We start from the raw sequence: 245,382 nt of genomic DNA, 5'->3' as shown, positions 1-245,382 counted from the left end.
TTTTGCATAACTGCACATGTATAACCTAAAAAAAATGTTTTGCTTGATTTAATATGTATGATTGATATCATATTGCTTACATTCTCAGTATGTCTAAAAATCCAAGCTAAAAAGAGAGAATAATCCTACAACAACTATAAACTGAGGTTTCTCCCAGGCCTCCTTCTCTCCATACTCTCCCTCCTCTCCCTCTGTCTACATATGGTTTCATACCCTTACTTACAGGTGCTCTGCTCAAAGAATTGTAAATTTTGATTGCTAAAACCTCCCAAGATATCCTGGGGTTTAAAGGCTAGATTTCTTTCTTAAGGACCATGCAAACCCAAATCACTCTTGCTCTCACTGACTAGCCAACAATGGGTCCCAGCTCCAGCCTCATTTGGTCATTGGGCTCTGATGGTTCAGGGTGAGTGTAAATAGCAATTGCTTCTGTTTTGGCCAGAAACCCTATGGGTTTTCCTCTCCTTGATTGATTTTTTTTTTTACTATAGGATATTATACCTTTTTCTTCTTTTTTTTTCAAACTTTTGATTTTCTTTTAATATTTTTTTGCTGTCTCATGGATCAATCTATTTTAGTTTTTAAGGGTATCTGTTACCTGGATATGGTTTTTCACTTTCTCTGCTAAGCTATTTATTCTCTTTCCAATTTTAGCAATTCTTTTCTCATTTTTAATCTGTTGTTTTATTTCTTAGTGGTATTCATGTAGTGTTTTTGAAAAATCCATTTTTTCCCTTTGAATCTCAGTTTATAGTGTTGTAGGATTATTCTCTCTTTTTAGCTTGAATTTTTGGACATACTGAGAATATAAGCAATATGATATCAATTATACATGTTAAATGATGCAAAACATATTTCTATATTAGCCATGTCACAAAAAAAGCAAAAATAAAATAAAGTGACAAAATTATACTAAAAATTTTGCTGGGAGGTTATTCTTGGTTGTAATCCCAGCTCTGTTGCCTTCCAGAATTATTCAAGCCCTCTGCTCCTTTAACATGGAAGATGCTAAATCTTGTGGCTATGGCTCCACAATATTTAAATAGTTTCTTTTTGGCCAATTACAATATTTTCTTCCTGACCTGGGAGGTCTAGAATTTAGCTAGAATATTCCTGAGAGTTTTCATTTTGAGATCTCTTTCAGGAGGTGATCAGTGATTCTTTCAATTTCTATTTTATCCTCTGGTTCCAGAATATCAGGGCAGTTTTTCTTGATAATTTCTTGAAAGATTATGTCTAGGCTCCTTTTTTGATCATGGTTTTCGGTGGTCCAATAATTCTTAAATGATCTCTCTTTGATCTGTTTTCTAGGTCAGTTGTTTTTCCAATGAGATATTTCACGTTGTTTTCTGCTTTTTCATTCTTTTGGTTTTGTTTTATTGTTTCTTGATATCTCATAAAGTCACTAGCTCCCACTCACTCAATTCTAATTTTTAAGGAATTATTTCTTCAGTGAACTTTTGTATATCTTTCTCCATTGGCCAATTCTGCTTTTCAAGGCATTCTTCTCCTCTTTGGATTGATGTACCTCTTTTACCATTTGGCCTCGTCTGTTTTTTAAGGTGTTGTTTTCTTCAGTATTTTTTTTTTGGTACCTCCTTTACCAAGCCGTTGACTCTTTTTTCATGATTTTCTTGGATCACTCTCATTTCTCTTCTCAATTTTTCCTCTACCTCTCTTACTTGATTTTCAAAATCCTTTTTGAGGTCTTCCATGGCCTGAGACCAATTCATATTTTTCTTGGAGGCTTTGGATGTAGTAGTTTTGACTTTGTCATCTTCTGGGTGCGCATTTTGATCTTCCTTGTCACCATAATAACTTTCTATAGTCAGATTTTTTCTGTTGTATGCTCATTTTCCCAGATATTTTTTGACTTTTAACTCTTTGCTAAAGTGGGGCTTTGTTTCCAGGGTGGAGAGCCCACTGTCCCAAGCTTCCGGGGTTTTGTGCAGCTGTTTTCAGAGATTTCTAGGGATCATAAGTTTTCAGTTCTTCCAAGGTGATATGACCTAAGGAGAGATATGTTTACTACTACTCTGGTCTGTGAACAACTACAAGCACTCTTTTTCTGCCCTAGGAACTATGACAATGTTCCCTGCTCCACTATGGCCACAAGCTCTGCTATGCTAGTGCTTGTCTGTACCCTGGATCTGCCACCCAGAACTGTAGCTGGGATGCGAGTAGGGGCAAAGCAATGGAGTCCTGCCCCCACTGCCAGCGAAGAGAACATGTAATTTCCTTCTAACCAGTTATTTGACTCCCCTGCTGTCTGTAGGTTAAGTGCTCCATAAACAGCTACTATAGCTGCTGATTCAGTTGCTTCCAAAGCCTGCTCCTAGTTTGCTGTGGCCAGATCTGAGCTGGCACAGCCTGCCCTGGACTATGCTCCACTCTTACTCTGGTGTGACAGATCTTTCCTGCTGACTTTCTAAGTTGTCTTTGGCTAGAAAATTGTTTTACCCTGTCCTTTTGTGGGTTCTGCTGCTCCAGAATTTGTTTTGAAGCATTATTTAAAGGGTTTTGGGGAAAGCCCAGGCATGTCCCTACATTTTCTCCACCACCTTGCCTCTGCATCCACCTATTATGCTCTTTAAGAAGTTCTTTACTTCAGTGAATTTTTGTGCTTCTTTTATCATTTTGCCAATTCTGTTTTTAAAGTTATTTTCTTCAGTATTTTTGTGTCTTTTTTTTTACCAATTTGTAAATTCTCTTTTCATAATTTTCTTCCATCACTCTCATTTCTTTTCCCATTTTTAAAAATCTTTCTTTAACTCTTCCAGGAATTCTTGTTGGTAATGTGTCCAGTTAGCATTTTTTTTTCCTTTAAAGTTTTGTTGGTAGCTGTTTCCATGTTGTTGTTTTCTGAGTTTGTTTCTTGGTCTTCTCTGCCATCGTGGTCAAGTTCTGTTTTTGTTGTTTGCTCATTTTTCCAGTCTATTTTTTCTCTTTGAACTTCATGTTAATTTTGGGCTCTGTTCAACTACGGATTGGGAGGCACTATCCCAAGCTTTCACACTGCTGTTTTCAGAACAGTTTCTGGGGGTTTAGCAAGTATTTATTGCTTCCAAGGTGGTGTGATCTGGGGAGACCTGTGGTCACTACTCTCCTGATTCATGTTCTGGTCTTTACCCAGGCAGGTCCCCTATTCCCAAGAAGCTGCAAGTGCTAACACTCCTCATGGCCCTGGAACTGCGAGCAGGTCCTCGCTGTCCTAAAGCCACAAGTATTAGTGCTCCTATATTCCTTGAAACTGTGACCAGGACTTTTGTGACTGACCACAAACACTCCTCTCCTCCCCTGGAACTGTGACTCAGAACTGCTTATGGGCAATAGAGTTGCCAAATAGCACCAGATTCTGCACCTGGTGCCCACAAAGGGTCCCCTGTAATCCCTTTATGACCAGTTGTCCAATCCCCTTTCCGTCTCTGGGCTTAGAGCTCTGGAAACAGTTGCTGCCACCACCACTGTTCTTGCTACTGCCACTGTTATCTCTGTCTCCAAAACTCACTTACTGAAGCTACCTGCCACATGCGCTCTAAGTCAGGCCCCATTTCAGTCACTTATTTCTCCTGCTGACCTCCTGAGTTGTCTTAGGCTGGAAAAATGTTTCACTCTGACCTTTTGCTGGCTCTGCTACTCCAGAATTCGATTTGAGGTGTTATTTTAAAGTTATTTGGAGGGGGATGTTGGAAGAGTTTGGCTAAATCGCTGTCTTGACTCCACAATTTTGGCTACATGCCAATCTTCCTACTCTAGTTCCTGAATTGCAGCTTTATGTAATCCAAAATTTTGGCTATGATAATTCTTGGACTTATCCTTTGGGGTTTCTTTCAGGAAGTGATCTGTAGATTCTTTCTATTCTTACTTTCTCTCTGGTTCTTATATAATTGTACAGTTTTCACTTATGATTTATTGAAATAAAATGTCCAGGCTTCTTTTAAAAAAAAAATTGGTCAGGCTTTATCCCTGCTCCATTTTTGGGTACAGTAATCAGCCTTGCATAATTTTCTTTTAAGTCCCCTTCCAGGCTTCCTAGGTCCTCTCCTTTGCTTTTCTGACTACCTTTGGGTTTTCTGATCACTTAAGGCAGAGGAAACCTCTAATTTTGCTCCCTCCAAAGAACCTTGTGAGCCATAAGTGTCGTTGACTTGTCTATGGTCACACTGGACTTGTTTGCTTGCTCTGGAGCTGACTTTCCTGATGGCCCCCTTTCTTATTTTCCATGGACTTCTGTCTGACTTTTTACACAGTTTCCAGGGGAGATAAGGTCACTTTCTAAAATTTATTGAATTTCTCAACCATTATTTTGTTTAGTGCAAATTTCAGGGTTTTGGTAGAGCAGGTACGTGGGAAATAGGCAGTCTGCTTCTGTGAAGATGTTAATCTTGGCTAAAAGTCAATGCAAGTTATTATTCATAAGATAAAACATTTAAAAATAGAAAGACAATACAGAATGTCAGATCCTAGTATAAAATTGATGCTAGATCTTAATATTATTGTTCACAAGAAAAAATCCCAAAATCTGAAATAGCTTTAGAAAGAAATTTATTAGGTCATTTGGTAGAAAGGGAGAGAGAGCAAGAAAAGAAATGTGGCTCCCTCTCCCAGGTTCTGGAAGGTTTACATTATATAGGATTTTGACAAAGATTTCGGTACATGAGTCATATATGAATCATAAAAGTATCACACATGAATCTGTACATGAGTCACACATGAATCACAAAAGTATCACACATGAATCACACCTCAATTACCTGAAGGGAACCCAAAACACAAGCTTAGGTGGACCCAAAACAACAATATTTTGGGTGGAGCCAGGACCTGGGGGAACCCAAAATTCCTTGTAGCCATCTCCAGCATTTCTAGACAGTTACTGTGGTCAGGACAACATTCTGGGTGCAAGCTGTCTCCAGTTAGATTTAAACTATAGTAATTAATAAGACTTCCAAACAATAAAATAAAACATTCTTTCCTCAATTTTATAATAAAGCTATGTTACTATGTAATGTTATGTTATCTATGGGTCTGATGTTTGAGGGTTTTTCAACCTCAAGGACAATAGTCCTAGTCATGTGTAGCTATAAACATTAAGGGCAAGGAAAGAGCCTGGTTAGGCAGGCTGGATTGGTCACCCTGAGTCCACATAGCATGGAGGAAGGAAAGACAGATGTAATTCTTAGTTTCAGAGTCCAAGACAGTACTTAAGAAATCTCTAAGACAACATGAAATTGTGGACAAAGCTCTCTCTCTCTCTCTCTCTCTCTCTCTCTCTCTCTCTCTCTCTCTCTCTCTCTCTCTCTCTCTCTCTCTCTCTCTCTCTGTGTGTGTGCATATATATATACTTTGACCTCCCCAAACTTCTTTCTATCTCCACAAAATGAAAAGGCCAGATTATTTCTGAGGTTCCCTATAACTCTAAATCTTAAGGTAGTCTGGAGGACTGATTTGGAAGGATTAACACAGCAGAACTCTCTAGCTCAACTAGACAGGATCTACTTAAGGACTTCAGCTGATGTTTAAGCTAGAGCAGACCAGGCTTTGTCTGGTCAGTCCCACTGCTTTTTTTTTTAAATGAGGTTCCCTCAATCATCAGTTTCTTCTAGCAAATATGCCTATTTTGGATGGATTTGAGATGCTACAGGGGAATTGGGATGCCATGGGGTTTCAGGCAAATTGTTTAGTCTCCTCATCCTTACTACCATATTTAAAGATCCCTGCAGCCACCATAGAGGGGAACAACTCTTGCAGACAAAGGACATCCCTGCACCAACACCACCAGCTCTCTATCAGCTGCTACCAGTGAGACAGGAAAGTCATTATAGCTGAAGCAGCAAAGCACCTTGACCCTAATTCTTTCCACCTGGTCAAACGTGCACTTGATATACTCTCATTAACAGAAGAAAAAAACCCCTTCTTTCTCTTAGTCTGATCATTACCCTAACCCAGTCAAGCCTGGGAAAAAGGTACTTCTTTTAAGTAGGTTCATCAAACGCCCCTTGCCCTTGCTCAGTCACTGCCCTAATTCTATCCTGTATTAGAACAGAATTCCTCCTGAACTTCTACTTAATTTCCTCAGAAAAAGAGGGTAGCCCTTTGATAAAGTAAGAAGGGCATTTAGTGCAGAAAATTTTCCCTAAAAGTTTGACAAAGTACTGATAAGATTTTCTTTATTCATCTATGTCTGGAAAATTTCTTCAGATTGGAGAAATATTTTTTTTCTTAATATTTCTAAAAAGGGGATGTCTTTTGTGTATTCATGCTATATACACAAATATAAACCTATACAGATACACATTATAAATATTTATAGGCACACATACGTCTGTAGAAATACATATACATGTACATATATACATATACATGTATGCATATACATAGACACAGGATAAGCTGGTAAATGTTTAAGAAGCTCTCTGGGGAAAGGGGAAATGTACACACTAAACACTTAAGTTTAACTTGCATTATTAATATTTTCTCCATCACTTTCTTAAATCTAGACAATCAACAAAACAATTAAGTCAAACTGGTTTATAGTGTTTGCCCATTTCCAAGGTGTAAATGCTTTTACTGAAAAATTTAATAATTAACCCTTTTGAGCTTATACAAACTGACTCCAATACAGCCCTGGATGCATGCATACATAAATATATACTATTAAAAGGATTTTTACTGAGTCAGTCTCTAACTTGAGACTGCTTGGAGCTGCAGAAAGCAGAGTGCCAGTAGAGACGGGAGTGCCAGTAATTAAGTAGTTTAATTAATCAGTTTCAAAGAGGAATGTTTCTTAGCTCAAGTAAAAGCACAGGTTATATATTTAAATCATAAGTAGGGAAGGAGGGCAAAAGGCGAATTACAAACAATCATTTAGTGGTTTCCCACCAGAAACCCACAAATTCCACAATACAATAATACTGGAGTCTAAGTCTTTGGGGGTTGTGACTACCTCTCCAGGGTACAGAACTAGAGTCCTGTGAGGGGAACAGGTTCTACAACTTTTGATTCATTTCACTTAAGGTCCAGTGACTGTGAGCATTGTCAGTTTCGACTAATCAGTTTAAGCTCTATTGTGAGCTCTGACTCCTGAGCCAGAGAGGTGGCTCTTGAGAAAACTAAATTATTAGTGTATTCATTACGCATATCATATCAGTTAATGTGAAAATAATATTTCTTTTATCATTCTCTCCTTTCGTCCAAAAAAGTTGGAATGACCCTTGCAAGCAATTTTTCTTGATTATAGAAATTTGCTATAAAAAGAAAAAAAAAGGGACATCATATAACAGGGGAAAAACTTCCTTAACTCTGTTTGATTCCAGGCATGAGTAATATCTGACAGCCAATCATGTAGTTACAGGGTGTTAAAGCAAGGCATAGGATGGGAATTTTCCTTTTCCAGAAAGGAAATAACACAATTGGGAAATAAAGTCAGGAGAATTCTACCTAGGCTGTATTCTAGGGCATCCCCACATCCTTTCCCAGGCACAGTCATCCACCTTAGCAGTCCTCAGACTGCCACACACGCCATTTTCTATTATTGGCTTTGTGACAATTTAGACAACTATTCCTGAAATAAAACTAAAAACAAATTACAATCCCAGGAATTTTTACCTTAAATAACAAAATTTTCATTAGTCACAACTTAAGGAGATAAGTGCAACATAAAAATGAAAGAATAAAACCTGCTACTTCCATGAATGTTGAGAGATTGAGCGGTCAGTAGCAAGGAGAAAAAAGGCTCAGTCAGGAAAGGGGAGACTAGGAGCTGGTGCCAGAAAGAGCTGAAGTACCCTCCCTGTGATCCCAACCACTCAGCATGACTAGACTCTGGGGACGGCTGGCAAAAGGAGAGGGATGTACAGTCAATGCCTATTATCCCCATGACTCCTGTTAGAGATGTTTCCACACTCTCAGTTTTAAACCCCTCTGCCTTCTCAATACATATATGAAAAAATACATATATATGCACATACACTCACATATAGATATAAGGGGGTACACAAAGTCCCTTTTAGGCCTTTGCTGGCAACATCTGCATATGAAAAAACCAGGAATTCTGTATGGCTTCTAGAGATGAAAAATAGGCAACAAGTTCACTATGAGCTAGAGATGGGTCCCCAACAGAGACCTCAAGTTCAATGACTAGGAAGCTTACTACAAAGAAAAGACAAAACCTGAGAGTATTATCTAGCCAAGAGGACCAGCATCTACTCTCGTTCTAAAGATCTTGGCATCCAGGTCTGAATATCTTGTGGGAATTTGAGGGGTTTCAAAGATTGAAGAGAACATGGACCATGCTGAGGTGCATAAATCTTCCATCTACATCTTCCATCCAGTCTCAAAATCCTGGTAGTTGTCTACAAACCTTTAGGACATTCCCCTTCCTTCTTCAACAAATTCAGTACCAGGTTTACAATTTTTCTTTTCTCCCTAGCTCCTGCCCTCATACCAGGGAACTTCAACATACATCTTGATACCCCCTCAAATACCCTAACCTCCCCAAGCCCTCAACTTAATCATTTCCCTTGATTTATTCCTCTATCCCACTTCAGCTACACACACAAAGTTGGTCATATCCTTGACTTTGCCAACATCCAATCTCCAAGTGTATGAACCCTGAAATTCCCTTATCTGATCACAATGTATTGTCATTTCACTGCTCCCTCTGCCTTCCAATACCTGCTCTTTATCCATACCATGACCTCTAATCCACAAACCCCTCAATTCTTTACCAGGCAATCACCCCTGGATTAATTATATTCTCCTTCTTTCCTCACCTTGTCTCCTTGGAGAACCAATTCAACTCTACACTGTCCTCTTGAGTTCTTTGTGCCTTATATTGCTAACTGTGCCCTCCCAAGCCTCAGCCTTGCTGAATAAAGGTGGAGAAATCACACAACCATATTGACTGGATCACATATACATAATACATACATACACGATATACACGTACATATGTACAACATACCTATTACATACACATATACATACATACACACACACAAATATACATACCTCAACTGGGCCCTCAGTGTTACTAGGCAATCCTTTCATACCTGCCTAATGAATTCATTATCCCACTTATCACAGCAGCTTTTCCAAACCTTTTCAATCCTCCTGAAAAGTTCCATGACTTCCCCTCCCCCATCCTCTCAGATGAGAACCTTACCTTATAATTTACTAAAAAAATGAGGTCATTCACTGAGAGCTCCCTTTTTGTCCCATATCACTCTAATTCCTTCTATCACTATTTCTATATATGCAACATATACATGATTAGTAAACATTCCCAAATAGATAAGTGGTCAAAAAGATATGAATAGTTCTCAAAAGAAGAACTGCAAAGTATGTACAACCATATGAAAGAATGCTCCAAATCACTAAAAATAAAAGAAATCAAATCAAAATAACCCTGAGGTTTCATCTCATACCCTGAAAATTTGACAAAGTTGACAAAAAATGACAATAATAAATGTTGGAGTGATTGTGGAATGATATGCACATTAATATACTGTTAGAGTTGTGAAATGATACAACCATTTTGGAAAGCAATTTGGAATTATGCAAAAAAAAGTAACTAAAATGTCCATGCCCTTATACACCTTATACACTAGGGAAGCTGTTGAGAAGAAAGTCCTCATATATACTAAAATATTTATAGCGGACTTTTTGTGATAGCAAAGAATTGGAAATAGAGTAGATGCCCATCACCTGGGACATGGCTAAAATAATTGTGGTACACAATTATAGTATAGCATTACTGTGGTGTAAGAAATTATGAATGTGGTGAATACAAAGAACCATGAAATCTAAATAAATTGATATAGAGTGAGGTAAGCAAAACCAAGGAAAAAATATACACAATGAATACAGCAATATAAATGGAAAGAACAACCACATACACATAAAATCAAAAGTGAAGATAGCAAAATTATAAAGATTAAGCATAACTCAAAAATGAAGACTTATGAGAGGATACCTTCCTAAACTATCCTTTTTATGGAATTGGGAGGTCTATAGGTGGTGCACATTACACACATTTTCAGACTTTTGAAATTATCAATTGGTTATTCTGACTTTTCCACCTTTCTGTTTCTGAAAATATTATTTGTTATATTGGATGGCTCTCTGTCAGATCTATGAACAAGCAAAGAATTTATGACCAAACAAGAGATAAAAAGCATTATTGGATATAAAATGGATAATTTTGACCATATTTAATTAAAAAGGTTTTACACAAACAAAACCAAATGTAACCAAGATTAGAAGGAAAGTAGGAAACTGGGGAAATTTGTTTTACAGCAAGTTTCTCGGATAGAAGCTTCATTTCTCAAATATATATAGAACTGAGTCAAATTTATAGAATGAGTCATTTCCCAATTGATAAATGATCAGAAGATATGAATAGGCAGTTTTCAGATGAAGAAATCAAAGCTATCTACAATCATATGAAAAAATGCTCTAAATCACTTTGGATTAGAGAAATATTAATTAAAACAACTCTGAATTACCACCTCACATCTATCAGACTAATATGACAGAAAAAGAAAATGACAAATGTTGGAAGGAATGTGGCAAAACTGGGACACTAACGAATTGTTAGTAGAGTTGTGAACTGATCCAATCATTCTAGAGAGCAATTTGGGACTATGCCCAAAGGACTATAAAATCACGCATACCCTTTGACCCAGTGAATGGGATGTCCCAGTGAAGACTTCTCAGTGTAATTAAGGTAATGAGTTCAGAAGGTAGTGTGAGAAATGAACTCTCAGAAGTGAAGGCTCATCGAAGGGTCAAATAATTCTTGATTATTACTTTCAAAATCCTCCCCCACTTAAACCCTGTTTTTAAGCACTTAACAGAAAGAATAAGCCCTGCCCCACCCCCAACCTGAGTTCCGGACTCTTTCCTTGTCTTTGAATTTCGAGCTTAGAATGTAAGCCCACCCCCAGGTAAGGGGGTAAGGGATAGTGGTGGGTGGAGGCTTGTTTGCGTAGTCTCTCTCTCTCTCTCTCTCTCTCTCTCTCTCTCTCTCTCTCTCTCTCTCTCTCTCACTCTCTCTCCCCACGTGTATCAAAGGAGCAGACAGCCATCTCCCGAGATTGTAATAAAGGTAACCTTCACTTTCCACCATGACGTCTCTGAGTTTAATTTGGGTTGGGGTCGCTGTCCCACACACCCAGCAATACCACTTCTAGGGCTGTATCCCAAAGAGACCAAGGAAAAAGGAAAAGGACCTATTATATACAAAAAGATTTATAGCAACTCTTTTCTGGTGGCAAAGAATTAGAAATTGAGGGATGCCCAACAATTGCGAAATGGCTGAACAAGTTGTGGCATATGATTGTGATGGAATACTGTTGTGCTCTAAGAAATGATGAGTATGATGCTGTCAGAAAAATCTGGGAAGACTTATATGAATTGATGCAAAATGAAGTGTGCAGAACCAGGAGAACATTGTACATGGTAATAACTATAGTGTAAAGATGATCAACAATACTCAGCAATATAATGATGCAACTCTGAAAGACTTATGGTAAATAATGCTATCCACCTCGAGAAGAAGTTGATGAGGTCTGAATGCAAATTGAAGTATATTTTTTTAAACTTTCTTTTTCTTTCTTTTTTTGTCTGTGTTTTCTTTTGCAAAATAGAAATAATGTTTTGCATCACTGTACATGTATAATCTATATCAAATTGCTTTCCTTCTCAAGGAGGAGGAAAGGAAGAAGGAGGGAGAATTTGGAACTCAAATTTTTAGAAAATGAATGTTAAAAATTTTTTTTACATGTTGGAACTGGCCCGTTGGGTCCTCACTGGGGCAGCTCAAACTACTCACAGGTTGTGGTTTGTTCTTCATTCTCAAAGAGGACAATTTTTTTATGTGTAATTCAGAAAAAGTGAGAGAAAAAACATTATAGATAGATAAAAAAAAACCAAAGCACATTAAAAATTGGCTAATTATCTTTCCCTCCAAAACGAACTTTCCCTGCTCTGTCCAAACTTTCTTATTACTGTTTTCTATTACCTCCATAATCTCAGTCTCCCAGGCCTGCAAGCTAAGTGTTGTGTGGTTTTTGTCCTTCATTCTCCAAGAGGACCATGATATCAGGAAGACGATGTCATGATTTGCAATTGAATTGGATTTGAGTGAAAGAGCATTGTGCAGCATCACCAGCCTCACTTTCTCTTCCAGAACCATCTGGGTCCAGTGGAGATGGCCCAGGATGCAGTGGGAGACCTTGGCCTTTTTAAGCTAAGGTCTTTCCAAGTTCTCACTTTGACTGAGGCAATGCCCATTCAGTGATTAGGCCTGTTTAACAAGTGAGTCAAGGGCTGGCCCCTTTAATTAAAAAAAAAAATCGAACTGGAAGGGGAAGACCCTTAGGGTTGCTGGCTAAAAGAGAAACAATTACTATTCGCATTCACTCTGAGCCATCAGTGCCTAAAAAATAACCGTTAAGTGGTGCTTGGTCAGAGTGAATTGGGTTTAAGACATGGTCTTTAAGAAAGAAATCTAGTCAGTAAATCCCAAGATAACTAAGTAGGTTTCAGTCATCAAAATTTACCATCCTTTGGGCAGAACACTTCAGGTAAGGGCATTATACCCCCTGTTGGTGGGAGGGGGAGGGAGGAGGGGAGCAGGGAGGGGAGGGAAAGGGGGAGGGGGGAGGGGAGAAGGAGTTGAGCTGTCCAACTGCAACTGGCCAGTTGTGTCCTCATTGGGGCAGCTCAGATTACTCACAGGTTGTGGTTTGTCCTTCATTCTCGAAGAGTACATCAGAAAGACGATGCCATGACTTGAGACTGAATTGTATTTCAGTGAGGGAGGGCTGTGCAAAGTCACCAGCCTTACTTTCTCCTCCAGAGCCACCTAGCACTTAACAGAGCCCTTAACAGGTCTCTTCCCCCTCATATCCTATTCACCCGACCCCCAAATATCCAATCTGCTTCCAAAGCCTCTCAATTTTACCTTTGCAACATGTTTCCAATACACCCCTTCTCTACTCTGATTCTGCCACTGTTACGGTATAAGGGTGCTGGGAACCCTCAAATGCAAGGGTACAGGGCATGGGTCTGCCTCAAAAGAATTCGAGCACTCAAGCCTTCTAGTTAAAATAGAAAATTTATTTGTAACCCCAATACAAGTAGGCCAGATTTTAAAAATCTAAGCCTTTGATGAGGATAAAATTGGTACTTTTATACAGAAACACTGTGGGAAGATCTGGATGGAATTAAGGAGCAGCAAGCAGCCTGGGGGGGTCAGGTGTAGACAATGAGGGCCACAATGAAAGGGCAGTTAAAAGGATTATTGACTGATGGGTCAGGTGCCTCAGGTAAACACCAGGGATCTGGGTTCAGGGGCTAGGTTCCTAAAATTTGTGGGAAAGTTCAGAGGCTTTTAGTTTTGGGGGTCCAGATCCCAAAGATATAGTCTTTTCCTTTTACAGGTTCAGATGCCATCCTCATCACTACCATTCTGGTGCGGGCCCTATCTCCTATCTGAACTCCTCACACCTGAACTATTTCAGTCATCTTCCGGTCGCTTTATCTGCCTCAAGTCTCACTACACTACAAATCCATCCTCCATTCAGCTATCAGTGATTTTCCTAAGTTTCGGTTCTGACCATATCATCTCCCTATTCAATAAACTGTGCTGGCTAGCTATTACCTCTAGGAGCAAATATAAAATCCTCTGTTGTTCAAAACCCTTTATAACCTACCCCCACCTTTCCAGACTTCTTATACCCCTCATCCTTTATCACCATGTACTCTTTGATCCAGTGACACTGGCCTTCTTGCTATTCCCTGAGCACTATTTCTATCTCCTGACTCTGAGCATTTTCACTGGCTGTCTCTCATGCACTCAGGCTTCCCTGGCTTCCTTCAAGTAGTCCCAGCAAAAATTCCATCTTCTATAGGAAGCCTTTCCCAATCCCTCTTAATTCTAGTGCTTTTCTGATGTTGACTGTTTCTTATTTAGGCTGTATATATCTTCTTTGTATATAGTTGTTTGTATGTTATCTCTCCTCTTACCATGAGCTCCTCCAGAGTGGAGACTATCTTTTGCCTTCCTTTTTATTCCTAGCCTTAACACAATGCCTGGCATATAGTAGGTGCTTAATAAATATTTACTGACTGGTTGACTAGAAGATCAACACCATCCCTACAAAATCAAGTATTCTTTACACATGTCCCTTCCTATGAGTGTCTACTCTTCCCTTTGTAAATGGACACCTGGTTTATGGGGAAAAAATTTGTTGCTTCTTTTTTTAACTAGACCATTTTATGAAAAGGCTTTCCTTTGAATTAATTATATTTGGTATTGACTATTAAAGAAAACATGGGATAGTGGGATGGGCTTATGAGCTATGGCTTAAGGCCTTGAACATCTGGTTGTCCTTCTGGGGACCTACCCTGTGTATTTGGGGGTGCCACAAGGCTCTACTTTTTTTTTATTCCTCACTCTGACATTCATTCTTCCTTCATAGTTAGATTTCAATGACTCTATTGATTTCTTTCAAGCCTGGGGTAGATCAGACAATAATTATACTTATGGATGATTTTTCTTCCCTATGTTGACTCTGAGAAAAAATGACTATTTTTCTCTTTCATTAATAACCAGTTATTGAATTAGGACTAAGGTTTTCCCCCCTTCTATTTCCTCATTCAGAATAGCCTGTAGGCTATTTAGATAGGCTTCCCAACTGGGAAAACTTAGATCTGATCAAAAGAAAGAAATTCCAGTTTAGGTGCATTGGTCAAAGTGGATTGCTCCTTTTGTCCAGATTGCCTTAGACTGGGGTGGTCTAGGAAGAAATTTTTGTCCAAGACTGAGTGATGAAAGTCACATCCCCCAGACCTTCATTAGATTAAGTCTACTTCTCATTATAATATTCATTCTCTCATTACTTGTTAACCAATCAGAGTGGATTTCTATCTTCAGGAATACCCATTCTTCCAAGAGGATATAAGCATTGAGTGGCTTCCATGAGGGGTCTTTGGTTTAGGAGAGATGGTCAAATAAGCATCCTTTTATTATTTGCTAGCATAATTAATAAAATGATTAATTACCCAGAAATTATATCCCAAACTTTTTGTACGTCACAACTCCATCTTGAGTGGCCCAAGGTCCATTTCAATACAAATCATTCTTTTTTTTTTTAATATAAATTTATTTATTTTTAGTTTTCAACATTCACTTCCACAAGTTTTTGAGTTCCAAATTTTCACCCCATCTCCCCCCTCCCCCCACTCCAAGATGGCATGCATTCTGAACATCCCTTCCCCTAGTCTGTCCTCTCTTCTATCTCTCTCCCCTTCTCTTATCCCCTTCCCCTTCTATTTTCCTGTAGGGCAGGATAGACTTCTGTACCCCATTTCCTGTATTTCTTATTTCCCAGTAGCATGTGAAAACTTTTTAAACATATGTTTTTAAAACTTTAGGTTTCAAATTTTCTCTCTTCCTCCCTCCCTACCCACCCTCATTGAAAAGGCAAGCAACTCAATATAGGTTGTACATGTGCAGTTATGCAAAACTCATCCATAGTAGACATGTTGTGAAAAACTAACTCTATTTCCCTTAATCCTATCCTGCCCTCCCATTTATGTTATTCTTTCTTTTGACCCTGTCCCTCCTCAGAAGTATTTATTTCTCTGATTACCCCCTTTCCCAATCTGCCCTCCTCTCTATCATCCCCCTGCTCTCTTGTCCCCTTCTCCCCCTATTTTCCTGTAGGGTAAGACAGATTTCCATACCAACTGAATGTGTATGTTATTCCCTCCTTAAGCCAAATCCTATGAGAATAAGATTCACTCATTCCCTCTCACCTTCCCCCGTTTCCCCTCCACTGCAAGAGGCTTTTCTTTTCTGTTTCTTTTTTATGCGATAATTTACCCCATTCTACCTCTCCCTTTCTTCTTCTCCAAGTATAATCCTCTCTCATCCCTTAATTTTATTCTCCAGATATGACCCCTTAATCTTCAACTCACCCTGTGTCCTCTATCTATCTACATATACATACATATAATTTTTTTCCTCCAACTACCCTAATACTGACAAAGGTCTCATGAGTTATAAATATCATCTTTCCATGCAGGAATGTAAACAGTTCAATCTTAATAAATCTCTTATGACTTCTCTTTCCTGTTTACCTCTTCATGTTCCACTTGAGTCTTGTAATACAAATCATTCTTAATAGGCTCATTAGTCCCAATAGGATGTCAAGCCTCCTGTTTATTATCATCTTCACTACCTTTTACTATCATTTCCAGGGCCTCTAGTGGCCAAAGAAGTCATGATCTTGATCCCTGCATCCACACATCTATGTACTTCCTAATTATTTATCTTTCCTTAATTTTACATCTCTATGATTGTCCCCAAGATGCTGATAGACTGCCTTTTAGATCTAGGGATCATTTCTCTCGTGATTCATGCAGTTCAGTACTTCTTTTTTTTTACTTTACTTCTTGTTGGACACCAATAGGTTCTATTAGTATACCACTACAGTGTTTTAAAATGACAACACACTCAAACCTAGTAACAGTTGAATTAAAAGAGATAGTTGCAACTTATACATATCCAAATACATTGCATAACTACCACACAGGTTTGTTGTGAGGGCTATGCTTTGTAAACCTTCAAGTTCTCTATAAACAAATGTCTTAAATTCCAACAATTTCTGCTCATAGACTCATTTGATATTAGAAGTTACCTAACTACCACCAGATGTCAGCATAGCCTCAGTGAAATGAGATTTCAGCCTTTAAGGATGGAGAACCTAACTATGTTGCTCTTTTTAAGAGGCAAGCTATCTTGTGCAGGCCTGGAGTATGTCAGGAATCACTAAGGCAGTGATCTCTGTATTCAAAAGTTCATCCTTTGCTAGACAAATAACCACTGCAGCTGCAAAGCAGAGTGGAAAGCAGAAAATTCAGAATAATTGTAATAACTTACATTAATATATCACTCATTTGTGTAGGGAGATCCAGGTTAGGTAACTTCCTTTATCAATGCACGTTAGGGACTTCTTTTAGTCTTAGAGTTATCTAGGGCACTAAAAGGTTAAGTAACTTGTTCGGGGTCACAAAAGGAAGAGGTGGGATGAAAACCCAGGTTTTCTGACTCTGAGACTGGCTTTCTATCCATACCACTTCTTTAATAAGGTAATAAGACCAGAAAAAGAATGGATAAGTTTGAATTTGAAGTGAGGACATAACTAGAATACTACTGATGGAGTGTTTGGGTGCCTGTGCTCGGACCCCAATTTCTCTCTGGTCTCAGAAACACTATTCCTGGCAGTTTTCCCTCAGCCCAAGGACACTGTGCCTAGCAATTACTCATGAGTGGGCCTCAGCAAAACATTTCTCTCTCTCCCTGGTGACACAAAGCTGGGTGAGAGTGCTGGGCTGCCCCTAGCCCTAAGATCATGTCTCTGGAAGCCTCCCAATTCCTTAGTAAGATCCTGTCTTGTGAGAAAACTTTTCCTTATTGCTAATCAGGACAGAGAGAGAGGGATGTCTTGTCTGGTCCATGGAGTTTTTATCCCTGGCTGGCCCAGGGACTCTTCCTCCTGCCAGATCCCCAAGATTCTCTGACATCTCACTCCCTGTCTGGTATACTCCCTACACTTTCCCATCCATAGCTCCCAAAGACAACTGAACCTTTAGATTACCTAATTGGTATTCCTGGTATTCCTTTCCCATGCCCTTTTCCATACAAACCCCAGCTCCATCCTCAGTAAGAATCTTTGCCCACTGTGTAGCATAACAATAAATCTTTGCCAACTTGACTCAAAGAGTGCTTGAGTCTGTGAATTCATTCCAGATCACCCTGTCCTGTACTCCAGTCTTTGAGGGGTCTCAACCTCTCAGACCCAAACAATACATTTATTAGCTTATTTGATCCTTACAATCAGATAATAAGAATTTTTAAAGCACCTATCATGTCCCAGACATTGTTTTTTTTTTTGCTGTAGATATAAAAACCAGAAAATGAAACAATCTTTGCTCTCAAGGAGTTTACATCCACTACCAAATAGACTGGCTGAGATGGGCCTAGTCCTATGATTTTATGCTGCCTTCTCTGCCACATGGATGCTTAAGAAGCCTGCTTCTGGAAACTTGTAATGATGTATAATGGATGGGTCCTATACATGATTCAGAGTATCTGCAGGTATTCTGTGACTATCAACTGTTCCTTTACTATGTGGCAAAGAAAAGCATTTTAATTGACTGCTGAGCCAGAATGGAGGGTGCATACAGAAAGCTCCAGTGGAGGAACTTAGCCTCTCTCTCCTCTCTAGTGGTAACTGAGGAAGAAATATTATAGGCCTCTAAGGAGAAAGAGGTGGCCAGCATTGCTGCTGTTAGTCTTATCTTCCCATCTAGGCCACCATGTAGCCACTGTTTGTCTCTATGTATTTCTTTTTTGATGTTAGGTGGAATATTAGAGACAGAATTGACTAATTTATGTCCTTGTCATCTTAAAAAGGTCAGCAGAGCCTTCAAAGTTCCCTAAATCATCCAGCTTGGGGTAATTGCTGCATATGGGCACTGAAGAGCAACCTGCTTGATTCAACTCACCATGTCTTGCAAGCAACAGAGCAAGCAATTTGAACACTATGTATGGACAAGTGTGAATTTGGTGGAAGAAAATATGTATGGTGTGGAGAAAGAACAGCACCATTCTAGAAATGTTATATGTGACTAAGAATCTTCATTTTGGTTTTGATGTGCTGATAAGATCCTTCAAACACCTCAAATAGTCTAGTTTTGAAACCTGAGGCTTTTTCTCTCTTTTGTAATAACCCCGTCACCACCAGATTTGGGAGGTTCTCATTTCTTTTACAAATAGGGGAATCTAACCATTCGTTTGTTAGCTAAGCTTTATTTCACTACCACAGTATGATTGATGCTAATTGGCTGTATGCTTTAAGCAAGTCGATATGTTAACCAAATCTGTACATTGAAAAGGGTTGGGGGAGGAGATTCAAGAAGCCTGGAAAGGTGGAGCTAGGTTATGAAGAGCTTTAAATGCAAAAGAGTTGTTTTTTTAAAAAATTTGATTCTGGAATTTAAGTATGTAGCTGACATGGTTTGTGGCCTGGGTGACTGAGAGTGTGCTCTGAGATAGTGAGGCTCTTGACAATAATAGTGAAGTTTGGAAGGGGCAAGTATTTAGAGGGAATGATAATTAATTCAGTTTTGGAAGTGTTGAATTTAAGATGTCTATAAGGGCTCAAGTTCAAGCTGTATAACAAGCACTTGGAGATTAAAAAAAAAACCTAGTGGTCAATAGAGAGATTAGGGTTGGATAAGTAGATTGGAGAGTCATCACTTCAGGACCCTCTCTCAGCAGAGTATCTTCCAGACACACAAGATCAAGATCTCTTCTCAGTCAAGCTCTCCCCAACTCCACCAGAAGGAACACGAAGTAATCAATCACCATTAATAGGAATCTTATGCAAATGACCTTTAAGCCTCACTTTACACTTACTGTTATCTGTTGGTCTTGTTCTTTTGAACTTCCTTCTGTTCTCTCCTATACGTTAAAAAAAATTTCAGTGGAACCACGCTGTTTTTAGGCACCACTGTTGTAACCTTCCTTTCTCCTTTTATAGGGTCTTAATATTATAACAACAAATTTTGAGCTAGAGGCAATCTTGGAGAGGTTATGCGACACGGGTGCATATATTGCAATTCATGTTACGATGAAACTTAAAGGAAAAAAATATTTTTCATTGATTTCCTTCAGTTTGAGGCAGTGCAGTATACTGAAAATAGATGAGTTTGAATAACAGGTCCTAACAATTATGCTTTTTACCTCTCTGAATTATCCATCTCAATTTACTTTTCTGCAAGATGGATGACACTTTACATTATTTCATAGGCTTCCTTTGAGGAAAACCCTTTACCGCTTGCAAAGCCCTAGTCAAGACGAGCTATTACAATTCTTGGAGATTATTTGAGTCCAAGCTTGAGTTAGAATTATGATGCTGTCCCTTTAAGAAGGAGAAAGCGCTAGCACAGCAGTCCGGAAGCGGAAGTGGCCGAGGCGGAGCGGTTGCCCGGCTTTTAGTGTGGAGGTCAAGACTCGCGAACGAGGTAAGTAGAGAAGAAGTGCAGAGGTTGCCAGCCCCTGTCGGACAAAACCGTACGACAAATTGACTTTACTCTGAGGAGAGAAGAAGGAAAATGTGGGGATAAAACCACCGGCAAATTGAGCCCCCTCTCCCATTTTGATTACTTCCTGGCCTTTCCGTCCCCTTCCCTGAGTTAATAAGAGGTACTGCAAGGAGAATGAGGAGAATGAGGACAGGGAGGAGGAAGGAACGTTTCTTTGTGTTGCCCCAGCACCCCGCGTTAAATACTGGTCGTTTGAGAACACTTAGATTTCAGCAGAGGTGATGTATGTGTATATGTGAGCACCGGATGTTGCTTGAGGTGTCAGCAGTGGTGCCGGGGGAAAGTTATCTCGGACCCGCCCCACTGTGAACACTACCTACCTGTGTGACTAAGCAGTTACTTCACCTTCCTGGGTCTTGTTTCCTCATCTGTAAAACAGGAGGAATCCTATTTATACTAACCACCCTGCAGAATGATTATAGGGAAATAAATCCATCCATCAGGCAGCAGGTACTTATTAAGTGATTACTGTGACAATAGTACGGAGCACCAGGATGTGTGAGACACTAGCTAAGGGCTGGACAGTAAAAGAATAGCAAAAAAGCCCCTGTTCTTGAGGACTTCACACAGTCTAATAGGGGAGATAACATGTAAATAAATAAATACAAACAAGCTACATACAGGACAAATTGGAAGTAGATCTAACTCATGTTCTCCCTTGAGGCCCTTGTGGTCACCTATGTATAAAAGTATTTAACAGGACTTGATAACATCCCACATTCACAGCCCCTAAACAGTTCAGACTAGCTTAGTAACCTCAGTCTTTCACAAGTCAGTTATACTGTGGCAGTGGAATCTGCCTGTACATATTTCAGGCTAGTGTTAGTCTGCAAACCTTGCAGAACAATACATGAAAATCTCCCAATCTGCCAAATCATGAACTACAGCAAGCAGCAAGGAAAAGAGGATATAGGGTAATTGTACTGGTGTTACTAGTATCACCCATGTTAACCCTGAAGATACGAAAGAGCTTACAGAGGTTATACACCAATTGTCAGCTCTGAAAAATAAATGACCAAAAAGCAGCAGTTTATAGCAGAAAGCTTTACACAACTGCCAACTCTGAAAAATAAAATAAAATACCAAAGAGCTCAGACAGCTTATAGACAAAAAGCATTCTTTATTCTATTAGAGGAGGGAAACTAGGTATGCGTGCCAGGGTCTCCCCTGGGACTGAGGAGAACCCAAGGCTGTGAGGCTAAGCCTTGATTCATATAGTTGTGGCTAGACAAAAGAATCAAGTGAGGTATGGCAACAGGAATGAGGCATAACAGCAACAGTGAGGCAAGGTTGCCTAGTGACAAAAAGTCTATTCATAGCAGGGCTTCACTACTCAGACATGGCTCCTGCTGGTGTTTTTGTGAGCTTAGGGACTGTCAGTTCTGTGATTTAGCTGCAACAGAGTTCATCCAGACGATGAGTGCAAAGGACTTGTTATGCCAAACTCAGGACACAGCTTACTTGCTAGGCCTTATCTCTGGAAAACAGTTTCTCCTAATTGTAAAAAGAGAAGAGTGAGAAAAAGAGGAGTGGTCTTGGGGTGGGGACCCTGACACCCATCAGATCATATTTGTTCATTAGGCTAATAAAAGACCAGTTCTTTATTTCACTTTCACATTGAAGTGGATTGAAATCAAACCCCAAGTGGAAACAATATTTACGTAAATAAATATATACCAGATACATAGAGAGTTTATGAAACATAATCTTAGAGAGAAGGCACTACCAAGTTGGGGATGGGGTAAAGCTCTTGCAGAAAGCTGCAGTTCAACTCAATCTTGAAGAAGACCAGTGATTCTAAGAAGCTTAGGTGAGGAGGGAGAGCTTTGGAGGCATGGGGTATATAGTAAGTGTGGAATAGGAAAAGGAGTATAATGTATGAAGAACAATGTGAATAGTATGGATGGACCACAGAGTATGTGGAGGAGAATAATCTGTAAGAAGACTGGCCAGGATGTGAGGAACTGTCAAGGATGTAGGAGTTTTTATTTGATTCTAGAAATAATAAGGTAGCCGCTGGCATTTATTGAGTAGGGGGAAGTAGTATAAGGATTATAGGATCACAGAAAGAGATTTAGACCTAGAAGAGAACTTAGAGCCATGTGTTCTAATCCCATCATTTTATAGATGAGGAAACTGAACCCAGAGAAATTAAATGACTTGCCCAAAGTCATACAGCTAGCTAAGTAACAGAGGCAGGATTTGAACTCAGGTTCTCTGACTCCAAAGCAAACAAAGAAAGGTGAGTTTGGGAAGATAGATAATTTTTTCAGTTTTAGACATGTTGGTTGAGATGCCTATGGGAGCTGTGTGGAAATAGTTGGTGTCACCTTGAAAAACATATGACCAGAGAATCACAGAGGTTATGCGACTGCTGTTAACTCTAAAAATACCAAAGAGCTCATACAGGTTATCACAACTGTAGTTAACTCTGATAAATAAAATAAAATGAAAAAAAAACCACAGGAAAATAAAACCAAAGAGCTAACAGTAGTCATAAGCAAAAAAGCTTTCTTTATTCCAGTAGATGAGGGAAACTGGATGAATATGCTGTGATACTGAGGAGACCCGCTTTATTGTGGGCGTATCTCAGTACATATACTAGTGGCTATGTAGTGAGCTGTAGCCCTGACAATGAGGGGTAACAGCAACAATGTGACAGATTTGGTTCATAGCAGGAATTATTTTTTTTTAAAAGGCATTTGGGGTAAGTGACTTGCCCAGGGTCACACAGCTAGTAAGTGTCAAGTGTTTGGTCTGAGGCAGGATTTGAACTCAGGTCCTCCTGACTTCAGGGCTGGTGCTCTTTCCACTGCGCCACCTAGCTGCACATCATAGCAGGAATTCTTGACCAAAACATGGGTATTTGCAGGTACATGTCTGAGCTCAGGAACCACCTAGGGTTGGTGTGAAACAATTCTAGGATTTTACAGAGGGTGAGTGCAGGGGATTATTGTTATGCCAGGTTTGAGGCACAGCTTGCTTGCTGAGCCTTATCTCTGGAAAACACGGTGTCTCCTAATAGTAAAAAGAGAGGGGTGGTCTTGGCATGGGGATCCTGACATTGCTAATTCTGGACTAGAACTCAGGAAATAGACTAAGGCAGAGGTGGGGAACCTGTGCCCTTGAGGCCATATGTGGTCCTCTAGGTCCTTAAGTTCAGCCCTTTGACTGAATCAAAACTTATTTGTTCTGTAAAACTTGGGCTTAGTCAAAAGGCTTTACCCAGGGATCTAAAAGGCCATATGTGGCCTCGAGGCCCCAGCTTCCCCACCTCTAGACTAGGGCTGCCATGAGTTTAACTAATATCTCTGTGCAGATTACTCACAGATCTATATGTCCAGCCCTTGTCTCTACCTTAAGTTTTAGTCCCATATCACCAATTGCCTCTTGGATATTTCAGCCCAGATGTCCCAGAGACATCTTAAACTCATTGTGTATAAAACTGAAATTCCTTTTCCTGTGCTTTTCCAAACTTTTTAATTTCTGTTGATGGTACCATCATCTTTCCAGTCTCCCAGATTCATAATTATGCTTATGCCAGGTGAGTCAAACAACCCACAACCTCAGCCACCATCTTCACTTAGACTTCGATGGAGATGGTCCAGGACCTTTAATCTGAGACCTTTGGGTACCCCCCAGACCACCAACCTTGCTTCCATCCCAGCCCTTGCTTCCACTAGCAACAACTACTGATTTACTGCCATCAACAGGAAGGTAATAAGTACAAGAGCCTCCTGAAAGTGTATCAGGAGAGTCTTCTTTCCCTACCTCCTAAGGCTTCTGGTCCTACTTGCAAGTCCAAATTCATGGCTTCAAGTACACCCTTATTTTTCTGATCTAATTTGTAGATAGAAATGCTCATTTTATTTGCATTTTTCAGAATTTTTGAAGAGAACAAAACATTACTAACAGTGGTTCAGTATTGAAATCTTCCAGTTCTTTTAGGACTCAGAGATGTTGTTCATCTGAGTCAAAAGACTTGAATTCATCAAGGACAGCTAGGTGTTCTCTTATTGTTTCCTTACTATCTTGTGTTTTAATCCCTGCTTAGTAATTTTGTTCTGCCATCTTCCAATATAAAGGTTATTCTGTGTTTCAGAGAAAACAGAAATAAATAAAAATTCAGCAGCTCTGCATTTTCTCTATTATTAGCTATTATTGTGCCATCTACTCCAAGCAAAAATCCCTTTATCCTGCTTTTTCTTGCAATATAGGTAAAAACAAACAAAATCCTTTCTGTTATCCTTAGCTTCCTTCACTAGTCTTAGCTCATTCTGGACTTGAGCATTCCTGGCATGATTTTTCCTGTTCAATGCCATGTTCTTATATTCATCTTCTATTGCCTGCCTGTACTTCCACTTTTTACATATTTCTTTTTAAAAATCTAAGTTGTTAGGTGAATTCTTTATGCATCTACATTGGTCTCTTCAGACAAATATTTTTTTTCCTTCTCATTGGACTGTATTCCCTTTGTATCTTCAGAATTTTATTCTTTAACATCTCCCATTTCTCTTAGGCTGACATTTTACTCCGTGGTGTCCTTTTTGTACAGACCATTTCTAAACCATGCCACCTGTACTCTAACCATCCTTATCCCCATCTGATCATTTGTAATAGGTGAACTTTCACCACATCTGGCCCAGAACTAGACCTCCACTTCAATTCCTGGCCATTTTCAAACTTGCCTCCTTACCTTCCTCTCATCCACTTTCCCTGCTCCCTCCCCCCACGTCCCAGGACCTCCTTATGTATTGTCTTCCTTTGTTAGAAAAGAAGCTTCTTGAGTTCTTGGCACTGCATTGCTTTCTGGAATTTGTATCCCCAGCTCTTCACACAGTGCCTGGCTCATAATGAGCAATTAATAAATGCTTTTTCTTTCTTTCTTTTTTTTTCATAGACATGCAAAACACATTTCCATATTATCCATGTTCCCAGGGAGAAAAACAAAAAGAAGTAGAAAATATGCTTCATTCTGCACTCTGAATCCTTCAGTTCTCGAGTCCTTTGGAATTGTTGTTAGTCATTGTGTTGGTCAGTTACTAAGTCTTTCATAGTTGATTATCTTTATAATACTGCTGTTACTATATAAATTATTCTGGTTTTGCTCCCTTCACTTTGCATTGGTTCATACAGTTCTTCCCAGGTTTCCTGAAACCATCCTCTTCATCATTTCTTACAGCATAATAGTATTTCATCACATTCATATGCTATAACATTTCAGCCATTCCCTAGTTGATGGGCATCCTCTCAGTTTCCAGATTCTTTGCCACCATAGAAAGAGCTGCTATAAATATCTTGTACCTATGGTACTTTTCTTCTTTTATCTCTTTGGGGTATAGAGCTAGTAGCAGTATTGTTGGATCAAAGGGTATGTACAGTTTTAATAGCTTTTTGGGTATAGTTCCAAATTGTTTCCATAGTGGTTGGACTAGTTCACAGCTTCATTAACAGTACATTAGTGTACCTGTTTCCCCACCTCTCCAGCATTTGTCATCGTCCTTTTTTGTTAACTTGGCTAATCTGATGGGTGTAAAGTAACACCTCTGAGTAGTTTCATTGTCATTTCTGTTATTATTACTGATTTAGAGCATTTTTCATATGGCTATTGATAGCTTTGATTTCTTCCTCTGAAAACTGCTTTACCTTTTTCATCGTTGTTCATTTAGGGAAAATAAATAGTTTTTTATTTATTCATCCTACCTATTTTTCCTCTGAGCCCTTTGAAAATCTGCTTTCCCCAGATCTGTCACACTGTGCTCAGATTTCTTCTTATTGTCTATCATAAACTCTAGGATAGAGTGGTTATTTCTTTCAAGTTTCCCATAATTTCTAGCCCAGCAAGTAGTAAGTTTAGGCACAATTCTTGACCTTAATGCAATTCAGTTCAACTTAACCAATATTCATTATTAGCATATTAACATTCTTTAATGTTCATCCCCCCCCCACCCCAGCAACATTAACGTGAACCAAGACTATTGCCCCAGGAACTTTCAATCCAAGACTTAGCTTTTGTCTATGTATGAAGGTGACATTTGAGGCCCACCTCAATTGAAAGAGGCTAGAATAAACTGGTTAAAAGTCCATCTGCTTATCTTGTGCTAAATGGAATTAGTTTTTTTTTATATTGGTTAGGGAAAATAAGTTCTTGGTTTTAGATAAGCACTGGCAAATCTGCATGTCTTCATGATCATGTCAAGCAGTCATAAACCTTGGAAGTACTAGCAACTGTTGGCAACTCCTAGGATCCTTATTCATAATTTCTATTCTTACAGTAATGTAAGAGTTATATAACAATACAAAATAATCACATGATAAACTTCACAAAACCAGCATATGATTATATTGTGGCATACGAATGGTAGCGACATTAAGTGCTAGGGGAATTTTGAGGAGGAAGAGATCACTATGGTCCAGTCAGGGAATGAGGTTGAATGCAATAGTTACATTCAGGGGTGTGCTAATAATATTTTAACAACTGGCTCTCTAAAGGGGGAAAATATATATATATATATATATGCATATAACACTTTTAAATTGAATCTGCATTATTAACATTTGTCTTTCCCTCTGTTAAATCTAGAAAATCAACAAAACTTGCCAGTTTCTCAGGTATAAATACTCATACTGAAAATTTAACTATCAGCTATAGGAGTTAGTATGAGCTGACTCCAGCATACTCCTGACATTTGTCACATACTATGGCTATAAGAAGAGGGTCAAGTTTAGTTGGAAATTAAAGTCACTTTTAACTCTCATATTGATCTGATTGACCCCCATCTCTTTCAAGGCCCTATATAATTGGGTTTAATATTAAACTATTATTCCTAATCAGTTATTCATCATTCATTTATCTCCTTCCTATCATGTATTTTTCCTTGGGTTGGATTCTTTTCAACCCAGGTTTGGTAAACAGTAGTAATTATCATAAAACTTTCAAAGTAGAAATATGTTAGCCAGTGCCTTATTGTAATGTTTTCCTTAGATCCATAAGGTCTTTTTTTAATGACACAACCTAAAGTCTAGCTAGCATAATTTTCACACCCTTGACCCCACATATTGAAATGATCTATTAATCTCCATAACTGTTTATATCTACCTCATTTTTGTGCAGTAAGTGCATGCCTCAGTTTTCTATAAATCAGATAGTATTTAAATGCATTGGTATGGGCGTTGGTGGTGGCAAATTATTAAAAAGATCCTTTTGAAAAGGAAAAAAACCTAATGGTAATGAGAATAATGATATTAACATATACTATTCGTATAGTGCTTTATGGCTCAAAAATACTTTATATACTCTTCTCTAGCTTGCTAGGCAGCTGGGTGGTACAGGAGATGGGGCACTGACCCTAGAGTCAGGAGGACCTAAGTTCAAATCTAGCCTCTGACACTAGCTATGTAACCCTGTGTTTCCCTCAGTTACTTATCTGTATAGTGAACTGGGGAAGGAAATGGCAAACCACTCTACTATCTTTGCCAATAAAATCCCAAATGGGGCCACTGAGAGTCAGACACAACTGAAACTCAACAACCAGCTTTATAATGCAACTTGTAAGAAAGTGTATTGACACATTTTGTTTTGATGCACACTTGCCAACAAGCACTTAGACCTCCCCCTTATACAAAATATACTTCTCTTGCCCTCCTTCAAAGCACTGTAATAGAAATTGTTAACAGAAAGTAAAGACGTGTCCTTTAATATTTGTCTCTTGGCTATGCTTCTGATTCCATAGGCTTAGACACCATGATTCAGCTACCTTTTCATTCTGGAATATCCTTGGTCCTCTTTACCCATTGGTGAATTCCTTTTAGGACCTCTAATTTGGGGATGGACCCAAGCCAGCCTTGCTTTATTCCCCTTCCACCAGTGCTTCTGACTCTATGGACTTTGCTGCCATGATACAGCTGCCTTCTCACCCTGTTACTTCTCTCAGTGTCTGAGACCTTCTCGCCTTGGAATATCCCTCCTGTTGCCAGCCCTTTTCTCCCTTTTGTATGTTGTCTTTCTCCATGAGAATATCAACTCCTTGAGGGCAGGGACAACTTTTCTTTCTTTTCGTTTCTTCTTTTTTTTTCATAAGCAGCATTTATTATTTAAGTTGAAGAAGAAGTTATAAAGGGGGTGGAGGGCACATTTATAACAGAGTCCAAGTTGGAGCCCTAGGGGAGAGAGAAGAGGGGAGGAGACAGGGAGACGAAACTTTCTCCTCTGTGACTGCTCTAGATGGGGTTGATCCTGATTTCTGAGCCTTGGTCCAGGGCACACAGTGAAGCACATGACAAGATGAGGTTCCAGGGGCTTCAGGTTTAGGAAACATCAAGGGGTGGCCAGAGTTACACATCCAACCAGAGGTGGGGGCTGGAATTCTCCTTGCGTGAGCAGCATCGCTTCCTTTTAGGAACTGAAGCATAGTGATAAATTTCCATCCCACTCATTTCAGCTTTTATGAAGCATTCTTGTAGTTCAAGCCTTTGTGCTAAAGGATTCTTTCATCGCCTCTCTAACTTGTACATTGCCTCTAGTTTCTTTGAGTAGGCATCCAACTTCTAAGCTGCCTGCTCACGAGCTGCTACTTGCTCCTCAGTTAAAGTGACCTGATCCAGAGAAGGCTGAAGTGCTGCAGATTTCTGGTTTAAGTCCTTAAGTTTCTACTTACGTTTACTGCAATGTCTTTCATTTCCAGATACTTCAAGCTAGTCAGTTTGCTCATATTTTCCAGAAGTTTATAGTTTTCACTGGTGGCTGTCAGCTCATCTGTCAGGTATTTGGCCATTTTGGAGAACGTGTCCTGGCACAGCCTGGGCTCCGTGGCCTCCTTGGCTGTCTCCACCACGGCATCGTCTAGGGTGGGGAAGGGAAGAAGGAGAAAGGATCGAGGGAAGGATGGGGATGGGGGGAAAGAGGGGGAAAAAAAGGGAAGAGTGAGAAGTTGGAGGAGGTAAGGGGAGGAGGTGAGGAGACAAATTTTCATTTCAATTATATGTGTATCTCCAGCACTTAGCACAGAACCCAGTAAGCACTTATTCCCTGCTTGATTGCCTTTGTTAACATTAGTAACAACATTGACTGTTGTACTTGACCGTAATTTTGTTGATGTTCAATGGTGACTTTATTTACATTGCTGTATATTGTACATTGTGTATGATTTTGAATAAGAAATGCTTTGTTATTGTTTATTCTTTTGCCTGTTTCTTCTTCACCAAAAATCATTCCTATAAGTTTTCCTATATTTATCTTAATTCTTCATATGAATCATTCCCTGCAATTCTGTTGCATTCATAATACACAATTTCTTCAGTCATTCTCTAGGCATTAGGCACAATGATTTTGTTCTCCGGTTTTGTTTTTCTCACTTCTACTCCCCTCTCCTGCAAATAATGCATCTATGAATATTTTTGCTTATGTGAGTCTTTTTTTCTTATTTTTTGGTTAGAAGTAACCTTCAATTATAGCCCCAGATTAATTTAACAAGTAGTTTTTGAGTAATTACTGTGTTCCAGGCACTATGCTCAGGTACTACAGATACAAAAATACGTGGGAAAAAAAAAAGACAAGTGAGGAGGTAATGGGGGTGAGGGGAAGGGCCAAGCTGAGTATTGACGTGTATACAGATAAATAAATACAATTTATATATGTCAAGTTCGGTCATGTGTTAGGTCCTGGGAATATGAAGAAGATGAAAACACCTGGTTTTCAGGGAGTTCACAGTCTAGTGGACAAGATAACATATAATTAACTGTGCACAAACAAGATATATATAAGATAAATTGGAAACTTTTCTTAGAAGGAAAGCAGTAACATTAAGGGTGATTTAAAAAAAAACAAAACCAAACCTTATTGAGGAAGGGTTTTAGCTGGGACCTAAAGGAAGCCAGGAGGCAGAGATTAGGAGGGAGAGAATTCTTGACTTGGAGGACAACCAATAAAAATGTCTAGTATAGGGAGATATTAATGTCTTATATGAATAACATCAAGGAGGTGGGAAATTGGAAGGTGTAAGAAACCTGGAAAGGTGGGAAGGTGCCAGGTCATGAAGGACTTTAAAAGCCAAACAGAGGATTTTACATTTGATCCTGTATATAATAGAAGTCACTAGAGCTGATCGAATTGGGGCCAGAGTGAGTAACATAGATTTTCGCTTCAGGGAGATCAATTTGATAGCTAATTGGAAGATAGCACTTTACCCTCTTCTAATAGATCTGGACAGTTTTATTTGTGATTTAATAAAATGTAATGTTCAGCCTTTTTTTAAAAAAAAATACAGTTTTCAGGGAGTCTAATGATTTTCAGATGATCTTTCCTTGACCTGTTTTATAGGTCAGTTGTTGTTTTTGTTTTTCTTTTTTATATAACAGTTTTCTTATATTTTCTTCTATTTTTCAATCTTTTGGTTTTATTCTAATATTTCATGTCATCTCATGGAGTCACTGATTTTTTTCTTGTTCTTATTTTCATGGAATATATTGTTTGGCTAAAATTTACCAATTTCTGTTCTAAGCTATTTATTTTCATCATTCTTTCCTTCAGAGCATTTTTTTTAATTTTTAGAATTCCTTATTTCATTTTTAGATACTTATAATCTTTGCAGGAAAAAAATATTTTTCCCTTTGAGTCTCTGCTGGCAGTTATATAGAGTCCTTTTCTCCTACCCTAACATCTCCGTATCTATTGTAGTTTTTCATAGTGGTTTCTGTCTTCCTTTCTGCCTATGTATCTCTCCAGTCTTAGATCCTGAATTGGAGCTTGGTGCTAGGGCCAGGATTCCCCCCTTGCTGAGCTTTTGGGTGGGAGGATCAGCCTTACTTGATCTTGACCTCAAGTCACCAGGATTCCTGTGTCTTTGAGATTCAGAGCAATGAATCTCTAGGGCCCTCTCAGGCATTTTAGGATAGAGTACTAAACTGTTGGTGGAGTTGTGAATTGATCCAGTTATTCTGAACAGCAGTATAAAACTGCATACCCTTTGATTCAGCAATACCACTCCTAGGTTGTATCCCAAAGAGATTTTTTAGAAAGGAGAAAGAACCTATTTGTACAAAAATATTTATAGCAGCTTTTTTTTTTTTGTGGTGGCAAAGAATTGGAAATTGAGGGGATCAGTTGAGGAATGGCTAAACAAGTTGTGATATATGATTGTGATGGAGTACTATAGCAGGATGCTTTCAGAAAAACCTGGAAAGACTAACATGAACTGATGCAAAATAAAATGAGCAGAACCAGGAGAACACAGTAATAGCAATATTATATGACCCACTGTGAATGATTTAGCTAGCTATTCTCAGCATTGAGGCAGTTCTGAAGGACTTCTGATGAAAAAATGCTGTCTGCTTCCAGAGAAAGAACTGATGGGGTCTGAATGCAGATTGAAGCATACTTTTTTCTACTTTCTTTATTTTTCTTGGTTTTTTTTTTGGGGGGGTGGTAGTCATGGTCTGTGTTTTCTTTTACAGCATGACTAATATGGAAATATGTTTTGCATCATTACACATGTATAACTTATAGCAATTGCTTGCCTTCTCAGTGAAGGGGAAGGATGAGCATTTGGAACTCAGAATTTTTTTTTTTGGGTGAGGCAATTGGGGTTAAGTTACTTGCCCAGAGTCACACAGCTAGTGAGTGTTATGTGTCTGAGGCCAGATTTGAAGTCAGGTCCTTCTGAATCCAGGGCCCGTACTCTATCCACTGCACTACCTAGCTGCCCCTGGAACTCAAAATTTTAAAAAACAAATGTTAAAAATTGTTTTTATGTGTAATTGGAAACAAATTATTTTTTTTAAAAAGAGTTCTAAAGATATGGGCCTGGGATGTCCCATTCTGAGAACTGCTACTCCTAGTGGCTTCCAAAGTCCTCTTGGGTTTCTGACTGATCTTGGGACTTCTCAGGGGAGCCCTCTGTTCTTACTACCTCTGAATACAGAGCCTTGTCTAAGAGGCCTTTGGTTATGCTGTGATGCTTTTCTCCTGCTTGTCTAAGTGCAGATGCTGGCTTTGTTGGTACTTCCCTTTCCTATGACATATGGGCTTCTGGCTGACTTTTGGGAAATTCTGAAGTAGATAAAGTCATTTACTATAGTTTTCCATTAGATTTCTTAATCATTCTGTTTTCATTGTTATTTTACTTTGGTTTGTGCATTTCTTAGTGTTTTGAGGTGATCGAGGGAGGAACTGGGCTTAGAAACAATCTCTCATTCACTTACACTGTTTGCCACCTTAATTTAATTCTCTTTATATACTATATCTTACTTGGTGCTTACAATGGCCCTGTGAAGTAGATATATTAAAGTGTCATTATTTTTCTAATTTTACAGTTGGATAAACTGAAGCTCAGGATGTTAAATGGCATGTCCAGGGTCATATAGGTAGGAAATGGCAGGGCTGGAACTCAAATCTATCTTCTGGCATCAAATTTAGGGCTCTTTCCACTATACTACTTTTCTTCTTTAATCTTCCAGAATTCATTTTTTAAAAATTTGTATTTTAGAATATTAAACATCCTTAAGTAAAGGGACATCTGTACACTTAAGTTGGCTTTTTTTTTTTGAGTGGGGTGATAAGGACATTCATAATAAAGCACATAAAATAATAAACAGAGAGCCTATGAATTAACTTTTCCTAAATAAGTGATAAAGTACATGAGTACTTTAACCCATCCTTATGGAATAATATTATTTCATAATCCTTGAAGTTGTTGCTATGTAACTTCTTTAACTTCCATTTTTAGAACTAATCACCATTCCAGATGAGGATAAGTAGTGAGCCAGACATAGGGCCAAATGTGGCTGTGCTGTCATGCTATATTATAAATCAGTAACCCTTTATTAATACTTGAAATATCTTTTAGGAAGAAAGAGCTGATGGCACTGTGCGGAGGATGGACGTTGTTTCCATTGCCTTTCTGCAGTTTTGTTTGTATTTTTCTGAAGACTTTGAGAAGTAGCAGTTATACCTCTTTTCCTCGGAGATACTCTATCTACCGAACTTCCAGAAACATCTTGGGCCCAGAAGTACAAACCTTCCTGGAGGAGAACACTGAAGTGACCAACAGTGGAAACCTTACCCCAGAAATCCAGCTGCGGCTTTTGACACCTCGATGTAGATTCTGGTGGGAAAGAGCTGACTTATGGCCCTATGGTGATCCCTACTGGGCAATCTACTGGCCAGGAGGCCAGGCTCTAAGCAGGTACTTAACTAGATAGAATTTGGCACAAGGTCTCATAGGACCCTATAAATCTGCTACAGAGAGACAGTAATTGTCAGTGGTTTCCCATTGAATTTAAGTTCATATTTCTTAAACAACCTTTTCACCTTAAGTAAGTCATTTCACCTCTCCCACTACAGTATGAGAGGACTAGCACCTCTGGTGTGAGGGCTTTCCAAGCCCTTTTCAGGGCTTGGTGTCCAACTGTTCAACTGTCACCCAACTCTCACCTGTGGCTCCAAGAAGTTGTAACATACACAGTGACCACAGCCCAGTAAAACTGTTTTGGCAGATGGGCTAAACTAGGTTAAGAGTAACTAACAGCCTTATACCTGTCAGTGAGTTAGGGGCAGGTCTATCCCAAGCATGTGAAGACTTCCCTGAGCACAATGGGTAGATGAGAACAGTTTGTTCCAGCAGCCATGAAAGCAGATGAAGCAGACACTGTGGAGTGCTTAGAGCTTGGTCAGACATTAAAGACGCCAAGGTCATCCACTACATCCCAGGCCATCACCCAGTCATCTTGACTTTTGTCTTGCCACTGGACTTTGATGACTCTGGAAGAGAGAATGAGGCTGATGCCTTTGTGCAGCTCTGCCTCATTTAAATTCAGTTCACACACAAGTCAAGACATACCCTATGATGTTATTGGTCCTCTTCAAAAACGAAGGACAAACAGCATTAGCAAACAGTTGGCCATAAGGTTCTTTCTTTCTTTCTTTCTTTTTTTTGTAAATTTTTTTATCTTAAATTTAAATACAATAAGAAAAGAAAAAAGAAACAAATACTAAAACTAAAATAATACAAAATAAGAAAAGAAAAAACAACATTGCCATGTGCGCAGCAGAACATGAGGATTCAAAATATATGGCAAAAAGTTTCCATTTAAAGAAAGCCTGTATAGGAAATACCATGCAGGCTGTTGAGAGCTGTTCATCTTTTCTTTGCTTCCTTTTAAATTTTCTTTTGTTCTCTGCTGTGTACTTTTTACTTCGTTCTTTTTTCTCCCTTCCTCCTTTCCTTCCCCAGAAGGCTACAGTTAAGCATGGACATACATGTGTGTGTGTGTGTGTGTGTGTGTGTGTGTGTGTGTATACATATACACATATATGCATATGTACAAATACATATATATATAGACATATACACACAAAGATAATCATATGTACATATACACACATATACCTGTACATACATATATACTTATGCATACTTATACTTAGAATGCTAGACTTGGAATGAGGAAGAACTGGGCTCAACACCTGCCTCTGCTCTAGCTCTGCTTGACTATGGACAAGTTACCTAACTTTGCTGAGCCTCAGTTTACTCATCAGTAAAATGGGAACAATAATATCTATGGTAAGTTAGAGTTCATTCTTATTAGGTTCAAATGAGATAAAGTATGGAGAGTGCTTTGCAAATTTTGAAGTGCTGTAGAAACAACATGACATCAAAAATTTCAGCATTTTAATTGATTTCCATTAAAGTCAATTATTTGTTCAATGTATGTAATATCCTAATCAACTTAACTGTGGTTCTACTCTGATTCTTTGGTCATTATAACAGAACTTATCTATAAAATTAAAAAAATCAAAGAAGGTAGTACATTTTATATCCAAATGGACACAATGTATTAACAGACTCACGCTTGAGCAACAAAATACCTATTTTCCTTCAAAATTTCAGCAGAGGTGGAGCCAAGATGGCAGAATAGAGGCAACCATCCAACTGACCTCTCCCAACATTCCCTTCCAAAACAACTTTAAAATAAAATGTCAAATTGAATTCTGGAGCAGCATAACCAAAAAAAGGTTAGAGTGAGACATATTTCCAGCCCAAGACAACTTAAAAGGTCTGTAGGAGAGGTCTGTGACACCAGGTTGGGGGCTAGTCCGTAGTGCATGCAGCAGCGACACTGGTGGTGGGCCTTGGAGGTAGCTGCTGTAGTAGTAGCAGCAGCAGTAGCTTTGGGAGGTCTCAGCCTAGAGATGGTAAGGGGGTTGGACAACTGGTCAGGAAGAGATTACAAGGGACCTGAGCTAACTCGGGGCATGGGACCTGGCACTGTTTGGCAATCCATTGTTCATATGAAGCTCTGGGTCACAGTTCCAGGGTGGAGAGAAGTGCTTGTGGTTAGTCATAAGGGAGCATAGACCCTGGTCACAGTTCCAGGACAAAGGAGCATTAGTGCTTGAGGGTGTAGGAGAACAGAGAATGTGGTCACATTTTAAGGGCAGAGAGGCACACTGTGCCTTGTAGCTACATGGGAACAAGGGCCCTTCCTGGGTAAAGACCAGAGCGCAGACCAGGAGATCAGTGTCCCCAAATAAGACCACCTTGGAAGCACTTGGAGACCCCTGAACTAGCTCTGAAAACAGCAGTGAGAAAAGTTTGGGACAATGTCTTTTCACACCTAAATGAGCAGAACCTAGCTTTAACATAAATTTCAAAGTCCAGGAATAGGTTAGAAAAATGAGCAAACAACAACAACAAAAAGAACTTGACCGTAAAAAGCTACTACGGTGGTAGGAAAGACCAAGAAACAAACTCAGAAGAAAACAACATGAAAAACGGCCACAAGCAAAGCCTCAAAGAAAAAAATGCTAATTGGGCACAGTCCCAGTGAGAGTTCTTGAAGGAGTTAAAGAAAGAGATAAGAATAGTAGAGGAAAAATTGGGGAAAGAAATGAGAGTGATGCAAGAAGATTATGAAAAGAGAATTAATAACGTGGTATAAAAGAGGCACCAAATAGTACTGAAGAAAATAATACCTTAAAAAACAGAATTGGATAAATGGTAAAAGAGGCACACAAATTCACTGAAAAAAAGAACTCTTTAAAAATCAGACTTGGCCAAATGGAAAAAAATTCAGTAGTTCACTGAAGAAAATAAATCCTTAAAAATTAGAAAGGAAGCTAATGACTCCATGAACCATTAAGAAATAATAAAGGGAAAACGAAAGGAAAAGGAAGAAAATGTGAAATATCAGAAAAAACAACTAACCTGGAAAATAGATCTAGGAGAATTAATTTAAGAATTATTGGACTAACAGAAAGCCACAATCCTAAAAAGAGCTTAGACATCACAGTTAAAGAAATTATAAAGGAAAATTGTCCTGATATCTTAGATCCAGAAGGTAATATAGAAATTGAAAGAACCACTGATTATCTCCTGAAAGAGACCCCAAAATGCAAACTCTCAGGAATATTGTAGCCAAATTCCAGAGCTTCCAAGTCAAGGAGGAAATATTTCAAGCAACCAGGAAGAAACAGTTCAAATGTCATGAAACTGGGGCAGCTAGGTGGCGCAGTGAATAGAGCTCCGGCCTTGGAGTCAGGAGGACCTGAGTTCAAATGCGGCCTCAGACACTTGACACTTACTAGCTATGTGACCCTTGGGCAAGTCACTGAACCCTGATTGCCTCACAAAAAAAAATCATGGAACAATAGTCAGGATCACACAAAATTTATCATCTTCCATTTTAAAGGAGCAGATGTTCTGGAATATGATGTTCTGGAAGGCAAAGGAGCTGGGACTACAATCAAAAATAATCTACCCAGAAAAACTAAGTGTAGTACTTCAGGGGGAAAATAAATATTTAATGAAATAGAGGGCTTTCAAATATTCCTGGTGAAAAGACCAGAGCTAAATAGAAAATTTGACATCCAAACCAAGATTCAAAAGAAACAGAAAAAGTAACCATGAATGAGAAATGATAAAAGACTTAATAAAGATAAACTGTTTATATTCCTGTATGGGAAGATGATACATATAACGCCTAAGAATATTGTCATTATTAGTGCAGTTAGAAGGAGTTTACATAGATATTGTTGGGATAATCTCAGAAAATATGTATGGGTGAAAAAGGGATGCACTGGGAGAATGGGGAACAGAGAGGAAGAAAAGGGGAAATTATCTTACATAAAAGGGTCATGCAAGAAAGGGCTTTTGCAGTGGTGGAGAAAATGGGCATGACAGGCAATTCTTGGACATCACTCTCATTGGAATTGGTTCAGAGAAGGAAGAATACAAACGTGCGCTCATGTGCGCACACACACACACACACACACACACACACACACACACACACAAGAGTTAGGTACAGAAATCTATCTAACCTAACAGGGAAGTAGGAAAAGAAGGGGATAAGTGAATGATGTAGGAGAGAGTGATAAAAGAAAGGACAGATTAAGGGAGGCAATGGTCAGAAGCAAACCAGACTTTTGAGGAGAGACGGTAAAAAAAGAGAAGAAAACAGAGTAGGATGAAAGGAAATACAGAGTTAGTAATCGTAATTATATTGCATGAATTCACCCATAAAATGGAAGTAGAATGGATTAGAAATTGGAATCTAATAATATGTTCTTTACAAGAGACATATTTGAAACAGACACAAACATTTAAAGGACTGGAGCAGAATCTGTTGTCCTTCAGCTGACGTAGAAAAGGCAGGGGTAGCAATTGTAATTTCAGATAAAGTAAAAGCAAAAATAGACCTAATTTTTAAATTAGGGAAATGACATTTTACTAAATTAACAATGTAAAAATTTTTTACAGCAAGTTTTCTCTGAAAAGGCCTAATTTCTCAAATACATAGAGGACCGAGTCAAAATTTATAAAAATAAGAACCATTCCCCAAATGAGATAAACAGGCAGTTTTCAGATGAAGAAATCCAAGCTATCCATAGTCTTATAAAAATGTTTTAAATCACTATAGATTAGAGAAATGCAAATGAAAACAACTCTGAGGTACCACATCACACTTATCAGATTGGCTAACATGACAAAACAGGAAAATGATAAATGTTGGAGAAGATGTAGGAAAATTGGAACACTAATGCATTGTTGGTGAAATTGTGAAGTAGTCTTAACAATTCTGGAGAACAATTTGGAACTATGCCCAAAAAGCTATAAAACTGCATTTTTTTTAACCCAGCAATACAGCTACTAAGTTTATATCCCAAAGAGACCAAAGAAAAAGGAAAAGGACCTAGATGCAGCTCTTTTTATGGTGGCAAAGAATTAGAAATTGAGAGGATGTCCATTAATTAGGGGAAATGGCCGAACAAGTTGTGGTATATGATTATGATGAAGTACTATTATGCTGTACGAAATGACAAGGGGATGACTTCAGAAAAACTTGGCAAGACCTATATGAATTGATGCAGGGGAAAGTGAGCGCTTTTTAGCTGCAGAAGGAATTGGTGAACTACTCCAGTATCTTTGCCAAGAAAACCCAATTCCCAAGGCATCAGACATGATTGAAATAACTGAATAGTAACAACAGAAGTGACCAAAACCAGGAGATCATTTTACACAGTAGTAGCAATATGGTAATGATGATCAACTGTGAAAGACTTAGCTACTCTGCTCAATACAGTGATCCAAGACAATTCCAAAGGATGCACGATAAAAAATACTATCAACCTCTAGAGAGAGAATTGTTGAGCTCAGTGCGCATTGAAGTATAACTTTGTTACTTTCCTTGTTTTTCTTATTTATTTTTTTTTGGCAATATGGCCAATATGGAAATGTTTTCCATGATTTCTTATGTATAACTGATATCATGTTGTTTTCCTTCTCAGTGGATGGGGGAGGGGCTGGGGGGAGGGAAAGAATTTGGAATTCAAAAATTTTTTTTAAATGCTAAAAATAAATAAATTTTTAAAAAAATATTTTTTAAAAATGACAAAGTATATAATAAATTTCACTCATTACTTAAAACAACAGCAACAAAAGACTTTTAAGCGGAACTAGCTGAATCTCAAGTCAGAACAATAAATAACCTTTCACTCCCATCTTAGCTCCATTTCTTTCCCAACCAGCTGGGCAACGTTTAATAGCTTGATCCTAGTCAGGCTCCAGCCTTCCAAGGCTAGATCATTCTGTATCCTGCCAAATTCTTTGATTTCCTTGTTCAGTTCTTTCTTCTGCCTCATGACCATTCTACCTTCATATCTCACCTTTAAGGTTGTTTGTCTTTTTTATGTAGGTACCTCTTGGATAATCCTGACATTGTCAGGGGGAGATCTCTACTAGATCTGGGGAGTGGATGTGGAGCAACAGCCATTGCTGCTAAAATGAGTGGGGCATTGAGGATTTTGGCTAACGACATTGACCCTAGTAAGGCCTTTGTACTTTCATTCTTTTAGCTTATGTTTTTTAGCTTATTTTATGCTTTTCCATGTATTTGTATGCAATTTTAGGAAAAATGGAGTTGCTAAGCAAATTAAATGTGTGTACATATTTAATTATCCAGTGGACTTACAAGTGTGCTATAAAGACTTAAGGAAAGACAAAATTTTTTCTTGGGGGGCTGATTTTTCAAGTAAAGGTGAAGGTCATCTTGACTAAGCAAACTAAGGATGGAACACATTTTGACACAAACCTCTGCAGCCTTTAAGTTTTTTCTCATGTAAGTTGTCAAGTAAGAGTATAAAAGCTTGTTGTAAAGAAATAAAATTTTATTTTTTAAAAACTGTTTTAAAGTATCCAAGTTTATTTTTTATTCAACAGAGCATTTTGTTTTTTGTTTTTAAAAACATGTAACTATGTATAGTGTTATGCTAGGTGCTAGGCCAGCACAGCAGCATGACAGCCCCAGCAGTGGGGTCCTTGCAGAATACCTGCAACAACTCCCTCTGTGACATCTACTTGAGGCCTGTTAGGACCACACTCAGTCAGTCAGTAAACATTTATTAACCACCTACTGTATGCCAAGAAAAACTAGCAACCAGAACTGTACAAAAGTTGAATGGGCTGCATTAAAAGGTGATCAGTTCCCCTGCTGTGGAGGTCTTTAAGCACAGGCTGGGTGACCACTTGTCAGGTATTTCATAGTGGAGATTCCTTTGGTGTTCTAGTTAGACTGAAGGCCACTGAGCTCCTTCAATCACAAATTCTATGAGTTGTCTTCTGTATACTCATGTTTCCATCTCTCCTGGACTGGAACTTTGTGCTAGGGCCAGACTCTACTCTCTCTCACTCTTGGGTTGGTTGAAGTCTAAATGGCATTGCCACTGCCTTGCCATAATTCAGGATGTTATATCTGAAAAATGGGATAGTGAACTGAATCCAGAGCTAGAACTAGGGCCCACTCTCTGCCTCACTCTCTGGTGTCTGCCTCCATCTCCTTATGGTTTGGTGCAAGCACGGCCTTCTTTCCTTCTCCTTTCAGTCAGTCATGACCTGGAAGTTGATGTTGTTTCTTGTTGCAGCAGGCCCCAATAGGATATTGGAGATCACATTTATTCCAGATCTTCTGGCTGACCATGTATGTCTCCCATAGGCAGTGACTTACTAGAAACTGGTTTTTTTTCTGCTGCTGTTGTTGTAAGCTGTATCTTTTGCCTTTTGGAATATCCCTTCCAAGATTTCCTCTAGCTTATGTATAAGCTGCCAGGTTTTGTGTGATCCGGACTGTGGTTCCTTGGCATTTTAATTCCTTTCCGGATGCTTGCAGTATTTTTTCTTTGACATACAAGCTCTGGATTTTGGCTATGATATTCCTGGGGCTTTTTCTTTTTGGGGTTCTTTTCAGGAGGCGATCAATAGTTCTATCTTTCGTTTGCTTTCTGTTTCTAATAGATCTGATAGGTTTCATTTTGAAATATAACTCCAGATCTTTTTAAAATTATGATTTTTAGGGAGTTCAGTAATTATTAAATTATCTCTCCTTGAGCTGATTTCAAGGTCAGTTGTTTTCTATACCAAATACCTTACACTTTCTTTGATTTAAAAAAAGAATCTTTTGATTTTGTTCTTATATTTCTTACTGTCTTATGGAATCATTGATTTCTGGTTTTCAGGGAATTCATTACTTGAGTAGGGCCTGGCACTTTTTTTTTTTTTTTAATATAAATTTATTTTTAGTTTTCAACATTCACTTCCACAAGTTTTTGAGTTCCAAATTTTCACCCCATCTCCCCCATCCCAAGATGGCATGTATTCTGAATATCCCTTCCCCTAGTCTGTCCTCTTTTCTATCTCTCTCCCCTTCTCTTATCCCCTTCCCCTTCTATTTTCCTGTAGGGCAGGATAGACTTCTGTACCCCATTTCCTGTATTTCTTATTTCCTAGTAGCATGTGAAAACATTTTTTTAAACATATGTTTTTAAAACTTTAGGTTTCAAATTTTCTCTCTTCCTCCCTCCCCACCCACCCTCATTGAAAAGGCAAGCAACTCAATATAGGTTGTACATGTGCAGTTATGCAAAACACTTCCATAGTAGACATGTTGTGAAAAAAGGGCCTGCCACTTTCTAAGCAGGACCAGAAAAACAATATATCCAATGATTACAGCATTGTAAATGGAACGAACCTGAACAAAACTGAATGTTGTAAAAGTATAAAGTACAAGCGTGGCCCCAAAGATGAGGTATAAAATGACATACCACTTGCTCCTGTAAAGAGCTTGGGGTCTATCAGTTTGGAACATTGCAATAATAACAGATTTTTTTTCAATGTGTCAGCCAATTTTAATTAATTTTCCCCCTTTTTCTCTTTTAAAAAATTGTTATTAGATATTGCTTTCTGGGAAGCAGAATAAAGAGAGATATCTAGGCAATGTAAAAATAAAGATACCAGTCAAAAACTATTTCTAAAAAAGATTTACCACTTTCTCTTCTAAGTTTCTTGCTTCATTTCTTGTAGGTATTCATGTTGTCCTTGTGGAAAATCAATATTTTTTCTTTGAATCTCTGTTTGCAGTTATCATGAAGTTATTCTCTCCTACTAATTTGGAATTTTGGGGATATCAGGATCTACAATAATTATTTATGGTAGTCACTGTCTTCTTTTTAATTAGCTCTCTGGCCTCAGTTCCTGAATTGGAGCTTTGTGCCCTGCTCAGGCTCTATTTCCCTCCTGCAGTTGTGAGTGGGTTGGTTGACCCTGCTTGGTCTTGACCTGAGTCACTTGGGTTCCTTTGCTGACCTCCAATTCCAGGGGTTAGAGCCACTTTGGATCTTTGAAGTTTAGAGTGCTAGATCTTCATGGATGTATGGCATTACAGACTGGAATTGTGGGGATGTTGGAGCCCCTGGGGTATGGCAGCTACACATTCTTGGTCACTTTGAAAGCCCCTAATGTGGGTTTCCAACTATGACCGTGCTTTTTCAGTGGATCCCTTTACTCTTGCTGATTAAGTACATAGAGCCTTATAGATAACAAGTACCTCTAATCCGTATCTGGTCATGCTGAGAGGCTGCTATATTGTTTGGTTGATCTAGTACTGGATTTGCTGTTGATCTCCATTCTTAGTGCCCAGGGGCTTCTGGGTGAACTTTTATGTAGTTCTGGAGAGGGAAAAGTTACTTGTACTTCTGTTGTGGTTTCATGGTTTTTTGTGAGGGTTGCTGCCTCAAAGAATTTGGAGTCAGACCACCTCTAATCCAAGTATAGGCATTTATTGGGAATGATGCCTCCAATGGACTGAGTTCCAAGAGGAACTAGCAACTTAGTAAGATGAGGCAGCCAATTTTATAGTGTAATGATGCTGATTACACAGTAGAAATTATGAATAATAAAAAGGCAGGAGGGGGTTTGTTAAGGGATCAGGGGTGGGAACCTGTAGCGTCAAGGATACATGTGGCCCGGGGCAGCTAGATGGCGCGGTGGATAGAGCATTGGCCCTGAAGTCAGGAGGACCTGAGTTCAAATCCAGCCTCAGACCAAACACTTGACACTTACTAGCTGTGTGACCCTGGGCAAGTCACTTAACCCCAATTGCCTAAAAAGAAAAAAAAAAGGATACATGTGGCCCTTCTAGGTCTTCAAGTGCAGCCCTTTGACTGAATACAAACTTCACTGAACGAATCCCCTTAATAAAAGGATTTTTTCTATAAAACTTGGACTCAGTCAAAAGGCCATACCCAAGGACCTAGAAGGCCACATGTTCCCCACCACTGGTAGGTAATAGAGAGGGATTTGTTAAGGGATTAAATAATGTGATGGGGTCCTAGCCTCGGGGGTATTACTCATGCGATTACCTACAGTGCATACAGAAAAACCCGTTTGGGGGGAGCTTGAATGATAATAATATTATAATAAACCTCTCTACTTCATGAGTTCACCTAAAGGACAGCTTTTGCTATTGCTGTGCAGGTGCCTACTTAGGGAAAGTCTCTTCTATTGTTTTGGGGTCCACTTCCTGCTTGGGCATCCTGGTGGTGCTACTTTCTGGGTGGCTGACTATTATGGTCCTGAGTTTAGATGGATGTGGTTGAGTGCATGAACCTACTTGTTGTTTCTGTGGGAAATATGAGGAATGGGTCTAGGGGCAGTGGCTAGCTAGAGGCAGTGGCTGGGATTCTATCACATGGATACACCTAGTGTTCTAGTGAGAAATATGAATGGATGCACCTGTTGTTCTAGTGAACAGTGAGGCATATATGAGGAAGTTTGGATATTGAGTTTGGGGGGGGCAGTGGCTAACTAGGGGCAGTGGTCCTGCTGTTCAGTGAGGCCTGTGATTGAGTCTGGGTGGCTGTAGTGTGGTTAAATCTGGACATGCCTGTTTAGTGAGGCCCATAAGAAAGTTAGGATATTGGGGCTGGGGGCAGCTTTATTAGGATTCCATCACTTCTCATTGGTTTTCTTGATCATTATTCAGTCTTATGCAGTTGTTTGTTTGTTTTTTTCCCCTGAAGCAGGTATATGGGAACTGTAAACAGCTATCTTGTCTGGAAGTGTCTTGCCTGTCCCCAACCAGAGTGCCCACAGGCTTCAAGCTAACTTTCTGTGCAATCCTAGACAGGAAGGCTCCCTGGTGTTTCTCATTCTCTCTTTTTTAAATCATTGTTGCATTTAGTACCTTTTTAAATCTTTGTTGTGGCGTTTCTGAGGGAATCTAGGCTTAGCTAGAGCTATGCCTCTTTGCCAGAAGTCATGAAATCACTTCTTCCTCTTTTCCCTCTTTCTCCATATTCCTTACTTTATTTTCTTCCTTCTGAAGGTCAGAGCTAAGGGATAGAGGTGGGTAGAAGTGGCTGGAGAATAATTCAATTGATTTTCTTCTCTAAAAGTTCTCTCTCACAGTCTTCTTTTCCTCGTCAGGAACGCTTTACTCTCTTGAATGGATTGAAATTCTTTAGGAAATCAAATAAATGTGATTAAATAGCCTCTATAATGCTCAATCATCCCTTTAGATATTGAAAATCTGCTTAATTTGAGTTGAATTATCCACATTCCCACGTTCTCTTTTAGGTTTAATTTTTTATTAATGATTAAAAGCACTTCTAGTGAAAATGGCAAGATATGCAAAATCAAGGAATAGAAAGCGACCTGAGTATCCACTTCCAGGGCCCACTAAGGGGGGAAACAATAGTCAGAGACAACACTGGCTGTCTGGAATTTCCAACCCTGAGTTCTCAGTTTACTTTCCAAAGGGACACACACACACACACACACTCACTCACTGAATGTTGCCTTCATATATCCTACTTCTCTGTCAGTTAGCAGTTTGTGAATCATGTTTTGAAAACAGGTAACTTTAAAGATCTGTATACCAGTAAGTACAGAAAAAAATGAAACTGCTATTTTTCTTGGGTGATCCCAGTCTCTGGTTTTACTTTTTCCTTTACCTCATGTATAAGCTCAGGCCTCCTCTGCTCTACTGAAACTTCTAGAACCTGGAAATTCAGAATCCACATTGACTCTTCTTCTCTTCCCCGTGTCATCTCTTACTACTGCCCTTCTTGTGATCATACATCACAGTGATCATAGCTTGTTTACACAGTAGGGTCTTTGGTCACAATTTAATAAAATGAGGAAACAGTCTACAAGGGTATATGACTTACTAATTACATAGATTTATCCTCCTTAAATATAGAAATGCCCTTGAAGAAGGAAGATAGTGTAATTAACTATTCGTTTTGGAATTATTAGTGAGCAAGGGATGAAATATATTCATTTAAGCAATGAATATTTATTTTCTTCTCCATCGTAATTATGCCAGAAGAAATCTGCTAGCAACCTCTTGACTTGTTTACCTATAAACACTACTTAGAACCAAAAGAGAAACACAATTTAAGTAGGTTCAAATGACTCAGCTACTCCTAAGTAAAATAATGTGATAAAAGAATTATAATTGCATAGTACTCATTAACTCACTGTATACTTTTTCTTAGTTGCAGGAGTGGCTACCTTGTTGAACTGCAAATTAAATAAACTGGACCCCCTTCCCATTTTAACTGAAAACATCTTGGACTCAGAACTGGATAAGTGGGAACTCATTGTCCTAGGAGATATGTTTTATGATGAAGACCTTTCAGATAGACTTCTTCAGTGGTTGCGGAAATCCATTTGGACTCATGGAACAAAAGTGCTGATTGGTGATCCTGGGAGACCACAATTCTGTGGACACAACATTTGGAATCACTTACAGAAGGTAGTAACATATTCACTTCCAGAGCTCACTAAGGAGGGAAACAATAGTCTGACAACAAGCACTGTCTGGAATTTACAACTATGACTTCTCAATTTACTTTCCAAAGGGATACACACACACACACACACATATATCGAGTATTACCTTCATGTACACTACTCTGTCAAAAAGCAATTTATGAATCATGTTTTGAAAACAAGTAACTTTAAAGTTCTGTGAGGATTGTTTTTCTTTTTTTATATACTTGCATTTCCATTCATGGTAGTTATATAATTGTTCTGTTTCCTGATTGTTACTATCATTTTGAAATATAATATAATATTACATATTGAAATATGTACTGGAGTTTTCAGAATTTTTAAAAAATAATTTTATTGATATTTTTCATTTTTATATTACCTACATTTTCTAGTATGTATCCTAAGGGATACATTCTTCTCCCAGGGAAAGGAAAAAAGAAAAACAAACAGCTTTCCTTTTTGCCTTACCCTTCTAGAATCCTTTCTTCTCTCTTCATAACTCTCTCCAGTCTGGCTTCTAACATTGCTATTCAATTGAAACTGTTCTCTCCAAAGTTGCTAACGATCTCTTCAGTGCAAATCTAATGGCCTTTTCTCAATCTTCCACTTCCTAAAAGGAAAGCTGCTTCCTGCAGCCTTTGACACTATCAATCACCCTCTTCTTCTTCATGCTATCTTCTCTCTAGGTTTTAGTGACACTGCTCACTCCTGGTTCTTCTCCTCTCTAACTGCTTCTTAGTCTCCTTTGCTAAATCTGCACTGAGGTCACGGTTGCTAACCATGTATATTTCACAGAGTTCCATCCTGAGTCCTTTTCTCTTCTTCCTCTGTAGTAGTTTATTTGATGATTTCATCAGTTGCCATGGATTCAGTTATCATCTCTATGCTGATGCTTCTCAAATCTAACCTCTCTGTTGACCTCTATTCCAAATACCTACTAGACATTTTGAACTGGATGTCCTGTAGACATCTTCAATTCAACATGTCCAAAGCTAAACTCATTAACTTTCCTGTTAGGTTGGAATGAACCCATGTGAGACAATCCTTGAAGTAATAAAGAGTTTATTGAAAAGAGGAAAATGAGAGTTTCCAGAGCATATACATATAGGTAGTCTGCTACTGAGACTACAAAAGGACATAGACTTCCCACACCACATACCAAAATAAGCTCGAAATGGGTACATGATTTAGACGGAAATGGTAATAAAACAAATTAGTAGAACATGAAAGAAATCCGATCTATGGAAAGGAGAAGAGTTTATAACCAAACAAGAAATAGAAAGAAGTTCAATGGGGGGAAAAATGGGTAATTTTAATCACAGAAAATTGAAAAGATTTTGCACAAACAAAACCAATGTAGCTAAAATTAAAAGAAAAGGAGGAAACTGACAAAAAAAATCTTTGCAGCAAGTTTCTCTAGTAAAGGTCAGGTTTCTCAAATATAAATATATATACATACACACACACACACACACACACACACACACACACACATATATGTGTGTGTGTGTGTGTGTATGTAACAACCAAATTTCTAAGAATAAGAGCCATTCCTCAATTGATAAATGATCAAAGGATGTGAACAGGCAATTTTCAGAGGAAGAAATCAAAACTATCAATAGTCATATGAAAAAGTGCTCTAAGTGACTAATAAATGGAGAAATGCAAATTAAAACAATTCTGAGGTAGCACTTCACACCCATCAGATTGGCTAAGAAGACAGAAAAGGAAAATGACAAAAGCTAGAAGAGATGTGGAAATATAGGCATATTAATGCACTGTTGGTGGAGCTGTAAATTAGTCCAACCATTCTGGAAGCAATTTAGAACTATGCCTCAAAAGTTATTAAACTGTGTATACTCTTTGACCCACAAATATTGTCTATACTCCAAAGAGATAAAAGGAACAGGACCTATATGTTTAAAAAACAAAACAAAACACTTATGGCAGCTCTTTTCTTGGTGGCAAAGAATTGGAAACTGGGGGGATGCCCATCAATTGAGGAAGAGCCAAAAAAGTCAAGCTATATGAATGTGAAGGAATATTATTGAGATATAAGAAATGATGAAGGGGATGGTTCTAAAATGACTTGGTTAGACTTGTATGAACTGATAAAAAATGAAGTGTGAACCAGAACAATTTACACATTAACAACAGTATTATAAAGATTATCAATTGTGAAAGACTTAGTAACTCTGATCAACACAATGACCCATCAGAGTTCCAAAGGACTCATGCTGTCTACCTCCAGATAGAGAACTCATGGATTCAGAGTGCAGTTTGAAGCATATTTTTTTTGCTATTTCAATTTCTTTTTATTTTTCAGAATAGAGCTAATGCGGAACTTTGTTTTCCAGGATTTGATATTTTTAGTGGGTTTTGTATTTCTTGCCTTCTCATGGTTGGGGGAAATTTTGGGGGAGGGAGAGAATCTGGAATTGAAAATCAAATGAAAAATGAATTTCAGAAAAAGAAAAATAAGAGAAAACCACAGTGGCATTCTTTTATATGGATAACAGAGTAGTAGTTTCTTTGGGTATCTAAAAATAATTCAAGTATAATGCAACTATTTCTCAGAACTTATTTCAATACAACTATTTTTCAGAACTGAAATACAAGACAACTAGTTTTCAGAATTATCCCATTATTTTTTATTAGTAAATTTATCATGACCTAGGTGCATTGATAATATTGGCATAACAGTGTTTAGGTTTCATTCCAGTATGTGGTGCAGTATGAGGTTGAGGCTGTCAAATAGTTCAAAGTGGAAATGTTTACCAAAGAAAGTCACTAAGGAACCACAGAGGGAATGAAGGTAATGTGTCCAGTTCGATAATAAAAGGATTAGAAATTGGAAAATCAAACTTGGAGTCCAAACAACAGGCATCATCAAAGGCCCAAGGGTATAAGTTTTCAACAAAGTTTATAAGGCATTTATTACTGTTCACGACAGTTTAAAGTGTAATGCAGATGTGACAACAGAAGAGCTCAAATAGCCATACCCAAATGTAATAGTGTTGCTGACCAGAATGGAGTATAACTGTGAAAGAAATCACCTGAGTTGGCATCTTTTAAAAACATGGTAATTTTTCGTGTTTTTGGTAATAGAAAAAGCACTGTTGAGTAAGGATCAGTAATTCTTCATAGTGTTTTCCCTTTCCACAAAAGATAGGATTTTGTTAACTACAAGTTGCTTTATCTTCCACCCTGACCGTATAATTCTATCAGTAAAGTACAAAATATTTTTTTAAAGAATAAAATGATCACTAATTTTCCTGGAAAACTAGATTACTAAGCTGTAGAACTCAGACAATTTTAGGAAAAAAATTATAAAATAAAACCCAAATATCTTGTGTGTTCCTTTCACTAGAGTGTCTTGTGAATGATTTTAATTGCTTAGAAGTGGTTATGCAAATTACCTAACAATAAAATGAAGGCTTTGCTGTATATTTGACATTAAATTTTATTGTGTTTAAGTTTCAGAACAATATCAAGCTCAGGAAAAAAAAATTTACCCATTTTAAACATTTGTTTAAATGACATTATTTTTGTAATGGTCACATATGCACAATGTCAACTAATAGGATTTATGAAGTAACCAGTGGTGAATATATAGAGTAACCAGAAATAATGCTAAATATAAATCCTTTCCACTAAAACATGTGTAACAATTTTGACCACATAACTACCACTCTCTCTACTCAACCTCTTCCCCCACCTGTGACACACAGTCTTTCATAACATATTTTATACTTCAGTGAAACAGGAAAGATCTTGACATATTAAAGAAGTTTTATGTTTAAAGGACAGAGTTCTATAAAACCTCCTTCTTAAGGAAAAATGCTTATCTGAACATGCACACATAAAGAGTCCCACTTCCAGGTCATTAGGATAAATTAGTTCATAATGCCCTTTCAATCCCTGAATAACTAAGAAAAGATTTGTGATCACATCTGATCTAGCTACTTCAATTTAAAGAGTTACAAGGTTTATATTTTATTATCTGGAAACTGTAGATTTTCCTTATATGACCATATAAAGACATTTCTTATTTATAGCTGAATGTTATGTTAGTGGTAAGGCTTTTTACCTTTTTCTCTGCAAAGAAAAAGGGCTTTTTCTGAATGAATGTGAAGTGGCCAAAAACAAATTTCTAAGTAAAAGAAAATCACTTCAAACCTTTAAATTTTAGTTCTGTAGCTAAAACATAGTGAATTCAGCTCACCTTCCTCAGTAGTCTAGTTTAGTGAGTTCACTTATGATCTGTATTAATGGAATTAAAAACAAAATAAAATAGGTAAAAGATAACATCATTAAGAACCATAATTCTAGAAACTTGGATTGTGGCATTGATAATATTAAAAAACAAGTGTAACCTAAAGTTCAGATTTCCTCCTAAATCATGGTGTCATTTAGTTTTTCTTTTCTTTCCTAGGTTGTTGTTTTTGGTAGATTAGGCTTAGGAGACAAAATAGCAATTCATCTGTTGAATAGTGCTCAAATTCCTGTAGGATTAAGTATGCCAGAATGGAATGTTAATCTTCCTGTACTCCCATAGTTGCTTCCACTGTTATAAACAGTTTATTTTCTGAGATATTCTTATAGAGCTTCTCTAACCTTATTCCTTCCCAAATAAGGGTCTAAAATATCTCTCAATAAGTAGGATACAAAATAAATAAGGTATTCTCTCCTTTCTAGAAAAGTAAACATGAAGCAGTTCAGAAATCTGTGAGGCATTACTTCATTCAGTCTTTCTGAGCCTAATCGTAATGATTTTATTTCAAGTATCTCCATTTTTTTAAAACATTTTCATCAGTTCTAAGAATATGAACAACAAATATTTGAGGAAGAAAGCCAAGAAAGACTGAATAATTCAAGTCATAGGATAGGGATAGAACCAAACTGATATATCACACTTCTCTGCTGAATGATAGGGAATTTGATGTCATGAATGATGTAGTTATTACTAAAATGTTTGTTTCCTGTTTGGCTGAAGAACTGATTCAAAAGAAATTTTTAAGGGCTTATGATAAGATTTGCTATTTGGCAAGTGGACCCTTACCATTAGAAAGGTGGGAATTAGGAAAAATTTAATTAAATAAATTAGTTTAATTTATTCTTCTAGTGGTCATTCATCAATTATTTAGGTAAGAAAGAGAAACAGCTAAGGAGGGAATAACATACACATTCAATTGGGTATGCAAATCTGTCTTACCCTACAGGAAAATAGGGGGAGAAGGGGACAAGAGAGCAGGGGGATGATAGAGAGGAGGGCAGATTGGGAAAGGGGTTAATCAGAAGTAAATACTTCTGAGGACAGACAGGGTCAAAAGAAAGAATAGAATAAATAGGAGGGCAGGATAGGATTAAGGGAAATAGAGTTAGTTTTTCACAACATGTCTACTATGGAAGTGTTTTGCATAACTGCACAGGTACAACTTATATTGAGTTGCCTGCCTTTTCAATGAGGGTGGGTGGGGAGGGAGGAAGAGAGAAAATTTGAAACCTAAAGTTTTAAAAACATATGTTTTAAAAAATGTTTTCACATGCTACTGGGAAATAAATATAGGAAATGGGGTACAGAAGTCTGTCCTGCCCTACAAGAAAATAGAAGGGGAAGGGGATAAGAGAAGGGGAGAGAGATAGAAGAGAGGACAGAGTAGGGGAAAGGATATTCAGAATGCATGCCATCTTGGGGTGGGGCAAGGGGGGGAGATGGGGTGAAAATTTGGAACTCAAAAACCTGTGGAAGGGAATGTTGAAAACTAAAAATAAATAAATTTATATTAAAGAAAAAAAGATTGAGGCATGAATTATGTGAGGCAATGAAAGCAGTAGAGTTAAAGCTTTCATTTGAGAATGTAGCAATAAAAGGGGAAAAAAAAAGAAGCAGCAAGGAAAATCTGTCATTTTAAATCTGTACATATTTCACATGGGCTTTTAATGTGTAAAAAAATACAAAATCCCAATGAATGAGAAAGGTGATAGTCACAACAGTAATAACATTTAAAAAATAGTGACTCCCTAAAGAAAAACAGAAATGGCGACAGTATTATTTGCATTTTGGAGGTTTGTTTTAACATCAAAGCAAAAATTTAGCGTATCTGTAAATATAACTAGTCATTTTGAGACTGACAGTTTAAAAAAAAGACAAATCAATATGGCATGCTTAAATAAAAATGGAAAGTCAATCTCCACAGTCATTTCCAGGAAAAATGGCAGAAATCATTGTATTTTAATAAGCATCAATAAACAGTCCATGTCACTTGTTTGATTTTGTTTGGCCCCACTAACCGCTCCAAGACTTCTCGGGAATGATCTATAAAAGAAAATAACAATGAATAACTCCAAGTAAATGAAGATACATGTAGAAGATACAAAGTCTGTTTGTTTAAAAAAATTATTTGTTTATTTTTAGTTTTCAACATTCACTTCCATAAGATTTTGAGTTTTAAATTTTCTCCCCACTCTCTTCTCTCCCCTCCCCAAGACAGCATGCAATCTGATATAGGCTCTACTTATACATTCATATTAAGCATATTTTGTATGTCACAATGTAAAGAACAATTAGAACTAATGGGAAGAACCACAAGAGTGAAGCAATAAAACAAAACAGGAAAAGGAGAGCAAATAGTATTTTTCCATCTGCATTCAAACTCCATAGTTCTTTCTCTGGATGTGGATATCATTTTCCATCATGAGTCTTTCGGAGTTGTCTTAGATCCTTGCATTGCTGAGAACAGCTAAGTCTGTCAAAGTTAGTCATCACACATTGTGGCTGTTACTGTGTATAATGTTCTCCTCACTCAGCATCAGTTCATATAAGTCTTTCCAGGTTTTTCTGAAGTCTGCCTGCTCATCATTTCTTATATCACAATAGTATTCCATTACATTAATATACCACAACTTATTCAGCCAATTATTCCCCAATTGAAGGGCATCCCCTCAATTTCTAATTCTTTGCCACCACAAAAAGAGCTGCTATAAATAGAAGGGGAGGTAGATTGGGGGAGGTAAAAGTCAGAAGTAAAACACTTTTGAAAATGGACAGGGTGAAAGGAGGGAGAGAGTAGGATAAATGGGGAAAATAGGATAGAGGGAAATACATAGTAATCAAGTGTGAAAAAAGTTTTACAGCAAGTTTATTTGATAAAGACCTCATTTCTCAAATATGTAAAGAACTGAGTCAAATTTGTAGACATAAGAGGCATTCCTCAATTGATAAATAGTCAAAGGATATGAACAGGCAGTTTTCAGGTGAAGAAATCAAAGCTCTCTATGGTCATGAAAAAAATGCTCTAAATTACTATTGATTAGAGAAATGCACATTAAAACAATTCTGAGCTACCACCCCACACCTACATAACAGAAAAGGAAAGTGAGAAATGTTGGAGGGGATGTGGGAAAATTGAGACAACTAATGCACTGATGGTGAAGTGGTATATTGATCCAACCATTTTGTAGAGCAATTTGGAACAATACCCAGAGGGCTATAAAATCATGTATATACTTTGACCATGCAATACCACTACTAGGTCTGTATCCCAAAGAGATAAAAACAAAAAGGAAAAGACCTATATGTACAAAAATATTTATAGGAGCTCTTTCTGTGGTGGCAAAGAATTGGAAATTGAGAGCATATCCATCAATTTAGGGAATGTCTGAACAAGTTCTGTTACATGATTGTGATGGAATACTATTGTGCTATAAGAAATGATGAGCAGGATGATTTCAGAAAAACCTGGAATTACATGAACTGATGAAAAGTGAAATGAGCAGAACCAGGAGAACACTGTACACAGTAACAGCAATATTATATGATGATCACTTGTGAATGACTTGGCTATTCTCAGCAATACAATGATCCAAGGCAATTTTGAAGGACTTATGATGAAAAATGCTATCCATCTCCAAAGAAAGAACTGATGGAATATGAATGCAGATTGAAGCAAACTTTTTCTTTATTCTTTTCTTTTCTTTTTTTGGTCTGTGTTTTCCTTCACAATAGGACTAACATGGAAATATGTTTTGCATGATTGCACATATATAATATATCAAATTGCTTGCCTTCTCAATGAGGGGATGAAGGAGAGAATTTGATGTTAAAATTGTTTTTACATGTAATTGAGGGAAAATAGAATATCAAATTTTTAAGAAGAGTTGAGAAGGAGGAAGGGGAGTGGTGCTATGATTTATGTCAATGGAATGAATACTCACACAGGAAAACACGGGTCCTTGAAGTATTCAATTGCAACATCTCTGTTACATGGTTGAAGCTAATTTAAAACTACTTTTGTTGAGTTTTGAAGCAGGGAACTAAAAACCAGTTAATTTAATTCAATTAAACAAACATTAATCCCTTAACTGATGTAGTTCACTCCACTAGACTGGGGAGAACATTAGAATATAAACAGAAATAGAAAATTACACATATAGTCCTTGCCCTTATGAAGCTAAATGTAGTAAAGGGAAATGATACATGTTAGATAATACAAAATGATACATAATAAGTACCTTAAGAGAAGTGCAAAAAAGGTGCTCCCTCAGTCAAGAAGGTGATTACTGTCTGGTGGGGGAGGGGAAAAGGGAAGAAAGGTGGTTTTAATGAATGTGTATGAAATTATAGAGTGGGACAGAGAAAGTTCTAGTCACAGGGAAAAGTGATGAAAAGTACAGAGGTGACATTTATTTACTATTAATAACTGTAGAATAAGCACTTAGGATACATAGTAGTCTACTTAGATTAGAGGGGAGAGTAGAAGGGGAATAATATGAGAAAAAGCTGGAAAGATAAGGTGGTGCCAGATTGTAGAAGGCTTTGAATAACAGATTTTAGATATTACTTCAAAGGCAAAAGAGACACTGAAATTTTTTTTTAGCAGAAAGATAGCCTGACTTGACCTATGGATGAAGAATTAGTTTTGTAGTAGGTGAAATGGAGGCAAGACCTGCTGTGAAATTACTACAGTCTGGGTAAGTGGTAATGATGGTACTGAGAACTGAGAGGTAGAAATGGATATAATAAATATTATAGGAATGAAATCCATACAATTTGGCAACTGACTGGATATGAGAGATGAGGGAGACATTAAAAGTAAAAACTTTTGGACAAATGAGACTGGGTAAAGGATATCTACCCCAGATAGACATAATGAAGACAGAAGGAGGAAGTTTGGGAGGAAAGATAATATATTCAGTTTGGAACATGTTGAGTTTGGGGTGTCACTGTAGGTAAGAGATGTTCTGCAGGTAGTCTGTATTATATATATGGGGGTTTGTTTTGGACAGGACTTGCTGTGAAGCTTAAGGAAGTTGGGTTAAATGTCAAACTAATGTTTATGCTTAGTGGGAAAGGATATTGGAGGGGCAGCTAGGTGGCACAGTGGATAGAGCATGGGCCCTGAAGTCAGGAGGACCTGTGTTCAAATCTGGCCTCAGACCAAACACTTGACACTTAATAACTGTCTGACTCTGTGTAACCCCAATTGCCTTTAAAAAAAAAAAAGGAAAGGATATTGGAAGGCTTAGACCTACCACATATATCACTTTCGTAGGTTTGCTTCATGGTACTGTACTATGTGTAAAAATGAAGTATATGCTGTATGGTGTATTAGAATAACTGTTATGCTAAATTTTGTCAAGCTAATGTATATATACTCCTAACCTCTACCTCTTATTCTGTCCTTTCACTTCTGACATAAGCCTCTCCTGATTCTAAGGTCTTCTCCTCCACTTCTCTCTATGGTTGTTAGGGTTCTATTTCTTAACGTTACTTTATTTTGAAAGCATGAATGGCTTTTGATTTTTTTTAAAATTTAATTATTTTCTTTATCTTCCCAGTACATAGCACAGTATTAGGAACCAAATAAATGTCTGTTGAGTTAAAATGAATTGAATGCTTAGTGAGAAAAACAAAATATTACCTCAGTTGGGTCTCAGCAGCCAATATAGGGCAAAAATAAAACAAAACAAAAAGCACTTCAAATGATCTTCTAGGACACTATCCTCTGAAGAAATTATTGAATAGTCCATAGGGGCAGATAAAGGGACCAAAATAAAAACAATATAGCATGGTTCGAGTAAATGAGGGCTGGATTAGGAGTCAGAAAACTTGGATTGAAATTCTGAATTCTCCACTTACTACTTATTTTACCTTGGGCAAGTCACTTGATATCTCTAGAATTCAGTTTTCAAATCTGAAAAATGAAGGTATTGTACAAGACAGCCTCTGATAACACTTCCAGCTTTATGTCTTAAGACTGTATCACATTTATAAGAAGAATTACAAAAGATTTTGTCAGCTTAGCAACAACTGGGCTGATCTGGGCAGTACAAGTTCTCCTGGAGAGGTAAATAAAGGATATGGCAGAGTTGATTTTATCACATATCTAAAGGCAAATAAACATTATTTCATAGAATGTTTGATCATGTATACTGCAGTGCTCATGATAGACATATTTACAAAAAAACAACCATTTTCCAATTGATAAATGGTGAAAGGATGACAGGCAGTTTTCATAGGAAAAAAATTCAAGTTATCAATAGCCATTTGAAAAATGCTCCAAGGAATTTATTAAATAAATTATATAAAGATATAAATAAATAAATTAAGGCAACTTTGAGGTTCTATCCCATACCCATCAGATTGGCAAAGTTGACAAGAAAAGAAAAATGACAAATGTTGGAGAGGCTATGGGAAAACAGTTACATTAATAATTGTTGGTGGAACTTTGAACAGAACTATTTACTCTGGAAAGCAATGTAGAACTATGCCCCCAAAGTTATTAAGCTGCGCATACTCTGAGCCAGTGATACCACAACAAATTCTATAACCTCAAAGAAAGGGGAAATGGACCCATGTGTACCACTCTTTGTATCAAACTGGACACTAAGCAAGTACTTATCGATTAGGGAATGGCTGAACAAATTATGGTATATACATGTAATGGAATACTATCATGTTGTAAGAATGATGAAGGCAATGGTTGGTTTCACAAAAACTTGGGACTACATGTCTGAACTGATGCAGAGTTAAGCGAACAGAAACAAGAGAATTATTTATATAAAAACAACAGTATAAAGACAGAAAACTTTGAAAGACTTAAGAACTCTGATCAACACAATGACCAAGTATAATTCTAGAAGATTCATGATAAAATTTCCTGATAAAGATGATGGACTCAGGGTACAGACTGAGGCATATATTCTTTGGACATGACCAATGGGAGAATTTGCTTTACTTGATTATGCATATTTGTTACAAGGGGTTTTTGTTTGTTTTTTTCAGTGTGGGGGCAGTGGAGAGTAGGACACAGAGAAGCTGGATTTTTGTTCATTCAAAAAATTAAATTAAAAAATTTAAAAGTTAGCCATAAAAAATACCTGGAAGTTTATGTGCCAACATGTGTTGCAGAAGATGAAAGGTAGAAAAGAATTAAATCTTTCCAAATTAATATATATTATAATGTTTGGTGACTTCAGTGTGTAGGTGAAAACAGGAAAAAAGTGAAAAATATACTTGAATAAGAGTGAAATAAGCCAAAGATAGAGAAACAGTAGTAGGTATGACAGCAGGTGTCAGAATCAGGGAGACTTTGGTTTCAGTATCGCATCTGATATGTACTGGGTATGTGACTATAGGGTAAGTCACTTAACCTCTCAGTGCCATGCCCTTGTCTCAGATTATAAATTGCAGGGCAGGAAATGATCTACATTTGGGGGAGGGAGTTACCACATCAATGAAGTCAGATGGTTGGTCCAAAAAAAAAAAGTTAAAAATAATTTGAGAAATGTGGCAATTACTAAATGCAGAGGAAAATGCCAAAGATTAGTGTCCTACAAAAATGCCTCATGCCTATACATCATAAATATTTTCTTAACTAAAAGAACCAGAAAGTGTTGGACATAGTGAACAGTGAATAACATTAGAAAAGTGAAACTGATTTATTTTAACAAGATAGGAAATGATTTGTTACAGGCATGGTAGTCATTCTTCCATCAATTATCTGTGTAATCATAACATTACTCTGTTAGGACAAAGATCAAAATTAGAGGAAAACTAAATGAAAACCAAGAAACAGGCATGGCATGCAATTAAAACAACTCTGCCCTGATTTGTTTAAGCAGCGATGATGATGAAAAATGAGATATGGATAGAAGTGACAGACACCAATTACATTAATTTAATACAGAAGTTGATAAGGTCAGAAATCATAGGGATAGTTGGAAAGGACATTTCAAAGGCTATCTAATCCAATCTCCTCATCTTATAGATAAGGAAATGAAACCCAAAAAGTTAGGTGACTTGTCCTAGGTCACACAGATATTAAATATCAGAGATAAGATTTGAACCTATATGCTCTGATTTCAGAGCATTGTCAATTTAGATGAAAAGCTTAAAAAAGTGTCTTAATCTTGGTTCAAATCCCATCTCGGCTGCTTACTACTTGTGTGACCTTATGCCACTTAGCCTTCCTAGGTCTCAGTTTCCTCATCTGTAGAATGAGAGGGGTTTAGGTGAGGTCCCTTCCAGCTCTAGCTTTATAATCCTATTATCTTCTTGAAAGCATTAAAGACATCTTCAGAAATCTGGGGCTAAGGAGACAATATCCCTCCTCCAGAAGACTGCAGCTGAATAACTCCTACTACTCTCTCCCTGTTCCCTGAGGAGTATTGTCTACATGGCTCCAACACTCCGCTGGAACCATGTGGTTGAAAGACCTACTTCTACTTCTTGACAACTTCCTGGGCTACATAGTTGAGAACATATTCAATCCCTCTAACTTTCCTGCAATGTATCCTGTATATTCCTATTTATTTACATATTGTCTTCCCCATTGGCATGTAAAATCCTTGAGGGTAGGGACTCTATATTTGGGTTTTGATTTTCAATATATCCCAAGCATTTAAAACAATATCAGGTACATATTAACTGCTTAATAAATGCTTGTTGATTTATTGGACTTTCCTTTCCTTATTGAACAATTCCTTTCTCACAAGCCTGTCAGTAGTGAAAGATAATAAAGGGCCCAGGTCTGCTCCAAAGTATATGATTTCTTATCTGGGCTAAGGTCTATCTGGATTTCTCCAAAAAATGGGCCTATGAGGTCTGCCAAGGAACAAAAGAGGGGCAGATTTAGTCTCTAACTACAAGGAACATTTCTTAAAAATTAGAGTTGTGGGGAAGAGCCAAGATGGCGGAGTAAAAGCAGTGACTTGCTTGAGCTCTCTCTCCAAACCCCCTAAAATACCTGTAAAAAATGACTGAAAACAAATCCTAGAGGAGCAGAAACCACAAAAAGACAGAGTGAAACACATTTCCAGCCCAAGACAACCTGGATAGTTGATGGGAAAGGTCTGTTGTGCCAGGGTGAGAGAGGAGTGCAGTTCAGCATGGGCCATGCAGGCAAAGAAGGGGCCCCAGCAAACTCGGAGTAGGCCTCAGGGGACTGTATCATGGGTAGCTGTGACAGTGTCCAGACTTCTCAACCCACAAATGACAACTTAGAAGGGCAGTGGAAAAGGTCAGACCTGGGTGAGAGAGGAGCATGGACCAGCTCTGGTCCTAGCACAGCCCCAGGGTGGTGACCACAGCAGCAGTCGCTACTTCTGGAGTGCTCAGCACACAGGTGGGGGGATTGAATGGCTGATCAGATGGGGATTGTAGGGATCTCTTTGCTGGCACTAGGGAAGCATTCTGTTGCTTTGCCAGTGCTTGGATCTAGGTCCAGGGTCCTGGGGTGAGGAAGGGTACTGGCAAGATGGAGCTTTTGGAAATGGTAGAGGGAATCTTTCTCATAGTTCCAAGGCACAAAAGAGTGTTTGTGGCCTCTCATAGAACAGACCACAGGCCAGAAAAAGAGTAAATACCTTTCCTCTGATCATACCACCTTGGAAGAACTGAAAATTTTAAGGTCTGTACAAGTATCTCTGAAAACAGCTATACAAACCCCCGAAACTTGGGACAGTACATTTTCCACATTTGAAGCAGATTCTTACCTTAACAAAGAGTTTAAAACTCAAGTAATTGGCTGGGATCGTGAACAAGCAGTGCAAAAAGAGTCAGATTATATTATCTTATTTTGGTGACAAAGAAGATCAAAACATACAACCAGAAGAAGGCAAAAAAGTCAAAGCTTCTACATCCAAAGCCTCCAAGAAAAATATGAATCAGTCCCAGGCCTTGGAAGAGCTCAAAAGGGATTTTGAGAAGCACGTAAGAGAAGTAGAGGAAAAACTGGGAAGAGAAATGAGAGTGATGCAAGAAAATCATGAAAAACAAGTCAACAGCTTGCTAAAGGAGACCCACAAAAATACTGAAGAAAATAACGCCTTAAAAAATAGCCTAACCCAAATGGCAAAAGAGGTCCAAAAAGCCAATGAGGAGAAGAATGCCCTAAAAAGCAAATTGGCCAAATGGAAAAGGAAGTCCAAAAGATTACTGAAGAAAATACTTCCTTAAAAATTAGAATAGAGCAATTGGAAGCTAGTGACTTTATGAGAAATCAAGACACTGTAAACAAATCCAAAAGAATGAAAAATTAGAAAACAATGTGAAATATCTCATTGGAAAAACAACTGACCTGGAAAATAGATCCAGGAGAGAGAATTTAAAAATTATTGGACTATCTGAAAGCCATGATCAAAAAAAGAGCCTAGACATCATCTTTCAAGAAATTATCAAGGAAAACTGCCCTGATATTTAGAACCAGAGGGCAAAATAGAAATTGAAAGAATCCACAGATCTCTCCTGAAAGAGATCCCAAAGGAAAACTCCTAGGAATATTGTAGCCAAATTCCAGAGTTCCCAGGTCAAGGAGAAAATATTAAGCTGCCAAAGAAACAATTCAAGTACTGTGGAAACACAATCAGGATAACACAAGATTTAGCAGCTTCTACATTAAAGGACTGCAGGGCATGGAATATAATATTCTGGAGGGCAAAGGAGATAGGATTACAACCAAGAATCACCTACCCAGCAAAACTGAGTATAATCCTTCAGGGGAAAAAATGGTCATTCAGTGAAATAGAGGACTTTCAAGCATTCTGATGAAAAGACCAGAGCTGAATAGAAAATTTGACTTTCAAATACAGACTCAAGTGGAACATGAAGAGGTAAACAGGAAAGAGAAATCATAAGAGACTTATTAAGGTTGAACTGTTTACATTCCTGCATGGAAAGATGATATTTATAACTCATGAGACCTTTGTCAGTATTAGAGTTGGAGGGAAAAATTATATGTATGATATAGATAGATAGATGATAGATAGATAGATAGATAGATAGATAGATAGATAGATAGATAGATAGATAGATAGATAGATAGATAGGGGCACAGGGTGAGTTGAAGATTAAGGGGTCATATCTGGAGAATAAAATTAAGGGATGAGAGAGGATTATACTAGGAGAAGAAGAAAGGGAGAGGTAGAATGGGGTAAATTATCTCAAAAAAAAACAGAAAAGAAAAGGCTCTTACAGTGGAGGGGAAATGGGGGAAGGTGAGAGGGAATGAGTGAATCTTATTCTCATAGGATTTGGCTTAAGGAGGGAATAACATACACATTCAATTGGGTATGGAAATCTGTCTTACCCTACAGGAAAATAGGGGAGAAGGGGACAAGAGAGCAGGGGGATGATAGAGAGGAGGGCAGATTGGGAAAGGGGTAATCAGAAGCAAATACTTCTGAGGAGGGACAGGGTCAAAAGAAAGAATAGAATAAATGGGGGGCAGGATAGGATTAAGGGAAATAGAGTTAGTTTTTCACAACATGTCTACTATGGAAGTGTTTTGCATAACTGCACATGTATAACCTATATTGAGTTGCTTGCCTTTTCAATGAGGGTGGGTGGGGAGGGAGGAAGGGAGAAAATTTGGAACCCAAAGTTTTAAAAACACATGTTTAAAAAAAATGTTTTCACATGCAACTGGGAAATAAGAAATACAGGAAATGGGGTACAGAAGTCTATCCTGCCCTACAGGAAAATAGAAGGGGAAGGGTATAAGAGAAGGGGGGGAGAGATAGAAGAGAGGGCAGACTAGGGGAAGGGGTATTCAAAATTCATGCTACCTTGGGGTGGGGGGGGGAGAAAATTTGGAACTCAAAATCTTGTGGAAGTAAATGTTGAAAACTAAAACTAAATTTATATTTTAAAAAAAAGAGGCAAGAAAAGGCTTTTACAGTGGAGGGGAAGGGGGGGAGGTGAGAAGGAATGAGTGAATCTTACTCTTATTGGATTTGGCTTAAGGAGGGAATAACACACACTCACCTGGGTATGGAAATCTATCTTACTCTACAGGAAAATGGGGGAAAGGAAATAAGGGGGAGGGATGATAGAATAGAGGGCAGATTAGGGGGAGGGCATAATCAGAAGCAAACACTTTTGAGGAGGGACAAGGTTAAAGGAGAGAATAAAATAAATGGAGGGTGGAATAGGATGGAAAAAAATTGTTAGTCTTTCACAACATGACTATTATGGAAGTGTTTTGTATGACTACACGTGTATAACCAATATGGAATTGCTTGCCTTCTCAATGAGGGTGAGTGGGGAGGGAAGAAGGTAAAGAATTTGGAACTCAAAGTTTTAAAAATGAATGTTAAAAATTGTTTTTACAAGCAACTGGGAAATAAGATATATATGCAAAGGAAAATAGAATGCAAAGGTGATAAGAGAAGGGGAGGATGATAGAAAGGAGGGCAGATTGGGAGAAGGGCTATTCAGAATGTATGCTGTTTTGGGGTGGGGGGAAGGGAGAGATGGAGAGAAAATTTGGAATTCAAAATCTTGTGGAAATGAATGTTGAAAACTAAAAACAAATTAATAAAAAATAATAAACAAAAAAAGCAGAATATGTCAGATGGAAAGAGGTACAAAAGCTCACTTAAGAAAATAATTTCTATAAATATTTTTCTTTTTTGTGGGGAAGTTGGGGTTAAGTGACTTGCCTAGGGTCACACAGCTATTAAGTGTCAAGGGTCTGAGGTCGGATTTGAACTAGGTCCTCCTGACTCCAAGGCCAGAGCTCTATATATTGCAACACCTAGTGGCCCTAAGAAAATAATTCCTTAAAATTAGAATTGGGCAAGTGGAAGCTAATGACTCTGTGAGACATCATGAAAAAAGGAAGAAGGTATGAAATAACTCATTGGAAAAACACTGACTTGGAAAACAGATTGAAGGAGAGATAATTTAAGAATTATTGGACAACTTGAAAGCCATGATCAAAGAAGGACCCTAGACATCATATTTCAAGAAATTATAAAGGAAAACTTACCTGATATCTTAGATCCAGAGGGTAAAATAGAAATTGAAAGAATCTACTATCACCTCCTCAAAGGAGATCCCAAATTAAAATTCCAAGCAATATTATAACTAAATTCCAGAACTGCTAAGTCAAGGAGAAAATATTACAAGCAGCCAGAGAGAAACAATTCAAATATCATGGAGCCACAGTTGGGATGACATGAGATTTAGCAGCTTCTACATTAAAGAAATGGAGGGCTTGAAATATGAAGGAGCTGGGATTACAACCAAGAATAACCTACCCAGAAAAACTGAGTATAAGCCTTCAGGCCCTATTTGGGATTTTCTCAGCAGAGATACTGGAGTGGTTTGCCATTTCCTTCTCCAGCTCATTTTACAGATGACAAAACTGAGGCAAATACGGCAAAGTGACTAGCCTAGGGTCACATGGCTAGTAAGTGTCTGAGGCCACATCTGAACTCAGGAAGATGAATTTTCAGACTTCATGCCAGGCACTCTATCCACTGTGCCCCCTAGCTGTTCCTAATGATAAGAGTTAGCATTTATATAGCATTTTAAGGTTTGTAAAGTGCTTCTTCCCATGTGATAACTGATTTGATCCTCACAACAATCATGTGAAATAAATGCTATCATCATCCTCTCCATTTTACAGATGAGGAAACTGAGGCTGAGTGAAATTAGGTGGCTTACGTAGGGTCACGCAGCTACTAAGTATCTGAGGTAGATATTAACTAAGGTGTTCATGACTCCAAAGTGCAGCACTCTATCCAACAAGCCACTTAGCTACCTCCACAAAAATCCCATCTCCACACACATGCTTTAGGCTTTTTATTGCCCTTTTATTATTTCTTTTACCCTTTCTGCTAGCTTTAATGCAAATTTTAACCTAATTACCTCTGTTTAGCCATGTAGGAGGGAAGAAAGGGTACAGCATCAATTGTCCTCAACCCCTTACACCCTTCCAAGCAGCAGCCTTACCCTAGTCGCAGCCATCATTCCCATCAGACTGGCAGTGCCAAGTGGCAAAGGTTACTAGGAAGAAGATGGCCACTATAGGGAAGATGAACATTGTGGTGCTGATGTGATCAATAACTTATTTAGAAGATAAGATTTTGGCAGAGTCTGAGAATGTGCCTATTGACCATAATCACAAAGTCCTTCATGTGGTGCTGCTGCCTTAGGCAGTGAGCACAAGGTTAGCCAGTTAATAATTTTAACTCATTTCATGCAGCATGGTTTGTGTTATTTCACTTATAAATAAATTAATTACAGAGACTTGAAAGTTTTTTTCTAGTCAGAATCTCATTACAAACAGCACAATCTGTGGTTACAATCGATACCTCATTCATTTCTACACAGTGAGTAGAAGAGGAAAAGGGACTAATTTTTCTCTATCATTTTACACCTCTTAGTTTAACATCTTCAGCCTTGCTCTTCGTTAGAGTGTTTCACACTCAAGATGGTGAGTAGCTTCTAAGGAGCTCACATTTTGATAGGTTTTTACTTCCAGTCCCTTATACAGCATTGTAAATGTTTAACAACCAGCTCTCGGGGAAAAAAATGTTTATATAGCATACTTTTCAGTTTAATCTGCCTTATTAATATTTTATCCATCACTTTCTTAAATCCACACAATTAACAAAACCCTAAATCAAGCCTTGAATTATGGTGTTTACCACTTTCTTAGCTATACATGTTCATACTGAAATTTTAACAATTGACTCTCCTAGGAGCAGGTATAAACACCTAAACTAAAACACCTCTGCCCTCATAGTTCAGCCTTTTTGTTCCCCTTCTAGAACACTTAAATAACCCTATTTCAGGAAAAGAAATTCAACAAACCATAAATGAACTCCCTAAGAAAAAATCCTCAGGGCCCAATGGATTTACAAGTTACTTCTACCAAACATTTAAGGAAACATTAATTCTAATACTATGTAGATTATCTGAAAATAATAAAGGAGTCTTACCTTCTATGATACAAATATGGTTTTGATACCAGCAAGAGCAAAAATGGAAAAAGAAAACTATAAACAAATTTCCCTAATGAATACTGATACAAAAATTTTAAATAAAATACTAGGAAAGAGATTACAGCAATACATAATAAAGATCTTACAGTATAGTCACATGGGATTTGTATCAAGAATTCATGATTGGTTCAATATGAAGAAAACTAAAAATATAATTTACCACATCAATAACAAAAACAACAAAAATCATATGATTATATCAACATATACAAAAAAGCCTTTAACAAAATATAACACCCATTCCTAGCATAGGGAATAAATGAAGCTTTTCTTAAAATGATAAGTAGGATCTATCTAAAACCATTAGAAAGCAGCATCTGTAATAAGGATAAGCTAGAAGCCTTCCTAATAAAATTAATTATGATCATAACTATTATTCAATACTGTACTAGAAATGCTAGCTATAGCATTAAGACAAGAAAAATAAATTTAAGGAATAAGAATAGACAGCAAAGAAACAAAATTATAACTCTTTGCAGATAATATGATGGTATTGTTGTCCAGTCTTTCAGTTGCGTGACCCTTTGTGACCCTATGGATCATAGCAAGCCAGGCCCCTCCACTATCTCCTGAAGTCTGACCAAGCTCATGTTTGTTGCTTTCTTAACACTATCTATCCATCTCATCCTCTGCTGGCCCTTCTCCTTTTGCCTTCAATGCTTCCCAACGTCTGGGTCTTTTCCAATGAGTCCTGTCTTCTCAATATGCAGTCAAAATATTTAAGCTTCAGTTTTAGTGTTTGTCCTTCCAAAGGATATTTTTAATTAATTTCTTTGAGTATTCATTGGTTTGATCTCCTTACTGTCCAACGTACCCTCAAAAGTCTTCTCCAGCATCATAATTCAAAAGTGTTGATTCTGTGGCACTCAGCTTTTCTTTTAGTCCAGTCACATAGAGAACTGTAGAGAATCAACTAAAAAACTAGTTAAAAAAAATTTAGCAGAATTGCAGGACGTAAAATAAACCTACATAAATCACCAGCATTTCTATATATTACCAACAAAACTCAGCAGGAAAAGATAGAAAAAGAAATTCCATTTTGCATTTCATAATGTTCTCTATCTCTTGTTTGGTTATAAAATGTCCTTCCCCATAGATATGACAGGCAAACTATTCCTTGCTATCCTAATTTGCCTATGGTATCACCCTTTATGTCTAAATCATGTACCCATTTTGACCTTATCTACGCTTAGTTTTTGCCATACTATTTTCTAGTTTTCACAGCAGTTTTTGTGAAATAGTGAGTTCTTATCTCAGAAGTTGGAGTCTTTGGGTTTATTAAATAGTAGATTACTATAGTCATTGTGTCTTGAGTACCTAGGCTATTCCACTGATCCGCCATTTTATTTCTTAGCCAGATTTCTTGGTACCACAAAGTTTTGATGATTGCTACTTCATAATACAGTTTTAGATCTGGTACAGCTAGGCCACCTTCCTTTGCAATTTTTTCATTAATTCCCGTGATATTCTTGATCTTTTGTTCTTCCAGAAGAATTTTGTTATTTTTTTCTATCTCTATAAAATAGTTTTTGGTAGATTGATGGGTATGGCACTAAGTAAATTAATTTAGGTAGAATTGTCATTTTCATTACATTAGCCCAGCCTACCCATGGGCAATTGATATTTTCCCAATTGTTGAGATCTGACTTTATTTGTGTGAAGTGTTTTGTAATTGTTTTTATATAGTTTCTGGGTTTTTCTTGGCAGGTAGACCCCTATATAATTTATATTGTCTACAATTGTTTTAAATGGAATTTCTCTATCTCTTGCTGCTGGGCTTTGCTGGTCATATAAAGAAATGCTGTTGATTTGTGTGGGTTTATTTTATATCCTGCAACTTTGCTAAAGTTATTTGTTTCAAGTAGTTTTTTAGTTGATTCTTTAAGTATGCCATCATATCATCTGCAAAGAGTAATAGTTTTGTTTCCTCATTGGCTGTTCTAATTCCTTCGATATCTTTTTCTTCTCTAATTACTAAAGCTAACATTTCCAGTACAATAATAATGGAGATAATGGGCATCCTTGCTTCACCCCTGATCTTACTGAGAAGGCTTCTAGCTTATCATCATTACATAAAATACTTGCTACTGGTTTTAGATAGATACTACTTATCATTTTAAGGAAAACTCCACTTATTCCTATGCTCTCTAGTGTTTTTAAGATGAATGGGTGCTGCATTTTGTCAAATGCTTTTTCTACATCTATTGAGATAATCACATGATTTCTTAGTTTTGTTACTGATATGGTCAGTTATATTGATAGTTTTCCTAATATCGAACCAGCCCTGGTATAAATCCCACATGGTCATAGTGTATGATCCAGGTGATAAATTGCTGTAATATCTTTGTTAATATTTTATTTTAAATATTTTGCATCAATATTCATTAGTGAAGTTGGTCTATAATTTTATCTCCCTTTTGGCTCTTCCTGGTTTAGGTATCAGCACCATAGCTGGGTCATAAAAGGAATTTGGTAGGACTACTTTGCTTATTTTTCCAAATAGTTTATATAGTATTGGAATTAATTGTTCTTTAAATGTTTGGTAGAATTCACTTGTAAATCCATCTGGCCCTGGTGAATTTTTCTTAGGGAGTTCATTGATGACTTATTTAATTTCTTTTTCTAAAATGGGATTATTTAAATATTTTATTTCCTCTTCCGTTAATCTGGGCAATTTATATTTTTGTAAATCCACTTCACTTAAATTGTCAGATTTATTGTCATACAGTTGGGCAAAAGAGTTCCTGTTTTTTGCTTTAATTTCCTCTTCATTGGTGGTGAATTCACCCTTTTCATTTTTAATACTGGTAATTTGGTTTCCTTCTTTCTTTTTTTAAAAATCAATTAACCAGGGGGCAGATAGGTGGTGCAGAGGATAAAGCACTGGCCCTGGAGTCAGGAGGACCTGAGTTCAAATCCAACCTCAGACACTTACTAGCTAGCTGTGTGATCCTGGGCAAGTCACTTAACCCCCACTGCCTCAAAAAAAACCCCTCAAAAAATCAATTAACCAGTAACAGTCACATTGTGTGATGACTGACTTTGATAGACTTAGCTCTTTTCAGCAATGCAAGGATCTAAGACAACTCCAAAAGACTCATGATGGAAAATGCTATCCACATCCAGAGAAAGAACTATGGAGTCTAAATGCAGATGGAAGGATACTATTTGCTCTCTTTTTCTTCTTTTGTTTTGTTTTATTCCTTCTTTTTTGTGGTTCCTCCCATTAGTCCTAATTCTTCTTTACATCATGACTAATGTGAAAACATGCTTAAGATGGATGTATAAGTAGAGCCTATATGAGATTGCATGCCGCCTTTGCGGGGGGTGTGGGAGGACAGGGAGGAGGAGAAAATTTAAAACTCAAAATCTTATGGAAGTGAATGTTGAAAACTAAAAATAAATAAGTAAATAATTTTTTAACAAATCAATTAACTAAAAGTTTATCTATTTGGTGTTTTTTTTTCCATAAAACTAGCTCTTAGTTTTGTTTATTAGTTCAATAATTTTCTTACTTTCAATCTTATTCAACTCTCCTTTGATTTTCAGAATTTCTAATTTGGCATTTAATTGAGTATTCCTAATTTGTTCTTTTTTTTTAAGCTTTTTTAGTTGCATGTCCAATTCATTGGTCTCCTCTTTCTCTATTTTATTCATGTAAGTATTTAGAGATATAAAATTTCACTTAATACCTAAATTAATTTACTTATTCAGTGCCATACCAATTAAACTATCAAAAAATTATTTTATAGAACTAGAAAAAAATAACAAAATTCATGTGGAAGAACAAAAGGTTCATAATATAAAAGGAAAGTGGCCTAGCCGTATCAGATCTTAAATTGTATTATAAAACAGCAATCATCAAAACTACTTGGTACTGGCTAAGAAATAGAGGGTAGTTCAGTGGAATAGGTTAGGTACACAAGACACAATAGTCAATGACTATAGTAATCTACTGTTTGACAAATCCAAAGACTCCAGCTTCTGGGATAAGAACTCACTACCTGACAAAAAATGCTCGGAAAACTGGAAAATAGTATAGCAGAAACTAGGCATAGACCAACATCTTACACTTTATACCAAGATAAAGTCAAAATGGGTACATGATTTACACATAAAGACTGATACCATAAGCAAATTAGGGTAGCAAGGAATCATTTGCCTGTCAGATCTATGGAGAAGGAAAGAATTTAAGACCAAACAAGAGAAAGCGCACATTATAAAATACAAAATGGATCATTTTGATTAAATTAAATTGAAAAGTTTTTGCACTAACAAAGCCAATGCAACCAAGATTAGAAGGGAAGCAGAAAGCTGGGAAACAATTTTTATAGCCAGTGTCCTGATTAGGGCTTCATTTCTCAAACATATAGAGAACTGAGTCAAATTTATAAGAATACAAGTCATTCCCCAATTGATAAATGGTCAAAGGATAAGAACAGGTGGTTTTCAGATGAAGAAATTAAAGCTATGTATAATGTTCTAAATCACTACTGATTAGAGAAATGCAGCTCATGAAAAATGTTCTAAATCACTATTGATTACAGAAATGCAGCTCAAAACAACTCTGAGGTACCACATCAAACCTATCAGATTGGCTAACATGTCAAAACATGAAAATGATAAATATTGGAGAAGATGTAGGAAAATTAGAACACTAATGCATTGTTGGTGGAGTTGTGAACTGATCTAACCATTCTGGAGAGCAATTTGGAACTATGCCCAAAAGGGTATAAAACTGCATACTTTTGGATCCAGCAATACCACTACTGGGTCTGTATCCCACAGAGATCATAAAAATGGGAAAAGGACCCACATGTACAAAAATATTTATAGCAGCTCTGTTTGTGGTGGTCAAAAATTGGAAACTGAGGTGATGCCCATCAACTGGGGAATGGCTAAACAAGTTGTGGTATATGAATGAAATGGCATACTATTGTAATATAAGAAATGAAGAGCAGGTGAACTTCAGAAAAACCTGGAAAGACTTACATGAACTGTTGCTGAGTGAAGTGAACAGAACCAGGAAAACATTGTGCACTGTAACATCCACAATGTGTGATCACTAACTTCACAGACTTGGCTTTTCTCAGCAATGCAAGCATCTAAGAAAACTCCAAAAGACTTATGATGAAAAATGCCATCCAAATCTAGAGAAAGAACTATGGAGTCTGAATACAGATCGAAGCATATTATTTGCTCTTTTTTTGTTATTTTTATTGTTTTGTTTCTTCTTTCTCATGGTTCCTCTTATTGGCTCTAATTCTTCTTTACAACATGACTAATGTGAAAATATGTTTAATATGAATGTAGAGCCTATATCAGATTGCATGCTGTCTTGGGGAGGGAGGAGGAAAAGAAGGGAGAGAGAGAAATTTTAAAACTCAAAAGCTTATGGAAATGAATGTTGAAAACTAAAAATAAATAAATTTAAAAATTTAAAAACATTTCCCTTAAGAACTGTTTTGACTGCATCCCATAAACTTTGGTACGTTTCCTCATTATTGTCATTCTTTTTGATGAAATTATTGTTTCTATGATTTGTTATTTGACTCACTCATTATTTAGGATTAGATTATTTTAGTTTCCAATTAATTTTTAGTCTCTTTCCATGGCACTTTATTAAATGTAACTTTTTTTTTATTGCATCATGATCTGAAAAGGATGCATTTAAATATTTCTGCCTTTCTGCATTTGATTGTGAGGTTTTTATGTCCTAATATATGGTCATTTGTGTGTGTGTGTGTGTGTGTGTGTAGGTGCCATATACTGCTGAGAAAAACATGTATCTTTTCTATCCCCATTCAATTTTCTGCAGAAGTCTATCATATCTAACTTTTCTAAAATTCTATTAATCTCCTTAACTTCCTTCTTGTTTATTTTGTGGATAGATTTATCTAGCTCTAAGAGGGGGAGGTTGAGGTCCCCCACTAGTATAGTTTTGCTGTCTATATCTTCCTGTTACTCACTTAACTTCTTTTCTAGGAATTTGGATGCTATACTACTTGGTGCACATATGTTTAGTACTGATATTACTTCATTTTCTATGGTACCTTTTAGCAAGATGTAGTTTCCTTCCCTATGTCTTTTAATTAGATCTATTTTTGCTTTTGCTTTGAGATCAGGATCACTACCCCTTCTTCTTCTTCTTTTTTTTTTTAACTACAGCTGAAGCATAATATATTTGGCTCCAGCCTTTTACCTTTACTCTGTATGTATCTCTCTACTTCAAATGTGTTTCTGGTAAACAACATTTTGTAGGATTCTGATTTTTAATCCGCTCTGCTGTTTCCATTTATGGGAAAGTTCATCCCACTCACATTCAACGTTGTGATTACTACCTGTGTATTTTCTTCCATCCTATTTCCTCATTTATACTTTTCTCTTTCCTTTCACCCTGTCCCTCCTCACCAATGTTTTGCTGCTGACCATCACCTCACTCAATCTGCCCTCCCTTCTATCAGCACCCTGCCCTCCCTTCTATCAACTACCCCCTTCCTTTCCTTTCCTCTTTCTCCTCCTACTTCCCTTACAGAGTAAGATAATTTCTATACCCAATTGAATGTGTATGTTATTTCCTCTTTGATCCAAATCTGATGAGAGTAAGGTTCAAACAATAAGACCAACACAATCCTTGCCCTAAAGGATTCTATTACAATTCAATATCATCTACTGGGGGGCTATAGGCATAGTACAAAATACATTGAGGAAGGAAGGGAGCACTAACAACATATGTACATGTGTAGGGAAAATGTCATTGAGCTTGTGGAAATGCATAGGTGGGAAATTGAATATCAAGTCCAAGAAATAGATAGTTTTCCATTTGGCTAGGTTAGAATGCAGAATGTGTAAAGGACAATAATGTAAAACAAGGCTATAAATGGAGTTTAGAGCCAAATTGTGGAAGAGCTTACATATGAAGCTGAAGAGATTATACAAAGGGAAAAGTCAAAGATAACTCCAAGGTTATAAACCTAAGTTATGAGGAGAAATATGGTGCCTTTAAAAGAATTAGAGAAGCTTGTAGGAGGAAAAGCTTTGGCAGAATAACAATAAGTTCTGTGTTGAATTGACCTACGCATAAATTGTCGTTGTTACATTTTTATCCACCATTTGAGAAGAAAAAAAAAGAGTCCATTGTCTTATTCAATCAAGCACAACTAAAATAATTTAAAATTTTTTTGCATTTCAATTTTTTTCAAAAATAGGCACGACTGAGAAATTAGCCAAGATTGACATATCTTTCATAAGGAACAAAAACTGAGGTTTAGCCAGAATGTAGTCAAATTATCCTGAAACACATTCTTACAGAGTAGATTCACACTGGGCAGGAGCCTGATGACCTGGCTTAAAACTCAAGTTTTGTTGGGCAGAGCCAAGATGGCAGAGTAAAGACAGGGATTTGCCTGAGCTCTCCACCAAACTCCTCCAAATACCTTTAAAAAATTATTTGGTTTGTAAACAAATTCTAGAGCAGCAGAACCAACAAAAAGATAGAGTGAAACAAAATTCCAGCCCAAGACAACTTGGGAGCTTGGCAGGAAAAGCTTATTGCACCAAGGTGACAGAGGAGCACAGTCCAGTGTAGGCCGAGCCAGTGCATTCTGGGCCCCAGCATATTAGGAGCAGAACTCAGAGTGACTGAATCACTAGCAGCAGTAGTGGTTTTCAGATCTCTTTGCCCACAGACATCAAAGACAACTTAGAAGGCTGGCAGGAGAGGTCTATCACATCCAGCTGAGAGTGGAACTCAGTCCAGTGTAGGCCCTGCTAGCACAGCCCTGAACACAGCAAAATAGGAGCAGACATTGAGAGTGACAGCATTAGCAGCGGCAGTGGCTGCTTCCGGAGCTCTCAGTGCACAGACAGTAAAGGGGTCAGAAGGATATTACAGGGGTCTTTTTGCTAGTACTGAGGCAGGACTCTGTTGCTTTGCCTATACTCAGATCCAGGTCACAGTACTAAGTGTCAGTCCCAGAGTAGAGGAGCACTAGCGTAGCAGAGCTTGTGATGACAGTGGAGAGGGGAACCTCCCCACAGTCCCAGGACAGAAAAGAGTGCTTGTGGTCACTCAGACTAGAGCACAAATCAGGAGAGTAGTATATACCTCTCCTTAGATCATATAATCTTGGTAGAACTGAAAACTTCCAGGTCCCTAGAAGTATCTCTGAAAATAGCTGCACAAAATCCTGGAAACTTGAGACAGTGTGCCTTCTACCCTGGAAGCAGAGCCCTACTTTAACAAAGAGTTAAAAGTCAAGTAACGGGCTGAGAAAATAAGCAAACAGCAGACAAACATTCTGACCACAGAAAGTTACTATGGTGACAAGGAAGATCAACATACACACTCAGAAGAAGATAACAAAGTCACAGTTCCTACAGCCAAAGCCTCAAAGAAAAATATGAATTGGTCTCAAGCCATAGAAGAGCTGAAAAAAGGATTTTGAAAATCAAGTAAGAGAAGTAGAAGAAAAATTGGGAAGAGAAATGAGAGTGATGCAAGAAAATTAATAAAAACAAATCAACTGTTTGGTAAAGGAGACACAAAAAAATACTGATGAAAATAATACCTTAAAATGTCTTGTTGACTAGGCCAAATGGTGAAAGAGGTCCAAAAAGCCAATGAGGAGAAGAATGCTTTAAAAAGCAGAAGTGGCCAAATAGAAAAGGAGGTCAAAAAGCTCACTGAAGAAAATAATTCCTTAAAAATTAGAATGGAGCACATGGAAGCTAATGACTTTATGAGAAACAATAAAAACAAAACCAAAAGAATTTTAAAAAAAAGAAGAAAATGTGAAATATCTCATTGGAAAAACAACTGAGCTGGAAAATAGATCCAGGAGAGATAATTTAAAAATTATTGGACTTCCTGAAAGCCATGATAAAAAAAAAAAGAGCCTAGACATCATCTTTCAAGAAATTATCAAGGAAAACTGCCCTGATATTCCAGGACCAGAGGGTAAAATAAAAAGTGAAAGAATCTACCAACCACTTCCTGAAAGAGATCCCAAAATGAAAACTACCAGGAATATTATAGCCAAATTCCAGAGTTCCTAGGTCAAGGAGAAAATGTTGCAAACAGCCAAAAAGAAACAATTCAAGTATGGTGGAAACACAACCAGGATAACAATGTAGCAGCTTCTACATTAAAGGATCAGAAGGCTTGGAATATGATATTCTGGAGGGCAAAGGAGCTAGGATTACAACCAAGAATTACCCACCCAGCAAAACTAAGTAGAATTCTTCAGGGGAAAAAAATAGACATTCAATGAGATAGAGGACTTTCAAACATTCTTAATGAGAAGACCAGAGCTGAATAGAAAATTTGACTTTCAAATACAAGACTCAAGAGAAGCATAAAAAGGCAAACAGGAAAGGGAAATCATTAAACTGTTTATATTCCTACATGGGAAGATGATATTTGTAACTCATAAGACCTTTCTCATTATTAGGGTAGTTAGAAGGAGTATATATAGACAGAGGGCACAGATGTGAGTTGAATATGAAGGTATGATATGTCAAAAATAAAATTAAGATGTGAAAAAGGAATGTACTGGGAGAAAGAGAAAGCGAGAGGTAGAATGGAGTAAATTATCTCACATAAAAGAGGCAACAAGAAGCTTTTACAATGGAGAGGAAGAGGTGGGAGGAGAGGGGGAGTGAGTGAACCTTATTCTCATCAGAATTGGCTCAAAGAAGGAATAACATACACACTCAGTTGGGTATAGAAGTCTATCTTACCCTACAGGAAAGTAGTAGGGGAAAGAGACAAGAGAAGTGGGGGTAATAAATAGGAGGGCAGATTGGGGCTGGTGGTCAGAAGCAAAACACTTGAGGGACAGGGTAAAAGGAGAAAAAGAATAGAATAAATGGGGGAGGGAAAAGGATAGAGGGAAATACAGTTAGGAATAGTAACTGTGGAAAAAAATTAAAACAAGTTTCTCTGATAAAGGCCTCTTTTCTCAAACATAATAGAAAACTGAGTCAAATTTATAAAAATAAGAGCCATTCCTCAACTGATAAATCAAAAAATATGATCAGTTTTCAGATGAAGTCATCAAAACTATCTATAGCCATATGAAAAAATGCTCTAACTCAGTATTGTTTGGAGAAAGGCAAATTAAAACAATTCTGAGGTACTGCCTCATACCTATTAGATTGGCTAATAGGACAGAAAAGGTAAATGATAGATGTTGGAGGGGATGTGGGAAAAATGACACATTATGTATGCGCTGTTGGTGGAGTATAAACTGATTCAACCATTCTGTAGAGGAATTTGGAGCTATGCTCAAAGGGCTATAAAACCATACATACCCTTTGACCTAGCAATACCACTACTAGGTTTGTATCCCAAAAGAGACAAAAAACAAAAAGTAAAAGGACCTATATGTACAAAAATATTTATAGCAACTCTTTTCTGGTGGCAAAAAATTAGAAATTGAAGGGATGCCCATCAATTGGGGAATGTCTGAACAAGTTGTGGTATGTGATTATGATGGAATGCTATTGTGTGATAAGAAATGATGAGCAGGATGCTCTCAGAGAAACCTGGAAAGACTTGCATGGGCTGATGCAAAGTGAACTGAACTGCATACAAAGTAGCAGCAATATTGTAAGATATGCTGTGAATGACTTAGCTATTCTCAGCAATGCAGCAATCCAAGACAACTATGAAGGACTTATAATGAAAAATACTATCCATCCCCAGAAAAAGAACTGATGGTGTCTGAATACAGATTGAAGCATACTTTTAAAAACTTTCTTCATTTTTCTTGAGTTTCTTTGGTCCATGTTTTCTTTCACAACATGACTATTATGGATATGTTTTACATGACTGTACATGCATAACTTGAATTATTTGCCGTCTCAATGTGGGGAAGTGAGGAGAGAGGAAGGGAAAAATTTGGAACTCAGAGTTTTAAAAATGAATGTTAATAATTGTTTTTCCATGTACCTAGGGAAAAATAAAGTACTAAATAAAGAGTAGACTTGCAGATCTTCTAGTTACTGTTCTAGTTACTGTTACATTTTACAGACTATGCTCTGCATTTTATTATATTGTAAACCTCACCTGGATTCTAGATTTCTTGGTCCCTTTCTCTTAGGTTTCTCAAAAGTGTTATCCAGATGGAAGGTGCTTAATGAATGCTTGTTGAATGAATAAATATTCAATTTGTACAAAAAAGTTCTGTCTCATGAATTGCCTGGATTTTTTGGTAAATATATCCCCTAAGATCAGACCTAATAAAACTGCAGATAATTTCTACAGTTGTTTTTGCTTTGTTATCCTAATTGTAGACAAATAAGATGAAATTAAGATGAATCTAAGTTTTTCTTGATCTTTTATGTGTATCAGACTCTTCATCTCTATACAGCCACAGAAGTACTTTCTCTCTGATGACCTTCAGTCTCATACCTACAACTACCTATTAGATATCTGAAACTTGATGCTCTGTGGGCATCTGAAAATCAATATGTCCAAAACTGAATTTATTATCATTCCCCAAAATCTTCCCCACTTTTGACCTTCCCTATTATTGTCAATGGCACTGCTATCTTCCCACCCACCCAGACTCCCTACTGTTAAGACAAACTGAGTTAAAGAGTTACAAGCACAATCAATTTATTAGCAATTTTGCCGGTTAAGTAAGTTCAAGACCACCTTAGTTAGTACAAGGACCTCATTATGAGCTTACAGAGCATTTTTTGTAGGCATAAATGAGGAATTAGAAAAGGAAAAAAAAACAGTAGATGAGGAACACTGATCATCACAAATTGAGGAAAAGGATATTGATTAACACAGACATTTATGCTTTCAGACTGGGGTATTACAAAAGCTTCCACTACCATCATCATGGAAATCTGTCTTGTGTAAGCATTAGTGACAAAATTAGGGAACTTACATCTGTGAATATGGAACTTTAACAGGTTAGCAACACTCAAACTGTGGGCATTACTATAAGTGATAGTAGAGTTGTGGTTGTGTGGTTTGTCCTTCATTCTTGAAGAGGACCATGATACCAAGAAGATGATGCCATGACTTGCAATTGAATTGGATTTGAATGAGGGAGGGCCGTACAAAGTCACCAGCCTCACTTTCTCCTCAAGAGCCATCTGGATCCAGTGGCCAGATATAGATCAGGACAACTGAGTATGGCCCAGGATGTAGTAGGAGACCTTGGCCTTTTTAAGCTAAGGTCTTTCCAAGTTCTTTCTTTCACTGAGGCAAGTGATTCAGTGATTAGGACTGTTTAAGAAGTGAGCCAAGGGATGGCTTATAGTAGAGTAACTATGCTTTTGAAATGATCAGATTGATTATGTGTCCTTTTTTTTAATTGCTCCTATTTATAGTTAATTGATTTTGTCCTGTAACTGCCTAAGTCATGGTTCTTTATCGATAAACTTAGTTCAGAATCCAGCTGGCCTTTAATGAGTTAAGTTTAGAAATCTAGTTCTCTTGTCAATCACTGTTCTCTTCTTGAGTCGAGGATGTCTGGCTTGTTATCCAAAGAAGTCTGTTCCACTATCTGTAACCTTGCAAGTGGACTCAAAAAATGACTATTTCTTAATCACAGGAGGGAAGGAGAGGGTTGTTGCTAGCCCCTCATTCCCAATTCCTAACCAATTATATCGTCCCGTATGCCTTAGCACTATAACCAATTTCATTGATTTTGCAATTCATGATGTCAAGCTCTTTTAACCAATCACAACTTGTTCCCCACCTACAAAGTCCTGTTCTTTGTTCTGTACTTCCCAAAACTATAAAAGACAGCTGTTCTCATATGGTGTCTTAGCTTTGCTGAGGAAGCTGAGATCCTATTTATTGATAATATACTTTGCTAATAATAAATTTTCATGCTTGGAACTTTGTGCCTCAGTTTAACTTAGTTTTAACTGTTAACAATTTGTAATCTACAGCAACACTTTTAATAGAAATGAGCAACTTAGCTTGTCAGCTGAACTCTGCAAGAGCACAAGCAAGAAGGTGGCTAATCAGGGAAGCTAACTGGAGCCAACACCCTGTCAGTCTGCACAGGGTCTTATACATACTTCTTTAATTTATTAGGATTTATAAGAGCAAAACAATAGATGTGATTAAGAGTAAATAATGGATTGATGATTGATTAATATTTCACACTACCTAGGTGTCATCCTTGACTCTTCATTCTCTCACCACTCCTGTATCTAAACTATTGTTAAGGCCAGTTCATTTTACCTTTGCAATATATCTTGAACATGCTCCTTTTCTTTTTTGAGATTGCCACCACTCTGGTACAGGTCCTCATCTCCTCATGACTCAACTGCTATAATAGCCTTCTGGTTAGTCTGCCTGCTAAGACTCTCTTCCCACTCCAGTCCATCCTCTAATCAGTCACTAAAGTGATTTTCTTAGAGCAAAGGCACAATCATGTCAAACCCCCTCAACTCAATAAATTTTAGTGGCTTCCTATCACCTCCAGAATTAAATATAGAATCCTCTGGCATTCAAAGCTCTTCATTACCTAGCCTATCTCTTGCATTACAATACAGTGGAAAGAGACTTGTGGCAGGCAGACTAATATTACATGTAAACTTGACAAAAATTTATTACAAAACTTGAAAAATGGAAATTAATCATTCCTGGAAGTCAACATAAAGAAGCATTCATATAATAGCAAACTAACCTGTTATCAGAGGGCATTCATGAAAGAGTAAAATGTGTATTTGAGGGCAACAAGTAAGAACAGCTTCCACAGCACCATCAGTCAGATTTACACAATGCCCCATGTGAATTTCCTATATGGAACAAAAACATTAAGAACAATAACAAAATTAGTAAAATGAAGTAGAATCCAATATAGTAATTTGTCTGTCTGTGTGTGTGTGTGTGTGTGTGTGTGTGTGTGTGTGTGAAAATTCCTTCATAAAAGCTAAGGTAAAAAAATAAAAATTTAAAAATTTAAGAAAAGCTAAGGCACAATAGCACTTTTTTGTTTTACTTCTATTTTTTATTTAATACAAGTTAAGACTATAAGTAAACACAAATATAGCACAATCACTTTAGGTAATTCTTCCTATATGTGTATATATAGACTAATGAACTTAATCCCAATGAAATATGTAGTCAGCAATAAGTGTTTAAATCCATTATCGACTTTATTCAAAAATGGTTTTTAAAGCATACAAATATAATCTAATTATATACTCTTTCATTACCAGTAATTCATAAACAAATAAGATACTGGGCACAAAGAAGATAATATACCTATGTATATATAACCTTTTTAAATGAAAAAAGGGGACAAAATGATTAAGATATATTCAGTTATTGATAACTAGATGTGCCATAAAGGGCATATTTGTACATCTTCAGCACTATACGAATTAAACTACCAAAGGATTATTTTATTGAACTAGAAAAAAATACAACATGAAATTCATCCTGAGGAGGAAAAAGAATCTCAATGGAAAAATGAAAAAAAAAGGGGGGGGGAGAAGGGAACTGAGCAGTACTAGATTTCAAACTATATTTGTTGTTATTGTTTAGTTGTTTCAGTCATGTTTGACTCTTCATGACCCTATCTGGGGTCTTCTTAGCAGATATTGAAGTACTTTGCCATTTCCTTCTCCAGCTCATTTTGTAGATGAGGAAACCGAGGCAAAAACAGCAAAGTGACATTCCCAGGGTCACACAGCTAGTAAGTGTCTGAGGCTGGATTTGAATTCAGGTTTTCCTGACTCTAGGCCTGGCACTCTATCCATTGTGCCAGCTAACTGCCCCTCAAACTACATTACAAAGCAGAAATCATCAAAACAGTTAGATACCCATTAATATGAATGTTATAGATAAATGTTAGCTTGTCAGCAGACAAGCTCTGCAAGAGCAAAAACAAGAAGTTGGCTAATCAGGGAAGCTAACTGGAGCCCATACCCTGTCAGTCTGCACAGGGTCTTATACATACTTCTTTAATTTATTAGGATTTATAAGAGCAAAACAATAGATATGATTAAGAGTAAATAATGGATTGATAATTAATATTTCATACTACCTAGGTGTCATCCTTGACTCTTCACTCTCTCACCACTCCTATACCTAATCTTTTGTTAAGGCCAGTTCATTTTACCTTTGCAATATCTCTTGAACATGCTCTTTTTCTTTTTTGAGATTGCCACCACTCTGGTACAGGTCCTTATCTCCTCATGACTCAACTGCTATAATAGCCTTCTGGTTAGTCTGCCTGCTAAGACTCTCTTCCCACTCCAGTTCATCCTCTAATCAGTCACTAAAGTGATTTTCTTAGAGCAAAGGTGCAATCACGTCAAACCCCCTTAACTCAATAAACGTTAGTGGCTTCCTATCACCCCTAGAATTAAATATAAAATCCTCTGGCATTCAAAGCTCTTCATTATCTAGCTTACCTCCTCTATACCTTTCCAGTCTTCTTACGACTTGTTAACACCACCATTCCACCATACATATTAAGAAATGCAGTGCCACAGGCCTCCTTGCTGTTCTAGGAACAAGACATTCCATCTCCCGACTCTGGGCATTTTCACTGGCTTTCTTTCATGCATGGAATGCTGTCTCTTATCTTCACCTCCTGGATTGTCTGGCTTCAAATACAGCTACAACTCGACTTTCTATAGGAAGCCTCTTCCAAACTCCCTTTAATTCTCTAGTGCCTTCCCTCTGTTGATTATTTCCTGTTTATCTTGTATATACCTTGTTTGTACATAATTGTTTGCAAGTTGTCTCCCCCATTAGATTGTGAGCTCCTTGAGAACAGGGACTACCTTTCTTTATAATCCCAGAACTTGGCATGGTGCCTAATATCTAGCACAGGGGCAAGGAACCTGTGGCCTCGAGGCCACATGTGGCCTTCTAGGTTCTTGGGTGCAGCCTTTTGATGTGAGTCCAAGTTTTATAGAACAAATCCTTTTATTAAGGGGATTTGATCTGTGAAGTTTGGATTCAGTCAAAGGGCCACACTAGTCTAGCAGGTGCTTAGTAAATGTTTAATGATTGACACTTATTTGTTCCAAATAACCCAAAGCCAACCATTAGAGATTTGACATGACACTGACCTAGACAGATTACCCATAATACCAAACTGTGATGATAGTGAGACTTTGATATTATAAAATTTAGTTGTCAAAATAAAAGCACTGTTGGCTTGAATAAACTTAATTTTAATATATAACATATATCATGCAGCCAGCTAATATTCCCTGTGACCCCAGATACCCAAGCTTTTGTTTTTAATTTTCTAACACTATATTCAGGCACAAGAATTTAAATTCTTCCTGGGTAGAAGGATAATAAAACAAAATTGATCCAGAGACTCTAGAACAAATGCAAAATAACTATAACTAGAATGTTCAAATTATAGTTAATTAAGCAGTTAAATAAGGTAATTGAGATTCTGTCCATGACTAATCTCCAAGGTCATATAAGATAGATGAACTACAGAGGTAAGTGACCTACAAAAGTTTTCAAACACCATTTATTCCAACCTATTTCACTATTTTATAGGACACAAATGAATTGAGAGAAGTTAAATGAACTGAACCAATACTGAGTGAAATGAACAGAACCAGGAGAACAATTTATACAATAACAAGATTATGGAGAAAAAACAACTCTGAAAGGTTTAAGACCTCTGATTAATGCAATGACCAACAAAAATTACAAAGGACTGAGGATGAAGCATGATACCCAGCTACTGATAAAGAAGTGACTTGATTCAAGATGTAAAATAAGGAATATATGTTCAGGCACAACCAATGTGGGAATTTGTTTTGCCTGATTATGCCTATTTCATATAATTTTTTTTCTTTTTTTCCAAAGGCAGTAGAGGGTAGGAAGGCAATATGGAACAGAGATAGGGAAAGGAAGAAGAAAGAAAGAAAGGAAGGACAGAGGGAAGGAGGGGGAGGAGGGACAGGAGGAAAGAAAGAAAGGAGTGAAGGAAGAAGGAAGAAAGAAAAAAGGTCAACTAAAGAGGTTTTTTTTAAATAGAAAAGAACAAAGGAAGACAAGAAAGAATCAGACAAGATAGCTTGAAAGTTGTATGTTGAATTTATATACATTACTTTTAAAAGCAAGCTGCACATAATAGAGATTAGCAGTTTTATGGACAATCCTCTTTTTTCATTTTATTATGTATACGTAAACACCCATTTTATCTGGTGTTTAAATTTTTTTTCTAACTTTATCCTTTTTTGTCTATTTTTTCTCTTTTGTTTATTTGTTTGATATTTTATTTTTCCCCAGTTACATGTAAAAACAATTTTTAACACTCGTTTTTAAAACTTAAGAGTTCCAAATTCCCTCCTTTCCTCCCTCCCTCCCCACCACCCCCTACATTGAGAAGGCAAGTAATTCAATATAGGTTATACATGTATAGTCATGCAAAACATATTTATAATAGTCATGTGGTGAAAGAAAACATGGACAAAAAAATTTTAAGAAAAATAAAGTTTGAAAAAGTATGCTTCAATCTATATTCGACACCACCAGTTTTTTCTCTGGGGATAGATAGCATTTTTCATCATAAGTCCTTCAGAGTTATCTTGGATCATTGTATTGCTGGGAATAGCTAAGTGTTTCATTCACAGCTGATCATCTTACAATATTGCTGTTACTTGTACAGAATACATTTCACTTTGCATCAGCCCATGCAAGTCTTCCTAGGTTTTTCTGAGAGCATCCTGCTCATCACTTCTTATAGTACAATAGTATTTCATCATAATCACAGGGTAGTTTTCTTTTTTTTGTATTGACTGCTCCCTTTCAGTCTCTTTTACTCTATATCATGCTTCCTAACTATGGATGTTTCCTAAGGTCCTGTCCTAGATGCTCTTCTCTGTACTCTCTTGGTTACCTTATCAGCTTCCAGGGGTTTAACTATCATCTCTATTCAGATTACTTCCAGATGTACATATCCAGACCATCTCTTCTCTGAACTTAAGTCCTATATAATACATTGCCTTCTGGACACTTCAAAATCAATGTCTCAAAAATATCTTAACACAAAACTAAATTCATTATCTTTCACCTAGAACCACCTTATTTCTGCTAAAGGCATCATCCTTCTCCAGTGTCTCAGGTTGTAATCTTGGCATTATCCTAGACTCTTCACTCTCTGGTCTCCTACATAACCAATCAGTTGCCAACTACTGCAATTCATATCTTCACATGTGACATGTTGGTCAGAATAAACCCAAAACCTAAAAAGGTTTTTTTTAGAAAGAATTTTATTAAGTCAGAGGGGCACCACAAGTAAAATCAAATAAAGAAAAGTGGAATCAAGCATTATCAATTTGTTAGTAAAGCATGAATTTACAAATAAAGAGGATCAATGGCTTCTTCTGTGAGCCCGAAGACCTCGAGGAAGAGAAGTAGCCCCTTTTTTATAAGCATAGAACAAAGCACAGAAGTTGACAGGCGGGGAAAATAATATGAGAGGCTAAAAGACTGACAGCATCATGGAGGCAGGGATAATACAATTGGTTGAAAGACTGGAATGTGGGCTAGTAAAAACTCCTCCTTCTATCTTGACAATGTTATTGATATTGTCCATCTGGATCTTACAGAAATAACTAATGGAAGATAACAAATTTCCTCTAACTCTACAAATACAGCTAGGGATAATATAATTCCTAGAATGTCACCATGCTGGCTGACAGAGATAACAACAAATGTCCTGGAATTGAGCCAGTATAGTTAATGGTATAGAGTATAACAAGTTTCCTTGACATGACGTGATTTGCAGGTAGTGCTGAGATAACAATTCCCTTTGAATTAAAGTGTTTTATGAGAGCACTGAACTTTTAAACTTAGCTCAGAGTTTTCTTCAATTAAAAGTGATTTGCTTTTTGTAGTTACTTAAAGTTTTCCTTTAATTAAAAGTGACAATAAGATAACTGAACTTTTTGCATCTGAGAGAAGAAGACTGAACTTTTTAACTCATGAGCTTCTTCACTGAAAGACAGGGAAAAAGATTTAAGTTGTTGTACAAAATACAAAATAGGATCAATTGCAAAAATGATACAGAACTAACTTGATTTTTCTCAGGGGATAGAGCCAGAAAATGTGTGGCTGACTGCACCTCTCAGCTTTTGTGAGTTTTACATTACATAGAATTCAAACAAAGGTACGAGCTGAGAGGCCTGTATGTAGGCAATTTCCAAAAAGGGCTATTTTGACAGGTTGCTTGAGATGTACATAAATAGGTATAAACATTCAATAAAATTTGGGCAAAGCCAAAACACAAACTATTTGAGTAGACCCAAAACCCAAATTTTTCAGTAGACCCAAAATAAGACCTGAGTAGGGTCCAAGCATTCCTTGCAGTAATCTCCACCTCCCTTGGAGGGTCACTGAGGCAAGCATAACCTACATGTAAGCTTTGGGTTAAACAATATCTAGCCACACAAGGTCAAGTTCAAATAATATATAATAAGGTTTTCCAAACAACAAAGTTTTCCCCACACTTAGCATTATGCTAAGCACTGGGGATAAGGCAAAAATAAGCCCTGTTCCTAAAGAAGCACACAATGTAATAGGGGAGACAAAATGCAAACAATAATGTATGTGCAAACAAGCTATATACAGGATAAACTAGAGACAATCTCAGAGTAAAGGCATTAAGGGTAATCAGGAAAAAAATCTTGCAGAAGGTAAGATTTTAATTGAAACTTGAAGCCAAGGAAACCAGGAGACAGACACTAACAGGGAGAGAATTGCAGGTGTCAGGGGTAACCAGTGAAAATGCACTGTTTTGGGTGACGAATTGTCTTGTGTAAGTAACACAAGGAGGTCAATATCCCTGGATTGTGTCTGGAAGGGACTAAGGTGTTAAGATGACTGGAAAAGTGAGAAGGGGTTTGGTAATGAAGAGCTTTTTAAAGCTCTTCTTTAAAGCTTTTAAGCCAAACAAGATTTTATACTTGATCCTAGACACACGAGGAAGCTACTGGAGTAGAATGAATAGAGGGGATGGGGTAGAAGGAGTGACATGGTCAGATCTGAGCTTTATTAAGATCAATTTGACAGCTGAGTGGGGAATGGACTAGAGTGGGGAGAGATAAGGCAGGAATAGACCAACCAGAAGGCTTTTAAAATATTACAGGCACGATGTGATGAGGGAACATACCAGGGTGGTAGCAGTGTTAGAGGACAGAAGGATGCACATAGAAGAGACATTTAGATGGCAGAATCAATAGAACTTGGCAAAAAATCAGATATTGGGTGTGTGTGTGTGAGAGAGAGAGGGAGAGAGAGTGACATATCAGTTGCAAGACAGTAATAGAGAAGTTAGGAAAAGGAAAAGGTTTGAGAGGAAAGTTCAATTTTGAACACATCAAGTTTAAGATATATCTATAAGACTCCCAGTTCAAGATGTTCATTAGGCAGTTGGAGGTGCAAGACTGAAGGCCAGAAGATAAGTTATGATAAGATAAACATATCTGAGAATCATCTGCACAGAGGTAAAATTTGAAATCATGGGAGCCAATGAAATCACCAAATGAAATACCATAGAGGAAGAAAAGTAGAAGGCCCAGGACAGAGCCTTGGGAGACACCCACTGTTAACAGGCACAACCTGGATGAAAGATCTAGCAAAGATGACTAAGAAATTATAATAGTCAGATGGGCAGAAGAACCAGGAGACAGCAGTGTCATCAAAACCTAGAGAGAAGAGAATTTCAAGAAAAAGGTAATCAACAGTGTTAAAAGCTGCAGAGAGGTCAAGAAGGATTAAGATTGAGAAAGGTTATTAGATCTGGCCATAAAGAGATCATTAGTAACTATGAAGAAGGCAGTTTCAGTTAAATGAGGAAGTTGGAAGCCATACTGCAAACGTTGACAGTGAGAAGAAAAGTGGAGGCATTTATTGTAGATAGTCTTCTCAAGGAGTTCAGGCCATCACTTTTCACATAGATTATTGCAACATTCTCCTAATTGGTCTCTTTACCTCAAGTCTTTCACTACTCCAGGCCATTCTACACTACTGCCAAAGTGATTTTTCTTAAGCAAAGCTTTCACTATGTGAATCTCCTAGTCAGACAACTCTAGGGGCTTCCTATTGCCTTTAAAATAAAATATAAGCTCCTCTGTTTAGTTTTGAATTTCCTATGCAACCTAGTTCCAATCTACCATCCTCTTTGGATAAGACTCTTCTGTACCCAGCAACCTAGCCAAACTGACCTTTTCGTTCTTCACTTACTACGCTCCATGTCCTGTCTCCATGCCTTTGCACTTATGGATGGCCCTTCTTGCCTGGAATGCAATTCCTCCTTGTCTCTACTTCATGTAGTCCCTCTCTTCCTTTAAGATTCTGTTCAGCATGACTTAACGTGGAAATGTGTTTTGCATGATTACACGTGTATAACCTATGTCAAATTGCTTGCCTTCTCAATGAGAGAGGAGAGTAAGGAGGGAGAGAATTTGGAACTCAATATCTGAAAAAAAGAATGTTAAAATCATTTTTACATGTAATTGGGAAAAATAAAACATTAAATAAAAAAAAGATTCTGCTCAGACACCATATTCAACATGAAGCTTTTCCTAATTCCCCAACCAGTTAGTGCCCTCCCTCTTTGCATTTAACTACTTTATCTATACTTTCATATGTATGTTTACATATGTATTCTCTTTATAGTTATGCTTTATATATTTTTATATGCACTTATTGTCTTCCTTATTAGAGTATAAGCTCCTTATGAGTAGAAATTACTTCATTCTTTGTATTTGTATCCCTAGTGCCTAGCATAGTATCTGACACATAGAAATACTTGTTTATTGTTGAATGGGAATAATATTCATTGAAATTTAGATAATTACTTTTGTCTTTCTTCTACCACTCTAATGGAATGAAAAGCTGAATGAAAAAAGTATTTGTTAAGCACTTATGGTAATTCAAATAGAAAATCAAGACAGTCCCTATACACAAGAGGCTCTTATTCTAATATGGTGGGAAGTCAATACATACAGAAGGTTTAAACTGTAAGTCAGAAGGAAAGACTCAATCCCTTCCCACCATTATTCATTTATTTTAGCATTCTTTTTAAATTTTGAGTTCCAGATTTTCTTCCTCCCTCCTTCCCACTCCTCTTCCACCCACTGAGAAGGCAAGGAATATGGTATAAATTATGCATGCAAAATCATGCAAAACACATTTCCACAAAAAAGCAAGAAAAATAAATAAAGTGAGAAAATCCTACTTCAATTTCCATTGAGTTCATCAGTTGTCTCTTTGAAGGTAGATAGCAATTTTTTTCCATCATGAGTCCTTTGGAATTGACTCAGATCATTGTATTGATCAGAGTAGCCAAGTCTTTCACAATTGATCATCATTACAACACTGCTGTTACTGTGTACAATGATCTGGATCTTCTCACTTCACTTTGTATCAGTTCATATAGGTCTTGCCATGTTTTTTTCTGAAATCACCCCCCTCATCATTTCTTATAGCACAATAGTACTCCATCATTGCAGCTAGGTGGCACAGTGAATAATGCATCAGTACTGGAGTCAGGAAGACCTGAGTTCAAATCCAGCCTCAGACACTTACAAGCTGTGTCACCCTGGGCAAGTCATTTCACCTTGTTTGCCTCAGTTTCCTCATCTATAAAATGAGCTGGAGAAGGAAATGGCAAGCCACTTCAGTATCTTTGCCAAGAAAACCCCAAATGTCATCACGAAGAGTCAGACATGACTAAAATGACTGAACAACAATTTCATCACAATCATGTCACAACTTGTTTAGCCATTCCCCAATTGATAAACATTCCTGAATTTCCAATTCTTTGCCACAAGACTCAATTGTTCTTAGCATATGATGGCAAAACAGATGATAATGCATTTTCTTTAACGTCATTTCCATTGGGAAAAATCCTCTATTTCTGATGCTGAGTCATTTACAAGAGACTGTGGTGGCAAGAACTTTTTGTCTGGAATCACAAAATCATAGAATTAGAGAGTTGGAAAGGACATTGATAACCATTTAGTTTAATCTAATGTATATAGGTATTTCTCAAAGGTCTGTCCTTAGTTTTTCTTTTTGTTTTTTTCTCATCTTTTCCTATATTTTGTCCCTTGGCAATCTCAAACATTTGAAGGACTTCAAATGCTACAATGATGACTCAGTCCAGACATCTCCAGACTCATGTCTCTCACTAACTATAAGACTTCTGACCTGAATGTCTATTTTAATGACACCTCAAACTCAACATATCCAAAACTAAGCTTATTCTTTCCTCTATAATTACTAATCCTTTTAATTTTATAATATTTATAACTACTAGAATGTTTTGAAGTCTTCTCTTTCATTAAAGGTTCATTTCCCCCTGCAGGATTATACTCAATTTTGCTAAGTAAAGTAGTTGTGGTTGTGTTAGCCTTCTGGAATATTTTATTCCAAGCTCCCTGCTCAATTAAAGTGGCTGCTGCTAAATCTTGTGCAATCCTCATCATGGCTCCTTGGTTCTTGAATACTGTCTGCCTGCTTTTAGTATTTTTGCTTTAACTAGGAGATTGGATTTTGACTACACTATTCCTGGAAGTTTTTCATTTTGGAGTTTCAGGACATGACTGGTAGATTCTTTCTATTTCTATTTTGCTCTCTGGATCTAGGAGATATGGGCAGTTTTCTTTCATGAAAGCATAAAGGAAATGTCTTGGCTCTTTTTTTTTTTGGTTGTAGTTTTCAGATAGTCTAATGATTTTTAAATTATCTCTCTTCCATCTGTTTTCCAGGTCAATTTTTTTTTATGATATGCCTTACTTTTTTTTCTTCTTTTTTTCCAGTCTTTTGCCTTTGTTTTAATATTTGTTGTTATCTCATTGATTCATTTGTTTCAATTTGGCCTATTCTAATTTTCAGGGAATTTGTTGCTTAGGCGTGGCTTTGTATGTTTTGCACTAAATTATTATTTCCCTTTCTAATTCTTTTTGGTTTTTTGTCTTGTTTTGGTTTTTTTTGGTGAGGCAATTGGGGTTAAGTGACTTGCCCAGAGTCACAGAGCCAGTGAGTGTTATGTGTCTGAGGCCAGATTTGAACTCAGTTTCTCCTGATCCCAGGTCTGGTGCTGTATCCACTGCACCACCTAGTTGCCCCCTCCCTTTCTAATTCTTAGCTCCATAGTTTTCATTTCTTTTCTGATTATTGCTCTTCTAGTTTGAGCTCTGCAAGTTTCTGATCTATGTTTGAGTCCAAGCAGCATGCTTGTGGGATTGTCCCATTTGGAGTTCCAGTAGATGGCTACTAGCCTCAGTCATTATCACTAGTTTCTTTTAAAATTTAGCTCAAAATTTAGCTTTACCTGCGTAAAGCCCTTCCTGATCTTCTCTTTACCTCCAGTCTCTCTGTAGGCAGAATCTCTCAGACCTGAATAATAAGTTTCATTGATCATAACTTTCTCTGGCAGTAAACTTGACCTTTTTTCCATAGTTCACTCTTACAGTAATTGGAAATTCTATAAATTCATTCTACTCATGAAAGACAAAAGTAGGTTAACTGAGGAAGTATCGACAACTGTATGTGAATGAATGGCCATATTTTTTATTCAGGTTAGGAAGATATTTAGCTAATAATAAACTTTTTAAAATTATTTTTCAAGTACCACAATTTATATATATTTTGTTGTCAGCATTGTTTTATCATCATAAATATTTTTAAAATTACCTCTAATTTCTTAGCACATAGTCCACTAACAAGTGAAACCACACCACTGTCAGTTACCTAGACAGATTAAAAGAGAATTATATTATAAATAGAGAAGATGGAAATATGAGCAATATCTTTTCTTTAAAAAGACAAGATGGGAAAAGGGAACAAGTATTTATATAGCACGCACTATGTGCCAGGAACTGCATTAAGTACTTTATAAATATCTCATTTGATCACACAACAACTCTGATAGTAGCTGCTGTTATTATCCCCATTTTACAGTTGAAGAAACTGAGGCAAACAGAAGTTAAATGACTTGGACAGAACACAGCTAGTAAGAGTCTGAGGTCATGTTTGAACTCATTTATTATGGTCTCTAGGCCCAGTGCTCTATCCACTGTCTCACTTAGCTGTCTGGAAATCATTTAGGAAAGTTTCACTTCACTTTACTGAGAAAATATATCATTTGCATACATCTTCTTTGTTTAAATTTATTTTAGAGGTTAAACTATGAACACATTTACTTTTAAAGCTCAAAACTAGAGAAAAATTAGAAATGAAAGAATGATTTAGAAATCTTACAAATTGGGACAAATAGCTAGGTATAAAATATATCCATATAAAATATACTATGTAGTTATTATTAAACCAATATCACAATTTACCTGAGTAGCAGAAAAGTCAATACTCTGTAAAAATGGACAGTTCTCTCCAAGGGCTTGTAGAGACACATCAGTAATACCTGAGCAGCCACCTAAGTCAACTATCTTCAGTAACCGACAATTGAGAGCAAGGGCAAGGACACCTTCATCTGTGAGATTACTGCATCTTTTCAAAGAGGCTTCAGAAAGAAATGAGCAAGCTGATGCAACAGCTTTTATTCCTAATGGGAAAAAAGTATACAAGATGTGACTATAAAATGATACGACTGATTTTTAAAAACTCAAACACTAGATTTTAGATATCCAAATAAATGTTGTCCCTTTCAATGAAGTTACCTTGAGAGGTATCCATTTATTCCAAGGATGATGCCACAACTAAGAACATTTTAAAAAAAGAATGCTTCATTCTTTTAATATATCTTCTTTTAAATTCTTTTAAATATCTTCAATATTCAAATGAGGTAAAAAATTTTCATTTTTTAAAAGAATGGATATGATTTTTTTGAATAGCCAAAACTTATTTGGAGTTAAGTTTGGTGAATAATGTGGTTGATAATAGTGGGTAACATTTTCTGGTTAAAAAAAAATTGAGTGGTATCATAAAGTCACTGGATTGATTTCGTTTGAAGGTTATTCTAAGAAGGTTATTTAAAAAAATTTTTTAGCAATTTTTTTTAGCACTGGAATAAATATATAGCCTTCCAAGTTGACAAGTAGGAATGGGACACAGCAAATTAGATGCTCAAATTCAGTTTCTTTAAAAAAAAAACCCTTATTTTAGTACTTTACAATCATATTCTTATAACATAAAACAATTCTGTGATCCTATGAGTGTCACTTTAATATAAAAATCCTTAATGATAATTATAATTGTCATAGGATATTCAAAACTTAACTTTGACCACATGTAAGTCTCTGAAAAACAAAGACTTATTTAAATTCAAATCCAAAGTCATTTATCGAAAAGGTCAGTACCATTGTATTCATACTATTTATTTACTTTTTCTGACCTTTCCAACCTCACAATCTCTCTTGCATCTATTGTCATACTCAATTCTGGGTCCCACACTCTCTCTAATTTTCCCTCTGTCCTATCATTTCTCTCTGACCCAATTCTAAATGCTGAGTAATTCTTTATTTTTTCTTTTGGTGAGGCAATTGGGGTTACGTGACTTGCCCAGGGTCACACAGCTAGTGAGTATCATGTGTCTGAGGCCAGATTTGAACTCAGGTCCTCCTGATTCCAGGGCTGGTGCTCTATCCACTGTGCCACCTAACTGGCAAATTCTTTAACCACCATATTCCACCTCTCTTTCCATGGGTGCTATTCTTTCCCTGGATTGGAATGGCCCCAGATTTTTTGGCAGTGTCATTTACGCGCCATTAAGGTGAGCAATATGGAAGGAACAGGTCTTGGAGTCTGGTTGGTCTGAGGATCTGGATATACATGGTGGCACTGGTATATTATTAAGTCATCATCTGACCTCCACAAGAAAAAGAGTATATTTAGTAGGCCAGAGCATGTCAGTCATAGACAAACACTTTTAAAGATATGTCACAAAATCGACCATAAAAAGAGAATGAAATTTTTAGCAGTGAACAATTTTTCTTGCTTTTATATTTTTGCTTATTTTATTTATCTGGATCCAGAAAGACCATAAATATCCATGAATAAATCTATGAAAGAACATGGAGCAATCCATAAATAGATAGCTTTACTTTTTAGTGCCTTTAAAATGTAAAGTAGGGGCAGCTAGGTGGCACAGTGGACACAGCACCAGCCCTGAAGTCAGGAGGACCTGAGTTCAAATCCGGCCTCAGACCAAACACTAGACACTTACTAGCTGTGTGACCCTGGGCAAGCCACTTAACCCCAATTGCCTAAAAAAATAAAATAAAATAAAATAAAATGAAATAAAATGTAAAGTAGTAGGTCAGAATCACAGAATCTCAGAATTGGAAGGTACTTCTGGGGTCATTTATCCTACCTATAGCTAATCTATTTTATAACATAACCAATCAGAGATCATACAGCCTTTGCTTAAAAGTTAGGTGAATGCACTCACTCCTCCTAAGGCAGCCCATTTTTTGAGAGCTCTAATTGTTTTCCTTACATAAAACCTAAATCTTCCTCTCTGCAACTGCTACCTACTACTTTTAATTCAGCCCTCTGCATCCACAGGAAAAAGTCTAACCATTTTAGAGATAAATATTGTATCCTCACAAGTCTTCTCTTCCTTGGTTCCTCTTTTTCAAAAATTCTGATTATGTACTCTAAACCCACGATTATTTTTATTAATAAATTTAATTTCTTTATTCATCATCTTCAGTTTTACTTTAGACCAGGGGTCTTAATCTGGGGTCCATGAACTTATTTTTTTTAACTTGATAACTATTTTAATACAACTAGTTTCCTTTGTAATCCTATGCATTTTATTTTATATATTTGTCCATGACAAAAAAAAAAGTTAACTGCTAGATTCTTCTTTCTCCTTTCCACAAAAGGTGTTATACCAGTTCTTCTTGGGTCCACTGCAGTTTATACATTCAGAGTGAAACATACTACACCAAGCAGTTGATGGACATGTGTGTCTCTAACAATTTGGACAGTAATATCTACATGTTAGACAAAGAGAGGGGAAAATGCTTATTACAATGCAGTTGGTTATACAAAGATAAAAAAGTAAGCTTGTTAAGGAGAATATTTATCAATAGTTACAGGACATAAAAAGGAATGTGTCTTTGTTAGTATAGTTATTTGTAGTAAATCAAAGGGGACCAAAAATCACTTGTGAGATAAGATAAAGGAAAGCAGATGTTCTTGGGCTATTGAAGTCCTTTTTTTTCATTTTAACAACTATCTTCTGTGGTAATTTGGGAAGGAAAGGAAAACCAGGTATTATAAGCTGGTCACAAAGTTCATGCAGAGGTCACATATAGCAAAAGTCGTGAACACAGAACAAAATGGAGCAGTTATATCAAGTCTTAACAGACTACTCTTTGATCTTAAAAAAATCACTTTTAACAAAGGGAAAAAAAATAAGTTAACAATCAAAATCAATGTTTAAAACCAGTGTTTAAAAACATACCTTCTGAAGTAACAGAAATTCTATTTTCTTTTGAGGAATTTAAATTTAATTTCTTCAGTTTCCTGCAGTTACAAAGCTGTAATAATGCAGTATCTGAAATATCACAGCTTCGGAGGTCTAGAGAATCTACTTCAGGGTGCAAAATCTATTTTAAAAAATACATAATTTTTCATTAAACCAGATATTGTTTATAAATTTATAAACTCAAGTTTGAAGATATTTCCCTCAGTTTCATGCAAAAATTATATATATTGATATATAATTTTAAAAGAATTACAAAAAAAGTGTTATTTCTTTGCTCTCTAATTTTGCAATAAATGTTATATATGGTTTCTTGTATAATTTCATTTGTAACATCTTTCTACAAAAGAAATTGAGTTGCAAGGAACCATAAAAAATTATGCTGTATAATCCCTCAACACATGTATTCATATAGGTGAAATCATGTTCAAATTAACATCAATTTGAAGATAAAAATTTGAAGGTGAAAAGTCACAAAAAGGAAGACTGACAGAATGAATGAAGGTTTAGAAGAGGGATGTTTTGAAATCTTTTGCTTTGTGGTATAGGGGTTAAATGAAAGATAGCCTTTCATAGCAGAAAGTGTTTGGCTTGAATCTCATTTGACACCAGATATAGGCACAGTTCCTTAATCTTTCTGACCCTGTTTCCTCATCTGTAAAATAGTAATGATACCTGTAGTAATTCACAAAATTGCTGAGCAGTTCAAATAGGCATATACAGCATTTCTGCAAACCTTGAAGTGCTACAGAAATCATACTTAATATTAATTTCTAAGCCTATTCTGCATTTTTCCCATCACCTCTAGCTCCTCCCCATTGTTATAATGGACTCTGTTTCTAGGTTATTCAGATCTAATAGGTGAGCTTTTGCCTTATCTTGCTATTTCCCAGCCTTCATACAAATTCCTGGATTGTCCTGAACCATGCCATGGCACTGTAGGGTACTCTTCTCCTTACCCCTCTTCCAGCTCACTTTTATGTGTTGTTTTCCTTCATCAGAGCATAAGTTCTTTAGAAGCAAGGATGGTCTTGAGTTTGTATCCCAATACATAGTTCTTGGCACACAGCAAGCAATTAATCAATACTTTATCTAACTACAAGGTAGGAAAACCAATGACTGGATTCTAGAAAGCAATCAGTCTACTACCATCAAAGCAATACAGACTGAAACATATAATCTCCAAGATGGTAAGGTATAGAGAATAGATGGGTAAGATTTGGAGTATCAGTGATTAAGTTATTTTTAAAGACTAACAAATTTACTCTTACATACTTACAGCTGTTACTTACATACTTACAGCTTTAACAAAAATACAACTTTCTTGGAAAGTACAGATGTGTCTAAATTTAATGGATCAACGCAATCTCTAAAGTTTACCCAGTGCTAATGTGATTCAGTCACTCAACAAGCATTTATAAAGTACTAATTACATGCTGGGCACAGTGCTAGACAGTGGAAATTAAAAAAATTAAAGTCCTTGTCTTTAAGCAGCTTATTGGGGGGTAGGGGAAGGAAATCGGGGTTAAGTGACTTGCCCAGGGTCACACAGCTAGGAAGTGTCAAGTGTCTGAAGCCAGATTTGAACTCATGTCCTCCTGACTCCAGGGCTGGTTGCTCTATCCACTGTGCCACCTAGCCATCCTAACAGCTTATATTCTTACTATAATTCTGCTACAGCAAAAACTTGAAAAGCAAGGAAGCTATGAGTTTTTCCATATAATGCTTCATTTTATTTAAAATTAGGGAAACATTGAATATTAATAACAGGTAAGACTCAGGAAGCATAAATATATAATTTTCTCATAATAATTCACACATAAAATATTTTAAACTTTGAAGTACTTTCTTCACAATAACCCTGTAAGATAGGCAGTGAAAAAATGATTGTCCCTGTTTTACAGACTAGGAAACTGAGGTTCTGAGAAGTTAAAAGACTTGTCCAAGATCACATGGCTAGTAAGTATCTAAGATGGGATTCAAACTCAGGTCTCCTGATTCAAAGCCCGCTATTCCATCCTGCTTCTCCATCCAATAACATACACTATATTTTGGTTATTAAAGTTTCCATCTTTTTATCCCTTAAGATTTAAATGAGATGTCATATTTCCATTGTGAAGCTTCTGCCGATCCTCTGAAACGTTAGTGTTCTCCCTTTCGAATTACCCTTGCATAAAGGGTGCATGTTACATCCTTCCCAGTAGAATATTAAAGTCCTTGGGCAGGGATGTTGCATTTTTGTCTCTGAATCTCCTGTGCATAGCCCAGTGCCCTGTACAGAGTAGGAGCTTAATAAATATGTCTTCTACATAAGAAAGCCTGCTTCAACCTTTCTTAATTCTAGTACTTTCCTTCTCTCAATTATTTCTTATTTATCCTGTATGTGTAGCTTCTTTGTACATATTTGTTTATTGTCTCCTCTGTTAGATTGTGATCTCCTTGAGAGTAGGGACTGTTTTTTGCCTCATTTTGAATCCTCAGCACTTAGCACAGTGCCTGGCACATAGTAGGTACTTAATAAATGTTTTTTGATTGATTAAAGTATTCACTGAATATATTCTCTTTCTTAAGAGTTAGCTTGGCTCTTTTTGAAGAAAAAAAGGCATGAGTTAGAATGTAAAAAAAATAAGTTCAGATACCATAAAAAGTACTGAATAGATACAAAGGATATTTCTATGTAGGAAATTGTATTTTTTCAGTTTCTTAAACATAAAGAACAATAATAGAAAGATTGATAAACCAGTTCACTGGGATAATACAGAAGTAAACAATAAGTTCCACAGATATTTCAATGTAATTTTTATAAGAAAATATTTAAAACCTTTGACATTTTGAGGAGCATCTCCCCTTCCCCCACCTGCTACAGGAGAGTTGTTTTGTTTCTTTATTTCTCATAAGAAATCTTTATATTCTTGATCTTTCTGTGATATTTTTACTTTCACAGGCTTTTGACTCTTGTAGACATAATTCTCAAAGATCAATGTGAGGCTGAAAAGAGGAAGTCACTGTTTCTATTCTATCAAGATTAATACTTCATTTCCCATATCTTCTATGTCTCCTGGGAGATAAGTCATATTTTACACAGATTTAAAAGTAGAAAAGAGAGTAATTTCTGAAGTCAAGAATAAGGCAATGCAAAAATATGTCTATATTATGTATTTAAACACTGATACACTTTCAAGAACTATTAAAACAATAAGAACAGTAATTACAGAATCTGATTTCAGCAGGATTGAGTAAAATAGATTATTAAATGAATGCAAAAACATGCACTCAGGAAAAAAACTGTCTATAGTATCATCATAGAAAATGTAGTACTTAAATAAATTTTAAAAAGAAAAGAAAATGTAGTACTGCCAGTTTAACACTTTAACATTACTGTACATAAACCAATTCGGTTTCTCCCAACAGGAACAGCTCTCTTTCATCATATCAATTCTCCACTTGCATTTTAGAACTCAAGTTCTGACCACAGGCACAGGAATTCACTAACACTTTCATTCTCTCAACACTTCTAATTCTCAAGTAGCATATTTACTTAGAAAGAGTAGATAGACTAAATAGATGAAAGGTATAGAACACCTAAGTAGGAAAAGGTTCATAAGAAGATGAGGTCTTAAATGAGGTTAGTCTTGTTGTGAGTAAGAGAGAGTAGAGTAGAAAAGCTTGGCACTGGTTCAGAAGCAGTGGAGTCTGATGAACTTGGTGAGGCAAAGGAGATGACTAAGAAGTCAAGGAAACAATTGGGAGAAATGTAGGAGTAGCTGGTGAACATAAATATTTTGCTGAGCTGAGGGAAAAACGGATGTTCTGGTACATTTTTTAAAGTTATTATTCCTAGTATAAACTAACCAAATCTAATATATAATTAGTGCAACTTTGAACAGTTTATGTATTCTTACCTCACTAATATTGGAATCTGTTATTCGCCCTTGAAAACTCATTATTTTAATCATCTTATCTTTTATATTAGGAGGCAAAAGTTTAATGTCTGTGACATATCTGGAAATATTCTTCATCAAGCACCAAAGGCATCTGAAATGTAAACAGTAGGACAAAATAAATTGTATTATGGTTCCCACTTCTATTCCAGTGTTGTTTAATATAGTACATGCTCCTTCCATGCAGTACGTGTAAATATTTGGTATTGATATTTATGTTTTCAGCTGAACACATTTCTACTTTATTAAATACCTAGCAACTATTCATACCTATACTACATTGTTATTGTTCAGCCATTTCAGTCATGTCTGGCTCTTTGTGAGGTTATTTGGGATTTTCTTGGCAACGACACTGGAGTGTTTGCCATTTCCTTCTCCAACTCATTTTACAGATAAGAAACTAAGGCAAACAGGGTTAAGTAACTTGCCCAACTTATATGTGTCTGAGGCTGGAATTTGAACTCATAAAGAGAAGTCTTCCTGATTCCAAGCCTAGTATTCTATCTACCACACCATCTAGCTGCCCATGCATACTCTTTCTCCAAATCCATATTTTCCAGTATTCAAGTTTCCTACTTAATAAATGCTTGTTGAATGGCTTACTGACCACTGAAATATATTTGTTCAGTCAAGTTTCCTTGAACCCCTCAAGGGCCTAAGGATCTTAGTTATGAAATGGCATTTAGTCATCCCTTCTTTAAGTTTTTAAGATATATTTCATTTCCAGTATTTCCTTTCACTTAGTTATACACCAAAAATGATAAAGAAACTTTGGCCAAAAAAATTATGCAAATAGTATAGTCTAAATGATGAATACGGCAGCTAGGTGGTGCAGTGGATTGAGCACTGGGCCTGGAGTCAGGAAGACTCATCTTTCTAAGTTCAGATCTGGCCTCAGACACTTAGTGGCTATGTGACCAAGACAAGTCACTTAACCCTGTTTGCCTAAGTTTCCTCATCTGTAAAATGAGCTGGAAAAGGAAATGGCAAACTATTAAAGTATCTTTGCCAAGAAAACCCCAAATGGGGTCATGAAGAGAGGGATATGACTCAATAACAACAAAATGGTGAATAAGTTTGGGGTTAGCTTTATAAATAGGTAAGGTGTGAAATGGTCTCCATAATGGGATTCTGATGACACCAAAATGTAATGTAGTGGAAAGAGTACTAGATTTGTAATCAGAGAACCTAGCTTTTAAATCTTATCCCTACTACTTACAACCTATACTAAAACCCTCCTTTTACTCTCCTCTAAACCATCTACAATCTGACTTCTAACATTATTCATCTGAAATTACTCTCCAAAGTTGCTAATAATCCCTTAATTGCCAAATGTAATAGCCTTTCCTCAATGGTCATCCTTGACCTTTCTACAGCATTTCATGGCTGACTATAATTTCCTGCTAGATTCTCTTCTCTCTGCTTTTTGTGACACTGTTTTCTCTTTGTTCTTCTGTCTGATACTTATTCTCAGTCTTTTTTGCAGGTTCATCACCCATCTCATACTCCCTAACTATGAATATATGGCAGTATACTCAATCTCTTGGTGACCTTATCAGCTCACATAGATTTAATTATCTACTCAATCAATGCATCAGTAAACATTTATTAAGAGCCTACCATGTGCCAGGTACTGTGCTAATTGCTGGGGATACAAAAAAAGGTAAAAAACAATCCTTGCCCTCAAGAAGTTTTCAGTAGAAGAGACAGCATGCAAACAAATATATACATAGCAAGCTATTTACAGGGTAAATAGGAAATAATTAAGAGAAGGAAAGCATTAAAATTAAGAGGGGTTGGGGAAAGGCTTCCAGTAAAAGATAGGATTTTAGTCAGAACTTAAAAGGAAACCAGGGAGGCCAGCAAATGGTGTAAAGGAAAGAGAGTATTCCAGGCATGAGAGACAGCCAGAGAAAATGGCCAGTGCCAAGAGATGGAGTGTCTTATTCTCAGAATAGCTAGCAGGCCAGTATCAGTAGATCAAACGGTATGTGTCTGGGAGTAAGGTATAGGAAGATTAAGAAGGTAGGAGGTGACTAGATTATGCAGGGCTTTGAATGCCAAAGAGGGTATTTCATATTTGATCCTGGAGACAACAGGGAACCACTGAAGTTTTTTGAGTTGGGGTAGGGGTGATAAGATCAGACCTGTATTTTAGGAAAACAATCTCAGCTGCTAAATGGATGAGTTGAAGTGGAGAAAGACTTGAGTCAAGTAGACCCACCATGGTGACTGTTACAACATTCCAGAAAGGAGGTGATGAGAGCCTACACTAAAATATAGCAGTGTCAGAGGAGGGAATGGATTATATTTGAAATATGTTACCAGGGTAAAATTGGCAGGCCTTAGCAATGGAGTAGAAATAAGGGGTTGGGATCTCTAAGGTCCCTTAGCTTTAAATCCTATGATCTCTCAAAGGGGCCTGCAATATTCCAATAGACCTATGAATTTATCAATATGGATATTCCCTCCAGTAATATAGATCACAATCTATCCTGAGTGACTTTCATGCATGTCCTCCCATAAATTCACAAGTGTCTGAAATTCCTACCATGAGTAGAATTTTTCAAGGACATTTTAATTAGGATAAATAGCATTCTAAGAAGCAGTGTGGCCTAAGGGATAGACCGTTGTCATCAGAGTCAGGAAGACCTGAGTCTAGGTCCCATCTCCAATACATACTGGCTGTGCCACCCTAGAGAACTTAAGCATAGGGCAGGCAAGCCAATCTAACTGAGGCCGCAAGGTACCCTGAGGGAAATAGAGTGGACAGCAGTGCCAGATTATTAAAACCACCACTGCCACAACTTGGCCAACATCTCCCATCAGCCCAGGAGTATGGAGAATAACAGTGCTCCATCAAACCACCAAACTCATTTCCCACCCAGCCCCAATAGCCATTGTTAAGAGATCTTTGGGTGGGGGGGGCCCTCCTCATCACTACCCCATCTACCATAAACTGCTGACAAACTACCACCAAAAGGCAGATAAGCACAGGAATCTTGAGAGTGGCAGCACCACAAAAAAGAGTCCTGCTCACACCAATCATCTAGGAAAACAACTCCTGTAGAGAAGGAGATAGCTATCTACACCAACTGTCAACAATCTGACACCCATAGCACAGACAAGCCATTCTGGCTAAAGTAGCAAGGGTCCTTGGGAGACAGAAGGCAGCATATGCCTGACAAATCAAATCATCATCACTACCTTAACTGCTATTTTCCCTTGGATGCTGATGAAGACATCCCAGGATGCTGAACACAAGGGCCTTGCAAAAAGCACTGCTTCCAGCACAATTCCAATAGCCATTATCCTGGGAAACAAACCTGCTAGAGATACAACTTAGCAACTGCTCCTTCATAGCTACTGAGGACCTAGAAAGGAAAGTTCTTACCAACAAAATCTTTGGCACTAATTCAGTTAAACAATATTGTTGACCAATAGTTTAACATCAGAAACGGATAAGATTTTATCACTGGAAATTACTTTAAAGAAGAAGTATTAACACTTGCTGCTGTTCCACCCTGCAAATAGTGGGACTTTTTCATCTGACCTGCAGCTGGAACCTTTCATGTATAGTCTCCCCCATTGGAATGTGAGCTCTTTATGTCCAAAGGGCTATATAATTGTGCATATCCTTTGACCCAGCAATACGACTTCTGGGTCTGTGTCCCAAAGAGACTATACAAATGGGAGAAGGACCCACACATTCAAAAATATTTATAGCAGCTCTTTTTGTGGTGGCAAAGAATTGGAAATTGAGAGGATGCCCATCAATTTGGGAATGGCTGAGCAAGTTGTGGTATATGAATGTAATAGAATATTATTGTGAATACTATACTATATTGGGAATACTATATAGAAATAATGAGCAGGCAGACTTCATAAAAACCTGGAAACACTTACACGAACTGATGCTGAGTGAAGTGAGCAGAACCAGGAGACATTGTACATAGTAACAGCCACAATGTGCCATGACTAACTTTGTTAGACTCATCCCTTCTTATTAATGCAAAGATTCAAGACAATTCCAAAGGAATCATGATGGAGAATGCCGTCCATGTTCAGAGAAATAACTATAGAGTCTGAATGCAGATTGCAGCATAATATTTGCTCTCTCTCTCTTTTTCCTTTTTTTTTTTGTTTGTTTCTTCTTTCTTGTGGTTTCACCCATTGGTTCTAATTCTTCTTTACAACATGACTAATGTAAATATAGGTTAAATATGAATGTATATGTGGAGGAGACTTCCGCTTCCAGGAGCCAAGATGGCGGTGTGAAAAGGTAGCTGCTCTCACTCTCCCTTATCAACCTCTGAAAACCCAGAAAATATTACCCCAGAAAAAAACCCTGGAAGAGCTGAACTAGAAGAAAGACGGGGAGCAGCAGTACAGCAGCCCAGCAAACGGGTCTCCCAGTGCCTCAGCAAAAATAAGGGAGGTAGAACTACAAGGGGCCCTGCAGATAAGTACCCTGCAGCATTCATCTGAAAGGAGGTGAAGAAAACAACCCTGCAGCCTCCAATTGTGAAGAAATCCTGAAGCCCAGGTGGTAGAGCAGACAAACACCAACACCTGGACCTCCGAGTGCCTCAGTGAGGGTGGGGGGAACTGGTAGAAACCAGCTCAGAATGCCACCAGGTGCCTCGGCACTCGACTGCAAAGGAATCTCCTGGTGCATTAGCAGAAACGAGGGAGACAACACTGCAGGGGGCCCCAGGCAGATAAACACCCTGCAGCACCCATCTAAAAGGAGCTGAAGAAAGCTAAAGGAAAGGAAAAGCAGGCAACCTAGAATTTGCCTGAAAGTTCCAGCCTTGCTGATTCCAGCCCAACGCGAGGTAAGCTGCCAGAAACCTACAGCTTCCAATTGCCAGTGGAGGCAATAAGAGGCCCCAGCACGCAAAGCCAGTGACCAAGACCTACGTTCCCAACACAAGAAGCTTGGGTCAGTACCCTGTGCTCCCCAGCGGGGGAGCTCAATCTCTTTAAAGGCCAGGGAATAAAGAAATACCCTGAGTAAAAGGAAATGTACCATAGATTCATATTATGAGAAGAGTGAAGATCAAGACAGAAATTCTGAAGAAGACAACACCTGTCAACAAACCCACATCTGCAACAACAAAAGGGAATATGAACTGGTCTGAAGCCCAAAAAGCCTTCTTAGAAGAGCTCAAGAAGGATCTGAATAGTCAAATGAGAGAGGTAGAAGAGTCCTTCAAAAATACAATTGGCGAATTGGAAAAAAAATACACTGAAGAAATTAAGTCCCTAAAAAACACAATTGGCCAATTGAAGAAGGAAGGACAAAAACTAACAGAAGAGTACACTGAAGAAAACAAGTCCCTAAAAAACACAATTGGCCAGTTGAAGAATGAAGTACAAAAACTAACAGAAGAAAGCAATCTGTTAAAAACTAGAATTGGACAAGTGGAAACTAATGTCTCTATGAGAGAGCAAGAATCAGTCAAACAGAAACAAAAAAATGAAAAAATAGAGGAAAATGTAAAATACCTCATCAGTAAAACAACTGACCTGGAAAATCGACTCAGGAGAGACAATTTAAAAATTATTGGACTACCTGAAAATCATGATGGAAAAAAAATGAATGTACATGTAGAGTTTATATCAAATTGCATGTCATCTTGGTGTGGGGGGAGAGGAGAGATGGGGAGAAAATTTGGAACTCAAAATCTTATGGAAGTGAATGTTGAAAACTAAAAATAAATAATGTTTTTAAAAAAGAGCGGGAGGGGCAGTTAGGTGGCATAGTGGATAGAACACTGGCCCTGAAGTCAGGAGGACCTGAGTTCAAATCCAGTCTCATACCAGACAATTAACACTTACTATGTGACCCTGGACAAATCATTCAACCCCAAATGCCTTGAAAAAAAAAAAAGAAAGGGAGATAAAAAAGGAAAAAAAATAATGTGAGTTTTTAACTGATCCAACTCTTCTGGAGAGAAATTTGGAACTATGCTTAAAGCAATACCACTAGTAGGTCTGTACCCCAAAGAGACTGAAGAAAACAAAAATGTTTATAGCAACTCTTTTCATGGTGACAAAGAATTGGAAATTAAAGAGATGTACATCAATTGGAGAATGGCTCAACAAGTTGTGATATAGGATTGTGAGGGGAATACTATTGTGGTATAAGAAATGATGAGCCGGATGCTTTCAGAAATACCTGGAAAGATATGGACTGGTCTCAGGTCATGGAAGAACTCAAAAAGGATTTTGAAAATCAAGTAAGAGAGGTAGAGGAAACATTGGGAAGAGAAACGAGAGTGATACAAGAAAATCATGAAAAGAGAGTCAATAGCTTGATAAAGGAAGCACCAAAAAAAAATGAAGAAAATAATACCTTAAAAATAGAGTAGGGCAAATGGTAAAAGAGTTCCAAAAAGCCAATGAGGAGGCAGAATGCCCTAAAAAACAGAATTGGCCAAAAGGAAAAGGAGGTCCAAAAGGTCACTGAAGAAAATAACTCCTTAAAAATTAGAATGGAGCACATGGAAGCTAGTGATTTTATGAGAAATCATGAAACAATAAAACAAAACCAAAAGAATGAAAAAGTAGAAGACAATGTGAAATATTTCATTGCAAAAACAAGTGACCCGGAAAATATCCAGGAGAGATAATTTAAAAATTATTGGACTTCCTGAAAGCCATAAAAAAAAAAGAGCAGAGAGGGTGGAGCCAAGATGGCAGAGTGAAATAAAAAAGAGCCTAGATATAATCTTTCAAGAAATTATCAAGGAAAAATGCCCTGACAATCTAGAACCAGAAGATAAAATAGATATTAAAAGTATCCACTTATCACCTCCTGAAAGAGATATCAAAATGAAAACTGCCAGGAATATTATAGCCAAATTCCAGAGTTCCTAGGTCAAGGAGAAAATATTGCAGACAGCCAGAAAGAAACAATTCAAGTAAAGTGGATCCACAGTCAGGATAACACAAGATTTAGCACCTTCTACATTAAAAGATCAGGAGGCCTGTAATATGATATTCCAGAGGACAAAGGAGCTAGGATTACAACCAAGAATCACCTACCCAGCAAAACAGTATAATCCTTCAGTGGGAAAAATGGATATTCAATGAGATAGGGGACTTTCAAGCATTCTTGATGAAAAGACCAGAGCTGAATAGAAAATTTGACTTTCAAATACAAGACTCAAGAGAAGTATAAAAAGGTGAACAGAAAAGGAAAATCATAAGGGACTTAATAATTATAAACTGTTTATATTCCTACATGAGAAGATATTTCTAACTCATAAGACCTTTATCATTATTAGGATAGTTAGAAGGAGTATATATAAACAGAGGGCACAGATGTGAGTTGAATATGAAGGGATGCTATGAAAAAATAAAATTAAGGGGTAAAAGAGGAATGTACTGGAAAAAAGAGAAAGGGAGAGGTAGAATAAGGTAAATTATCTCACATAAAAGAGGCAAGAAGAAGCTTTTACAATGGAGGGGAAGAAGTAGGGGGGGAGTGAGGGAACCTCATTCTCATCAGAATTGGCTCAAAGAGGGAATAATATATACACTCAATTGAGTACAGAAGTCTTATCCTACAGGAAAGCAGGAGAGGAAGGAGATAAGAGAAGGGGGTGGGTAATAGATGGGAGGGCAGATTGGGGGGGTAGTCAGAAGCAAAACACTTTTGAGGGACAGAGTAAAAGGAGAAAGAGAATAGAATAAATGGGGAGGGGTGAATAGGATGGGGGGAAATATAGTTAGCAACAGTAAATGAAAAAAAATCTTGAAGCACATTTCTCTGACAAAGACCTCATTTCTCAAGAACTGAGTTAAATTTATAAAAATAAGAGCCATTCCCCAATTGATAAATGATCAAAAGATACGATCAGTTTTCAGATAAAGTCATCAAAGCTATCTATAGCCATAGCAAAAAATACTATAACTCACTATTGATTGAAGAAATGCAAACTAAAACAATTCTCAGGTGCTACTTCATATTTATTAGATTGGCTAACAGGACAAAACAGGTAAATTACAAATACTGGAGGGAATATGGGTAAAATGAGACTTTAATGCACTGTTGGTGGAGCTGTGAACTGATTCTACCATTCTGTAAAGCAAATTTGGCACTATGCCTAAAGGGCTATAAAACCATGCATACCCTTTGATCTAGCAATACTAGTACTACGTCTGTATCCCAAAACAGATAAAAAACAAAAAGGAAAAGGACCTATATGTACAAAAATATTTATAGCAGCTCTTTTCTAGGGGTAAAGAATTAGAAGTTGAGGGGAAGCCTATCAATTGGGGAATGTCTGAACAATTTGTGGTAGGTGATTATGATGGAATACTGTACTATAGGGATATACATACTAGTATGTACATAAAGTGATGGGCAGGATGCTCTCAGATAAACCTGGAAAGACTTGCATGAGCTGATGCAAGGTGAAATGTACCATGAACAAAGTAACAGCAATATTGTAAGATGACCAGCTGTGAATGACCTAGCTATTCTCAGCAATGCAGCAATCTAAGACAACTTTGAAGGACTTATGATGAAAAAACTGATGAAAAACACTATCCATTCCCAGAGAAAGAACTGATGGTATCTGAATACAGACTGAACCATACTTTTTTTTAACTTTCTTTATTTTTCTTGAAATTTTTTTGTCTGTTTTCTTTCACAACATGACCATTATGGATATGTTTTACATGACTACATGTGTATAACATATAGAATTGATTGCCTTCTTAATGGGGGCGTGTGGGGAGGGAGAAAGGGTGAGAATTTGGAACTCAAAGTTTTAAAAACAAATGTTAAAAATTGTTTTTACCTGTAACTGGGAAAATAAAATACTAAATAAAAGCTTAAAAAAAACTTACATGAACTTATGCTGAGTGAAGTGAGCAGAATCAGAATACCGTACACAATAACAGCAACACTGTGCAATTATCAACTCTAATAGATTTAGCTCTTCTCAGCAATACAATGCTCTAAGACATGTTATCCATATCCAGACAAAGAACTATGAAGTCTGAATGTAGATAAAAGCATATTATTTTCTCTTTTTTTGTTTTTTCTTGCTCTTGGAAAAACCTTTGTTCTGATTCTTCTAACACAACATGACTAATGTGAAAATATGTTTAATATGATTATACATGTATAGCCTATATCAGATTGCTTGCCATCTTGGGGAGGAGAGAGGAGAGGGAGAGGAGAAAAAAACGTGGAACTCAAAATCTTATAAAAGTGAATATTGAAAAAAAATATATATTTTTAAAAAGAAAAAAAAAAAGAAAAACCTGGGAAGACCTACATGAGCTGATGCAAAGTGAAATGAGAAGAACCAGGAGAACACTGCACATAGTAGTTGGTCATTGTCCTTCATTCTTGAAGAGGACCAAAAGACATCAAGTTCAAGGTACAGTTTGTCTAGCTGTGGACGATGAGACCAATACAAGCTCAGAAGGCTCTACCACAGGTCACGCACAAATAATCCGTTTAAACATTTGGAGTAGAGATGTCTCTAAAGATGTCACTTCTTTGATGTAGATCATACTGGACAGTCCTGTGCCAGTGTCTCCTATATATCACTATCAATTCCACAGTTCTTCAGAGAGACCTTGAGAGTGTCTTTGTATCACTTCTTCTGACTTCCATGTGAGCACTAGCCTTGAGTGAGTTTTCTGTAAAATAATCTTTTAGGCAAACATACTTTTGGCATTCAAACAACATGACCAGCCCACCAGAGCTGTGCTCTCTATAGTAGAGTTTGTATGCTTGGCAGTTCAGCTCGAAAAAGACTTCAGTCTTGCCAGGTGATCTTCAGAATCTAAGACAATGCAAATGGAAGCAATTCCATTTTCTAGCATGGCTCTGGAATACCGTCCAAGTTTCACAGGCATACAACTATGAGATCAACCAATTATGATGAAAAATTGCTCTCCATCTCTAGAGAAAGAACTGATGGAGTCTGAATGCAGATAGAAGCATACTTTACAAAAAAAATTTTCTTGGTTATTCTTGCTTTTGTTGGTCTGAGATTTCTTTTGCAACATGGCTAATATGGAAAGGTTTTGCATGACTACACATGTATAATCTTTATCAGTGAACTGCTTGCCTTCTCAAGGAGTGGGGAGAGAAGGGAGGGAAGAAGGGAGAGAATCCAGAACTCAAAACTTTTAAAAAAATGTTAAAAATTTTTGTTTACATGTAATTGACAAAAAATAAAAATTTTAATAATAATAATAATAATAAAAGAAAAAAGCTATTTGAAAGCAGTATGCCCAGCACAGTGTTTTGCATATGGTAAGTGCTTAATAAATGCTTCATTCATTCAGCTTCTCAATGCATCAAACCACTCTTTAGGACTATAAATTTGAGAGCAGGTTGGTGCTCTTCAAGAATGAAGGACAATGACCAACTACTATGTGCAGTGTTCTCCTGGTTCTTCTCATTTCACTTTGCATCAGCTCATGTAGGTCTTCCCAGGTTTTTCTTTTTTTTTTCTTTTTAAAAATATATATACATATATATATATTTTTTTCAATATTCACTTTTATAAGATTTTGAGTTCCATACTCAGAGTTCCCCATAATAATGAAATTATGCATCCAGGGGGGTAGCTAGGTGGTGCAGTGGATAGAGCACTGGCCCTGAAGTCAGGAGGACCTGAGTTCAAATCCGGCCTCAGAACAAACACTTGACACTTACTAGCTGTGTGACCCTGGGCAAGTCACTTAACCCCAATTGCCTAAAAGCAAAAAAAAAAAAATTATGCATCCAGGGTCTCCCACACACACATACAATTGATTGTACATAACACTGAAACTCCATGTTGCTAGGAAAGGGTACCATTAGTATAACTCAGTACTAGTCATTAATTCATACAACGCCACTAAAAGACAACAAAGACTTCAGGATAGGTAACTTTTGACAATGGAATGGGAGAATCTTTGAGTTTGGATTGAGTTTGGGGCACAGTCTTGGCTCTACGAGGGATTGTTAAAAGAAATAGAAGGTGCTATAAAAGACATATTTTATTTATTTCACATTTTTAAGGGCCAGTCCTGAGCAAAGCAGGAATAAGAATAAAGAGGGGTGAGGAGTACGAAAATGCCTTCTTTACTGATATTCTCCAGCTTTTGAAATTGTTCTTGTCTGATTATAACACAATAATCCTTGGACTTGAGCTGAATATATATATGTGGTACATATAAACTACGCATATGTAAGCTATGACTCTTCAATAACTCTAATTTCTAAAATTAAAATTATATATCAGGCTTATACACTAGGTTCTCTACAATTCTCATTTTGAGTCAGACCTTTCCTGCTGCACTTCTAAGTTGTCTCAGTCTGGAAAACTGTTTCACCCCATCTTTTTGTTGGTTCTGCCATTCCTGAATTTATTTTGAGGTGTTATTTTATAGTTGTTTGGAGGTGAATTTGGGAGAGTTCAGGTGATTTCCTGCTGTATTTATCTTGGCTCCTGGAAGTCAGGCTCTTGTTTGGAACAACTTCCAGATTACATCTTTCCAATCTAATAGTCCACCTCTTCACTCTATTCTCTGCCAGCATCGTCACTGACTGCTACATCAATCAAATAACCTGAAAATATCTTTATCTCAACTCCATTTATCTTTATATCCATTCTACTTCACTATGGCAGTTAGGTGGTACAGACGGTTGAGTGCTGACCTGGCATCAGGAAGTCTCATCTTCCACAGTTCAAATCTGGCCTCAGACACTTGGTAGCTATGTGAACCTAGGCAAATCACTTAACCCTGTTTGCCTCTGTTTCCTTTCTGTAAAATGAGCTGGAGAAGGAAATGGCAAACTATTCCAGTATCTTTGCTAAGAAAATCACAAAAGGAGTCATGAAGAGTCGGACATGCCTGAAAAATGAATGAACAACTTCACTCTGAATTTTACCATCATTCCACAGCAACCCCTCAACTTCTTCCCTATAAATATAATCTTCTTACCTTCTATTTCAAAGCTACTAACACCTGATTTTTCTCCTCTTTGTGACCTCAAATTCCTTGATTCTACTTTATCCTGCCAGGATATCAGCACTATCTGGTATGGATTTCAAAGTCAGAAGGTTTAGCACTTTCCTTTTCTCATCTCCTTGCCATGCCACAGTACCAGAGTTAGATTACTAATGTCCCCTCACAACCTAGACCAACCCCAATTATTCATTTTCTCCACCCCTACTTCTAGTTTGCTGATCATTTCGAGAAAGAGGAAGTCATGTCCATTTTAGTTAAGAATTTTCCCCCTAGAAAAAATGGTCATTCAGTGAAATAGAGGATTTTCAAGCATTCCTGATGAAAAGACCAGAGCTGAATAGAAAATCTGACTTTCAAATACAGGACTCAAGTGGAACATGAAGAGGTAAACAGGAAAGAGAAATCATAAGAGACTTATTAAGATTGAACTGTTTACATTCCTGCATGGAAAGATGATATTTATAACTCATGAGACTTTTGCCAGTATTAGGGTAGTTGGAAGAAAAAAACTATATGTATGTATATGTAGATAGATAGAGGGCACAGGGTGAGCTGAAGATTCAGGGGTCATATCTGGAGAACAAAATTAAGGGATGAGAGAGGATTATACTCAGAGAAGAAGAAAGGGAGAGGTAAAATGGGGTAAATTATCTCACAAAAAAACCCAGAAAAGTCTCTCACAGTAGAGGGGAAACGGGGGAAGGTGAGAGGGAATGAGTGCATCTTATTCTCATAGGATTTGGCTTAAGGAGGGAATAACATACACACTCAATTGGGTATGGAAATCTGTCTTACCCTACAGGAAAATAGGGGGAGAAGGGGGCAAGAGAACAGGGGGATGATAGAGAGAAGGGCAGATTGGGAAAGGGGGTAATCAGAAGTAAATACTTCTGAGGAAGGACAGGGTCAAAAGGAAGAATAGAAAAATTGGGTGGGCAGAATAGGATTAAGGGAAATAGAGTTAGTTTTTCACAACATGTCTACTATGGACGTGTTTTGTGTAACTGCATATGTCCAACCTATATTGAGCTGCTTGCCTTTTCAATGAGGGTGGGTGGGGAGGGAGGAAGAGAGAAAATTTGAAATCTAAAGTTTTAAAAACATATGTTTAAAAAAAATGTTTTCACATGCTACTGGGAAATAAGAAATACAGGAAATGGGGTACAGAAGTCTATCCTGCCCTACAGGAAAATAGAAGGGGAAGGGGATAAGAGAAGGGGAGATAGAAGAGAGGACAGACTAGCGGAAGGGATATTCAGAATGTATGCCATCTTGGGGTGGAGGGAAGGGGAAGATGGGGTGAAAATTTGGAACTCAAAAACTTGTGGAAGTGAATGTTGAAAACTAAAAACAAACAAATTTATATTTAAAAAAAAAGAATTTTCCCCCTAGCCCCTTACCCCAAAAGAATTTGGGTCCCATTTGTTTGAGGGGGTATGATGGGGTACAGGCCCAAACTGAGACCTTTACACCTTGTCCCAAAATGAATTTGGGTCCCATTTGTCTATGGCCCTAGAAATACCCCACCTTAGACTCTTTGAATTCCCACTTGATGAAGAAAGTCTCTAGCATTTGCTTGAGGCTATAGTCCTATCAAATGGCCTTTCTTTATAGTCTATGCTTAGTCTTCCAATTCTGTTACCTTTAACTTAGCCCATCCTTACCTCTTGATGGCCCCTGGCTACTTCCTACACTTAATCCTATCTATCGAACTCCAGTCACCCCAGACTACTGGCCACTCCCATCAAGATCTTCCCTAGACACCCTCCTCCAGTCACCCCAGTCTACTGGCCACTCCCATCAAGATACCTCTTCTCCCAGACTCTTACTCCAGTCACCCCAAACTACTTGGCCACTCTTAGATCCCTCCCACAGTCTTTCTATATATAAGGTCTATCTGGCCTCTATTAAGGTACTCAGATTCTTTAAGAGTCTAGCCAAGGGATCAGATTCTTAAAAACCTAGCCAATAGCTCACTGATGTTTAGATTCCTTAAGAATCTGGCCAATATGGTGTATCTTTAATAAATGTTGTCTTTGGCTGAAAAAAAAAATTCCCCCCTAGGGTTAGTGGAGAAACTGTTCTTTGAAATGAATGGCATCTACTCATATTTGTTATTTTTAGAACTTTAGAGGATTTATCCTTTATCCCTCACATTTCTCACTAATAGTAGTCACTCTTTAGTACCAAAGGAAATTATTTTAAGGGAAGTGAACTTTCTTGTTATCATTGCTTCTCTGGGAATAATTTAGAATTGTCATATTATATGATTTAGCTATTCTCAGCAATACAATGATCCAAGACAATTCTGAAGGGATTATGATGAAAAATGGTATCCATTCCCAGAGAAAAAACTGATGGTGTCTGAATACAGACTGAAGCATATCTTTTTAACTTTCTGTATTTTTCTTGAGCTTTATTTTGTCTATTTTTTTTTCACAACATGACTATTATGCATGACTACACAGGTATAACCTATATCAAACTACTTGCCTTCTCAATGGGGGAAGGGGTGGGGAATGAGGAAGGGACAGAATTTGGAACTCAAAGTTTTAAAAACAAATGTTAAAAATTGTTTTTATATGTAACTGGGGGGAAATGTTAAAATAAATAAATAAATGAATGAATGAATGAATAAATATAAAGAACTGTCATAATTGTCTAGAATGTTGGCCAATAAAGATTGAGAGAATTCAGAGTAATACATAATACACACACACACACAGATACACACACACACGTGTGTGTGTTTTCATATAGCAGAAAATGTGACAAAAGGCTTACTTAAAGTAAGATAGCTTATTATAGAACCACAGAATTTTAAGAGTTAGAAGCAGGGGTGCGATGGAGGCTACCAGTACAGCTCTTGCAAGAGCCAAATGTTATTGGATACAGTAACAGCAATATCATATGATGATCAAGTCTGGGTAACTTAGCTATTCTCAGGATTACAATGATCCAAGACAATTCTGAGGGATTTATGATGAAAAATGCTATCCATCTATAGACAAAGAACCGATGGAATCTTTTCTTTTCTTTATTTTTCTTGTCATGACTGACATGGAAATATGTTTTCCATGACTGCACATGGATAACCTATATCAAACTGCTTGCCTTTTCAATGAGGGGGAGGGGAGAGAGGGAGAAAATTTGGAATACAAAAATTTTAAAGAATAAATGTTAAAAATGTTTTTACATGTAACTGGGGAAAAATAAAATACTAAAATTTTTAAAAGAGCCAACTGTTAATCTTTCATTGTGAGCATTTACACCTCAGGAATTAGCACACACTGCAAATTAGGGCAGGACTTGATTTATTGTTTTGTTGATTGTCTAGAGTTAAGTGATGGAAACAAGTTAATAATGCAGATTAAACTTAAAAAAAATTCCCCTTAGCCAGAGTTGCAAAAGATAGAGGTCACCATCCTTTCTCTATTTTTTGTTATTAATGGTCCCCAGAGAAATCTCCATCTTCAACTCACATTTCCTCTACACTTCATGCTCCCTACTTTGGCAACTAATTGTCCTACTCTAATTTTTCTTATTTAGTCTGTCCTGGCCAAGGAGTCCTCAACCAAAAAGAGTGGTGCAGGAAAAGAATACTGGATTTGGAATCACAGAAATCAGGTTACAAACCTGCTTCAGCTACCTGACATATGAAACTGGTGAAGGCACTGCTTTGAGCCTCAATATTTTCATCTATAAAATGAGGGAATTGGACTAGATCAGTGGCATCTAACTCAAACAGCAAAGGGGGCTATTAATCCATATATGAAGACCCTTGCAGGGGCATATTAACGTAATTTTAAAATGTGATATTATCTATTGTTATTTCACTTGTATTTATTTTGCTAAATATTTCATCAGCATTTCTATATATTGCCAACAATTTCTAGCAGCAAGAGATAGAGAAATTCCATTTAAAATAACCGCAAGACAATATGAAAGACTAACTTGTCTCTGAAGTTTTCTCAATTTAGAGCACAAAAGTGCTAGACTTCAATTCTATCACCTCTCTCAGTTCTCTTCTCTAGAAGTTTCCAAATTGGTGAAATCACCTTTTAAGCACATGCTGAAAGTTCTTTAGGATAAGAATCTGAGAGAATCCAAGCCAACAGTCTCTTCATCGGTCATCAGAATTGTTGCAAGAATTTTCAGGGTCCTTGCTAACTACTGCTAGCTAAGCCAACACAGGTTATAGACAGGCAGAAACACTGCATTTTATTTATCCACTCAAAAGTATGACACACACCATCAATAAGTGATGGACATATGTTTCTCACAATTCCAAAGATAAGAGATAGATAGACAGACAGACAGATAGTCTCTACATAGGTCATGCAGGCAGATTATAAAGCAGTTTTGGGTAAGCTCATGTAGGGCACATAGGCAGGAAAAGATACATTTTTAGTAAAAGAAAAAGATGCTTAAACTGTTACAAAGACCTTTAACATAGATTTTCACACCACACCAAAGAAAACAGTATCCTCTTTATCACTCAGCAAATTAGCATTGTTAAGCTCCTATTATTTGCTTTATTAGATAGGATAAAGAGAAGCAGGTGAGTTCCTGGAACTATTCAAAGTCCTTTGAGTTTTCTTTTGCAACCTTAAAGAGACTGGAGCATAACAGCAAATATGGCACAAAATGGAATCAGTTATAGTCTCCTAAAAATCCATTTTCGATGCTACCTTTCTAGTATTCTTATTCATTATACCTCCTCCCTCAATGTTACTCCAAACTTACCTACAATCTAATTTACCAGCGACACTGGTATCCTTCCTATTTCTCATACAAGATACACCACCTCCCAGCTCTAAGCATTTTTGCTTGCTGTCTCTCATGCCCAGAACACTCTTCTTCAACTCTGCTTCCTAGCTTCCCTGGATTCCTTCAAGTCTGGGGAAAATCCCACCTTCTGTAAGAGGCTTTTCCTGATTCTCCTCCTCTCCCCTTCCCTATGTTGAGTATCTCCAATTTAACCTGCATGTATCTTGTTCGTACACAGTTTGATGATCTTCCCCTCATTAGATTGTGAGCTCCTGAGAACAAGGACTAATTTTTGCCTTTATTTGTATCCCCAGTGCTTATCTTAGAGCTTGGCACATAATTGTTAGTTGACTGACTGACATAAAAGGTTTCTGTTACAGAAATTCAGAGAAGGGAAAGATCCATTGATGCCAGGACCCTCAGGAAAGGAAGAGATCAGACTGTGAGATCAGACTTGAACTGGCATTAAAGACAGAAGAGAACTTGGGTTAAGAGGTGTACTTTATATACAATAGAATGGGCAAGCATTTAGTCATTCAATGAGCATGTATTAAATACTTACCATGTGCTAGGCAATGAGTATACACAGAACAAAAAGAATATAATTTCTACCCTCAAAAACCTTATAGTATGGGAGTAATTGCTTTGCTGCCCCATTTCTCTTCTGTTCTCTCTCCATAGTCACGCCCTGCTCCCCACTGCCATCTCTCCCAGCAAGTAGGTCTGGCCTGCATAGCATGAGGAGGAGAGCCCTGTGCGCCTCCACTTCACCTGCCTCTTAGAGCGTGCCATGGTCCCCTACAAGGGGTTGGGCAGGCTGCAGGTTATGACCTGTACAATGCCTATGATTATACAATACCATCCACGGAGAAAGCCCTCATAAAAACACACACTCAGAATTTTCTCCCTGCTAGGCTTTATGGTAAAGTTGCTCCACGTTCTGGCTTGGCTACAAAACATTTCATTGACGTGGGTGCTGGTGTCATAGATGAAAATTACAGAGGAGATGTTGGTGTTGTACTATTTCACTTTGGCAAAGTAACATTTGAAATGAAAAAAGGTGACTGGATTACACAGCTGATTTGTGAACCAGCTTTTTATCCAGAACTTGAAGAAGTCCAAGGCTTAGATGACACTGAATGTGGAGCAGAACGTTTTGGTTCTACTGGTCAGAACTAAAATAAAGAGTAGATATAGCAGCTTTCTTCCTAAAACAGTTAATAAAATGAATTTCCGCTTATTAAAAAAAACCTTATAGTCTGTTGGGGAGAAATAACATGTACACAGATAAGTACACACAAAATATATACAAAGTAAATTCAAAGTAGTTGAGAGAGAAGGGCATGAACAATTCAGTTAGGGGTAGGAGTGAGTAATCAGAATTTGCCTCTTATAAGAGGTGACACTTGAGTCTCCACTCAATGAAAGGTAGTGATTATGAGGTGAAAAGGGATGTTTTCACCTCAGACATGGGATTCAGTAAATGCTAGTTTTATAAAGACTTATTTGTCTGAGCTATTCAGTTGTACACAACAAACTAAGATCAGTGTTTCTTCTGAAAGGTCTAATTAAGTCTCCACAAAATTCCGTGCCTAAGAACCTCTGAGCTATTGCATAGAAGCCATAGCACAGCAAGCACTGGATCTGTAGTGGAAAGATGCTGGGTTCTGCTCTTTGTTTTGTAACTTAAATCTTGGAGGGGTGTAGGGTGTGCTCAGGGAAGACTAATACTATTGGTATAAGGGCTGCTGAGCCCTTTTCAGGGCTGCTTTCCACCTCTGGTGTCCACCTAATTCACGCAACTCTCACCTGTGGCTCCAAGAAACTGTAGCATGCTCAGTGGCCACATCCCAGTAAACTGTTTTGGCAGATGGGCTAAAACAGGTTGAGAGCAACCAATGGGTCTCAAAACTTTTAGTGAGTTAGGCGGGTATCTACCTCAATCATGTAAAGACGTCCCCAGCAGAATGGGTGGATGTAAACAATTTGGGTGTCTGAGCAGCCTTTTAAGGACCACATTGTTCACCTCCTAATATGAGGAAGGAGCTAGAAAAGGTCATTGTAAGGAGAAGAGACAGACAGATGTGAGAGTGACAAAGGTGATATGTGGTACAGAGTGCTAGGCTGATCATAGACTTATCCTCTCTAAGCTAAATATTCACATTCAACAAGAGGGGTGGCCCCAAGGCAAGATGACTACAAGATTTAATATCAACAGATTATAGCACTTCTCCAAGCAGGAACAGTTCATTGCTAACTGGGAGGGAAAGCTGCGCAACATTTGGTTGGCAACAGTGGAGCAGAAAAGGAATGGGCAGCTTTAAGAGATTTGATGTACAGCACTGCATTTACTCATCTGGCCCAGAACACTCACAAACAAGACTGATTTGATGAAAATGATAGGGAAATTCAGAAGCTGCTAAATGAAAAACAAGAACACCACACAGGGTTTACCAGCAAGATAGCTCACCCATCTCTAAGAAGGCAGTGTTTTAACTCCATCAAAAGTAAAGTGCAAGCAAAGCTTAGAGAGATGAGGGATTCTTGGCTCAGTAAGAAGGCAGATGAAATTCAGTTTTATGCTGATAGTAACAATCCAAAACACTTTTGTGATGCCCTGAAGGCTATTTATGGCCAAAGACCTATGGGGCATCTCAACTACTCAGTGCTGATGGAACCACATTGATTAGTGAAAAGGACATGATCCTGGAGAGATGGGCTGAACACTCCCCTAGTGTTCACAACAGACTGTCATCAATCAATGCTGAAATCATATACTTCATATACTTCAGGTTGAAATCAATCCCTCTCTAGCTGAATTTCCAACTGAAGAAGTTTTGAAGGCCAGTAGGCTCCTCTCATATGGCAAAGCACCTGGTGCTGATTCTATTCCAGCTGAGACTTACAAGGCAGGGCGTCCACTGCTCATACAAGAGCTGATTGAAATTTTCCGAGTTATGTGGCAAGACGAAGTTATTCCCCAGGAATTCAAGGATGCCTCCCTTCAATAATGTGGTTCTTCAAGCAAATTTTGTCTCTTCTTCATTTGTGGGTCTTCCTAGGACTTCAAGAAAATTATTTTATAGCATGGTAATTTACATTTGTGAGCAACTAGATGACACAGTATATAGAGAACTGGGCCTGGAGTACAGGAACCTTTGCCAAGAAAACTCCAAATGGGGTCCAGAAAAGTCTGCACATTGAAACGACTTGACAATTTACATTTATTAGTATCTGCTTCACTGCAGCATCCTAAAGACCATGGATAGTTTCCATCTGACTTGCCGCTGAAATTCTGTTATTCTCCTTCCATCAGAATACAAGCTCTTTGAGAACAGATATTATCTGACTTTTCTATTTGTGACCCCAGCATTTAGGACAGTGGTTTTGCTTCCAGTCGTGAGTTATTAACTGTATCCCATTGAACAAAACTCAGTTTCTTTCCTTCTCTGTAAAATGGACACAATAATAATAATGGCATGGCACCCTCCCAAGGTAGTTTTATGATATGAGACAACAGTTGTAAATTGTTTCAACAAACCTTAATGTGCTATAAAATACCAGCTATTATTAGTAAACACTTCATTTATTCATTCATTCATTTTGAGCCCCCAAACCGGAACTGGTGGCTTTAGGACTACTAATTTCAGATACCCTCTGAGCACAGCGCCTAGCACAATAAAGGACGTCTAATAAATGTTTACTGAGTGAGTGAATAAGTAACCGAAATCCTGGGGTGCAGGCCCTTCCGAAAGGAGCCAAACCTAGTTTGCCCGCGCCTGCTCAGAAAAGCTTGGGTTCCCTCCTCCTCCCCCCGACACCCCAGGTCTGGGGACAAAAAGCCGGGGCCCAAGCCCTTACAAAACAAAAACAGATACAGAACGCAGAGGCGCCCGATGCTCGCGGCAATTAGGGCGCGGCTCTCTAGGAGAGACCCCAAGGAGCGAGAGGCGAAGCGGTTGGGGTCCTGGGCGGCGACTGGCGGCTGGCGGTGGATCGGAGTTCCGGTGGGGGGGGGGGCTGGTAGGCCTGGCCCGGACAGAAAGGCTCGGGCAGATGGGACTAGGAGGGGAGACGCTGCAACGGGGCCGGGGGGGGGGCACTCACAGGTCCAGGAGGTGACTGACCCGCCGGGAATGAGGCATGGCGGCCTAAGGACTAGCTCTGAGTCTCCGATCCAATTCCCTCAAATCCCAAGTTAGCTGGGCCACAGCCCTGACACTCCGCCCCTCCCATCGCGGGACCATGGCTGACGTCAGCGACATTCTTTCTAGAGGGCGGAAGCAGCTGGGGGAAAGGGGTGGGGCCATGAAAAGTACCTAGACTCTTGACAGCCCTATCCTCCTGAAGCCTCATGGTAATTGTAGTCCAAGCTTTGGCTTTGAAGGCTACCTGAGGGAAAGAACATGGGATTTGTTGACAGGATACTTGGTTTTGAATCTCGGCCTTAAAAATTACTAATTTTTTTTATTATTATAAATTTATTTATTTTTAGTTTTCAACATTCACTTCCACAAGTTTTTGAGTTCCAAATTTTCACCCCATCTCACCCCTCCCCCCACCCCAAGATGGCATGCATTCTGAATACACCTTCCCCTAGTCTGTCCTCTCCTATCTCTTCCCCCCTCCTTCTCTTATCCCCTTCCCCTTCTATTTTCCTGTAGGGCAGGAAAGACTTCTGTACCCCATTTCCTGTATTTCTTATTTCCCAGTTGCATGTGAAAACACTTTTTTTAAACATATGTTTTTAAAACTTTAGATTTCAAATTTTCTCTCTTCCTCCTCCTCGCCCACCCTCATTGAAAAGGCAAGCAACTCAGTATAGGTTGTACACGTGCAGTTACGCAAAACACTTCCATAGTAGACTTGTTGTGAAAAACTAACTCTATTTCCCTTAATCCTATCCTGCCCTCCCATTTATTCTATTCTTTCTTTTCACCCTGTCCCTCCTCAGAAGTATTTACTTCTGATTACCCCCTTTCCCAATCTGCCCTCCTCTCTATCATCCCCCTGCTCTCTTGTCCCCTTCCCCCCCTACTTTCCTGTAGGGTAAGACAGATTTCCATACCCAATTGCATGTGTATGTTATTCCCTCCTTAAGCCAAATCCTATGAGAATAAGATTCACTCATTCCCTCTCACCTTCCCCCATTTCCCCTCCACTGTAAGAATCTTCTTTTCTGTTTTTTTTGTGAGATAATTTACCCCATTCTACTTCTCCCTTTCTTCTTCTCCAAGCATAATCCTCCCTCATCCCTTAATATTATTCTCCAGATATGACCCCTTCATCTTCAACTCACTTTGTGCCCTCTATCTATCTATCTATCTATCTATCTATCTATCTATCTATCTATCTATTTATCATCTATCTATCTATCTATCTATCTATCTATTTTATCTATCTATACATGCATATAATTTTTTTCCTCCAACTACCCTAATACTGACAAAGGTCTCATGAGTTATAAATATCATCTTTCCATGCAGGAATGTAAACAGTTCAATCTTAATGAGTCTCTTATGATTTCTCTTTCCTGTTTACCTCTTCATGTTCCACTTGAGTCCTGTATTTGAAAGTCAAATTTTCTATTCAGCTCTGGTCTTTCATCAGGAATGCTTGAAAGTCCTCTATTTCACTGAATGACCATTTTTTCCCCTGAAGGATTATACTCAGTTTTGCTGGGTAGGTAATTCTTGGTTGTAATCCTACTGGAATTTGGCTACAATATTCCTAGGAGTTTTCCTTTGGGAATCTCTTTCAGGAAGAGATCTGTGGATTCTTTCCATTTCTATTTTGCCCTCTGGTTCTAATATATCAGGGCAGTTTTCCTTGACAATTTCTTGAAAGATGATGTCTAGGCTCTTTTTTGATCATGGCTTTCAGATAGTCCAATAATTTTTAAATTCTCTCTTCTGGATCTATTTTCCAGGTCAGTTGTTTTTCCAATGAGATATTTCACATTGTTTTCTAATTTTTCATTCTTTTGGATTTGTTCTACTGTGTCGTGATTTCTCATTAAGTCACTAGCTTCCAATTGCTCTATTCTAATTTTTAAGGAAGTATTTTCTTCAGTAGTCTTTTGGACTTCCTTTTCCCTTTGGCCAATTCTGCTTTTTAGGGCATTCTTCTCCTCATTGGATTTTTGGACCTCTTTTGCCATTTGGGTTAGGCTACTTTTTAAGGCGTTATTTTCTTCAGTTATTTTTGTGGGTCTCTTTTAGCAAGCTGTTGACTTGTTTTTCATGATTTTCTTGCATCACTCTCATTTCTCTTCCCAGTTTTTCCTCTACTTCTCTTACTTGCTTCTCAAAATCCCTTTTGAGCTCTTCCAAGGCCTGGGACTGATTCATATTTTTCTTGGAGGCTTTGGATGTAGAAGCTTTGACTTTTTTGCCTTCTTCTGGTTGTATGTTTTGATCTTCTTTGTCACCAAAATAAGATAATATAATCTGACTCTTTTTGCACTGCTTGCTCATGATCCCAGCCAATTACTTGAGTTTTAAACTCTTTGTTAAGGTAAGAGTCTGCTTCCAATGTGGAAACCGTATAGCTGTTTTCAGAGATACTTGTACAGATCTTAAAATTTTCAGTTCTTCCAAGGTGGAATGATAAGGGGCAAGGTGTTCATTCCTTTCCTGGCCTGTGACCCCGAGTATTCCTTTCTATTCTGTAACTGTGAGGAGGGATTCCTCTCTACAGCCACTACAAGCTCCTCCACACCAGCACTCCTCCTCACCCCAGCCCCGCCTCCCAGAACTGTGACCCAGATCCAAACACAGGCAAAGGAAGAGATTCTTGCCTCAGCACTGGCAAACAGATCCCTGCAATCCCTCTCTGATCAACCACTGGATTCCCCCTCAGTCTGCGGGCCAGAAGCTTGGGAAGCAGCTGCCGCCTCCCCCCCCAGCCATGCTCTTGGGGAATGGAGCTGAGACCCCACCTTCCTCTCTCAGCACCGACAGAAAAAGACTTTTCCCACTGACCTTCTAAGTTGTCTTTGGCATTTGTGGATTGAGGAGTCTGGAAACCATCACAGCTGCCTTTGATTCAGTCCTCTGAGGTCTGCTCCAAGTTTGCTGCAGCTGTGTGCCCACACCGCGCTGTGCTGCGCTCCCAACCCGGCACAATACACCTTTCTGATCATTCATCCAGGTTGTCTTGGGCTGGAAATTTGTTTCACTCTGTCTTTTTATGGGTTCTGCTGCTTCAGAAGTTGTTTAGAGCCATTTTTTATGAGTATTTGGAGTAGTTTAGGGGAGAGTTCAAGCAAGTCACTGCTTTCACTCCACATCTTGGCTCTGCCCCCAATTACTAATTCTTTTGACAAATCACTTAGCCTCTTCTATCCTCAGTTTCTTCTGTAAAATTCTGTAAGATTTTGGATTAGATGAGCTCTATAGACCTTTCTTCTCCATTCATATTCTTTGGGTTTTTAAAAAATTAATTCTTTCTTTTCTTTCAAATTTATTTTTGGCTAGGCAATGGGGTTAAGTGACTTACCCAAGGTCACACAGCTAGTAAGTGTTATGTGTCTGAGGCCGGATTTGAACTCAGGTCCTCCTGAATCCAGGGCCAGTGCTCTATCCACTGTGCCACCTAACTGCCCCCTTTAACATTAATTCTTAAACATCCACAAACTAAACATCCACCTTCTTTGTCTCCCTACCCGTTTTCTCCTCTCCTCAAACTGAGAAATCAAGAAAAACAAAACTCCTGTTGCAAACATGGATAGTCAAGTAAAACAAATTTCTACATGGGCTGGGTTCCCCTCCAACTATGTTTCAGTCTGCACTTACTCATTCAGCTCTCTCTATCAGCAAAGTGGTATGGAGGCATATGTTTCATCCTGAGTCCTCTGAAATCATGGTTGATCATTACACCCAGAGTTTTGAAGTCTTTCAGAGTTATTAACCTGATAATATTTTTATCATTGTTTAAATTGTTCTCTTGGTTCTGTTTACTGTACTCTACATTAGTTCATGTAAGTCTTTCCAGGTTTCTCTGAAACCTTTTGCTTTATAATTTCCTACAGTTGTTATACAAACCCCAGACTCAATTCAGAATTCAGCCCAAGACTGGGCTCAGTGAATTCCCAGAACAAGAGTTAGCTGGGTCATAAAGAAATCACAGTAGTGGAGTGAGAGAAGACATACTTTTATTAGCAATTCTCCCGAGAACTGGGTGTGTTCCCTCATTGGAAACACATACCTATACAGAATCAGGGCAAGCTGTTATATAGGATTACTTGGCTTTAACCCCCAACTTGTCCCAACATTTCTGTACAACCTATTTAATGTCTGTGTTTGCAATGCAATATCTATTGCTTCTATAGAGTCTGTGAAAACCAATTTCCCCCTTGATGGGGTGTGGCCCAAACTGAGATCTTAGCCCCTTGCCCCAAAGGGAATCTGACTCCCATTTATCTACAGTCCCCAGCCCTTCATCTCCCTTTGAAAGCCTTAGCCTTACCTTTTAATCTTATTCAGATGCACCTTTGCCCCTCGCCCTAAAAGAATCTGCCTTCCTTTTGTCTATGGGCCCCAGAAAGGCCTTACTCTCTCTCAAAAGGTTCCTTATCAACTCCCCTTATCTCCCTTTGAAAGTCCTAGCCCCACCCTTTGATCTTGTGCAGATGCCTTTCAAACTTCTGCCTTCCTGTTCCCTCCGTTAGCTATTCCCATTGTCTATTCAATCTCTCAGACCTTCCAATCAGAATTCTCACCTAGACTCTTTTCCCAACCCCCTTCTTTGGCCACCCAAAGTTACTTTCAGTGTATAAAAATTCCACCCTAGCCCTATTCAGATGCTTAGAATCTCAAGCCCAAAAGACTGAGACTTTCTCATGCCTGTCCTTGCGGGTCTCACCTGGCCTATGTATCACTAATAAACTTTTCCTCTGGCTGAAAGAAGATTTGAGTTGAATTCATTCAGGCAGGGCCTGGTACTGTGATCTTGGGGTTGCAGCACCCCAAAGTTCTAGACCTCTTCACCCCCCGTATTTGTGTAAACCAGTAAACCAATAAACCAGTCTCCCCATTCTCTTTACATATTTGTGTAAACCAGTAAACCAATAAAACAACAAACTAATAAATCAATTAATCAATAACCTAATCTCCCCCTGTCCTGTTTTCTTATCAATTCTGTGGGAACCAAACTGTTAGTATTTCTCACACAATGTTGAGGTTTACAGTTGGGAGAACTGGTTCAGGTGTGAAAGAATTCACTTAGACCTTCTCTATAACCATGGGGAGCTTTATTGATGAAAAGCTCTGGAAAGAAGACTAGCAACTTACAAAGGAACAGGGGTTTGTTTTGTCTTACAGGATAAGGGGAGGGGTTGTCATGACATAGGATGAGGGAAATGTATGACAGGATAGAGGACCCAGGATAAGGAAGATGTGAAATTTTATGACTCAGAATGAGAAAAACAAGGAATTTTTATGGTCCAGGATAGGGGGGAAGTTTTATAGTATCTCAAGATAAGAGAAAAAGACTCTAGGATGCCCTCAAGTTCAGGAAGAACCTCACAAGGTGCTGGAAAAACAACCCTTGATTTAAATGTGTTTCTTTTAAAAGCTTTTAGCTTTTAGGACACTGTTTGCTTTTATACCAACAGCACAGTAGTATTCTATTACATTCATATATTATAAATTGTTCAACCATTCCCTAACCCCGAACCCCTCCCCAGCACTGCCACCTCAGTTTCCAATTCATTTCCACCACAAAAAGAGTTGCTGTAATATTTTTGGTTTTGGGTTCTCTTCCTCTTCTTTGATCTATTTGTATTATACATCTAATATTGATATTGCTGGATCAAAGGTATGAACCTTTAGGATATCATTACAATTACATACTTTAGGGCATCATTTCAATTTGCTTTACAGAATTGCTAGACCAATTCATAGTTCTGTTGCGGTCTAAGAGGTTGTGACCCTCCAAAGACTAGAGTATAGGATGGGGTTGTCTGGAATGAATTCACAGACCCAAGCATTCTTTAAGTCAAGTTTGCAAAAAGTTTATTGTTACGCTTTTCAGTGGGCAAGGATTCTTAAGGAACTTGCAAACCTAGAGGGGTACAGTTAAAGTTTATATAGGATAAAATATAATAAAACATATGCCAAATATGCTAACTAGGTGATTCAGGGTGGGATTAAAGTGGTTAAGGAGTGGTCAGTTCTTAAAGGAACATGCACTTCTTGTACCTACTGTGCAGGCATTTTACCCAGAGTTCACCAGGAAAAGCCCACAAGGGGGACCACATGGAGTGTGGTTTTAGGCCTGCTAAGTCACTAAGTTAACTAGAGTTCAGGGGTAACTGAGAGTTGTCCAGTCTGCCACCAGTCAATGTCTTGTTTGACAAGATAGATGTAGCGAGTATACATATGTCTTAAGTCTAGAATATAGATAATGAGTACAGGATATAGAAAATGAGGTAGGGTGGTAGTACAGATAGTCTAGTGGGTAAGAATATCTTTATGGCCCAGTGCAAAGCCAGTTTAAATTAATAATTCCTTCACGTGCTGTTTGTAACTGCACCAGGGAAAGAGATAAGGGTCTTGCTGGGGCCACTCATGAATAATTGATAGGCACAATGTCCTTGGGCTGGGGAGAAACTGCCAGACAATGTTTCTGAGGCTAGGGAGAAATTGGGGTCCTAGTACAAGCACCCAAACACAAGCACCCAAGCACCCCATCAGTTCCATCCATAGTGTATTAATGTACCTGTTTTGCCAGTATTTGTATTTCCTTTTTTTATTTTCAACTTTGCTTATCTGATGGATGTAAGGTATAACCTCAGGGTTGTTTTAATATGCATTTCTCCAGTTATTAGTGATTTTGGAGCATATTTTCATATGATTATTGATGGTTTAGATTTCTTCCTCTAAAAATATATTTTTTTCTTATCAGTAATGTGTGGGACAGCTATCCTTATTTTCCAAATTAAACTCGGAGGCTTCTCAAGGTAGAAAGCAGAAAAGAATTTTTATTGCTATCTCGCAAGAAACGGCGATCCACACCGAAAAACCTCTCAGTGTCAGAGCTTGCCAAACATAGATACAGCAAATTTTTATAGGTCCCTACCACAGTTCCCCTTCCCAACCCCCTTCCCCTTATCCCATTGGCTGGGCTTTCAGGGGGTACAATCTATTCACAGAGACACAAGTTTGCCCAGAGAAAAGGCGGGAAGCTTTTCAAGGGCAAGCAGTTCAGGTTGGGGGCAGGACTATTCTTTCTGCTAAGTACTTAAAAACAGGGTCTGAGTGGGGAGGGTTTTGAAAGCAACAATCAAGACCCCTTGAGGAGGCTTCACTTCCGAGAGATCATCTGTCACAGTAACATGGATTTGCTCTGACCCCACTAGAAGTGCTAGACATTTTCCCTCTCCTCTTTCCTAAAGTTATCCAGCAGGCTGAGAAGGTTGGGGGAGCTTCTTTTCCCTTAGACTAGAATGGCTCCTATTATGTCTTTGTTTTAGGAGCTGGGTGACTAGCATCTCAATTCTATTCTGCCACTTAATACCATATTAGCTTTTACAAAGTCACATTTACTTCAAATATATAGTGAGAACAAATAACAAACATTTCCCAACATTACTGGCAGGCTTATCCCCACTCCCCCCTCCTCCCTATATGCTTTATCCCTAGAGACAAATGGAGGAAACAGAGTGTTTCTGCTTAGGTAGTTTTAAATATACAGCCAGTTTTGGGCTACACAGCTGTTAGAAAAAGGCTACTGTCGAACATATGGTAGGCCAATGCCAAACGTTTACCTCCAATCTCCCACATCAAGTCTCAAGTATGATGTTACTTTGGGTAGTTTGTGAATGCACAAAACTGAGATGGTCTAATTAGCTGAATGGCTGAGCAACAGAATATAGTCTAATTTCTAGGTATTTTTGAAGTCTCAGTATCTGACTCTGAAATGCTAGAGAACAGTCAGGTTCAAAGTTTTTAAAATGCAGAAATTTCCTTTACATAGGTATTATCAAACATGTTTCTGCTAGCTTATAGAGAATAAACAGCATATATGTGATCTAATCTAAAGCCCACCCCCAGAACGTTAGGGGTGCTCTTGATGAGGTCTAGAGGTTAGGGATCCTGGAATCCCAAAATCAAAACACACGAGTCCTGTCCAAAAGAATTCGACCCAAGCCTTCTTTCAGCCAACAACAAGGTTTATTGAATATTTGCCATATTAGCTAGACACTTAAGGAATCTGAGCATCTGTGGACTATTGGCTAGATTGTGAAAATCTGCACAGTGGCTAGATTACAAGAATCTGAGTAGTGACTAGATTTTAGGAATCCCAGTATCATAATGGAGACAAGACTGTGGGAGGGATCTAAGAGTGGCCAAGTAGTTTGGGGTGACTGGAGGAGGGGTCTAAGGAGATCTGGATGGGAGTGGCCAGTAAATTGGGGTGAACAGAACTCCTTGGGGCCTGGACAATGGAGCCTAGCTAGGATTAAGTGTGAGAAATGGGGGGGGACCATAGGGAGGGCTAGGCTAGGTTAAGGGTAGCAGAATTGGGAGATTGGGTGTAGCCACAATGAAAGGCCAGTTGATGGGATTATAGCCTCAGGCAAATGCCAGAGATTTGGCTGTGTGGGAAAGTTCAGGGTTTTTCCTTTTGGGGGTCTAGATCCCATCCTCATCACTGAAGAAATTTTGCAGGATCCAGTCCCCATCTGCCCTCTCTCAACTAAAAGAGGTGTCCATGGTAATATAGGGCCACCCTATTGCTGCCTTAATGGGTACAGAGGCTACTCTGTCAGTTCTGGATCCTTGCAAATTCCTCTCCCGTCCCTTTCCTCAAAGTAATGATAACCTTTTGGTGGTGGGGTTTCTAATAAATCTCTCTGAGCCCCAATAAGGCCAAAAACCTGAATTAATCTTTTCTCTCTGAGTGAACTAAAAATGCCCCTTCCTTCGTCAGCAACTATGGGACCAGCTGGAGCAGACCAGCATTCTTTCTGCTTGTGATCACTAAATGATGTGATTTAGGGGTTCAGGGGTCCTGGGACCACAAAATCACAACCAACATGTGGGTCCTGCCGAAAGAATTTGACCCAAGCCTTCTTTCAGCCAAAGACAAGGTTTATTAGAACATCCATCATATTGGGCAGACTCTTAAGGACTCTGAACATTAGTAAACTATTGGCTAGGTTATAAGAATCCCAGCAGTGGCTAGATAATAAAAATCTAAGCAGTGGCTGGATTATAAGAATCCCAGCATCTTAATGGAGACAAGATGGACCTTATATATGGAAAGCCTATGGGAGAGATCTAGGAGTGGCCAAGTAGTTTGGAGTGACTGGAGGAGGGGTCTAAGGAGATCTGGATGGTAGTGGCCAGCAAACTAGGGTGAACAAAACTCCTGGGACCTGGACAAAGGAGACTAGCTAGGATTTAAGTGTGGGAAATGGCCAGGGGCCATAGGGAGGTAAGAGGATGGAAGGGAGATTGGGTGTAGCCACAATGAAAGGTAAGTTAATGAGATTATAGCCTCAGGCAAACCCAGAGATTTGGCCAAGTGGGAAAGTCCAGGGTTTTTTCTTTCTGGGGCTCAGATCCCAACCCCATCATTAGGACAGGATACCTGGGACCAGACACTCTCTTGAATAGTGAGATTTTTGTTATCTTGGTATCCTATGGACATATGTTATGTAGGGGAAACGCAGATATCCTGTATCTATAATTTCAACTGACACTTTGACATACTCCTATTTTATTGTGTTTACAACCTATTCAATTAAGAAACTTCCTTTCCAATGCTATATGTTAAATAACATATGGAGGCTATATATATATATTCTTTCTTTCTGTTTTTTTTTGAGTAACACAGACATCCTGAGTCAGGGTTTCAACGTCCTCCTAAAATTGCTTGATTCAGTCAGAGTTAAAGCTCTAGCTCCATATACATGTCAATAATTTAAGGGATAAACAATATGAATTTACTTATTGCCTAGTTTGTGCCTCTTTAACCAACTTTCAGGTCGACACCCCTCATATCTCAGATCAGATTAAGAAAAGAGAATGCTGGAGAATTTTAGGGAAACTTGAATCACCCTTCTCCACCTGGGGGGAGGCAGCAGCCACAGTAGGCCTCACTGACAGTGGCCCCAGTGACCCTGTGTTCCTGGGCATCCTGCAGGCCCGCCCCTCTAGGCAAGCCTGGGGGGTTATCACCCAGATGTAGCCCATCCTGCCCACCCTGCTTCAGCAGCTGCAAGTGGCCCCAGGCCCAGCAGCACCCTGCAGTTGTGGGAAGGAGAAAGGGTCAGGCCCCATGGCCAGCATTCCCTGGGCCCTACTGATGTGGGGGCAAAGAGTGCCCTAGCATTAAAAATAATATTAAGGGTTACTTTCCCAGGCCTCTGAGGGGGTTTGAGGTTCATTCTGTAGCCCATGCTGCACCTTGAGATCCTGGAACTTGAATGTTGCCCGCAACCAGATAGTACACTGGAACAGAAAGGCGCAAAATAAACATGAGACATGGGCCAAGTGGAGCAGTAGAGACTGACTTAGTTTATTCATCTATGGGTACAGGATATATAGAGAAAATCCATCCTAACTTCAAAGAGTCCTCCCTGTGAGACACTGCCTAAACATCAGCTAAGGATGTGACAACATACATTTCCTCCTTATCAGAGTTCCTAGATAGGGTTGTAAATTCCAAGGCTTTTTTCTAGCTCCTGTATAGAGGAGTGAATATGTAGATCTAAGGTTCAAAGAGTGAGAATGAATGTCTCAGGAGCCTCCTAGCAGGGGGAGATTGCTTCTTAATGATTGAGCCCTTTGGGTTTAAGCCTGGGCAAAAGTCAAACTCTGTCCTGGATCTTAAACCCATATGGGACTCTTAAGGCCAACCCTCTACACTTGAAAACTTCCCAAGTCCTTTTCCCCTTATCTTGAAATGCCATATAACTTGCACCAAAAGACTTTCCTTCGCCTCCTTTAACCAGTGTTCCTTATCCTGTCATTTATCTTCCTCATCCTGTGTACAACCATCTTCCTCACCTTGTTTGTTCTCATCCTTATCTCCAACTCCGGTATGAAACTCTAAAAATATATCATTATTCTACAGGCTGTCTATATAAGCCTGAGTCTTTTCCTATATCAGTGCCCTTTGTTTAGTTCCTTGCTAACCTCAGGCCCATGAAGCTTTGACGAAATAAAGCTCCCAATGGCTACAGAGAAGATTTAAATGAATTCTTTCACACCTGAACTAGCTCTCCCAACTCTAAACCTCAACACTACCACAAGGAATTACCACCAATGGGAAGGTCCTGGCACCAGCCACTCCAGCCCCTAGGCAGGGCCCAATCTGGCACTCCCTTTCTCCCAGCACAAAGCCCAGCTGCTGCCTGGAAGAGTCTGGGAGCCTCCGGCAGCTCCTAGCCAGGCAGTATGAGGTGTGGGAGCCAGCCAGACTCTGCCCTTGGTAAACCCACCCTTCTCTGTTTCAGTTGCAGAAATGTATCAACTATGTAATTTATGACAAGTTATTTTATCTCTGTTTTCTGATTTGTAAAAGGAAAAATAATAATGGTTGTTGTGAGATCAAGATGATAAAATCATTGTAAAGTGCTTAACACAGTGACTGGCATATGCTAAGTGTTATCTATATCAATATCACGAATTCCATGAAGCCATTGCTGAATTAGGAAGCTTTATTAATGACCTGGGAAGGCCAGGTGTCCTGCATGTGTGAGAGCACACATATGAAAGCATGTGTATCGACGAATGCACACTTTACCTACTCCCTATTCGAATTTCCTTTCCCTGTTTCCGCATTCACAGGGTACTATAGAGATTACAACCTACCCCAACTGCCTAATTTCCCCATGTGAGTCTCCACCATTAATTACATCTCCCACTCCCCATGTTGAGGTTTAGAGTTGGGAGAGCTGGTTCAGGTGTGAAAGAATTCACTTAGACCTTCTCCATAACCGCTAGGGAGCTTTCTTGACGCAAAAGCAGCGGGCTAGCTCTGGAAAGAGGACTAGCAACTAACAAAGGGATAGGGGTCTGTTTTATCTTACAAGATAAGGGGAGGGGTTGTCAAGTCACAGGATGAGGAAGATGGATGGCAGCATAGGGGACCCCAGGATAAGGAATCTGGGAAATTTCATGACTCAGGATGAGGAAGACAAGGAACTTTTATGGTCCAGGATAGGGGGAAGTTTTATGGCATCTCAAGATAAGGGAAACAAAGGCAATTCTTTTGGTGCAGGTTGTAAATTGTAATCTTATCTTCTAATCCCCTCAGGGGCCTGGGGAAGCAACCCCTAAGGTTATTTTTAATCCTAGGGCAGTCTTTGCCCCCCACATCACCCACAATTCAGAGACCGACAGCCCTTACTTGGGAACACCCCTTTTTATGTTAACCTCAGAATTGGTTTTCCTACCTGCTTTTCTATTCCTCCAAGAGTGTTTCCTTATCCTAATATAACTCCCTTTGTTCAACTTCCACCTAGCCCCCAGACTGCATTCCTTTCTACTTGACTTTTGTGGAAATAATAAAAAAGACTCTCACATTCCCTCCCAGCTTAAACTGACTTTAACCTCTAATTCAGTGATATGCAGAAGCAATACACATATACTTCAAAATCTCCCCCCCTTTTTTCTTTTCTTCACTCTTTTGTTGCGGCTGCATCTTAATTCATTATGTATTCTAGTTTTGATTTAGATGAGGATAAAAACAGCAAATAGTGTCTAAACTGAAATTCTTTGAAGTTTCAAAATTGGAGAAATAAATTTAAGCCATCGTACTACTAAATTATTCTAAGTCAGAATATGTGGGATGCCACTCAAATTAAAAATAAAACAAAACACAGAGGTGTCCAAGGAGAAACAGAAAGCTAATTTATTATAGCTATAATATTATTATTATTATTAATTATTATTATTATTATTATTATTATTGTTTCAAATCTCGAGATTTGGGTGTCCCCTCCATCAGTAAGCTCTGATGAGGGGAGACAAGGGCTGGCTTAAATAATAAAAAAATTCCTCCTCCCCCACAGCTGTCTGTTAATTTGGCTCACAATCTCTCATGCCAGACTCTAACATAGGACAAAGGATATAGTATACATCTCTATATTTCTTAGTTCCTTGAGATAATGTCAAAGAAGCAATAAAAAATGTGCAGTTAGAAAGATAATTTACAATTGTTTTTGGGAGGTCTCAGGGATTGAATAGATAATGTTGGGAACAGAAAGACATCTGAATAAATCCCTGTCAAAGGGAGATAAGGGGACTTGAACATTTAGGGGTTCTCCAGGACTTGGGACAAAAGGAGCATCAAGATAAGATCAGAAGGTAGGCCAGGGCTTAACAACTAGACAAATTTTAACTGCTAATATTTGGCACTAAAAAGAGAAGATCTTACAGTAATCTATTCTTAACCCAATCCTCCGTTCTGAACTTACTACCTTAATTACACTGAGAAGTCTTCACTGGGACATCCCATTCAAGAATTATCGAGGAACTTCTAAATTCAGAAGCAGAGAAGCAGAACCCCTTTAGATCTGTCCTGAGAATAAAGCCCATTTTCCAAGAAAAGATAATGATAATCATTTGAGATCAATTGAGCCCCAATAAGGGCCAAAAACCTGAATTAATCTTTTTCTCTGTGAGTGAACTAAAAACACCTCTTCCTGTGTCAGCAAATTTCAGGACCAGATGGAGCTCACCAATATTTTTCCTGTCGTCATCACTGAGCCCAGGATATCTGGGACAGACACTCTCTTGATTAATGAGACTTTTCCTTCTTTTGTATCCTATAGACATATGTTATGTAGAGGAAACACATATCCTGGATCTATAATTTTGATTGATACTTTGACATTCTTCTATTGTATTTACAATATATGCAATTAAGTAACTTCCTTTTTTTATGCTGTATGTTAAGAAACATATGGAGGCTATACCTTTTTTTGTAACACAGACATCCTGAGTCTGATCACTCTAAACTGTATAAAACCTCTCCCATTTTGCTTAATCTCCGAGTCACAATCACATTCTGGCTTCCATGTTAACATGATTCACTAGCTGAAAGGGAATAAACTATGTAATCATGTATCACCTAACTTGTTTGCCTTCTTTAACCAAACTTTCAGGTTAACAATACCTAGGGACCAGATAACTACATGAGACATCTGGGACTCAAAAAGTGTTGGTTAAATGGACATTGAGAATAGGTTACTGGGATACAAGGAGACTTGGTATTGGTTGACACTGGTAATAATGATTGTATTGCCTTGCATGGTTTATGTTTAAGTTTTCTTATTTACCTTAGTGACATGTAAATCTTCCATCTTAAAACTAGTCCATTGTAAGTTCTCTAAGTATTTTCATCTGTACCTGACTTAATGTAATTGAGTAATTATGGGAATTGTGAGAACAATTTTATTATACTGTTTGAACCTAGGCCTGCATGGCTGGGAAACTAGACCATCTCTATGTGCATTTAAGCAAGGACTATGTTATACTGATCAGAAACTTTGATCCAAAGATTGATACAAGGAGTCTTTTCTCAACTGTCAACCCGTACATCTTCTAAAGGTCCCTATTAGGTCCTTCTGATTACTGCCACAGCTGCCAACTTGTGGTTGTGGACTCCTGGATCATCTGAAGATGGTCCCTACTCCTAGTAGACATATGAACGCATTGGAGGCCTTGCCGGCTCCATAAGGTCCTGAAGAAGATGACATCTGATGCTGACTGCTTTCCCAAGAGTCCAGACCAAGTCTACAAGAAGGGCTCTCTCCCCATTTGAGCCGTTACATACCCAAAGCTGTTTGCCTATATCTTTTGGTAGCTCTAGCTTTTGTCTTAAACTTTAGCTGTACTATTCTTCTGTTATGTCCCTCACTCCTTTACTTTGTCCCCTCTTTCAGCTTGCTCATTCTGCTTGTTTGCAGTTTAATCCCTGAGAAAGAAGAGGTTTTCCTCATACTTTCCTTGGTCTGCAGGTGGTACCTTCGGTGCCCCTTTGACCAAAAGGGTAGGAATGTGAGACCCATATAAACCCCTCATCACCCAAAAAAGACCAAGAACTGACCAATCAGAAAAAGATATTTTGGCCCATTCTTAGTTAACATACCAACTATACCTTGTGATACTCTCTGCGTGAACCCAAGGTTCTCTTGCTATGTCAGAAAACACAAGACTGGATGAAACTGACCAGGAGCACTCTTTGGTTTATGAATGATAGAGTCTAGGAATCTTGAACCATACACTATCTTGATTAATGGCATTTCTCTTATCTTGTTTTATGGCCCCTTTTGTCATGACATTCTCATGTTTTATGACATTTCCTTCTTTACGGCTGACAGAAACCAGACATCCTGGGGGCACTCTCTTGTTATATGGAAACTATAATTTTGGCTGATACGGGCACCCTCAGTCAGAAGAGAGGAGGGAGCACTTCCTTACTCTATGGATATGTAATCTCTTTCAATTAACTTTTCTTTGAGTCTCAGTTTCACTGAGACTCCCATACATGTGTTTCTGCTAGCTTATAGAGAATAGACAGCATATATATGACATAATTTTGTTTGTTTCTTTTTAGACCAAACACTGAAGGTTGATACTACCAAACTTTATTTTTTATTTTTTCACAGGCAGGGTGACTTATAGATAGAAAGCATAATCACTTAATCTCTCAATTTTCTAAGTGATTCTAAAGCAACAAGGTGCTGTATCAGAGGAAATTTCTTCAGCAGTTGCCTATACCAATGAAATCACAAATCCAATCCTTACCCTATTTGTTAATTGCTTAAAAAAAAGGTATATGTTCTTGTGTCTGTACTGCATAATTTTTTTTTCTGTGTGTCAAGCAATAAACAGACTTCATTTAATCTCAAAACAGAGGTAGTTTTAAGGACATTAAGTTAGAAGAAAAATCAGATAGAAAACAGTTATAGTTATGTTCCTGGAGTCAAACAGGTCTAGAATATATCTTGCATGTACCTTGTTATAGAATACACAACCAACAAAGGGATGAAAGATAAGTTTAAAATCTTCAGTCTCAGTGAGACCTATATTCCAGTTAAAAAGTTTAAAAAGAGGCTTTTCTTCCATCTAGTCTGCTTGCTGTACAGGAACAGGACAATTCATTATCCTTTTTCCTTTGTTGAAGGATGTATGGAAAAGGTCTGAAAATGTGGTAGCTGTCTTATTATTAATATAGCTTTATGTGGCTAGAAATTGTCTAACCCAAAGCTTACAGTAGAGGTCTGGCTGACCTCAGATATGTTCCAAGGAAGCCAGATGGCTGCAGGGAATGCTGGGTAGTTTAGGTTCCAAAGGAAAGTCATTCTTTAAGGGAGAAGGGAAGTGAAAGACAGCCATGCTCACAAAGGAGGAAATGTCTCCCTCACCTAGCATTAGCAGCTCAGCCTACTGATATGGAAATTTTTAAAGACTGATAGGTGCTGGTACCAATCATAATTATCAACACAGAGATAATTTAATCATTGATTTATTATGTGCCAAGAGCATAGGTTGGACAAATATGGCATATTAATTCACAATGCAGATACTCATAGAAATAAATGAGTCAGTGACAGTAGAAGTCTACATGGGAGCAATATTCATTTTCATTTTTGATCTTGCTAGCCACCATTTTTGGTGGTGGATGAGAGAATGAAGAAGAGAACATTTACTATTCTAAGGAGATATAAGGTTTGAACAATATCTAAATGGCCATTAAGTACTAAATAGAGTTTTCATAACTCTTATATAGTCTCTAATTAGTCACCATTGAAATCTGCAGTGAAGAGAAACTGAGGCACAAAGTTTCTAAGCATGAATGATTCATTTAGCAAGGCTAGCAGTTGCCGATAAATTGAGATCCTAAAACCTTAGGATGGCCTTAGTGGCCAGCGATACCTTAGATCATGCAAACCAGTCTTTTATACAGTTGGTAAAGGTGTAGAGTGAGTTTACTTTTTTTTTTCAGGCTTCTTATAGGTTTAATTTAATGTTCTTAATTTCCTTTTTTATGTTAATTGAACATATGATTAATAAAACATTTCAATTTGATTTTAATAACCACGGTAGAGTAAATTTAGTTATTAATCCAGTGATATCTATGATTGCATCATTTCCCCCCCCTCATCTATAAACTGTGGATAGTAACACCTATCCTATCATCCTCACAGCATACTTATGAGAAAAATGCATTTTGAATTATAAAGTGCTATGTTGTTTAGTTATTTCAGTTGTGTCTGACTCTTTGTGATCCCATTTTGGGGTTTTCTTTTTTTTTCTTTTCAGTTTTTTTTAATATAAATTGATTTATTTTTAGTTGTCAATATTCACTTCCACAAGTTTTTGAGTTCCAAATTTTCACCTCCCCCCACCCAACTGGCATGCATTCTGAATACCCTTCCCTGGTCTGCCTTCTCTTCTATCTCTCCCCTCCCTTCTCTTATCCCCTTCCCCTTCTATTTTCCTGTAGAGCAGGATAGACTTCTGTACCCATTTCCTGTATTTCTTGTTTCCAGTTGCATGTGAAAACATTTTTTTAAAACATGTGTTTTTAAAACTTTGAGTTCCAAATTTTTCCTTCTCCCTCCCCACCACCCTCATTGAAAGGCAAACAACTCAATATAGGTTGTACATGTGCAGTTACACAAAACATGTCCTTAGTAGACATGTTGTGAAAAACTAACTCTATTTCCCTTAATCTATCCTGCCCTCTATTCTATTCTTTTTGACCTGTCCTCCTCAGAAGTATTTACTTCTGATTACCCCCTTTCCCAATCTGCCCTCCTCTCTATCACCCCACTGCTCTCTTGTCCCTTCTCCCTATTTTCTGTAGGGTAAGACAGATTTCCATACCCAATTGAATGTGTATGTTATTCTCTCCTTAAGCCAAATCCTATGAGAATAAGATTCCCTCATTCTCTCTCACCTTCCCCTGTTTCAAGTGGGTTTACTTTTAACCTGATTTACACAAGAGGATTTCTAGGATCCATGACAACAGGAAAAAAAACCCAAAACAGAGTTAATCATCATTCTCTAGAAAATCCACTGCTAAGCAACTTGTGACTTATTGCCAGGCAGACCATCTTATGATTCCAGGGATTCATCCCCTTCCTTCTCCTATCCAGGGCAAGACTCCAAGTTGTAGCTCAGAAAAATAGGAAGTTATACTCTTTTAAAGAAGTCAAACTATCTTATAGATCTTAATGTTAAAAACTCAAACTGTCTTTTAAATCAAACTAATTCATAAGTACTGATTCCAGTGATTAAAACTAAAGTACACTCTTAATTATTAATCTATTAATAATTAATAAACAATACAGCAATTTCAAAAGTTATATCAACAAGAAAGGTACAATTGGAATTTACAGCTGCCAAAAGGGAAAAGAAAAGATTTACATTTCAAAGGTAAATTTGTAAAAATTTTAACGGGAAAATGGAGAAAAAAATTTTGTCAGGTCAGGTTGTAAATTGATCAACAAAACTGAGAGAAGGGCAGCTAGGTGGCACAGTGGATAGAGCACCGACCCTGGATTCAGGAGGACCTGAGTTCAAATCCAGCCTCAGACACATAACACGTATAGCTGTGTGACCGTGGGCAAGTCACTTAACCCTATTGCCTAGCCAAAAACAAAACAAAACAAAAGTACGGGTGAACAAAACTGAGAGAATTTATTTTGAAATTTACAATTATCTGAGTAATATTTATCATGAAGCTGAAGCAGAAAATCTTTTACTCCTAACCAGTTAATCATGTGAGTTAAATTACTAGAGGTCTCAGCTAAATTCTATACTATACAGAAAGCCTGAGCCAGTTTTGCGATTTTCCTTACAAATAAAATGGCTGCACTGAAGCCAATAGAAAGAAAATTTAAAACTCATGTCACTATTTTGCTTGCTAGTACTACCTACGACCTGCACACATAAAATATAAAAATTCATTCATTCAATAAACATTTATTAATCACCTATGATGTTCCAGGCATTGTGCTAAGCACTGGGGAATACAACAAAAAGCAAAAGACAGTCCTTGCCCTCAAGGAACTTACCCCCCAATGGGGGAAACAACATGTAAACAAATATATTAAAAGCCAGCTACATAAGGATAAATAGGGAACAACTAACAGTGAAAACACTAAAACTGAGAGGAATTGAGGAAGGCTTCCTGTAGAAGGTGAGATTTTAGCTGAAACTTAAAGAAAGCCACAGAAGTCAGTAGGTGAAGATGAAGAGGGGAGAGCACATCAGATGGGGGGGGAAGTCAATCATGGCTTTCATAAGATGTAGTCATAAGATATCAAAAGTAAGACTCAGGATTAACCAGGTGGGGGAATAGAGTGAAGAGGATTTTATCTTAGAGCATGCCAAGGTTATTCCCAAAACTTTTCCTAGGCACAGACATCCACCTTTAGTAATTCTCAGACTGCAGCACATGCCATTTTCTACCATTGGCTTCATGACAATTCAGACAACTTATTCCTGTAATCAAAACTTAAAATAATAGCAAATTCCAGTCCCAAGAATTTTTACCTCAAATAGCTAAATTTCAATAACTACAACTTAGGGCTTGAATATCTTTACTTATATTTCCCTTAGAGTAAACATTTCATTTATCCTTTACTTATAAATGGAAACTAACCCATATTCTGGAGATTCAGAAATACAGCAAATACTTGACAGTTGACTCATCATTAATATGTTGAAGCTACATCTTTAAACCACCCTATACACTTTCATAATAGCCAAAAATTTTCAAATGAAAATTTGCTATTATAGTAAGCTTATTATTATTATTATCTGCTTTATAACAAAATATGACTCATTAAATATTTAACAGTTTTCAAATATTTTTTATCACATCCTTTTAAAAGCTCAGTTTAAGATCTAACAGCATCTGGATTAAAAAAGAAGTTGTGGCATTTTAAACCCACTTTAGAGTTATCAGGAATGGAACAATTGCATTTAATTAAAAAATAATGATAATAACAATATAATGCTTACCACATGCCAGTCACTGTGTTAAGCACATTACAATAATTATATTATTTTCATCCTCACAAAAACACTGGGAAGTAAGTACTATTATTGTTTTTCTCTTTATAGATCAGGAAACTGAGGCAAACAAAGATAAGATAACTTGTTTAAGATTACACAGCTAATAAATTTCTGCAACTGGAATGTAACTCAAGTTTCCCTGCACTTTTCCAGCATTTTTTCCCAATATTTTTATTTGGGAAACTGATCTGAGTTAGGAGAGGTTAACAAGATCAGGAGAGGGCCTATGAACTGAGGGAGTCACAGGAGATATTTGGTTTTCAAGATCTTTTCTCTTTTCATGGTCAAAGAAGGCTTAATAAGAGGTGGCTATAAAGTGCAAACTGTATACCTATTTTTTTTTCTTCACTGTGGGATAACTTCCAAACTAGCTGCCTTCCTTCACTTCACTAAAACAAAAATTTTTAGGGGATAAAATTATTTAAGTGCCATTGACTTGTAAAAGTTTTACAGAATGTAATTCTTATTTTTCCTTAAAACAAATTCTATAAAGTGGTTCCCCAAAAGTCTCTAAGATATTTCAAAAGGGAGTGAGTTCCTGGAATTATCCAATGTCCCAGGAGTTCTCCCCTGCAATCTTAAAATTATTAAGCTCCAAACTTCTTAATGATTAGTCTCCAAAACTCCAAAATCTACTAAGATATTTTTAGCAGTCCTACAAACTTTGATTATCTGACTTTATTTCTGTAATTCCAATGTGGTTAAGGCTGAAATTACAGGTGTCTTGCAAATTTCCTTTTCTTTTTCTCTTTTCCTATAACCTAATATCCCACAGAAAGACAAAAGTCTGAATTAGTCCTGCTTACTGGGACAATTGCTTCAAGTGTGAAACTTCATCAATTTTCCCCAGCAATCTAAGCTCTTTGGCTGCAGCCTTTTAGCAGTTTTTCTGGCTGGCTTTATTTTTCCTTTTAGAAATCTTTCAAGGTAACAGAATCTACAAACAATACAAACATGACATATGACAAAGATTTTCCTACATTTTATAAAGACACAAACAAAGAAGAAACAATAAGACAGAAACATAGACAGGATACAAAGAAGAAACCCCTTTTAGGGGGAGATGGACAGAAACCATCACTTTATAAAAAGTTCATCTGGGTGTGTCAGGGAGTGTTGGGGAACACTGCCCTGGCCCAGAGAAGGAATTAGGATTACAGGGCACTGAGAAGAGGAGGGAATGGAGCCTCCCATCAATTCCCAGTGAGTCTTTAAGGGACATTCATTTTTCCATTGTCTGGGTTGCTTTCAAAGATGGCAAGACTGACTCAAATACTCTTTAACCCAAAGCCAGGTTATTCTTAGCTTCCCTTTTAGTTGTTTCAAGCTGGCACTTACTAAAAGGCATCCCACTCTGGAGACTTATTTTTCTTTCCTGTCTGAGCTAATGTTTTCTTAAAAAGTTAATTATGTCATGGATAAATGTACCCCAGTTTGGCCAAAAATGTCAGGAATTTTCTTTATTCAGACTATGCCAATTATTAAGAACTGTGCAAATAGCTGGCCCATGGACTGAATGCATATGCCTTGCAGCTGTGTTCTTTGGCAGTTCATTCTCAGATCCCAAGTTTCCCATATTACAACTAAAGGAAACGAACACAGAGGTACCTGTCCAAAAGAAGTCAAGAAACTTGTATGACTCAGACTCCAGGAACAGACCACAGGATCCCAGTTCTACCTTCCAGTTCACTCTGATGCTTGCAGAGGAATAATTAGGGCAGGCAATGAAAGAAAATATAAGGCCTGTCATGGAAAAACAAACTGACCTGAAAAAACAACCAAGTAGGGATAATTTACGCATCATTGCACTAACTGAAAACCAAGACCAAAAAAAGAGCCTAGACATTATTTTTCCAAGAAATCATAAAAGAAAACTGCCCAGGTCTCTTAGAGCAATAATAAAAAGTAGAAACAAAAAGAATTCATTGCACATTTCTTAAGAAGAAACCCCAAAATGATAACTGCTAGGAATATTATATCCCCATCCAGAGTTTTGCTGTTAAAGAAAAGCCATAGCAAGCAGCCAGAAAGGAAGAATTCAAGTACCAACAAACTGTAGTAAAGATCACACAAAATTTAGTAGCTTCTACATTAAAAATCAGACAACCTGGAATATAATATTCCAGAAGGCAAAACATACAGGTTTACAATTAATAATAACTTGCCCAGAAAAATGGAGTATATTCCTACAGGTGAAAAAATAAATCTTTAATGAAATAGAGGACTTCCAAGCATTCAGAACTGCATAGAAACTTTTTTTTTTGCTTTTTGGTGAGGTAATTGGGGTTAAGTGACTTGCCCAGGGTCACACAGCTAGCAAGTGTTAAGTGTCTGAGGCTGGATTTGAACTCAGGTCCTCCTGACTCCAAGGCCAGAGCTCTATTCACTGCACCACCTAGCTGCCCCTGCATAGAAACTTTCAAGTGCAAACACTAGTGTCAAGAAAAACATGAAAAAGTAAAAACGAACAATAATGCAAAGGGACTAAACAAAGATAATCTGTTTATATTCTCATATGAAAAAATGATACATGCATCCCTTTAAACCCTATTGTTAACAGAGATTATGGAGGAAATCTAATTAGACAGAGGAGTGGTTCTGTTATAATTTGATGACTAAGGGTAGGAAGAATAAACGAAGGTAGGGGAGAGCAAAGTTAGGGAAAATATCTCAGGTATTGGAGTGCTAAAGTTGAAGTCCACACAAATTCTAAGGATGTACAAAATTATTTATAAAAGTTCCTTTTGTGGTGGTAAAGAACTGGAAACTGAGGGGAAGGGCAACAACTCTGATTAGCATAATAACCAAGCTTGATTTCTGAGAACTCATGATAAAACATACTATTCATTTCTTTATAGAGAGGTAAAGGTATCAGAGTACAGAATGAGACATAATTTTTGGACCTGGGCAACATGGACATTTGTTTTGCGTGACTTTACATGTTTGTTACAAGGGGTTTTATTTTTGTTTCTTTCTCAGGTAGGGAAGAGGAATAGGTGAAAGGGATAAAAAGCAGATTTTTGCTGATTGAAATTTTTTTTTAAAATAAAAATAACTTTGCTCACTAGCTGTGTGACTCTGGGTAAGTCACTTAACCCCAATTGCCTCACCAAAAATAAATAAAAATAAAAACAACTTTGAAAGACTTTAAAACTCTTTGCATGTAATAATAAGCCATGATTCCAGAAGATTGTAAATGAAACATGCTACTCACCTCCTGAAAGAGAAGTAATGGACTTAGAATGAGACATACATTTTTGGATGTGCCAAATGAGAGAATTTGTTTTACTTCCCCATGCATATTTTTAATAAGTTTTTATAGATGTCTTCTGTTTTTTATATCATAATAGTCATCCCCAGCACCCTTCCATTTTCCCTTCCAAGAGAACCATCCCATATAATAGATAGTATTTTTTTTTTTTTGCTTTTTGGTGAGGCAGTGGGGTTAAGTGATTTGCCCAGGATCACACAGCTAGTAAGTGTCATGTGTCTGAGGCTGGATTTGAACTCAGGTCACCCTGCCTCCAAGGCCAGACCTCTATCTAATGAGCCACCTAGCTGCCCTCAATAGTATTTTTTTAAAGAGAAAAAATTCAACACAACCGGTCAAAATATTGAAAAAATCCAAAATTATGTGTAACAGGTAACACCCGTGCACTTCCCACCTCCACAAAAGGGTGGGTTGGGGTTATCTTCTCATATTTCTTCATTGACCTTTAAATTTTGACCTTTATAATTTTGCTTGATCTTTATAATTTTGTTGTAATTACTTTTCATCATTTAATGTATAATTATTCTTTCCATTTATATTATTGTATTGTGAATATTGTTTTCTTGGCTCTCCTTCCTTCACTCTATATCAGTTCAGTGGATCTTTCTATCCTTCTCTGTATTGATCACATGTATCAATTCTTACAATAAGTAGTATTCCATTACAATTGTGTACCATAATTTATTTAGCCATCCCCCAATTGACGGGCACCTACTTTATTTCTACTTCTTTGCTGTCACAAAAAGTGCTACTATAAATATTTTGGGGTCTTATATATAAATATGTGGAAACTTTCTTCTTATCAAAGCCCTCCTAAGGACATATGTCCAGTAATGGAGTCTCTTGTTCAAAAAGTATGAATATCTTAGCCATTTTATTTTTGATTCCAAATTGCTTTTTCAAAATGGTTGTATAATTTCAAAACGACACCAACAGCGTATTAGTGTACCTATCATTCTGCACCCCAGGCAACATTGACTATTGTGATTTTTTTTGATGTCATCTTTGCCTATTTGCAGGGTGTGAGGGGAAACTTCAAAGTTATTTTGATTTGTATTACCCTTATAGTTGGTGATTAGGTACATTCTTTGAGGTAGTTGTGAATATTTCCAAATTCTTTTTCTGAGAACTGTTTGTTTATATCCTTTGATATTTGTTGTATTGGAGAATGACCATTATTCTTAAGTATATGTTTATTATTTGCTTATATATTTTGGATACTAAAACCTTGTCAGAGAAATTTGATACAAAGAGTTCCCTCCCTCTCCCACAATTTAGCCACTTACCTTCTTATCCTAGGTGTATTACTTTTGTCTGAGCAGAAAATTTTCAGTTTCATGTAATTAAAGTCCATCTATTTTCTTTTGTAATTGCCTCTCTCTCTAGTTTGAATAAGAATATACCTCCTACCTTATAAGAAGTATATGATTTGCTTATTTTCCAATATTTTTTAGATAGAATGGTCTTCAATATAAGGTTGCACATCCATTTGGAATCCATTTTGGAATATGGTGAATGGTGTTGATCAGCCAAACTGCTTTCCAGCTTTCCCAGCAGTTTTTTTTTTATCAAATATGAAGTTTTTTCCTAAGTAATTTATGTTTTACACTTTCTTGAACACTAGGTTATTGATTGCATTATTTCTGATTCTGCCTTGTCTCATCTGTTTCATTGTACTATTTCTTAACCAGTACAAGATGGTTTTGATGACTGCTACTTTATAATACAGTTTGAAGTCGGAAGTGTTATTCACACTTCTTCCTTACTTCTTTTCATCATTTCCCTTGATATTTTAGATTTTTTGTCTTTCCAAATGAATTATGCTATTATTTTATCAAGTTCTATAAAGTGTCCCCAAAGTAATTTGATTGCTAGAATATTAAAAATGTAAATTTTCTTTGGAAGTATTGTCATTTTTATCATATTGGCACAGCTTAGCTATGAGGACTGTATATTCCCCCCAGCTATTTAAGTTGTTCTTTATCTCCTTAAAGAGTACTTTGTAAATGAATCTACTTTTAAAAAATATTTTAATTTTATTTTTAGTTCCTAGTTCTTCCACTTTCTCCTCACCCTCTCCTACCATTGAAAAGGCAAGAATAATAAAACACATTACAAATATGCATATATATATATATATATATATATATATATATATATATAGCACAAATTTCCAAATTAGCTGCTCCCCTCCACCCCCCAAAAAAGACAAGAAAAAAAAAATAAAAGAAAATGTGCTTTAATCAGCATTTTGAGTTCATCAGTTCTCTTTTTGGAGGTGGTTAGTATGTCACACCATGAATCTTTTGGACTTGTGGTGGGTCATTGTGTTGATCACAGTTACTGAGTCTTCAACAGTTGATTATCTTTGCAAAATTGCTAATATTGTATAAATTATTCTCCTGGTTCTCCTTACTTCATTTTGCATTAGTTTATACAAGTCTTTCCAGGTTTTTTTTTCTGAAACCAACCTTTTCATCACTTGCATCAAATTCATTTACTATATCTTGTGTAGCCATAACCAAATAGAGGGACCTTGCCTTAGTTTCCAGTTCTTTTCCACACAAAAAAGAGCTTCTACACAGAGCAGCGCCAAGATGGCAGAGTATATGCAGCAATTCAGTTGAACTCTCACAACATTTCCCTCCAAACAACTCTACAACAATTCCTCCAATCATGTTTTAGAGTGGAAGACCCAATAAAAGATCATAGTGAGACATTTCTCCAGTCTCAGAAAACTTAGCAGTTTGGCAGGAGAGATCTGTGGGGGACAACTCAGAGCATAACAGGAGCACCAGCAGTAAGCCTTAACAGCAGCAGCAGCAGCAGCAGCAGCAGCTTTGGGAGCCCTTAGCCCAGAGACAGTAAGGGGGTTGGAAATTGGTCAGAAAGAGATTACAGGAGACCCTTAAATGGCATTGAGTACAGGGCCTGACTCTGTTTGGCAACTCTATTGCCCATAAGCAGTTCTGGATCCCAGTTCCAGGTTGGAGAGGAGCACTTGTGGTCAGTCACAAAGAAGCAGGGACCCCAGCCACAGTTCTAAGGCTGAGAACAGTGCTAATGCTTTCGGCTTCAGGAGAGCAGAGGCTTTGGTCACAATTTCAGGCCCAAGAAGAGTTCTAGTACTTGTGACTGCAGGGAAGTAAGGTCACAGTTCAAGGGTCAAGAGGAAGTCTATCACTTGAAATTATAGGGGAGTAAGGGCCCTTCCTGGGTAATAACCAAGGGGCAGACAAGGAGAGCAGTGACCACAACTCTCCCAGTATAACACTTGGAAGCACAAAAACTTGCAAATCCCCAGAAATAGCTCTGAAAACAGCAGCATGAAAAAGCCTGAAGTTTGAATAGTGCTTCCCCACTGCCAGGAGAGTAGTGCCGAACTTTAACATAAAGCAATAAACTAGAGAAATGAGTAAACAACCAAAAAATAATTCAACCATAAAAAGCTAATACTATGGCAAACCAACACATAAACTCAGAAGAAGACAACAACATGAAAACAGCTAAAACTAAAGCCTCAAAGAAAGACACTAATTGTTCCCAAACCCAACAAAAATTCCTAGAAGAGTTAAAGAGATAAGAGTAGGAGAGGGGAAAAAATGAGAGTGATGTAAGAAAATTGCAAAAAAGAGAATTAAGAGCTTCATAAGAGGTACAGAAAAATGCTGAAGAAATAATGCCTTAATAAACAGAATTGGGCAATTCTTTGAAAAAAGAACTCCTTAAAAAGCAAAATTGGCCAAATGAAAAAAGAGGAACAAAAGCTCACTGAAGAAAATAATTCCCTAAAAATTAGAACTGGGCAAGAGGAAGTCAATGACTCCATGAGATGTCAAGAAACTGTAAAACAAAGTCAAAAGAATGAAACAATGGAGAAAAAGTGAAATATCTCCTCAGAAAAACAAGTGACCTAGAAAATAGAAAATAGACTACCTGACAGTCATGACCAAAGAAAGAGCCTGGACATCATATGTCAAGAAATAATCAAGGCAAACTGCTCTGATAGCTTATATCAACAAATAGAAATTGAAAGAATCTACTGATCACCTCCTGAAAGAGATCCCACAATGAAAACACAGAAATATTATAGCCAAATTCCAGAGCTCCCAGGTCAAGGAGAAAATACTTTAAGCAGCCAGAAAGAAATAACTCAAATATTAGGGAGCCACAGTCAGGATCACACAAGATTTAGCAGCTTCCATGTTAAAGGAGCAGAGAGGTTAGAATATGATATTCTGGGAGGCAAAGGATCTAGGATTACAACCAAGAATAACCTATTCAGCAAAGCTGAACATATACTCCTTCAGGGAAAAAAATGGATATTTAATGAAAAGAGGACTTTTCTGATTTTTTTTGAAATTTCTGATTTTGATAAAAAGATCAGTGCTGAACAGAACATTTGACATTCAAATACAAAACTCAAGAAAAGCATACAAATGTAAATATTAAAGAGTAATCAATAAACTGTTTACATGCCCATATGGGAAGGTGATACTTCTAACTCCTAAGAACTTGATCTTATTAGGACAGTTAGAAGGAGTATACATAGACAGAAGGCATGGCTATGAGTTGACTATGATGGGATGATATAAAAGAACTAAAGGGTGAAAAAGAAGGATATACTCAGAGAAGGGAGAGATAAAACGGGGAAAATTTTCTCATATAAGAGAGGCACACAAGGAAGAGCTTTTATAGGGACAGGGAAAATGGTGGGGTAGTGGGCAATGCTGAAATCTTACTTTCAACAGAATTGGTTCAAAGAGGGAAGAATGTATATATGTGTGTGTATACATACATATATACACACTCAGTTGAGTATCTTATTCAATAGGGAAATAGGAAAGGAGGAGATAAGATGTGCAAAGCGGGGTAGGAGTGGTAGTAAAGTGGAGGACAGATTAAGGGCAGCTGTGGTCAGAAACAAAACAGTTTTGAGAAGGCATGGGATAAAAACAGAAAAGGATAAACAGAAGAAAATAAGATGGAGAAAAATACACAGGTAATCATAGCTGTGAATGTGAATGGGATGAACTCATTCATAAAATGGAAGCAGAATGGACTAGAAATCAGAATCCAATAATATACTGTTTACAAGAGACACTTGAAACAGAAAAACACAGAAAGCGTTAAAATAAAGGATTAGAGCAGAATCTATTATGCTTCAGCTGAAGCAAAAAAAAAAAAGGCAGGAGTAGCAATCATCATCTCAGAGAAGGCAATAGCAAAAATGGACCTAACCAAAAGAGATAATTAGAGAAACTGTTTTGCTAAAAGGTACCATAGACAATGAAGTAATACAAAAAAATTTTACAGCAGGTTTCTCTGATAAAGGCATCAGTTCTCAAACATATAGGGAACTGAGTCAAATATATTAAAAATAAGAGCCATTCCCTAACTGATAAATTGTCAAAGGATATCAATAGGCAGTTTTCAAAAGAAGAAATCAAAATTATCTATAGTCATATGAAAAAATGCTGCAAATCATTATTGCTTAGAGAAAAGCAAATTAAAACAACTCTGATGTCCTATCTTATACCTATCAGAAATAACAAATGCTGGAGGGGATATTGGAAAATAGGTATGTTAATGAACTATTGGTTGAGTCGTGAACTAGTCCAAAATCATTCTGGAGAGCACTTTGGAACTATGTCCAAAGGACTATAAAACTGTATATACCATTTGACCCAGCAATACCACTAACAAGTTTCTAGCCCAAAGAGATCAGAGAAAAAGGAAAAGGACCTACATATATAGAAAAATATTTATAGCAGCTCTTTTTGTGGTGGCAAACAATTGGAAATTAGGAAATGATCAATTGGAGAATGGCAGAACAAGTTGTGTCATATGATTATGCTAGAGTACTATTGCGCAATAAGAAATGACAAGAGGAAATGGTTTTAGAAAAAAAAATGGCTAAGACCTTTATGAGCTGATGCAAAGTGGAATGAGAAGAGGTGGGAGATCATTGTGCACAGTAACAGCAATTTTGCAATGATGATCAGCTGTGAGTTGGCTACTTTGATCAATACAATGATCCAAGACAAATCATGATGAAAATTGCTATCCACCTCCAGAAAGAGAACCAATGAACTCAGTGCAAATTAAAGTATAATTTTCCCATTTTTTTTGCTTTTATTTGAGATATGGCTAATATGAAAATATGTTTTGCATGATTTCAAATGTATAATTGATATGTTGCTTGACTTCTCAGTGAGTAGGGAAGGTTTGGGAGGAGGGAGAGAATTTTGAACAAAATTTAGAAAGAAGAGAATATTAAAAATAAATAGCTTTTGAAAAAAAGAGCTGCTACAAATATTTTTGTAATATGAACCTTTTCCTCTTTTCTTGATCTCTTTAGGGCATAGGCCTAATAGCACTATTTCTGGGTCAAAGGATATGTGCAGTTTAAAGAGTTTTAAAGGCATAGTTCCAAATTGCTTTCCAGAATAGTTGAACTAGTTCATAGCTCTACCAACAGCGCATTAATGTACTTATTTTCCCACATCCCCTCCAGCATTTGTCATTTTCTTTTCTTTTTTTTTTTATCTTAGCCAATCTGATAGGTGTGAGGTGATAACCTCAGAATTATTTTAACTTGTATTTTTTTCACAGTTATTGATATCTTGGATTTCTTCCTCTGAAAATTGCCTATTCATAACTTTTGACTACTTATTATTGGGGGAATGGCTCTTATTGTTCTTAATTTGACTCAGTTCCCCATATATCTTAGAACGGAGATTTTTTTCAGATATAATGTCTATGCCCAGTTTCTGCCAGACTACTCTCCAGTTTTCTCTTCAGTTTTTATCAAACAGTCAATTCTTGCTTCAATATCTGGTATATTTGGGAAAATCAAACATTAGGTTACTGTGCTCATTTGCTTCTGTATGTTACATACCTAATCTTGTTCCATTGATTGATCACTCTATTAAGCTAGTATCAAATTGTTTTGATGATTATAGCTCTGTAGTATGCTTTAAGATATTATACTGCTAGTATTCCTTTCCTTTGAATTTTTTTCCCCATTGATTCCCTTGATATTCTTGACTTTTTGCTCCTCTAGGTAAATTTTGTTATGACTTTCTAGCTCTATAAAGTAATTCTCTGGTATTTAATTGACATAACACTAAAAAAAATTAATTTAGGTAATATGGTCATTTTTATTATTGTCTTAGCCTACTCATGAGAAACTAATATTTTTCCAATTAATTTGACCTGTCATTACATGTATGAAGAGTGTTTTATAATTATGTTCATATAGTTTATGTGTGTGATTTGGCAGATAGACTCAAATATTTCATACTGTTTATTTTTATTTTTAGTAAAATTTCTTTTTCTATATTTTCCTGTTGGGTTTTGTTGGAAATATATAAGGATACTAGTAATTGCATTGGCTTGTTTCATACCATAAAACTTTGCTGATGTAAATTATTTTTATTATTTTTTTAGTTGACTTTCTATACCACCTGCTGAATGTGATAGTTTGTTTCCTTACTGGCCATGCTTATTCCTTCAATCTATTTTTCTTGTCTTATGGCTATCAGTAGCTTTTTTAGTACAGTACTGAATAATAATGGTGATAATTGGCAATCTTACTTCACCTCTGATCTTATTGGAAAGGCTTCTAGTTTTTCTCCATCTATTGAAATAATCATTTATTTTTTGGTGTTTTTGTTATTGATATGGTCAATTATGCTTGTAGTTGTACTAAAATTGAACCAACCCTGCATTCCAGCTTGGTCATAGTTTATGATCTTTATAATATATTGCTGTAATCTCCTTGCTAGTATTTTATTCAAAATTTTTGTATCATTATTCATTAGGGAAATTAATCTATAGATTTCCTTCCCTATTTTGGATCTTCCTGGTGTTAGGTATATTTTTTGGTCATGGAAGGAATTTTGTTAGAACTTCTCCTTTACCTACTTTTCCAGACAGTTTATGTAGTTTTGGAATTAATTTTTCTTCAAATATTTGGCAGAACTCAATTGTAAATCCATCTGTTTAAGGGTTTTTTTTTCCTTAGGGAGTTGATTTATCAATTCTTCAATTTCTTTTTCTAAGTTGAGGTTATTTAAGTATTCTATTTCCTGTTACCTTAGCACTTTATGTTTGTTAAAAAAAATCCACTTCATTAAGATGTCAGTTTTATTGGCGTATAGTTGGGCAAAATAGCTCTTAATTGTTTTTATTTCATCTGCATCTCATCTTCATTGGTTGTGCATTCACCTTTTTCATTTAGATACTGGTAATTTTATTTCATTCTTTTATTTTAATTAAATTGGCCATTGGTTTATCTATCTTATTTTTTTTCACAAAAGGTCTTAGTTTAAATTATTACTAGTTTATTACTATTAATTCAGTGGTTCTTTTAACTTTCAATTTCATTAATCTTTCCTTTGATTTTCAGCATTTCTATTTTTGTGTTTATTTGGTGTTTTAAAATTTTGTTTTCTAATATTTAAGGTTGTGTGACCACTTCACTGGTCTGTTCTTTCTCATTTTTTATATGTCTGGAGATATATATTTCCCCCTAAGTATTGGTTTGTCTGCATCCTGCAAATTTTAGTGTTTTCCCATTGTTGTCATTCTTTCTGATAAAATTATGAATTGCATCATTTGTTCTTTCACCCACACATTCTTTAGGGTTAAGTTATTTAGTTTCCAAATAATTTTTTATTTCAATTGATGCTTCAAAGGCTCTTTATAGTTAAGAATATAATTTTTAATTTTTTAAATTATGGTCAGAGAAAGATGCATTTAATATTTCTACATTTATGAGATTTTAAAGCTCTTATACGTATTTAATTTTTGTGAAAGTGCCATGAACTGCTAAAAATGGATGTACACTTTATTCCCATACGATATTCTTCATAAGTCTATCATACATAATTTTCATAAAATTCTCTTCATCTTCTTTCTTGTTTATTTTATGTTTGTGTTTATTTATCTAATTCTGGCCATGCTTATTTCTTCAATCTATTTTTCTTGTCTTATTGCTATTGGTAGCTTTTCTAGTACAATACTGAATAACAATGGTGATAATGGACAATCTTACTTCACCTCTGATCTTACTGGAAAGGCTTCTAGTTTTATTTTTATGTTTATGTTTATTTATCTAATTCTGAGAAGGAGTAAGTTGAGGAACCCCACTATTATGGTTCACTGGTTTTTTTCCTCTTACAACTCACTTAACTTTTATTTTAAGAATTTAAATGTTTTAACATCTGTGTGTACATGTTCAGTATTGATATTAATTTATTGTCTGTTGTATCCTTTAGTAAAATATAATTTCCCTGTTTGTCCTTTTTAATTAGAAATATTTTTGCTTTTGGTTTGTCTGAGATCATGATTGTCATTCCTAACTTTTTTTTAACTTCTGCTAAAGCATAATAGATTGTGCTTCAGCTTCTTATTTTAATTCCATGTGTATCTTTCTATTTCAAGTGTGTTGCTTGTAAACAACGTATTTTTAGATTCTGATTTCTAATTCATTCTTCTGTCCTCTTCTGTTTTGTAGGTGAATTCATTCCATTCACTTTAACAGTTATGGTTAGTAACTGTGTATTTCACTCAGTCTCATTTGCTTATGCTTATCCCTCTCTTTTTTCTTGTCTCCTCAAGAGCGTTTTGCTTCTGACCAATGCCTCCCTTAATGTACTCTTTTTCTTATTCCTTCCCCCTTTTCCTCCTAACTCCTTTCCCTCCTACATCCCTGTTGGATAAAATGAATTTCTGTAACCATTGATATGTGCATGTATATTTTCCCCTCCTTGAGAGTGAGATCCAAGTCCTGCCAACTTTCCATCACTGCCCCCTTTATTTTCTAAATCTGTATGCCTAATTTTGGGGAATATGCAGTATTTTCTCCTTGACCTGAGAGTTCTGGATTTTGGCTATAACATTCCTGGGAGTTTTCATTTGAGAGTTTCTTTCAGATGACAAGTGAATTATTTCAATTTCTACTTTGCCCTTCAGTTCTAAGATATCTGGGCAGTTTTCCTCTAGACTTTCTTGAAATATATGATGCCTAGGTGCTTTCTTTTTGTTTATGATTTTAGGTAGTCCAATGATGCTTAAATTGTCTTCCCTCAATCTCTTTTCAAGGTCAGCTGTCTTTCTTATCCGATATTTCATATTTACTTCTATTTTGTCAATCTTTTGACTTTATTTTATTATTTCTTCATGTTTCATGGCATAATTAACTTCTATTTAACCAATTCCAGTTTTCAAGGCAGCAGCTAGGTGGTGCAGTAAATAGAGTGCCAAACCTGGAGGTAGAAAGACCTGAGTTCAAATCTGGCCTCAGACATTTACTAGCTAAGTGTCTCTGGCCCTTACTACCTGTTTGCCTCAGTTTCCTCCTCTGTAAAATGAACTGGAGAAGGAAATGGCAAACCACTCCAGTATCTTCACCAAGAAAACCCCAAATGGAGTCATGAAGAGTAGGACATAATTGAAATGACTGAACAACAATTTTGAAAGAGTTATTTTCTTCAATAAAGTTTTATGCCTTCTTTTTCCAAGCTGTTAATTCTGTTTTCAAAAATTTTTATGTTATATTTGAGTTTCAAGTTGTTTCACTCCCTCCGCCCAACTCCATGCTAGAGGAGGCCAACATTTCTCACACACACACACACACACACACACACACACACACAAAATGTGTAATATATAGTTTCATATGTCAGTTCTTTCTCTAAAGGTCAATAGAATCTTTCTTCTTAAGACCTTTGTTGTTGATCTGAATATTCATATACCTCAGAATAGCTTAGTCATTCACATTTACTCTTCGAACAATATTGCTGTTACAGGATACAATGTTCTCTTGGTTCTGCTCATTTTATTCTTCATTATTTCATGCAAGTCTTTCCATGTTTTCCTAAAATCAACCTGCTCATCATTTCTTACAGCACAGTGGTGTTCCATCACAATTACATACCACAACTTATTCAGTAATTCTCCAATTGATGGGCATCCCTTCAATGTCTGATTCTTTGCCACCAAAAAGAGAGCTGCTATGATTATTTTTGAATATATTGATTCTTTTCCTTTTTCTCCGATCACCTTGGGAAACAGATCTAATAATGGTATTGCTGAGTCAAACAATATGCACAGCTTTATAACTCTTTGGGCATAATTCCAGATTGCTCTCCAAAATTTCTGCATCACCAACCATTGGTTATTGTTGTTCCATTGGTTGTTCCACCAACAGTGTATTAGTGTCCCATTTTTTTCTCATCCCCTCCAACATTTGTTATTTTCCTTTTCTATCATTTTAACCAATCTGAAAGGTATAAGATGGTATCTCAAACTTTTTAAAATTTGCATTTCTGTAATCAATAATGATTTAGAGCATTTTTTCATATGACTTGATTTGTTCCCCAAAAACCAGCTTGTTCATATCCTTTGATCTTTGATCAATTGGGGAATAACTCATATTCATATAAATCTGACATGAGGCCTTTATCTGAGCAATTGTCTATAAATTACCCCCCCCCAAAATTTTTTGCTTTCCCTTTAATCTTGTCCATATTGGTGTTATTTGTATAAAGCCTTTTTAACTTAAAGTAATCAAAATTATCCATTTTATATCTCACAATGCTCTCTATCTCTTGTTTATTCAAACATTCTTTTCCCATCTATATATATCTAATAGGTTATATGTTTCATGCTCTTCTAATTCATTTATGATATCTCCCTTTATGCCTAAGCCATGTATCCATTTTGACCTCATTTTAATAAATGGTGTAAGATATTGGTTTATGTCCAATTTCTGCCAGACTGCTTTCTAGATTTCCACAACAATCTTTACCAGTAAATTCTTATCCTGAAAGCTTAAATTTATCATTTATCAACACAAGATTACTATAATCATTTACTACTGTGTATGGTATATCTACTGTATTCCACTGATCTGCCATTCTATTTTTTAGTTATTACCAGATAGTTTTGATAATTACAACCTTATAATACAGTTTAAGATCTGGCACTGCTAGACCTTGTTCCTTTGCATTTTTTTTCATTAATTTCTTTAATATTCATGATCTTTCATTCTTCCAAATGAATTTTATTATTTTTTCTACTGTAGTATAGTAATTTTTTGGTAATTTAATTGGGATGGTACTGAATAAGTAGATTAAATTAGGTAAAATTGTCATTTTTATTATATTGCCTCAGCCCACCCACAAACAATTAACACTTCTCCAATTATTTAAACCTGACTTTATTTGTATAAAAAGTGTTCTGTTATTATGTTCATATAGTTCCTGGGTTTGTCTTGGCAGGTACATTCCTATGTATTTTGTATTGCATATGGTTATTTTAAATGTGCCATCTCTTACTATCTCTTCTTGCAGGGCTTTGTTGATGATATATAGAGATACTGATGACATATGTGGGTTTATTTTCCATACTTCTACTTTGCTAAAATAACTAATTATTTCAACTAGCTTTTTAGTTGAATCTCTAAGATTTTCCAAGTATACAATCATAATGTCTGCAAAAAGTTTTAATACCTAATTGCCCATTCTAATTCCTTCAACTTATTTTTCTTCTCTTATTGCTATTGTTAGCACTTCTAGTACAATATTGAATTATATTGGTGATACTGGACATCCTTATTTCACTCCTGATCTTATCATGAAGGCTTCTACCTTTATCTTACAGATAATGCTTACTGATGGTTTGAGGTAGAACTTCTTATCCTTTTTAGGAAAAATCCATTTATACCTATGCTTTCAAATGGTTTTGGGGTTTTTTTTGGCTAAGCAATGGGGTTAAGTGACTTGCCCAGGGTCACACAGCTAGTAAGTGTTATGTGTCTGAGGCTGGATTTGAACTCAGGTCCCTCTGAATTCAGAGCCGGTGCTCTATCCACTGTGACACCTAGCTGCCCCTCAAATGTTTTTAATAAAAATTAATGTTACATTTTGTCAAAAGCTTATCCATTGACATAATCATGTGATTTTTATTACTTTTGTTATTGACATAATCAATTATGCTAGTAGTTTTCCTTAAATTAAACCAGCTCTGCATTCTTGGTATAAATCACACTTGGTTATAATGTATAATCTTTCTGATTTATTGTTGTAGCTTCCTAGCTAGTATTTTATTTAGGATTTTTGCGTAAATATCCATTAGCGAAATTGGTCTATGATTTTCTTTCTGTTTCTGTTCTTCCTGGTTTAGGTAACAGCTCAATATTTGTCTCATCAAAGGAGTTTGGTATGACTCCTTCTTTGCCCATTCTAAATAACTTGTTTAGTGTTGGAATGAGTTGAACTTTAAATGCTTGGTAATGTCTCAGGCTTAGGGGTTTTTTGTGCTTTTCTTTTCTGAGCTCTATCTGAGTTCTTGACCTCTTGGTGTTTCCAATGTTCTCTGATCCAAGGCCAGGTGTGGTCATTGCTCCTCAGACTCATGCCTTGGTCTATAAGTGACTTCAGGTACTCCTCTCCATTCCTGAGCCTCCTCCAGGCCCCCAGCACCAATGGCCACCCCTAATGCTCTTGCTCCCTGCAGTCCCTCAGGAAGCTGCAAGCATGAGTTCATCTTTCTGCCTTGGAACCCAAACTGGGGACTCTGCTCTTCTGTGAGTGACCACAACCAGCAGGTAGCTATAGACACCAGTAGCCCCTCTGCTACTGTCCTCACCAGCATGTGCTTGCTCCTACTCACCTACAGCCACAGCCTAGGACCTCATCTGGTCAACCACCTGAGCCCCAGGTACAGCACCAGCAGAGGGCCTCCATAATCTTCCCCTGATCAGCTGCCCAACCCCCACACTGTCCAGGTCAGGGAAAGCTAGGGCTTGCTATTTGTTAATTCAGAGGTATTTGCATTTCAATCAGTCCAGACCTTCACCTTTGAAGGTCAGATCATTCCTAACTTCCTCTCAAATTGCCTTAACTGCTTTATCTCAGCTTTTAATTATTTCCACTATTCTTAAAATTTACTGTGAGGCATTATTTTAAGTTATTTGTAGGAGAATTTAGTAGTTTCCTGCTTTATTTTACCATCTTTCCAAAATTCCCTAATTCTCTTTTCCTAACTTTCTTCAATAGGTTTTATTTATTTCCCCATTTTCCCTCTATGGTTCTTGTTCAGTTTTTAAATCCATTTTTTTTTGGTGTTTTTAAGAATCTTTTTCTTTAACTATTGCTGTAATTCTTCTTGTTGCTCTTATGTCAAATTTGTATTTTTTTCTTTGATGTTTTGTTATAGATATTTTCAAGACATCTTCTGTTTTTGTGTCTTGAGTTTCCCTGTCATCATAGTAGCTCTTTATGGTTTGAGTTTTGTTTGTTTGTTCATTCTTCCAGTTTACTTCTTTATTTTGGACTTCATGTTAGTGCTGAGCTCTGCTCAGTTCTGGGAAGGACATCTGGCCTAAGCTTCTGTTGCTTTTGATGGAGCTGAACGATGAAACCCCTTAAAAAAGGTCCTTGAACTTTCCCCAAAATTTCAGCAGCCCAGATCCCTGGCATTCACCTAAGGCATCTAGACCACGCTAGTATAATTCTTTCAACTGTCCTGCCCACCCCACCCCAGCCTAGCCCTTCATTCTCTGTTACCTCTGGAACTCCCCAGGCTACTTGCCACTCCTTAATCCTACTAAGATCTTTTCAGCTGACCCTTTTTCTGTATAAAAGTTTCATTCTCAGCCCCATTAAGCACACTAGGAATCTCACTCACCTAGCCACTGTCTTACTAAACTTGCTACTTGGACTGAAAGAAGGCTTGAGCGGTCAGATTCTTTCAAAGCAGATCAGGAAAACTGCCTGATCCCCTCAAGCCATTCTCCAGCTAAGACTGGAAGGTATGTAAGCCTCCTCCCTCTCCTTCTATCCCCTTCTCACTCTGCAGTTGGGGTCACTCTCCAAGCACTAATGTTCTTAGGTTCCATTTGGGTAAGACAGTTACAAGATTGTCTCAGACCTGGGCACACCTTCTGAAGCATAGGAGATGCTCTGTCTGGAAGTGTATGTTCAATTTTCTCAATTCTCTAGGATGCTAGAGAACTGGGAAAACTGCAGGTGTCCTTTTGGTTTCCTGAGGCTTACTAAGGGATCCTCCTTCATGGAGGGACTCCTAGCCCCCACACCTGTAATGGGTCAATCTTTTTCAATTCCCAAAAATTCGCCCTTGGGTTGTCTTTTTAAAAATTAGGAAAAGTTCCATTTCTCTAAAAATCTTGTAAAGAAATGGCTTGTGTTCTTGTGCAACACAGCTTGGCCTCAGTAATACCTGGAAGACCAAGAAACATGGCCCATCTTTGGATCTTTGCAATACAACACTCTCTTACAGTTAGAGTTATACTGTCGCTGAGAAGAGAAGTGGATGGATATATCCTACATAATGGCCTTCATCAAGCTCTCAAGGGATCCCATTCTCAGAAACAATTGTAAGATGATTGTAGCTAGAGCCACCCCACAAAAGAGGAATGGGAACCAACTCAATATCTTAGACAATTCCCTTCTTGTGGCCCCCAGGGCTTTGGCCCTACCCTTTCCCTTGCCTCTGTTCCCACCTCTTCCCGGTCCCCTCCTGCTTTTCCCAACTTTTCCCCTGTTTCCCATGCCCCCCTCACCCTTTGGCCACTCCCTCTTTCCCCTTGTTTTCTTTCCCTTCTCTTTTCCTGCTTCCTTCTCCTTCCTTTCTCCTCTAGTCCCCCTCTTCTCCTTTCCTGCCTCCTATACTCTATCTCCTTCTCTGGCCCCTTCCCTTCCTCCGGTGCCAGCTGATCCCCCTCCTCCGGTGCCAGCTGATCCTTCCCATTGCCCACTGGATCCCCTGGCATTGCAGCTGAATCCAGTTCCCCAATAGCTGGCACCACCTAGCCCCTCCCTCGCAGCAAGTGGGACTTCCTATCTCCATTCCTCCCAATCCCTGACCCATTCCACCAAGCCTTCAAGGCTTTTGAGACTTTGAAAACTAAATTGACCACCATTCTAGCATTAGCTCTACCCAGTTTAGAAAACCTTTCACTCTGTATGTGGTTGAAAGGAGAGGACAGGCTTTGGGAGTCCTAACCCAGTCCTTAGCACCTGACCTTAGGCCGGTTGCCTATTGCTCAGAACAATTAGACTCTGTGGCTGCCCAATGGCCTTCATGCCTCCTGGCAGTGGCTGCTGCAGCCATTCTAATTGAGGAAGCCTCTACACTCACACTTGGCCAACTCCTGGAGGTTCTGATTCCCCACCATGTTCAGAGCATCCTGGAAACTAGGGGCCATCAGCAGCTGGCTAGCAGCAAGCTCACCAAATATCAAGCCTTCCTCTTAGATACCCTTGACCTAATTCTTTGGGTGTGCCACATACTCAACCCTCTCAAATAGTGCCCTCTCAGATGCCCTCCTTCATGATTGTGAGGAGACCTTGGACTATGTCTATGCCAGTTGATCTGATCTAAAAGGTTCTTCTCTCCCTAATTCCAAAGCAGAGTGGTACACAGACGAGTCATGCTCTATTGAAGAAGGGATTAGGAGAGCTAGGTATGCAGTAGTCAGCCTCTACCACACCATAAAGGCCAAACTCCTACCTCCTGGTGAAGAGGTCTAGGACTTTTGGGGTGCTGCAAACCCAAAATCATGCTACTGGGCCCTGCTGAATGAATTCAACTCAAATCTTCAGCCAGAGAAAAAGTTTATTAGCGATAAATCACATAGAACAGGTAACGCCCATGAGCTAGCATGAGAAAGTCTCAGCCTTTTGAGCATGAGGTTCTCAGCATCTGAGTGGGGGCCAGGGTGGATCTTAAATACAATAAAATCACTTTGGGTGGCCAGAGGAGGGGGGCTGGGAAAAGGGTTTAGGTAAGGATTCTAATTGGGAATGTCTGAGAGATTGAATAGACAATGGGAATAGCTAATGGAGGGAACAGGAAGGCTTGGGTCAAAGGGAGATAAGAGGAATAATTTAAGTGTTTTATGGGGCCTGTAATAGAGGGAGGGAGCTGGAAGGCATTTTAGTAAGGTCAAAAGGTGTAGGCTAAGGCTTCCAAAGGGAGATAAGGAGTCTGTAGAGGAATGGGAGCCAGATTCCCTTTGGGGTAAAGATGTGGGGGGGAGAGATCTCTGAGCTCACCCCATCACTGGGACCTCTCTTAATAGCACTAGAGTCCTTGAGCTAGGGGAAAATAAGAGAGTAAATGTTTTTACTGACTCAAAATATACTTTCCATGTTCTACATGCCCATGGAGCAATTTGTAAAGAAAGGAGATATCTGACAGCAAAAAAACCTGCCCTATCAAACATGCCCAGGAGATTTCACATCTCCTCCAAGCTGTTCAAAAGCCAACCAAGATAGCTGTTATTTTTTGCAAGGCCACCAGAAGGGGAAATGGATCAGGCCATGGAGAATCGCTGGGAAGACACTGCAGGAAGGAATGCTGCCTCCAGTTAACTATATTGTCTCTTTTACTCCCACAGCTCCCTGATTCTTTCACACCTTATTACAGCCCCCAAGAACAGGCCCTTGCCTCTCCCCCTCTGGGTGGTTTCAGACACCCTCAGGCCAACTTCTTATCCTAGAGGAAAGCCAGTGAAAGCTTCTTTTTGGTTTACACCAGGCCATGTACTTCGGAGCCCTCCAGTCTCTGATAAAGCCTATTTTTTACTGGCGATAAGCTAGGAGGAACGGGCTTGCCCAAATTGTGCTCAGGTAAATCTTGAAGGGGCAGTCAGACCTCCTCCTCTTTTAAAACTTGTTCAGAGGAGGAGTACCTACCCAGGTGAAGACTTCACATATGCCCTGTGCAGGGGTTTCAAATTGCTTTTGGTTTTTGTTGACACCGTTACTAATTGGGTAGAAGCTTCTCCTTGCAAAACTGAAAAAGCTCAGGAAGTACCAAAGTTCCTATTAAAGGAAATTATACCTCTTTTTGGCTTATCTAGCTCTTTACGGAGAGACAATTCCCTTTTATTTCAAAGATAACCCAGGCTATGGCAAAGACACTTAAAATCACTTACTACCTCCACTCAACCTAGAATCCAAAATCTTCTGGTAAAGTAAAGAAAATGAATCATACCCTCTGGGTCCTTACTAAGCTGTGCATAGAAACCTGAGAAGATTGGATTAAGAATCTCCAATTGGGCTACTCAGAGTCCAAATTTCACCGGGGGAAAATATCAAGCCTAGCCCCTTTGAACTCCTGTATAAGAGATCCTTCCTAACATCTGACATTCTTGTAGACCCAGAACAGCATTTGGTCACCCAATTTGCAAATTAGTTAGGAGCAGTCAAGAATACCCTAACAGAATATTCCAATAAGCATCTTCCAAAACCTCTTGGCAATGAAAAGGAGTGTCCTGCTCCAGCACAACCTGGAGAATGGGTCTATTTGAAGTCATGGAAAACCCAAAAGGGAGAATAATAAGATGTCAACTGGAAGGGACCTTACTGAGTCATGCTCACCACCCCAATGTCAGTAAAACTCAGGGCCTCCCCAGATGGACTCAATTCGAGAATTTAAACTAGTATCACCTCTTACTTCCCCTCCAGAGACTCTAGAATATACTTGTGAGCCCTCAAGGGGAAGGGGGAGGGGAGAGTCTAAAATTGTTGGATATGCTGCTCACACCCACAGGGCAACTCTCATCTCCCACCATATGCCATCTTTGCAAAAGCCCCTCTCCTCAACATGATTTCCTCAGAGATTTTTGCCCACTCCATTTATGTTGGCCACTCCTCTATGGATTATTCTCTCTCCTTGACACCTTGCTTCTCCACAGGGTGACAAGCTCCATGGCCACTCCCTGTTGAGGGAGGGCTTGTAAAAGTTTCTGCTGGTCTTTTGACCTGTACTACCTGTGGAGATACGACTAGTGACAAATGTCTCCGGAACTTTACAACTGCCAGCTGTACCAATCATACTGAGGGAGTACTTCCTACTTGCACCTATGACCACATCCTTCCTCCTACTCTCCTAGTAGGTTCTCCCTTTTAAAGCTTTACTTCTAAGTTATTTCGTAATGCCATAGCCCCTTCAAGTTACAACACTCTTATTGATCTCTTAAAGACAACCCCCTCTCCTGGAAGCTTAATGTGCAACCATTCTGATTCTTGGGGCATCCATACTCAGAGCCTCTTATGAACTGGCCCCATCTGTGCCCCAAACACTTTATCTTCCTTTGTGGGATTAGTGAACCAAGCGACAAAAGTTCTGGGTAAGAGGTGAAACGAAATGCCACCACATTCCAAGACCTCAGAACTACTGTCCTGGCCACCCAATGCTTAACACCTTACAAGGATTTTGGGATGTGTACCCTTGGATTTTTAGCACACACCCTCTTTTTCCATTTTCAATGCCACACAGGCTGACTTGAAAAGGGCAAAGCATAGATTCTGGGTTAATGTCCCCAGGCTCCTTAAAAACATGGTACAGTATGCCTTGGTATGGTCACCTACAACATGAACTCATTCTCTCTAACCTTACAGAGACCATTCACCAGTTGGCAAATGACCCTGTTTGGGGTTTTCTTGGCAAAGATACTAGAGTAGTTTGTCATTTCCTTCTCCAAATTCATTTTACAGATGAGGAAACTGAGGCAAACAGGGTTAAGTGACTTGCCCAGGTAAGTAAGTGTCTGAGGCCAGATTTGAACTTAGGAAAATGAGTCTTCCTGATTCTGGGCAGTGGTGCTCTATCTACTATATCATCCAGCTGCCTCATCTAATAAATACTCCTTTCCTAAAAGATAATTCAATCCGGTTGACTCATGGTAGTGCAATGGATAGTGGAGTGCCAGGCCTAGAGTCAAGAAAACCTTAGTTCAAATGTCCACTTGCTAGCTATGTGATCTCAGACAAGTAACTTAACCTCTGTTTATCTCCTCATCTGTAAAATTATATACTGATGGGGTGCTTGGGTGTCTATGCTTGGACCCCAATTTCTCCCTGGCCTTAGACATACTATCCCTGTCAGTTTCCCTCCCAATAACTCCTGAGTGGGCTTAGTGAAGCAAACTATCTCTCCCTGTTACAAGAACAAGCTGACCTCTGTAGAATTTCCCTTGTACTATCTTGTATTAATAAAACTATCAATGTACTGTTTCCCAGTTATTGTATATGATCCAGAGGTAAAGTTATAGACATCAGTTCCTGAAACTATCTTGTTACAGACATAACAGACCAAAAATACACCCTTTAGGAACCCTTCCCTCCCCCCCATTGCCTATTTCCAGTAGTGAATGATGCCTGTGACCAAGGTAGTATGTTATCACCTAATTAGCATACTTAGCACACAATACACTGCTTTTCCCATATAAGCTTTAGCATCATTCCTTTTAGGTTGCAGGTTCCTTGAGAATCCTTGCTCTCTGTATAGTTAACAATAAATCTTTACTACCTTGACTTAAAGAATTCTTGAGTCTGTGAATTCATTCCATACAGCCCTGTCCTTTACTCTGATGTTTGAGGGGTCTCTGAACCTCTCAGACTGAAGAGGTCTAGGACTTTGGGGGTGCTTCTGGGAACCCCAAGAATGCACACCAGGTCCTGTCTGTAAGAATTCAACTCAAATCTTCTTTCTCCCAGAGGAAAAGTTTATTAGGGATAAGTCACATAGGCCAGGTAACACCCATGAGGACAAGTGGGCATAAGAAAGACTCAGCTTTTTGGGCATGAGAGGTTCTCAGCATCTAAATGGGGGCCAGGGTAGATCTTATATACTAAAGTGACTTTGGGTGGCCAGAGGAGGATCTGGGTGAGAAGTTGATTGGATTGTCTAAGAGATTGAATAGACAATGAAGGAACTGCAAGGCATCTGAATGAGATTAAAAAGGTGGGGCTAGGGCTTTCAAAGGGAGATAAGGGCTGGGGACTGTAGACAAATGGGAGTCAGATTCCCTTTGGGGCAAGGGGCTAAGACCTTGGCTTGGGCCACACCTCATCAAGACCACAACAATACCAGCTACCTCCAGGTTGTTGTGTTGGCACATAGTAAGCACTATATAAATGTTAGGATTGTTAATAATAGCAAAAAGTACATTTGTTGGGGCTCATGAGCTACAGTTCCTCTCAAATTCCTTTTTTGTTGCCTCTAGAACACAGAGAGGGAGAAATAGCTGAGATCTGGGGACCCAACTTGTTAGTGTGATTGGGAATTGTGGAAAGAAGCTCCAGAGCATTGCTATACATATATATATATATATATATATATTTCATGGGACTCCCAAATTCAAGCTAACATGCTTGGAATATTTAATATTTGTTATTAATAGCATCTGTGGGTTTGATGAAGATGGGATCTAGACCCCAAAAAGGAAAAACCTTGGACTTTCCCACATGGCCAAATCTCTGCCTGAGGCTATAATCCCATCAACTGGTCTTTTATTGTGGCCACACTCAATTTCCTAATTCTGTTACCCTTAACCTAGCCTATCCCCATCTCCCTATGGCCCCAGGCCACCTCTCACCCTTAATGCTATCTAGGCTCCATTCTGTCTTGGCCATTTTTGGGGATCCAAGTCCCTGGAGTGCTATTAACTTCATAGACTACTTCACCACTCCTAGATCCCTCCTATAGTCTTTCTGTATATAAGGTCCATCTTGTCTCCATTAAGATGCTCAGATTCATATAATCTAGCCACTGCTCAGATTTTTACAATCTAGCTAATAACTAACAGATGCTCATATTCTCAAGAGTCTGGTCAATGTGGCAGATCTTTAATAAACCTTGTCTTTGGCTGAAAGAAGGCTTGGGTTGAATTCTTTTAGACAGGACCCATGTGTTGTGATTTTGGGGTTCCAGCACCCCAGAACCTCTAGATCTCATCAGGTTTAGTTGTGTTAAATAACCCAAGATCAAAAAGAATACTCTTTTTAGCTAGAAAAAGCTTATCTGTGTGATAATGCTTTGGGATCATAGCCTTTTGCAGCTATGGGTAGCCTCTGGGATAGTGAGACATTGGATTGTGAGAACAAAGGAACATTGGATTGAACTGAAACAAGGCATTAGTCATTACTTTGTTTCTAATTACTTTTTATTTTAACTTAAAATAATACTAATGGGGTGATGGGACCTCGATCCCTAAATGAAAAAGACCTTATCTCTGGGAGCAAACCAGGTCACCTAATTAGCCTACTGATATTCCTTTCACTATTGCATCCAGTCCATCCCAGACTATTTGCCACTCCTTAATCCCACCAAGATCCTTTCACTATCCCTTTTGTATAGGAGCATCATCCTCATTAGTTTGCAGGTTCCCTAGGAACTTCCTAGGTACTCCTGAGAGTAATAAAAGAAAAGACTGAGCAGGAAAAGATATTCATTAAAAACACAAGAAAATGCTTAAATTCTTACAAAAGAAAAGAAGGTATCCTTTTTAACATATCCATTTACATTACTACAAAAATATTTACCTTCTTTATCAGTCAGTCAATAAACATTTATTAAGGGTAGTGAGTTGAGTGCTTGCCCAGAAGTTAGGAGGACCTGAATTCAAATGTGGGCCTCAGACATTTTACTAGCTGTGTGACCCTGGGCAAGTCACTTAATATCTATTTGTTTTAGTTCCTCGTCTGTAAAATGGGGACACACGAAAGAAGAAAATGGCAAATCACTTCAGTATCTTTGCCAAGAAAACTCCATGGACATAGTTTGTGGATTCATGTAGAGTCCAGCTGGACATAATTGAACAACAACAACATTGCTTTGTAGATAGGATAAAGGAAAGGAAATTTTCTTTGAACTAACAAAAGTTCCTTAGAGTTCTCTTTATTAAAGTGATTAGGAGGAAGGGAGATATTGAAGAAAGGAAACATTTTACTTTGAGCAATCCCAGAACTATGTGCTGAGAGGTTACGTAGCAAAAAATCCCAAACTCCAAGCCAAAAAGCTAGCATATACAGAGTAAAATGGAACTCTTTAACAGACCACTTTTTGTCCTTAAAAATGTATATATTTTAAGTTCTGAACGATGTATGCATAATTTCTGTGTAATAAACCATCCCTATTCTATTTTTGAAAAGCAGAAAAGGGATAATCTGTTAAAATTCTTGTCCTTTCTTGATTTTGTTTTCTTTTTCTGCTAGGTGATTGTTTTCAAGCAAAACAGTTTATTAGAAAGGAAGAAGAGAGCCAGGAGACACAGCAACTTAACAAACTGATAGAGTTGTGAAATACTCCTTCACTAAGTTTATAATAAGAGACTGCTGAGGAAATCAGAATATGTACCTGTGTGCTATTGACAATGATGCACATTTATATTCTGAGTAGTAACTGAAACAAGCAATATTTTGGAGGAGGATTTATTTTCCCATCTTTTTTATTTATACAAGGTCACAGCTTGCACAAAGCCTACTTCAAAGTAACCTTGAAACTGAGCAAGCAATAAACTCTACAGTAATGGGGTGATGGGACCTGGGCCCCTAACAAGAACCCAGTACCTGAATTTTCCCATACATTTCCACAGCCCAGATCACTGGTGCCTTTGCCCTAAGCAACTGGCCCACCCCAGCCCACCTAGATCACCTAATTAGCTCACTTGACATCCTTTCACTGTTTCACCTGGCTCACCCTAGACTACTTGCATATACTGATCACTCATTAATCCCATCTAGATCACTTAATTAGTCTACTTGATGTCCTTTCCTGTTGCATCTGGCCCACCCCAGATTACTTACAACTCCTTAATCCCATCTAGATCCTTTCAAGGTCCTTTTTTTATATAAGCACCAGTCTTAACCCCATTAAGTTTGATTCACTAGGAATCTAGCCTGCACTATTGGCTTACAATAAACCTTGCCACTTTGACTGGAAGATTTGAGTACTTGAATTTATTCCAGATGGAAGCTACCCTGTACCCTTACATTTTGGGGTTCCCAGCAACCCCAAACCACATCATACAGTATCTCTTAACATTTAGTCAGATCTTACCACACGGGGATAGGGCAGTGATGGAGTGTGGCCCAAGTTGAGGTCTTTGTTATCTCCCTTTGAAAGCCCTAGACAATCAGAATTCTTATCCACACCCTTTTCCCAGACCCTCCTCTGATTACCCAGAGTCATTTTAGTATATAAGATTTCCCCTGGCCCTCATTAGGGCGGAGAATCTGAAGCCCAAAAGGCTGAGATTTCCTCATGCCTGCCCATCTTTATTGGCATCACCTGGCTTATGTGTTTTATCCCTTTTAATAAACTTTTTTTCTGGCTGAAGAAGATTTGAGTTGAATTCTTTCAGGCAGAGCCCAGTACTATGATTTTGGGGTTTCCAGCACCCCAAAACCTCTAGACCTCTTCAGGCAGGAGTAGGGAACCTGAGGACTCGAAGTACAGGTGGCTTTTTAAGTCCTTCAGCCTTTTGACTGAATCCAAATTTTACAGAACAAACCCTTTTATTAAGGGCATTGAAGCTGCATGTTCCCCACCCCTGGGATGAGGGTCTGCATTTGTGTTACTTAAGAAAGCCCATTATATGTTCATGTAAATTAGACAAAACAGAAGTTGGTTTCTGATAAGATGATAAATCTAGAGCTAGAAGGAATTCCAGCAATCATCTAATCACTTTGTCCCCATGGATTATAGGATTCCTGAAGTTCCTTTTATAGATTAACATAGGAGGTCTTATTTCACTGACTCTCTCAAATTTATTCTTGCCTTGGGATAACTCCTAAGTTTCATACTTATCCTCTCCAGAATTCAGGTCAGGTTGAACATGTGAATAAAGAACTCAAAATGCTCATTGGTAAATTATATTCTGAAACCCACTTAAAGTGGCCTGATATACTTCTCCTTGCCTTATTATTTGCAAAACCACACCAAGGTAGAGAAATTACACCTTTCTCCTTTTGAAACAGGTGCAGCTAGGTGGCGAAATAGATAGTGGGCCTAGAGTGAGGAAGGTCTGAGGCCTTACTGTGTGACCCTGGGCAAGTCACTTGACCTCTGTTTGCCTGAATTGCCTCATCTGTAAAATGAGCTAAAGAAGGCAAACCACTCCAGTATCTTTGCCAAGTAAACCCCAAATGGGGTCATGAAGAGTCAGACAGGACTAAAACAATTGAACAACAATGTTTTGAAATACTGTTTGGTCATGCTCCCATAAAAGCAAAACCTTGCTTCCCAGTTTATCCATCGTTGCTGGGAGGAGTTACATCTATTGCTTCTTAAATACAGGAATTACAAAATAGATTGAAGGAAATTTGTTAAGCAGTGTTAGAAAGGTAAACACACCAACCAATTATTCCATTTCTTAGGCAGGAGACACAGGAGGGCTTCTAGCACCTCTCACTAGCACGTTCACTTTTGATCCAGTCAGACAGGAAGACAGGAATGGAGTCATATTAAGGGGTTAAATAAGCTTACTTTATTCCAGTGAAATCTTCTCAAAGGGAATCTGATGATAATGGGAGCACCAACTCCTATAGCATTCCCTAACAATCCTTCCAGCAGGGGCTGGCTTGAAGGGGGATGGGGTCACTACCCTTCTGTCTCAATGGGGTCAATTGAGACAGGCACAACTTGTGCACTCCTCTAAATCCCCTCAAGCCTCAATGGGGCTGGTTGGGCATACACACAGATTCCCCCTGGAAAACCTTGATGGGGGCTGAACAAGGCATGCACAACATTCCAGCTTGTGCATTCACCCCTAAGGGTGTACCCAGTCACTGACCAGTGCCTACTTGCTTTATAGGGCAACAGACAAAGAAGGCATATTGCCAGCAGTAGCCTCACAATTTTATATTTCTTCATCCCTATATCTACTGCAACTGTGCAGTAGAAACTGTTTTCAACCATGATCATGGGAACTCATATCTAATACCTGGGAAGTAGAGATTATTATGGCTATGGATCCTGGGAAGAAAACTCTAAGAAAGAATAACAAAAAATCTACTTTACACTAAAATTTACCTTACTTACAAGCAGGAACTACAGTATAGACTAGACCTTTGAACTTTTCTCTATACAACTTTCACCCAGGAGACAATGTTTACATGAAAAATGTCCAATGTACTACCTGGGAAGACCCATTCCAAGTATTGCTGACCACCCCAACTGCAATCAAGATTGGAGGAAAAGGATCTTAGATACACTGCCCACATAAAACCTGCTCTTTGCTGTTCACATGAGAGCTGTGTTTCTGAGAATGTTTTTATTTTGCCTTTTCCTGATATTGTCAGCTGGTGTTTATCCTTCCCTATCAACTCTATGCAAGAAAACTTCAGGGGGGAAAAGATTTAAAACTGTAATATAGGGAATAAATTATGGAAAAATGGATACTTTTTGCTCTACCATTTGCTTAATGGCTCACAATCGTACTTATCATTGTTTTAAACCTCTCAAATTTTCTTGCTGTTTAATTCCATTTCTTTCTTTCTTTCTTTCTGTTGTTGTTATTTTAGGCAATGGGGTTAAGTGACTTGCCCAGGGTCACACAGCTAGTGTTATGTGTCTGAGGCCAGATTTGAACTCAGGTCCTCCTGAATCCAGGGCCGGTGCTCTATCCACTGCGCCAGCTAGCTGCCCCTTTAATTCCATTTCTATTACTGGTTGTTCTTTCTACTTGATTCTGCTCCTCCTAGGAGGATTGGAAAAGACTTGATATTATTAGTAAGCTTCATAAAGAAGTAGTGAAGTGGTTTAGCAGTTCAGGGGTTCTGGGACCCCAAAATCACAATACCAGGTCCTGCCTGAAAGAATTCAATCCAAGCCTTCTTTCAGCCAAAGACAAGGTTTATTAGAATGTCCATCATATTGGGCAGTCTCTTAAGGAGTCTGAACACTAGTAAACTCTTGGCTTATTGGCTACATTATAAGAATCTAAGCAGTGCCTAGATTTTAGGAATCTGAACATCTCAATGGAGACAAGATGGACCTTATTTACATAAAGACTATGGAAGGGATCTAGGAGTGGCTAACTAGTCTATGAGGTAATAGAACTCCAGGGAAATAGAGCGGTAGATAGGGTGGGAAGTGGCCTGGGGCCATAGGGAGGCAAGACAATGGAGGGGAGATTGGGTGTAGCCACAAAGAAAGGCCAGTTGATGGGATTATAGCCTCATGCAACACCAGAGATTGGGCCATGTGGGAAAGTCCAGGGTTTTTCCTTTCTGGGGCCCAGATCCCAACCCCATCAGTAGGACATGCTTTATATCATCTTAAAGCTATTGGGCCTCATGAATGCTGGATGTCACCAAATTCATCAAGGTGAATCGGATCTTTGGGTGGCTTTTCTCATTACTCCAAATGATCTGTGTTGGATAGAACTCCAGGGCTATGCTCAAGACTGAACAAATTTATTAGGTACTTTAGATTTAAGACAATTCCAAAAGACTCATGATGAAAAATGCTATCAACATCTAGAGAAAGAACTATGGAGTCTGAATGCAGATCAAAGCAATCTGTTATAGGCAACACAAGCTGTTTTTTTATTGTTTTTTTCTGTCTCATGGTTTTTCCCTTTTGTTCTGATTCTTCTTCCACAAACGACTAATGTGGAAATTATGCAGTTTGGAGTTGCTGGGAACCCTGAAATGTCAGGATAAAGGGTAGCATCTGCCTGACAGGAATTCATACACTCAAACCAGAAGGTCAAATGATAAGATTTATTGTAATGCCAATAGTGGTGGTCAGGGTTCTTAGTGAACCTGCAACTTAACAGAGTGAGACTGATGCTTATATACAATAAGGACAGTGAAAGGAATTGGGTGGGATTGAGGAATGGTAAGCAGTCTGGGGTAGGCCAGGCACAGCAGTGAAAAGAATATCAAGTAGGCTAATTAGGTGATCTAGGTGGGCTGGGGTGGGCCAGTTGCCTTAGGCAGAGGTGCCAGTGATTTGGGCTACTGAAATGCATGTGAAAATTCTGGGACTAGGTTGCTTTCAAAGACATGGTCTTTTCCTTTTAGGGGTCCAAGTCCCATCACCCCATCAGAAATATGTTTAATATGACTGTACATGTATAGCCTATAACAGATTGCTTGCCACCTTGGAGAGCAAGGAGGGGAGGAGGAAGAGGGAAAAAAATCTGAACTCAAAATCTTATAAAAGTGAATGTTGGAAACTATTTTTACATGTAATTGAGAAAAATGAAAAACTATTAAGTGGGGGGGAAGGAAAATAAATGTATTAGGTACTTTAGTTGATTTAATAAATATACCCCTCCCCAAATTCTATGCTACATTTTCCCTCCAATTACAGATGTAATCCAGGGAAAAACGGGCTCAAGTTTAGAAAGCACGTGTGGCAAAGGGGTAACTCATTGCTACTTTAAACCTTTTGAGGAGTCCTTAAGATTTCCCCCTTAAGCATGGTATAGCTTTTCTGCCAGGCCTCTTTTAAAGTCTTGAATCTACCTTTCTTTATAGCATTCAATTTATCCTTGGATCCTAATGCAGATAGTTTCACCAGCTATTGTTGTCCCACAATATTGCTAGTGATGGGATTGGGATCTGGGCCCCAGAAAGGAAAAACCCTGGACTTTCCCCACATGGCCAAATCTCTGGCATTCACCTGAGGCTATAATCCCATCAACTGGCCTTTCATTGTGGCTACACCCCATTTCCCCTCCATTGTCTTACCTCCCTATGGTCCCTGGCCATTTCCAATACTTAATCCTAGCTAGATTCCATTGTCCAGGTCCCAGGAGTTCTGTTCACCCCAGTTTACTGGCCACTGCCACCCAGATCTCCTTAGGCCCCTCCTCCCATCACCCCAAACTACTTGGCCACTCCCAGATCCCTCCAGTAGGCTTTCTGTATATGAGGTCCATCTTGTTGCCATTAAAATGCTGGGATTCTTATAATCTAGCCACTGCTCAGATTCCTAAAATCTAGCCACTGCTAACCCATGTTCAGACTCCTTAAGAGTCTGCACAATATGACAATGTTCTAATAAACCTTGTCTTTGACTCAATGAAGGCAGGACCTGTGTGTTGTTATTTTGGGGTCCCAGCACCCCTAAACTGCATCACTAGGATGCCAATGAAAAGTCCAAATCCTCTGGTCCTTCAAAGTTCCTAAGGTTCTCCTTTAGTCAAGTGTAGAAGGAGGAAAATGAGGCTGAGGTTGAGACACTAGTAAACCCCTCCTCCACTTCCTTTTCAGATGCTTTAGCTGGAAGCTTTCATCACCATGCTGCTAAATTCAGGAATCCCTGATTCCAAACTAAGCTTCTTGGTTCTATACAAACCCCATAGGTATGTCAGTCTCAGTGGATAGAGTACTGGACCTAAAGCAGGGGTGGGTAACCTGTGGCCTCCAAGCCACATATGGCCCTCTAGGTCCTCAAGTGTTGCCCCTTGACTGAATCCAAACTTTACAAAACAAAGCCCCTTTTGTTCTGTGAGCTTTGTTTTTGTAAAGTTTGGATTCAGTCAAAGGGCCATACTTGAGGACCTAGAGGGTCACATGTGGCCTTGAGGCAGCAGGTTCCTCACTCCTGGCCTAGAGTCAGGAAGATTCATCTTCATGAGTTTAAATGTGGCCTTAGACACTTACTAGCTGTGGGTCCCTGGGCAAGTCACTTAACCCCATTTGCCCAAGTTTCCTCATTTGTAAAATGATCTGGAGAAGGAAATGGCAAATCACTTCAGTATCTTTGCCAAGAAAACCCCAAATGGGGTCATGGAAGAGTAAGATGCAACTGAAAGTACTGAACAACAACAACATAGAGTACAACCAAATTGTCCAACCAATCTGAACAGACTTCCTATGTAATGTCTCTCCAATTCATCCAAAAGCTTTCAAAGATATGTAAATAATTGATTTAAGGACTTTTGCACTGAGTTTAAAGCCTATGATTGGCCCCATAGAGATGTGTAGGGCTAGTTTAAGCCTAGCAAACAAATGAGATGTGTTCTTATCTGGTTTAAGTATTAAGACATGTCTTGTACATAGCTTAGGGAATTGGCTAAACCAGGAGTGGGGCACTTGTAGCCTTAAGGCCACGTATGGTCCTCTGGGTCCTCTAGTGTGGCCCTTTGACTGAATCCAAATTTCACAAAACAAATCCCCTTAATAAAAGGATTTGTTCTGTAAAACTTGGACTCAGTCAAAAGGCCATACCCAAGGACCTAGAAGGCTACATATGGCCTCAGGTTCCTCACCTCTAGGCTAGACTGATCCCCATTTTGATGTATAGATTTTGCAAGGGGTTGGGAAAACCAGTAAGACATAACAACCTATATCAGAGTTGACTATTTACATGTATAATGGGGAAAACTGAAAGGTGATTTTGTTCCTGTCACTCTGGGACCCACATGCTTTGCTTCAAGAAGCTGCATAAGGATTTGACATCTTGGAAAGATTGTAACTTTGTAAGCAGTCATAGGAATTTTTCTTTTTCCTTTTATTGTTGGGACTCAGGGCCATCTTCTTTCATCTTTTGGTTAATATTAAAATCATCTGACCAAAATCTGTCTTGGGGGACATGAAAATTTACTTAAGAGCCTAAGGAATGTTTAGCATTCCTTAGATAAGAAAGAATTTCAACTATCTCTGACTCCTTGCCTGTAAATCCTCCTCCTCAATCAGCCTATTGTGAATCCTCTAAATGTAATTTAATTTGTAACCTGACTTAGGTAAACTTTGTTTGACAAAGCTTGTTTCCTTAGGGGATGTATGACATTAGAGTTATAAAATTCTAAATTATTCAACTTCTATGACATTGAAGGAAGTATGAGATTATGGATCTCTCTTCTCTTAACTTTTATGGCCTTAGAAGAATATACAAGATTGCAATATGTAGATGAATTATTTCTCTGTCCCGTGACACAATTTTTCCTATAGGAAGCCTTTTCAGAATCCTCATATTGTTCAGGTTTTCTTTGAGGCCTGAATTTATGCTTGAGCATAATAATAAAACCGAGGTTGTGTTTTTTTCCTCCATAATTTTTGCACTGTGGTAAATAATTTGGCAGCAGTTACCCAACATATTAACTCAGAGAGGAAATTATTTCTCCCATAACAGTAGTGAGAAGGGAATTTATAATTTTTATAGTAATCAATATGATAAGTGTAATGAAATGTGTAATATGTGTAATGAGAGCTAATAATTTAGTTTTCTTAAGAGCTGCCTTTGGCTCTGGAATCAGAGCTCACAATGCAGCTTAAACTGATTAATCAAAACTGACAATGCTCACAATCACTGTACCTTAAGTGAAGCAAATCAAAAATTGTAGAACAATTGTAGTCACAGAACTGTGGTTCTGTACTCCAGGCTAGGTGGTCACCACCCCCAAAGACTTGACTCCAGAATTGTTGTATTGTGGGATTTATGGCTTTCTCATGGGAAACTACTAAATGATTATTTGTGATCCACCATCCCTCTTCCTTCTCTACTTGTGATTTAAGAATATAACCTGTGATTTTACTTCAGCTAAGAGAACATTCCTCACTCTGAAACTGATTAATTAAACTACTTGACTACTGGCACTCCTGCCTCTAGGCCTGCTTTATGCAGCTCTGAGCATTCTCAGGTTAGAGATTGGCTCAGTAAAAATCCAGTTAACAGTAGTATGATCCAAGAATCTAGACTTCTAGTCAGAGAAAGGAGATTTCCTGGGTAGTACCAGTCTTGGGATTTAACTGTGGATAAACTCAAATTAGAGAGTTCCCAAATTTGACATTTTAGAGACTAGACTTTGTGGAGAGATAAGGTGATTTACTAAGCAGCATTGTCTCCTCACCCACTTTGTCCTCCACCTTGAGGCTGGAGAAACAATAAAAGGGATCCTTGACTTGAGTAAATAAGGAGCTTGGACATTGCTACTGCCCAATATTACAGTGTCATTCTGACAGGTATAGTGGGGAAAGGATTGCATTTTAAAAATTGTTCTGAGAAGAGGTCTATCTATAGGCTTAACCAGAGTGCCAAAGGGGGTCCATGTCACAAAGAAGTTTAAGAATCCAAGTGTGCTGTTCAGTAATTTTTAGTTGAGTCTGATTATGACCTCATTTGGTGGGGGTTCTTTTTAACATTTTTTTCCAATTATATATAAAAACAATTTTTAACATTAATTAAAAATTTTTTTGCAGAAAATTCTCTCCCTTCCTTCTTCCTCTTACCCCTCCCTGAGATGGCAAGCAATTTGATATAGGTCATACATGTGCAATCATGCAAAATATATTTCCATTTTCATCATGTGAAAGAAAATACAGACCACACACACACACACACACACACACACACACAAGTGAAAAATAGTATGTTTCAATCTGCATTCACATTCCATCAGTTCTTTCTCTAGATATGAATAGCATTTTTCATCATTGAGACCTTTGGAATTGTGTTAGATCATTGTATTGCTGAGAATAGCTTAGTCATTCACAGTTGATACAATATTGCTATAACAGTGTACAATGATCTCCTGGCTCTGCTCATTTCACTTTGCATCAGTTCATGTAAGTCTTTCCAGGTTTTTCTGAAAACATCTTGCTCATCATTTCTTATAGCATAATAAAATTCCATTACAATATTATACCACAACTTGTTCAGCCATTCCCCAATTGATGGCATCCCCTCAATTTCCAATTCTTTACCACCACAAAAAGAGTTCCTATGAATATTTTTGTACAAATAGATCCTTTTCCTTTTTTAAAAATCTCTTTGGGATATAAACTTAGTAGTGGTATTGCAGAGTCAAAGGGTATCCATGGTTTTATAGCCCTTTGAGCATCGATTGTTCACCAGAATGGCTGGATCAGTTGACAACTCTACCAACAGTGCATTAGTGTCCTATTTTTTCCATAATCCCTCCATCAGTTATTTTCCTTTTCTGTCATATTAGCCAATCTGACATGTGTGAGAGGGTGCATCAAAGTTGTTTTGATTTGCATTTCTCTAATCAATAGTAATTCAGAGTATTTTTATATGACTATATATAGATTTGATTTCTCCATCTGAAAACTTCCCATTCATATCTTTTATCATTTATCAATTGGAAAATGACTTATATTCTTATAAATTTGATTAGTTCTTTGTATATTTGGGAAATGAGGCCTTTATCAAAAACATTTGTTGAGGGGTGGTACAGTGGATAGGGCCCTGGAGTCAGGAGGACCTGAGTTCAAATCTGGCCTCAGATATGTAACACTCACTAGCTGTGTGATCCTGAGCAAGTCACTTAACCCCATTGCCTAGCAAAAACAAACAAACAAACAAAAATATTTGTTGTAAAAAATTTTCCCACCTTTCAGTTTTTCTTATAATTTGGCAGCACTGGGGGGAGGGGGGGGCGCGGGACAGAGCCAAGATGGCAGAGTGAAAGCAGGGACTCACCTGAGCTCTCCCCCAAATCTCTTCAAATAACTCTAAAAAGTGACTCTGAACAAATTCTAGAGTGGCAGAACCCACAAAGACATGGAGTTAGGCAGATTTCCAGCCCAAGACAACCTGGAAGGTCAACAGGAAAGGTCTGTAGCACCAGCCTGAGAGAGGAGCATCCAGCATGCCACACTCTACCTAAGAAAAGCTGGAGCAGGCTTCAGGAGACTGAATCACCAGTGGCACTGGCAGGTTCCAGTCTTCTCAACCCACAGACTCCAGAGACAACTTAGAAGGTCAGCAGGAGGAGTCTCTGAACTGAGTGAGAGAGAAGCATGGTCCAGTGCCTGGCTGCAGGGTGTTCCAATACAGCCCCCTGCACCAGCAAATCAGGAACAGGCCTTGGGAGTGACTGAATCAGCAGCAGTAGTAGCAGCAATAGCTGCTCCTGGAGCTATTAGCCCATAGACTGAATGTTTGAAAAGTCACCTATTTCAACTCGAGGAGCCAAAATGGTGGAATAAGCAGTAAATCATTTTTACCCTCCCTTATTGACCTTGAAAAATCCAAAGAACCCCAGGAAAAATCCCAAAATAGTAGAGTCAGAAGAAAGACTAGATATAGCAGTCTTTCAGCTCATGAGGCTAGGGGGATTAATGGGAAAGATCCTTTTTCATGTGGCTGAAGGGGACCAGTACAAGAAGGGAGGTGCCCCAACAAGCCAGTGGTAAGCCCTGCCTTAGCAAACCAGTAACCAGGCCCCTAGCCAACAGCACAAGAAGCCTGGGACAGAGCTCTTTGTGCCCCACTAGCAGAGATCAACTTTAAAAACCATAAAAATGGCAAACAACAACAGCAAGAAGCAACATAGAAAAGCAATGACCATAAAAAAGTATCTTGGTGACAAGAAAGATCAAAACACAAATTCAGGGGAGGATAACATTGTCAATATACCCACATTTGAAACCTCAGAGGGGAATATGAACTGGTCTCAAGCCCAAAAGGCCTTCTTGGAAGAATTCAAGAAGGATTTTAAAAATAAAATAAGGGAGGTAGAAGAAAAATTGAACACTTCATTTTAAAAAATGGAAAATAAAGTACACTGAAGAAAACAATTCTCTAAAAAGTAAAATGTGCCAAATGAAAAAGGAGGTACAAAAGCTAACTGAAGAAAACAATTCATTAAAAATTAGAATTGGGCAATTGGAAGCTAATGACTTTATGACACATCAAGAATCAGTCAAACAAAATCAAAAGAATGGAAAAATAGAAGAAAATGTAAAATTCCTCATTGGAAAAATAACTGACCTGGAAAACAGATCCAGGACAGATAACTTAAGAATGATTGGTCTACCTGAAAGCCACGATGAAAAAAAGAGCCTGAACAACATCTTTCAGGAGATCATCAAGGAAAACTGCATTGAGGCCCTAGAATCAGAAGATAAAATAGTCATTGAAAGAATCTACTGATCACCTCTTGAAAGAGATCTTAAATTGAAAATGCCAAAGAATATTGTAGCCAAATTCTAGGATTATCAGGTCAAGGAGAAAATCCTGCAAGCAGCCAGAAAGAAACAATTCAAATATGGAACCACAGTCAGGATTACAAAGGATCTTGAAGCTTCTGTATTGAAAGATTGGAGGACTTGGAATATGATATCCCAGAAGGCAAAGGAGCTTGAATTATAACCAAGGATCAACTACCCAGCAAATTTGAGCATAATCTTTCAGAGGAGGAGATGGATATTAAATGAAATAGGGGACTTCCAAATTTTCCTGATGAAAAATCCAGAGCTGAACAGAAAATTTAATCTTCAAATAAAAGACTCAAGAGAAGCATTAAAAAGGTAAACAGGAAGGGGAAAAAAACCATGTTATTTAATAAGGGTAAACTGTTTACATCTCTACATGAGAAGATTATATTTGTAACTCTTGAGAACTGTATCTTTATTACAACATTTAGAAGGGATATACATAGACAGAAGGGGTGGGTTTAAGTTGACTTTGTTGTGAGGATAAAAAAACCTAATAAAGTGGTAAAAAGGAATTGTAATGGGAGAAGAGGAAAGGAAGAAGCAGAAAAGGGTAAATGACATCACATGAAGAGGGACAAAGACATACTACAGTAAAGGGAAAGAAAGGAGAGAGATGAGCATTGTTTGAACTTCACTCTCATTGGATTTGGCCAATGGAGGGAATAACATACTCAGGTATAGAAATTTAACTTGCCATATAAGCAGTAGGAGGGGAAAGGGGAAAGAAAAGAGAAGAGGGGTATAGAAGGGAGGAAAAAGTAGTAAAGGAAAAGAGAAAGAAAAAGAAGGGAGTTGACAGAAGGAGGATAGATTGACAGAGGCAGTGGTCAAAAGCAAAATTCTACTAAAGAGGGTAAAAAGCGAAAGAAAAGCATTAATGAGAGAGGGGGAAATAGGAAGGAGAGAAAGACACAGAGAATAATCATAACTGTTAATGTGAATGAGATGAACTCTTCCATGAAATGGAAGCAGACGGCAGAATGAATTAAAAACCACAATCCTACAGTATGTTGTTTACAAGAAATATATTTGAAACTTTTTCCCTTTTTTAAAGCAATTGGGGTTGAGTGACTGGCCCAGGGTCACATAGCTAGTAAATGTCAAGTGTTTGATCTGAGGTTGGATTTGAACTCAGGTCCTCCTGACTCCAGGGCCAATGCTCTATCCACTGTACCACCTACCTACCCTCAAGAAATGCATTTGAAACAGAGTGATACACACAGGGTAAAGGTAAAAGGCTGGAGTAGAATATATTATGCTTCAGCTGAAGTAAAACAAGCAGGAGTAGCAATTCTGATTTCAGACAAAGCAAAAGCAAAAAAAAAGATCTTATCAAAAGAGATTAGGAAGGGAACGACATCCTGCTAAAAGATACCACAGACAATGAAGTAATATCAGTGCTAAACATATATGCACCAAATGGTATGGCATCTAAATTCTTAGAGGAGAAGTTAAGGGACTTACAGGAAGAAATGGACAGCAAAAGTATACTGGTGGGTGACCTCAACCTCTGCCTCTCAGAACTAGATAAATCTAATCACAAAATAAACAAGAAAGAAGTTAAGGAGATTAATAGAATTTCAGAAAAGTTAAATATGGTAGACCTCTGGAGAAAATTGAATGGGAAAAGAAAGGAATATACTTTTTCTCAGCAGTACATGACACATACAAAAATTGATCATGTACCAGTGCATAAAAACCTCACAATCTAATACCAAAAGGAAGAAATATTAAATGCATCCTTTTCAGATCATGATGCAATAAAAATTATATGCACTAAAGGGCCATGGAAAGATACACTAAAAATTAATTGGAAACTAAATAATCTAATCCTAAAGAATGAGTGGGTCAAACAACAAATCATAGAAACAATCAATAACTTCATTCAAGAAAATGACAATAGTGAGACAACATACCAAAACTTATGGGATGCAGACAAAGCAGTTCTTAGGAGAAGTTTTATATAATCTCTAAATGCTTACATGAATAAAATAGAGAAGGAAGAGATCAATGAATTGGTCATGCAACTAAAAAAACTAGAAAAAGAACAAATTAAAAATCCCTAATTAAATACCAAATTAGAAGTACTGAAAACCAAAGGAGAGATTAATAAAATTGAAATTAAGAAAACTATTGAAGTAATAAATAAAACTAAGAGCTGGGTTTTTTTTTGTTTTTATTTTATTTATTTTTTTTAGGCAATTGGGGTTAAGTGACTTGCCCAGGGGCACACATCTAGCAAGTGTCAAGTGTTTGGTCTGAGGCTGGATTTGAACTCAGGTCCTCCTGACTTCAGGGCCGGTGCTCTATCCACTGCGCCACCTCGCTGCCCCCACTCAAAACTGTTCTTACAACAATAATGCTATTACTGTTATATAATGTTCTCTTGGTTTTGTTCTTCATTATTTCATACAGGTCTCTCCATGCTTTTCTAAAATCACAATTTCTTATAGCAGAGTAACAATCCATCATGAATATATACCACAATTTGTTTAACCATTCCCCATTTGATGGGCATCCCCACAATTTCCAGTTCTTTGCCACCACAAAGAGAGCTGCTATGAATATTTTTGTGTATGTGGGTCCTTTTCCCATTTGTATGATCTCTTTGGGATATAGCCCTGGAAGTGCTATTGCTGGGTCGAAGGGTATGCACATTTTTGTAGCCTTTTGGGCATAGCTCCAAATTGTTCTCCAAAATGGTTGAATTAGAGAAATTCCATTTGAAATCACTGTAGACATTATAAAATATTTCGGGGTCTACCTGCTGAAACAAATCCTGGAACTATATGAACACAATTACAAAACACACAAATAAAGTCAGATCTAAACAACTGGAAAAACAACAGTTGCCCATGGGTAGGCCAAGTTAATATAAGAAAAATGACAATTCTGCCTAAGTTAATTTACTTATTCAGTGCCATACCAATCAAACTGCTAAAAAATCATTTTATGGAAGTAGGAAAAAATAATAACAAGATTCATCTGGAAAAATAAAAGGTACAGAATATCAAGGGAACTAATGAAAAGAAATGCTAGGGAAGGAAGCCTACTCATTCCAGATCTTAAATTGTATTATAAAGCAGCGATCATCAAAACTAGTTGGTATTCTTGACCTTTTTTTCTTTCAGATGAGTTTTGTTATTATTTTTTCTAGTTCTGTAAAATAATTTTTGATAGTTTGATTGGTATGGCACTGAATAAGTAAATTAATTTAGGTAGGATTGTCATTTTTATTATATTGGCTAAGCCTACCCATGGGCAATTGATATTTTTCCAGTTGTTGAGTTCTAACTTTATCTATGTAAAGAGTGTTTTATAATTTTATTCATATAGTTTACTTGAAATGGTACTATACCAGGGGCAGCTAGGTGGCACAGTGGATAGAACACCAGCCCTGAAGTCAGGAGGACCTGAGTTCAAATCCAGCCTCAGACCAAACAGTTAACACTTACTAGCTGTGTGACCTTGGGCAAGTCACTTAACCCCAATTGCCAAAGAAAGAAAGACAGAAAGACAGACAGACAGACAGAAAAAGAAGGAAAGAAAGAAAGAAAGAAAGAAAGAAAGAAGAAAGAAAGAAAGAAAGAAAGAAAGAAAGAAAGAAAGAAAGAAAGAAAGAAAGAAAGAAAGAAAGAAAGAAATGGTGCTATAGCAGGGTGATTGAATTTGGAGAAGAATAAAGACCAGAAATTCCATATTTTGCCTCCCCACCTTGGAAAGACTGAACCGCAGACTTGTTATATGGGGTGAGTGACACTGGAGGCAGTTTAAAATGCATCTCTTTACTTAAAATGATGAGAATGAGTAGGAGAAGCAAAAGAAAGTTAGGGCTACAGTATAAGCAACTAAACCTCCAGCATTCAATCCTCCTCACAGGTCATTGGCTGTAGCAAGCTAGCTAAGAAGTCATTATCTTCATACATGCAGCCTGTCACCCCTCCCATGGTGTTTCCCAGCCCACTAAAGAGAACATTCTCTTTCTGGCTGCTTCTCAGGAGCAATGGTAATACCAAATCTCTGCCCTTTTAGAGGCCCTTGCTAAGGGACTGATCCCTTTTTTACTGAGGGGACTTGGATGTAAGGACTCTCCCTCATCTTCCTCCAGTAACTCAAGATTGCTATATCAGCTAGGGATTTACTTCCCATAGCTATGCAGAGCCATTTTTACTTTCACAATGTTGTTAGGAAGCAAGGATATTACAGTCATACCACCCCTTCATCCCTCAAGCCCTTTCTAGGAATTTGAACCATCTCGGGGAAAGGAGAGGCCTAAGTGACTACACTGGAGGCAGAATAAGGAAGGACTATAGGTAACTATATCCAAAAGCAGTCCATTCTTATATGGTAAGTCTTCCTAAAGACTAGATCAGAGAAACCACTGGAGTAGTAAGTTCTCCTTCCTAGGGTGTGATTATTTGTAGACATGGTTTCTTGGAGGTGAGACACCCAACTCTGATAGGCAGGGGCATAGTGATTAAGCTATTGTATCACAGGTGCAATTCTCTTGTGTTGAGATGGGTGAAAAGGACTAATTTGCCATTTGGGAATAAGTTGAACACTATGAGGGATAAATGGAACTTTGATTGGCATGAAGAGCCCTACTGGGCAGAAGTAGCTTCCTTATCTTTAGTTAGGGGGAATTATATAATCTTGAACCCAGCATAACATGCCTTTTCTCAGTCTGTTGGGAAGATTTTCTGGGATCCTAGAGAGTTATCCCCTGCTATTGAATAAATGGCAGCCATGTTTCAGTTGCATATGCCTTTCTTGTAGGTAAAGCCGCTGATGAATTAGGAAAAAGACATTCCTCAGAAACCACGTCCTCATAGTTGGGGCCCATTGGGCTATCAGAAGAGGCGGGATATTGAGACTGGGAGTGGAGACCTGCCAAAAGCTCTACTTGGTCTGGTCTTTATGGACAGAGTCCTCCAAAAACATGAGCCCAGCAGGGTCTTAAAATCCCAGTGGAAGAGACAGTTGGATGGCCTACTTTATGTCTTCTAGGCTGTAGCTTCTTCTGGACTCAATTCTTTTTTTTTTTTTTGTATGAGCCAATTGGGGTTAAGGGACTTGCCCAGAGTCACACAGCTAGTGAGTGTTATGTGTCTGAGGCCAGATTTGAACTCAGGTCCTCCTGACTCCAGGGCCAGTGCTCTATACATTGTGCCACCTAGCTGCCCCATGACCCAATTCAAAAGAGGTTGATTAGGTACATGGGGGCTATTAGGATACTAAAGTGGTAAATGTGGTTTCTACAATACCCAAAGGGTCTAATAAGCTTCTGGGCTTCATTTTAATTCTGTGTGTAAGTGAACATCAATAGCTTATCATCTGGCTTTTCTAATTTGCTAGATTCCCAAAAATTTGATTGAGTGGCCTGGACCCTGGAATTTCTTAAGATTAATTTCTCACCCTTTATCCTTCATGCGGGGCAACACCTGATGTAGGGCCTGTGGTATTATCTGGTCTGATCAACATTATGTCATCAGTTTAGTGCTGTACATTAATGTCCTCAGGGAGGGAGGCCTCTTTCAGATTCCTCACCATCAGACTGAGGTAGTATAAGGGAGAATTCAGTTAGCTCAAAGGAAAGATGGTGAAGTTGTTCCGGACACCTTCCCAGGTGACAGTGAGCTTCTCTTGACTAATCTCAGCAACAGAAATAGAGAAAAAGACTTCAGGAAGAACAAAAACATCATACCATACTGGGGTCCTCCACAATTGGGTTGATAATTTTATTTAGCTTCCAGGTTCCATCTGCCTTCCTCACAGACCACTAAAGGTTATTTTAAGTGGAGATGGTGTAGCAAAGAGCTACCTTTTAATCTTCGTTACTAGGGAAGATGAAGATGAGGGGAACTGAGTCCAGAGAAGATAAGTGCCATTGTATCTTTCTGTATTAAAGCAAAGTAAATTTCCTCCTTTGTTAAGTGTTCAGTGACTTGAGAGTGCCTCATTTTCTCCAAACACTGAACCTGAACTAAGAAGGTACTGATGTTGGAGCCATGTGTACAATGCAGTCTGCATCCAGTCTAAGATGTAGAAAAGGCAGGTGATGATGTAAGACTGGAGCTAAGGAAAGACATTAGGTCTAGATGTATAAATCTGGGAGTTGTCTGCTTTGATATACAATATATCATATTTCAACAAGTACAATAATATGGGAAGAAAGAGCATACCCAGATCAGAGACTTGGAAGACACCTACAATTGGTGGATGTGACCTAGATGAAATTCCAGCAAAGGAGACTGAGAAAGAAAGGTAAGACAGGTAGTAGAAGAAGTAGGAGAAAACAGTTTCATGAAAACCTAGAAAGTATCCAGGATGAGAATGATTAATAGTGTCATAGCCTAAATATAAGTCAAGAAGGATGAGAGTTGAGAAAATGCAATTAAAATTGGCAATTAAGAGATCTTTGTTAATTTTGGAGAAAATGGTTTCAGTTTAATGATGAATTTGGAAGACATGTTGCAAAAGATTTAGAAGCAAGTGAGAGGAGAAAAAGTGGAGACACTCAGCATAGATAGCTTTCTCAAGGAGTTTAGCTGATAAGGGGAGGTGGGATAAAGGACAGAAGCTAGTGGGCATAGTCAGAACAAATGAGGTTTTTTTTAAGGATGGGGAGACATAGGCATCATTGTACGAATTAAGAGAAGAAGCCAGTAGATCTGTCATTTTTGATATGAGATATCTTACATTTTCTTCTTTAAAAAAATTGTTTTGGTTTTGTTTATATGAATTCTTGTTGTCTTTTATGGTCATTAATTTTCATTTAGTCCGTTCTAATTTTTAGGGAGTTTGTTAACAGGGTAAGGTTTTATACCTCTTCTGTAAAGCTATTGATGTGTCTCTCCTCCATAATTTTCATTTCTTTTATACTATCTTTCAAAAATTCTTGCGGGGGGAGGGGGGAAGAAAAATAGCTGAATTCACCAATTCAATTCCACCAAACTGATCCAACAAATATACCAGACTGAATCCTAATCAGGGAATCCAATTTTTAAAAATCACAGCCCAGGTTAGTATAGGGAGACAAAGAGGTCTGTGGACCCTGGGAATGTGGTCTACCCAGGAGTACAATTGAGCAAGGGCATTCCAACACAGGAAGAGGCTGTTTCCAGGGCAAGGAGAGGTCCCAGGTCCACCCAAGAGAGGCATAAATTTGTGTGTGGTACAGGAACAGGTGTCAATTGGCAGTTCTGTCACTCACTACCCTATTCCAGATAAGAGATCCAGGGACCAATAAGGAAGGAATTTGAACCTAAGGATGGTATTTCAGGGTCAGGAGCACAGTCCTAGGCTATGTACTGAGCAAGGAATAAGTTCAGAAACAAACAGTAACTGTTGGTTCAGATCCCAGGAATGGAGTAGCATCTCTTTTCCAGCTTCATGTCCAGTCTGAAGCTTATGAAGGAACCTAAGGAAAAAGCAGATTTATGCTCATAGAAAAAATACATAGTTTAAAAATTAATTCTTGCATAACTTATTTGAAGAATTCTAATTGATTTTGTGTATAAGATTTTTTTCTTTTAGTTTTTGATTATAAGTATTTTTGAGTTATTCTTTTCCAGGTTTGTGCCTTGATTTTCCTTGGGATCATAAAGTCCTTGATTTATGTATTTATTTTTTGTTGGCTCATTTTTTTCTGAGGCCTTAAGAGTTTAGTTCTAGTTCTCCCCTATTCTGGGAAGTCAAATCCTGTTGAAAATCTTTCCTTTGGTGGCAGTTAGGTGGCATAGTGGATAGAGCTCCAGCCTTGGAGCCAGGAGGACCTGAGCTCAAATCTGGCCTCAGACACTTGACACTTACTAGCTGTGTGACCCTGGGCAAGTCACTTAACCCCATTGCCTAGCAAAAACAAATAAACAAAAATAGAGATTTAATGGGGACAACAAAGGCGGTACTCTGCTAGAGAAGATGGAAGAGGATGAGATCAAGGATACATGTTATTTTGCTTGACTATACATGCTTGTAACAGGGTTTTTTTTCCTTAATGGGGGGGCAGGTGGGAGAGAGAAAGCAGATCTTTGTGAAAATAAAACACAATTTAATTTTAAAACTTATGAGGCTTTCTGGAAATCAACAGATGGACAAAAGGTGAACAAGCTTTTAAAGACTTGGTCAACTAAGACCTATGCAAATCTATACAAGTCTTTTGTCCTGCATACAGAAATGATCTTTGAGGACTTGGGAGCAATTCTCCACCAAGAGAAGGAAGATCACCAGAGACCAATTGCATTTTACAGCAAAAAGCTTAGCTACAATGAGTCTCACTATCCCATACAAAGGTTAAGTTCATATGTACAAATTGAAATTGCACATGGGCGAATATTTGGCTTCTGGGAGCCAAGATGGCAGAGTGAAAAAGTAGCCGCTCTCACTCTTCCCTATCAACGTCTGAAAACCCAGAAAATATCACCCCAGAAAAAACAAACCCTGGAACACCTGAACTAGAAGAAAGATGGGGAGCAGCAGTGCAGCAGCCAGTAAACGGGTCTCCTAGTGCCTCAGCAAAAATAAGGGAGACAGAACTACAAGGGGCCCCAGGCAGATAAGTACCCTGCAGCATTCATCTGAAAGGAGGTGAAGAAAACAAGCTAAAGGCTTCCTAAAGCCCTGGCCTTGCTGATTTCAACCCAACAACAGGTGAACTATCGGAGCCCTGCAGCCTCCAATTGTGAAGAAATCCTGAAGCCCAGGTGGTAGAGCAGACAAACACCAACACCTGGACCTCCGAGTGCCTCAGTGAGGGTGGGGGGAACTGGTAGAAACCAGCTCAGAAAACCACCAGGTGCCTCGGCACTCGACTGCAAAGGAATCTCCTGGTGCATTAGCAGAAACGAGGGAGACAACACTGCAGGGGGCCCCAGGCAGATAAACACCCTGCAGCACCCATCTAAAAGGAGCTGAAGAAAGCTAAAGGAAAGGAAAAGCAGGCAACCTAGAATTGCCTGAAAGTTCCAGCCTTGCTGATTCCAGCCCAACGCGAGGTAAGCTGCCAGAAACCTACAGCTTCCAATTGCCAGCATAAGAGGCCCCAGCACAAAGCCAGTGACCAAGACCTACTTCCCAACACAAGAAGCTTGGGTCAGTACCCTGTGCTCCCCAGCGAGGGAGCTCAATCTCTTTAAAGGCCAGGGAATAAAGAAATACCCTGAGTAAAAGGAAATGTACCATAGATTCATATTATGAGAAGAGTGAAGATCAAGACAGAAATTCTGAAGAGACAACATTGTCAACAAACCCACATCTGCAACAACAAAAGGGAATATGAACTGGTCTGAAGCCCAAAAAGCCTTCTTAGAAGAGCTCAAGAAGGATTTTAATAGTCAAATGAGAGAGGTAGAAGAGTCCTTCAAAAATACAATTGGCGAATTGGAAAAAAAATACACTGAAGAAATTAAGTCCCTAAAAAACACAATTGGCCAATTGAAGAAGGAAGGACAAAAACTAACAGAAGAGTACACTGAAGAAAACAAGTCCCTAAAAAACACAATTGGCCAGTTGAAGAATGAAGTACAAAAACTAACAGAAGAAAGCAATCTGTTAAAAACTAGAATTGGACAAGTGGAAACTAATGTCTCTATGAGAGAGCAAGAATCAGTCAAACAGAAACAAAAAAATGAAAAAATAGAGGAAAATGTAAAATACCTCATCAGTAAAACAACTGACCTGGAAAATCGACTCAGGAGAGACAATTTAAAAATTATTGGACTACCTGAAAATCATGATGAAAAAAAGAGCCTGAACAGTATCTTTCAGAAAATCATAAAGGAAAACTGCCCTCAAGTCCTAGAACCAGCAGGGAAAATAACCATAGAAAGAATCCACCCATCACCACCTGAAAGAGATACCAAATTGACAGTGCCAAGGAATATAACAGCAAAATTCCAAAATTACCAAATGAAAAAGAAGGTGCTGCAAGCAGCCAGAAAGAAAGAATTTAAATATCATGGAACCACAGTCAGAATTACATAGGACTTTGCAGCTTCTACATTAAAAGACCGCAGGGTGTGGAACATGATATTCAAAAGCATATGGAAGTGATTGTTGATAAATCAAAATAAATTAATAAATTTTTTTTAATGGGCTAACAACAATTTACTGGTATATTTTGAAGAATATCAAATTAGTTGCTGTATGCCAGAGCAGCAGCCAACTAGGAATTCAGCATACTCTACTGGACAAATAAAAGTAATTTGGAATGCAAATTCTCTGTTCCAAAGGCTGTGTGAAACTGAAGCTATAGTGATAACCAAGGAAGAAGTGAAAGCTATCTGTGACACCAAGGTAATTGTGATACAAACAAATGGCAGCAGAGCTGAGATTGTGGGACCTCTACCAAACACTGTGCCAGTAGCATACATAAACTTGTTTCACTAAGCCAACTTAATTTGTTTCAGTTGCCAGTGGCAAGACAAAAGGCCATCCTGGTCCTCTGAGAAGTAGTAAAATCCAAGAAGCATGGCCATGATGCTAAAAGATTCATGTTCACACTTTAGAGGCACCTCAGTGTTGAGACCGTGGCAGAGGTTGATGCTGTGCCGTCAAACATTGTAGTGAACGACCTTTGATTCCACACATAATACCAGGAAGATAACTTTGGAAATATGGGTCAATACAGAACATTAGAGAGAGTAAGGAGCAAGTTTTACTGTATCCAAATAGTAGCAAATGTCAGAGATATGAGTCCTATGTTCATTACATATGAAGAAAAATGCTACCAAACTATTTTAAATATCTGGAGAATATAAACACTAGCAAATCTTGGGAGCTTTTATACATTGATTTCTCTCTCTAGAAGAAGATAGTAAGAAGTAAGCCATATATTGATGGTGACTGACCATTTCATAGGGTTTCCTAAACTCTTGTAGGCAAAATATTTCTCAATGTGCTAACTATCTGCCACAATCTCATCAGATCAAGGCAGAGATTTTGAGAGCAAGCTACTAAAAGATATGTTTGTTTTGATTGGCATCAAGAAGTCTAGAATTACTCCTTACTGCCTCCAAGGATACTCACAACTGGAGTTTTTTAATCACAAACTGTTAAATATGTTAGGAACAAAATCTCATTGAAATCAACATGTGAAATTTTTTGCCTCCACATACAACCTTACCAAGAATGATGCAAAGGATTTTGCGTCATATTTGCTATTTGGGTGAGAACCATATGTACAACTAGTATATCTTTCATCTAAGATAGGAGCTTAAAAGAAGTTTACTACCTAGTTATGGCTTCAGTTCCAAAGATCTCTGACAGAAACATATGATGGCAGGAAGACCAAGTTTGTTGTCAAGACCTTCATCAAGGAGATAGAGTTTTGAAGGGAAACCACAGCGTTCATGGGCCACAAAAGTTAGCAGATCAAGGGGTCGCTAGGTGGTGCAGTGGATAAAGCACCGGCCCTGGAGTCAGGAGGACCTGAGTTCAAATCTGAGGTCAGACCAGACACTTGATACTTACTAGCTGTGTGACCCTGAGCAAGTCACTTAACCCCAATTGCCTCATATAAAAAAACAAAAACAAAACAAAAAGTTAGCAAATCAACAAAAATTCTTCCATACCTGTGCAACTTGCTTCTTTATAATAAGAAAACCCCAGATACTAATGGGGACCCTACAAAGATAGCTCACTGGAACCACTTACCACCTATGTAAGAGTTAATCGGGCTTCCTGATGATCTGGCGGACAGAAGCCATGGACAATCTGTTCAGAGAATTCTGACTAAAAATAAAATGTCAACTAGCAGTGCAGAGACTTTCTGAACCTGACAATAGCTCAGAAAGTGATACTTTAAACAAAGAAGACATTGTACTACAACCCAACAACCTTGCTGCAGACTGAAGAAAGCCCTACCATGGAAGGGAAGAAGACTGAATGTAGAGAAAGGAGCTTTCCATCTAAAACTTAAGGTATAGAGACCCTTGGGATATGTAGACAATTCCTAAATTCTGATAATACTGATAGTCAGCCAGAGCCCTCGACAATTCCAGGTTTAAGAATGCAGGTCTATGTACATGAGAACGATGATGACCAGACCAGACCATCAACAAGGTCAGATATATGGGCTGTCATGGGTAATTTTATAATAACTGAGGAAACAAAGTCTAAGTTTTGTAATTTATTAGCAGAGCATGCAATTGCAGAACAAATCAGGTCCAAGGCCCCTCAGTAGTCACAAGGACCCCAAAGAGAGATTTACAAGTGTTTTTATGATAATCATAGTTACTATTTTTAGATTTAAAGACTTTCCAGAGTTTAGGGACTCTGATCAGTTGCATCTATGATTGGATGCATCTGCATCCTGCAAGACACTTAGTGAAACAATGATAAATTATTTCCCAGAAATTGTGTTACTTTCAGGAAAACGAGTTAATTTAATTAAATGAGTTAATTCCAGCAGCTACACAAAACGTCGGCAATGATCCAAAATAGAGTTGGTTTGGTTCTCTCAAGGTAGATAGGTCATCAGGTCACCAGAGATCTAGGTCTATTTGACCTGTGACTATACTAATGTGATATAACACATTACAATTGGAAAAGCAGTAGCTCATGTAGCCAGATGAGAATATGAATGCCTATTCATGTGATGTACACATGTTAATCAATGTGTGCTAATTACATGCATGTTGTGTTTTGAATATACATCTATTTAATTTTGCTATTCCTATTTGTCTGCTTATGTGTTCATATCATGCAAATATTGCAATTATATTTGCTAATTATGCATAATTTCTTGTTTATTTGTATATACCCTGATGCTTATTTACATTTTATTATAATGTATAGCTACAGAAATCATTATTGCTTTGCTTCATATTGTTTATGCTTATTTGCTTATGCAGTGTTGATTTACAAGTCCTGTATGCATGTAATATATCTTGCATGTAATTTGAGCATTTTGCCAATGAAGTCTGTTGTGATGCTTGTATTGTGCTGAGTCTATTACATTGCTATACTTTTGATGGAAATGGTACTATGGATACCTATGATATAATCATTCTCACTATTTTTCATTTTGATAATTGATGCTTATAATGAATATTTGCAGATGTGTAGCACACCTCAGGATTTTTAAAGGGACTGCAGAATTTCTGGCTCTGACAAGTAATACAGCACTTTTTTTCAGAAACTGAGATGGCCTTACTCAGCAGAGCATAGCCTTTTTTTTCCCTCTGTTTGGTCAGCAATAACTTAGATGCCCCACAGTTGGCATTGATCTTGGCACCACTTGTTTCTTTGTAGGAGTTTTCCAACATGGGAAAGTGGAGATCATTGCTAATGACCAAAAAAACAGGACCACCTCAAAGTATATCAACATTACCAACACAAAATATTTGATTAGTGAAATTGCAAAGAATCAAATTTCAATGAGCCCCATAAAAATACTTTTTGATGCCAAGAATCTAATTGTTCATATAATGATGCTGTTGTGTAGTCAGAATATTGCCCTTTCATGGTAGTAAATTACTTAGATGGACCCAACACACAAATAGAGTTGTTTGTCCTTCATTCTTGACATAGATCACTAGGGTGATGTCTTGATTGTGCATTAATTGGAGTATGAAAGTGAGGCCAAAGCTGTCCAGAACAAGCATCTTCTATGGACTTGACCAAGATACATGAAACTAACAAAGCTTACCTTTGACTGTTACAAATGCTGTGGTCATAGTATCAGCCTACTTAAATGATTCCTAATACCAAGTCACCAAAGATGCTATAACTATCTTCTAGTCTCAATGTGCTCCAAATCATCGATGAGCCAACTGCTGCTGTTATCGTTTATGGTTTGAACAAAAAGGTTAGTGTTGATCTTTGACTTTGGAAGTGGATGCATCTTTGAAGTCAAATCCACAGCTGGGACCCACTTAGATGGGAAAGACTTTAACAACAATATGACCAAACATTACTTTGCTGAGTTGAAGCACAAGCACAAGAAAGACATTCCATCAGTGAGAATAAGAGGACTTTCTGTTGACTGTGAACTGCTTGTGAATATGCAAAACATACCCTCCCTTTCAGTAACTTGACCAGTATTGAGACTGATTCCTTCTAATAAGTTATCTGGAGAAGGAAATGGCAAACCACTCCAGCATCTTTGCCAAGAAAACCCCAAATGAGGTCATGAAGAGTAGGATATGATTGAAATGATTGAACAACAACAACAACAACAAAAATAAGTTCTCAATTTCTACTTCTATTATCCAAGCCCATTTTGAAGAGCTGAAGGCTAACTTTTTCTTTGCCACAGTGGATCCCATGGAAAAGTCCCTAAGGGATGTCATTTGAAACAAATCATAGATTCATGAAATTGTTTTGGTGGGTGGTTCCACTCACACCCCCAAGGACATATACAAAAAATATCAATCCTGATGAGGCTGTTGTTTATATTGTAGCTGTCCAGGTTGTGATCTTGTCTGACAATAAATCTAAGAATGTCTAGGACTTGCTGATATCTCTCCTCTTTCCCTTGGTATTGAAGCTACTGGCAGAGTTGTGACAGTTCTAATCAAATGTGATATTACCAAGTGGATACAGACAACCAACCTGGTGTGTTTATGAAAGTGAGAGAGTAATGACAAGGGATAACAATCTGCTTGACACATTTGAATTTACTGGAATCCTCTCTACTCCCACCAGTTTTCCTCATATTGAAATAACTTTTGAAATTGATGAAAATAGTATCCCCATTGTGTCTGCTGCAGATAAGAGCAGAGGAGAATAAGATCACTATGACCAATGACAAAGGTTGCCTCAGCAAAGAAGACATAAAGTATATGGTCCAGGAAATACAAGGCTAAAGATGAGAGGCAGAAAGATGAGGTGTCTTTCAGGAATTTACTTGACTCTTAAGTTTTTCAGCACAAAGACTATGATGGAATATGAGAAGTTCCAAGGCAAAATAGGTGATGAAGAAAAACAGGGTCTGTTGCTAATGTAATGCAATACTCAGCTGGTTCAATAAGAATCATATTACTGAGAAGGAAGAATTTGAAGGAAGAATCAGAAAGAATTAGAAAAAGTCTGCAACATCAACATTACTAAGTTGTACCAGTGTGCAGGGGGCATGTCAAGAGTCATGTCTGGCAGATTTCAATGTGGTGGAGAAGCCCCACCTAGACACAGCTCATCTGGGGGAGAGAAAGAGAGAGAGAGAGAATACAACAAAACTTTAAAACAATTGAAAGACTTAAATTTATAACCAAGGCTGTGTGCAGTGACAATTTAAAAAAATAACAGTTGAACTCCTATGTAAATCTGGGTATTCTGAAAGATTGAATAAGTGTAGAAGGAAGTGAACAATATTGTCTTTGATCAGTACTGTAAAGAAGCAGAAATGTAATTCTTGTTTTGGAAGAAAAAAATCTATTTTAAATTGGCATGATAAAAAAAGAAAAAAAGAAATTAATGAGATATGGTCATCAGAGATGGACAGGAAACTATTTTCATGTACAACTGCTTCTACTTCTTAATGGTCTCTGTGAAAATTATATAATTCCCTTGGAGAAGAGGAGACCTGATTTTGGGAGCATGTGGTTGCTGGAGTGAGAGGTAGACAGAACACTATTGCCAGTCAGTCAGTCATTGGGTATTTATTAAGCATCTACTATGTGCCAAGCATTGCGCTAAGCACTGATTACAAAGTAAGTAAAAAGGCATTCCCTGCTCTCCAGAATTTCACATTCTAATGAGGGAGACACCATGTAAACAACCATGTATAAGCTAAATACATTCAGGATAAATGGGGGGGGCGGGGGAAGAGGTAGGAATCTCTGAGAGCAGGCACAAAGATTAAGAATCACAACAAAAAGCTTCTTGTAGAAGATAGGACCTTAGCTGAGACTTGAAGGAAACCAGGGAAGCCAGAATGTAGAGATGAGAAGGGAAAGAGTTCCATGCATGAGGGACAGCAGGCGAAAATGCTTAGAGTTGAGAAATAGAATGTCTTATTTGAAGAAGAGCAAGAAAACTCATGTTACTGAATCACAGAGTATGTCAAGGGAATAAAATTTAAGAGGAATAGAAAGATAGGAAGGGGCCAAGTTATGAAGAGCTTTGAAGCTAAACAGAGGGTTTTATATTTGATCTTGGACATGATAATGAACCATTGGAATTTATTAAATAGAGGGGTGACATGGTCAGATCTATGCTTAAGGAAAACCAATTTGACAGCAGAGTGGAAGATGAATTGGAGTGGGGAAAGACTTTAAGAAGGGAGATCAACCAGCAAGTTATTGCAATAATCCATGTGTCAGGTGATAAGGATCTGCTTCAGACTAGTTGCAATGTCAGAGAAGAGAAGGGGAGCATCTACAAGAAATATTACATAAGTAGAAATTAAGTGGGTATTGGGGTGAAAGTGAGTTTTGAGTCTACAAAAGTAGGAGGATGGTGGCATCTTTGACAGTAATAGGGAAGCTAGGAAGATAGTTTCAAGGGAAAGATAAATAAGTTCAATTTTTCACTTTGGATTCAAGATAGTCATGTGGAGAGAGATCAGGATGCAGGTCTTCCAGCTTTGTAATAGAGAATCAAGGAGAATGGGAGTCAGTAAGAGTGACTAGAGCAAAAAAGGATATATTAAGATATCCAGTAAGCCTGGATGGTGACTAGATGGTGGCCAGAGCAGAGAATAGGTGGTACCTATTCTTGCCCTCAGTAATCAGCCACTCAGTCCATGAGCATTTCCTATATGCCAGGCTCAGTTCCCAGGATTGAGGATACAGAGATAAATGATAAAGTAGTTTCTGCATTGAAGGAGCTTATATTATATTGGGGGGGGTGACAATATGCTCATCAAAATTAAATGCAAAATATATACAAAATATTTGAATGAGAAAGACAGAGAGAGAAGAGAGAGAGGAAAAAGGAGAGAGAGAGAGAGAGAGAGAGAGAGAGAGAGACAGAGAGAGAGAGACAGAGAGAGACAGAGAGAGAGAGAGAGAACAGGCCCAACATGAAGGAATTTTTTAAACAATAGATTCAGTATGATAGGTAATGGGATCTGACATAGATGAATATGAGTGAATAGGGAAGCAAGGTCGGGGAAAGGAGTTGGTTTATTTAGGCTATAATTTAGAATTGAAAGGATTTTGATTGAGTCTTAGGAGAATAGATATTCATGCCTTTCATATTTCAATGTGAAACATTGATTTAATTATCCATCATTGAGCAAGACGGGAGAAGATGAAAGTCCTTGGTCCAGAGTGATAGTCTAAGCTGGAGATAGTGGAATCTTGGGACTTACCTGGTTATAAAGGAAAGAAGAGAAAGGAAATGAGCACTACTATGTGCCAGGCACTGTGCTAAGCACTTTAGGAATATTATCTCATTTGATCCTCACAACAACCCTGGGAAGTAGGTGTTGTTATTATCCCCACATTACAGTTGAGTAAACTGAAGCAGATAGAGGCTAAATGACTCACCCAGGATCATACACTTAGTAATCTAAGGCTGGATTTAAACTCAGGTCTCCCTGACTCCAGTTTCAGCACTGTATCTATGGCATTAACTAGCTAAGTGTGTTTGAAGTGCTCACCCTCAATCCTCAACCAGGTCAGTTTTTTTCCCAGGGCTCATTCCAATGTTGAGTAGATTGTTTCCCTCAGAGTGAGAAAGGCTAATGGACAGATTAGGAGAAGGGTGACAGGGCAGAAAATGAGATTAAAAGAAAACTCATAGATTTAAAATTGAAAGGAACTTGGGGAAAAAAGGAGGTGGGGTGGGGAGACATTTTTTCTTATGGCTGTGTAGAAGAGCCTTGATAACCACGTCCTCCTCCCCACCCCCTGCCCAAACATCCCAGTTGGGCTTAGAAATTCACCAGTTTAAAAAGAAATAAGAAGAATCATTGGAAGACTCCTCCTCACAGCCCAGGGATCCACTGAAAGAGGAAGGGCAAGTTAGATAACAGAATAGTTACAAGCAATACAAATTCAAATTTTGGAAAGAGGAACATTAAGGGGGAATTAAAAGGAAAGGAAGAAAGTGAAAGCCTGTGATCCAAGATAGGTAAAGGGAAGAGAAGAGCTTCAACAGAAAAGAAATAGACTGTTTTACTTATAAGATCACAATTATTGGGTAAACTTCCTCTCTTCTACCATCTTCTGATTTGAAAAGATGGAGAAAATACACATTTAATAATCATTACACTGAAAAAGAGGATGAATTCACCATAAAGTACAAGAAGATACCAGAATCAATTAGAAAATTGAATCCAACAATGTTGTTTATAAGAAATACACCTGAAACTCAAAGAATTATACAGAGTGAAAATGATGGGCTGAAGCAAAATTGATTACGCTTTGACTGATAAAGAAAAGGTAATTAGGATTTCAGTTAAGGATATATTAAATGTAGATGTAATAAAAAGAGATAAGGAGTGTAATTACATTATGTAAATTAATAAATCAAAATCAATACTTAAAATATATGCATCAAATAGCATAGCATTATATACTTGAAGAGAAAGTTCATTTAATTTGAGACAGAAGTATAGAGTAAAATCAGTAGGAGACCTTAATGTATCTCTTTTTGACCCAGACAAATCTAAATGAAAGGTAAACAAGCAATAAATTAAGGTTCTGAATAGAATTTTATATCAAAATTAGAGATGATAGGTCTCTGGGGATTACTGAATGGGCACCTCTGAGCTGTACATGGCACCTTTACAAAAAACTGATCATGTACTAGGGCATAAAGACTTCATAAAAAATGAAGAAAAACATGTATCACAATGCAATAAAATTGCAATCAATGAAGGGTCCTCAAATTTAAAAATAATTGGAAATTAAATAATGATTCGGAAGAATTTGTTACAAAAAAGAATTGATAGAAAATTTACTCACAAAAAAAATGATGATAATGAGACAACATACCAAAAACTCATGGGATGTAGCTAGAGCCATTCTTAGGAGAAATTTTATTTATCTATTCTTCATCAACAAAAAAGAAAAAAATCAAAGAACTGGACATACAACCATAAAATCTTTAACAGCAACAAATAAAAAGTGTTCAACTAAACAAGAAAAGGGAAATTCTGAAAATTTAAAGAACAATAAAAATGAAAATAAAAATAACATTAAGTTTATAAATAAAAATCTGGAGCCATTAAAAAAATCGATAAATTATATCGGCACAGCTAATTTGATCAAAAAGAGAAGAAAACTAAATTGTCCATATAAAAAAAACCAAACTGAAACGGAATACTAAAAACAATAGAAGAGGAAACAAAGGAAATAATCAGCAACTATTTGGCCAATCTCATGCTAAAAACTAAAAATTAAGAGAAAATAGGCAAATACAAAAATATAAGATACTTAGATTGACAAAAAAAAATAGACTTTACATAATCCAATAGATGAAAAAAATTAAACTTAAATGAAATCCCAAATTAAAAAAACTCCAGGCCCAGATGTATTTATAAGTGAATTATAGCAAACATGTAAAGAACAATTAATTCCAATACTATATAAACTTTTTGCAATAAGAAGAGAAATCTTCCTTCTAATATCTTTCTATTATACAAATATAGTCATTATATTTAAACCATAGAGAGACAAAGCAGAGCTACAAAACTGCAGACCAGTGTTCATAATGCAGGCTATGTTCATAACTTAAATACAAAAATTATACGTAAAATATGAGCAAGCAAGCTGCAATGACATATTAGAAAGATAATACACACCCACACATGAGTTTGTGACAGAATGTAGGTTGATTCGATATAACTATAAATATAACAGATTACATTAATGAGGATGCTCATTATTATTAAACTCAATGCTGGAAATGCTAGCCATAGCAAGAAGAAAAGAAAGAGAAATGAAGGGAATAAGCATAAGCAAAAAGGTAACAAAATTATCTCTTTTTGTAGATGATATGGTGATTTACTTATGTTGTGAGCCCCTACATTTAATATTGGAATCTTTACAAAGGAATATTTACTTCAAAAGGCATAATCACAGATATTTAAACTTACTCCTCCAATAAGTTTGACATAATTCCATTCCCCCCCCCACCCCCACCCCCATACCTTTGTGGAGGGGAAGAGTATTATGTTCATAGTTTAACTTGGTTCCCATAGATTACAGTCCTAGTTCCAAGTCTAAAACCCTTCTCAGGCATTCTGAGTTCTCAGGGCTTCCATGCCATCCTGACTGGTTCTACCATGGCTTGCAATCTTGGCTCCAAGGTCTCCATGGCTTGAACTCCTGCGGGGATCATCTTTGGCACCTCAAACTGAGCAGAACTAACAACGTAGAACAGAAATAAACACCACCAAACACATTTCTCAGATCTGAGATGAATGAGAAGTAAGGAGGGGAAAGACATGCCCTTCCCCTCTTCTCTGTTCAGCTCATTATATCCTTGCTAAGCACAGCAGATAGAAGTCATCAAAAAGAGCACAGACCAAAAAAAATGCAGAAAGAGAATGAATGGCTTAGACTCATTAGTTTTAAATAAGCAGGCAGCCAATCAAGGAGTCTCTCCCCACACATTTTGTTGGGGATGCAGTGGGTTCCATGCCAGGCAAACTGAGCATGCACAAAAGCCCAGACAACACATAGAAAGAACCAGGCATGGTGGTGCACATTTATAATCTCTGCTACTAGGAGGTCTGAGGCTGGAGAATCACTTGAACTCTTAATCCAAATCTGTGTCCACACAAAGTCTGACACCAATATAGTGAACCACTGACAGTGTTGAGTTCAGGACAGAAATGAAGCAGGTCGAAACTTCCATTCTGATCAGTAGTGGGATTGGGTCTGTGCGAGATAAGAAGATCTAGTATCAAAAGATGTTTCCCACTCTCAGTTGATGCCCAGGGATCCACTCCCTTACTAACCCTGTCTATAGTACTCTCTCTGGGCTTTGCCCTTCTTCCTTTCTTTGTCCCCATTTAGATTTCATTCCTGTTGCTGCTTCTGCTGCTACTGCTGTATTGCTTACCTCTGGACCATTGCAGCCTATCCATTTATTGCTGGTGCTGGCAAATGTCAACATGCCACTAATAAAGCTTTCTATAAGGATTCTTACAGACATCTGTTCCTGACAGAATCTAACCAAATCAGTTGGATGGGTAACAAGTCAAACTTGAGCTATATGAATCTCCCTTTAGTTTAAGAACTGCTGACCAAAGCTGAGACTTGGTGTCCTGGTGGCCCTGAGGGTCAGATGATTGAATCTTATGTTTTAGCAGTAGAGAATCCCTTACTCGTAGCCCTTTCTTAGGTCATAAACCACTACCCAAACCTGAGACTCAGTAGCCAGACATTCCAATATTCTAATGAACATGGCAGTACTTGAATGCAAGGCCTGAGGATCTTAAGATTATCACTTAATTCTATCACTGTGCCTCAATGATAGAGAATTCCTTATGTCTTGCTTTGCCCAAATTTTATCGAATGTTCATACATACTAATATCCATCTCAATCTACCTTGCTTTCAAGTTACCCTCAATAGCAAAATTGCTTAACTGAATATATGTGGTTCCTGTGGAAGCACCTTTGTCTAAATCCGATATAATGTAAAACTTCCAGAGCCTGGGGGAAAGGGAACCACATCTTCTTTCAGGCTCACTTCTTTACCAAAGGTCCCAGTAAATTTCTTTCTAAAACTATTTCACATATTAAGGCTTGTTCTCATGAATGACAGGTTCAAATATCCATCTCCCAGAATTGTTGTTTGGTGACCCATACTCAAGGAAAGAAATACAAAACAGAACATGCAGCAAGAGAACTGAAATCCATTCTCAGACTTACTTAGGCAAGCATATTGTGCTATGTGATTATAACTACTATATCTTCTACTGCGGAGGGTAGAAGAGAGGAGAGAGATCTCCTTCTTTCTCTGGAAGTTCAAGGGAGAGCTGGCAAAGTCCTAAGCAGCACACTCAAAAGAGAGTAAGAGAGAGAAAGAGGTCAAGACTTTGACTACTTTGGAACAAGGACTGTCTTTTTTTTTTTAAACTTTGTGTCCTCATTGATTGACACATACTAGAAGCTTAATAATTAATAATTGGTTGATTGATTGACTCTAAGGGTTTACTATTAGAATAGATTGTTTACCTCTCTGGGAATCTTATTTTTCACATGTGGGGCCTCAATTTTGGAGGATGGAAAAACTCTGTTATAACTATATAAGATACTGTTTCTAAATAGTGCAAAATGCTATTTGATTATATATGGGTTTACCTATCAGTCCTTTCTGATTTCTACATTGGTTGTGATAAATTTTTTCCAGGTTCTATGCATTGTTAACTTGAGGTTTGTAAAAGAATTGAAGAAATTTAGAGAGAAGGTAGATATGAACCAAATTCAGATGATCCCAGGAGAAACACGGGAGGGATTATGAGTCAAAGAACACGATTATACACGATTCCCTCTCCTCCCCACTGCACCACCCCCCACCCCTTGAACTCAGGTTTATTTAAGTCTAAGTTTTAGATTCTGGACAATAAGGTATATTTATTTTGCTTTTGATTTTTCTGGCAAAAGATAATTCCTGGTTGGGATAGGAAAGAATCAAAATGGCTAATAGGTAGTTGAAACCCAAGATAAGTAGGGAGTTAGTTAAAAGAGTACCTAGCTGTTCTTGATCACTTCAGGTAACCAGGCTAAGATAAATTACATTCCATGATATTGAAAGAATTGTTGGATATTATTGTGGACCTAGAGTCCACAATCTTTGAGTGACTGTGAAGAAATGAAAAGTGCCCCATAACAGAAGAATCGTAAATGTTCACATTTTCAAAAAAGAGAAGAGAATGGAATTTGTAAACTAGTGCAATAAGAAAAACTATGACTCAAAAAAAAAAAAGAAAAAAAGAAAAACTATGACTCAGATTCCATTTTGAACTTTCTGCCACCATTTGCTAGAAGTGAACTTAACATGTACCCTACCAAAGTTTGTAAAATCAGGCTTGTGACATCAACCATAGCTGTAGTTTTAATTGGCTAGTTTCTGATTTTTCCTGATGTAGAAATTTTTATCTTCTCCAACTGTTTGTAAAATTCCATTGTACCTGTCCTGCTTATGTAGCCAAATTGTTTATGACTTATTGGTAAGTGTTCAGTATAGTCTGTTCTCTGAGCATAATAAACTTTAGTTTTTCCTGGGTCTGTTCCTTTGCTGGCTTATTGCCAATGCCTAGTCAGTATGTGAAGAGGATTCATGCCACATAAGAAACTAGTGAGCTTGACATTTATTCCTATTAAAGATATAATGAATGTATTATTAGAGGGATTATTATTATTAATATTGTTGATTATTATGAAATATCTACAAAAGGAAGCAGTGATCACAAAGAATCAACATAGTTTCATCAAGAAGAGGACATTCTAATCTTATAATTTATTTCAAAAGTGAAGAAAAAGCAAATCATACCCAAAAAAAGTAGTTGGGTAAGATCTCAAGCAGATAGCCCAATGTTTCTGCACTTTAAAGAAAGAGTGGGAAGGAAATGGACCTTACACACACACACCAAACCCACAGTTGCCACATCACTCTGAGTCTTTGAATCCAGAATTTTCCTTTTCTCAACAAAATACAGGATTCTCCAAAAATCACCTAATTTGTTTTCATATGGGCCTAAAAACTAAATATTGCGTACCTAAAGCTTGCCTTCTGCCATGACCTCCTTCTTCACCCTTGTCTCAACTTCCTCTAACATATTATCCTCTCTGTCTCCACTTGATTACTTATCTTAAATTTCTCCTTGTCAATGTCTCTTCTATCCTAAACAAAACAAAATGAAATAAAACAAAAAACTCTCATTCAGTCCTTCCATCTCCACTAACTAATGTCCTATATCTCTTCTGCATTTTGTAGCTAAACTCCTTGAAAAGGCCATCTACAAAAGGTGCTTCCAATTTTTCTTCTCTTACTAAAAAAACAAAACAAAACTTATTTTATTTCAGTTCCAAATTCTTTCCCTCCCTCTCCCACCCACTGAGAAGGCAAGAAATACAATCTCTTTGCGCATACGAAGTTATGCAAAATGTCACCATATTAGCAATGTTCCAAAAAGAAAAGAAAAAGAAAGAAACAAAAATATGCTTCAATCTGCACTCTAGCTTTTTGGACATAGTTCTAAATTGCTTGTCACAATGGTTAGACTAGTTCATAGCTCCACCAAGAAAGCATTAGTGTACCTACTTTCCTACATCCCTTCCTATTTGTCACTTTTCTGTCATCTTAGCCAATCTATGGGCTATAATACCTCAAGAATATCTCTCTTTGTATTTTTCTAATTATTAGTGATTTAGAGCATTTTTTTCTAATGACTATTGATAGCTTTGATTTCTTCCTCTGAAAACTTTTTGTTCATATCCCTTGACCATTTAGCAACTGGGGACTGGCTCTTATTCTTATAAATTTGGCTTATTTTCCTATATATTTGAGAAATGAGACTTTTATCCAAGAAACTTATAAAGAGATAAAAATATGCTTCAATCTGCACTTTGAGCTTATCAGTTCTGTATTTGGAGGTGAATAGGATTTTTCATCATGAGACTTTTGTAATTGTGGGAGATCATTAAATTGATCAGAGTTATTAAGTCTTTCACAGTTGGTTATCTTCACACTATTGCTGTTAGTCTGTAAATCATTCTCCTGCTTCTGCTCACTTCATTTTGTATCGGTTCATATAGTCTTTCTAGGTTTTTCTGAAACTATGCCTTCATCATGTCATACCATATTTCATCATATTCATATACCAAAACTTGTTTAGCCATCTACCAATTGATTCCCCTCAATGTCCAATTCTTGTTATCACAAAGAAGAGCTGTTATAAATATTTTTATACATATGTGTGCTTTTCCTTTTTTCTTTGATATCTTTGGAGTATAGACCTAGGAATACTTTGCTTATGTTATCACCGTTTATATCTAAATGAAGTACCCATTTTGCGTTTATCTTCATGTACTGTGTGAGATGTTGGTCTATTCCTAGTTTCTGCCAGACTACTTTCCAGCTTTCCCCTTTTGATTTTGTCACATAATGAGTTCTTACCGCAATAGCTGGGGTCTTTGGGTTTATCAAACACTAGATTATTGTACTCATTTGGTTATGTATATTAATAACTAATCTGTTTCATTGATCAATCATTCTATTTCTCATAGAGTATCAAATTATTTTGATATTTACAGCTTTGTACTACAGTTTGAGATCTGGTACTTCTAGGCCCTCTTCCTTCACTTTTTTTTTCATTGATTTGCTTGACATTCTTGGCCTTTTATTCCTCTAGATATATTTTGTTATTTTTTTAAACTCTATTAAGTAACTCTTTGGTAGCTTGGCGTATCACTAAATAAATTAATTAATTTAGATAGCATTATCATTTTTTATTTTATTAATTGAGCAATTAATATATCTCCAGTCATTTAGATCTGTTTTTATTTGTGTGGAAAGTGTTTTGTAATTGTTTTCACGTAGTTTCTGTATGTGAATTGGATGATGGACTCCCAAGAATTTTATACTGTCTGCAGTTATTTTAAACAGAATTTCTCTTTCTTTCTCTTCTGACTTTTTTTTTTGGTAATATATAGAAATATGGATAAATTGTATAGGTTTGTTTTATATCCTGCAACTTTGCTGAAGTTGTTAAATGTTTTGATTAGTTTATTCATAGATTCTCTAAGTAAACCATTATATCATCTGTAAAAATGATATTTTTTATGTCTTATATGTTACCTATGCTTATTCCTTCAATTTAGTTTTCTTAGCATTTCTGGTACAAAACTGAATAATACTGGTGATAATGGATATCTTTGTTTCACCCTTGATCTTGTTGGGAAGGCTTTTAGTTTATCCCCATGCTTGCTTTTAGTTTTAAATTGATACTATTCATCATTTTTTTAAAAAAAGTTCTATTTATTCCTATGCTTTTTAGTATTTTTAATAGAAAGGGGTATTATATTCTGTGAAAATCTTTTTTCTGTATCTATTGATATGCATATGTGAATTTTACTGTTTTTATTGTTGATAGGGTCAATTATGTCTAAAGTTTTCCTAATTTTGAACCAGCCCTACATTCCTGAATCCAGCTTAGTCATAACTTATCTTTGTGGTATATTGTTGTAATCTCCTGGCTAGTATTTAATTTTAAAATGTTGTATCAGTATTCATTGGGGAAGTTGACCTATAGTTTTCTTTTTCTTTTTTTTTTCTCTCTCTTTAATTTTGGTATCAAACTCATATTTGTGTCATAGAACGAATTTGGTAGGACTCCCTCTGTACCTATTTTTTCAATTAGAACTAATTGTTCTTTAAACATTTGGTAAAATTCATTTATAAATTCATCTGGTGCTGGTTTCCCACCCTCCACCCCCTTAGGGAGCTCATTTATGGCTTGTTCAGTTTCTTTTTCTTTCTTTTTTTTTTATTAGTTTAATAGTATTGTGTTTTTTCCCCAGTTACACGTCAAGAAAATTTTTAGCATTCATTTTTACAGTTACAAATTTTTCTCCTTACCTTCTTCTGAAAATGGTAGGCAATTTGATATAGTTTATACATGTGTTACCATGTAAAAACATTTCCATATTAGTCACTGTTGTGAAAGAAGAAACAGATCAAAAGGGGAAAAAAATGAGAATGAACAAAGTAAGTGAAAAAAATATTCTTCGATCTTCATTCAGAGTCCATCAGTTTTTCACCTGAATATGGATAGCATTTTCTTTCGTGAGTCCTTTGTACTTGTCTTGGATTACTGTGTTGCTGAGAAGAGCTGAGTCATTCATAGTGGCTCATTACACAATGTTGCTGATACTGTGTACAATGTTTTCCTGATTCTGCTTATTTCACTTTGCATGAGTTCATGACAACTCTATCCAGGTTTTTCTGAAATCAGCCTGCTCATCAATTCTTATTGCACAATAGTATTCCATTACATTCACATTCCACAGCTTGTTTAGCCATTCCCCAAATGATGGGCATCCCCTCAATTTCCAATATTTTGCTACCATGAAAAGGGCTGCTATAAATATTTTTGTACATGTAGGTCCTTTTCCCTTTTTTATAATTTTTTTTTTTTTGGTGAGGCAATTGGGGTTAAGTGACTACTTGCCCAGGGCCACGGAGCTAGTAAGGTGTCAAGTGTCTGGTCTGAGGCCAGATTTGAACTCAGGTCCTCCTGACTCCAGGGCCAGTGCTCTATCCACTGCACAAGCTAGCTGCCCCTTATGATCTCTTTATGACCCAGTAGTGGTATTGCTGAATCAAAGGGTATGTGCACAGTTTGGTTGTCCTTTGGACATAGCTCCAAATTGCTGTCCAGAGCGGTTGGATCAGTTTACAACTCCACCAACAGTGTATCAGCATCCCAATTTTTCCACATCCTTTCCACCATTTATCATGTTCCTTTTTTGTCATATTAGCCAATCTTATAGGTGTGAGGTGGTATCTCAAATGTTTTAATTTGCATTTCTCTAATCAAAAGTGATTTAGAGCACTTCTTCATATGCCTATAGATAGTTTTGATTTCTTCATCTGAAAACTGCCTGCTCATTTATCACTTGGGGAATAGTTTGTATTTTTATAAATTTGACTCAGTTCTCTATATGTTTTAGAAATGAGTCCTTTATCAGAGACCCTTGCTGTAAAGACTGTTTCCCAGCTTTCTGCTTTCCTTCTAATCTTGGTTGCATTGGTTTTGTTCATAAAAAAAAAGCTTTTTAATTTAATATAATCAAAATTATTTATTTTACATTTTATAATGTTCTCTATCTTTTGTTTGGTCATGAAATCTTCCTATCCCCATAGATCTGACAAAATATTCCTTGCTCTTCTAATTTGGTTATGGTGGCACCCTTTGTGTCTAAATCATGCACTATTTTGACTTTATCTTGGTATACGGTGTGAGATGTTGGTCTATACATAGTTTTTGTCCTATTGTTTCCCAGTTTTCCTAGCAGTTTTTGTCAAATAGTGAGTTCTTATGCCAAAAGCTGAGGTCTTTGGGTTTATCAAATACTAGGTTACTATGGACATTGACTACTGTGTTATGTGTACCCAATCTATTCCACTGATCCACCACACTATTTCTTAACAGGTACCAGGTAGTTTTGATGATTACTGCTTTACAATATAGTTTGAGATCTGGTATTGCTGGGCCACCTTCCTTTGTATTTTTTAAAATTATTCTCTTAATTGCTTAAGAATATTTGACTTTTTCCCGATGAATTTTGTTATTTTTCCTAGCTCTATAAACTAAATTTTTTTGGTAGTTTGATTGATGTGGAACTGAATAAGCAAATTACTTTAGGCAGAATTGTCATTTTTATTATATTAGCTCAGCCTACCCATGAGCAATTGATATTTTTCCAATTATTTAGATCTGATTTTATTTTGTGTGACAAGTGTTTTGTAATTGGGTTCATGTAGTTCCTGGGTTTGTCTTGACAGGTAGACTCCGAAGTATTTTATATTATTTAAAGTTATTTTAAATGTAATTTCTTTTTTTTAATTCTTGCTGCTGGACTTTATTTGTCTTATAAAGAAATGCTGATGATTTGTGTGGGTTTATCTTATATCCTGCAACTTTGCTAAAGTTCCTAATTACTTCAAGTAATTTTTAACTGAGGCTCCAGGGTGCTCTAAGTATACCATTATATCAACTGCCAAGAGTGATAGTTTTGGTTCCTCATTGCCTATTCTAATTCTGCTTCAATTCCTTTTTCTTCTTTTATTACTATAGCTAACATTACTAACACTATATTGAAAAATAGTGCTGATAATGGACATCCTTGCTTCACCTCTGATCTTATTGGAAAGGCTTAGCCCCATTATAGACAATGCTTCCTTTGGATAAATATTGCTTATCATTTTAAAGAACACTCCCTTTATTCCTATGTTCTCTAATGTTTTTAAGAGGACTGGGTGCTATACTTTGTCAAAAGCTTTTTCAGCATAAATTAAGATAATTGTATGGTTTCTGTTAATTCTGTTATTGATATGGTCAATTATGTTGATCATCTTACTGTGTAGGGATGTAAATAGTAAAGCTCTGTTGAATGCCTTATGTTTTCTTTTCTCTTTTTACCTGTTTGTGCTTCTCTTGGGTCTTGATATTGGAGGTCAAACTTTTAGTTTAGTTCAGGTCTTCTCCTTATGAAGGCTTGAAATCCTTCTATTTTGTTGAATGACCATTTTCCCCCTTGATATATTATGCTTAATTTCACAGGGTAAGTGATTCTTGGTGATAGTACTGGCTCCTTTGCCTTCTGGGATATCATGTTCCATGACCTCTGATCCTTTACTGTTGCATCTGCCAAGTCCTATGTAATCCTGATTGTGACTTCCCAGTATTTGAGTTATTTCTTTCTGGCTACTTGTAATATTTTTTCCTTGACCTGATAATTCTGAAATTTGGTTATAATGTTCCTTGGAGTTTTTATTTTGGAATCTCTTTCCTGAGATGATCAGTGGATTTTTTTCAATGTCTATTTTGCCCTCTGGTCCCAAGACATCAGGGCAGTTTTCCTTGGGTAGTTTCTTGAAAGATGCTGGCCAGGTTCTCCTTTTGAATATGGCTTTCAGGTAGTTCAATAATTCTGATATTCTCTCCTGGATTGATTTTCCAGATCAGTTGCTTTTCCCATGATGTGTTTTACATTTTCTTCCATGTTTTCATTCTTTTAATTTTGTTTTATTGATTTTTGATGTCTCATAGAATCATTAGCTTCTACTTGCCCAACTCTAACTTTTAAGGTGTTGTTTTGCTCAATTAGCCTCTGTACTTTCTTTTCCATTTGGCCAATTCTGTTTTTTAAGCAGTTTTCCAAACTGTTGATTCTTTTCATAATTCTCTTGCATCACTCTCATTTCTTTTCCCAATTTTTCTTCTACCTCTCTTATATTATTTTAAAACTCCTTTTTGATCTCTTCCATGAGTTCTTTCTGGGTTTGAGATTACTTTCTGCTTTTTTGGGGGGGTTTTGCCCATACATGTTTTCACATTGTAGTCCCCTTCTGAGTTGGTGTCTTAGTCTTCTCTGTCACCATAATAAATTTCTGTGGTCAGATTCTTTTTTGGTGGGTTTTTTTTTTTGCTCATCTTTTTGGACTTTCCTTCTTTTCTTTTAAATTTGATCCCTATTCCCACAGTGGAAAAGGCTCTGTTTCAGGCTCTTGTGGTAGTGGCTACAGGCCCCAGCTGTTTACCTGGTGCTGCACTGATGTTGCCCTGAGGCTCATGGGGGACCCTTGTGTGTAGTGCTATGTTGAGGGGGTAAAGTGGGCAGTGGCTGGTGTTGCTGGATTCTGTAGGGGTCTGGCAGCTTACCTGGTGCTAAGCTGGGGTCCTAATGGTGGTATCTGGCATGTACGAAGGCCTGGTTGAGTGTTTCTGTGTTTCTCAGGGCTACACTGAAACAAGTGGGGATTTGCCTGCTGGAGGGTTTGCCTGGGGCCATGCTAAATCATGGGGAGGTCTGACCACTGGAGGATTCCTGTTTGCCCAGGGCTACACTGAAGTATATGGCAGTTCTCAGAGCCGGTGGCTGCTGGTTACCCTCACTATGCTAAGGGAGATAGGTGTTCCTGGTAGTGGCATTTGCCTGCTCCACCACACTGTGGCTCAAGATCTCTTACTGGTTTGTTGAGGTGAGGCTTGCTGTTGGTTTGCTTAGATGCTTCTGTCCTAAATGTACTCCCCTTTTACCTAAGTGAGACAGACCTTTCTGTCAGATCCTCCAAGTCTCCTGGGCTAAAAGATTTCTCCATCCCATCTTTCCACTGGTTCCACTATTAAAGGATTTGTTCTGGGGCACTATGTTATGGTTGTTTGGAGGTGATTATGGGAGAGCTACAGTGATTTACTGCTTATTCCACCATCTTAGCTCCCAAAAGTAGAATCAGTTTCTTTTTCTAAGATAGAGTCATTTAAGTATTCAATTTCCTTTTCTGTTAATCTGGGCAAGTTATAGTTTTGTAAATATTCATTTCATTGTCAATGTTGCTGGCATATGTAGTTGGGCAAAATAAATCCAAATACACCTTTTTCATTTTTGAGACTAGTAACTTGGTTTTTTTCTTTCTTTTTGCAAATCAAATTAATAAAAGAAAAAGAAAATCAAATTAGTCAATGGCTTATCTATTTTATTGGTTTTTTACCTTCAAAGAATCCAAATTCTATTTTATTTATTAATCTCTTTTTTGATTTTCAGGATTTCTATTTTAGTGTTTAATTTGGAGTTTTTAATTAATGTCATTTTTTAATTGCATGTTCAATTTGTTGATCTCTCCTTTCTCTCTTTTATTCATGTAAACATTTAAAGATATACAATTTCCCTTAAGTAGTACTTTGGTTGCATTCCACAAATTTTGGTATGTTGTCTCATTGTCATCATTATCTTTAATTAAGGTATTAATTGCTTCTCTGACTTACTCTTTAACTCATTCTTTAGATTAGGCTATTTAGTTTCCAAGAAAATTTGTTACATAGCAAGTACTCAATAAATGTTTATTAACTGATGAACTCTCAACATTAACGCCATTCACAGGCTAGACACACCTCAGGAAAGGACTTTGTATTTCTTTACTCCACAAAGTTTATTAGTGTCAGTGGTTTCAGTCAGTTTAGATTGAACTGTATTTACCAGGATACTTAGGTAACATTCAAAATACTTGACTCACCTAGGGGGAATTCACTCAAATCTACTAAACATATGTTATACAGCTACTGCTTTTGTTGTTGTTGTTTCTTTCAAAAAGGACCTCAAAAGAGGACCATGGTATCAGGAAGGTGATGCCATGACTCGCAAGTGAATTGGATTTAAGTGAGGGAGCACCTCACTTAATAGTGGGTTATGGAGGGTAATGGTATGATGCTCTATGTGTATAGAGGAAGAGAAAGGAGGACAGGAGAGGACAGGAAAGGGAAAACAAAGGAAAGAAAAGCAAAAAGAAGAAGGAAGGAAAGTAGGGAGGAGTTGCATTGCCCAAACAGCACTGACAAAGAATTGAATAGCAGGAAGCGGTAACTTATTCCAACAGTAGCTCTTCCAGGAAGCTAGAACTTAAAATACTAAAACACTAAAACAGGGTTGTTGTGAGGATTAAAAGAGATAACATATGTAAAGTGCTTTTCAATCTGTAAAGCACTATATAAGTAGTAGCTAGTAATAATTTATGCTGAATCAGCATTTCACATTCACCTTAGCTTTGCAGTATCTCCTTCAAAATCCATATATTCTGGCAAAGCAGGTCAGAAAAGTCTCTTACAGTGGAGGGGAAACAGGGCAAGGTGAGAGGCTACGAGGGAATCTTATTCTCATAGGATTTGGCTTACGGAGAGAATAACATGCACATTCAATTGGGTATGGAAATCTGTCTTACCCTACAGGAAAATAGGGGGAGAAAGGGACAAGAGAGCAGGGGGATGATAGAGAGGAGGGCAGATTGGGAAAGAGGGTAATCAGAAGCAAATACTTCTGAGGAGGGACAGGGTGAAAAGAAAGAATAGAATAAATGGGAGGGCAGGATAGGATTAAGGGAAATAGAGTTAGTTTTTCACAAGTCTACTATGGAAGTGTTTTGCATAACTGCACATGTACAACCTATATTGAGTTGCTTGCCTTTTCAATGAGGGTGGGTGGGGAAGGAGGAAGGGAGAAAATTTGGAACCCAAAGTTTTAAAAACAAATGTTAAAAAATTGTTTTTACATGCAACTGGGAAATAAGATATATAGGCAATGGGGTATAGAAATCTCTCCTGCCCTATAGGAAAATAGAAGAGGAAGGATAAGAGGGGCAGGGTGGATAGAAGGGAGGGCAGATTAGGGGAAAGGATATTCAGAATAACCGGTGTTGGGGTGTTGGGGGAGGGACGAGATGGGGAGAAAATTTGGAACTCAAAATCTTGTGGAAGTGAATGCTGAAAACTAAAAATAAATAAATTAATGAATCTTAAAAAAGAAGAAAAAAAGATGCAGGTGGATATCTCATATGTTGACATTCTGGTGGCAAGGACTTTTTTCAGGAAGTTTCCCTTTAGTGGGGAGCAAAAATATTTGGAGACAAAGGAGAAGAACTTCACTTTGTGTAGTAGCTTCCTCTGTGTAGATCACATTTGGGTGTCATCCCCAGGGTGCACTGGAACACACTGATTCATGTTTGCAAATCTTCATTTATTTATTTATTTTTTGCTAGGCAATGGGGTTAAGTGACTTGCCCAGGGTCACACAGTAGTAAGTGTTATGTGTCTGAGGCTGGATTTGAACTGAGGTCCTCCTGCATCCAGGGCCGGTCTCTATCCACTGTGCCACCTAGCTGCCCCTAAAATTTTCAATATGAGCATTTATGCATTGGAAATTGGCAAATGTTACAAATGAGATCTTCAATTATTGTTTTGTTGATTGTCTAGTTTTAAGAAGGTCATGGAGAAAATGTTAATAAAACAGATGAAACTTTAAAAAAGAAAATTTAGTTCCAAATTCTTTTCCTCCATTCTGTTCCTTCCCCCTCATTGAGAAGGCAAGAAATTTGATATAGGTCATGCATTCATGCAAAATATATTTCCATATTAGTCATGTCGTAAAAGAAAACACACAAAAACCCCCCAAGAAAAACAAAGATTTTTAATAAAATATGTTTCAATCTGCATTTAAATTCTGTCAGTTCTTTCTCTGGAGGTAGATAGTGTTTTTCATCATAAATCCTTTGGAATTATCTTGGATCATTGTATTTGTTGAGAATAGCTAAATCATTCACGGTTGATCATCATACAATATTGCTGTTACTGTGTATAATATTTTCCTGGTTCTGCTCACTTTACTTTATATGAGTTCATGTAAATCCTTCCAGGTTTTTCTGAAAGGATCCTGCACATCATTTCTTATAGCACATACCACAACTTCTTCAGCCATACCCCAATTGATGGGCATCCCCTCAATTTGTAATTCATTGCCACCACAAAAAGAGCTGCTACAAATGTTTTTGTACATATAGGTGCTTTTCCTTTCTTTTTTCTTTAATCTCTTTGGCATACAGACCTAGTGGTGGTATTGCTGGGTCAAAGGGTATGTATAGTTTTATAGTCTTTTGATCTTAATTCCAAGTTGCTCTTCAGAATGGTTGAATCAGTTTACAACTCCACCAACAGTGGATTAGTGTCCCAATTTTCCCACATCCCCTCCAATGTTTGTCATTTTGCTTTTCTGTTATATTAGCCAATCTAACAGGTATAAAGCAGTACCTCAGAGTTATTTTAATTTGCATTTCTCTAATCAATAGTGATTTAGAGTATTTTTTTTAATGTGACTATAGATAGCCTTGATTTCTGTATCTGAAAAGTACCTCTTCGTATCCTTTGATCATTTATCAATTGGGTAATGACTCTCATAAATTTAACTCAGTTCTCTATATATTTGAGAAATTAGTCCTTTATAACAGAAACTTGCTGTGCAAAATTTCCCCCCAGTTTTTGTAGAATTCTAGTCATTCTGCTATCTGCTTCTGTTTTATGGATGAGCTTATCCCATTCACATTCAGTTATGATTACTAACTGTATTTCTCTCCATCCAATTTTCTCTCTGTTAATCCTTCTCTATCCTTTCACGTTGCCTCTCCTCAAAACTGTTTTGCTTCTGACCACTGCCTCCCCCAATCTTTCCTCGTCTCTATCAGCAACCCCTGACCATCTCTGATCCCTTTCTATATTTTCTCCTTGACCTGGAAGCTCTGGAATTTGGCTATAATAATCCTGTGAGTTTTCATTTTGGGATCTTTTTCAGGAGATGATTTGTAGGTTCTCTCCAATTCTATTTTATCTTCTGGTTCTAGAATATCAGGACAGTTTTCCACGATAATTTCTTTCTTTCTTTCTTTCTTTCTTTCTTTCTTTCTTTCTTTCTTTCTTTCTTTCTTTCTTTCTTTCTTTCTTTCTTTCTTTCTTTCTTTCTTTCTTTTTCTTTCTTTCTTTCTTTCTTTCTTTCTTTCTTTCTTTCTTTCTTTCTTCTTTTTTTTCTTTCTTTTTTTCTTTCTTTTTCTTTTCTTTCTTTCTTTCTTTCTTTCTTTCTTTCTTTCTTTCTTTCTTTCTTTCTTTCTTTCTTTCTTTGCAATGGGGGTAAGTGACTTGCCCAGGATCACACAGCTAGTAAATGTTACATGTCTTCAGGCCAGATTTGAACTCAGGTGCTCCTGATTCCAGGGCTGGTGCTCTATGCACTGCACCACCTAGTTGCCCCTCACAATAATTTCTTGAAAGATGATGTCTAGGCTCTATTTTTTTTATCATGACTTTCAGGGAGTTCAATAATTCTTAAATTATCTCTCCTCAATATATTTTTCAGGTCAATTGTTTTTCCAATGAGATATTTCATATTTTCTTCTATTTTTTTCATTAATTTGATTTTGTTTTATAGTTTCTCAGTGTTTCATGGAATCATTAGTTTCTACTTGCCCAATCCTAATTTTTAAGGAATTATTTTCCTTAGTGAGCTTTTTTGGGGGGGAGGAATGCTAGGTAATGGGGTTAAGTGACTTGCCCAGGGTCACACAGCTAGTGTTATGTGTCTGAGGCCAGATTGAACTCAGGCCCTTTTGAATCCAAGGCTGGTGCTCTACCCACTGCTCCACCTAGCTGCCCCCTTAGTGAGCTTTTGTACCTCCTTTTCCATTTGGTCAATTCTGCATTGTAAGGAGTTCTTTTATTCAGTGAATTTTTGTACTTCTTTTTCCATGTCCATTTTCCATTTCCAATTCTGTTTCTTAAGGTAGTCTTCTCTACAGTGGATTTTTGTGCCTCTTTTGCTTTTTGGCCTATTCTATTTTTTTTTTTTTTTAATCCTCTTTTTTTTTATTAATTTATTTTGGCTTATCAACAATCACTTCCATAAGCGTTGGAGTTTAAATTTCTCTCCCCCTCCCTCCCTACCTCCTTCTCCAAGACAGTATGCAATCTGACATACGCACTACATATACATTCCTATTAAACATATTTTCATGATGTAAGGAAGAATTAGAACCACAAGGAGGAACCACAAGAAAGAGAAAACAAAACAGAACAGAAGAAAAAAATAGCAAATACTATGCTTCAATCTGCATTCAAATTCCACAGTTCTTTCTTTGGATGTGAATAGCATTTTCTATAATGGAGATTTCTTAGATTCTTGCATTGCTGAGAAGGGTTTAGTCTATCAAAGTTAGTCATCACACAACGTGGCTGTTACTGTGTACAAAGTTCTTCTGGTTCTGCTCACTTCACTCAGCATCATTTCGTATAAGATTTTCCAGGTTTTTCTGAAGTCTGCTTGCTCATCATTTCTTATAGCACAATAGTATTCCATTACATTCATATATTACAACTTGTTCAGCCATTCCCCAATTGATGGGCATTCCCTCAATTTCCAATTCTTTGCCACCACACAAAAAAAAAGCTGCTTTTTTTTGGTACGTATGGGTCCTTTTCCCATTTGTACGATTTCTTTGAGATACAACCCTAGAAGTGCTATTTCCAGATCAAAGGGTATGCACATTCTTATAGCCCTTTGGGAATAGTTCCAAATTGCTTTCCAAAATGGTTGGATCAATTCACAACTCCACCAACAATGCATTAGTGTTCCAAATTTCCCACATCTTCTCCAACATTTATCATTTTCCTGTTTTGTCATGTTGGCCAACCTGATAGGTGTGATGTGGTACCTCAGAGTTGTTTTGATTTGCATTTCTCTAATCAATAGTGATTTAGAGCATATTTTCCTATGACTGTAGATGGCTCGGGATTTTTTTTTTTTTGCTTCCTTTTCTGAGCTGTTGACTCTTTTTTCATGATTTTTTTTTTAGGCAATTGGGATTAAGTGACTTGCCCAAGGTCAAGCAGCTAGTAAGTGGCGAGTGTTATGTGTCTGAGGCCAGATCCACTATCCACTGTGCCACCTAGCTGCCCCCATGATTTTCTTGCATCATTCTCATTGCTCTTCCTAATTTTCCTGTGCCTTTCTTATCTGATTTTTTTAAAAAAAAATTTGAGCTCTTCCAGAAATTCTTTTGGACCTGAGACCAATTAACATTTTTCTTTCAGGCTTTACATGTAGCTGTTTTGATATAGTTGTCTTTTTCTGAGTTTGTGTTTTGATCTTTCCTGTCACCATGGTAATTTTCTATGGCCAGGTTCTTTTCATTATTGTTGTTGTTGTTGTTTGCTTATTTTCCCATCCTATTCCTTGACTTTTAACTTTATGCTAAAGTTGGGCTCTGCTCCTGGGTGGAGGGGCACGTCTCAAGCTTCAGGTTTTCATGCTGCTGTTTTCAGAGTTTATACTAAGGTCTTTAAGTTTTCAATTCTTCTGAGGTAGTATGATGGATGGAGAGGTGTGGTCATTGCTCTCTTGGCCTTTGTCTGTGAATACCCATAAGTACTCTTTTCTGCCCTGGAGCCGTGACAAGGGTTCCTGTTTCTGCTGGTGCTCTTAATTGAATCTATGGGCTGAGCACTCCAGAAGCCAACACTTCCAATTCATTCACCCCCAAGTCCTGCTGCTGGCTTCCCAGGGTGGGATGTACACTGGACTGGGATCCACTTTTACCCCAGTGAGACAGACAAATTGTAAAGTTGGTCCATCATCAGTGTACATGCATACATATGTGCACACATACACACATACATTGTACATGCATACATACACACATAAATATGTGTGTGCATGCATGTATCTTAGACAGACATTGTAAAAAGACAATGGAGTGGGCCAAGAATTTAACAAAAGTAAGAACAGAGGGCATTACTTCTGGGAAATAGCACAGTGCTTTAATGACATTCCTTTTTTTCTGAAACAAAGGCCCCCAGAGCACATCAATATTTTTATGGCAATGCAGTGGGACTATGAATCATGAAATACCCATGGTCTTTGAAAAATCGAAGTCGAAGGTCACACAAAGTGCAATGGAGAGGGAGGGATAAATAAGTTACAGCATATCACCAACAAAGAATAATACATGAAAAGGAGTAGAAAAGATATCAAAGAGATGTATGACTGAAAAAAAAAAAAGAAAGACTATTCATGTAACACGAGAAAGAGATAACCAGAGGATACTTGGTGTTCTCTGATGATACCTATAAAATGGCAACAGATGCAGAGAAAGGTCTCTGAACACTGAGTGGACCCTCTTTCAAGTATATACGAAAGGACATGAACAAGTGTTGCACAAGATGAAGGAGTTATGGATAGTTGTGAATTTCACAATTGCCAATAAAATCACACATTCATGAAATCACAGATTCATCAAAATATTGAGGAACTGAAGATTCCCTTATGTAAAAAGATTGGCTTATAGGGAAGGGACACAGCATGCCATTTGCTCTGGGATGTGTCCCCTGATAGAATCCTCATAATAGTCATAACATAACTACCTTTCTAATTACCAGAGTTCCCCTATCTTCAGCTGTTTTTGCCTTTTCACTAAGTTCAGAGGATAGTCATTTATATGACTCTCTCCACTAAGTTCCCAAACCTCCTTATCTGACTGGGGATTTATAGAAGGTTCAGGTGGTGGCTATGCCTTTTAAATGGCTAGAGTTTTGCCGCAGCAGTACATGCTTACTAACAACTCCCAAAGGGATTAAAATCTTTGGCAGTCTACCAAAAAGATTCCATCTTTGATTCAGTTCATTACAACTTATAAATGATATGATATATAAATTAAATATCATGTATATGTTGACACAGATTGTCAAAGTGCTATGAAGAAGAGGTATAGAAGAAGTTTAAAATGCTCCCAGAGAGCTTAGCTTCTCTTTCACACACACACACACACACACACACACACACACACACACACACACACACAGTCATTACATTGTGCAAAACACTTAACCTTTTTTGGCCTCAGTTTACTTATCTGAAAGCAAGGGGTTTGTAGTAGTAGCTTTACTAGGTATATACACCCTGTACCCCTCCAAAGAGATCAAAGACAGAGGGAAAATAGCTATATGTACAAAAACATTTATGGCAACTTTTTTGTGTGTGTTGGTAGTAGTAGTAGTAGTAGTAGCAGTAGTAGTAGCAATAGTAGTAAGGAACTGTAAACAAAAGAGGCACCTATCACTTGGAGAATGAGTATAGTACTCTATTACATTCTTATTACATGAGTGTAATGAAATATTATTGTAAAAAATGACAAAGGGCCATATCAAAAAAAATACCAGAATACTTGTTTGAACTAATGAAGAGCAAAATGAGCAGACTCTAGAGAACTACTCACACAATGGTCACAAAATTATATAGGAAAAGCAACTTCGAAAATTTTAAGAACTTAGATGAACACAGTCACCAATCACAACAGAACAGTGATGATGAAACACATCTCATTGGACTACAGATATAGAATGAGACATCTGTTTTCGAAGATGACCATTACAACACAGATTTGTTTTGCTTGACTATTTTTATTAGGAGCAAGGGAGGGCTTTTATTTTTTGTGGAGAAGTTGGTATGGAGAAGCAAGATGGTAATGGTAATGTTAAAAAAAAAAAAGGAAAAAGAGCATAAAAAAATTTAAATACACAAAAGAAAGCAGAAGGAATCAGAAGATGACATAGATAAGCAGGGCAATGTTAGCACCTCCATATTAAATTATGTATACATATATAATATAAAGCTATGTTGATATATTAATAATTTTTATACAATCCCTTTTTTCTGTCCTTTTTACATGGTGATGTTCATGTTTGTTAATGATTTTCTCATTTGTAATAATGTTTTTAGATGAAGGTGTTTTTAGATGATAACTTAGATGACTTCCAAGATTCAACTCTAGATATATGATCCTACCAGTAAAATCTATAATTATGTGCTGAAGGCAGTGAGGACAGCATTCAGTGCTACAGGAGTAAGGAAAGATCGCTGTAACCTGGAATGGTTGTAGAAGGGAAGATGAGTTCAGTCAACAAAGAAATACAGATGAGTATGGAAAATGGGAATGAGCATGGCATACTGAGATAGTGAGATCAATTTAGCTAGGAGTACGTTGGTTAGTGTCATATAATAGAAATAAATTTGGATTTGTAAATTGAGGTCAGCCTGTAGAAGGATTTGAATTCTCTGGTGAGGAATTTAGGCCTTATTTGTAGTTAGTGGATTTATGAAAGGTTTCTGAACACAGGAGTGATTTTTTGAAAAAGGAAGTTATGTTTTGGAATCTAGTGGCAATGTGCAAGATCATTTGGAGTGAAGAACCCCACAAGAACAAGAGACCAGGTTGGAAGCCACTACAATAATTCATATTTGAGGTGATTAAGGATTGAGCTAGGGTAATGAGCTAGGGAATTTAAAAGAAAGGATAGGTGTATAAGATATTTCAAAGGAAAAATTGACAAGAGATGGTTGATAATACAAGATCTCTAATTCTTATTGTCTTGCTTGCTTTGAAGCTTGAGGAAGTCACATCCAGCTAACATTTATGCTTTGTGGGAAGGGGTAACAGAATGAATGTGGTTATATGTAATTGTTAGTGTAGTCTAAGCAAAAGAGGGGCTTGCTTAAAGGGTCTGTAGTATTTATCAACGGTACATCTGGGTGGCACAGTGAATAGAGTGTTGGACCTGAAGTTAGGAAGACTCATCTTCTTGAATTCAAATATGGCCTCAGATACTTACTGTGTAAGACATTTAGCTATGTAACTCTGGGCAAGTCACTTAACCCTGTTTGCCTCAGTTCCTCATCTGTAAAATGAGCTGGAGAAGGAAATGGCAAACCATTCCGACATCTTTGCCATGAAAACTTCAAATGGTGTCATGAATGACTGTCAGAAATGACTGAATAATAAGAACAACAAAGTCTTTGTCAAGCTGATATTTTTGTTGTATGATGTGTCAAGCTATAATACATTAATATATGTTAGCTAATGCATGTATTTAATGTGAAAGAATTGTGGAAATAGCTATATCAAGAAGGTATGTGGAAATTACTAGCATCAATCAAAAAGATGGGAGTTAAATTCCAATATTCCTATGTATCTGTGACCTCATCAATGTGAGAAGTTCCTTCCAACAGTTCAGATCTCATGTCTGACCAACCTCCATGACTATTGTCCACATTTTCCCATAAATCCACCATAGATGGTTCACTCAATATTCTTTTCTTTTTTTTTTCTTTCTTTTTTTTGGGAGGGTGTAAGGCAATTGGGGTTAAGTGACTTGCCTAGGGTCACACAACTAGTGTCAAGTGTCTGAGGCCGGCTTTGAACTCAGGTCCTCCTGACTTCAGGGTCAGTGCTCTATCCACTGTGCCACCTAGCTGCCCCTCAATATTCTTTTCTTGATAGTGTGATTATATCAGCGGAGGATGACTGCTGTTCATTAATTCAAATTTCCAAATTGCATGAAAAGGATCTTAATGTAGACTATTTTCTAGGAACTACCTATCAAATAAGTTATGGGATAGTCTACACATTCAGGAAAAGCTATTATTTTGGGCTAGTTATGGAGTGGGGAATGGTTGCAAGAGAAAGATTTTGAAGGACTGCTTCATACTGAAAAGGGTTGAAGAATTATAAAAGATCTTATTCAAAAACATAGATGGCATAGTGTCTTGTAATCTGCGTCCCGTGGCTTGCCATGCTTATATGGGCAATAAAGATTCTTGAGACTTATAATTAAAGATCTTAGTCTATATGTTATCCTACAACCCCTACAGAAGTGATAGTGGCCACAATTGGAATGTAGGATTAAAGACTAAAAATAAAAAAATCTACATGATTATTTTTTTTAAATGAATGTAAATCACTCTTTGCATAATTAAATTCCTTCATACAATATATCTTTGTCCAATGGAAGTAATTTTATAAAATTGGCATTGGGAGATAATATCAATATTATTCTTATGAGTTAGATATTTTATTGGATTTTTATTATGTAACGTATAGTTGGGCTTTGTCATGAATTTCATTTTGTTGAGTTCATGACTAGCCACTGCCAATTCACTAGCAACAAGACAGAGACAGGAGCCCTGCATTTTTATTTACTCTGAGTCACACCCCAAATTGTGGATGAGAATATGTGTTTCTTACACAGCAGCTAGTCATACACATATTTATCACTTAGAGGAAATGAGGTTTGTTATAAAGCAGCTGGTTACATGAGATAAAGAAGAAATGTGAGTTTGTTACAATAAAGTTGGTTACACATAATAAAGAGGATATGTGACATGGGATAACGAAGAAACACAGAAAGTCCTGAAAACAATTATGAGTGAAGAAAAAAGAAAACAGAAATCTAGCTAGCTGTTACTTTTCTTTGAGCAATTAGTATGTGATGGGGTCATACGTAGCAAATGGTGAATTAGAACAAAATGGAGTTGGTCCTGTCAACTTTTAACAATCCACTCTTAACAGCTTCAAGGCCAATTCGATCTTAAATAAATCTGAATTCATATAATGGCAGTCTGTGTTATTATGGAAAGGAGGTTTCACCTATAGTTAGTAAAAATATCTACATATATTTGACTTTTCCATATGAGTGGATCTATTATCTCAATAATATAGATATTCCCATTAATCATATAGATCACAACCTATCCTTGGCTTTTCATCCCATGCAACTCTTATTCATGTCTTCTCATAAATCCTACACAGATAATCCACCCAATGTAGTGGCAATATTCTTCTTTTTTATTTTTTTTATTTTATTAATTTATTTTGATTTATCAACAATCACTTCCATATTCTTTTGAGTTGAAAATTTTTCTCCCCCTTCCTCCTCACCACCCTCCCCAAGATGGTGCACAATCTGATATAGCTTTACATTTACATTCCTATTAAACATATTTTCACATTAGTGAAGTTGTAAGCAAAAATTAAAACTAGTAGGAGGAACCATCAGAAAGATGGAACAAAACTCAGCAGAAGGTAAAAATAAGTGATAGCAATTCAATTTCCATAGTTCTTTCTTTGGATGTGGACAGCATTTTCCATCACAAGGCCTCTGGAGATGTCATAGATCCTTGTAATGCTGAGAAGGGTTCAGTTTAACAATATTAGTCATCACATAATGTGGCCATTATTGTGTACAAAGTCTTCTTGGTTCTGCTCACTTCACTCAGCATCAGACCATATAAGTCTGTCCAGGTTTTTCTGAAGTCAGCCTGTTCATCATTTCTTACAGCACAATAGTATTCCATTACATTCACATACCACAACTTGCTCAGCCATTCCCCAGTGGATGGGCATCCTCTCAATTTCCAATTCTTTGCCACCACAAAAAGAGCTGCTACAAATATTTTTGTACATGTGGGTCCTTTTCCCATTTGTATGATCTCTTTGGAATATAGCCCTAGAAGTACTATTGCTGGATCAAAGGGTATGCACATTTTTGTAGCCCTTTGGGCATAGTTCCAAATTGTTTTCCAAAATGGTTGAATCATTTCACAACTCCACCAACAATGTATTAGTGTTCCAATTTTCCCACATCTTCTCCAACATTTATCATTTTTCCTGTTTTGTCATGTTGGCCAATCTGATAGGTGTGATGTGGTACCTCAGAGTTGTTTTGATTTGCATTTCTCTAACCAATAACAATTTAGAGCATTTTTTCATATTCTTCTGTTCTCCATAGATCTGATACATAAACTATTCCTTGTTCTCCCAGTTTACTTATAGTATCAGCCTTTATATCTAAGTCATGAACCCATTTTGACTTTATTTTGGTATATGGTGTGAGACTTGGGTCTATGCCTAGTTTCTGCCATACTCTTTCCAGTTTTCCCAGAAGTTTTTTTCAGCAAGCATTATATGTAATGGGGACAAGCTAGAAGCATTTCCAATAAGATTGGGGGTGAAACAAGGATGTCCGTTATCACCACTGTTATTCAATATTGTACTGGAAACGTTAGCTTTAGCAATAAGAGAAGAAAAAGAAATTGAAGGTATTAGAATAGACAAAGAAGAAACAAAGCTATCAGTCTTTGCAGATGACATGATGACATACTTAGAGAATCCTAGAGAATCAAGTAAAAAACTACTTGAAATAAACAACTTTAGCAAAGTTGCAGGCTATAAAATAAACCCACATAAATCATCAGCATTTCTATATATTACCAATAAAGCCCAATAGCAAGAGATAGAAAGAGAAATCCCATTTAAACTTACTGTAGACATTATAAAATATTTAGGAGTCTACCTCCTGAAACAAACCCAGCAACTCTATGAGCACAATTACAAAACACTTTTCACACAAATAAAATCAGATCTAAATAACTGGAAAAACATCAGTTGCTCACGGGTAGGCTGAGCTAATATAATAAAAATGACAATCCTACCTAAGCTAATTTACTTATTCAGTGCTATGCCAATCAAACTACCAAAAAATTATTTTATAGAGTTAGAAAAAATAATGACAAGATTTATCTGGAAGAACGAAAGGTCCAGAATATCAAAGGAACTAATGAAAAGAAATGCAGGGGAAGGTGGCCTAGCAATTCCAGATCTTAAATTGTATTATAAAGCAGCAATCATCAAAACTGCTTGGTACTGGCTAAGAAATAGGGAGGTGGATCAGTGGAATAGGTTAAATATGCAAGACACAGTAGTTAATGGCTATAGTGATCTGTTATTTGATAAACCCACCCAAAGACCCCAGCTTCAGGGATAAGAACCCACTCTTTGAAAAAAATGCTGGGAACATTCTTCTATGTGTTGTTTTAATGGTGGCTAGGGTACAAAACAGGGCCGCTGGGTGGTGCAGTGGATAGAGCATCAGACCTGGAGTCAGAAAGACTCTGTCTTCCTGAGCTCACTCCTGAGTGAGCTTCCAGACACTTAGCTGTGTGATCCTGGGCAAGTTACTTGACCCTATTTAACCTCAGTTTTCTCATCTGTAAAATGAGCTGGAGAAAGAAATGGCATACTACTCCAGTATCTTTGCCAAGAAAACCCCAAATGGGGTTATGAAGAATCAGATGTGCCCAACACAAATGAGCAACAACAAGGTCAAAGGCTAAAACAAATAGAAGGCCCAAACCAAGTCCTCTGAAGAGTTAATCCACTCTGAAATTTGCATCTCCTCAGATCATTTCCCACCCCACTGCACAGGACTTCATACCTAGCCTGTTCCTCTTTCCCTTTCCAGCTTTTTTTTTTTATGTGTTATTTCCTCCCCATTAGATTGTGATCTTCTGGGGACAGAGACTATTTTATACTTTTCTTTGTTTCTCCAGCATTTAGAACAATCCTTGGCCCATAGAAGGTGCTTACTAAATATTTATTGACTATTAATTATTTCAAATATCTTTAAAATTGATCCCTCAATGCCCTCAAAATTGGTTTATCTCTAGCACTAACCTCTTCTTTAAAGGCTCTTGATCTAGCCCATCTGCTCTTTTCCTCTTTAGTTCATTTACAGTAGCTTTAGCCTTAGGGCACTAGTCTCTTCCCCATGACCAGCCACAGTGGCCTATTAAGTCTTGAAGTAATTTAGGGAATACCTGGATTTATCTAGCTACTATATTACGTCTATATTAAGCTACTATATTACTATGTTAAGTACTATATTAAGTAGCTTCAGCTAAGAGATAGGGGAATTGTGCATTTTGTGGATACGTAGTGAAAAAGTGAATTGATCCTGTAAAATTTTCTTATTGATCCTATGCGCAATTAATCGCTGTAGCCCTTTAACTGCTTAAGTCCTAATTCTCTGCCTCTGAAGTTGCTTTATAATTTAGCTGGTCTGGAATGGGTTAAGTTTAAAAATCCAGCTTTCCTGCTTGCCTGGAAGAATTTAACTGACCTTGGGGGAAAGTGTGTGAACACCAGGGAGTCAAGCCTGATATCTTTACACCACCAAGATATATCCTTCAAGGATGCTTGGTTTGCTGTTCAAATGTCCAAAAGCTTGCTATCTCACACTTGTACTCAGACAAGGAGCATTTCTTACTTCCATGAGAAAAGAAGGGGGGAGGGTGTCGTTGTTAGCCCTTGTTATAAAACTTCCAACCCATCATATTGTTCTCTGTGCCTCAGCTTTGTAACCAATCGTGTTGCCCTCAGTCCCATGATATCATCTATCCTGTTCTGTATTCCCCAAAACCTATAAAAGGGGAGCTGTCCATCTTCTGGGGGTCTTTGGCATAAATGGAGGCCATCCCATTTGACAGGTATCATATCATGTTATAAATGTCATGTTAATAAATGTCATCTTGCGCAGAGAATTGCCTCAGTTTACCTTCTTGATAGATTCAGACAATGGTCTCAGTATTTTTGGATTCAAACATCTAATTATATCCCACTCTTCCCCCATACTATTAGCCATTACTCCCACTCTGATCTTTGCCAAATACCATTCAATCACCTTTACAGAATGTCCCACCTCAACTGTCGGTGATTAAAATCGCGTAGCCTTATACATACTCAGTCCAAGTCTGACTTTGCTGTCTTGATAACCATCTGACTTTGTCTGGGTACTATTGCCTTATGTGGAAGCATATTCAAATCCTCCTTTTTAGTGTATTTACAAATATTACAAAATAATATTTTTTCTAAAGCCCTTCCCAAGTCCTGAGAAAATTCTCTTTGAAAAGTGAGTGACAGGTGAAAGAACAAACAGGCTTTTCTTAGGAAAATAGATTAAGGGTAATAACCAGATGTCCTCACCCACTTGAAGTGATCAGCCAGCTGTAACCACACTTTTTCATTGAGAAAGGATTAAGCTTTCAATAGAAGGGAGGAGATCCCTTTGTTTAACTCCAGATTGTGGGAAATACTCCAGGAAAAATGGGACAAAGACTTGCATACCCAATTCTGGAATGTTAACCCAGATTGTATTTTAAGATATTCCTTTTGTTAGGGGAATTTTTGATTCTTGATTTCTTTTCATTAATTTTTATTATTCATGGAGATCAGGGCCATTTCTCCTAGTTATTGAGCTGGCTGAAACCATGAGATGTGAAAATTTACTTAAAGCCTTGAATGTTCTTTAGATAAGAAGCCAGAGGAAGAATCTCAACTGTCCTTGACTCCTTGGCAATATGTAAAATACTTCTCCCTTAATCAGCCTATTTGTGAACCCTCTAACTGTAATTTAAACTATAACCTGACCCAGTTTACCTGTAGGGTATCTTTAGGTTTGTTTTCTTAGAGAATGTAAAGATTATGACTCTGCTTGTTCAACTTTTATGACATTGGATGGAGCATGGGATTATGAATTTGTCTTTTCTTTAACTTTTATGTACTAAGAGGAACATACAAGATTGCAATATGTAAAATAATTATTTCTCTATCTCCTATATAATTTTGTCTATAAGAGGTCTTGTTAGAATCCTAATCTGGGTTCAGGTTTTTGTTTTTTTCTTTTTTTGTCTAAGACCAACCACATGAACTCATGAACTCATTTCTCCTGTAACATCTTGTTCAACATTGCTATAAATGTTACCTGTGTCAACCTGAAAGTTTGGTTAAAGAAGGCAAACAAGTTAGGCGATACATGATTCTACAGTTTATTTCCTTTTCAGCTAGCGAGTCATATACATGGAAGCCAGAATGTGATTCTGACTCCAAGACTGAGCGAAATGAGAGAGGTTTTATACAGGTTAGAGTGATCAAACTCAGGATGTCTGTGTTACAAAAAATACAGCCTCCATATGTTTTTTTAACATATAGCATGGGAAAGGAATTTTCTTAATTGAATAGGTTGTAAATACAATAAAATAGGAGAATGTCAAAGTGTCAATAGAAACTCAAGATAAGAAAAGTCCCATTATTCAAGAGAGTATCTGGTCCCAGACATCCTGAGCTTAGTGATAACCAACAGTAAGAGTGTTGATCAGTTCTATCTGGTCCTGGAATTTGCTGACATAGGAAGGGGTGTTTTAGTTCACTCAGAGAGAAAAGATTAATTCAGGTTTTTGGCCCTTATTGGGGCTCAGTTGATCTTAAATGATTATCACCTGAAATATTCTTGGAGCATAGAGTAATGTGGGAGGGCATGAGGGATTGTGCCAATTTTCACATATGTCTCCAAGCTAGAAATGATTTGGAATGGATATTGATTAGATAAATTAACGAAAACTTGCTGGCAGACTCGAGCCTAAATCACAGAGTATGTAGTATTAATATTAATGTTTTTTCTTTGACTCAGTTCATTCTTAGTTTATCCTGGGTTCTTTTTCTGGCTCTTAGCTTGAATTCCACCATTTCCTCATTCTTATACTTTTTCCTTTTTATCTATCTATCTATCTATCTATCTATCTATCTAATTATTCTTTGCTTTTTTTTTTTGGCTAGGCAATGGGGTTAAGTGACTTGCCCAGGGTCACACAGCTAGTAAGTGTTATGTGTCTGAGGTCAGATTTGAACTCAGGTCTTCCTGAATCCAGGGCTGGTGCTCTATCCACTGCACCACCTACCTGCCCCCTCTTATATTCTTCCTTAAGGCTATTTCTTGATTAGCATTCTCCTTGCAAGTGTTCATGTGGTGATACTAAGATAAAGAATTCTATTTCTCCTTTCCCTCCTATTTCTCCTAATAACCTAACCAAAGTATGTTTTAAAATAACATATTCAGAACACGTAACTAGTGAGGTTAATGTAACTTTCGTTGAAGGTATCTTGTTCATATTTTTAGCCAGGTCCAGTCTTTTCCTTGACCTAGTCTTTGTCCAGTTTTCCCCCTTAGCACTGTGTGGAAAAACTCAAGATTGCAGCTATAGAAATGACTTTTGTTATTCTAGGTTTCAATAAGTTAAAAAAAATGTACATTTCCTGTTCCCTTAATGGGCCAGAATATCTTGTCCTGAAAACATTTCCTTGAGATAAACTGCATCCACTACTTCCTGAGATTTAGCTGATGTTAAAGTTGACTTTTACTATGATTAGTTTAAATTCTTGCTAAAATTGCAGAATGCCTCCTAAAAGTGGTGTATAAAAGAGTGTATTAATGCTATGCCCATAGTAGATGCTTATACATGAGAGTAAGCCTGATTAGTCAAACAAAAATCATTTTTGCTTTATCCTGAGACTTGTTTATTCATTGACCCAATACTCAAAAAACTATTGTGATTGGTGAATAATGACTCCATAAGGGGTCATCTTCAAATTTAATTCCACCATTAAGTGCGAGAAGATTTGGGGGGGGTGCCTAGGCAATGGGGTTAGTTAAGTGACTTGCTCAGGGTCACACAGCTAGTAAGTGTCAAGTCCTCCTGACTCCAGGGCCGGTGCTCTATCCACTGCACCACGTTGCTGCCTCCAAGAAGAGCATTCTTGAAGTAGAAAAGACATAACAAAAGGGCATCATGAGGAGGGACAGGTGTAATGCAAGAAGAATAATATGACACTCTTTACCTTGGGAAAGAGGTAATTGTGGGTTTAGGGGTTGATTGTGTGTATGGATGAGTCAGAATCAAAAGAAATTTTAGAGTTACTATAAACCCAATCCCCTTCTTTTACAAATGAAGAACCTGAGATCCAGAGAGGCTAAATAATTTGCCAAAGGCCATACTGAGTACTTCAACATTTCAAGGATTCATGATTTAATTGGTCTAGGAAATAATCCATTCATTGAAACAGATCACAACTGTACATATTAGTAGACAGTCTGCTAGCATAGCTATCATTGAAAATTTCATCTTATTGCGCTCAGCTTTCTGTTGAGGAACTTCTCTGACTTAGCTAGGCTGGTTCTAGGACTGCCCTCACTCTTTTCCTATACCAGGCCCAAACTAAAAGCCTTTCCAGCTTGTGTTCTGATGCCATAGCAGAACCTAGAGTTATGGCCACAGCACAATTAGGATTTGGAGCAGGACGTTAGTGGAGGGTCAAAAGCTATACAGCACTTTTATGGCAGAGTCAGAACTAGAAGCTAGATGTCTTAGAATTTATTCTAGTAAAAAAAAAAAGCCCAGATATATTTTATAGAGAAATTCCTTAATTTTACAAAGAAAAACTGAGACCCAGAAGGATGAAGTAAGTACTAGAGGTGGGAAAAGAACCCAGATTCTCTGACTCCAAGTCTACTACTTTCTTCCTCTATGGCATGGTGTCTTGTTACATTGTTCTGCCTTCCTAACTTACTATTTCCCTGAGTCTGAGCACATCTTCCAGCAGGGTGGGGATAAAGTTTATAGCTCAATTTTTGATGCAGTATATACTAGGGATGATGATGGCTAAGACATAAGACAAATCTTGTGCTTTGCCATTCTTTAGGTTCTCAAGATTAAGTAATTCACATTAAATGTGTGTGTGTGTGTGATTTCAAACAACTATATATTATATCTTCCTAAGTACCATTGTTGTGATTGCATTCTTCAATAAAGATAAACTGAAGCAACCAAGTTCTGAACATGATCAATTTATTAGCAAAGCTATGAATTTCCAATAAATGGGATGTAAAGCTCCTCAGAAACCAAGAATACCATCTGGGAGTTTACAGAGCATTCTTATAGTCAGTAATGAGAAACAAATCAACATACCCAATCTTGAGTAACACGTTTTTGAAGTTTTCTGATTGTACAGAAGTTTACAAATCTTAGGTTAATTCCCAAATAGGGAAAGAATGAAGAATTAGAAAACTGGTGCAGTTCCTGAGGACAAAACATTCCTTCTTTCTAATTGGTTAAGATATAGATATTGTCAAAATGAAAATCTATGATAAAGAGAAACTGAGGCACAGAGGTCCAATCAATTTATTAGTATGGCTAGCATACACCAGCAAAATTGGATCCAAGGCCTCTCAGTCACCAAGAATGCATCTGACAGTCAGAGGAGCTCTTTTATACAGTTGATAATGCAGAGGTTATATAGGATACAAAAATAATTCAATGATACAAATTACATCTCAGACCGTGATTGGTCTCACCTAGAGACAGAGGTTGGGGTATGCTTGGACTGGCCCAGAGAGGGAATTTCCATAACCCAGGGCAACAGGAAAAACAAGATATCAGAGTTGACTAACATTCCCTGGAAAGTTCCATGGTAGGTAAATATCTTATCACCAAATTGACTCATCTCTCCCTATGGTCAGCAAAAGCTCATAGATTAGAATTTTTGTGTATTTGGCCCATAAGAACATAGAAGTTAAACTCTTACAAATTTTGCTAATAGGAGCTAATTTGAATTTATCTAACAAGGCCTGTACAATCAAGGCTGAACTTAATTTACAAATATTGATTCTAATTAGATATAGTTAGATGCACTGATTAAATAAAATTCTTAACAAACTACTTACTGGTTATCAACTTAAATTTCACAATATTGATTAATGGAATATTTTACATCAACAAGTTATGACAATAGCCTCACCCCAATCATGAATCTGAAAGTCACTCATTCTACACTGATTATAGTGAGATCCTCAAGCAACATGAATTTGTCAATGACTTCATCTAGGTGGGCCTCCGTACATGTATATGTAACACTGCCTCCCAAGTTATTTCTCCCAAATTGTACTTGCAGGTTGGATGTCCCCACTCCCCTCATTGATCGATGAATGACAACTGCTACCTCAGGGTCAGGGTACTCTGTGAGTCTGCACTCTTAAAACTATGTTTTGTTGAAGAATTCATTTCACTGCTGCTAACTTTCTGTTGAAGAACTTCTCTAGCCTGGTCCTAGGATTGCCATCACACTGTTTCTATACCAGAACAAACTCAAAGCCTTTTGAGCAGCCAGAGAAGAACCTAGAGTTATGGCCACAACACAATTAAGATTTGGAGCATATTTATGGCAGAGTCAGCCATTTGACTTATAGTCAATAATGGAAAATTAAAATGTGATTTTGACAGCACAAAAAATTTCTAGTGCATAAAGTCCTCTCCCCCTTCCCCCACATATATACACAAAGCTACACTTCTCTGCATCTTAGGGTCTTAGAGAATTATCTGAGGCACTATGAGGTAAAATGACCTGTCTATGGTTATGTAATTAATATGTATCAGAGACAGTACTTGAACCCTGATCTTCCTGGCTCCAAAAGAGGCTCTCAATATATGATGCTATCCTGATGATTCTATGGCCTCTTCCTCAACATGCATATATGTGTACACATGTAGATATATGATTTTAAGATTATATACAAGTTATCCAAAAAAGAACTCAGTATTAAACTATTTCTATTACTCTTATTTTCCAATCTTTGTAAATGTAAATGTATAATAAGCTTTTATACAAGTTGTGATTGATATATGCTTATCATTTGATTTTCTGATTTTTTACTCAAATGATATATGTAGTGCATCATTTTACATATTTGCAAGTTATTTGTCATTTTTCATAGTTTTGAGTTTTATATTCCAAAGCTTTTTTAGTCATTCTTCTGGTGTGTATGTGTATGTGTGAGGAGGGCATTTGGGTTGCTTCTAATCTTTCATTATGTCTACTTATTTCTTAATAGAGAACTGTGTAGCTGATGATTATGATACCCATTTTTATTGCCTCTTCCTTATGCAAAAGACAAGTATATTTCCCTATGCCCACAGAAGCAAAGATTCAGAGTTGGAAGGGGCTCTAGAATTCTTCAAATCTAACTGCCTCATTTCACAAATGAGATACCCACTGTTTCAAAAGGTTAAGTGTCTTCCGTAGTCACACAGCTAATAAGTGTCTGAGAAAGGATTTAAATCCAAGGCTTCCTGAATCCATGTCTAGTATTCTATTTACTATGTCATATTATCTCAGAAGCAGAGTTACTGAGAGCCCCAGAAAGTCAGTGGCTTAGTGGTTGAAACTCTTCTTTACATTATCTAGAGAAAAGATTATTTTACTGCCTACCTAGGGTATGACCAGTAAGTCTTTTTTTTTTTCAAATGTACTAATGCCTAGTCCTAGAGTTCTTTGCATACCTTAAAGGATTAGAAAATATTGATAAATTTATGCAATTCTAAAATTAAAAACCTAAATTACATGTATATTCAAACTAAGCTATGTTGTGAAGACTGTAAATATTTGAAACATTTCAAGATATCACCTTTCTGTATGATTTGCTTATTTATTGTCTTGGTATTTCATGCAATTATTTATCTCAGGGTGAGGGAACCTGAGGCCTTTTACAAAAGTTTGGATTCAGTCAAAGGGCTTCACTTGAGGACCTAGAGGGCCACATGTGGCCTCAAGTCCTCAGGTTCCCCAACCTTGATTTATCTCTTTAGTAAGAAATGACCAGTGCTGAGTGGTTATTTTTTTTTTTAGAATGGTATTAAAATCTACACATACAGATAATATAAATAAAAAGAAATGACAGCAAAATTAGTCCAGATGTTCTCAGAGCATGTTTCAGCAAGCCCAGGTATAATTAAACATGTGATACAATAGATTAACCTCTTGAGGGTTTATTTAAAAAGAAGACGAAAGACATATTTCTCCTACTCACAATAAACTTCCTGTGATGTGGGATAAGGATTTTTTGGGGGAAGGGTATTTAGGATAGGAAGGAAGTTAATGTTATTATGAAATTATTGTTGAATAAAGAATAGGCCTCTTAAAAATGTTGTGTCTGAAAAAATATCAACTGCATGGTGTGTTATGATGACCATTAAATGTTCTTCAGCAATTTGATGTTCTCTCAGAAAGATTTTCTCCTTTTAGACAACAATCAATAATCAAGTACTGAAAATTGGGTCTCTCTGAGGGTTGAATTTAGACATTAAAAAAAAAAACAAAACAAAACATCTAAGTTCAGAGACATGTTGGTTAGCCCTGTATCACAACATAAAACATGTTTTTCATTGCTTTTTGTATTCTTCTCCCACCTTTTTTTTTCAGGAAGCGAAATCTTTAGGATCAAGAAAGGAGCGGGAGAAATGCCATACAGAGATTTGAGACTTTGGGCTCACTCTACTAGAGGAAATCTGGCTACATCACCTCCTCAAGATACTAGAGATTTGCCTAAAGGTTAGGGATACCTCTTCTCTAGTGCTATCAGTTTGAGCCCCCATTCCAGTATATTTCCTAAACCGTTAACTACCTCCAATTAGCATCCCAGTTTCATTTAATTAACATTGGTCAGCTTTTATAAAGGGAGATTTACTGCAAATATCTAGTGGGAACAAAAATAATAACATTTCCTCTTAACATCTAGGGACACATTCTTCCCTATATCACCTCAGTCCCTGGAAGGGGGCTTAAACTTAAAGCTGTTTTTACCCAGCATTAGTTCCATCAAGTTCCATTCCAAATGTAGCATAGTGGATGGATGGTTGAGTCCATATCTCTACTACGTCTGGACTGGAGTGAACAGGTTGCTTTTTCTGGCTTCTGGAAAATCCTGGCATACACTCTGGCTGCTGGTCTTCTTGTGGCTTACTCTCCTTTCAAAGCTCACAATCTACACTCTCTTTAATCTAAAAGCAGGCAGAAAAGTTACAGCAGAAACAGATGTTTTCTCAGTTTCATGCTAGCTCCAGATAAGGGATGGCCCAAGGTTCCTCCCCTACTTGGAGGCCCACAGCAGCTCATTCTCCTTCTCAAATGCCAGCCAGGCAAGGATAAGCAAGAACCAAAAGACTTGCTTTGGCTGATCAGTGCCTTTAAAAGACACCACAGTTCTAGGTCCACAACCAATCAAAAAAAATTCCTTTTCACTGTGCAGTAAGTAAGCAGACTAGAACCAGTTTCAGCAAATCTATACGTGCTCAAGCCCGAGAGAGCAGGGCTGTGAAAAGGATATGCTAACTACCTTAATTTGCTTGAGCTCCCCAATTATTTCTCAGTTATCCAGGTAGCTGAAGGGAGCTTTTTGGAACTGATTTGACCAATCAGTATACAGAATAGCTTGACAAACCAATAATCTTTTGTGGTGACCAAGAGTGAAACCTGGCTGGAAGTGCAGAATCAGTGACCCTGCAGCTGACTTAGCTCAAGCCAGCCTTGAGTAGTCTCTGGAGATAAGCTATCGGCTAGCCTTGGATTCTTGGAGCCCTCCTGAAGCATCTGACATCCCACTTATGTTGTTTATATACAACAGAACATGGAATTCTTCATCCCCTTTCTCCTACCCCGCACCCCCCCTCACATCTAGAGCTCTCCATCCTTAACACCCCCCTTTTCCTCCTTGGACCAGCCCACTCCCCACTGTCTTTTGTCTGAAAATAACATAAACCTTGTTCCTGCTTTCCCAAATTGAGCTGTTTCAGCATTAGACCGTCTGCTCCCATGCGCATGAGAAACTTCCCTGCCTAATAAAGATCACTTCTGATTTCACAGGCATTGTCTCTCTCCACTTCCTGTCTGGGGAAAAGAGGAATCAAGATCTCCCTGGGCTGGCCTTTGAGCCCTTCAGACATCTTCCCTTTGCAGAAAGAGAAATCCATATTTCTTAGGGTGCATGTCTCAGTATATAGGGCCCTTTCATTACATAGCCATTATATGCTTTTCTAAAAGCAGGTTTCCCAACTTCTTCCACGTGGAGATTCCACTTGCCAAGAACGCTGCTCATGCTCACCGATCATCTATTATGGTTTCTTCCTTTTAGACTTAATAATATGGAGAATCATATCTCTTACGAAGGTAAAATTTTATGTATTATTTTTTAAAAACTAAGTTCAGAGTCATTTTGGCTGAATCTGTTTCACATTATGGAACAAACATATGTTTTCATATTCCTTTATTTATTGTTCTTCTGCCTATTTTAATCAAGAAGTGAAATCTTAGGATCAGAGAGAGGTGAGAAGTGAGAAAAATGCTCTCTCCTTGAATTGTTGGTAGACCTTTGAACAAATAAGGGACATATCTAGTCAATGGTGATAGGCTTACTTTTCTGAGAAGTTACTCTCCTTGCTATTCTGGATAATAAATTCACAAGACAAAGAAAATGAGCATGCTATGATCTCATACTGTGTTATAAGTTAGAACGTATTATGCACAATGATCATAAGGATATAACTTATTTGCAACTCATTAAGTTGTAGATGAACTTCAATATAGCAGGCATTCAACATTCATAGAACAGCATAGGAATGAGTGTGTCAAAGGTGTTTTCACAGTATGAGTTGTTAATTAGGTGTTAGTATGGTATTGATGAAGAGACAGTTAACTTAAGTCCACAAAAGATAGTCTCTGTGTAAACCAGATTATCGCACACTTGAGATTGACCCCATATTGTTGAGCCATCTATATTTGACTCCTGAGTGCCCTGAGGCAACACTTTGTGCAAGTTGTGTAAAGCTTGCAAAGCATCACCCTTTTATAAATCCAACCCTCTGATGTGTAAGCCATCTACAGACCCAGCTGCCCCACTAAGAGCAGCAGCACACCCACAAGGTTTGTTTCTTAAATGTTTCTTGCTCTTTGCCATCTGTCAATCACGATATTAAAAAGAGGAAAGATAGGAAGCCAGCACACCCCTGACTGCCTCTTCAGTTTATAAGAGAAAATGAAGTGTTCTTGAAAGTAATGGCAGAAGTATTTTAAAAAGCAAAAAGAACTGGAAGAGACAGAAGGGAATCTTAATGACCGTCAGGAGTTTGAAGAGTAGCAGAAAGCCGTAGTGTAAGGAGGGGTGGGATATTGGTCAGGGGAGCCCTGGATCACCCCCTCTACCCTAACCCTCTTCAGTGTGATAGGCCTTTATGTACTTACAGACATGTACTCTCATGTCATTATCCCCACCTTCACCACCACCCTTTTCAACAGGAAAAATTAACAAAGCCAACTGTATTTCAGGCGACTGAAGGAAAAAATTCTAGGAACAAGTCAATTTGAGAGGAGCTGGCAATTTCCATCATTTCCGTATCCCCAGCTGGCTACACTGGAGACTTTGAGAAACTCCTCTTTGGGAGAAATCTAGGACTGTCTCTTGGCTGAGTTGCTGTAGTGCACTCCCCTTTTCTATTTGCTTGACACCACTGCCTTAGCCTACCTATTTGGTGGCAATTCTGAATCACTAGATAAAGGTGAGGAATAATCACTACCCAGTTCCTGGGAAATGAGGTGGTAGAGCTTCTCAGAGGGCTCTAAAGTCCCTATGATGGGGCCCCCAAGAAAGGGGAGGTTTTGGTAAGAAGGTCAGGGAACACTAAGTGGGTTATGGTGAAGGAAGAGCCTCACTATCAACTTCAGTTGCACACAAGAGGTTTGTGACCTCTTAGCTACTTTACTATATGTAAGATAAATTGTGCCTAGCATTGTGTTATTGTCTCTTTCTCTCACTCCCCCTCCCCTCCCTCCCCTCCTGCAGAGAATATGCATGAAGCTAGTTAAACATGCACCGTGGTTAGTATTAGGGGGAGTAGAGGATGCTCAATCTTAAATAGAACCAAAGTCACTTTATAAATTTTGTTTCCAGTGACTCCAAAAATGGAGAGGAAGATGAAAAACAGTTTTACAGGACAAATTTCTGGACCTTTATCTGGTGATTAAGGACCACCTAGTGTTCATTTCTCTCCAACTTGGAAAGGAAGACATTTAAGTAAAAACAAAATGAAATAATTTGGGAAAAGGCAAAATTTCATTTTAGAAGAGCAGTGTTGGTTGCAAATAAACACAGAACTGAAAAAGTTTTAGAAAGAAGTTTAAGTCATTGGGAAGAGCTGAAATAGATGACCTGTTCCCCTTGAGTATCTGTAAGTTTTATATGATATTAAGTTCAAACAAAGGCATGAGGAAACAGTGGCTGTTTGACTTGCACAGAAGCAGTTTCCAGATAAAATGGGTAGTTTCACTTGAGAGACAGCAGGAAAAAACTCCTACATTGCATGTAGCAATCTCTTGCTCCCCTGGAAGGTTTCTGGGGTCAGCACAACCTGGACATCTTGCGTTAAGCATTAAACAAATCTGGTCTCTAAGTAACAAGTCTGTTTTCTCAACTACGCAGGGCTAGGTTAAAAAAAAAGTGTAGTAAAGTTTTTCCATAGTAGTTTACAGCAGAGATGCCAAATACACTGCAGGCATCATTCTGAGTTGCAGTAACCAGATTAAAATGCAATTGAGAAATAGTTAACTAAACAAATATTTTTTTTAAAAAATGAAAATATAATAGTACATAGACAATGTTATTTTGTGGTTTCCTAAATTAATATGTAGAGGCAGGGATCCTTAGGTTTAGTAACAATTTCCATTTGAATTTGACCCCCGTGGTTTACATGAGCACTGTATTCTTAAGTGAATGACTAAGCAGAATTTAACTGCTTAGGTAAATTAGAAGCTGTCACCCAAAAAGGAACTAAAATCAACCGTGCATTTACAAGCTCTTAAGTAAGAAACCTAATTGGAAGCTTTTTATTTGGCACAATGAGAAAGTATCTGTAAATCTTGCCATTTCAACTCTGATCAGGGAAAAGTAAAGTTCTGCAATGAATTTAAGATACAGAAGAAAAGTATGCTAATTTGCAAAAGAGAGATACAATGGAATAAAAATGAAACTAGCCTGGAAGGTGGATGGTACATGATTTGGAAGCAGAGAGGTGTGTACTACTGAGAAAATAGCAATGTTGGGGGGAAAAGTGGAATCAATGTAAAAGTGAATGAAAGAAAATAATCAATATGTAATGAAAACTGTGATTTGCAAGATTCAATCTGAGTTTATCAGAGTCAGAAAAGAGAGAGAATTTTTAATAATTAAAGATAGTTTACTCTGACACTCTGACTTGGACCTTGATTAAAAGGCAATGAAAGGTATTCTTAAAAACGTTCTTAAAAGAAAAAAACTAAAATACAATTCAATTTTGATTCCTCAACAACAGGTATACAGAACTAGTGATTTTTCAATCATATTTTCAAAACAGGAGACATACTAACTCTTAATTTTTTCCAGTTATTAGAACTTCCAATATAGGCCATATATCTCGGGATTTACAAAAGTATTGTAGAAAGTTTCAGCAAATTTTAGACCTCCAAAACCTTGAGTGTGGATCAGCTAAGCTGTAACTAGTACCCGAGCTCTGATAGACCAGGACCTAAATTTGCTTTAGGGACTTGAGTCTCTTGTTAAGTTCTGACAGAAGGATAATCACCCCTAACTAGAACTAGTAATTTGGCACAACGGTCAATAGGTGTTGAGGTTTAGAGTTGGGAGAGCTGGTTCAGGTGTGAAAGAATTCACTTAGACCTTCTCTGTAACCATGGGGAGCTTTATTGACGAAAAGCTCTGGAAAGAAGACTAGCAACTTACAAAGGGACAGGGGTTTGTTTTATCTTACAAGATAAGGGGAGGGGTTGTCATGACACAGGATGAGGAAGATGGGTGACAGGATAGAGAACCCAGGATAAGGAAGATGGGAAATTTTATGACTCAGGATGAGGGAGACAAGGAATTTTTATGGTCCAGGATAGGGGGAAAGTTTTATGGTATCTCAAGAAAAGAGAAAGAGACTCTAGGATGCCCTCAAGTTCAGGGGGGCCTCACAAGGTTCTGGAAACACAACCCTGAATTAAAATGTGTTTCTTTAAAAAGCTTTTAGTTTTTAGGGCACTGTTTGCTTTTACATCAACAGTACATATTGGTTCTATTAGGTACTAGCTCACAAATAAACATAATACCAGATACACTAAAGAAAAAAACAAACAAACCAAGACCATATTAAATAAAGGGTTTTGGAGTTTGTATAAAGAAAATTAAAACTTGTGGATTGGTCTGAGGAAATCTATAGAGTAGTTGCTTTTCCAAATTTAGGAAAAGCAATAATTGGGATGTATTAAGTAAAAACTTTGCTCTATGGCAGAAACCAAATTTAATGTTAGATTACTGGTAGGAAGAGCCTTATGGGATCTAGCAATCTTGACTGACACAAAACGAGTTGTAAATACGCTTTAGTAGAGATTCAAAGGAAGAAACACGGAAATTGCTGTAATCTTGAAAGATTTGGAACAAGAAAGTACAGTTAGGAAGACAAACTAACACTTAGAATTCTTTGGTTTGGTCAGTCAATAAAAGCCAGCGGAGAGTGGAGATTTACAATGGCCGATAGGAAACTTAATGCCAAGATTGAATTCATTAAGCAAGCCCTTTCTAATATTTCAGAAGTCATGGGCACACTTTAAAGATATGTTTGACCTTGATTTTTTTGTCGTTGATTTAGGTAATAGGTTCTTTGCAGTACAAGTGGCTGAAAGAAAGTCAGGAACCATTTGCCTTCATGTGGGCATAAAGCAGAGTCAATACCTTCTAAAAGCTGCCACAAAGGTATGTTAATAGTCCAGTTTTATGCCATAATTTGTGTAGATAAGACCTAGATAAAATTGACAAGAGTACTTGCCTTATTCAATATTACTGAGATAATATTATAATTCATGGACATGACAAACAAATAGTAGAGAAAATTATAGATAGAATTGTTGTAGGATTAACTAAAGATCGAAACTTGCCTTACAAATGATAACAGAATGGGCAACCATCTGTTAAGTTTCTAGGTATGATTTGGACCTTAGAGGGAGCATCCCCAACCAGTAGTAGAAAAGATCTTAGTTTTGAAACTCCCAAAGAATAAAAAGGAAGCAGAAAGAACAGTTGGAGCATCTAGTGGCAATTAGAAGGTTAACTCGGACTGAGCAATACATTTTGTTTTAAGCTTCCACTTTGTGACTAGGTAGTTATATAAGTTGTTTTTCTGTTACAAGATAAGCACTTGAATATTATAGTTTGGCAATGAAGTGTGTCCCTCAAATGTGGTAAACAAATGGTGTGTGTACACATATGTATTTGTGTCCTCCAGATTTGGTAAACAACTGCTAAGGATGTATATGTGTCCCAAATCAAGTAAACAACTAATAAAACACTTGTTAATGATGTTAGTTTTGGTTGATTATATCACTAATCAGAACTTAAATGTAATTTGTAAACCCACCAGAGGCCCCATCTATCAGTCTGCTCCTAGGGGTTGTGCCTAAGAAAGGCTGCTGTATTTCTGCATTTACAAAAGATCATTTCTAACTGATGGAGATTTGCCAGAATGTCACCTTGGAGGGAGACACATGGCCTCCGGTTGGGCAGAGACAGGACCTTGTGGTGAGCAACCAATATGAAGCATGCTTTAGGACTTCATGAATCAGATTGGTGATTTGTTCCTAGAGGATTTGATGTTTGTATTGGTAACTAATCAATAAGGTTTGATTGCATGGATTGATGACTATAAATCTTATCAGTGTACCATCAGCCCTAATAAACATATATAATGTTAAATCAATTTTACACATGCATAGTGTGTAAGGTAAAAAGGCCCATGATATCTTGCTTCAAGAAGATCCTTAGAACCTTGCTACCAAAGGATGGTACAAGGTAGGACCATTGTTTCCTGGAAGCAGCCTATTTTCCTCTGACCCACTACATGGGAAGGCTTTTGATAAAAGAAGACAAGGCTTTCCCCTGGATCTGATTGGCTTTGGCTTACTTGAAGCAGCTTCCTGGTTATCTTGGATTATAAATATACCAGTTACATAGAATCTAGACTTCTCAGACTTGGTGAGTAACTAAAACCACACAAGCCATCATAGTTAATGCCTGCTAATCAGATGTGTTTCCATGAGACATTGAGGTAAGCCACATCTACCAAAGCTGAAGTTTTACTGTACTGTTGTTGCATATCCTTGCTGTGTTAGGGAAAAGTAAATTTTGTTTTGTTAAATGTTGATTGACTAATGAATGTCCTATTTCCTTCCAGAATCTATCCTGAAGAGGGAGCTGTTCCTCTGACAGATGATGAACAAAGAAGACTGAGGAGGAAGTAGGGGAAGAAGTAGTAGAGAGTAGTGAAAAACTTAGAGAAGAGGGTGTCCTGGAGGGGAGGGTATTCAACAGTGTCAAAATGAAGTAGATGAATGAAGTCTGAGAAAAAGACTGTCAAGAGAGGGTAGAGTCCAGATGACACAGTGAGAGGAAATATTTTTACCTTAACTTCCCAGCAAACCTCCTTCCACAAAAACTTAGAAAATATGCCAGACCAAATTCTGAAGCGGAAAGCCAAGAAAAAGTCACGATGAGTCACTTTTCCAGCCCCAGGCAGCTAGGAAGACAAACAGACAGGTCAGGAAACACTGGGGTGGAAACTTGCTAGGAGTAAAGTGCAGCAGTGATGGCAGGGATGAGAAGTATTCTAGCACCCAGTTGTGAGAAGGGAGCTGAAACAAAGCATCAGGGCAGGAAACAACAAGGCAGAAAGAGATTACAGGGGACCCATGAACTAGCACTAGGCATGGAAACAGGTGCCATTTGGTATCTCTCTTGCCCATTACCAAAATCTAGGTCACAGATTTAGGAAGGAAAGGAAATAGGACACTCATTAGTCAGTCAACATTCAACAAGTGAGCACAGAATCCTACCTGAATAGTAGCACAGACCAAATTCCAGATATTTAGCTGTGTGTCTTTGAGACCAGGAATAGAACAGTGACTCATTTCTAAGCCTTAGCCAAATACACAAGGCTGCAGTAGAATAACCAGGGCTGGAGACCATGACCAAAGGGGAACCAGCAGTTCAGTCACTTTGAACCTGCAGAACTTCACAGTAAGCTAACAGTGACGGACTCCAGTAGCAATCTACTGAAAGTCAACTACACACAATCCAACAGACCCAACTTGCAGAGTTCAGACCAAGAGGACAGTGAGTAGAAGTGTCCCTTGATCACACCATTTTGGAAACACTGAAAGCTTGCTGGCCCATAGACTGAGCTGTGAAAGCAGCAGGACATAAAAAGAGAGAAGCTCAGGCCAGACATTCCCTCCCACCCCAAAGTGAATAGAGTCCAACATAAAGTCCAAAGTCAAGAATGAACAAACAAAAAGAGAAATCAACCAAAAGTTATTGCAAAAGGAAGCTCAAGATTCAAACACAGAAGAATACAATGACTTGAAAACATCTACAAGCAAAGTCTCAAAGAAAAATGCAGATACTTCATATACTCTAAAATATTTATAACAGTGATATATGTAAGACAATATCACTAGGAAAAAATTGGGCAATGGCTAAACAAATTGTGGTACATGATTGTAAAGGATTGTGCTGTAAGAAATTATGTGTGTGATAAACATAGAGAAGCATGGGAAAATGTACATGAACTGATGCACACTAAATTAAGCAAAATGAAAAAAAAACATGTACAGTAATTATTACAATGTACATGGAAACAATGACACACCAAAAAATAAAAGTAAATGAAACAAAATTTAAAAAATAAAGTGGGACTTGAATGAAAAGTATGAGAAAATACCCCCAACCTACCCCTTTATGGAGGTGGGAAGTCCACAGGTGTTAAACATTGCACACGTATTTTTAAATTTTCAATGTGTTAATTCTGCTAACTTTTTTTTCCTGTCAAAAAAAATATTGTTTGTCATTTGGAATGGCTCTCAGAAAGAGAGAAGGGTACTTGGGATGCTATGGTGATATAAGAAACAAAATGTCAATAAAAACTTATTTTAAAAAAAGAAAAAAAATAAGTCCAACAAGAATTTCTAGAAGCATTAAAAAAGGAGCTAAAAATTATTTAAAAACCAAATGAGAGCTATGGAAGAAAGATATAAAGAGAATTAACAGATTAGCAAAAGGGGTACAAAACAATGAAGAAAATAACTCCTTGAAAAATTAGAAGTGGATAAATGGAATTTAATGACACCATGAAAAATCAGGGAACGATAAAAACAAAGCCAAAAGACTGAAAAAAAAGACCAAAAAATATCAAATGTCTCATAAGAAAAACAACTGACCTAGAAAATAGAACAAGGAGAAATCATTTAAGAATCACTGAATTAGAGTGCAGCTAGGTGGCACAGTGGATAGAGCATGGGCCCTGGAGTCAGGAGGACCTGAGTTCAAATCTGGTCTCACACCAGACACTTAACACTTACTAGCTATGTGACCCTGGGCAAGTCACTTAACCCGAATTGCCTTGCCACAAAAAAAAAAAAATCACTGAATTACATAAAAGCCATAAACAAAAAAGAGTCTAGAATCATATTTCAAGAAATTTTGAAAGACAATTGCTCAGATATCTTAGAACCAGAAGGCAAAGCAGAAATTAAAAGAATTGACTGGTCACTTCCTTAAAGAAACCTGAAAAGAGAAAACTCCCAAGAACATTATAGTCAAAATCCAGAACTCCTAAATCAAGGAGAAAATATTGCAAGCAGACAGAAAGAAATAATTCAAGTACCATGGAGCCAATTAGGATCACACAAAACTTAGCAACCATCATAAGAAAGAAACAGAGAGTTTGGAATACGACAAATGACCTAGGATTACAACTAAGAATAACCTATTCAGCAAAAATAAGTATATTCCTCCATGGGAAAAAATGAACATTTAAAGATTTTCAAGTATTCCTAATGAAAAAAACAGAGGTGAATAGAAAATTTGACATACAAACACAGGACTCAAGAAAATCATAAAAAGGTAAACACAAGGAAGAAATCACAAGGGACTAAACAAGGTTAAACTCTTTACATTCTCATAGGGAGAAGATACATGTAACCTCTAAGAACTGTATCATCACCAGGAGTCTTGGAGGAAGTCTAATTGGATAGAGGGTATGGTTGTGATTCTATTATGTATAGATGATTCCAAAAGAAGAATGAAAGGGTGGGGAAGAAGGATACACTGGGAGAAAAGGAAAGGGAGAGGAAGAATGGTGAAATTATTTCCAATAAAAGGAGCATGCAAGAGGTAATACAATGGAAGTGGCAGAAGGGAGAAGTGGGTAACATTTGAACTTCACTTTCATCTGAACTGGTTCAAGGAGAGAAGAATAAACATACACACACAGTTGGTTACAGAAACTCAACTTGCCTAACAGAGAAGTAGAAGGGAAAAGAGGTAAGAGAAATGGAAAGGAGGAATAAAAGGAAGGAAAAATTAAAGGGAGGCAGCAGCCTGAACAAAACAAACTCTTAAAGAGGAGACAGTAAAAAAAGAGAAAGACAAGTATAATAGAAAATGATGGAGGGAAATACAGTTAATGGGATGAACTCATTCATAAATAGGAAGAAGTTATCAGAATGGATTTGAAAGGAGAATCCAACAACGTTGTTTATAAGAAATACACTTAAAACAGAAAGATACAGAGAATTAAAATAAGGAGCTGGAGCAGAATCTACTACGCTTAAGCTGATGTAAAAAAGGCAGGGTGGCAATGATGATCTCAGACAAAGCAAAAGTAAAAACAGACCTAATTTAAAAAATAAACAAGGAAACTACATTTTGTTAAAAGTTACCATAGGCAATGGATTAATATCAACACTAAACATATATATACCAACTGTAATAGCATCTAAATTCTTAAAGGAACATTTAAGTGAGTTACAGAAGGGAACAGACAGTAAAACAATAATAGTAGGGGACCTTAATTTACCCTTCTCAGACCTAAATAAATCTAACTATAAAATAAACAAGAAGGAAGTTAAGAAAATAATGGAATTTCAGAAAAGTTAGATATCATAGATCTCTGGAGAATAGTGAAAGGGTTCTATTCCTTTCAAGAGTATACCTGCTCTCAGCTGTGCATGTCACCTTCACAAAAACTGATCATGTATTAGGGCATAAAACCTCACAAACAAAGGAAGAAAGGCAAAAGTGTTAAATGCATTTTTTTTTCTGATAATGTAATAAAAATTACATTCAATAAAAGGCTCTTAAAACAAAGATTAAAAATTGGTCAAAAATTAAGTAACAATCTTATAGAATGGGTGAGTCAAAGAATAAATCATAGAAACAATAATTTCATTACAGATAATAATGAGATGTAAAAATTTGTGGGATAAAGCAGCACTTAGGGGAAAATTTATGTCTCTAAAGACATATTAATAAAAGAGAGAAAGAGCAGATCAACAAATTGGGCATGCAACTAAAGAAAATTAGAAAGTCAACCAATTAAATATAAAAACCCCAATAAAATAAATAAGTCATTAGCTAATTTGATTTTTAAAAAGAAGGAAGAAAATCAAATTACTAGTATAAAAAATGGAAAAGTTGAATTCACAGCCAATGAAGATGAAATAAAAACAATTATTTAGAGCCACTTTGCCCAATTGTTTTCCAGTAAAACTGACAATCTTAATGAATTGGGTTAATATTTACAAAAACTCGTTGCCTAGATTAATAGAATGGAAAATAGAATATTTAAATGACCCTATCTTAGGAAAAGAAATTGAACAAGTCATAAATAAGTACCCTAAGGGAAAAAAAACAAACAAACCCAGAGCCAGAGGGATTTACAAGCAAATTCTTCCAAACATTTAAAGAACAATTACTTCCAATACTATATAAACTGTTTAAAAAAAAAGAAGCACTCTTAAATTCCATCTTTGACACAAATACGGTTGATATCTCAACCATGAAAAGTCAAAACTGACAAAGAAAACTCTAGAGTATTTTCCCTAATGAATCTTGATGTAAAAAAATTAAAGTGTTAGCAAGGAGATTACAGCAATATATCACAATGATCATATTTTATGATTATGCCTGTATTATACTCAGGATTCAGGGATGGTTCAATATTAGGAAAACTGTAAACATAACTGACCATGCTAATGACAAAAATAACAAAAATTGTATTATTATTTCAATAGATGTAGAAAAAGCTTTTTGACAAAATACCACACCCATTCCTGTTTAAAAAAAACACAAGAAAGCACACATACACACAAATACACACATATCTCATTCCATCTCCCATCTCCCTGTCTTTGTACTGGCTGTATCCTAGAATGTGCTCCCTCTTCCTTACCTCACTGTGCTTTGGAAAATCCCTTTCTTCTTTTAAGATGCCGCTCAAGCAGCACTTAACTCGGTCCCTGGCATTTTAATAAATGCTTATTGATTGATTAAAACAGTACTTCACCCTGAAATATTAATTGCTTATGGGTAGGTCAGGCCAATATATTAAGAATCATAATAGTAGCTAAATTACTTTCCTTATTCAATGCCATACCTATCAAACTATTAAAGAATTACTTTACAAAGCTAGAAAACAAATAGCAAAAATCATCTGGAGGAACAAAAGGTCAAGAATATTAAGGGAATGAATGAAGAAAAAATAGGAAAACAGGTGGCCTAGCAGTACCACATCTCAAACTATACTACAAAGCTGTAATTGTCACAATTCAGTGCTAGGTAAGTTGATCAATAGAACAGATTAGGTATGGAAGCAAATGAGTATAGTAACCTAGTATCTGATAAACCAAAACATCTCAGCTATTGTGGCAAGCACTCACTATTTGCAAAACTGCTGGGAAAACCAGAAAGTAATCTGGAAGAAACTAGGCATGACCATATACCAAGAGAAATTCAAAATTGTTACATGATCTAGACACAAAGAGTGATATTATAAACAAATTAATGGAGCACAGGAGAAATTACCTGTCTGATCTATGGACAGGGAAAGAATTCATGACCAAACAAGAGACAGAGAGGTTCATAGGAAGTAAAATGTTCAATACTGATTATACAAAATTTTTGCATAAACAAAACCAACGTAGCTTAAATTAAAACACACACACACACACACACATACAACACACACACACACACACACACATTAGGAAACTGGAAGAGGGTATTCTTTTCAGCAAGTTTCTCTGAAAAAGATCTAATTTCTAAAATACGTAGAGAATGGAGTCAAATTTCCAAGAATAAGGAGATTATAGCCATTCCCAATTGACAAATGGCCAAAAGATATGAAGAGGTAGTTTTCAGAAGAAGAAATCCAAGGCACGAAAAAATACTCTACAGTTTTAATAATTAGAGAAATGTTAATTAAAACAATTCTAAGGCACCATCTCATACCAATCAGATTGGCCAAGATGACAAGAAAAGGAAGACGACAAACGGTAGAGGGAATGTGAGAAAATTGGTATACAAGTGCACTACTGGTAGAGCTGTGAATTAGCCCAATCATTTTAGAATGCAATTTGGAATCATTGAAAGAATTTTCAGGATCCTTGCTAGTGACAGAAAATTACTGATAATGTTACTTGTGTAATGTTACTTGCCACTCCCTTTATGATCCTAGTAATGTCAGAATTTCAGTAATGTATTTACATTCCTACTTTTAAGATATTTACTCTTGATTAGGTCAAGCTGAACCACACCCTATGTCCCCCACCACTGGGAGATTTTACCTTGTAATGGAACCTAGTTTAAGCTGGATCTCAGCTTCTAATGTCCTTGCCCCCTTCCTTTGGGATTCCTGGTATGAAGGGTAAAACAGCCAGAATGAAGTGATTTTCCTTGTGCAGATTGCTAAGGGCCACTGGGGTCTCATGACCAGGCCTTGCCACCTCATATTGCCCCCTCGCCTCTCTCCTTCTAAAGGCATAAGAACCTTTTGCATGGGTCTTAGAGTTGGGAAATTCATTGTGCTCTGCACTCAAGGGGCATCCCCCAGGGTGGCAGGTTTTCTATCCTGTTATCTCAATAAATAAAGAACACTTTATTCCTCAACTCATGGTTTTGATTTATTTTAGGACTTGACACAGGAATATGTGAGCACAGGTAACAGGCAAACTGGTAAATTGAAATTTATTGATCCACTCAAGAGTGGGTGATGGACATGTCTCATGATTTCACAGATCACACACAAACATACGTATGTGTGTATATTACATACATGTGTATGTGTATGTATATGTGTATACATGCCTGGATAGATAAATAGATAGTCTCTTCTCCTTAGCCACATGCCCAGAAGTTTGGGTACAATCAAGTAGGTGATATAGGCAGGCTTATAAAGCAGTTTGGGGTAAGATCAGGTATGGCTACAACAAACCTGAAAAGATGTTTTTAGAAAAAGAAAAAGGATACCTAAATTGTTATAAAGACCTTTAGCATAGCCATTTACACCAGACTAGTATCTTCATTATCATTCAGTTATTTATTAGCATTTGTTTAGCACCTACTATATGCCTTAGTAGAGGGAATAAAGAGAAGTGAGTGAGTTTGGAAGAACTATTCAGGGTCCCTGGAGTTTTCTTTTGTTACTGTAAAGTGATTGGGGGAAGGGAGGTAATGAAGGAGACATTCAGTACATTCACACAGAAAAAGAAGAAATATAATACCAAATATAGCAGAAAATAGAGTCAGTTATGATTTCCCCAAAATGTACTTTCAACAGAACTGTGCCCCCAAAGCTATAAAATTGTACATACCCTTTGACCCAGCAAGAGTTACTAAGTCTGTACCCCAGAGATAAAATGAGGAAAAGAACCTATATGTACAAAAATATTTATAGTAGCTTGCTTTGTGGTGGT

At 37.6% G+C, this 245,382-nt stretch overlaps 2 protein-coding genes and 1 pseudogene across 6 annotated transcripts; 2 read left to right on the top strand and 1 right to left on the bottom strand.

The window, feature by feature from the left end:
• Positions 1 to 20,022: 20,022 nt before the first annotated feature.
• ETFBKMT (electron transfer flavoprotein subunit beta lysine methyltransferase) lies at positions 20,023 to 46,106 on the top strand. The gene is made up of 4 exons (XM_020975798.2): positions 20,023 to 20,100; positions 33,024 to 33,362; positions 39,373 to 39,503; positions 45,509 to 46,106. The coding sequence occupies exons 2-4, from the start codon at positions 33,037 to 33,039 to the stop codon at positions 45,850 to 45,852; spliced, it is 801 nt and encodes a 266-aa protein (XP_020831457.1). The 5' UTR covers positions 20,023 to 20,100; positions 33,024 to 33,036; the 3' UTR covers positions 45,853 to 46,106.
• On the bottom strand, positions 27,700 to 118,482 carry AMN1 (antagonist of mitotic exit network 1 homolog). 5 transcript variants are annotated; one of them, XR_013487433.1, is made up of 9 exons: positions 118,327 to 118,482; positions 97,414 to 97,546; positions 93,491 to 93,635; positions 90,405 to 90,622; positions 89,755 to 89,811; positions 87,293 to 88,021; positions 78,749 to 78,860; positions 65,899 to 65,983; positions 52,002 to 52,107 (listed from the first exon to the last, which is right to left on the bottom strand). XR_013487433.1 is itself a non-coding variant. In XM_020975790.2 (8 exons), the coding sequence occupies exons 2-8, from the start codon at positions 117,146 to 117,148 to the stop codon at positions 28,815 to 28,817; spliced, it is 897 nt and encodes a 298-aa protein (XP_020831449.1). In that variant the 5' UTR covers positions 117,149 to 117,283; positions 118,327 to 118,481; the 3' UTR covers positions 27,700 to 28,814. The 5 variants fall into 5 exon arrangements, 4 of the variants coding, with proteins under 4 accessions (XP_020831449.1, XP_020831448.1, XP_020831450.1 ...); XM_020975790.2 differs by lacking the exons at positions 52,002 to 52,107; positions 65,899 to 65,983; positions 87,293 to 88,021 and adding exons at positions 27,700 to 29,023; positions 117,126 to 117,283 and having other exon boundaries at positions 118,327 to 118,481; XM_020975789.1 differs by lacking the exons at positions 52,002 to 52,107; positions 65,899 to 65,983; positions 87,293 to 88,021 and adding an exon at positions 27,700 to 29,023.
• LOC144456937 (deoxyuridine 5'-triphosphate nucleotidohydrolase pseudogene) lies at positions 112,294 to 115,398 on the top strand (annotated as a pseudogene).
• Positions 118,483 to 245,382: the final 126,900 nt, after the last annotated feature.

Source organism: Phascolarctos cinereus, unplaced genomic scaffold, assembly GCF_003287225.1.
Source record: "Phascolarctos cinereus isolate Bilbo 61053 unplaced genomic scaffold, phaCin_HiC Scaffold_1;HRSCAF=81, whole genome shotgun sequence".
Lineage (NCBI taxonomy): Eukaryota > Metazoa > Chordata > Mammalia > Diprotodontia > Phascolarctidae > Phascolarctos > Phascolarctos cinereus.
The sequence above is the reverse complement of the archived record's forward strand: the minus strand, read 5'-3'. Positions and strand labels throughout refer to the sequence as shown.

Excerpts from the sequence above, each read along its gene's own strand:
- AMN1 (XM_020975789.1), bottom strand. The coding sequence starts at position 118,364 with ATGCCTCATTCCCGGCGGGTCAGTCACCTCCTGGACCT. Across the intron at positions 97,547-118,326 it reads GTCAGTCACCTCCTGGACCT|ATGCCTTTGGTGCTTGATGA; the intron begins GTGAGTGCCCCC and ends TTTACATTTCAG. Across the intron at positions 89,812-90,404 it reads TTGACTTTTCTGCTACTCAG|GTAACTGACAGTGGTGTGGT; the intron begins GTAAATTGTGAT and ends TAATCTGTCTAG.
- ETFBKMT (XM_020975798.2), top strand. The coding sequence starts at position 33,037 with ATGGCACTGTGCGGAGGATGGACGTTGTTTCCATTGCCTTTCTGCAGT. Across the intron at positions 33,363-39,372 it reads GGAGGCCAGGCTCTAAGCAG|GTACCTCTTGGATAATCCTG; the intron begins GTACTTAACTAG and ends TTTTTTATGTAG. Across the intron at positions 39,504-45,508 it reads GGCTAACGACATTGACCCTA|TTGCAGGAGTGGCTACCTTG; the intron begins GTAAGGCCTTTG and ends ACTTTTTCTTAG.